Source organism: Dermacentor andersoni, chromosome 6 (assembly GCF_023375885.2).
Source record: "Dermacentor andersoni chromosome 6, qqDerAnde1_hic_scaffold, whole genome shotgun sequence".
Classification (NCBI taxonomy): domain Eukaryota; kingdom Metazoa; phylum Arthropoda; class Arachnida; order Ixodida; family Ixodidae; genus Dermacentor; species Dermacentor andersoni.
The window spans coordinates 70,884,146-71,172,503 of record NC_092819.1 but is presented as its reverse complement, the minus strand read 5'-3'; the positions used below and the strand labels follow the sequence as shown (position 1 = coordinate 71,172,503).

The 288,358-nt window shown below is 45.5% G+C and overlaps 5 protein-coding genes, 1 long non-coding RNA gene and 1 other non-coding gene across 12 annotated transcripts; 3 read left to right on the top strand and 4 right to left on the bottom strand.

Moving 5' to 3' along the window:
• Positions 1-33,225: 33,225 nt before the first annotated feature.
• On the top strand, positions 33,226-33,298 carry TRNAS-CGA (transfer RNA serine (anticodon CGA)). The gene has a single exon. It is a non-coding gene; the product is annotated as a tRNA-Ser (tRNA).
• Positions 33,299-40,214: 6,916 nt separating this feature from the next.
• LOC129382516 (neprilysin-2-like) lies at positions 40,215-48,459 on the bottom strand. Its single transcript, XM_055066623.1, has 3 exons — positions 48,337-48,459; positions 46,203-47,113; positions 40,215-40,777 (listed from the first exon to the last, which is right to left on the bottom strand). Exons 1-3 carry the CDS (start codon positions 48,457-48,459, stop codon positions 40,342-40,344), a joined length of 1,470 nt encoding a protein of 489 aa, XP_054922598.1. The 3' UTR covers positions 40,215-40,341.
• A 1,849-nt stretch (positions 48,460-50,308) lies between these two features.
• Positions 50,309-58,133, bottom strand: LOC126522953 (endothelin-converting enzyme homolog). Its single transcript, XM_050171799.2, has 3 exons — positions 57,974-58,133; positions 53,203-53,472; positions 50,309-50,752 (listed from the first exon to the last, which is right to left on the bottom strand). The coding sequence occupies exons 1-3, from the start codon at positions 58,070-58,072 to the stop codon at positions 50,474-50,476; spliced, it is 648 nt and encodes a 215-aa protein (XP_050027756.2). The 5' UTR covers positions 58,073-58,133; the 3' UTR covers positions 50,309-50,473.
• A 62,087-nt stretch (positions 58,134-120,220) lies between these two features.
• LOC140219066 (uncharacterized) lies at positions 120,221-133,002 on the top strand. Its single transcript, XM_072288938.1, has 4 exons — positions 120,221-120,522; positions 120,586-121,165; positions 131,983-132,209; positions 132,449-133,002. The coding sequence occupies exons 1-4, from the start codon at positions 120,221-120,223 to the stop codon at positions 132,810-132,812; spliced, it is 1,473 nt and encodes a 490-aa protein (XP_072145039.1). The 3' UTR covers positions 132,813-133,002.
• A 1,977-nt stretch (positions 133,003-134,979) lies between these two features.
• LOC126522172 (palmitoyltransferase ZDHHC2-like) lies at positions 134,980-152,176 on the bottom strand. 2 transcript variants are annotated; one of them, XM_055066249.1, is made up of 4 exons: positions 152,096-152,176; positions 137,238-137,537; positions 136,467-136,706; positions 134,980-135,831 (listed from the first exon to the last, which is right to left on the bottom strand). In XM_055066249.1, the coding sequence occupies exons 2-4, from the start codon at positions 137,480-137,482 to the stop codon at positions 135,261-135,263; spliced, it is 1,056 nt and encodes a 351-aa protein (XP_054922224.1). In that variant the 5' UTR covers positions 137,483-137,537; positions 152,096-152,176; the 3' UTR covers positions 134,980-135,260. The 2 variants fall into 2 exon arrangements, with proteins under 2 accessions (XP_054922224.1, XP_050026871.1); XM_050170914.2 differs by lacking the exon at positions 152,096-152,176 and having other exon boundaries at positions 137,238-138,009.
• A 15,484-nt stretch (positions 152,177-167,660) lies between these two features.
• On the top strand, positions 167,661-249,086 carry LOC126522364 (uncharacterized). Of its 5 annotated transcripts, none has more exons than XM_050171102.3 (15): positions 167,661-167,897; positions 168,437-168,538; positions 171,824-172,000; positions 183,954-184,019; positions 204,067-204,097; positions 212,155-212,340; positions 216,171-216,380; positions 216,790-216,892; positions 218,651-218,832; positions 223,869-223,964; positions 228,705-228,834; positions 234,857-235,092; positions 237,183-237,400; positions 242,065-242,184; positions 248,641-249,086. In XM_050171102.3, exons 2-15 carry the CDS (start codon positions 168,521-168,523, stop codon positions 248,749-248,751), a joined length of 1,884 nt encoding a protein of 627 aa, XP_050027059.1. In that variant the 5' UTR covers positions 167,661-167,897; positions 168,437-168,520; the 3' UTR covers positions 248,752-249,086. The 5 variants fall into 5 exon arrangements, with proteins under 5 accessions (XP_050027059.1, XP_054922356.1, XP_050027058.1 ...); XM_055066381.2 differs by having other exon boundaries at positions 167,662-167,897; positions 216,802-216,892; positions 228,702-228,834; XM_050171101.3 differs by having other exon boundaries at positions 167,662-167,897; positions 228,702-228,834.
• A 2,285-nt stretch (positions 249,087-251,371) lies between these two features.
• Positions 251,372-258,109, bottom strand: LOC126522951 (uncharacterized). Its single transcript, XR_011895198.1, has 3 exons — positions 257,924-258,109; positions 253,297-253,562; positions 251,372-252,371 (listed from the first exon to the last, which is right to left on the bottom strand). It is a non-coding gene; the product is annotated as an uncharacterized lncRNA (long non-coding RNA).
• Between the last annotated feature and the right edge of the window lie 30,249 nt (positions 258,110-288,358).

Here is a 288,358-nt window from a genome sequence, read left to right as displayed (position 1 = left end):
TGTGTAAGCACTGCCAGCTCCACAAACACAATGAGAGCAGGTTTTCATGTTTTCCTGTCGCTTCACATCGCTTTGTACGTCTTAAAAACAGCTCACTAATGCCATAAAAGTTGACGAGGCCCAAAAACGCTAGCCTCAAGCTATCGCTGCTTCACGAAGCCCAACTACGTGCTTGAAGGTTTCTTACGTCATTGCGATGTGCTTTAAGGTTGAATCTTCAGCAAAGTCTTCAATGCTTATGAACGCCTGAGGCACAAATACTTTGCGAGAACTAATAAGTGCACGGAGCACTAGTGAGAGATAACACGGGCAACAGCGTATCGTGCAGAACCCTGACAATTGCAGCGGGGAACGGCAGAAAACCCAGCGCACAGAACAAGTTAACTCCCTATCCTCAACCTAATTGTGGATCACGTTTTCCTGTCTTTTAGCTGGACACATGTGAGACCTGACTCGCACTTCCGTTCATACGCTCGAAGTGAGAAGCCCATGGGAACGGAGCAACGGCACTGCTCTTTAGTGGCATGCACTGAGCTTTATCGTCTTTGACGAACAGCACTATTGCAGGAACGACGTGCAGAGAGAGAGAGAGAGAGAGAAAGAAAGGCAAAGGGAAGAGAGGGAGGTTAACCACAGATTATCTCCGGTTGGCTACCCTGTACTGGAGGAGGGGCAAGGGCATGCGATAGATGAGAGAGAGAGAGAGAAGGACAAAAAAAAGAAAAAGAAACTACACACACACACACGTTTGTGCTCCTTACTTTCGTATTAAGTCTTATTTTCACGCTGCCCACATAACGAATGTGAACATCACGAACTTTCCCAGCAAATCATACTTCTGCAGTACCGGAGCGGCGATTTTTCACACCAGAAACGTTTTTTTGCGCACGCAACAAATGTGAGTGGACTCATTGCAATGCAAGGTAGGTTTAGAGCAAGTCTTATTTTCACGCTGCCCACATAACGAATGTGAACATCACGAACTTTCCCAGCAAATCATACTTCTGCAGTACCGGAGCGGCGATTTTTCACATCAGAAATGTTTCTTTGCGCACGCACAAATGTAAGTGGACTCATTGCAATGCGAGGTAGGTTTAGAGCAAGTCTTATTATCACGCTGCCCACATAACGAATGTGAACATCACGAACTTTCCCAGCAAATCATACTTCTGCAGTACCGGAGCGGCGATTTTTCACATCAGAAATGTTTCTTTGCGCACGCAACAAATGTGAGTGGACTCATTGCAATGCAAGGTAGGTTTAGAGCAAGTCTTATTTTCACGCTGCCCACATAACGAATGTGAACATCACGAACTTTCCCAGCAAATCATACTTCTGCAGTACCGGAGCGGCGATTTTTCACATCAGAAATGTTTCTTTGCGCACGCAACAAATGTGAGTGGACTCATTGCAATGCAAGGTAGGTTTAGAGCAAGTCTTATTTTCACGCTGCCCACATAACGAATGTGAACATCACGAACTTTCCCAGCAAATCATACTTCTGCAGTACCGGAGCGGCGATTTTTCACATCAGAAACGTTTTTTTGCGCACGCAACAAATGTGAGTGGACTCATTGCAATGCAAGGTAGGTTTAGAGCAAGTCTTATTTTCACGCTGCCCACATAACGAATGTGAACACCACGAACTTTCCCAGCAAATCATACTTCTGCAGTACCGGAGCGGCGATTTTTCACATCAGAAATGTTTCTTTGCGCACGCAACAAATGTGAGTGGACTCATTGCAATGCAAGGTAGGTTTAGAGCAAGTCTTATTTTCACGCTGCCCACATAACGAATGTGAACATCACGAACTTTCCCAGCAAATCATACTTCTGCAGTACCGGAGCGGCGATTTTTCACATCAGAAATGTTTCTTTGCGCACGCAACAAATGTGAGTGGACTCATTGCAATGCAAGGTAGGTTTAGAGCAAGTCTTATTTTCACGCTGCCCACATAACGAATGTGAACATCACGAACTTTCCCAGCAAATCATACTTCTGCAGTACCGGAGCGGCGATTTTTCACATCAGAAATGTTTCTTTGCGCACGCAACAAATGTGAGTGGACTCATTGCAATGCAAGGTAGGTTTAGAGCAAGTCTTATTTTCACGCTGCCCACATAACGAATGTGAACATCACGAACTTTCCCAGCAAATCATACTTCTGCAGTACCGGAGCGGCGATTTTTCACATCAGAAATGTTTCTTTGCGCACGCAACAAATGTGAGTGGACTCATTGCAATGCAAGGTAGGTTTAGAGCAAGTCTTATTTTCACGCTGCCCACATAACGAATGTGAACATCACGAACTTTCCCAGCAAATCATACTTCTGCAGTACCGGAGCGGCGATTTTTCACATCAGAAACGTTTTTTTGCGCACGCAACAAATGTGAGTGGACTCATTGCAATGCAAGGTAGGTTTAGAGCAAGTCTTATTTTCACGCTGCCCACATAACGAATGTGAACATCACGAACTTTCCCAGCAAATCATACTTCTGCAGTACCGGAGCGGCGATTTTTCACATCAGAAACGTTTTTTTGCGCACGCAACAAATGTGAGTGGACTCATTGCAATGCAAGGTAGGTTTAGAGCAAGTCTTATTTTCACGCTGCCCACATAACGAATGTGAACACCACGAACTTTCCCAGCAAATCATACTTCTGCAGTACCGGAGCGGCGATTTTTCACATCAGAAATGTTTCTTTGCGCACGCAACAAATGTGAGTGGACTCATTGCAATGCAAGGTAGGTTTAGAGCAAGTCTTATTTTCACGCTGCCCACATAACGAATGTGAACATCACGAACTTTCCCAGCAAATCATACTTCTGCAGTACCGGAGCGGCGATTTTTCACATCAGAAATGTTTCTTTGCGCACGCAACAAATGTGAGTGGACTCATTGCAATGCAAGGTAGGTTTAGAGCAAGTCTTATTTTCACGCTGCCCACATAACGAATGTGAACATCACGAACTTTCCCAGCAAATCATACTTCTGCAGTACCGGAGCGGCGATTTTTCACATCAGAAACGTTTTTTTGCGCACGCAACAAATGTGAGTGGACTCATTGCAATGCAAGGTAGGTTTAGAGCAAGTCTTATTTTCACGCTGCCCACATAACGAATGTGAACATCACGAACTTTCCCAGCAAATCATACTTCTGCAGTACCGGAGCGGCGATTTTTCACATCAGAAACGTTTTTTTGCGCACGCAACAAATGTGAGTGGACTCATTGCAATGCAAGGTAGGTTTAGAGCAAGTCTTATTTTCACGCTGCCCACATAACGAATGTGAACACCACGAACTTTCCCAGCAAATCATACTTCTGCAGTACCGGAGCGGCGATTTTTCACATCAGAAATGTTTCTTTGCGCACGCAACAAATGTGAGTGGACTCATTGCAATGCGAGGTAGGTTTAGAGCAAGTCTTATTTTCACGCTGCCCACATAACGAATGTGAACATCACGAACTTTCCCAGCAAATCATACTTCTGCAGTACCGGAGCGGCGATTTTTCACATCAGAAATGTTTCTTTGCGCACGCAACAAATGTGAGTGGACTCATTGCAATGCAAGGTAGGTTTAGAGCAAGTCTTATTTTCACGCTGCCCACATAACGAATGTGAACATCACGAACTTTCCCAGCAAATCATACTTCTGCAGTACCGGAGCGGCGATTTTTCACATCAGAAACGTTTTTTTGCGCACGCAACAAATGTGAGTGGACTCATTGCAATGCAAGGTAGGTTTAGAGCAAGTCTTATTTTCACGCTGCCCACATAACGAATGTGAACATCGCGAACTTTCCCAGCAAATCATACTTCTGCAGTACCGGAGCGCCGATTTTTCACATCAGAAATGTTTCTTTGCGCACGCACAAATGTGAGTGGAATCATTGCAATGCGAGGTAGGTTTAGAGCAAGTCTTATTATCACGCTGCCCACATAACGAATGTGAACATCACGAACTTTCCCAGCAAATCATACTTCTGCAGTACCGGAACGGCGATTTTTCACATCAGAAATGTTTCTTTGCGCACGCAACAAATGTGAGTGGACTCATTGCAATGCAAGGTAGGTTTAGAGCAAGTCTTATTTTCACGCTGCCCACATAACGAATGTGAACATCACGAACTTTCCCAGCAAATCATACTTCTGCAGTACCGGAGCGGCGATTTTTCACATCAGAAATGTTTCTTTGCGCACGCAACAAATGTGAGTGGACTCATTGCAATGCAAGGTAGGTTTAGAGCAAGTCTTATTTTCACGCTGCCCACATAACGAATGTGAACATCACAAACTTTCCCAGCAAATCATACTTCTGCAGTACCGGAGCGGCGATTTTTCACATCAGAAACGTTTTTTTGCGCACGCAACAAATGTGAGTGGACTCATTGCAATGCAAGGTAGGTTTAGAGCAAGTCTTATTTTCACGCTGCCCACATAACGAATGTGAACACCACGAACTTTCCCAGCAAATCATACTTCTGCAGTACCAGAGCGGCGATTTTTCACATCAGAAATGTTTCTTTGCGCACGCAACAAATGTGAGTGGACTCATTGCAATGCAAGGTAGGTTTAGAGCAAGTCTTATTTTCACGCTGCCCACATAACGAATGTGAACATCACGAACTTTCCCAGCAAATCATACTTCTGCAGTACCGGAGCGGCGATTTTTCACATCAGAAATGTTTCTTTGCGCACGCAACAAATGTGAGTGGACTCATTGCAATGCAAGGTAGGTTTAGAGCAAGTCTTATTTTCACGCTGCCCACATAACGAATGTGAACATCACGAACTTTCCCAGCAAATCATACTTCTGCAGTACCGGAGCGGCGATTTTTCACATCAGAAACGTTTTTTTGCGCACGCAACAAATGTGAGTGGACTCATTGCAATGCAAGGTAGGTTTAGAGCAAGTCTTATTTTCACGCTGCCCACATAACGAATGTGAACATCACGAACTTTCCCAGCAAATCATACTTCTGCAGTACCGGAGCGGCGATTTTTCACATCAGAAACGTTTTTTTGCGCACGCAACAAATGTGAGTGGACTCATTGCAATGCAAGGTAGGTTTAGAGCAAGTCTTATTTTCACGCTGCCCACATAACGAATGTGAACATCGCGAACTTTCCCAGCAAATCATACTTCTGCAGTACCGGAGCGCCGATTTTTCACATCAGAAATGTTTCTTTGCGCACGCACAAATGTGAGTGGACTCATTGCAATGCGAGGTAGGTTTAGAGCAAGTCTTATTATCACGCTGCCCACATAACGAATGTGAACATCACGAACTTTCCCAGCGAATCATACTTCTGCAGTACCGGAGCGACGATTTTTCACATCAGAAACGTTTTTTTGCGCACGCAACAAATGTGAGTGGACTCATTGCAATGCAAGGTAGGTTTAGAGGCTTCAGTCGAGCATTCTAGAGCGTGTGAGTAATACTTTAGGGCATAGCTTATGTTCGAAGCGCACATAGTCACGAATTGAGGCTGCTCAGAGGTTTCAGCTTCAAAGCAGCCCGCCACTTGAGAATGCCGTCCGGACGGATATCAAAGGGAAGGAAAACCAATGGGCGTGACTTCGTAAATTGCAGGAGGCACACTGAAGTTTATGCTTCATTATTCGCTGAACGATGAAGGTGACTGCTGCATTTTAGAGTCCTGAACAGCCACATGGTGACGATCATCGAGGTGCACTAAGCCGCACAACATACAAGATGTGCACAATAGCGCCAGAGATGGCGGACGCGACCACTGCTGCTTATGTCACTATGCATTTAGAATATACCCAATTCTGCAGGCAACATTCCAAGCAATGTGCCTCATCATTTAGAGGACTCAGTTCATGCATACAGCACTCGTCATATCCTATCACGTACAGGCCATTGTTCCACTTCGCTGTTAACGCTGATATACGAAAGTGTTCATACTTCAATTCACTGTTTAACGCATAAATCTTGCTTATGCCTTTCGCAGAACGCTGGAAGCTGTTTACCAAAGTACGTACTAATACCGTTATTAGCGTTCGCATGGACCCCGTAAACTTAGCTGACTAACCGCTTGCCCTCTGAGAGGCTCTTACATAGCATCTTGCACGCGGTGGTGCACTCAGCGAAAGTATAACTAGAAAAATTCGCAGCTCCACCCCAACGGTGAAGCATCGATTGCGATTGCAAACTAGTAGACAGATGTACCAAAGTAAGGATAGTAGTTCCATCGGCTGTAGAAACTTGCAGACATTCGCTTACTAAATTTACAAAGATAGAATATGTAAGCGCGACTCAACGATGACGCCGAAAGAAACAGACAAAAGGACAGCGCTGTCTTTGTATGTCTGCTTCTTTCTACGTCCTTGATCAGTCGCTTTTACACAGTCTATCATGGATGCAAACCAACTAGGCCGTCAACATGGTTTAACTAAATTAACCAGCACGATGTAACGCGCACACAGGCAAACATGAACACATCTTCTTCCATGAGCGCGGAAACTCGCTGTGAAAATTCTGAATTCCTTCATGCATGTCTCGCTTCAGCGCGAACGAAACGTCGAAAGCACAGCGCCTACGAAGATACCGGCAATACGCGCACTCTGCGAACATCGCAGATCGCTTTGAAGATGAGACCCACGCGGGCGCGCACTTTGGCCACGTCGCAGATTGCTTTCAAGACACACGAGTGCTGGCAACGCGTCCCTACGGCATCCGCCAAAGCGTCTACTACGGAGTCCGCGATTCACGTGGCCAACGCCGTAGGAGATCCCGCGGTTGTCTCCACTCTGTACGAAGCGGCAGGCGAGGAGGACATCAAGGCAACGTAGCAGCCGCCAAAGAACTCCCCTCCTTCCACGCCTCACTCCCTGTCTCGCGCGCCACAGAGGCACTCATCCGAGCCGCGTTCCTTACTCGAGCACGTGAGATTCAGCCGCGTTCGCCAGCTCACCCTCACATGCTTTCACTCATACGGAACATCACGGCAACGCCTACGGTGACGGCACGAATGCGCCGGGAGTGTCCATAGGATTGCTATCGCAATAAAAAACGTTCTTTATAAATTGCAGAGACAATTGTGAAGCTTAAAAGGGAACGGAAGACACCCTCATGTCAACGCCCAAAAATTATCGCCAGCGCTTCAGTTCGGACAGCAGCGTTCCTTCATTTACGAGAATACGTTCAATTTTATGAACACTATCGTTGACTTATTGTTTTGTTCATGCTCAAAATATCTCGACCTAAGGAGGGGAATTTTTTTGTGCATCATGCATCGTCACCAAGTTCTACGCATCACCACGTCTCCCTTCAAATAATAATTTTATTCGTAAGCACAAAAATGACCGAAAAGCAGGTACCCTTACCTGAAAAGGCAATCATCATAATGCCTGTCAGTAAATGCATTCCTGTAATTAGCGATTTCTTCATTTCCTCAGCAGAAGAAGCACCTGCGCATAAATGGGGAATTTTCTTACTTAAGATGTACGGCATACATGCTATGTAAATTTGGTTCATTTGGTGACCCTTCAAGGTAGCCTAGTGGCTATGCCGTTATGCTGCTCATCAGTAGGTTGCCGAATAAATCCAGACCGTGGCCGCCGCATGAGGGCGAATGGCGAAACCGCTCGTGCGCTTAGATTTAAAGCTCCGTTAAAAAATTCGCAGTTCCGCCCGAGAGGCGAAGCACCGATTGCGATGGCAAATTAGAAGATAGCTGTATGAAGCGAGGATAGTAGTGTTATCGGCCGTATAAACATGTAAACATTCGCTTACTAACTAAATTAACAATGATGAAATGTGTACTTAACGTTACTTAACGAGCACGTAGAAAGAAAAAGACACAAAGAGACAGCGCTGTCTTTGCGCGTCTGCTTCTCCCTACGTCCTTGTTCAGTCGCGCTTACACATTCCATCATAGATTCAAACCAACTAGCTGGGATTGCGTTGGAAAAAATATTCGTTTTTGCTCGTCCAAACAATTTAACAAGTTTATGCGTTTGTCGTCAAAAAACTGTTTAAGCCTTAAGAAAGGTACATTTGGACTCTTTCTCGTACATCCTCAGGATTTGAGTCATCCACGGACCATGTAGCGGAATAACTATTCACTTATCCGGATACTTATTTCCGATGTTTTCTTAATATTTTTTTTTTTCTTTGCCATGTAGCAGCTTCATTTCCGCAAGGTCTCAGCAAATCGGCAATTGAGCGGCTACTGAAAGCCAGAATTCAAATGCTTTAAATGCAAAGACGATTGGAACACATTTCGAAAAAACCCAAGTTCTCCTATGTTTAAAGGAGTTGCAATACATGCGTCAATTCGGCAACCCATCTATGTAGTTCAGCGCCCGAAAGAAGGCAGCCGCTGTGGAAACAGCGGATCGGCTGTACGAGGTGCGGTACCTTTACTTGAATTGAGTGTCTCTGCGTGCGAGATGCAGGTTCGATCTAGTGCAATTGTATTCGCTGCACTCAAGCACGAAACAATAAAAGCAGAAAGAGCAAACACCATATTACGTAAGTTCTTCGCCCATGGATGCAGGACATATAAGTGTGTGGTGTAATACATTGTTATCGTTCGTTGTTCCGTCGAGAACTTCAATTTTATCAAACAGAAGGAAATCCTTCCAGTGTGTGTGAGCTGCCCGCGCCAAAGCGATCGGTGGGCAGCCATATTTTGTTCCTTTCGGACAGGGGCTATTCCAATAAAAATCCCTTTTCTCCTGCATTGTATCTTCACTGCGTACACATCGCTCTGACGTGGTCATTTTTTGCGGTTTCGTTAGAGACGGGCGAAGTGGCCCCATCACGAAAATTGTTCATCATTAGCGAAGTACTTCTGGCGACAAAGCCTAGAATCTGCAACAATGTACTTACTTTTGTTAAGCCTATTCATGCATAAGCAGTGTGTACATCTCATTCAAGATGTGCCATTATCGCGGTTTTTGTGACTACGTGGCCCACGCAAGCCAAATGTCTAAAAAATTTGTAACCAATCAGAGCACTAATGGCGGAAATGGAATAGAAATATTTGGAATAGTATTACGTTATAGGGACCCAGGCTTTCTCAGCTTGTTGCCAAGGCATATTGAAGTCACCCATTCCCAGCGCACAAAAATAAAGGTGTGGACGTAGAAAAGACCGAATGTTCCCAGCACTGCTTAGAAGAAATGTTTATTCCAGAACACTGTCGTCACGGATATCTAAGTATGAAAGACAAAGCAGAATTGGGCATTCGTCCCTAGCAGGAGCGATTGAAAATAAAAAACAGAATTTAAAAGAGCCACGTATAAATATCAATACTCAAATTCTGCAAACGAAAATGCTATTTCTAAGATAGGGCAATGGTCGATTTTCAAACGTATCTTTCTTTTCTTTCCTCTACGCCGTCAGCTTCTACGATGAGCCTCGTTTGTTCGTTGGTATTTTTCACAGCACCTCTGCCTCTGTTACACATTCAAAGTGTGTGACGCACACGGCTTTGGATTATATTATTTTTTCAGAATGTTTCTTTGCTTGAGCTTTCTTTATTGCTCGTTAGCATTGACGCATGCTCCAGAATCCAAACTTCGACGTCAAGGCGCATGGTTCTTGAGCAGAAGGAAAGAAATGATAAAAACACTAGTGACTATATGTTATCTTTACCTCAGTTATCAAGACCATCATTTGTGATTACCTCGCTTACCGATGTGCCTAAATACTTCACCGTGGCATCGAGCAAAACGCTCCTTTGCCCGTTAAGCTTGGCAAAATGCAGTCCTACCAGAAAAAGCCTGAGAATTCCGGTAAACAGCTGCGAGACCTCCCGTAATAAGAAAAAGGGCTAGTTTACCTTCATTAGCATATGGCGGCGGAGTGATGATGTGAACTATATGAGCATTCTTTTTGAACTGGTGCGCCAACTTTCTCTTTCTTTTATTCCATGTGCAACACTCATACTAACACACTAGCGGACATTATTTTACAGTTCAAAGAAGGTGCCGTAAATCCACAGTAATTCCGAGGACGCATTCCGTGGTTAGGGCGATGCATCACAGCCCTAACGGAGTGTCATATTTACATTTCATTCTTTTTGTTGCGTTATGTATGGTGACTGAGGTATGGTAGCTGATGATATTGCTTTGCTTAGTAACTCTGAGGACAAATTGCAATGCATGCTCACTGATCTGGAAAAGCAAAGCAGAAGGGTGGGCCTAAGAATTAATCTGCAGAAAACTAAAGTAATGTTTAACAGCCTCAGTAGAGAACAGCAGTTTACGATAGGTAGCGAGGCACTGCAAGTGGTAAGGGAATACATATACTTAGGGCAGGTAGGGACCGCGGATCCGGATCATGAGACTGAAATAATCAGAAGAATAAGAATCGGCTGGGGTGCGTTTGGCCGGCAGGTTGAACAGCAGGTTGCCATTATCCCTCACGAGAAAAATGTATAACAACTGTGTCTTACCAGTACTCACGTACGGGGCAGAAACCTGGAGGCTCACGAAAAGGGTTCTACTTAAATTGAGGACGACGCAATGAGCTATGGACAGAAGAATGATGGGTGGAACGTTAAGGCATAAGAAAAGAGCAGATTGGGTGAGGGAACCAGCGCGAGTTAATGACATCTTAGTTGAAATCAAGAAAATAAATGGGCATGGGCAGGAGATGTAAGGAGGAGGGAAGGTAACCGATGGTCATTAAGGGTTACGGACTGGATTCCAAGGGAAGGGAAGCGTAGCAGGGGGCGGCAGAAAGTTAGGTGGTCCGATGAGATTGAGAAGTTTGCAGGGACGACATGGCCGCAATTAGTACATGACTGGTGTAGTTGGGGAACTATGGGAGATGCCTTTGCCCTGCAGTGGGCGTAACCAGGCTGATGATGATCATTTATGGTGAAGGTCCGTGATAAGGGACTTAATAATTAACGCTTATCACTCAGGTTTTAAGGCGAAAGCCTTTAATGGCTCATGCTCGCGGCATCCGACCGTCTGTCCATCCGTGCCCTGGAACGGTGCCAGCTGTGGCCTCTCCCTGTCACACTCTCTCAGCAATCATGTGATGGCACAGCGGTGCATAGCAAAAGTTGCGCCATCACATCTGTGGCCTCTCCTCCTTACACTTTCTCAGCAATCACGTGATCACGCGGCAACGTCAGACGTCTCGTTCCAGCAGTAGAGTTAGTCGGATGGCTCCCAAGCGGCCCGGTGATGATTCCACTGCAAGCGGTTCGAAAAAGCGCTCCAAGAATGTGGATTCCCTCGATACCAAACGCCAGATGAAGAAAGACCGGATGCGAATGCGGCGGGCTAACATGTCACCAAGCACCAAGGCCAGTGAAGCGGAACGGAAGCAATTGTGGTGAAAGCCTTTAAAGGCTCATACTCGCGGCGTCCGACCGTCTGTCCGTCCGTGCCCTGAAACGTTGTCGGGGATTTCAAATAAGATACTAGGAACAGACATGCATTTGTCAGTGGTCTACAAAGTTCACTATCGTTACAGTTGGTCACACCAACAACAACAGCTACCACGCAGCATGGCAGCTGTCTTGATCTCGTCTTCCAGACATATCAAGCCACCAAAGATCTCGAGTACATATGAGTACATTTCAGTGATCACAAGGCAGCTATCGTAGACGTCGACCCAGCCAAGCATAAGGAATTCACGGTGCATTAAAGCAAAGACACAAAGAATTCATGAATAAACTGTCCATCGTTTACTTCAAACCACACTTTGTCAATCTTTCTCAAAAAAGTTAAAGGACACTTTCTAAATTCCAATGTGTGTTCTGCGAACGCCTGTGTCCAATCTACTGGGAGTGTCGTGCACAAAAAAAACAAAAAAAAGGACACGGCATAGTCAGTCGAATGGGCAAAGGCTTTCACCGAACACACATTGGAATTTAGAATGTGTCCTTCAATTCTGACCACTTCTTCAGTCAAGATTACTGGTCAAACATTGATCATAAACAGATTGGATTAGGAAAGGTATAGGTAACGACACGAGCTGCTCTGCCCCAGAGAGGGGGCAAAGAACTAGAAAACTAATCAGTGAGATGCTTCGATAACTTCATTGTTAGCAGCACATACAAGGACATAAATGCAATGTAAGACTTGCAGAAAGACGACAACAGTAGGCGAAGTCAGCTGCGGAACTTTACCTAGGTATCTCTTTTACAAAACACATTCTTATTGAAAGTGTCCTGTAGTAAATATCGCTATTCTCTCACATCACATTTAACAGTACGTGAAGGCGCGTACGCTATTGCAAGAGGAATTGGAAAGTGATGTTCGCTCAGTAACATTTGGCAGTGCTGGTGAGCGTTACGTAAGATATCATACTAAAGACGATTTTGCAAAAGTGGTGCCAATTAAAATATTTCTGCTACACAGGCGTTACTTGATTTCTGTTCTTTATTACCGAGGAAGAGACAAGTGTTCTATAATGATTACATAAAATGTCGCATAGAGAAATTTTCTTAATTAGCTAACAGTACTCTGTAGTTTATCTTGTAATTGGTATGCGCCGTCCCGAGTGATCTAGGCTTGCGAGATCGACCACAGATGTGCTTTTACTACGAGGGGAAGCCAAAAAGAAAAGGGACTTTCGCAATCTCTCGCATTAGGGTTTCGTAACGCTGCTAGTATCCAGCGCTGAATTAGTGTCACCTGCAACATTTCTATAGAACGCATCAATCTTATTCCCGCGTTTGTCGTTATAGTGTAGCAGACCATTAAACACGACAGCTCCATTGTCGATCTGCTCCAAGGAGGAACTGAGGGCAGTGATTCGCTTTTTGTTTGCGGAAGGTGTTAAACCTGCGAAAATTATTCCTCGAACGCAAGCACAGTACGGTGACAGTTATTTATTGCGAAGAAACTATTGTGATGTGTTGAGAACTGAACTGAAACCTGCTATCAGATGCAAACGTTGTGGAAAAGCGCGAGGAGGTGTCATCCTGCTGCAAGATAACGCTCGGCCACATTCTGCCGAACGGACGGCCGAAATGATAAAGAAGTTGGGATTCGAATTGATGGAACACCCGCTATGCAGTCCAGACTTCGCTCCAAGCGATTTTCATGTGTTTGGACCATTCAAGGAAGCGCTCAGGAGAAGAAGGTTTGCAACCAATGAAGAAAGGTACATGTATTGATGCGGTGCAAGATTGGTTACAGGTGCAACCCAAAAACTTTTTTTTTTCCGATGAAACCAAAAACTTGTGAAACGTTGGGCAAAGTGCGTTGAAGTGCAGGGAGGTTATATAGAAAAATGATGTATGTTTCTGTTTTCTATCGTTAGAATAAATGTGCCTTTTCTCAAAACTCCCTTTACTTCTTGACGTCACCTAGTATGTCGGGGTTTTTTTTAATGAAATTGGTAGCCCGGTATATCAACAGCAATGACATAAGAATAAAAGGAAAGATTTCGTAATAGTTTTAGCTGTTCGAAAGCAGATGAGAACTTGTGGACACGTGTAATTTTAGAAACCTTTTACATGACTTTCATAAAGAGGAGGCGTAATTGTATCCAGAGAGTTTAGGCTAGTGCCAGGCATGGCATGCTACTCTAGGTGATGTGGGGAAGAATGAAATAAATGCAATAAGTGAACAAGAACGTAGGAAAAAAACATGTGAATAGTTTGTTCATAATGTGGGGTAATGGATCTAAATCTACTAAGCATGCTCATGCTACGGTATCGGTACCCATAAAGCAGTAAATGTTAAATGTGCATGCAATTAGATTACGCGTGGTCTTGGGTTCTAAGAAAAAGAGGAGAAATGTACGTCAATTTGCAGTGCATATACGTTAGCAAGAAATAGCTGTGGAATCGGTGGCACAAAGCAAGAAGAGAAAGAAATGGGACCAATTTATTGTGTGTGCATCGTCTTGTTTCGTCGGAAGAGATTTAGCGTCTTCACGATCAATCAATTTTTTGCCCAATTAAGGACGAAGGCCTGTCCAAGAGCTTTCTGTTGCCTGTGCCATTCACCTGCTGGCTTAATAACATGGCTGAAAGCTCTCTGATATCATCATTCAGCCTTTCCTCGGCAGGACACGACTGAGTTCTCATTCCCAGGAGGTTGAGTTTGTTCCAGCGACAAACCACTGGTTATCTGTTCTATATAATGCATGACATGTCCTTCTCTTAATTTCATCTCGCATATTATTTACACCAGTTTATTTGCGCTCTAGCTTATGCCAGTCTTCTTGCATCCTAACGTTACGCCTATCTTTCTTCTTCATCGCTCTTTCCACAGTGCTTGGTTGGCTTCAAGCTACGTTGTTGCTTTGCAGTTTCAGCTGCGTAGGTTACTACTCGCAGATTTGAGCAACTCTACTGCTGCAAATAATGATTAGCAATTTTTATTTCGTATGCCCGTTTGTTTTTCATGATACAGATATATATATATATATATATATGGGTCGCGGCCATACAAGAGGTCAAATGGTGAAAATCCGGCAGTGTGGTTACACGACGAGTTGTATGCGAAAGTGATGCAATTTTCGTAAGTGTGCGCCTTCGCTTCGTCAACTACTTATGCACCGGATCCACAGAACATTTCATGAAATTATATATATATATATATATATATATATATATATAAATGTGTGTGTGTGTGTGTGTCTGTGTGTGTCTGTGTGTGTGTGTGTGTGTGTGTGTGCGTGAGTGCGTGCGTGCGTGCGTGCGTGCGTGCGTGCGTGCGTGTGTGCGTGCGTGCGTGCGTGCATATATATCGCCACCATAAGAAGCCAAGAAACACTGACACCGACAGCATAGGGAAAATTACTTGTGCTTAGTAGATGAAATAAAAGAAACGATAAATTAATGGAAATTAAAGTGGCTGAAAAAAACAACTTGCCGCAGATTGAAATCGATATATATATATATATATATATATATATATATATATATATATATATATATATATATATATATATATATATATATATATAATATGAAAGAACGGTGAAGTGATGTTATAAAATATTTGTTGAATTTCTGGGAATATATTCTTACGGAAGGATGAAAGAAGAGATAGGAAGAAGAAGATTAGAGACGCTGGCTGCTGCATGTTGTTGGTGGTCAGCCATCTTAACTACTCTGACTCATCCTGTATAAATATAAAAAATATAGTCTGTCTATACGCTGAACATATTGGTGGCAGGTAAAGGGTACCCCGGCTGGAAACGGAGCTCCGCAGTGAACGTCCCATCGCCGTACGCACCATGAATGATAGTGAGCATGCGGGATCAACGTCGTTGCCGCCTCCAACTTCACCGTCGCCAGCGACATCGGTGTCACCTTCGGTTGTGGTTGTGCAACCCAAGGCTCCTGGAACTTTCTGCGGAACCGATGGTGCCGACGTCGAAGCGTGGGTGGCTCTGTACGAACGCGTGAGTGGAATCAACAGATGGGACCCTGTGCTTATGCTGGCTAACCAATTGTTCTACCTAAGAGGCACGGCAAAGGTGTGGTACGAAAACCACAAAGAGGAGCTAACCAGCTGGGATCAATGTAAACAGAAGTTGACAGAGTTGTTTGGCAAACCAGCCGGCCGTAAAAGTGCCGCCAAGAAGGAACTGGCCTTCCGTGCCCAATCCCCCACGGAGTCCTATGTCTCGTACATCCAGGACGTGCTGGCACTTTGTCGTAAAGCCGATCACGACATGACAGAAGTTGAGAAGGTCGTCCACGTGCTTAAGGGCATCGCAGACGACGCCTTTAATCTGCTCATGTGCAAGAGCTGCTCTACAGTTGATGCTATCATTAAAGAGTGTCGGCGATTCGAGCAAGCCAAAATACGACGCGTCTTGCACCCATTGGCCTGACTTACCAATACCGCCGCAACGTGGACGTGTGAATATCAGCCCGCACAGCAGCACGCATCGCCATCAGAGGACGTGGTGCGAATTGTTCGACTTGAACTGGATGCGATGGCACCCGCAGCTTTCTGTTCCCGTAGCCCTGATGCTACCACTTCTTCCGTTCCTCTGGTACAAGCCATCGTTCGCCAGGAAAATGAAAACTTTTGCTTACATTCTGTATGTGCTGTCAGCCATCCCAGAGCTAACGAAAGTTCTACTATTTTCGCTCCACCCAGACGCTTCTCTCCGCGTTATCGCAACCCGACTGAGTGGAAAACTGGACGACCTGCCGATCTGTTTCACCTGTGGCCACATTGGTGATGTCGCCCGATGCGGTCGCAACTCGTGACCCTCATCACCTCGCACGCTTACCAACCTGAGCCGTTTTTAGGCAAATGCCTGCAATGTTTCGCCCACCGCCGAGTGCGCCGACAACTCGCCAACAACAGCGCCGACAACCCTGCTAGGAACACATTGTACAGTCGCTCACCATCGCCGCGCAGACACCAGCCTCGTTCAGCATAAACACGGCGTCCATCTTCCCGTTTGCCGCAGCCACGTTGCCTTTCGACCCCTGTGGCGTTTGGCCGCATCCTTTCGGAAAACTAAGAAATGCAGCCCTCGGAGGTGGCGCTGCATTGCCTACTACCACAGCAAACCCTCTGTATCTGCCCAGAAGGAGAAGTGTAATAGACGTTAAAATAGTCGGCGTACCTGTCCAAGCACTCGTCGACGCCGGAGCCTACGTATATGCGATGACTGATAGCCTACGTAGACGTTTAAAGAAGGTCCTAGCCCCAGCAGCTTCCCGAGTGCTGCGTGCGGCCGACGGCGGCGCGCTGGTTCTTGGAATCTGTACTGCGCTGCGAGTTTAAGTATAGCCGGCCGCCCTACTTCAGTTGTCTTTGGTGCAATCGACAACTGCCCTCACGATGAAGTCCTTGGAGCGGACTTTTTTGTCCGCTCATTCTGCTCTCGTCTACTTCGTGACCGGTGTTCTTCAGTTAGAACTAACTCAACTCGCTGATGCTCTGAGCACCACCCCACCGTACTTGTGCTCGCTTCACGATGCGTGTCGGTCACCAGAGGTAGTTACTTACGTCACTTTGAGACCGCCCAGCCACAGGTCCCTGACGGTGAATATGTGCCTCGCCCCATCATCGACGTGCTTTTGAACTGGAACGTGGCTGTCCCGCAAACATTGCTCACGGTTACTAATAGTGACGTCGTTCTACCGCTCCTGAATTTCCGCCTGTGCCCCCAAGTGATTCCGGCCGGAATGTTCTTGGCGAGCGTTTCTAATGGTTCCGAATTTGACATTGAGAGTTTGCATGCCGAGAGTGGCTTATTAGCGCCAATTGCAGCTCACAGCTCTGGTTCCTTAACGGATGGCTTCGTGAAAATGATTCCACCTGACCTCACCTCTGCGCAGGCCACTGACATGCGTCTCTTGCTTGAATCCTACAGTGAGATCTATCATTTCGGCGACAGGCCTTTAGGCCAGACATCTGTTGTTCACCACCGTATATACACTGGAGATACGAATCCTGTTCGTCGGCGTCCCCATCGAGTATCGCAGGCTGAACGTCGAGTCATCCAATCAGAAGTGGACCAAATCATCCGCATCGAGCCATCAGCCAGCCCTTGGGCTTCGCCTGTCGTCCTTATGAAAAAGAAAGATGGTACCTGGCATTTTTGCGTCGATTACGGCCACCTAAGCAGAATCACGCGAAAAGACGTCTACCCACTGCCATGTATCAATGACGCCTTGGACTGGTTGCACGGAGCTAAATACTTCTCGTCCATCGATCTTCTATCCGGCTACTGGCACATTTCAGTTGTTGAAATGTACCGCGAAAACACTCCCATCATCACGCCGGATGAATTATATCAGTTCAAAGTCATGCCCTTTGGCCTATGCAATGCTCATGCGACATTTGAACGTATGAGAGGCTACAAATCGACCACCTGTCTTTGTTTCCTTAACGACGTTATTATTTTTTCTCCCACGTTCGGCAGCCACCTTACCCGACTCGCTGCAATTCTTGCGGTCTTCCGCAAAACTGGCCTTCAGCTGAACTCCACGAAGTGTCAATTCAGGCGCGCCGTCAGATTACCGTGTTGGGACACCTCGTTGAGGCATCCGGTGTCCAACCAGATCTGGAAAAAGTTCGTGCCATACGCAGTTTCCCTGTGCCATGTTCTGCTTCTGACGTGCGTGGCTTCGTCGGCCTGTGTTCTTACTTTCGCCGTTTTGCAAAAACTTCGCCAACGTTGCTCGGCCTTTGACAGATCTTCGAAGGAAGAACACGCCATTCTCATTGGGCGCGGAGCAGGTGCACGCGTTGGCCGCTCTCATCAGGTTTCTGACCACCCCTCCCATGCTTGACCACTTTGATCCATCTGCACCGACCGAAGTCCACACTGACGCAAGCGGCCATGGCATCCGCTCTGTTCTCGCCCAATAACAGAATGGTACCGAGTGCGTAATAGCTTACGCCAGCCACCTGCTGTCACCTGCCGAGAGAAATTATTCCATCACACAGCGGGAGTGCTTTACTTTAGTTTGGGCTGTGGCCAAGTTCCGGCCATATTTGTACGGCCGGACATTTTCGGTCGTCACAGGCCACCACGCACTCTGCCGGCTTTCTTTCTTTCAGGACCCGACTGGACGGCTTGGTTGCTGAGCTTTGCTGCTCCAGTAATATTTATTTAGTGCCCATTACAAGACTGGACGCCTCCACAAGGACGCTGACTGCCTCTCGCATCACCCCGTAGATCCTACCAATCCTGTTGCGCATGATCCGGTGAGCTGTGTAATGACTTTGACTGATATGACCGACATGCGCGCTGGACAACAACGCGATTCATCCTTACAGTCCATCATCGCCGGTGTGCAATCTGGCCGCATCAATGGCACGTGCCGCATGTTCGTGCTGCTTGACGGCATCCTCTACTGCTGCAATATCAACCCTGACGGCCCTGAGTTGCTCCCTGTCCTTCCTCGTCATCTGCGACCCGTCCTTTTCGAACAACCTCACGATGCACCGACCGTGGGACACCTTGGCATTTTGCGTACATACGACCGCGTACGACGCCTGTTCTTCTGACCGGGTCTTCCGCTCTGTGCGTCGTTACGTCGCAACTTGCGACATGTGTTAGCGCCGAAAGAAACCTCCCCTGGCACCTGTCGGATGACTCCATCCAATTGCAGTTCCCTCTGAACCGTTTTTTCGCGTGGGCCTTGACCTGCTTGGCCCTTTTCCGACGACGACTAGAGGGAATAAGTGGATCGCCGTCGCTACTGATTACGCGAGACGCTACGCGATAACAAAGGCGTTGCCGACTAGTTTCGCAACAGACGTCGCCGATTTTCTCCTCCACGACGTCATTGTCCACCACGGTGCACCTCGACAGTTACTTACAGACCGCGGCCGCTCATTCTTATCTCGAGTTGTCACCGACCTCCTCCGCTCTTGTGCCACGGAGCACAAGCTGTCCACCCCATACCACCCACAAACGAACGGTCTTACGGAGCGTCTCAACCGAACAATCACAAAGATTCTGTCGATGTACGTCTCCAACGATTACCGCGACTGGGACGGCACGCTGGCCTACGTGACGTTCGCGTATATCTCGTCCCGACATGAACCCGCAGGATATTCAACCTTTTATCTTTTGTATGGTCGCGATCGCACATTCCCGTTTGACACCGTGCTCCCTCTAGTGCCGCATGTGGCGAGTGAGTGCGCTTTTAAAGTCATCGATCGCACTCACATGGCACGTCAAGTCGCCCGATCTCGTTTAGTAGCCTCGCAGCATATGCAAAAAGAGCGTTACGACCAATGCCATCGTCATGTTAAGTTCACGCCAGGTGCTTGGTTGCTCCTCTAGTCACCGTGTCGTCGGGTTGGCCTCTCCCAGAATCTTCTCTCTCGCTACACAGGGCGTTATGAAGTCCTACGCCAAGTTAACGACGTAAAGTACGAGATTTTGACGCTACACTTTGATGCATCCTCAAGTCCGACGCCTGTTGACGTCGTGCAGGTTTCGCGACTGAAGCCATACTTCGCTCGCAATTCTTCGCCTACCATGCGCCAAGACCGCGCTTCGCCACCCGGGGGTCCTGTTACGGAAGGATGAAAGAAGAGAGAAGAAGAAGATCGCGAGACGCTGGCTGCTGCGGGTTGTTGGCGGTGAGCCATATAACTACTCAGACTCATTTTGTATATATTGACACGTGTACTTATCTTTATCGGGCGACCACGTTTCGCCGCTTAACAACTGTTATCGCACAGCGACGGACGCGCCTGCATGTATCCGACGTTTCTGGAAAGTTATCGATGCTTCTACCCGGCTGTCTATTGTCGCCGAACCTTGTGTTATCTGATTTCATCGCGTAACGCGAATGGTGTAGAACTTTGTGGAAGGCACGCGGGTCCAAACGATTAGTCTGGAACATTCGACGACTGCTCTATAAAAGCCGACGCGCTTGACCCGCTGATCAGATTTTCGACGATCGCCGACAGTGTTCGCCGCTATCGTTGTGCTATAAGTGTAGCCTGTTTTTGTAGTTTTTGTAGCCTGTTTCCGCCAGAGCCCTTACCGAGTTTCGACGCGAGAACGCGAAGCTATAAGACAACAAGTCGACGAAATGCTGCGCGACGACATCATCCAGCCGTCGAAAAGCCCGTGGGCGTCTCCAGTTGTTTTAGTGAAGAAAAAGGACGGAACTCTACGTTTCTGCGTCGATTATCGTCGACTGAACAAAATCACGAAGAAAGACGTATACCCCCTCCCACGGATAGACGACGCATTAGATCGGCTCTGCAATGCTAAATACTTCTCGTCAATGGACCTCAAGTCTGGCTACTGGCAAATAGAAGTCGACGAAAGAGATCGCGAAAAGACCGCCTTCATCACGCCAGACGGCCTCTATGAGTTCAAGGTTATGCCATTTGGACTGTGCTCGGCGCCTGCAACGTTCCAGCGCGTTATGGACAAGGTGTTAGCAGGATTGAAGTGGCAGACCTGTCTTGTTTACTTGGATGACGTCGTCGTCTTCGCCGGAAATTTCGACGATCACCTTAAGCGGCTTGGGACGGTATTAGAGGTCATCAAGTCATCAGGGCTCACTCTGAAGCCGGAAAAGTGTCGCTTCGCTTATGATGAGCTTCTATTTCTAGGCCACGTCATCAGCAAATCTGGAGTACGCCCCGACCCGCAGAAAACAGCTGCCATCGCAAAGTTCCCGCAGCCAATCGACAAGAAGGCAGTGCGCAGATTCCTTGGCATGTGTGCCTACTATAGGCGCTTTGTCAAGGATTTTTCACGCATCGCGGAGCCGCTAACACATCTAACGAAATGTGATGCGGAGTTCAAGTGGGAAACGCCGCAGGCCGACGCATTTCAAGAACTGAAACGACGCATGCAGTCGCCGCCGGTACTTGCACACTTCGACGAAGACGCCGATACTGAAATCCACACTGACGCCAGTAGCCTAGGCCTCGGTGCCGTCCTAGTCCAGAGAAAAGATGGACGTGAACACGTGATAGCTTACGCTAGCCGGCCGCTGTCAAAAGCGGAAGGCAATTATTCTACAACCGAAAAGGAATGCCTCGCCATCATTTGGGCTACAGCGCAATTTCGCCCTTACCTCTATGGCAGGCCATTCAAAGTGGTCAGCGACCATCACGCGTTGTGTTGGCTAGCTAACTTAAAGGACCCTTCAGGAGGGCTGGCGCGGTGGAGCCTCAGACTACAAGAATACGACATCACTGTAACATACAAGTCCGGAAGAAAACACTCAGATGCCGATTGCCTATCCCGCGCCCCCATTGACCCACCGCCGCAAGATGACGAGGATGACGACGCCTTCCTTGGCATAATAAGCGCGGAAGACTTCGCCGAACAACAACGAGGGGACCCGGAGCTAAAAGCCCTAGTCGAGTATTTGGAAGGGCACACCGACGTTGTCCCTAGGGCATTTAAGCGTGGATTATCTTCGTTCACGCTACAAAACAACCTGCTCGTGAAGAAGAATTTCTCACCAGTCCGCGCCAGCTACCTTCTTGTTGTACCGTCAGCGCTGCGTCCAGAAGTACTGCACGCCCTACACGACGATCCAACCGCTGGGCACCTTGGATTCTCCCGGACGCTGTCGAGGATACAGGAAAGGTATTACTGGCCGCGTCTGACCGCCGACGTCGCTCGTTACGTCAAGACATGCCGAGATTGTCAACGACGCAAGACACCATCGACAAGGCCAGCTGGATTACTACAGCCGATCGAACCTCCTCGCCGACCATTCCAGCAGATTGGGATGGATTTGTTGGGGCCGTTTCCGATGTCAACATCCGGGAATAAGTGGATCGTCGTGGCGACGGACCATCTCACCCGCTTTGCTGAAACTAAAGCTCTACCAAAAGGCAGCGCAGCCGAAGTGGCGAAATTTTTCGTCGAAAACATCCTGCTGCGACATGGTGCCCCAGAAGTCCTCATCACCGACAGAGGAACGGCTTTTACAGCAGAGCTCACCCAAGCCATTCTGCAGTACAGCCGGACAAGCCACAGGAGGACAACTGCCTACCATCCGCAGACGAATGGTCTCACGGAGCGCCTGAACAAGACCCTCGCCGACATGCTAGCAATGTACGTCGACGTTGAACACAAGACGTGGGACGCGGTCCTGCCGTACGTAACCTTTGCGTACAACACGGCGGTGCAAGAAAACACAGATCACGCCGTTCAAGCTGGTCTACGGCAGGAACCCGACGACGACGCTTGACGCCATGCTGCCGCACGTAACTGACGAAGAGAATGTTGACGTCGCTAGCTATCTCCAGCGCGCCGAAGAAGCCCGACAGCTCGCCCGCCTGCGAATCAAGAGCCAGCAGAGGACCGACAGCCGACACTACAACCTCCGACGACGCTTCGTCGAGTACCAGCCTGGCGACCGTGTTTGGGTCTGGACCCCGATACGCCGACGAGGACTCAGTGAGAAGCTACTCCGACGCTATTTCGGACCCTACAAGGTCATCCGACGTATTGGCGCTCTGGACTATGAGGTCGTGCCAGACGGCATTTCGCATTCACAGCGGCGCCGCGCACGATCTGAAGTGGTCCACGTGGTGCGCCTAAACCCTTTTACGGACGCTGACGAACTTCGTCATTTTTGTTCTTTTCTTTGCTACGAGTGCTTTTGTTTATTAACTTCGTTTGTTTGCAGCATCGGGTCGATGCTTTTTAAGAGGGGGGTATTGGCACGTGTACTTATCTTTATCGGGCGACCACGTTTCGCCGCTTAACAACTGTAATCGCACAGCGACGGACGCGCCTGCATGTATCCGACGTTTCTGGAAAGTTATCGATGCTTCTACCCGGCTGTCTGTTGTCGCCGAACCTTGTGTTATCTGATTTTATCACGTAACGCGAATGGTGTAGAACTTTGTGAAAGGCACGCGGGTCCAAACGATTAGTCTGGAACATTCGACGACTGCTCTATAAAAGCCGACGCGCTTGACCCGCTGATCAGATTTTCGACGATCGCCGACAGTGTTCGCCGCTATCGTTGTGCTATAAGTGTAGCCTGTTTTTGTGGGCACAGGTTCGCCCAATAAAAGTTTGTTTTGTCGTTCACAGTATTGCTACTGTGTTCTTGAACGTCACCACCACGTGACAATATATTGTAAATATAGTCTTTCTATACGCGCAACATCCCCGTAGGAATATCTTTTGATGGTGCCGATTCAGGTCCTCTATTACAGTATCAACTTCAGTGTATACGAGCAGACATTTTCGCTTGCGAATGCCAATTTCCTGAGATTCTTCTTATTTATCCCTTTTCCGGGGACTGCATTTCACCCGCTAACCTGCTCAGCGTAAGACGCATCGGCATTATTTGGAGCTTACTCAAATGTTGTCGTTGATTCTATGTGTTGCTTATGTTCTCGCCACGACTTGTGTAATTAGATTGTGTACCCTACACACATTCTGTAGTACGTGGAAGGCACGTGGGCCCCAGCGATTACGCTCGAACTTTCAACGAGTCACGTAAAAAACCCGACGCGCTTGACCCGCAAATGCGAGTTTCGACAATCGCTGACTGTGTTCGACGCTATCGTTGGGCTTTGATTGTGGCTTGCATTTAGAGGCACAAGTTCGCCCAAATTTAGCTTCGCCATTCCCAGTTTTGGTGCTCTATTCCTGACCGTTACTACAACGTGACAATACTCTTGCACTTGCACCTAACTCTTCTCAGTGTAGCATCTCGAAGACACTCATTTAAAGCAGAGAGCAATATTCGGGAGGTGGGATCTATGGATGATCCCTGCTTCTAAAGTTCTGGTATTTTTCCACTCGCCATGGGAAGTATTCCGGTAGCGGCGAAATCGCAGCAGGTATCTTGATAACATTTACGTGTCCCTCATAAATGAAAGATAACAAGGAAAGAGAGAGAGAGAAACATAGAACATGCACAAAAAATTACCTTCAAAGCACAAGATAATAGTTATAATTTTTCAGTGCTAGAGTCAATACTGCTGGTTTGTTGTCTGTAAAAACAGCAATAATGCATTTGTAGACTTTCGCTGCGGCGACATGCGAGCTCGGTATTATAATATGCTGCGTTCTCGCAATGGTCTGTCCTTGATACCAGCAAGCGTAGTCAGTAGCGCTTGCTTCTGCACTTTTTATAGAGGACAGATTGCATCATACACCGTCTTTGTCCTTGTTATGCACGCCGCTAACAGCTATAGAGGCGATGGATGAGGCTGCGCTCCCGTCATCCGCTTCTGCCACGACTTCGCTAACTCAAACAAGCTTCGTGTCACTTAGATTCTACAACAGCCTTCAATTTGAGTATTTTGAGCAAAAACGGTCCTAACCATTTCTTCGCGCCCCACCAGCACCTTTTGCCTCGAAACGCGGTACCATTAACAATTCACCCTGTCTGTAAATGATTTACTGCATGCAATCTTCAGTATGCGCACCCAGACTTTTAAGCAGAACGGTTCATCTTCTTGCTTGGAGCAACAAAGCTAAAGTTTCTCTAATTTGTCGTACAGTTATTGTATGGCCCCGATGGCATGAAAAAATTTTGTCTACTTGCGCCGAATGCAGCAAGGATATGATATTTCAAGGAAGCGTTTCCTTTAATATATTTCCTTTTCGAGATGTTCTTGTATCAAGAAGATCACAAGAGTCAGGCGTTGTAGTCCGGTGTACAATAGGACAAATTCGAATAAAGCAAATTTCGTACCTATTAACAGCCGCCCTCAGCATAAGCACTGCCAAGTTTCTCCAGCGTGTTCTTCCTAAGAAGCGCCTAAATTCTAGCGGTGTTCATTTCGAAACCTCTAATTGAAAACAACACGTTGTTGAAGATACATCTCTAATGTGCACGGAGTTTTCTTGATGTCCTCAAAATCGTGTAAGTAACCTACGCACTTTAGTTTTCAACATACGTCATTGGTAATATACACAATTACTCCTGCAGATTGCAATGCACCTGATCCTGTGCTCCTATCAAACATTTTCCCTCGACATGCTTCCTCAAAAGTTCAGCAGACATTCTGAACCGCGTGTACCATCAATAACGCTGCAGTAAAGCAACAGAGTTGTCCTAGACAGTCTGAATGAACAAGCTCGTGGATAGCTGATAATGTGCGAGGACATACCCTGTATGCGCTCGGGAGCAACTGCCAACAAAGCGTTCTGATATCGCGAACTACCGATACACTGCGACTCTTCATTATATTTGCGAATTTATATTTCCTTACCTTTCCAGCAGTGGCCTTCTAAAAGGTCATTGAGGAAGACTAATTGCAGTTTTGGCCATGTATTTCTAAGTAGTCGAATGACGCATTTACTATATATAACAGGTGAACGCGTGAGCGCCGGCAACGGCAGCATCTTCAGGTGCTCCGGGAAATTTAGCTTCAAAGGTCAAAATCTGCATTGTACGCAACCACAAACGCAAAGACAAAATAAACCCGGAAATACGTCACAGACACTACATAGTGGACTCAGTTTCCTTATCTCACATCAGTGATTATAATTGGTGGTTGGTTTTCATAGTTTGGGCTTTTTAATAATTTATTTATTTATTTATTTATTTATTTATTTATTTATTTATTTATGATACCCTCAGGATCAACAGACATTACAGAGAGGAGTGGTACAAAACACAGAAAAACAACAATATTTTAACTGCAAGAAGCAGCACAATGTTTCTAATTACGCAATAGTATTTATGAAGAGGCAAAATACATGTTACAAAAAATACTATACATATATACAAAGAAGCAGTCCAGTTTTTCTAATTATGCAATAATAGCTATAAAGAGGCAGACAAAAACAAGATTTTACAGAGCATTGGTTAATGAAGTTAATTATGAGTTTTTATGTTCTACAACCGCGATATGATTATGAGGCACATCATAGTGGAAGATTCCAGGATTATTTTGACTCGTTGGGGCTTTAACATGCACTGAATTCGGAGTTGACTAACGTTATTGCATTTTCCTCACATCGAAATGCGACCGCCTCTGCCGGGATAAAACCAGGTAGGTAGAGCTGAGCAGCGCAATTCCATTGCCTCTGGACTGTCACGGAGGGTTAATATTTACCTTTTTTAACAGGCATCAGTGTATGCAAATAGGTAACATGGAACGACGTGGCAAAAAAAGACCTCAGTTTTAATTTTGGATGCAGAATTTGGTTGGTGGACTTGGCAGCAACGCGCACCCTTATTAATATATATATATATATATATATATATATATATATATATATATATATATATATATATATATCATAAACAAAGCCGACAGCGACCTAATTGGCAGAAAATAACTGCCGAGCCTTTTCGAATTTTCCAGCTAAAACGACCTCGAAACGGTCTATTTACGTCACTTTACATTCCTATAGTTCGTTTCTTATGCATATCTGCGCTTGACAGGAACGTACAAAAAAAAATTAGAGGAACTAGTGTTACAAATGTTATATATCGTAAGAACATGATGGTAGAATGGGCTACAAATATGTGCATCGCTTGAAGGAAGACGAAAAAGAGAGAGAAGCAATATAATAGAGAGAACTGTCTAATTGACTTAAACAATCTCATCGACCAGTTTTGTTCGATGTATACCTGCTTGGTCATGCTCCATGTGATGCTCGTTTTAATATTTCTACGCTGTCGACCACTGATTGGCACCGCGAACGCCGTTTATTGCCTGCATATATTTGGTATCCTCAAGAAACCGAGCCTGCATAGTGGCGTTGCGCAAGCTACAATATATAATTCGTGGTTTGAGGGCAAACGCTACTAAACTGTGCGATCCGCGCACATTTAACCGAAAGCATTGTTTCGCTATCTGTTTTCGTAGAAATGGTCTTGACGTTTCGCATGAATTGTGAAAACATTCCTATCAACTCAGCCATCATAACCCTATAGAAAGCGGCCACCGTTGAATCAGGAATTACGGAGTGCGAGAAACGACTCTTTTATATTTTATGTCATCCGCATACCATCGCAATGGTTGGTACTGCGGTGCATGTGCGAATACTGAGTTACCAATGTGTTACTCTATTTCTGTAACAGATTATACGAGCCATGTGGCGCCCGAGCTCATATCCTCCGGGTGCCACAAGAGAGGGATATGGCCGCATCTATGGAGCCCGTACCTTTACAATACGAAGCCATACTATAACACCACAGATTGAACAGACGACAATACCCACGTCCACACAAGACCCTCTCACGTGAAGACACTGTAGCATAGCGACAATTACAAGCCAACATATACCCCCATTTAAGCAGACTACACGCAATACACCCTACACTATACACGTACAAATGTCCCTTTTGTAACGACTACGCCTCCCTATATCACACCACATGGGCGTGCCCCATCGTGAAGGCAGCCCGGCAAATACCCAACCCTACACCCGAACTGTAGGAGGCCGTGCTGACTAGTTCGGACACTCGTAACCAGCAGCAACTGGTGCGGCGGGCCCGGGAGACAGCAAGAGCCGCAGGAGCCCTGGACTAAGGGCGCCTCCCGCACAAGCAGAAAGACACCTGCATGTCCTTTCTTCTTTAAAAATATTTTTTCCTCCTCCTCCTCCTCCTCCTAGACTTCACTTGCAAGCCTAGAAAAAATCTCATTTTGTTCAACCCTGTGTTTTTGGGCTCCTTCGTCATCTCAGAAGCTAATCAAACCATTATAAAGATTCACTAATGCGGGTTACCGTCTTGAGCTCCATTTATTTGCTAACTTAACAAAGCAAACCACCTATGTCTGCTGTGTAGCAAAGGAGTTATATTTTACAGAATATACACAAAATACAGTGGTCTCAACAACGTGCCCCGCCAAGGTGGTTTTGGCAAGGTCACTAGCTCTTCGTTATTTGCCATACTGTTTGAACACTAAGTCCTCCTTTCTCCTAAATGTGTTAAATTTATTATTTAGCTTATTTTACACTAAAATTTTCATGCTACACGAGTCCGAAAAGCATTTCTGACAAGCGACAGATGACATATAGGCCACCCAAAGGCCACTCAGATGCAAAATAATAATAAAGTATAAACAGTTTGGCGGATTAGTGGGCTATGTCTCAAAATTCTCAAGACTTCTGCCAATGTTGGTCCTATAGTCCCTTCATGCAATGATCCGTAACGCGTTTTCCCTAATACTTGAGCAGCCAGATTAAAGTGTAATAACTTTTTTTTTCGTAAGTCCCTTGAATAGATATGTGATTTCAAGGGCATATATTTGAAGTAACCCTGCTAAATAGCACAAACAGCAGGTATTTTTCACGGGATGTACACGTTTATAGGATCAGATGTAGGATGTGAATGCACTGGGCATAACAAACTGCGTGCGCAGTTGACAACGCGCAGGTAACGCTGGGTGCTACATTATCGCAATCCTCCGCGAACAGTCAAACAGCTCGTTAGGCGAACTATTTTTTTTTTCAGAACTGTTTCAACGGTTTCTGTGCTCATATGCTTTGGCAGCGCAGTGATTTTGGCAGAGCAGGATACGTTGTATTCGTAACTTGAAGTGACAGGTGAGGTTAACGAGGCACCGTTTTTGGAGCCTGGCAGTTGATGACGCAGCCAGCTGTTTAGGCTGATCTGGAGCCGGCGCAGCGTTAGGCCGACCTTGCGGTTTTGTAGCCAACACTGCTGCAGGATGCTGTGGTTCCGCCATGTCGGTGGTGGTGGCGTGATAGCTTCGGCAGCTGGTCTGCCGAAAAGGCACGTTTTCAGTCATCTCAGGGTTAGGACTTGTATCAGGATCGGCGTGGCATGGACACAAGAGATCAGTGTGAGGGGAACAGCTGGTAGCGCACCTTCGCGATGTAGGCCACAGCCCAAACGTCACCTGCGAGTTCATCCTATCAGGACGAACTCTCTCCATGCACTATCTTCCCGTACACCAGTGAGCGAAAATATAGAGAGCACAGGGTCGTCGAAAAAGCAGAGCTTCTTCGCAATTAACACGCATAAGTGAAAACTGACAAGTGCACTATAAAATTCGTAATACCACGTTTGGACGGCAGTCCTTAATTTCACGTTACATTGACAGACAAAGGAGAAAACGTGTTTTCTTGTGCGATCCGTGGTCCGTATACTTTTTCACATAGGTGTACATCAGGCCCCTGCATCAAACACACGGTGAAGTACTGGCAGCACATTGCAATTTACTTTTTAATTGTCCTTGTTTCCGCTGCATGCGGCCCGCTGTGTTTTCTTGGGGGCAATGATGCGCACGAGGTCGCGGGATTGAATCCCAGCCACGGCGGCACTTCGAAGGAGGCGAAATACGAAAATGCCCCTGTACTTAGATTTAAGTGCACGTTACAGAACCCCAGGTAGTCCATATTTCCTGTGTCCCCCAGTACAGCGTGCCTCATAATCATATTGGGGTTTTGGCACGTAAAACACCATCAGAAAATTTTTGGAAATTTTTTCCACTGAATACTTATGAAAAAAAATAATAACTTTTGCCATCGAAAGCTTTGTACGAGGCTAGCGGTTAATGAATAGCTGAGGTGGAGTTTGTCCCATTATGTAGCCTGGCATATTGCGGTAAGCCATTAGATCGATCGCTCTATAGAGTATCTGTATTAGCGACGCGCGCTTCACCATCTGCATGGTGCGCTCAGCCGCACCACTTGAGGCAGCAAAGCAGGCTTTTGTGGGCGCGTCAATCACGTCATTCGCTGCCACAAAGTTTTCAAAGTCGTCAGCAAGAAAGTGGAGGCCATTATCGCTTACGCAAACCTCGGGGACACTGTAAGCCGATATAACACCTCGAAGCTCTTTGACTGTTTTCGCAGTCGAATGCGGGCGACATGTGCCCTTCTATCTACTTCGTCAAATAATCAACAAGAAAGCAGACATGTGTTTGCACAAGTCTGAGCAAATTCAACATTACGACGCAAGCAACGTTAACCATAGTAGGTACGTGGATGTGGAGGCAGTGCCAGAGCAGACGACTGTGCACTTTTGCGCATTTCATGCTGCTTTTCCCACATTCAAGTGACGCAATCTATTCCAGGCCACCAAACAAAGCTACCTGCCAGCCTTTCCATCTGGCTAGTTTCTGGGTGCTTTGTTGCAGGAAATTCAGTTCGCAGTCTCTGAAAATGACCAAAAAAAAAAACATCCTGGCTTCCCAAAAAAAATTAAATTATGGGGTTTTACGTGCCAAAACCACTTTCTGATTATGAGGCACGCCGTAGTGGAGGACTCCGGAAATTTAGACCACCTGGGGTTCTTTAACGTGCACCTAAATCTAAGTACACGGGTGTTTTCGCATTTCGCCCCCATCGAAATGCGGCCACCGTGGCCGGGATTCGATCCCGCGACCTCGTGCTCAGCAGCCCAACGCCATAGCCCCTGCGCAACCACGGCGGGTCCTGGCTTCCCAGTTCACAAGTCGCTGGTGTGTAGATGGCTCGCTGCAGCGCATACATTGCACTTGAAGAGATTCTGCGTACTGCTTAAGCCTGCCATTCTGTATAAACTTAAAACACTCAAGGAGTAGTGAAGCATTGTTTGGAATCTATAGCAACCTCTTCAGCGCTGAGTGCAATACAATAAAGTAATTATAAACTGAATAATATGTTCGCTTGCATTAGTAAATTACCGTGCCACACTACCATAAGGTCACTGCTGCCGTCAGAAGCGGCTTGCTAACCCATAATAGATGCAGAAACGAAAGCCGAGTGCAACCGAAAAGTTCCAGTACAGCTCGCCATGAGGTCATGCACTTCGATAATACCCGCCCGAGCCCAGAAATTAAATAACGGTAAAGCTTGACTACAATGAATTCTAATAGATCCAGGGATTGAACTTCGCGAGTTCCAACAATTTTTTGGTAGCCACTTCGGACCTAATTACCAAGTACTGAAATTCACTTTGATATCCGTGTCGGTCATCCCAATTTGTTATCCTGGTTTCAGCGCAAACGTGTAAAGAATTTACACTTTGGCCTTTATTTTCTTTTGTATTAGTCAGCCCATTACCACGAAAATTAAGGAAACTTCTGTATTTAAACAACATTTTATCAGTCTAAACTTATTTCGTGTTTCTCGCTTTATGTTACTTTCAAACACATCTAGGGACTCACTCGACTTTTTCTCAACGGGTACTGCGCGGTTATGGCAATCTCGACAAGCCGTCAGCGCCGTTGAAGTTTTTCCATATTCGGTGCTTCAACATGCACTTGCACGCTGCGGCATTCGCACTGATGCCTATACTTACACATTTCTCTAGTGGCCAAGAGTCCCGAATACCAGCTGATGATTTGTGTATATGCATCCTTACACGGCAAGGTATAATTTCTTGCGTTCAAAGATACAGCCAATGCTTCGCATTCACCCTGTGGACCCTTTTTATCTACTGCGTTGAGCGTCTTAAAAGCAAAGGCAGTTCAATCTTGTCCGTCAGCGCACCACCTGTACTGAAAAGTATCAGTCGGCTGAATCCTTATAGGTATTCGTAAGAGTTAAGAGTGCAGAAAAGGCTCAGGATGTGTCGGGGTCGGAATGACGCACTATTAGGTAATAAGCCGCTGTATAACTGCAGTGTACACTGGCGTCGATACAGGTTAGACGAAACAGACAACAGAGAGTGGAAGTAATGCTAAGAAAAAATACAGAAGGCGATTACACTGCCTATTGAACTCTGTGAAACGCAAAGCCTTTCTCTACGAGCTGGGAGTGACATAGAAATGAATTCGCAGCACACGACAGTAAGTCGCAAGAAGCCAACAAACACTGGCACCAAGGACAACATAGCGGAAATTACTTGTGCTTAATAAATGAAATAAAGAAACAATAAGATAATGGAAATGAAAGTGGATGAAAAAACAACGTTCCGCAGGTGGGGTACGCTCCAACGACCTTCGCATATCGCGTGCGATGCTCTACCAATTAAGCTACCGCGGCGCCGTTTCCCTGTCCACTTTCTTGGGCATTTATGTTTCCTTGTAGAACCCTGGGAGTGTTAGCGAGCGCCACCGCTCACAGACAGAGACCTTGGCAGCGGATGTGGAACATCCTTTCTGCCACAGGCGTCACGAGAACGTGACCTTTTTGGGTGAAGGCAACCGGTCAATCAACCCACACATGTTACCTGAAGGCATCAATGTTGCCGGAGACCCTCATTATGTAATAAACGAGAAGAAAGGGGGTTAACCCTGGAGGCTGATTTTTATTAGTCATATCATAAGAAGTTAACAAATATTGACACCAAGGAGTACATAGGGGAAATTACTTGTGCCTAATAAATGAATTAAAGAAACGATAAATAAATAGAAATGAAAGTGGGTGAAAAACAAGTCGCCGCAGGTGGGGAACGATACCACAACTATCGCATTTCGGTTCTAGAAGGAAACACAAATACCCAAAAAACTGGACAGGGAAACGGCGCCGCGGTAGCTCAATTGGTAGAGCATCGCACGTAAAATGTGAAGGTTGTGGAATAGTTCCCCACCTGCGACAAGCTGTTTTTCATCCACTTTCATTTCCAATAATTTATCGTTTCTTTATTTAATTTATTAAGCGCAAGTAATTTGCCATATCTTGTCCCGGCGTCAGTGTTGGCTCCTTGTGATATGCCTAATTAAATGTGGGCCCCTCGGTTAACCCCATGTCTTCTCGACAATAAGTCACGTCACTCCTCGCGTTAGAGTAGCAGGAGCGTTGCATTGTTAAATTTTCTGACGGCACTATATTCGGTACCGGAACATATTTTTGAGGTATGACGTGTTCATGTGTTAAATAATTTTAACTAATTTTCGGCGTTTTTACATGCCCAAACATGCCCAACTTGGACACATAAATACCCAAGAAAGTGGATGGGGAAACAGCGCCGCGGTAGCTCAGTTGGTAGAGCATCGCACGCGAAATGCGAAGGTTGTGGGTTTGATTCCCACCTGCGGCAAGTTGTTTGTTCATCCAATTTAATTTCCATTAATTTATCATTTCTTTATTTCATTTATTAAGCACAAGTAATTTCCTCTATGTTGTCCTTGGTATCAGTGTTTGTTGGCTTCTTATAACATATATATATATATCTATATATATATAGATATATATATATATATATATATAGAGAGAGAGAGAGAGAGAGAGCTCATAAAAGCCCGGCGCATCTACAAACACAAACGGCAGGGTTCCCGCTCTAGCGTGCCCGGCCGAAAGATCACGAAACGTGGTCCGCAGGCCACATATGCAGTACCACACGCCAGCCCACATTGTTAGCCTGCACAATGTGTGGGACCGGCCCATGAAAGAGGCCAGGAAATACCTCATGTGAAAACGTGGTAGTAGAGAGAGAAAGGGATATAAGGAACGCAGGGATGTTAACCAGCCAAGAGTCTAGTTGGCTACCCTAGGCTGGGGGAAGAGAGAAGGGGAAGAGAGAGAGAGAGATGTGCAAAGACAGTCATTGAGTCAAAGCCACTCGTGCAAACCAGACGTTCTCAGCAAGCAGAAAAGCGCCTTCACGGCCTTCTGAGCCGATGATCGGTGGGGACGGTGCTTTAGTACTGTCTGTTCACTCAGAGGGCGATCATCTAGTTTCCTCAATGTGTTGGACAAAGATTGTCTTTGTGCTTGAAATTTAGAGCAGTGGCACAATAAGTGGTCAACGTTCTCCTCGCATCCGTAAACATCACATGCAGGTCTGTCAGCCATTCCAATCAGTGCTGAGTAAGCATTCGTGAAGGTGACTCCAAACCACAACCGACACAGAAGAGACACTCCGCTTCGTTGCCGTCTAGCAGCAGGCAGTAACTTTCCAAGAAGGTCTTTGTCTTTAAAAACTGTACATCGACTGAACGGGCCGATGTGCATAAAAAAAAACTTCCGTAGCTCGCATGCTATTACGCCTATCCAGGATCACGTCATAATTCATGTAGTCGAAGCTGCTCCATGGAGCGTGGAACTCATAAGCGCTGCCGCTTCGTAACTCCGTTAAAAAGATGTGCATTTGCAGAAGTTAGGCCAGACCTGCCTTAATCAACGCATGGATACCGCAGGATGCTGAACGTCCACGATCACCCCATTCCCTCCAGGATGATTCAATAGTAAACCAGAAAAGCTTTTATTCCACGCCATAGTCTTTAACCCCCTCCTCGGTTAAACAATTTGGAGAGTGTGAACAATAACATTAAGTCTACAAAGTTCCTGCCCTCCTAAATTTATTCGTTGTACTTATGTTTTATACTACTGGGACTATGCGCGTGTTTTTTGTTTTTGTTTTTTGTTTTTTAACCTTGCCAAGATGACCCTACTTTTAATTGCCAGCTCATATCCCGGTGCACATTTTCAGAAATATTGCCCAGAATGAGGCAAACTCCCTGTATGTACATGCGAGGTTGGCCTCATTTCGTGTGTTTAAAAATTTCACGGCACATCGGGCCAACGATTGCACTAGCGTTCACCGCTCCTTGAGGTTGGTGTCAACTTCCGAGCGCTCACAAACGCATCCCAAGAGCTTTTTTTTCTGGAGGTACGCAACCGGCAAGATTGATGCCCCTGTACGGGCGGAAAGATGGCTAGAAGTCCAGGGCCGCGTAGCAAAACCGCTACAGGAGACTGACGCGGACATCTTTGACCCCCTCACGAGACAAAATACCCTATGAAACCGGAGGTTGAGGTTGTACCGATCTGCATGCTGGAGATTAATGTTATGCGCAACCCACGCACAGTGAAAATCCGTGTTAGCGTAGCCGTATGTGTTGTTTGCCTTTTTTGACCATAAATAGCGGTGATGTCTACAGAAAATGCTTATTTCTTCAATGCTCAGTTCAATACGAGAGTGGCGAGTTGATGTTAAGGTTACCGTGCAAGCACGACTGTTCTTTGTCTGCGCAGTACACCGAACACACAGGGAGGCGTCTTTGCTTGAGACGTTGTTATGCACCTGTCTTCGTAATCTTTGAGAAGGTTGAGCATTTTCATTATCTCACATAGCACGACACATCGTGGTAGATAGAGGAAGAGATTTTATTTATAGGAAAGACAGAGAAGTTGACCTGAGCTAGTGCGCTCTAGTCTGCTGCTGTACACTGGGTCAAAGGGAAGGGGAGTCAAAGGACTGGGATGGATGATAACGATGTGAGAAGTGCCTAGCGCTTATGCACATCATACGGTGGGCCTACTATAGCCGCTCTTCTAGTTTCTTGCCATGTAGAAACTTCCACAGGACGTGAGTTGTGCGCATAAAAGCTGCAGACCAGGCAATGGACCAAGAATACCTTCCTCTGACAGTGGTGACATCCCAACGCTCGCTTGGGAATTATCCTTCGTCCTTCGCTCCAGCATATATGCAAGGTAATCACGCAATACGTGTTCCAGCTTGTCAGGCGTCTGTCAGCGTTCGCAGTCAGGGCTGTTCGACTGGCCGGTGAGGTGTGCGTAGTGGCGGATGAAAGCAAAGCCCAGCCGAATCCTGCATGGCAATGACGCTTTACTCCACGTAACCTCCGGGGACAAAGAGAATTTGCCGTCCTGGTCGATAATACGTAGGCGTCTGTGGATGTTGTCATGGTGGGTTCTTAATGCCCTTGCAGGGTCCTGCATGAGTGTCTTGATCATTCAGATGGTATCAGGTGGCCAGTAGGCGATCCGCACTTCATCAGAGGAAGACAATGCTGATCTTGCCTCACGCTCAGTGCGTTCATTGCCGATCACGCCACTATGACGAGGTACTCATTAAAAGGTGATCAAGTGTTCACCTTGCTAGGCACTGTGATGACACTCAGTGATTTCCAGCACGAGCAGATAATATGGTCCTTCGTTTAAAAAGCATTTTAGCGCCTGCAACACTTATTTTGGATCGCAGAAAACCGTCCATTTATGAGGGGCGTGCGTTCTTGCAAAACGAACAGCCTCCGGTATTGCCGCCAGTTCCGCAGCTGCATACCTTGGTTGGTGGTTCAATTCAAATCGCCGGGTAATGCCTAGTTGGGAGATAAGAAATTCAGCCGTTGTGGCAGATGGTGTGACCGAACCATCGGTACCTACTGTGCAGTTCCCCTTTGTAATGTAAATATATGGGCAGGGTGAGCTGCTTCAAGCCAATGGAAGGAGCGTGGGACTTCTTTGTAATTCCAGGTATTTGCAAGCCTCGCAAGTGCTCTCAGTATCGTCCAGGGAGGTGTTTCGGCGATGTTGCTGGCCAGGAACCTTGTAGGTACAATGCTTGCACGACATGCAATCGCTTTAGAAAAAATCGCAGTCAGGATTGGTTCTTGGAAGCGATAACAGGATTGTGTGAGTGTCTAGTCCGCAGGCGAAGGTAGGTTCGCACATCTTCACAGGACGTGCATATGCTAATTGGACAAGCCCGTGCTTCCGCTCTTGTGGCCTTAGTTGACGTGTCACGTGGAAATCCAAGGCATATCCACAGCGTTTGTGCCTGAAGGCTCTCCAGCGTGCTCATACAATAGGACTCCGTGTTAGCACTGGCACTCTGTAGCGTATGCAGCCCACGAAAAGTGTCTGGTACACGTGGAGCAAACATCATTCGGAGGGCCCCTATTTCTTTCCAGATATAAAACGAAGAACACGTATGATGTTTCTCAATTTAGACCAAAGCACCATGTTTCGTCCATGAAAGATTGTGGCCTGTTATGACACCAAGAAATCTATGGTAGGTGAGTAAAGGAAGTGCCATCCAGTCAACAATGAAGGGATATTATCACATTTATTTGCGCGTGAATTCCAACACGGCACACTTAGTTGCTTAGAGTTACAGGCCTTTACGGCGACAGTACTTCGCTGTGATGGCAGCCGCGCGTTGAAGCCTTGCGCGCCCTTGTGTAGGTGTGACCCCAGATGACGAGATACAGATGTCATCCGCCTACGTGCTGTTACGTGCTTTGTCAGGTAGCTCGTCTGCAAGTCCGACCAGTATAACGTTGAGCAATATTGCGCTAAGGAAGACACATACATCATAGTAGAAGTCTTGGCAAAATTGTGCGATTTTCCGCGTCAAAACCATAATCGGATTATGAGGCACGCCGCAGTTTCAGACTCCAGAACACTCTGGTGTTTTTTAAAGTGCACCTAAATTTAAATTAAATTGTGAAGTTTTAACGCACCAAAACCACTGTGCACCTAAATCTAAGTGCACAAGCGTTTTTGTATTTCACTCCCATCGAACTGGGGCTGCCGCGGTCGGGATAGAATCGTCGACGTCGATGAGTGGTATAGCCGCAAAGCTACCGCGGCGGACACTGAACGCAGTAGTGTTGATTTGACGTACGACCGCTTTCGTAGTGTCGCCTAGACCTCACGGTGGTTTAGTGCGGCTTTGCGTGTGCACGCGTCAAATGTGCGCTTGACAAATTTATATGGGGTTTATTTTTCAGAAAAAGTACCGTCAGTTTGCCCGCAACCACGGACGTGTCTATGCTAGCAGCGTTTCCTTGTGTTTTCACGTCGCCTTTTTCCTGTCCCACCCTTCCTCCCTGTGGCAAGGCTGTTATTCCCTCGTTTCGCGACTGCGCCGCTTCTACCCCATTCTCTGCCTCTTATTCCTGCTCCCTCTCTACAGTCATATCTACTTCTCCTCCGGGCTTGAACGTTAGCAGATGGGTAAGGGCTGCAGTGCCTGCAATGATTTTGCGGTTGGTCACGGCTAATCACAGATATCAAGATGCTAATGTGGCGACGCGCAGGCTATTCCAGAGATCATTGTGCACACGCGACGCGATGGAAAAGTCCCAAACGAGTTCCTCGCGTCGCCTTTCCTCTTTACCATTCTCTGTGTATGCATACACGTGCTCTGAACCACCACCCCGACTCGGCGCGCAAGATAGCAGCAGCAGCACAGGAAAAGTCATAAGAAAATGTACAGGGAGCGTCGCTTCAGATACGTTAGCAACTATGCAATCAAAGCGCCAGGCCTCGGCAAGGAGAATGTGGGTACAAGCCATATTAGAAATATTAAGTAAATGATAAATGTGGCTGCACTATTCGTGTGAAATAGTGTGATTGCAAATTAATAGACCAAAAGTAAGGTTTTAGGACAAGCACTTTGACAAGATACGGCGTTTCGAGTGGCACGTACTTTTCGTTTCTGACTGAAGTTTCAGGAATGTATTGACATATCCTCCCATAGCGCATGGTCTCTGCTCTGTTACGCATATTTCAACGGCCTACTATCGACAACATGTCTTAAGGTCACGCATCCACGGCACTGCGGATCGCACGAAACAACCCCTGAAAAGAATAAAAACGTTTGCGCCTATTCGTTGTAATCTTGGTTCCTTATGCTGACAATTAGCTTACATGCTACATGCATGCTCTGCACATGTACTACAAACGCTTCGGGAGCCATTAAATAAGGAAGCTGCGGCTTCGACAACAAAACCGACGCCTGGCAGAATCGAGAATCTAGGCAGAAAACAGGAACGAAGAGCTTCGGACCCTCTAGTAATTTTTATTGAAAACAGCACATTTATAGAGAAAAATTGGCAACTGCCACCATTATTCGCACTTATGTGTATTCAGACACAAGAACGATGCATATGTAATATATACCTTATGTCAGAGTGCCAATATGTACTTATTTCTGAGTAATATGCGTATTTAGGATTGTATGCTTCCTGTGTTACAAGTGGCACGCATTTATTCTGGAGCGTTGGCCAGGAGTGGGCCGACAGGCAGTGGTCCGACAATAGAAGCAGGCCAATTAGGAGCAATTTCTTAGAAAATGTTGAATAGCATGCATGGTTTCATTAAAAAAGGTCTATGTGCATTAGAGATGCCCCTTAGGCTGTATTAGACGTACTTGTTCTATATGGATATTTATTTTATTACGCTCAACAGAGGTGCTCACTGGCGCTACGTTGAAGGTCAACACGCAGCCCCGATACTGACAGGTGCGAAGCCGTGGTTCGCTAGGCAAATAGAACTTCGCTTTCAAAAACAATGTTTCAGGCGCCATCCACTGATAAGCACCGCGCAGAATGTGATTCTGCATTCGAATATATATTATAGTATGCTTAATCCCTCGTTCGAGTAACAGTATGACTCTTCCAGCTGAAGTGTACATTCTGTAATGAAAGTACGCTCAACGTCATTGTTTATTTGGAACACACACACATGCGCACGTGCGCACACGTGCTCCACGGACTCAGAAATCTGCCGCCGCGTAATTCTTAAAAGCAAGAACATACTCAGCTGAGAACCGTGTCAAAACATAAAGTACGTGTCAAAACACGATCAAGAATGATGGCAAAACAAGTTGCATCACCTGATGGCGTAGGTCAATTTCGCCATTTCTTGCTGCATACAATGTTGCTGTGCTGTAAAAAGTCTCCTCAATATTTACATGAACGGTGCCACCAAGAACATGTCGCCGCTTGTCTTAACTAACAAAATGATAACTAACTGCAACGGTATTTGCACAACAGATACGTTTTCGGGGTGGCTTGTTCTCCTAACGTCTCATGTGTGTGTCTCGTACTGACGTTCGTCCTATTGTTCCATCGTTCTTCCATCATGCCTCATGGAATCTCAGTACATCATGACCTCCATCAGTGATGAAGCAGTTACTGCCGAAGCTAAAAAGCAAGAAAATGGACGATCTTGGAAAAAGCGGTGTTCAGTTTGGACGGTAGTTAAAGATACGTTCGCGGCCATTTTTGCCCAAGAAAACATAATACATAGTGTACACAGCATCGCCACGACGAAGTCCGTATTAAGGCTCAGAAGTTGACCTGCGAAGCCCTGTTTTTATTTGAATTAGGTGACTCCCATGGAGGGGCCATTGTTCACAACCTCAGTGACAGTGAACAACAGCTGCGTTAAAGAACGAGAGGAAAACACAGTACTAATGTATAACTTTCCTAGGTCGGCTAATTTATTCTGAGACGCATTTTCATGAGCATCATCAATCGCTCAGAGTTTGTGCATAGTGGCATGGTCCATTCCAAGAACAAGCATTAAACATCGGTGACTTGCGAACATTCAGATGAACTCGCACTCTGTCTTGCTCTCCCTGCGATCTTCACAGCGGAATGCCTTGCGAAACTGCGCAGCCCTTGTGGCCAGATTGCAGAGTTCAGCCCGCTCCCTGTCGCCGCAGAAATGGCTGCAGAAACTCACGAAAAACGTTTGGTCTTCGCTCAACGACTCCAGGAACCGAAGCTTGGGATAGCTATGCACACCCGCGGTGGCGTCGGCGAACGCTCGCAAAGTCACGTTCAGTGCGAACAGATCTGCGAGAGCGCGCTTATCGCGTCTGTTGTTCGCATCGTTCAGCCAGCACTTGAACTTCTGGCGCCACCTCGTATCTGGCTGACCTTTTCCGTCCAGCATTCTGCCACGCTCGTCAAACGCACGAACAAGTGCACGGGCCATCTCGAAACCGAGACCGCTGAACGCCATGAGACGGGAGCCATCCCTGCATTCAAAAAGTAGTCGGTTAAGGTGGACGCGAGTGCTACTCTGCCAGCACAAAAAAATAAAAGAAAGACACGGGAGATAACATCCAATGACAACATTTCGAAAACTAAATAGGTGTATTCTAAACGTTCCACAGAACTATTTTGAATGTTGCTATTGTTTTCCGTAAGTTTACTGCCTCATTGATGCTATTCTGCATTTTGTGTCAGGTTTTCTTTATTTGTGTGCACGTGTGTGTGTCCTTGATCAAATGATACGCTTGCTTGTAGCCTTCACTTTATCTTCATTGTGAATTCACTGCATTAACGCTGTGTTTCATTAGGTTATTTCATATGTGAGATTTTAGGTTAATTGATAATAGTGTACTGCACTTACTGCATATACATTTGCTGTTTCATTCATCATTACCGTGCGTACCTTTCATGTGCCGCTCTCTTACTCTACACCCTACTTGAGCTTCATTAGGCACCTTGAAATGAATTTAAAAAAAATGAACTTTTATTTTAAGAAAAAAAAGTATGAATCGAAAGCGCACATGCGCCAATAGTGTGCAGGGTTTAGGTAAGCACTGACGTACGAGGGCTGTATCGGCTTCTTGCTCATTGAAAAAGCCCTCTGAGCAGAAGTGTATTTCATACATTGAAAATAGACATAAATCAACTGCCGAACAGCCCCACTAAATTATTCTGGGTATCATCTATGAGCATCTCTCGTAATGTCCAAATTCTTTTTCTTGCTCCAGCTTCTCGACACATATAGTTCTTTTTTAATAGCTAACATAATTCTTTCATTGCGATAACAATTATCTGGACACTCCAGGCGCATTTCTGCAGTCGCCTTGAGGTTCGGTATAAGTCCAACGGCGATAAAATCGTCGCCGCGCGCCCTGTGCCGTATGTGCGAGTGAAAGCGTACTGGAGTGAGCCGGCAATTGCGACTCGATATCGTGCACACGAGCGAGGAAAGCGGGGAGGAAAGGCGCCGCCTTCCATCGCACTCAAGGTTCTGAAGGGAGGGGGGAAGGGGGCGCGTTCTACTCCGGGCTGCCCGGGCGGCCGCGCACGCCTGCCCGGGCCGCTGTATCTTGAAAGTCATGTGTGACGGGGACAGAGTCCGCCCGTGCGCTGTGTTTTCGCGGCTAAGTTCGCGTTGACCCGAGATGCAGCACGAAGGTCCATTCGCTCGCTACTGCTGCCTCGCTTGCTCCCTGCAGCGTCTTTACAGCGAGCTTCCGTGGTCATCGAGTTAGATGTGTTCATGTTTTCTTGCACGCGCGTGACACTATGTCTGTTAATTTAGTTAGTATGCCTATACTTACAAGCTTATACAGCTGATAAAACCAGTATACCCTTATTTCATATACCTAGCTGTCCATTCATTTGCTATTGCAATCAATGCTTCGCCCTTCGGGCGCAACTGCGGTTTCTTTTAATTCGTCCTTGCCATGTTGAAGCATTCTACTCTTTGAGCTATAGACTACTCTAAAAGGCAGAGAATACCTCAACCAGAAATCAAACACATAATCGACTAATTACTATAGCTCTGCAAATTACTTGTCAAATTAACTACTTCATGGCACACGTTACAATTTGAAAATTATAGCTGGTGAGTGGGCAAGGTGCAGTCACTTGAAACGGATTATGAGGAAGGTACTAATTCTGAGATGCATTTTTCAATATGTGCAACAAAATACATTAGTCCATCGGCTATTCATTAGCTTCAGTGCATAAAGATGCGTTTTGCTCAGAAAGTGAGTAGAAATAAATTGTATTTTACTACAATTTTGATGGTGCTTATTTTAAAACTGGTGCTAGTTAAAAAATTTCTTCTCGGTGGATTTGCTTCAGAAACTCACTCGCTTCACTGCGTAAATGGTAATATGCGCCTTAAGGGAATTGGTCGAAAAGGCGATTAGTGAGACAATCTTTTAATATTCATCAATTTTATTTTTTATGCAAAGAATGCCCGTCCCTTTGAGGAATGCCACTCGATAAGCATATTTGTTCGCTATACCGCAAGCAATTTTCGATGGTTCCACTTAACCTATAACAACGGGCATATAAGCTCAGAGACAAGCTCAGAGACAAGCTCATTCAAAGAAGCACGCGCAATTGAATTAGCCATATTCTTAAGATGAATTGCGCAGTAGTCTAGTCTTCATAGCACATAATTTAAAGGCAAGTAATGAAAAACTAATAAAGAAAATATGCTGAAAACGCTCAAACTTGTGCACCTTTCAAGCACACCGCATACAACAAGAGAATATTTAACTGTAGCTACACATAAAGCATTTAGCGGAAACTCGAGCAATGTTAAAACCCGCAATCGGTTACGCCCTAGAAATGCGCTCGTATCTGAGAAACCGAAATTAGAAGGAGAAATCAAGCTAAGAAAGTATTTCTACGCCTTCTTTCTCTTCCCATGATCCAGCACAATGAATTGTACATTTATCTGCAACTAGGTCAAACTTCTTTGGACCTTCAAATATGTGGGGCGGGAGCAGCTTATCAGTACAGCAAAATATAACTTCAAAGTGAACACTCCGGGACGAAGTCTCGATCAAAATGACCTCAAGGTACTGTTCTGACAAAATAAATAGACCTATGCAAACTTTTGCATACCTGCATCATCACTTGTCTAGCACTCGTACTTAACCCAAGATATAACTGTTGTACCTCGAAGCTCTAGAACTGTGCATTTATATATTTGAACATGCATGCCAACGAAAGTTCAAAATAAAAAAGATATTGCTGTGCCTTTAATGAAAAACAAAAGTGCTTAGAATAAGAATTTCTGCAATTAGAAAACATTTAATAATTATTATTAAATTTACCATGAAGCGCCGCAAATATGGCATGTTTTTTTCTTGTAGCTTCCTTTCATTTCAGATGCTTGCAGGGACAATTATAAACCGCTGTCTGCAATCATTCATTCATTCGTTCCTTCATTCCTTTATTTATTAATAGGCATTAACGCAACAAATCAAGATTGGAGCTTTTATCTACTGAGATATTTTACGAAAATCTCAGTGCATGAGCTTTTTCTTTTTTTCTTCTCTCTCGCATTTTTTTATAATTGAGATGCCGCCTCTGCCATCATGAAACATGCTCAGCCGTAAAGCATCGTAGCCTCTAAGCATAGTGTTTTGACCATTTTGACTACCTTGCTTCTTTAAAGTGCATCTGATGAACGTCACATGAGCGTTTCTGCATTCCGCCACCATCGGAATGCGGTCGGCGCGTTACGGTAATTCAATCTGCAACTTCTTTCTCAGCAGCGCCATGTCCTAACCACTGAGCTACCGCGAGGGCGCATAAGAGGTTGAACGGGAAACTTTATCGCATATACACACTGGTTCAGGAACTGTGTTGAAATTTGTTTTAAATAGGGAAAAAAGCGATAATTAAGCCATTATTTTTTCCTTGTTGTGATAGCAATTATATGGGCATTCCAAGCGCATTTCTGCCATCACTGTCGGCGCCGGTGTCACCGTGAGGTTCCGCATAAAGTCCAAGGGCGATAGCCGTTGCCGCGCGCCCTGCGCTGTATTGAGAGTGAAATTGCGCGAGACAAGCCGACGATAACAGCCCCATCTCGCCTACTCGAAAGAGAAGAAAGCGGGGAGGAAGCGCGCAGTCTTCCGTCGCGCGCAAGGCGCCCAATGTTGCGAGGCACCGTGGGAAGCGGAGGGAGGGGGGCGGCGTTCTACTCCGGCTGAAACTCCGCATGTGGCGGCTGCGCGCGGTGTGTTCGGAGTGGTGGGTGTTGGTGGCTCCCAGATTTGTGCGTGCTGTGTGTTCTCGGCGCTCACTTTTCGTTGAAGCGATAGACAGCATGAATGTCACTTCGCGTTTCCTCACGCAAGCGTTTTGACAGCCAGTTTCCGCAGGGATCGAGTGAGATGCTTCTATGTTTGCTTGTGCACGCGTCACACCATGCTTTTTAATTTAGTTCGTATGCCTATGATTACAAGTTTATGCGGCTGATAAAATTACTATCCTTACTATTCATATAGATGTCCACTAATTTTATATCGCAGTCCATGCTTCGCCCTTAGGGCAACACTTCGGCCTAATTTTTTAATTACACCGCCAAACCATCTTTTATTTCGCTGCCAAACCAACTCACCCGAACTAGTAATTACACAGGTAATTATCAATATTAAAGTTATAATCCTTTTTAACCAAGACACTCAGGAGATGTACCATAATTGAACACCTAAAGCCTGTCATTCAAGGTGTTCGTAGCCTCTTTCACGCAATAAAAGCTGACACTGCTAATTTATGCAGTGTAATGAATTCCGTCTAAATAGACCCCTCCCTTTCATCAACAACCTGAGGTCACGGGTCGTGCCCAAAGCTAAGTGCGAGACACGTGCAAGGAGCTGGTGGGCACAACTTTTTCGCTCGAGCTATACCTATCGTGGCAATCTGTTGCAATGTACTTCTCCGAGTACGTTTGTTCGCTGACAGATGGTACCCGTCAGCGAACTGTAGACAAGCTTTTCGCCTGCGGCGAGCAGAACCTTGATCATTTCCTCGTAGGCCGAACGCACGAATGGCCGCTTATGTGTTCCCCTCGGGACCACGCCTGGATCTATCGTCCCTTGTTGCTCGTAGGTTATGGCGTTGCGCTGCCTAAGCACGAGGCTGATCAAATCCCAGCAGCGAAAGCCACATGTTGATGCGGGCGAAATGCAATAACACCCGTGTACCACGCACTGGATACACGTTAAAGAATCCCAGGTGGTCAAAATTGATTCAGAGTCCCCCACTACGGCGTGTCTCACAATCAGGTGGTTGTTTCGGCACGTGAAACCCTCGAATTTGAACGCATGGACCATGCACTATGGAAGTAATGAAATCGTACAGTACGCTTAAGGCGTGCGGCATTGCCATGCAGGGCCATTTACAGACATTTGTTTGAGCTCACTAAACATTGAGGGCATAGACGATTCACATCTATGATCGCTATCAAGAAGCTCGATCACGATTCAGTGGATGCAGATCGAGCAAAATCGCGATCGGAAATGCCCGTGTAGCAAGACTCTACTGATGGGGCTCGGGTAAAATCAAAATTGCGCGTGTGACAAGGGCATCGACCGGTATGGCAGGAGGTTTAAATATTTGTTCGTTCGATTAGAAATCTGTAGCGGTACTAGTAGTAGTAGTGTAGAAATCTAGAGTAGAAACAAAGGCTGTTTAAGGTAGTTGATGTGGTATTCGTCAGTTGCATTGCCTTGGGGAGTGAAGCTAATTCTGTTACACACCATGCAGAATTCTGTAGTGTCAGGAGCGCGGCGGGAACCGTACCACACAGCCGAAAGGCGTATTCGGCTAAGGTGCGGAGTAGCGTGTGCACTTTTGACAAAGGCCGTGCATCTGTCGGGGGTCATACGTTATGGTAATATTTACTGCACTCACCTCATATAGGAAGGGGCTAGGAGGGCCCACACTCCGAGTTCAAGAGTGTTGCGGCTGTATAGGTAGCGAACGCTGCGAGCGTACGAGCGGACGCGCTTCGTCATGAGACTGTAGTAGTACTGGTTGGTCCGTGACTCCTGGAGCACTTTCATCGTTTGAAGCCGCAGAGAAAATAACGACGTGCCTTCTGCAGGAAATGCTGTGTAGATCTCGTTCACCAAGTTCTCACGGAAGAACGGTTCGGGAGGCCAAATGTGATTGCTTAGCTCGTCTACAATTTTGGCCTCTGCCCTAATCTTTGTCGGTGAAGTGAGACTGCTTGCGCTTTTGATGGCCACAACTAAAGCGTTAGCAATAGAACTGAAGATCTGCGTAACACCGCCGCGTTGTGACTCGCTGAAAAGTTTGGAAATGTAAGCAGCTACAACAGCAAGGCCGTGCATTTCATGCACAGCTAGAAAGCAGAGAGTCCTGGTGGTGAGCTTTTCGGTGTCCTTATGCCCAGAATTGAAGTCGTCAAAACGGGAACCCATTGTCCACCCGTAGATGTAAGCAAACATCCAGCCAGTCACGTTTAGAGCCACGTCGATCGGCAGGTCTTCGAGCATAGTGAAAGCGTGGTTGATCCTTGCTTTGTTGAAGGCGAGTATTTTTGTTTCGTTCGAAAGGGTCAGGCCGGCAGCACCGTCGAGAGAACTCCGCAACGTGGCCAGCCACTGGTCGGGGCCTACGCTCCCAGACAGCACACGGACTTTCTTGATAGGCGTAATGACGTCTACTTCGTCTGCGTCTTCACTCTCCGGATCCAGTCGAAACGACAGAGTGTTCCGTACGATTCCTTCGTCTAGCCGCAAGTCCGTCAGTTCCGTTTTGCTCAACGACACAGTGCCTCCGGATAGAAAAGACGCCACCTGGTGGGTGGAGTGCAGAACAAAACTCATTAGATGCTGACTGCGGGTCTTGTAGGTACTACAAGGTAACACTTTAAAAGAGATGCTGTTTTCGTAAGGTAGTGTTTTATGAAAGCACTAACTTCAAGGCAAGCCTTACCGAGAACTTTAACCTATCAGATAAAAGTTGTATGTGCAAAAAAGGCGCGCAGAACGGAGTTTACCTTTGTTCAGTCTTCTGGCTCCTAGAAAATGTGGCAATAAGGCGGATCACATATGTAACTTTTACTACGTAAAACTGACTTCTTTTGAAACGCTGTCGTGTCTTGCTCTTGCCATCGCAGATAAATCATGAAGCATAGCCTCAACGCACAATGCCTTCAAAGAGGCCGTAAAAAGCCATTGTTCGCAACTAAATGACGCAATACAAAGCTGGCCCACCATACGCACGAAAGAAGAGAATACTACTAAGCGCCAGATCAAACAAATCTTGCTAATGATAGCTTGCCCGGTGCCGCTGATACAGTACAAACGCTAGATGGCTTGGACACAAAACAAAGGCTACGCAATATGGTGCTGAACTAACAAATGGCAGCAAATCGCCTTTGCCATGTGGCCCTGTGAGCTAGCGTTGGTATCGCATTATGTCAAATGAACAAGGCCAACGCAATGCGCTGTCTCGTGCATTATGGCTCAAGTTTTCTAACGGCTGGCCATCTTTGAGAACAATGAGTTGAAGCTGAGTTGTTTCAATGATCACTGCCATTTCTTCATTAATAGGATGGCGCACACCCTGAAGTAATACATCGAAGCAGTTCTTCTTATTTCGTTGTCTTCTCTAGGCGCCTCTATGCTTGCTGTAGATTGGGTGCCACTAGTGAATGAAGAAGGCTTTTTATCAGAAAAAGCAGTTTACGCCGCTTTTCTAACTGGCATGTAATGTAACCTGTTATTAAGAAATTCAAGTAGATACAAATTATTTTACCCTGCCAAAGAGTCGAGAGCTGGACTTGTTGGGACACGCCTTAGATACTAGTACTGGCGCACAAGAGATCAAAGACGATGGAAGACACAGCATCCATATTGTCTTCCACCATCATTCGCCTCTTCTGTCATCGCTATTAAAGGTTCTCATATTCAACACAAGTACAAAGCTTCCTGGTTCGTCTCCTAAATGCTATTTGCAAAACAACTTCTGAATATCTTGCAATTTCGTATGCACTTCTAACAATGCAAATAACCACCTGCTGCGCAACTTTCTCGTAAGCGTCGTCCCCGAGGGATGAAAGCTGCGCCATGCGGAGCACGGGCACAGGTCCCGGTTCGTCCAAAGTGATCACGTACTCGTCGTGGTCCGCCGAGGCCATCACATTCACGTCGAACCACAGAGATACTCGCCAATTTAAGGACAGGTCCACCAGTATTGTAAAAAGTGGGTTACCTGCAAAATCGTATGCATTCTGGTTTTGTTATATCTATTCTGTTTAATTCACTTGTTTAAATCTCATAGCACTAAAGGAAACGTAATCCTTGCCGTCCTTAGCCGTAGTCATCGCATTTAAGACGTGAACTAATGATTATTATTTAATTAAAAGCTGGCCTGATACAGAATGCCTAAAGCTTAATCTACGAGCAAGAACCAGTCTTCAACCCATTTTGTATATTACAGTGTAAGACACTTCGGTGTCTCAGTGCGTCAGTATAGTGTACGGATAAGGACAGTGCAGAAACACAATAGGAACCGGCGTGAAGGCCTTCTAACGGCATGTATTATTCAACACCAAAAGTCTGCACACTGGTAAAAGTATTCATCAGCATTTGTTTGGTTTTATTGTTTATGCCAGTTCCTTTTCTTTTTTTCCACATGTTCACTCCTCCCTAGTGGTGTCGCTGCTTCTAAATTTACCTTTTGCTAGCTTTCTCCAAGCGACTGTGTAACTAGCCAGGTTTGGCCTCTATAACACACTGCATCAGTTAAACTTGTCGTTCAGCTACCCCAGTGATAATACTCAGCGCCGGCCATGTATGACACGCTGTACCAACTGAATTCGCCGTTTAGTCGCTCTAGCATTATCATACTAAAGCGGGTTAATCTGACTCTCTGTTACGGTCGGCACTCGTCAAAGCAGTATTTAAAGCAATCATCGCGTATATATGAAGGCACAAGTTACACACCTTATATGGAAGACTTAACGTAATGGTACAACTGATCAGTATGTGCATACTGTAAAAGAGGCAGAATAATTACTGTGTGTAAAATTCAGCAGCCCCAGAGGGATACGCTTCAATCCTGATGACACTTTCGTGACCAAGTGCACATCATCATGAACCCACGCTTCGCCCAAACAAAAGTCGCTGATTCTGTGTGAACTAGCTATTTCCATGCCCATTATTACATGCCAAGTTGTCTAGTTGATATTTGCGAATATTACATGTCTAGATTCTGTTACGCAGGATTAGGTGCCTCAGCATACTTATCACATTCCCGGCTTTTCGCCGCCACATTGGTATTTCCCTCACCCTTCTCAACCTGGTTCGACCGCCTTACCAGCACGCCATTTGCTGGTTTTTCGTTTCTCCCTAATTTGGCACATAATGCGCCACTTTTCATTCACCCAGCTACCTTCCGTAGTGCATATGTTTACGTACCACATTGACCATTGGCTCATAAGGTGTCCCTAGTGTCTTCATCATATAGATATATTTTCATTTCAAAAAAAGTTTTAATGGAAATGCAACAGTCCAATAGATTGTACACTATGCCTTTCACACTATTTAAGTATCTGGGGTCTAATTCACGCTAATTTCATTCGCGTAAGCTATTTTTCATTGACCAACCACCTTCGCTAATATTATGTGCAGCATCTGAACTGGCTTTAACTGGCTCAAATTTTTAATTAAGAACAATTATAGAGTGGGAGCTTTTGTGAATACGGGCTCTGATCTTCCTTGCAATGAGCGCTAGTATTAGGCCACGATAATGTTAGCACATTGTAGACTTGCTCTAGTTCATAACGTCGTAGATAGCTGGTACGGTTGTCTAACGCGAGTTTATTTCTTATAGGCTCGCATGATTCTATTGGTCCTTAGCCTTTTATTATCGTACAGGAAATCAGACACTATTTTTACCGTGAATTGAAGTTATTCGACCATAAATAGTAAAACGTGATTTGTTTTCATTCTGCCCATGCGCCTGCACGCTAGCGCCGTTACACGTTCTTTTTTTTTTTTTGTTTACAAACACAATACTTCTCCATATGGTTAAATGTCAAGGCGTGCTAATTACGTTATAGGCTGCAAATCGTCCACGGGACGTATGTTTGGTATTTTTCAGTACTTTGTGGATCATGGTTGTGTTTCCTTCAAGAACAAGGTAAATATTTAGGTAAATATCTTGCCTGACTGGTTTGTCCGACGCTCTGGAGGTTTTGGTTTCATCGGCCATGTCAGTCCACGTTCACGCATAAACTGGACGAAAGGTGTTGGATTCATGGTGTCTGGTCTCCCCAGGCACAGGTCCAGTGCCCGCGAAGCCTTCACGTCATAATCATGCGAGGTGTCTTTGTCCTTCTTTATCAGGGTTTCTCTCTGCTCCATGAAGTCCTTCACTTGTTGTCCATACATCCTTCGCACTTTTTCCTCGGCAGTGTCGAAAGCCACCTGGATGTATATTTGGTGCAAGGATAAAAAAAAGTTTTTACGCAGGCGAATTTGAACAATATGTACGCCACTGCTCTTTCTTACATAATCAACGCGAAATAATTGAGTCTTTCCTGTACCACTGCTAAATTTTATGATCAGAAATTTGAATACCCTTCGTACCATAGTCGCAGCAAGAAGTACAGTTATGAGGTAAGACTGTTAAAAATACTAAATGCTTCAGCAGATCGGCACGCCAATTTAAAAAACAACTCAGAAGCTCAAGGGTCAGTGGGGGAGGGAGAAACTCAGACAACATGGTGGCCTGATTATTCGTGTTCTACTCTCTTGTCTCCGTCGTCATGTCTCAAAAATCTTCAGCATGCACACAACCTTACAGAATAGTATTAGGTGGTAGAGTTGTGTAAATAATAACAGTGGGAGATAATAGTAGGAGGATCCGTTTGAGCATCACTGAACAAGCAAAATCTGCCTCGGCATTCAGAATGCGCCAAGTAGTCATGCATATGCAAACGAATTGTTGACGAAGCTGACCACTGCTAGAACTCAGTGCGTGGTACAGCTGTAAAGCAGTTCTGCTCTTGTACCCGATGTTTTGAGCTCGTTTTATTACCTAGATTACACCGCAGTGTAAAAAACTTTGAACCAGCGCACCACTACTTCTGTAGGAGAGTAAATAAACCCTGTTGTTGTCAAAACTGATGCGGATCCAACAACTGCGGTGCCTCTCAAAACCCAGTCACACCTCTGTGGCTGAAATTTTTTTATATCATTCCATTCAACCAGAAATTTGCTATAAGTCAGTTCAGCTAACTTAGATATTTGAAGCAACAGCAAATCAACAGTTTTAACATTTGGTTTAACTTCCGAGACTAGGACGTGAAAAAGTGTGAGCCAACCATGTGAAGAAACCTTTCTTGCGTTTCATGATGGATGTCAGCGCAATACTGAAGCTGACGCAGAACCTAGCACGTAGTGATGTCTTTTAATTATTTGCGGGTCACCGCAAACTCTGTCATAATAGACACGGCACGGCATAGTAATGGCCTGCTTCCACAGGGAACCGTAACATTAGTGTACAAGAAAGACATCCGTTCGTATTTGAGAAAACCTTTCTATTTGTTGCTGACATTGCCCTGACAGCCAAATCTAAAAGATTATTGCATCCTGTCTGAAATCTCTTTCTGTTCAAAGTATAGCGCTAATAAATTTTGGCTTGAGCTGTAATGCTTTTCTCCTGAAAATATGAGGATGTATCTTTCAAAATTCGTACGCTATGAGAAGAGGTGCGCTAAAGCAATTATTATAAAATTGATTAGCGAAAATTGTTTATTTGCTGTCCTACTACACTTTATCTTCCATATAAAGTCCCCGTGTTAAGGTATACGAGCTGACGTGACAGAATTGCGATATCTGCAGTGGAAGATCTTTCCTAAATCTGGCTTCACTTTATCAATCATCCGGCATATGAAAGGGCCACTCATGTTGATATGTTGGCCTAATTTCTGGCACGGTCGTCTTAAAAAACTGCAATTCGACTAAGAGACATTCTGCCCGTTTGCCATTAGGTACTCTGGGAAAGCCGAGTGAGTGCTGGAGATGTGCATCAAACCTCGGCAAGAGGCTTCAGCTTTTCTCTACAACTCAATGAAGGATACTTCATTAAAACTTCTTTCTGGGCGAGTTAGTGCAATTTTCAATGAAGGATAGTGAATACGATGATAGGCCAAGGCCACCATCAGTAAGGCCCTGCAAAAATAGTGCCCGCGCAAGATTCTGTCACGGCGGATGCAATCTGCGTCCATTGTAAAATTTTTCGCAAGGAAGAGTGTATTGTATGTACACAATGTTATCTGAATGAACGGTTGTGAAAGCATAAGAACACCTTAAAAGGTAGGCCTTCTTCATAGTGGATATCACTTCACGGCTGCGAACTTCTTTGTGTGTGTAAGTGTGTAATAATGAGAGAGAAGAATCAGAACTCAAGTCACTCTAAAGACGTGCCATAATGGTAAAGACTTTGATAAGTGCGTGTCGGTCTCTTGTGTTTCACTTTTTTTTTGTATGTGAGAGGTTAATCTGTGAAATAACATTTAGATTTGAGTGCATGCATGCGTAGTTTCTTTTAGTTATCACTTGTTGTTCTCAATAATATTGTGAGCTTTTAGTCCGCACATGTCATAAGTGTGTTCTCTTTTTTTTAGGTGCGCTTTGGACTGTAAGCAAATTTTTAACCACATTTCCCTGTTCACTTTACTGTGACTCAGACAGCACACTGAGGTATAGTTCTCTGGTTGCCTTCCAAAATTGTGACCTTAAGGCGCCTGACAAAGACACACTAATAAATAGACAAGTGACGTGGCAATTCGCATCACAGGCGGACTGACGTCCCTACGTCTAAATTCATCTTTGTAGTACTGATTAAAGAATCCACAATTTCGTACACCTACGTTTGCACAGACGTATTGGTAGAAGCTGGAGCACGGGTTGGCCGACAGGTTGAGCCTGTCGAGGAGCAGGCGTCCGTGCCTGATGCAGTCTTCGGTGGCGCAGACACCTTCGTCGCTGGCATGTCGAGACGCCAGATGGCGCGTGATGAGAACGGCCATGGCCGCCACCACGATGACGCAGAGGAAGAGAGCGCAGAACAGTGTCGCCCACGAGGCATCGTCCTTCTCGAGTAGGAGTATCGGTGACGAAGGGTGCCGCGCGTGGCTTAACTAGGAAATAAGGGCATTGAGACAAGCGAGGGGAAGATGTAAACGTTGAGCACCTATAGTCGGATACAACTTTAGAAAAAAGGGGAGGCCCCGCCCAGATGACCGAAGTGCGACAGCCGATTGCCTCCGCAACTAAGATAGTCCCGCTCGAAAAATCATGCACCTGAAACGCGTAATTCTCGGCATAAATAAAGACTTTTGCATTTTGATGACTGGTTTAGTAGGGCTCTCATGTGCTACAGCACATGCCGGATAGCGACAGAAAAATAACCCCGTGCCTTCTACAACGCAGCCCGTCATCTGCTCTTTAGCTTCATTGCAAGTGACAAAAGTAGAAAGAGCAGCTCTGCATGGCTTTTGCGCTTGTTTACGTGTACACGGCGTATCTACTACTCGTTTTCCAAGCTTAAAATAAATCAGTTGCTATCGAAAAAGTACTTATATAAAACAATGCATTTATCGCAACCATTACAAACCTGGGGCGAGAATACGGTCGAGGCAGGAAAGTACAAAAATGCTTTATTCATCGTTTTAAATAAATACTCTTGGTTTGAAATAGCATAAAATTTATATTTTTTGGCTTGTGTTGTCACAATTTCGCAGCACGCATTCTACAGCTTGCGCATGCAGTGAGCACTGGTGGACAGCAATCAATCCATGGTGCTACACAACGCTCGAACACCGTCGCTAGACGCTTGGCTATCTCACTGCTGACAATGATCATTCACGCTAAGCTGAAGGCGACAAATCTTTGCGTTGAAGGCTTCTTCTGCAAATATTTTCTGTTGAGACACTCGTAAGTTTGTTTCATGCGCACACACTTTTCTGATTTCTTCTGAGAATGGTTCTGCTCCATCACTTCACCCCGTCCGACGAAAAACGCAGCGACACAGTACAAGAACACACCCGCCGCTAACAGTAGGCACCAGTCTTTGGAAAGCTTTTCTCGTCGTAACTTCACTCGGGAGCGAAATAAAACAACATGGAACAAACATGCAGGATGTGTGTTCGTAGCGGTCGCCGCGGGATCCTCTTTTCAGGCAAAGCGTAGCGCAGTGCCAGCGATGCTCGCTGCAATGTTCCTTCGCCGGACCACGGCTCAGAGTAAACGCACGCGGCACAAATGCCGCATCGTAAGCTCGTAGTAATATTTCCGGCATGACAGACCATCACAAACAGTTCTGGAATTCACTCTGACGAGGGGCTGAAACACACAGCTGACGCGACCTCGCCCAGTTCGAAGCGCGGGCGGCCATCTTCTCTGTCGGCGGGCTCACCGGCCGTCCGGCTGATGACGTTAGCCCAGAGTGCGCGCCCATATGTGGGTACTCGTGTGCCTCCGCCTCGGAGGCGTAAACGCCCCCTTTTTTCCAAAGTTGTATCCGACTATAAGCACTGATCCAATCCAGCTGGAAATTGAACTTAAAACCCAGATAGAATAGCGCTATACACATTTCAGATAGTTCTGCCAGGGTAAACACGGATGAGATAAGCCCGCAGTCAACAAAACCGCTAACTGAAACTAAAAAAAGAGACTTGAGGATACCGTGAAAACGTTTTACTTAGTTCTAGTTTTCGAGATTAACATGGAAACGCTGACGTGCTAATCACTCAGTTAGTGCATCCGGTAATGGAATGTAAAACCTCGAATGAATACCGCTCAGAACATTCGAGTTACTTCTAGTTACCGGCCTGGCAAGGAAACGATGACGAGCTAAGCGCTAAGTGAAATCGGCCGGCCGTTTTTCCTGAAACCTTGCGATACTTGCGCACAAAGCATTCCAGTAAGCAGCCTTGCGATTTGTGACTCTTTGCTGGCCCCTTTCAAGAGCGTCGCAACTACAGGCATCCGCGATAACAATCGCAATAGATTGTTTGTAAAATAAATATACTTATTTCTGAGGGTCGTGTGAAGTGTGGGCACTACACAGTATTAGCATTCTCGAAACAAACGACGGAAAATAGTCCACCGAGCGGGTAAGCAAAATACCTCTACGCAGCAAATACTATTACGTACCACTTTCATTCATTCTCGAACGTATACAAGTTGCCTGTGTTTTTTTTTAACTGTATACCTAAGAAGGATGTCTTCCATATATGATCTGGTTGCTTTTTACATTTCCTGCATATTTTTTATGAACTTTATTTAGCTGCGACAAACAATACACTGCTGTGTTATCACATTGTTTTTGTCTGCTTTTGTATGGGCGCTTTAGTTTGTTTTTCAATCAGTGAACATATGTTGTATTTATTTTATTTTTGACATGTTAGTGTTCACGCTATCCCAGTTTCTGAGATCTGCCTTCCGTTTGCTTTGCATCTTGTAGTATCCCAACTGCTGTGTGTATTACCGCTTTTATTTTGCGATGCGGTCTTTGCGCCTCTTTGCTGCTTGTTCACAGTGGCCGGAGCTCCGTTAAGTTGTTATAATGCAGCTTTTTTTCCGTTCACCATTTTTTCACCTTGTGTACTTTTTTTGTGTGTGGTGAAAAATAAGTAACTGAACTGAACTGAACATGTTTATCCTACAGTACAAGGTCGGCTCAGAAAAGAACAGTCACTCGTGGGTCCCGAGTCTTTGTAGTATTTCAGCAATGTTTTTGTATAAGATTGCAAAATCTCTGCATACAGGTGAACCAAGATCGTTTTGCACTTCAGCATTAACAAATCGTAACTGAGAAAAGATGGAAAATGCGGCTGACGTATTTGCAGGACGTCCTGAATATGAAATAGCTTAAAATGCAAAAGAAACGATTTACACTTTTGCACGCTTTATTGCTTATCGAGTCAATATCCTAATTTTAAATAACATAAATTCGTTCTACCGTAGAAAACAAAAAGAAACAAAGAGTGGCAAACTTGGGTTTAGAAAAGCAAGCTCAAATATGGACCATTTACTTATTTCTTTTTCTTGTTGCGACTAATTCGCCTCATGAAGCATTCTTTCGCAGCATACCTTCAAAGTTTATAAACTTGCAGCAAAGTTTATTTACCCTCCCTAATCTGGTGCTGCTTTCAAAATTGAGGGTGAAATGGTAAAATCGCAAGACGTAGAAAGTTTGACACTTGATGGGCGGAAATTAGAAAACAAAAAGGAACATCTTCAATTTTGTTGAAATTTCACTATGATTACCTGTTCTCTTAGTCTACCCGTTTTCTGCAAAAAACCTGTTTATCGTTTTGTTTCAAGTCAAAAGTAAGGAATGAACGGGGATGTATGAGCTTTTGAGTTTGGTGCCCCGTGTCCTCTCGTTTAGAGCGTAGCGCCGTGCAAGATTCAGTTATAACAACAGTCTCAGTTTGTTCATTTAAGTGAGAAAAGATTTGTAATGTTGAATGAGTGCTAAATACGCTCTTCTATGAGAAATCCTAAAGCGGTGGGAGTGCCAACACTTAGCAGAAGAGCGCCCCCCATTCTCCCCTGTTTTCGACAGCACCATTGGCGTATCGCTCTAACTCGGCTTCAAGGCTATTTGCCACGCGTTCGCGGGTTCCCGCTCATATTGCTCACGATAGTACATAGATTAGAGTTGCAGTTCAATAACGGCATGTAGTAAAAAAATATTCAAGATCCCTTTACTGGCGTTGTCTGTAATATAACCTGCGTCACATTGGGGTGTTGGAATCGCAGCAATCAGCCACAAATCAAATAAATCAATCGAATTCGCTCGGAAAACCGCGTATTCTACTTACAAAAGGAAACCTTTAAAACAAAGAGAGGAGTATTTTGGCGGATGGAGGGCGGGAAACGGAATTGGCATTACCATCTGTAGCATTACCTGTACAGCCGATAATGAAATTTGCCACTTGGCTGTGTATGGAGACTTTCATGATAGTTCCTAAGTGAGCCAGATGGCTAGTGATGTTCGCAACGGTTATGCAGTTAGGCGGTAAATAGTTTTAGCGTTTGCGACCAAACGTAAACTCATTACGCACGTAAAGAAATAGCGTTGCCCAACATGGCCGCACCCATGGCTGCCGCTTCAGCATGAATTTCCGTATTCGTGTCATGGCTACGCTCTCGTTGAACGTCCGCAACTATCAAAGTGAGCTTTCGCTTCCTCTGAAATCACCTGAAACCTTGGTTATGAGTGCATAGCGCATCCAATTTCTGAGATCGTTAGGTGATCCCGATGTCCGCATGCCTAAACGAGACGCCTCCCCCTAGCAACAGGATGGATTCTAATGGGTTGCTTTGGCCTGGATAGGTTTGCCACAAAGCACCAGACGGCACCCTGCCTTCTAATATGCTTATTATGTTTGCATTCCCGCACGCTACGCTAAAACTTTTGAAGGAACGCACACCGTAACGTCCCGCAAAGGTGGTTGCGTTTAGCGCATATACGGCGACAAAGGCTATTCTAAAACTTTCTAGTGTCGAAATATCGCAGTAGCACTCAGCCTAATCACACGCAGCTGAAGTTCACTCTCAAGCTCTTACTTCCACTCTTGTAGTTGTCATTTTTATCTGTGGTGGAAACTATCTGAAGCACTAACTAACCTTCGATTCCGGGCTTTTATTCTTCTTAGCGTGTTGTAAACCGTGGTCTCCGCTGCGCCGTCTCACGTTGTCTTTGTCGACTCTGTCATCCGGTCCCATGTGTCTTCCTGCTTCCTGTTTAACAACTCAGCTCCACGTGATTTCTCTCCCCGCAGTTTTGACCTTCCCTCCTCACCTGATGGCACGCTGCGTAAAACAGTAGGTGGATACGAAACAAGCACAAATACGGCTCATATATTGGTCATCTCGTTCGCGCGGTAACAAAAACGGAGAAAACTCATGCAGGATGCGGGTGTTGCTTTGCAGCAGAACAAAACTTCTTCATTGTTATCTTTATTCCTAAAGCTATAGCACGTTACGTTTCCCCTCTTCCACATGCAAAGAATGCTTCCGATAACCCTGGTATATTTTGACATTCCGAATCGGTTCACCAGGAATACCAGCGCTCTGAACACCTCAAAACTACGCACGTCACAGATCTCTTGACCCTATTCAAAGTCTGTAGAAGCAGAGAGATGAAGTGCATGAAAGCCGTGGCACAGATCAGGCGATATTTCTGCCTTCTTTGCAGCTTTTGTCAGCGAAAATACGTCGGTGCATAGTCGGTCATACCGATAGCCTAGTGAGCCGTGACATAATGCGCACAGTCCGCTGCGTAGGGCTCCATAATTTATTCTCCCATGTCATTCGCCTATACTCTGTATAAGTAGAAATCATAGAGCCTTCTACTGAGTGTTGCTGAGAGGTGCATGTGAAATTTTTAGCTGAACTGCTAGCTCATTTCCATTCAAACTTCACACAGAGGCAGTATTCTGCTTTGTGCTAAGTTCGATATTATGTTTGAGAGCATTGTATGCCTTTTTTTTTTTCACGACGAAACCAAGGACGTCCGTCCTCCACAGCACATCACTAAAAAAAATTTTGATGTTAATCAACAAAACGATGGGGCCGCGTGTTACGGATATTGTGCAAAGTGACTTTCGTCGTAGAAATGATAGATGGCGCCACCGTTTCGTTCCAGCAAAACTGATAACTATTGAGCGCCGTGGCCGTAGAACCAGGCACACTTTGTATTTATTGAAAACAAAACAAGCAAATAAGGCTGGCAATAGTGGCAGTAAACTGAGCCCACTGCAAGAGGAATGAAAGTTCAGCTTTCGAAAGTTGAGCGGAAATCATCCAGCGGTTTATCAGGAAGATTCATGTATAGTAACTGCCCCTCGTATTTCTGCAAAACTCAGTACAGGTCCCCTTCAGTATGCAAAAGTCCACTTTAGTTTCATGTTTCTGAGCGCTATACATGTTTTAAGGTCAAGTTTACTTTTTCGATGGTGATGACTATCCTTGGCAGTGGTTCCATGTATTTAATTTTCAAGCTCGTGTCGTTGTAATCTTTGAGGGTTGGAAACACAACGATTTGAATAATTATAGACAAATTTCGACATTACCGGTATTTTCCAAAGTGGCTGAACGTATTATATATGAGTGCCTAAATAGTATTTTGCTGGATAAAGGCGTTACCTCGGAGAAGCAATATGGTTTTCCGAAGAATAAATCAACCGAAATTGCATTATTAAGAATCAGAGATACAATTATAAGTAATATCGAAGAAAAAAAATTTACGACTGGTATATTCCTATACTTTCGCAAGATCTCTCATAGCGAAAATTCATAGAGAAACTCCAAGTATATGGCGTTCGAGGCATAAATTATAACTTATGCATAGCTACCTTGAATCTCAATTTAAGTATACTTCCTTGGAAGGGTACAGTTCTGAAAAGAGCATAATTCAAGACGGGGTACCACAAGGCTCCATTTTAGGGCCGTTATTATTTATTATTTACATAAATGACATAACAAACGTTCCACTGACAGATGAAATTGTACTGTGCGCTGATAATACTAATGTCTTTTTTTCCGGAGTAGATCTTCACCAACTAGAAGTTACCGCAACTCATTGGTTACGGGAGCTTAACAAGCGGCTATATATAGATAAGCTTGACTTAAACACAAATAATCTAACTTTACAGTTATTTTATTCAAAGAATGAACAAATAGTTTACGAAGTAAAGCTTTTTTATTGTGGATCGTAACTTGAACATTTCTCAAGCCATTCATTTATCGTGTTACATTTCATAAAAACCTAAGCTGGACAGAGCACATAAATAATGTACGCACTAAGGTTGCACGATTTGTTGGCTTGCTACAACGGATCCGATGCTTTGGGCCTGTCAGGCTTCTCAGACAACTGTGATTTTCGTTTGTGCACTCACATCTTAGCTACTGCCTTTTAGTATGAGGAAATTCCAATAAAACAGATATAGAAGAATTGGCAGTACTGCAACAGCGAGCTACTCGGTTGCTGAACTTCTCAAAACAATACATAGGATCTTCTATATTAATGATTTGCTGCATCATTTCTAATATTAGAGACTCTTACAAAACAAAGATCTGCATACGGCGTTATAAAGGAGGTCTCCCGCAACACTGAACAATTTTGAATCGTTACCTGAGTAAAGAGACAGGATACACCTAACGTAGCACTTCAATAGTAATAAAGAAACCATGGACAAAATATGGCACGCAAACTATGGAATATGGAACTATGTGTTGCAAAGAACTTGCAAAACTTCAGATTTTCTTACATTCGTAATTTTAAAACAGGAAACAGCCTAGGCAAGTGTACCTGAGTTGTTTTTTTTTTTTCTTTAGGCCACTTTGAAGAGAAACTCAAATTGTTTTTAAGATTTCTATATGCAATGACATCACACATACCAAATTACTCCAATAACTTATTTATCCTACACTATGCGTAAAGTGTCAACTCTCCTTGATGAAGATATGTTCAGACCAAATTCAATCACTCGAGAGGCTGGTACAAATCTCGTTTTCGTATAGAAGGAAAAAACTGCAGAAGTGAAGTCGTGGAACGGAGGTGCACACGAGCTTTACAAATACATCTGAATCTTTAATACAATAAAAGCCCTTGCCATAACTTTGCCATTTCTCGCGATTATATATTTTACGGGCAAACTTAAGTATCAAGAGAATGTACAAACTTTAGCATACGTGGAATCAGTTTCCTTAACTCTTGACGCAGCGTATACCTACAGCCACAGTCGCCTCACGCGATTTTGGCAGGCAACAAAGTACCAAGAAACAACTCCAGCACTGTCCTGTGAGCTGCCATTCCAGAGAATGGGTGTATGGGGCCGTCAGTCTTGAAGTGCATTATTTACGAAGTGAAATGGGGGGGGGGTCAAGTTTGCTTAGACGTAGCTTACCCCAAGATCTTCTGTTGAGCCAGCGTACAACAGCTTTGCCCACAAGCCTTCTTTTTCTCGAGTCCCTGAACAAGAACAGCGGCGAATGATGATGATGATGATGATGAAGCCTCAGTTAATGGCACAAACCCACTGAGGGGGATAGGCCACGAATCGGGTGATAATATGATTCAATAAATAAAATAAAATAAATTGGTTAATAAATAAATAACCCGAAAAAAGAAAAGACAGATAATCCAAGATGCGAAATAAACTATGAATACATGAGATAAAGTATTGATCAATACTATAGTAAGCCTTGCGTTGAGAGGAATTCGCAAGCCAGAGAAGCTTGTTTTCTTCTTCTTTAGTCGATTCATGACTCACGAGCTCAATGAGAGCCTAGGCGCTGATAAAAATTACGCAGTTATGCCTAAGGCCGGAGGTTACATGGCAGGTGCAACATTTCGCTCAAAAATTTCTAAGCGAGTATTTGTGTGCCAAATTAGCTTTAGCTGTAACCGTAAGCAGGCTTTTGTCGAAGCTTAGGTTTTCAAACTAGACAATTACGGTTCGGAAAAGCGAAGACCAAGAAAACAAAGTCAAAGCCAAATATGGAAACTCATTAAGGAAAAACATTTTAGAACCAAGCTTCACGCAACTTAGTTTAAATTTTTCTATTCTAAATATTACTTCTCTAGGAGCCTCCTCTCTTGGAAACTACAACAGGGATGTTTGCTAAGCCGTGGAGGAATTCCTAGTTTCTTCAAAGCGATCCCCTTAAATTATTCAAACAATATTTTTATCCATTTGCACCTGACATTCTTGCCAATTTGTGTATTGACAGCATCTTCCTAATACCACCCAAATCTTCGCCCATTCTTCGCAGTGGGTAAGCGCCATTGTAGAAAGATATCCTGTCTTGTCCTATGCATATGTCAATGTAAAACAGCCGCTTTCTGCACTTAATATGCTCATAACTGCTAAAGCTAATTTTTATCTTTGTTCTTATATCATGTGCTTATCACGATTTGCTTTCTATTTGAGCCTGCCTACATTCTTCTGTGTTTTATTGTTGTTGACACCAACTTGAAGTATACGACGCCTCTTGGGACCAGTCAAGCTAGAGACCTCAGCTTTTAGCCCTGGAGGACGTTTTCCAATATAAACAAGGAAAAAAATAAAATTGAAATCCGTGTGGTTATTGGCCAACGCCCCTGAATGGGTAGGTTCCATTGGCAATAAGGTCAGCATTATCATCATTATTAGCAGCAGAAGCAATAATACACCTATGCATACGCGGAAAATGGCTTATTTCAAACGATTGTAAATAATGGTACTAGCTACCGTGACTAAACTTGTGACGAACCAAGTATACCTTGTGTGTGTAATGGTGAACTTCGTCAACTTGTAGGTAGTCTTCTAGAAGTCATTTAAATCTTAAAACTTCGGCAAATGTATAGAACTCCGTGCAGTGTGTACCCTACATGCGCGTTCACAATCATAAAACGATCGCCATAAAGACACTAATGACTACTTCCACACTAAACAGTTCACGTAATTTCGCCTATTTTCGTGGGCACTGGTGGCAGTTCTCTGCGCAGCTTATTGCATCAACAGCAGCACAATAAATCAAATTGCTTTGGCTGCTCTAGAAATCAACCGCTAGTTCACGCAAATCGAAAAGAGAACACAGCGGAGAGGTTGCCGAGGCCTCTCCCTTGCGGGAGGATACAGAGCGCTAGCGAGTGGAAAGGGAAAAGCAGATCAACTCATAGCACGAAGAAGGAGCAGGGGTGCTCAAGACAGACACCGCAGGATGGAGCTGCAATTAACCTACATTTACTAAGAGTTGGCGACACAGCTGCGCGGAAATCCGCAAAGCGGTGGAAGTTCCTTGAAATGAAAAAAATTATATCCGTCGAAGACTACAGCATGAAACCTTACCTTTCATTTGCCAAGAGCTCGATCTATTGATTTGGTAAACTACCATGAGATATTTGATAATCATCAAAAAATAGGTATCCGCAAACACGAGGGAAGAATGTTGCTTGGAGTTCGGATACAACTCGAGGTCTTACTTTCCTAGAGAAAAATGCAGCACCCTGGCACCTCTCGCAAAAAAGAGGCGTTCACCCCTGTTTACTAACAAACAAGGATCATCACTGTCACTACGATGAAGTATTTTCAAATCTGATAATTGATGCGACACTATATTTATTTTATCGCACAGCAATTTAAGGCGCTCTAACTACATTCAGGAAGGTCCTAGGACACAATATTGACACACCACATGACGCCACCACATGTCCCACATATTCCTTGTGTGTCATGTGGTGGTACCTGCAAAGGCTTCACTTTCGCGAACATTTTTTCAACCATAACATGCGCTATCAGAACCTTTTCAAATAAGAAGGCTATATTTAAAATCAATATTACTTCACTAATCATGCAGCTTTAAGGATGCATTAAGTCGCATGGCACGTGACATGTTCCGTGCACGATGACAATAAAAGTAATAAAAGAAAGCACGAGAGCCACCAAAACGCTTGCAGTAGAGTGTCTAGTGCGGATAGAAAGAGCAAAAGACAATACTACTGCGCCGTGCACAATTTTGATCGAATTCAAACGTGGTGTGATGGGGAAAATAATAAATCTATTTGTCGAAACCGAAACAGCGATTTCCTAGGTTGCGTAAGACGAGACATGCTTGCTCAACGGCCGGCAGCCATTGCGCATAAGTTACCTCCTGCGTGCGTCTGTTCAGGAGCTCGATCGTCTTCACAAACGATTATTCGACAACTTCCAATAGTGGATTCTCCGATCGGTATGTACGATTTGTATTCGAAATTTACAGTATTAGCACAGACATAAAGAAATATAGTAGTCTTCGGAGACGTGTAAGTGCACCTATTTGTAAACACAAATTCTTATGTGGTCACACAGAATTATCGTAACGTCTATTTTTTGTTTCTTCCTAACTGTCACATTCGATTGGCCTTTATAGGATGCAGGGTGGATCCGGGCGTTGAGGTGCCCACAACGCCAGCAGCAGCCGCGCGGTTCCGAGTTCCACGTGGACTCGTTCGAAGCACCACGCATGCGGCTCAAATAGCTCAGGTAAATTTTTTATGCGAAGCATATTACTAGAGCTCAACCCAGCTCCTCAGGCGCGGCGGTGTCGCCTTCAATACCACGTGACACCGTGACGTCACGACAGAGGAGAAACGGGGCTCCAACTCGCGCCGTCGCTCGCGGCGTCGCGATGGTATACAAGCAGCTGCGCTTGTTTCTAGGTGGCTGTGGCTCAACTCTTGCAAGATGGGCTGGGTGGGAATCGAACCAGGGTCTCCGGAGTGTGAGACGGAGACGCTACGACTGAGCCACGAGTACGATGCTTCAAAGCGGTACAAAAGCGCCTCTAGTGAATGCGGTGTTGCCTTAGAAACGAGCTGTTTCTAAGGCTCAGGCGTGCGTCGCTTGCTCAGGCGCACATTTCGTTGCCGCGCCGAACGCTGCGTTGCTCGACGCTCACCGCGTCCAATGCGGGGCGCGTAGTCGCTGCGCCGTAGCCCATTGTCTTACACCCCTTGGCGGGTCGACGGGAACGCTGTCGCGTTCCGCTCTTGAAGGCGAAGCAGAGTAACGCATGAGTTGTTTCTTCGTCTAGCCGAACCAAATATAGCCAAGCAACAGCAGTTCACCAGGCTAAACAGTGGTTCAACAACTAAAATAAAGGCTAGTATGCTTCGCATCTTGGGCTTAACCTTAGCTAAGCCACAGCCATTTTTTTTTTTTTGCATTGCCTCCATCACCGCAATTCTATCAATAGCGTTCCTGAAAATGAATTATCGGAAACCAATAGAGGCAATGCACCTTGATAACAATGAGTAAGGACGTTTTTATCAGCATGGTGCAGTTTAGGAATGCATTGCACTGGTGCGCGGAGCTATTTTTTCTGTACGTGTCACAGACAGAGTTGATTCGTGAGAATTCTTGTATTTGTATAGGGTGGGCTTAGCTTCCACGCCTTGACAACAGCACGATCGAGGAACTTTCTTCTGCTTCAAGTAATTACTATACGGAACTGGTGGGGAGCCTACGATGACATCTTATACAGCGCAATATCGTATTGTATTTCATTAACTAAAACTCCAAGTTTCTATTCCTTAGCAAAGAAAGAAGCCACACAGTGGCATTTTGCTCAGTTTCTCAGTTTGCGCTAAACACTGCGACGATAATATTTTACGAAGCTGCATGTGGAGTTTTACGCTGACTAAGCGTGATAAAAAATCCAACTCACATATATTGTGCCCGACAAAGGATTAGCCTTAACCGAAGAGTGTTGTATTCTGCTTGGAGGCGCCAAGCATTCAACGGACCATGGCCCACAGCAAAAGCACATTTCCTCCGCCATTTACAGCCGTTGTAACTTCGCGCTGAGAAGGTGACGGCCACCATTAGTGAACGCAGTGCTAGTTATTATTAGGGGAAGCCATGATGAACTAGTTGGTTTTCCCACTTTTCTCCGGGGCATTGTCTTTCTCGTGCTTTGTGTGTCCGGGATTGCGCATTTGCCGCTTTATCTATAAATAGTAGTGAGCTGGCCTAACGGAAGAAGCGGGAGCTTCAACAGAGACTGTGATTATGCGGTGCCTCTGAAACAACATTTCGGCGGCGGAACACAACTGACATGGCTGAGCTCAGAGATGCAAGTGTCTCGGCCATGGTGGCCGTGTATAGTTACCAGCAGCTACCTATCATCTATCCCCGTTCGTGCACGTAACTCGTTAGTCGTAACGATGTTCACGTGGCGTGTATCGACTCAAAATTAAGCACTTCGAAGAATCGCTTTTGTATTGAGCACCCGCTTGCACCCTACACGCTGAACTGTTTCATTCCGGTCCGGTCTATGTTATATTTCTTTCTTCAGTACAGGTTCGCTTTGGGGTCAGGCACGTTCTAAGAATACCAGTACGGTTTCCGGTTCAGGTTCGGTTTGACACCATGATTTTAACCGTATGTTAAGTACAAAACAACATGCCGATTCACTTTGCGCGTGCGCGTGTGTGTGTGTTTATGTGTGTGTATATATATGTGTGCGTGCGTGTGTGTGCACGCTAGTCACCTTCCCTCCCCTACTTCCAGCAATCTTATACTTGGACTTAAGAAAATTCGCGGCTCCTCCGGGGACCCTCGAACTTAAACCTTGAAATGCCAATGGTATGTAGCCATGGTTGGGGAAAACTTCCAACTACATATTTTTGGACAGCTTGCACATGCTGCTTATTTGCTAACGTTGTCAAAAGAAATATTCTTTGATCGAGAGCTAGCCCCAATGACAGTAATTCCATAACTTGTTATATTAACATACCACCATATATATTCCCTCTTTGTTTAGAGTATGTGCTGCGCATACGTCATTTAATCTCGGTGAAAACAATCTAAAAACACTATTCACAATATCTTCGCTTCACAAACTGCATAGAAACTGCATAAAAATAACAGAAGAACACAACGAAGAGCAACAACGCACACCAAATGTGAACGCGGCCTCTTGGTACACTCACTCCACTTGCCCTTTCTCTGCCCAAGTCACAGTGTTGCCCAAAATGAGAAGAATTGATTGCGATAGCAAATTTTTAAACAGCTGTGCGAAGTAATGTTAATAGTTTTATCGGCTGTTTATCTAGAGTGAATATTCGCTTACCCACTAAGTTACAAGCATGGTGTTACGCATGCCCAGGCAACCTAGACCAGATCTCACTGAATGGCCGTGGACACTCGCTGTCAGAACGCTCCGAGTTGCCTTTAGCTCGAATGCGCCCTCGAAACTTCTTACGCGACCACCAACAATAGAAGTTTGAGAATGCCAATGCACGCGAACACGCAAGTCATCTCAGCCCTTCTAGCTGTTGCACCCGCCGCAGATCACCTCCAAGATGTGGAGTGCGCGGCCACAATCAGCCGCTCCGCGCGTAGCAACGGGTGCGCTAGCACCACTCGCCTGCCTGCTTCCATACCCCTTCTGACTGGCTCACGTTTCCCTCTTGCCTTCCCTACCTGCGCTGCAGCGCTAGGGAAAGGGGGCAGAGGTGATGATACCGGCGCCGGCCGCCACGGCAGCTCCTCTAATGTGGTGAAGAGGAAGAGGGATTAGGAAGTGACAGGAAGTGAAGGGGCGGTGAGGCTGACGGGAGGGGCTGTGGAGATAGCGGGAGGGGGAGGGAGAATCGTAACATTCAGTGACGAACGTTTTTGATGCAGTTTGTCCCCCTACTGCATATATACAGTTTGTCAGGCGTGAGCCTTTTGTGAGCAGCCCAGCGGAGGGTCGTTCGCGGTTAACAACGTTCTTTAGGGCGACTTATATGAGTTTTTTTCTGCTGAAATGAAGAAGTAGCAGTTACGGGCAGGATGTTATTCAGGATTTCACCAAGAGTGTACTAAACGATGAAGGCCTCTAGCAAGGACCTCCAGTAACCCCTGTCTAGAGCAAGTCCATTCCATCACTGCCTGCTAATTTTCTAATCACATCAAATCACCGAATCCTACGCCTTCCGTGATCGCATTTCCCTTACCGTACGTGGCACTGATTCCGTTATAATGGGACTGTTTTATGTTATCATTAACACAATTTTTAAAAACTACCCGTGACATGTACCGCAATTCTAATTCTTGAACTAGATTACCGTCATTGGCCTACGTGATTAAGAAAAAAGTAAACATTTGACTAACTAAACATGTTTTCTTTATTAAATTTTAGAATAATCAGTATACGCAATATGTTTCAATCTACGAATCGTCCCCAGCAACGTTCAAAGTCATATCCACTTGGACCGAATTCTGAGGATGACACCAGTTTTGAGACATGCGTTCCAGAAGTTTGCGACGATATGCATTGGTGTTCCAGTAACGTTTAGAGCTTTGATGCATATAAAGGCGTTTTGTTAAAAAAGTGAGCGGAACAGTGCATTATGTCGGCACGTTTGACCGTGCTTATTTCAAAGATTCTGCTAGTGTCGAAATTTGTTACAAGTGAATCTGCCGTCTAAAATCACTGGCTTTCATTTGCACACTGCAAGACATAAAGTGATTGATTGAAAAGGTATTTAGTCAAATATTTTTATTAAGTTACTTATGCACGTGGACTTCCAGTGTAAGTAATGTACACCTCTTCGACTATTCAGCTAAATAAGTATATTTCTACTAAATGCCACAGACGCACTTAAAGAAGGATGTTAGTGTTAAAATAGAGCACCCTAAAATTAAAGCTACAGGCTACCCGTTCCACGGATTACGCGACCTGTCCTTCGCCAATCTTTGCTCCTCTTGTCAGCCTCACCGATGCCTACTTCCGTATTCCGGTCTCTGAAAGTTACGTCAATCATTTTTCTGTCCGCCAGCCCTTGCGTGGTCCGTAACTTCATCTCAAACACATTTGTCATCATTCAAGTTTGATCCCAATAAGTCGGAAATAATATAACGCAGTGACACAATATGATTTGGATCAACGGATACAAGTGAGCTGCAAGTAATGACTTAGAAAATACCTTCCACGAATGCTTCATTTAATTCATTATTGTTGAACCACAAATTTTATTCGACATGTGCATACGTCTTTAAACGTGCCTAGGCCCGTGCTTATCCCTGCAAAGGTCCCTCACCACAAAATAATTTAGTTATAACATTTTATGGGCTAATGCGACAGCTTAAACGCCATGATGTACACGACATTTTCACTAAATCTGAATGCACCCAGTCGCACGAGGTGACAAAAATTAATTCTTACATTTATGTATTATCATGGAGTGTCACTTCGTCTTGCGTTCTTTATGTTCCAGTATCCACTCTGAACTTTGCATCGTTTCATATTCAAAGGAGCACTTAGGGCCTGACGTTAGACATTTTGGCCCAGAAGCCCTTTCATGGTAAAACAACACTCGGGCGTATGTGTGCGGGGCATTAGAGAGCGGCATGAAAGCGGATCCGCAAAGAATTACCTGCCGCCTAGATGCGTAGGAGCCCGAAGCGACATACCTGAAAGCGTACTAAAGGATTCATGCATCCTTAGCTCAACACGCGGCATGACCAATTCTCGGTAGCCTACTTTCCTTTTTCGGATAATCTGTGTAGTATACGTGTTAGTCCGTATGCGCCCACTTTTTTCATCTCCTCACAGGACGCGTTTCACTCGTTCACTGTTCTCGATTAAACCAAATTACTCATTCATATTGCGCACTATACGGCTAATAACAGCTTCCGGGTGAACAGGTATCGAGTCCCGCATGAAACATTACAGGTTCCCCCATTACTGAGCCACAAACACAAATGTCGTGGAAGGCCTCGTGCACGGACGTGCGCAGAATCATGCCTGATGGACTACTGCATTGCGCAGGCCCCCGACGAAGCGTCGCACAGAAAGAGCGCCCAATTATTCATCAGTCGGTGAGCGAAATAAGGGCGGTGTTATGCCGCACACTTCGTGCTAAAAGCATCCGCGCGTACGTCTTCGCACTGCGTTTCTGTGTGTGCTTACGCATGTACACGCACCTGCGTCAGTATGCGTTGATTCGTGTTCTGTGCCTACGCTTATACGTATACAAGCACCTCAAAGTGCAAAATTGAGCAAGTGAACGCACGTGCTCAACATTTCTTTGGTGTGGTTCTTAAAGGAATGTAGAACTTTCGGATGTTTCGGTTTACCCACGCTGTCTCAATCCAGCTTTCCCTTTCTTCAAGGTATGCGGTTCCTTCCTTTCAGAAATAAACAACAACGTAATGCACGATCTGTGTGCATTAAGGTGAAAACAGCTACCAAAAGACAAAACACAACGCGAGGTGCACCAATACACCAACAATGCTGTATTGTCACAAGTACGTATTTATACGTAACACTAGATAATCACGTGACAATCGCAATGTCATTATATCCTGAAAAGGATTAGTTCTTCGTTTGTGCACTAGGCAGTGTGGGGATAACTCTTTCACGGTTGAAGCACAATGTTATCACAGTCTTTATTTCTCGAGAGAGGTTATCACACCTTATCCTGACAACAGTGCACGTATTAGTTGTTCACAGCCACAGCATTTGTAGTGAAGACCAAGACACCCATGAGACGCATTGCTGCTTGTTATACTAAAGAGGGTTCTGAAAAACGCCGGAGTCTAGGCTGGTGACAGATAACACTTTCTTTTTTTTTTTTTTTCAAAGTATGTACCCTCAATATCACGCTTGCTTAGCGACTATTTAGCCGAAGAGTGTGTCTGACTGGGAAACTAAGAATGTTCTCAAAGCAACGTATGTGTGTTTCTGTACATAAAAACTGCGTACCAATTAAGCATTCTACATGGAAGGGCTAGGGCTCGCGTGAGGTTTAGTGAACAGAACACTGCTAAAAACCCAGTGTGTTTTTGTTCTTCAGTTGTGAGACCCTTCGTGCTCACAAAAAAGAAAGAAAAACACCCGCAAACATGTTTGTGTTCGGGTTCAGACGGTGCATTTTAGCTGTGAACTGCGCGAAATTGAGCAAGGCTTCCTTCGCATCTGTCGATAAAAAGGTAAATTCAGCTGGAGATCATCCTTTTTTTTTGCGATTAAGAGATGCGCTAGATGTCAGAGCTTATATGGTGGCACATGCGCCGTCATCCAGTGCATTAGCCCGTCACCACCCAACCTGGGTTGTTTGAACCAAATATTGTCGAAACTGCAGCAGGTAGAGGCATTTCTGTAAGCCGTTATAGAGATCGACATGATAATGCGCCACGTGTTATATGGAAAGCGTAAAGGCACGTATGTCTGCTTGAAATGCGTGATTACGAGGGAACGAAGTCTTCTCGAAAGAATTATTGCGCTAAAGAAGCTGTGTAGAGGTGATTGCACCCCCGAAGCAAATAATTTGCTTACGAAAACATGTATAATGTGGAGCTGACACAACGGAAGTGCACAGAATATCAAAACAATAATGCTGAGCTATGTGCATGATTTTCGTGCCCACTCTAAATGCACCAAGTGTGCGTTGCCATGTAATTATTCTTAACTTGCACCTGGCTTCAAAGCAACGGCTTTCTGAGAACTGAGCGTGATAAATTAAAAAGAGCTGAATATTACTTGCACAACAAGTAATATAAACTAACAGTTCAAAATTACTCATGTTGCAAATTTTCATTGATTGGTCACTTTACAATCTACTGAATAATTATACCTTTATATATTACCCTGCAACTTCCATGTTTTCCTGTAGCATTTATACCCTCTACTCATGTTGGTATCTTTTGTTACTGTTGTTTTATTCGTCAACCATGCCTGTAGTGTACCTCTCCCCACCAATGTAATACCCTCAACCAAGGGCCTTAGGTGTATTCTGAATAAATGAATTAATTAATTAATGAACTAGTTATTATTAACAAATTAATCTTTCACTGATTAACTAATTAATTGATTAATTCACTTGTTTCGAAAAAACAAAACAAAGAGTGTTAGTCTGTGCATTTCACTGCCTTAATCCAAACCAACCTTGTATAAAAAAACTTTTTCATAACCTGCGTCCACCAAAGTCAATGCAAATATCTTCCCGTTCAACGTAATGTTGTTTTTTTTTTAATGCGTTAATAACCTCAGATAACTAAAACTGCAAATCCACGCCACTGAACAACAAAATGGTGCTATAAGGTAAATATTACGAATATCCGAAAGTGCATGGGGCACTAACTGGCCCGAATTCAGCAATACCAGCATGGGCCCAACGGCCCAACGGTAATTCTTTATCATGTCAATTAGCTGAGTCTTGCAGTTAGCTCATTCAACATTGTGATTTCTTGCTCTAATACTGTCGGCTTTCAAATAATTCAGCCGTGCTTAGGTTATCGCGGCTATGGCCACCGACAACTGCTTGGTCAGATATGTATAGCCTAAGGAAGAAGAAACCCTCCGTTGTATGATCACTGCCTGTTGGAGCGGTCTTGCGCGATACAACGTAAGTAAAGCGTAGCTGCAAAACGCAAGATACTAGTGCTCAAGCTCGCGAAGAAGTCATCTTCTATTGTCATTTGAACGGAGCTCCCCTGGGCCGCAACAGCAGAGCCATCACGAGAAGTGATTGAACGCGAATCGATGCGGACGCCGTATTGTTATCAGGGCGGAAGTGTGCTTGCGGTCTCCTCGGTAGAATTATGAGTCCCTATCATTCAACGTCATCGTATGAGATGCCCGTCCTATACGGTCGATTCTTCTTCCGGGTTCTACGCAGGAAATGACCTTGCCGATGACGATGACCGGTGAGATGTACATAATAATGCCGTACGCACAGAAGTCATTGCATTAGTGAAGGATAAAAACAGTCAGCAGACATGTTATAAAGTGTCGTTGCTTATCTTCGCTGTCTCCACTTATCTCCCCCGCCACCCAAGCAAAAGAAAGTAATAAAATAATTTGAATGCGTTGTGTAAACGCACGTACCGCGTGCCTCAGTGTCGTTAGGACATGTCCGTTGAGTACCTCACTAGGTTTGTTCTTTCATTGTTCTCAATGTAGCCGCTTGTCGCAATACGTTAACAAGCAATGTCGAAGCATTCCAATCAGCAAAAATATAGTTGACGTGCACGGACTGGTCAGCGTGATTTGAGTAAGCGGCGGTAACATTGCCACTGCATTGACAACTGTATAGTTAAGTTAGAGGAATTTTGTTTTTCAGAGAACACTTATAAAACTGTCAGAAAAGTCAAATCGCTACGCCCACTACTAGGAAGGCTTCAACATCGACACAACAAACCCAGCTCACGCCCGCTTGTATGATTGAAACCTGTTCATTCTGGCTATTCCAAACACCAGCTGGCCGTGCTAAGAGATTGTCGTATCGAGTTTGATCGATTCGCCTGCATGGCCAAGGTTCAATCAAGGCAACCCGCTAGGCAGGTGAACGTCAGTTGAGCGGAATGCTCAATTCACCTTTGATAAAGAGTATTCGGCAGCATACTTTTAGTGCGCTATGTTAGTCCTTCGTTTCCCTAAAACAGCTCATAGAAACAACTACACATCGGAGACGCACAAAAAAAACGACAATACGAGTGCTTTATCGTCGTTTGTTTGTGTGTGTGTGTGTGTGTTTGTGTTTGTGTTTGTATTTATGTATGTTTTTGTCTTCTCCGTGTCGTTGTATGTGCTGCTTTAGTGAAACGAATGCTTACCAACTAGTTAAATTTTACATACTGGAATTTCGATGCGCCCCAAGGTACCACAGCAACCTGGTTTGCTAATAACAAATTCACAAAAACTGTCTCCAGACAGCCTGTCTCAGCAAGGTTCCTGACTCGGCCCCGCTCGCATCAGGATCATTCGCAGAAATCGAGATGACGAGAAACACGAGGTAAGCTTAAATATATGTGTGCTTGAAAGGAACTCCCTACATGCGGGCCCCAAGAAAGACGTCGGCGATGGACATGACGGTGTTGAAATAAATAGACTCGGTTCTTCGGCCTTTTTTTTTATTTGACATAGTATAAGGAGACGTTGGTGCACAGATACAGAGCCGGCTACTACTTGGCTCTTGAGCAGGATGTACATACAACATACAGTTGCCACATACAATGTAAAACATAGTTACAACAAAGCTGCTTTAACGCATACATCAGAACCAGACTATGATTGCAGTACGTCAATGGGAACTAAGGATAAGATGGATCGCGATATCAGCGAGATACAATGGGTAATTTTCATGGGCCAAGCAAATCTTCCCGTACTGTCCTTGTACGCAAGCGTACATTTTCAATTGAAATATATTCCTTCCGTGCTTTAGCAGCTCGAAGGCCACATTGCTCCTTCCTCCCCCCACCACTTGTCTTCTGTAACAGCTGAAATACGTAGGATCCCTCATCCTAGCCCATCCATTGAATCTTTGTCTGCTATGAACATACGGTGCGAAATTGAAAAAAAAAGAAACTGGAACTTTGACCTTCATTTTCATTTCTAATAATCAACCTACCTTTATTGTCACGAAATTGACAAAATCAAATTTTTAAGGAAAGCTTTATCAGACTGAACTGGGTTAGTCTTACCCTTCAGTGTCCTTTAGGGGAAAGTTTTATTTTCTTAAATTTATAAAGAAAGCTCTGCGCTCTACGTCAGTGTGAGTTCACGGATTTCACAGTATTTTCTTTTTCCCATTGTGACCACGTTGTACTAGCAAAAGTTTTCGAAACTTGTCATATTCAAACTTTGGCTTCCGTAGAACGCAATGTATTCAACTTTTATCGGTGAACAATTAACTAGGCCCTAGCAGAGGCCATCCAAATCTATGACGCAACGGCGAGCTGATGCCGAAACTTTCCGACGGCGTTGCACCCTGTCTTTTCTTTTTGCTCCTTACCTGGCTTACCATGCCTCCTCTCACGCTAAAAGTGGTGTTTGTGGTATTTTAGGATGGTAATTTACATATACAGGTGAAATAATCGGTCTCTTTAGACCCCCTTTAAGCCCCAGCGGTGCTTCAGAATGCGAGCGCGAGCGCTGGGGTCCTTCCCTTTGCATCGCACTCTTTCAGACAAAACTTTGACATTTATTTCGCGACCATGCATGAGGCGTCATCTTTCTTGAGCGTTCGTAAACTCACGGCGAAATCTGCCACAGGACATAGTGTAACGTAGTGGACGTAGTGTAAGTCGGTCCTGGTTTTCATTAGTTTAGTATAAGGTTGGCCTCAGCTTTCTTTCCATCTGAGTCCTTTGGAGACCTTATTGAATCAGTGTTCAAACATTAGCTCGAAGTACAAAATGCTAGACGAATTGAATGGTCTCGTTTTCTTCATCTCGTCTGTGTTGTGTCCTGCTTCCATACAGTGATAGCGATGTTGTCGCAGCATTCAGTGCTTTGCAGTGGCTCAAGCAAGAAAACATGAATATTACTTGTGAACAAATTGAAAGCATTGATAGGTGTATTCACGCCACGTTTGTGTATACAGTTAGGTGCGGCAGGTGTCTAGTACGGCTGCACCACAGAAGAAAAAGCGCTGAGGAATTAAAAGCCTTAGAAATAAATTATGTTGTTTAAGTGCTAAAACAACGATCACATTGTGAGGCACGCCGTAATGGGGGACTCCAGAATCATTTGGGCCATCTCTGGTTCTTTATCGTGCACCTAAATCTAACCATACTGTTGTTTTCACATTTCGCCCCCATTAAAATGCGGCCGCCGTGGTCGGGATTCGATTCCGCGACCTCGTGCTTAGCAACCCAACACCAAAGCCACTAAGCAACCATAGCGGTTCACAAGCCCACCACGAACATTTTGTGTGAATCTTGCTTGCTTGATTGCTTTGCGGTTTTTTAAGGTGAAAGCCTTCAGTGGCTCTTTGCAGTGGCTCATACCCAAAAAAACGCGTCGTCTAGTTGGGTGGTACAAGAAATATCATCATCAGAAATGGTTCATACCCCCGTAAGCAAGCAAAACATGCAGTGGCTCATGCCCCTTAAGGCAGGGTCTCAGCAAGGTGAAGGTCTCAGGGTCTCAGCAAGCGCTCAGCAAAGTGAAGCGAACAGTGCATACATTCATTGAAGCCACCCATACCACACACAGAACAGCATACGTTTCGATAAAAAACAAGCTCGAAGCAAGCATCCGAACCGTCAATAAAGCACATACCCCCCCTCCTCGGAAGTACGCTACGGCCGAGGATGCTTGCCGTGAAAGAAACAAGGTACGACGTGCGATGACGCGGGCGCAAGGCGTTCGACTTCAAGTGCTGCTTTCTCCTGCTGAGAGGATGCAACGTAAAGTCAAAGAGGAACTTAGCGCGAGTCTTACCCCGGTATACAAGTGCGCAAAGCCGCAGCTGAACGTCGAAAACGAGCCGCAAAAGCAGCAACAAAAGCAGCAAAAGCAGCAACGCGACATTGTGAGACGGCAACGTATACAGGAGGCCGAAGCTCGCAGACAACCACTTGCCCCACGTTCAATTCACACTGCGGCTCGTTATGTCTTGCAAGAGGTCTGACCATTCCGATCGTATAACTTAATGCATTACCGAGTGTGCACCAGGCTTTCGCCTTCACGTGTCGCAAGAGTGTAACATGCTGCCACACTTTATTTTACACCCGTAAGAAGGCAGCGGTTGAAAACGATTGTTCTATTTTTTATAGAAACAAAAAGCAAAAGGACGCTTATCTCTACATTGTCTTTCTCTATGCTATTCTTGTTGTTGCTTTTCATGTTCTTGTTGTTTTTGTAGACTAATTTATTTCGGCATGTGAGAACAGCCTTGTCCGTGTCTTAGTAAACGCTTTCTTTGATCTTATATTTAAAACTTGCACTTGACAGCTGTCTTAATTGTATTTCATGTAAATTCACTTGTGCACTAGGTGCCAGATATTTGCAATTTTATTGAGCACTACATTTACTTGGGACATTTACGCACATTTAGGCATCAATGACATGTGCGCTAGAAGCAATGCGATTGTTTTTTTTTCATTGATACTAAAAGTAGTAGTAGTGGTAGTTGTTGTTGTTGTTGTTGTTGTTTTTGTTGTTGTTGTTGTTTACAAATGAAGTTATGTGGAAGTTCAAGGTAATATTTGTAACACGTTCTGTTAAAAAGTCAACGTGAATGCTGCAGAAACAAAAACTGGAATGTTCATCTAACCCTGTAACAGGCATATTTCAAGGCTCTGTGAAGAGCTGTAAAACTAACTGACCCACACCGCTGGAGTTATGTCCTACACGAGGAGCACTAAGCACGCCAAGCATAACTGTCCGCTTCTAGTAAACCTAAAAGCATAACACGCTTTGACTTGCGGTTCCTCTTTCAAAATACCCTTCCATATCGCATTGTAATTCCAGAAAGCTCTACAAATACTTTTCGTTAAGTATCACTCTCTCCTTTGTAACACGTTGTAATTGGTCGTTACCTCCGCGATCTCGTACACACGCCGGTAAGTTATACCTCGTCGTTTAAAGCTTCTCCTCCAAGTGCATGATGTTGTCTATCTGTAAAAAAAGCAAAACACTAAAATCTTACTCTGAAATGCGAAGGTTCGAGATGTACGCATGCCATATTTAGGATGGTAACAGCCTTTAATGTCGAAAAGATTTTATTTTTCAGCGTTTTCTTCATGAAAATAATGTTTCGTCGGCATAATTTGCACGCTGAAAAAGAAACAGCTCTTACATGCACCTGCGTTTGTCAGAAATTGGCACCTGGTTCCAATTCTGACATTTTCGTGAAAAGTCGGGCTCGATCACCACAGGGAGCCGGTTCCGCAGTGAAACAGGTGCGTCACTGCGCACCTGAAACAGTGTTATAAGACAGCCCGGTATAAACAGAGGGGAACTAGGAGAGCAAGACAGGGAAACGGGGGAGAGAGAGGGAGGGGTCGCAGGTGGAATTGGGAAACGGGAAAACATGAATTTAGTGTTGCAGTGTCCTAAATGGAGGGTGGGCAGCGGCGCGTTAAATTTCTCTGGCGCTGGATGTCCTACGTCTTTCCCGCAAGGCACAGCCGTCCCACGGCGAAAGCACTTCAACCTCGGGACGTTGACATTCCTTGAGCGCCTTGCACGACAAAGCCAAGCGTGTCAGTAAAATTCTTGTCGCGCACGGCACGTTAATCCATTCCGTCAGCCCGCATGTCCCAGCGAGCCCCGCGATTAAAGTGTTGTACCGATCGGTGCGACCTCAGGCATGCGAGCCCTGTCCCGCGTGCCCGTATACGGGCTCATTAAGGCCTTTCAATCTTTTGGGTCATGCTCCCACGAGATCACCTAATTACCGGAGCTAGTTCGATACGCCTGCGGCATTCCTTGAAGCTGTTCAGCGAATGGGGTGCGGAAATGCCTGTTGGCGCGCCGACAGATGTGTGCTTGTTTACGCAAGCGTACAACGCAGCGCCGATGCGTAAGATACCTGATGTAATTAGCACGCTTGAAAGCCATGTCACCTGCGGTGTTGTGCATTGCCGAGGCAGTGTGCCGAGGCAGTAGTATGAGAACGCAGAGAAGCATTAAGGAAGGTTATGCTTGAATGTTGTCTACGCGTGCGCATCACTTCTCTAACCGCATATAATTCGGTGCTGCAATAGCCGACTGATGTATTTTTGTGTCAAGTTGTGTAGTGTGCTGTAATCGGTAATGTATAGACTCGGTTATGCCACCTCATGAATGGCGATTTCCGGCTTAGAAGGCCCGTTGTAGAAGAAATGTTGACGGGAAGGAGGCCTTATACATATGCGGGGCTGTTTATTTTCTCATGATGTCCTCACACAGGGAGGGTTCTATATAAGGCAGTTTTCTTATAGTAAATGTAAAACATGAACTATAGGGATGCACCCATATTCGAAGTTTTGAATACGAATCGAATTCTGTACACTAGCTATTCCTATTCCTATTCGAAAAAAAACAATCCGGTGTTTTCGAATATTCGAAACGATCCGCATACTTCACATCCTACTGTTCGCCGTCTAATAAAGAAAGCGTCGCAAGTTATCAGAATCGAGACAAGAAAGCTTTTCGAAGCAATGCCTAATCACGTTGGATAACGCCAGCTTTGTTTTTGGTTTTGTGGCGGAAGCCTACATTACAACCTGTGATTTTGAGTCGTAATATGTCGTTTCGTGCTTTTGGCAGTCGTCACCCTGCAGTTATATTATTTAGGCCCTCAAGCTGTCATGTTTTTTCTAGCCACGGGCACTTCTATATGTTTGTACGGCGCAGTTCTTCAGCAGCCTTTCTTAGTTCTTTTTCCACAATATTTTTTTGGCAATCATATATTTGATGTTATTAAAAAATAGTCATACTGCACATATTCTTTCATGAAAACCTTGTTTGCAGCTAAACTGTAAATTAGTCCGGCGATTCATGTACTTTAATGGCAATAATTGACGTTGTGTTTAAAATTGATTCTTAGTTTCTCATAGTTGTCTGTTTTGCACGTCAATACAGGTGCAGAAGCCAATATTACAGAAATATATATTTGTGCTTTAAATAAATGCGTCTTCTTCTGACGATCCGATATTCCAATAAACTTTCGATACTTACTATTCGTACTCCATTCATACTCCAGAAAAAATTTATGTTCGCTCAGTTGTAATTTCTTGTCAGTGGCCTTCTAGAGTCGTCGTCGTCGTCGTCGTTGTTGTTGTTGTTGTTGTTGTTGTTGTTGTTGTCCTGAGTGGCGGCGGCACGTATCCACAGAAAGGGATTGGCCATGAATAGGGTGGTTAATTAGGTGTCACAGACTGTATGTATGAGCAAAAGAAGAACGAAGTGAAGGCCTGAGCCAACGTTTGGACAAGTGGACTTGTCTTTTTTCAATGCCACATATCTTGTCTTTTTCAAACGTCAAGATTGGAGAGGCAGTCGGAATTACCTAAGAAGCAGCCCACTCCAATATCAGAGAGACCACAAGCTTTTATAGCAGAATGTTCTACTGCCCTTCCAAACATCAACATCCTAACAAATACCACCCAATATTATCAAGCAACGAGCGTCTGAGAAAAGCAGTCCCAGTGGTGCCAAGGGTGACCTATTGCTGCAACATACACTTTAATGACATATTATGGCACGCAAAAATAAGCGAATATCATTCCCCCGTAATAAAATCATGCTCTCGACTCAAGTGCAAAACCAGCAGCTACGTTCGAAGTGGCTTTAACATTAAAAGCAAATCAACTAGCTGTGCACACGAAGTGAAAACTAGATTTACTTGCAATACTTCCGATGCAATTTATATGCTTGAACGTTCCTTTTGTAAAAAACAAATATCGGTGAAACGGGACAATCAGTGAACGTCAGGTTCAACGGACATCGCGTGGACGCAGCTAAAAGGCTTCCCAAAGCCGTCGCCGAGCATTTCAACCAACCACGTCATAACTTTGATGAACTTAGACTCTACACCATACAGTCAAATTTCCTTTCTGCGCGAGACAAAAAAGAGTGAGAATCATAATTCATATTTCAAACAAAAGATCTCGTCTTTGCAACACACTTTGTTAAAAGGACGATCCGTTGAATGAAATTTATGCGCATTTCTTGGATGCAGTGGGCCTCAGGTGCTTAATCGCAGTCAGGTACACACAACCTACTTTGGCATGACTAAGGCCTTCGACACTGTTTCACATGAGATACTTTTAATGAAGATTGAAAAATATGGACTTTGCCCTATGTACTACAAATGGCTCAAATGCTACTTTGGCAGCCGTCGAAAATCTGGCCTGATTTCCTGGCTGTGTATCCGACAAATTTGTGTAGTCATCGGAAGTGTTTCAAGGCTCCAACCTTGGGTCTTTCTTGTTTCTAGTTTTTATAAATGATTTGTCGCTATGTGTTATCAACTCGAGGGTTTTGTTCTGTGCAGATGATTTGAAATTAATCTGTAAGATAGAAAATTTGAGACTGCCGCCGTTTGCAAACAGGCATGGGCAACATCGAGAAATGGTGCTAGATGAATAGGCTTAAATTGAACATTAAGAAACTTTCTGTTTTGTCTCTTACTAGAAAGCACGAGACAGTTATGTTTGACTATACTCTTCTTCGCGGAAAATTATCTCGTGTTGCGCATGTGCGAGACCTTAGTGCTATTTTTGACTCAAAGCTAGATTTCCAGCTTCGTGTATACTATTGTTTTGCTCGCATTTAGACATATTGGTGTTATTTCTAGGTTAACAAGAAAATTTCATCGATACTAGTGTATGCGCACTTTTTACTGTGCTCTCGTGAGACCACACCTCGAGTTCGCGTGAGTAGCCTGGCATGACGTTTCCGTTAGTTATTACCATCGAACGGAAAAGGTTCAGCGTAAGTTCGTACGCATACTGTATGATAGATATATTGGTCGCCGTCATTTTTATAACTGTGATTCTCTCCTAGCAGACTTTAGTATGTCTACTGTGCATGAAAGGCGACTTTTGGATGACATGCAGTTCCTTCATAAAATTGTACGTGGCTCCTTTGATTGTGACCAGTTATTGACGTCACTGCGACTTCACGTGCCTCATGCAAAAGCCGCCAAATGTTGTGATCGATTTTTCTCGATATGGGGCGTGCAATTTGTGCCATGACTCGTTTACAGATCACGTGTAATTTACTTTCATAGCATGGACATATATCCCTAAACTGCTGTTTTTCATCGCTCTTTTTGTATTATCGTTTTATTGTCTATATTCCATTTGTGGTTTTCTTTTTTTTTTTCTGTTATATGTTTGGTTCAGGTCTTGGTGTTTGTATGCAACCTAGTGGGCACTCCTTAGGACAATGGCTGTTGAGGCGCACTCATAATAAAATATCTATCTATCTATCTATCTATCTATCTATCCATCTATCTATCTATCTATCTATCTATCTATCTATCTATCTATCTATCTGTCTATCTGTCTGTCTGTCTGTCTGTCTGTCTGTCTGTCTGTCTGTCTGTCTGTCTGTCTGTCTGTCTGTCTGTCTGTCTATCTATCTATCTATCTATATATCTATCTATCTATCTACACCTCATTCATAAGTTAAATACATTGCAACCGATAGGCATAAACGTTTCCAAGGGAGTTTCTGAATTTATTCGCTATGCTATATTTCAAATTAAAGACATCCTCTAAGCACTTGTATTTCTAATCGGGTTGCTTAGTTTTTTTTTCTTCTCTTCCTTTCTTTCATTTCTTTATATTTTTTTCCACGGGTACCTTCTTCTGCAGCTACTTTTATTCTCTTTCAAAGAGACGATAGTTCAATGACTCCCAACAGAGCAGATAATACCCCCCGCCCTCTTCGTTCATGCCCCTCCGACGAAAAAAGAAACCTACATTGACGCGTCAACCGGCTGGCACACGACGCCACCTCACATTCCTCCAACGACGATGAATAGCACACCTGTCTTTTCAATTCCACACCCTTGTTCGCTGCCTCGCCGACCCATTTTATCCCTCTCTCCTCTTTAGAAGAATTGTGCCTATATAATACAGCGTGCCGAGGAAAGCACATGTCGCCTTGAAGAAGACAAATCCACTTGCTGAAACGTTAACTCCGGATTTCAAGTCTTGAATTTCCATCTTCCTCCTCCCCCGTGTTTTCGTTTAGATTGTATGTTTGTATGTATGTATGTATGTATGTATGTATGTATGTATGTATGTATGTATGTATGTATGTATGTATGTATGTATGTATGCATGTATGTGGTGATGATGATGATGATGTATGGGGTTTTATGGCGCAAGGGCCAGGTATGGCCAAAGAGCGCCATGTATGTATGTATGTATGTATGTATGTATGTATGTATGTATGTATGTATGTATGTATGTATGTATGTATGTATGTATGTATGTATGTATGTACACGTGTTATGCATACTGATCGTATGAGTCATTAACCACCTGAATTGTTTTCAACGTACCCGGAATCATTTTTTTTTTGTGTCATCAGCTTTACTATAAATATTTCTCTCTTCCTGCTACACTCTGATGCTGCGACGTTAGCAAATTATAAAAACACTGGCTCTTGCATTACCTGATAATTTACCGTCTTATATGATTACGCGCTCTTTTCCGTAATAAATGTGCCGGGACATTGCTACAGTTTGTACTTATGCGCGGCGTTGTCGCCTCGTCTTTGCAAGGGTGTGTCGAACTGAATGATTAGCGAAGTGATTAGTCGTTTGGCAATAAACTTTCTGCTTTCACAGAACGTTGTTCTCCGACAATGTTTACCCCGCTCCTTTATTATTTTATTTTTTGAGCCCTGCAATCGAGGGCGAAGTGTACCGGGAGAGCACACTCGCATATGCACCTGTTGGTGTAGGTGCGGCAGGACCTCATAGTTTGTTTTGTTGCACCGGTTATTCATTCACATACGTGGGGCACAGCATCTGATCTTGAAATCCGGACTTTTTCGAATAGTTCATGCTGACATACAAATCTCAACGGCGTACGTCATGTTCTTGCTCTGTATAATGCTTTCGGGATAAGTGCTATCAGCAATACGCTGTGCGATCGATGACCTTGAGGCATCCTTTAAAATATCTGCCATGAGAGTCGGGATATAATCTGAACAATCGCTGTTGGAACTTCTCTTGCACGGGAAAGGGTGTTCTTGTCCAAATTTATAGAAGTGTCATCCGATGCTAAAAAGTACTGTTGATAAATGCGCCGCATTCATTCAAGTGTTTAAGTGCGGAACGCCCAGGAAACATCGCGGCCTTCACCGCTAGAATGGGCGAAAAGAAAGTATGTCTGGCATATGAACAATGTCTGGCTAGTAGCATATAAACGAATGGGCCCGACAAGCTATGGTAATTTTTTTCGGAAGTTCTTGAAGAGGTGTCGATATTCATTGACCGGAGTTGTTAATTTTCTCAAATTCTGTTCGGCTGATGCAGTCTATGGTTTTACCACTAAGGTAGCAAACGTTCGATAACTTCTGAAAGTAATTCGTCCCAAACTGATGTTACTCCAAGAGGCTTTTCCGGTGGTACGGTTTATGGAGTCGGTGCTAGTAAGGACCATTGTTTAAACACTGCCGCACGCAAAATGAATGGTCCCGTGGTCTTTTTTGGTAAGAGCAAGCTGTGCCGAGAGATTCGTGTGCCGCTCTGCAGACACATTACGCACACTGTAAACGAATTTAGACCCATAAGGGTACTTTATGGGTACATAACTCATGCCCCTAAACCCATTAAAATGAGTGTTAAGCCTAGACAAACAAGATTATCCGAAGTAGAATTCACATTCCACGTGAAACAACGTCAGAATTTCAAGAGTGTAATTACAAACTTACGCCTGTCAGGCAGTAACGAAAACGTACTATAATAAAGTCATAAATAAATTCTCTATCATCGGTGATTACACTTTCTTTTGAATGGATATTTCCTGAAGAAACAAAATTCAAAAATACTACAGCACCAAGTTCACTCTTCGGTGCAATCCCGCCACAAGAATCGCCAATTACGGTAGCCACGTTAAAGAATAAATGTGGCAATAGCCAGATGACAAGTGGCACACTACTTAGCGAGACTAACAAACAACAAGCAGATTGCAAGTGCCCCAAGTTGCAGCCTACTGTGCGACACTTCGCGAAACGTACTGAGAACTCTCAAATCGGTATTTATAACCGTACATTCGAGGGCACCCATCAGTATGGTGAGCGACTGTGTGCCTGGCATAATAGCGCTACCATCTCAGACGTGCGCGACACCTATTCTGCATTTTTTGTGTGTTATGAAGCAGCATATATTGGTTAATTCAGTAGTATTGCAAAAGACGAATTTTCAGATATATATTTGTAATCCATTCATCAGCTCTACTGAATTTCTCAGCTAAAACAACCCTACAACCTCACCAGTCAGGTTGACATCTCCAGCATCTTATTAACGCTTGTATTTCTCTCTCTCTCTCTCTCTCTCTCTCTCGCAGACTTACAACCTTACCAAGCGTAACCTACGAAACACGCCCGTCACACATCATTGCATGTGTTAAAAGTGCAGTATGGGCGTTTTAGTCGCAGTTACACACTATTTAGGAACAGCCAACATAATAGCGTGACAAGGACGTTTTGTACAGCAATATACCCGAAAAGTGTGAAGGGTTTTACAGTGCAGGATTGTCCGTAGAGATGACTGGTAGAAAATACTTCCTGAAATTTATCAAACGCTGCGCAAGTTACTGCGGCTGCATCCGTGTCAACTGTACGGTTACAAGTGGGACGAGTGCAACGCTACAGGTAAGGGGTGTGCGCCTTTTTATCATATTCGGCTTCTTTCGCCTTTAAAGGGTCTCCGAAACACTTTTAGACATAGTAAGAAAACGTTTCCGATCAGTACAAGAGTCTCGTGTGAGCATGTGCACGGCAGGCAGTAGGAAATTTAGAATGCCATGCCAAGAACAGTGAAAAATCGATTTCTCTCGCATTCGCGATACCGTCATCACCAGCAGCGAAGCCCGCCAATAGCTATCGGCTGATTATGGGACCGCGAAAGCTTCCTCGGTAATACCATTATTGCTAACTTTGAGGTAAACAAACGAAAAATATATGTCTCTAACGTCAAAAAGAAAAAAATACATTTCGCACCTTGCATTTCCGGTCTGTACACGACAGTAAGGTGTCACTGCGTGGCCTCCGAGATAGCAGTGGCGTAGTGCGCAGAGTACATGCCATGGCCACGAAGGGTGCGGCGACGAGCTCTCTCGCTGGTGGGATGTTCAGTTTTTGGGTAGGACCTATACCCCCTTGCCACTTCCCCTGTGTTACTTCCAGCGCGCAAGTGGAGGCGCAAGGAGAGAGAAAGCCGCTCATCGGTGGGATAACTACGTCTAACTTCGCATTACTTGAAGGACTTGAAGCATTCGTTCGCGGCGGGAGATTCGTGGGGCGACCTGGAAACTTCCTTTCGTAGTGATGCCATGTTATGATTAGATAGAAATGTGCTTTTCGTCGTAAAAAAACGCAGTAGCCTTTGCGTCGTCAATGGCGACGTAGACAGAGTACCTGTGTTCATTTTCGTGAGTGCTCTTTTCCTAGCATTGCAGCGCTTATACTTGAAACTATGTTCTTATTACTTTTTTTTCGCTTTGCCTCATCTGAGATGCGTCTTCAATACATTCAGGTTATTCGCTATTCCTTGGTAGAACTTACAGTAAATATTTAGTCCAACGGCAAAACAATATGCATGCTAGCATACGTTGTCGCTGTCACAGTCATACAGCCATGGAACTATGCGCACAGACACAGCCCGTTTCATGTTTTCAATTTTTGCGCTCATGAGTCATTCCGAGGCCACTTTTCACACTAACTCACGAGTTTCGTTTTACTGGCTTATTATTCTTGATTTTGCTGCACTGAGGCGTTTGCGAATACAATGCAGGTTATCCACATAAAACCACATAGTAGCAGCTGCGACACGTGGATTCAAAATTGCAGCGGTTATAACATTGCCATTTTCTTTTGCCGCTTTTTGTAAACGTATGCGCAGAGCGCCCTCTGTCCTCGGAAATTAGAGCTACGAGCCCGCAGCTTTTTCTTCACGCCATTTTACCACATGGCTTGGTTTATTGGGAGAACAGTGTATTTCTCACCCGCGGTCACGCACGAGCTTCTTCTTCTGTGTTATGAAATTGAGTACTAAGAAACAAATAATGTTTATTTACCCAAATAGTTTCCAATATCCAAGGTATATAGCTGATTATTGGCAAGGAACCATCTCCTTATGCTCGAATCAACTATCTTGTTTTCTTTAGTATGAATACGCGATTATTATGATAGGCACAGAAGTCGAAAGCTGCTATGAAGACGTGGGATCGGTGATGTGTAAAGTCAAAACAAAATACACTATATGATGGGCAGTGGGCGTAGCCAGAAATTTCGTTCGGGGGGGGGGCTCACTTTACAGCTCGGGCTCCTCCTTATTGTAATTGTCGAGGGATCAAATACATTAAACATTAATAATAGTGCGTTTCCATTGCCAAATATGCTGCAAACGAATTCTTGAATGCTACGCACTGTCAAGACAAGTAAAATATGTACTTTTTCATAAAATAATATACTCGTATGTCTCAAAAATTGTGCCCGAAATAACTGATATCAATACTTCTGTGTGTTCTGTATATTTACCAAGTAAAGCAAATATCACACGAACTTTAGAATGGTATCACTTTCAAACCAGCAAAGCAGTGCATGCCGCTGCTATGAAAAATGTAAAGACGTACTGCGCCCACCGCGGAAGGTTAGAAAAACACCTATACATAAACACAGCAGAGAAGTGGCTACGTCAGGCGGATGGACTGATAATTGTAAAAGCGTCATTCAAAACACACGGAATAGCTCTCCACTTCCGGCGGCGTTTTCTCTACTTCCTTTTTAAATAAAAAGATGTTGATCCATAAAGATTTTCGTAAACGTCGGTTAAATTTGTTAATATTCACTTTTTCTTCCTGTTCTCCCTTAGTAGATCGCTTTTATCTCAACTCTTTGCGACACTTCTTTCCAGTTGCCAATTTTGCACTAACAGTGTTGTACATTAGGGAAAAGTCTGACGAGGTAACGGGTGACAGTCATATTGCTCATGGGTATAAGAAGAAGCTTTAGCTCGGGCGCTCCTATCTAAACACATGTAAAAGGAGAATTCTTTTTCTCGGCAGCCACGGCACAAAATTTGACTAGGCTTGTTGCATTTAAAAGAGAAACTTAAAATCTAGTGGCTGTTGGTTTCCAATTTTTTAGTTAGATCGTGAATCTTTTATTAAAAAATTGGCAAAAAATCTAAAATATTTAGAAAACGAAATTATCAAGTTTACAACTCTCTAACTCAGCAAAGAAAAATATTATCACAAGTCTGTCAATTGCATCGGACGTTACAGCTAAAGGGGACAACATATATATATATGCTACACATGAATAAAAAAGTTCAGTAATATGGAAATACAGATTTTGCTGAACCCTTGTACACAACGCAACAAATTCACGTAAGATATAAATTTACGTATATAATTTGTCCGTTTTGTATGACCTAATGGATGCCGTTTACAGAACTGCGGTATCTGTTTTTCATGCAGACCTGTATATTTATAAACTTCGTGCGTCCACTTTTCTTCTAGCTTTCGAATTTTCAGAAATCTTGTTCACAAAATTCATGCCATAAATCAAAATTGCGCTTACAACAGTCACTAGAATTGAAATTTCTCTCTCAATGCAACAAATTTCATTAAAGTCGGTCCAGGGGTTAGCTGAAAAAAGCGTTTTTGCGTTTTACATGTATTTGAATAGGCCACGTCGGAGTTGGGCCCAAGCTAAAGCTTCCTCTTAAGGTTTATTGCAGGGTTTGATGGTGGAAGCTGTTTCACATTATCTTATTTTCCACCTTATCTGACCCATATCACGGGTATATGGCTCCGAGGATCTGCCACCGTCGTGGCGCGCCGTCACTCGAGGAAATAATGAAGCAAATGGACAAATTAAACGCAACTGGCGTTTTCTCCGGCCGCAACTCATTTCTCGTGCATACAAACCAGCTGAATACGAACCGAATCCCTTTCCTGGTCCCTGAATCAGTCTAAACAAAGAAGGTTGAACTAACGAAGCAACAGCAATGCGTGTGACCGTTGAATAGACGCTGACAATTGAACGCATCTCGAGTTAATCGCGCGGCCACCGAATCTATGAGAAAACTGGCCGTCACACCCCAGCAGGTGCCGATAACTACGGCCTTCCAAAAGGAGTGAAAAAGGCAGCAAGACGTTGACCGTCAGATAGCTGTGAAGTCTCAACATTGATTTCGCGGCGCTTTAGGAATGTGTGTGAGGAGTGGTGGGGCGTGGGCGGCGAAGGGGGGGGGGGGCGGAGTATGCCGTTTAATTTCGGGGGGGGGCGGGCAGTTAATGGCATCTTAGTTGAAATCAAGAAAAAGAAATGGGCATGGGCAGGACATGTAATGAGGAGGGAAGATAACCGATGGTCATTAAGGGTTACGGACTGGATTCCAAGGGAAGGGAAGCGTAGCAGGGGGCGGCAGAAAGTTAGGTGGGCGGATGACATTAAGAAGTTTGCAGGGACGACATGGCCACAATTAGTATATGACCGGGAATGTTGGAGAAGTATGGGAGAGGCCTTTGCCATGCAGTGGGCGTAACCAGGCTGCTGCTGCTGCCGATGATGATGATGATGATGATGATGATGATGCTGATGATGATGATGATGATGATGATGATGATGATGATGATGAACACAACACTTCACCTGAACGGGCCATGCATTTAATACTAATGGCACACTTGCTGGACATGTAACGTTTATTATCATATGCAAACTTTACGCCCAACACTGAGTTGTCGTTTGTGCTGTCTGTGGGTGCCGACACTCGATGGAAGCAACACCACCTTCTAAAATATAACAAATCACGAAATACTATGAAAACTTGCACAAGAATGAACAAAGCAGAAAATCGTTTAGGGTTGGAAAAAAGCAAATATTGTTTCTTATACAACTTCAAAATTGCATGTGCATGACTACTATTTACCTGTTTCACACAAATCTTATGTAGTAAGTGAGTGAGTGAGTGGGTGAATAAACTTTTATTTTGTCCAGCAAAGCGCGATAAAACGCGCACTCAGCTAATCCCACGACGGGACTGACAGATCTAGTCTTCCGGCCCGATCGCGGGCGCGCTGGACGGCCAGGATTTGGTCCTCAAAGACGGGACTTCTCAGGATCGTGTCCCACTCTTACTTGGTGAACTTCGGGCCCAGCGACCCGCACTCCCAGAGCATATGAGGCAACGTAGCAACCTCACCACAGGCCACGCAAGAACAATTCGGATAAATCTCGGTATATATGCTATTAAGGGACACCGGATTAGGCATCCAGAGCCCTGACCGTGTGACTCGAACTCTTATTTAGTAAGATATACCGAATTCCCTAAACCTCAATAGAATACTTAGTTGCAAATTTTTACGCCTTTCTGCGGTTTCAATAGAATACAAAGTTCTGGAGAAGTAAGTCTTTGCTTAAACCTGCTAAAGTTTACAACACCGCAGTTAGACTTTAAGCATGCGTCATAAAAGCGCGAAGGTCTGTAAAATATAATTCGACACAGGATTTGTAATCAGTCCACTAACAAATCATTCCCCATCATTTATTTGGCCGCCCACCGCTGTTGCTAAGCGGCTTTGGCGGGCGTTGCGGATTCTATCCTCGCCACGTCGGCAGAATTCCTTTGGCACTGGGCACTCGTGAAATAACCCGCGGTCGTCGAAGTAAATCCCGCGTCCCTCACTACGGCGTGCCTCGTAATCAGATGACGACCTTCGCATGCGAAATGCCGCAGTTTGATTTGTTACACTGCCAGCATAAACCTTACTGGTGTTCTTTATTAACGTGCTTTATCTTGCACAGGACGGCTTTAACCAGCGCACTCATCCTCATAGTTCTGCACGTCACGAGCGTTGCTATGGGAATATCAGTGACCACAGGGTTTCGAGGTTGCGACCCAATTTTGCGGAGTTCTATCAAGACCGCCGACCAGGTGAGGCCTTTTGCCCCAGCCGCACGTTACAAAGCTTTGTTTGCGAGCCGCGTTCCGCAATTTGACGGGGCTTCGTCCTTGTAGTTGGCTGAATCTGACAGTACGAGCTGATCTAGCCACAAAAACGTCTTGCGTCGCGATGCAGCGTTGGCTTCCGTCAGTGAGAGTAGAGATTTGATTCACGTGACAAAACGTGTGGCTGCATGCTAAACCTCCAGACGGCGTTCCCTCCGCGAATCACAAATGGCGCATCCCGCCGCTTGCGTCCGCAGCATCGTCGAATTTTTGGCGCTGCCGTTCCCTCCGCGTCTCGCCATTCCATTGTGTGGATGCCATCGCGCCGGTAGCGACACGGGCGTTAGACGTCTCGTCGCGTTTTTGCTGGCCACAAAAGTGCCACGCTGTTCCAGCTGAGAGCGCTTTTGGCGTTGTGTCAAGCCCGCCATCTTCGCACAGGGCCAGCTGCGTAGGCTAAAACAAATAAATTCTGCACTTTAACGCGCCAAAACCTCGATGTGATTATGAGGCACGCCGTAGTGGGAGCTTCAATTTGGCCACCTCAATTTCTTTAACGCGCACCCAATGCACAGTAGGCGGTTTTTTTTTTGCATTACGCCCCTATTGAAATGCGGTCGCTGGGGCCGGGATTCGATCCTGTGCCCTCGTACTTATACTCCGTTCCATACATAACAGGTCAGCGTTACGTAAGCTAGACAGTGTTCTTGCAGTGGCTTCGTTCGCACTTAGATATAGTTCGATGTTTCTTGACCGCAGTTGCGCGCAACTGTTCTTAATATAGGCTCAGTATTGAACGAAGTGAGTCTTAACCATTAGAAACGAACACACTGTGGCATACGGCAGCTAATGCTTTCTTTTGGACCATTTTTATTTTTGTTGTTCCTTTAGGGTTTTTTTTTTTTTTTTTGCACCCCGTCGCGAGGAGCCTCGCGTGCATGCTCGCGCGAGCGAACGCTGTTGGCACCGAGCGAAGCATGGACGGAACGCGCGTAGTGATAACTTTTCTTGACCGAACTTCTTGCGTAGCTTATACAGCGTTGACTGCTATGCATGGAAGGGAGTATAGCAGCACAGCACCAAAGCAACTACGCATCACGGCGGCTGTCAGCTACTCTTTCGAATGTCTACTTCCATGCACCCGTACTTAAACGCAAGAAATTGCTTACAGACAATAGTCTCCCCTAAAGCGATTGCTCGAAAATATCTCCCCTGAAGAGAAACTTTGCTCTGCGAGCTATGCCACCCCGACTTATGACCGTCGCGGGCAGATTACAGGATGCGTTCTTCAATGAAAACCACGGCGTGTTGATAATCCTGATGTGCCATTTTGACTTCTCGTAAAAATAATGTTTTGCGTACACCCTTACCCATTGTATGTGGAATATGCAAGTTTGTCCTCATTGTGCAGCGAGGTAAAATTCACTAGAATTCAGCTGCAACCACAAATCTACCTTCGGTGGCGCTCTCAGACGTGTGCTTTAAGCAGCACATAAAACGTCCCCGAGAGCTCCGGAAATTAGAAGGTGTAGCATACGTCGCTGCAGAATCTTGCTTTCAACCGATGTCGAGCCGTCTAATTTATGTGCCTTTGCACGAGAAAAAAGTGCTTCTTCCAAAGTTGAATACAGCAAGGAAGACCGCTAAGGATTCATAATCACGTATTGACGAGACTGCCAAAAGGGGACGTCTGTAAGCTGTTGCCTAGCATCCTGGTCTTCAGGACTTCTTCCAGTCCGCAATGAGCACCTTGTAGAACTTAGAAGTTTTAGCGACACCTCTAGCAAAGAAAAAGTAATTACGAAACATTTAGCTCCAGCACTGAAATCTCCGCCTCAAGTCACGTTTGAAAAGCGAGTATGCAGTAGCGACATATTGTGCAGCGTTGAGTTTCCGTACAAAGCTTAACCCTACACACAGTGCCTTGAGGCACTCATTCGTTTATATGAAGGAAAGACTCCACGAAAATAATGCTTGAAGAAAATAGTTTCATTAGAACCTATGCAGCTTCATACGTAATTCACAAGCTCTTACAGAGAAAGCATGATTACCCAATATCTAGCCAGAAGTTAAGCCCCTGCTTCAAAAATAAGTATATGCATGCAGAAGCCATGCAGGTTCCGTGCAATGGGTACTTAACTATTTTATGTACACAAGCCGATATGTTCGTCGTTGTCGTTGTCGTCGTCGTCGTCGTCGTCGTTGTTGTTGTTGTTGTTGTTGTTCTTTAGAAATTGTAGTAGTACACTTGTTTCTCCATTCTTTGATGCACGCCGCTCTTCAATAATGTATTTATTTCTTGCTCGAAAAAATTACACGAAAAAATACTAGCCCAATACAATAGACACTAATGAGATCGTCACCCTTTACATTAGTTTGCACGTTTGCGTTTACATTAGTTTCCACGTCTTTTGCGCTTTGAACAAAACGAGTAATGTTTACGGTTATAAACATGCCATATTTAATGTTCCCATGGAGCGGGCTGGCACAAAGCTTCCTGTGGATAAAGCTATAACGTTATTAAACATACTGTCTTCTTCCCAATATTGTTAACGCATCGTGGAGACATATGACACATGTACGGTAGCACTGTTTGCTAGTATGTCTTACGATGTTTCGTCATGGTACCTTAAGAGCAGCATTCCAGAACGATAAAAGTTGTCTACGGTACCAAGCCAAAATAGTTCAGCTAAAAAAACGCCGATTAATAGAACTCGATTAATTAATATATCAACATTATTATTCACATATTAATATTTATCGTTATCTATTATCAATACAATATTATGATTAATATAATAGCGCCTTCATGCCTTACGTTTAATGCGAAAAATGATCTTCTTGCGTCAGTGTCAACTAATGACTTCATTTAAATTTTATTTGAAACGCTTCTCAGGTGCTGCCATACTACATCAACACCCACCTTGTAGATGTGCCTGGATTTGTAGGTTTCTTTCTTGCTGGCGTCGTTACCGCTGCGACCAGGTAAATTTCCATTATTTATTTAGCTTCTGTACTTAACCACAAAGGAAAACGTCCACTCAGAAAATATTAACGCTAGTAATGAGTCTTTCACTAGGGCCACAAAAAAAAGATATGTGCAAAAGGAGTACAGCCCGTGTCAAAAATATACGTGGTGACATGGGCCTTCAACACGCACGTGGTTCAGCTTTGCGGTGCGCTTACCGTAGCGCTTCTGAAACGTCAGACCTGTAAATCGTTAATGCTACTGTTACTTATGTTCCCCATGACATTTTAGTTCATGGGATAACATAGGAGTTCATTTAAACAGTCTATAGTTAGCCTCGCAGTTAAAGGCAACACAGCCCGTGCACTTTTCACAAAGACTTTACTTACCGTGAACTGCTGAGGGGGCTGTCAATCATTAACATTGCTTCAGAGTGGTATGCTTGCGAGCCGTGTACAATTATGCGTATTAGAGGTTTCTTTTTTTTTCTTGTTAAGCAAAGCAGATGGGTCTATTGTCCTAAGTGCGCCACCTATTCGCTGTGGTAGGTCCCATCTGTTGTGTCGGCAGCGGCAGGCAAGCGGGGGGCCCCGACGGGCGAACGCGCGGCTAGCGCCGGCGCAGTGAAGGAGACACGGAGCTAACTGCTCCCGATGAAAACCGGAACGAAGACTCCGCCGACCCGCGGCTGTTTATTACTTATAAAGGCTTCACAAGCCAGATGACACCTCCCGATTGGTACAAGCTCGTCACATGACAGAAGGGGGGTGCGCCATCTAGCTAAACAACTACAAAACATACATGTACGATGACACAGAGATCTGACAGGGGGCGACACTATACTACATCATCCCCCCTTGGAAACAAAGCAAGCATACAGTGAAACGCGCACACAAGACGCGCACTTAAGTCCAAAGGCAATTTCAGTTCGTTTCCCCCCACGTTCACACACACGCACCAGTCGCACACAAAGCACGCACTTAAGTCCACAACAATTTCAGTCCGTCCCTGCCCAAGTTCACATACACGTGCACCAGTCTTGGGCACCAAAACACAGGCAGTCACTCAAGGTCTGACAAGGAACACTGTACAAAACTCACTGCACTGCAACAAGGAGCACTTTTTATACCTGTGTTAATGAAACATGTGGACTGTCTCAACAAGGCCCCTAGACGTGGCATTTTGAAGACGGAAATACGTTCTACACTACATAAACAAAATCATCGAGCCACGGAGGCCGTTTTCTGACACGATGAGGACGCGTGCGTACCTCAGAAGAACTTTGGGGGTTGCGACGCGTATCGGTCGACTTTAATGACCCAGTCGTCCCACTACTATTTCCCTCCCCCTGGTTGGACAATTTAATGTGGTTAGCGCTCAAAGCTGGAGAGGGTTGCCCAGGAAGCTCCTCTCGAAGTCCCAACAAGTCCTGGGAGGCTACAGATTCCCCCACGGAATCAGAGACGACTGCTGACTGTGCAGACTCGGAAGTGATACAGCCAGACGAACTACTTAACTGATGCCTATGAAAGGACGATGTCACTACAGACGAGTCATCGGAATGACTATCCAGGTTTGAATACGAGTACAAAAAATCTTTATCGCTTGTACACAATGTACTACCTGCTGGATCCTTCATCACTACGGTTAACTTAGACACATGCCACGTTTGCCCATCACTGAGTAGAAAAGTAGATGGTCCTATCTGGGCCTTGACTTTACGAGGTTTACTGTACTTAAAAATTCCTTTCCTGTTAAATCTTATTCTGACGGTGTCTCCCACCTTGATACGAGTTGCCTGAGCACCTCTACGTTTGTCTACGTACTGTTTCGTCTGCGACTGTTTCTGCAAGACCCTTTCTTGAACTTGAGACACCAGACTGTCCTGTTCTCGTAGATCTACACAGAGCCGCATGGTTCCATCCTTCTTGCGCACCACCACGAGTGGAGACACCCACTCAGTAGCCTCGACGCGCTCGATGACGTCGCAGTCCTCGAGACGTCGCAATTCATGTGTGACCTGGTCACGGAGAGCCAGGGGTAGTCGGCGCAACTTTGAAGATACTGGTTTCGCATCTTGCTGCCGATGAATTCGGTGCACAAAGTTGTTGACGAGGCCCAACTCGTCACTGGAAAGGTGATCAAAACCCGGAGGCACACCTGTGGGGCTCTGTACTGAAGGAAGCGATGGTAGACATGTCAGCGACGTACCGTCGATCTGTATGCCCAAGCGTTGGATGGCGTCTAAACCCAGCAGTGATGTTCCTGTAGTCGTTACGTGGAACGTGACGGAGCATGACCTTTGGAAAAACTGGACAGTGGCTTGAAACAGGCCTTGAATGTCGATGCGTTGCTTGGAGAAATTTTTCAAGTCCACTGTTTTTTTTTGACAGTCTGTGCTGTCGCCCAAAGTGCTTTCCAAAATCTTCGGCCGTCATCATTGAGACAGACGCTCCCGTATCCACCGGCAGTCGCATGGAGACGCCGTTCACTACGACTGGAACTTCCAAATCTTTTTTAGTTTCAAAAGCGCTTACCGTCAAGACAGACGCGGACGGCTGCCCTGCGGAAGTTGACGAAGACCGCGTCTCTGCGGAAGAGACGTGCTGGACAGTACGGGTTTTTCGGCATACTGATGCAAAATGGCCCAACGTGTGGCAGGCGTTGCACCGCCGGTTCCTTGCTGGACAATTCCTATACGTTGCAATATGTTTCGTGCTGCCACACCGATCGCATGCACCACGGTTCCCGGAGGAGCCCTGTGCGAAATGTCGGCCCTCTCGGCGGCTTCCCGGAAGAAGTCGGTCGTCTCGGCGGCTCCCCGGAAGAAGTCGGTCGTCTCGGCGGCTCCCCGGAAGAAGTCGGTCGTCTCGGCGGCTCCCCGGAAGAAGTCGGTCGTCTCGGCGGCTCCCCGGAAGAAGTCGGTCGTCTTGGCGGCTTCTCGGAAGAAGTCGGCCATCTTCATGGCCTCCCGGACTACGTCGGCCATCTTGGCGGCTCCCCGGAAGAAGTCGGCCATCTTGGCCCGTCGACGGAACGCCAAGTTGAGATGCCTCAATTCTTCGAACATTTTCGGAGCCGAACGCGCGGTTCGCTCGATGCAAGGCTTCTAACGAGCGTCCAATTTCCTCTGCCTTGTCCAGGGACAGGGTTTCGCCATGAGCCAGTAACTTTTCGCGAACGCTGACGTTCGCTACCCCATGCATGATTTGGTCTCGGACGCGCTCACCATAGGTTGTGCCGAAGTTGCACTGTACCGCCTTCTCCTTCAATGCGGTCACGAATTCCAGGAATCCTTCTCCGTCGAACTGCTTTCGACTGGTGAATTCGTGCCGTTCCGCCAGGACATTTGTTGACGCGGCGAACAGCCGGTCAAGCCGCTGCAAGAGTCTCGGAAACTCTGACGCTGGCGGGACCGCATCACTTGACGTTGACGCTGCGCCGGTCGACTGCCTTGCTGCTTCACTTGACGCTGACGCTGCGCCGGTTAACTGCCTTGCTGCTTCCTGCTCCTCGTCTGCAAAGTACTTCCGTTGTCCCTCACGCCCGAGAGCGCTGACGAGCGCGGACGCTCGTCGCGCGTCCGTCCAGTCGCCACCGCCGGCCGCTTCGAGGTGGGCCTGAAAAATTTTTTTCCAGCGATACCAAGGGATTAACGGTGGGCCGGGCAATTCCAGAAAAACGGGAAGGTTCGCCGTGAAAGACGCCATGCCCGGTAGCGTGCAGGAGACAGTGCAGAAAACAAGCCGGAGCTCGCAGCAGGAATGGGGCAAGGAAGAACAAAGGGGGCGAGTAGGCCTAGGCTCGGAAGCCTCGCGACGCCAAGTGCGTCGGCGGCGTTTGCCTGCCGTGCGGACACGGGAAGGGTCGCTTCACTTACGAAGCTCGTTGGTGTCCCGGGGCTTCGGTCGGAACCGCTGCGGGAATCCCACCCTCGTCGCCAAAAGATGTTGTGTCGGCAGCGGCAGGCAAGCGGGGGGCCCCGACGGGCGAACGCGCGGCTAGCGCCGGCGCAGTGAAGGAGACACGGAGCTAACTGCTCCCGATGAAAACCGGAACGAAGACTCCGCCGACCCGCGGCTGTTTATTACTTATAAAGGCTTCACAAGCCAGATGACACCTCCCGATTGGTACAAGCTCGTCACATGACAGAAGGGGGGTGCGCCATCTAGCTAAACAACTACAAAACATACATGTACGATGACACAGAGATCTGACAGGGGGCGACACTATACTACACCATCCATGGCACAGGGGGCGTTGTACGAAGCGGTTGGTAGAATGGTTTTTCGGCGGGCTGCGGTGGGGGTCTAGACACGACGTCGGCGTAGCTGAGAGACGCACATTGCGGAAGTGGTTGGGGCCAGGCGATGACATCGTCATATGTGAGTGGTGCGGGCGCACGGATCTGTAAGAGATGGGTGACGACGTTTGCGAAGCTGAGAGGAGCAGCCGCAGGATCATTTAGGTGGAGCTCAGGAGAGGCCACGTTGATCTCGTGCTCAATGGCGCGGTGGAGCGGAGGCAAAAACCGCGAAGAGGGCTCCTGCATATGCTCCGGCTGCGCAAAGGTCGGCAGTGACAGTTGGCGGCCAACTTCCTCAAGAACGAACTCCTTCGTTTCCTCGAGAAACGCAGGCTGGTCCGAAATTGTAGCCGTATTAACAAGCCAGTCACACAGCCGCCTGGTTGCGGTTAACCGGCGCCATGATTTTTAGAATCGGTAGCGTAAAACATAGCTAAAGGAAGTCGTTTTCAAGCACGTTCCAGTGTCGCCGACCTCATGTTGTCTTGCATATGAGAGCATCGATGCTTTCGTACGTACCAGAGAAAGCCAACGTTTTTACGCGGCAGAGGTGAGCAAACAATTCAAAATCAAACCTCTTGAAATGATGTCTCGCATTCGCTGATACTTGAGCAACTGGGTCGATTCAGCATTCTGGATCTAAGCGGATTTATACGACCATGACGCCTCCAGGCAAATGCTACTTCCCGCTGAAGCCGTCATTATAATAGCATCATCATGTACAGTGACGTTATGATAAAGACAGACGCCGTCGGATGTTGTTATCAAAGTAGGCTAACTTCTGTAACGCTCCGTTATCAGCTTTATTAAGTATGTAATAATTTCCAAAAGCCACATCGCTACAAATACTTAAAGTAAATTACAGCAGATGTATTCTTTTTCAATTTCATTGAGCTTCCCTTTCCCGAGTGGAATAAGTTTAAGCTATGATTTGAAATCTCACATACGTACTTTGAATTTGACTCAACGAGCACTTCATGCTGTTATATGGCTCTTTTTTGTCTTTTTTGTTGGTGTGTGCCTTTTTTCAGCACAGCGTCCTCTGCAATCAATTCCCAGGCGGCTATCTTGTATGTACATGTTATTTCACGCCAATACAAGAATGCAGAAAACCATGTGTTGTGGATTACCCGAGCCACTGGTAAGAATATCTTTTGGCAGCGTTTCGATATTTTTTGGCGGTTGAGTTTTGACAGACGAAACATGGATAAATGGGACGAATGTAAGATCCATATGTACGTCAATATTGAAGGAGCAAAATTAAAAGCTAGTGTTCACATTGTCATTTTGCGTTCTGGCTTTAAAGCAAGCAACTTTGGAACACGTTTACAACGTGCACACATTCCGCCACCATGTACACACAGATAGTTCGGTAAAACTCAACAGATCTGCTACTGCAGTCATCATCGCCAAAATCTCAAGAAATCAAGTTGAAAAGATCACGTGTGACTACATCGACGGGTGCAGAGCCTGCTCCATTACGCAGAAACCACCTCAAGATTGGACACCTTTCTGTGATTCCAAGGCAGCCCTTCAAGGCATACACAACCCAATGCACCACGCACCCAATGAACTGGCCTCAGAAATCCGACAGACATATAGCAGCCATGACAAGAGACACGACATAATCTTTCAACGACTTTCAACGACACTAAAATATCAGAGTAAATAACCGCGCAGATGAAGCCACCCGATCTACACGTGGAAGCGGTCAATGTGTTTTGATTCCGCTTTGGCAAACACGAGGTGCCTGGGCTGCGATTGATCTTCCGTGAATGCGCGTTGCCCTATACAGGACTCGAACGTTTTCACCACGCGCCCTTTACGTTCGTTGTCTCCGGATATACAAATACATCTGCCGCCTGGGTTACCACGACTTTAACAGACCTTGATGCATCGTTTCCGTCTAGGAGTCGCGTTCACAAACTATTCTGCCTTGCTCGTTGAAATGGGCAACAGCCGCAGGTGTGTCACATGAAGCTGTGATGAGACGCTCACACGCATTATCTGCGCCTACTCCCATTATAGTGCAGAGAGGCAAGTGATGTGCAGATTTCTGGACCAATTGGCCAATCGTCTGCTATCAGAACTAGAAATTCAAGGCAGGTGCACCCAAAGAAACTCCGCGCAGAAAGCTTTATTTGCGCTACTATGGCTTCTGTGGTCTACAGGCCTTCACAATAAACTTTAAGAAGGGCATCCATTACGCTCTATAATTTACGTGGTTTGTCTGTTTGTTTGTTTGTTTGTTTGTTTGTTTGTTTTTGCTCGTCTCTCTTTCTCTCCCCCCTCCCCATCCACTCTATTTCTCTTCCTATCCCCCTGCCTCTTACCCTCGTGCAGGGCAGCCAACTTGAACTACCCCTAGTTAAGCTCGCGGCCTTCCTATCAATCATTTGACTCTTTTGCCTTCTGCCATATTGTCTCGCGTAAATATATGGCGCAGATATGCTAGGAGTTTACCTCATTGAAACATTTACAACCTTCAGCAGTCAGCCGACGACAGCCTTTCTGTTCAAATATTTATTTGCATGATATTTAATATGTGTTCCTCGTTCATTATTGCGCATCTCAAAGGTGTTTCTTATACGTATAAAGTTTATCTTGTACAAGTTTATTTTAAACCGTACGTCTTTTCTTTTTCTTTTTTTTGCAGCACTCAATTTAGGTTTAACTATGACAATATATGTCATAGTTGGCATGCTGGGCGAGAAAATGGGGTCACTGACCAGGGTAAGTACAGTTGGTACAACTTAAAAGCGCTCCATATGAGCGAATTCTTTAAAGAAATCCGCCTCCATTCCACCCTGTAAAAGTGGATGTACATACAGTGAAGCTGGTTCGGACGTTAGACGACGTTACACAAGCGCCACCACCACAATTGACATACGTGACACGCGCACGCACGTGTGCGTAAGTGCAGCTGAGATTCTTATTCTTCTAGGCCGTCTGCCAAGCGCAAGTGTCTTATTGAACTAAATTAATGTTTAAAAGCAAATTGCGTCCCAAAATGCCTAAATTACGGCTTACACAGAAGCTGCAGACATGATAGCCTCGGATTGTTATTCAAATATGCGAGAAAACATAGATCTGTTACGCAGAAACTGAAAGACAAAGCCTTTTTCCAGCTGTCCTTTGAGGTCTTTCTGAGTGGTGGTACCGTTAGGACAGCATAAATCCTCATTCTTGCAGGCCCTCCGCTTAGCGTGAGTTCGTTATTGAAGTAATTGAATTTTTCCAAATGAAATGTGTCAAGATATTCGTAAACTGCGACTTACAACCTACAGACATGATATCATCGGATTGTAATTCTAATATAGGAGAAAACATAATTTTATTGTGCTTAAACTCCAACACATAGCCTGTTTTCAGCTGCCGCGTTTTGGGTGAGCACGCCACAAAAAATGCCGACCAACAAGAGGCTAACAGCTTCGCTGTAAGAAATGTCCCGAGAAACACTTATGCTTGCGCTAACAAAATGCGTTGTTCCTGTGTTATGTAATTCGCAGTTCATCATCTTTGCTACGATCGCCCTTCTCTTAAGGGGCTAGCAAGTGGGTCATAACAAAGCTAATTGCAAGACGCATAAATATGAAGTTGTCAGGTCTACATAGAACGAAGCAATGCAAAATCGCAGTCTGACGCATTATCTGACCTTCCTTACTGCTTGTTTTTGATCACGCTTAACCCCATCGGCACTCAGAACCCTTGGGTACAATTATTCTGCAATTAGAAGACCACTCATACTCGGCGAATGAAAGTCACATTTTCAGGCTCCGTTGTTAAAGCAACTATTAAAGGAGAGACAGAGAAAAGAGCAAAGGTCGGGTGGTTAGCCGCGTGTGCGGTTTGTTGCCCTACACTGTGGGAAGGGTAAGCAGGTACACACGTGAAGATGCGCGCCCAGCCTATAAACGGTCGCAGAGGCCTGACGTGTTCAGGTGCTGCAGTAATGCTATCGTCCAAGGACCTTCGTTTCCGAAAACGTTTCCGAAAGCGATCATGAGCCCAGCCGGCCTAATGCTGTCCGCTGAAGTCCACGTTCTACGTAGTACCGGACACAAAGACATCAAAGGTGCTCAAACGTTTCTTCGCTTCCTCGAGAGTCGCACAAAAGTGTCACCCATTTCTACGTGCAAGGAACGCACCTTTGTGGACTCCACACCGAGCCATAGGCACAACAGTGTCGCATCGTAGCGAGAAAGCTACTTCCATGGCAATGTGCGTTTGTACTGAATGTTCCTTGGCAATTGTAATAGTTGTCACTGTTCATTGCATCTTGCCAATTCAAGACAAGCTCTGGAAGCCCCAGTCTGAATAGCCTGCAGTGCACGAATATTTGCCTTGCAGTTAGTCAATACGGGCAAGCTGTATCTCAAGAAGTCCAGAAATAGCGCCCTGTAATATTCCGACATTGCGTGAACCGGCGTCAAGTTTTCCCGACATGAAACTTGAACAACCAGGGCATTGCTGCAAGGCGCAGTTTCACGAAGTAGCGGGATGGCTCCCTGAGAGGCTCCCTGCTATTTGTACATACATGTACACATAGCGGCATCTTTTTGAAGTCTTGCACGTATCTGATGACGTGTCCCACCTGAAGTCCAGGCACATATGTCGGCTGCGTACATTGATACCTTGATCGCAGCTGGAAATTGCTGAACTATGCCAATTAGTGTGAGGTTGAACAGGATGGGGCTTAGTACTACGCCTTGAAGGAAGTGTGTGGTTACGTCGTCTTCGGTAGAAACAAAAAACGACCTCATGAGCATCTAGCTGTACATAAATAAAATTCCTCGACCTTTAAGGCCAATAATCTAAAGAGCATCAGAATGCTCTTATGAAATACGTATCACATGCGCTCCATCTCGTCTCCACATAATCGTATTCAGTGGTTATTGAGGAACACCCAACGACAAATAATTCTGCTGGCAAGGTCAATAATGATGCGCACAGCTTGAACACTGGCGACGGCACTTCTCTGTAGTCAGCTAAGAGCGGCGCTGGAGTCAGTAAATTTCTTCGAAGCGTTAATTCTACTTGCGCGTACTTTAATTCAACATCAACCACTAATACAAGAACAAAGAACCAGGACAAAAGCGTGGCAATTTGGGCGAGTTGGTATGTCATGACTGTTTTAGGCTTGTAGCGCAGCTCAGGACGAGCAAAAAAGGAAGGAGGTAGGGGTAATCAAAGGGAACGGAAAACAGGGCGAGCGCTCACCCTGTTTTCCGTTCCCTTTGATTACCCCTACCTCCTTCCTTTTTTGCTCGTCCTGAGCTGCGCTACAAGCCTAAAACAGTAAAGAACCAGGAATCATTTTCCTTCTTTCTAACTTGTTTTTGTACACGAAATACATGTAATACTTCGAGTGCGTGTGTATAGGTAGAAGACATCTCCAAACTGATCATGTTTTCGATTCTACCATAAATTTTAATGTCGCACAACAATACAGTTATCCACTGCCTCTCCTTTACGTCTTTCCTTCGTGTTTCCTACGTTACATGGTCGTCTGCTCATACCGGCTCCAAAGCGGATTTTCGACACATGAAAGGCTTTTAGTTCGTATCCTCAATCTTTTTTTACAGTAACCAAACGAAAAACACTCTTGGTAAAAGACTATTTTTCAAGACTTCAAAATACTTTTTATCGCAGGTTTTTCTGATGTTGTACCTCAGCATTATGGCACCATTTGTAGCTTTGTGCTTCTTGGCTGCCGTCTTTCCGTTTGTCCATTCAAAGGTACGTACTCATATTAAATGTATCTCCGCCTCACGCAACGCATTGTCCGCTGTTCTATGAGAATAAGCAAAATCGGTGTATCAAAACGGTTTATTAATTTATTCAGACAGTCTACCATGACAACAATGGCACACAATAACATAAAACATGCAAACTTAAGGGTTAAGGAGAATTGTTGTGCGTATATGTGTTTATTGTACATATTAATGTCAAATTCCGAACATATCCCGTTTATGCGTGTATTTAACGTGTACGAATTTTCAGACATTTGAGATATTTGCTGACATGTTCTTGTACGAAGGCGACTGCTGACACAATACGCTGTTTGCGAACACGCGACCGATTTGTTTTTAGCTGAACACTAATGCAAGTCTTAAATAATGCTCGCGAGTGATGGCTTTCTATTGTCAAATCGCCACTCATTAGAGGCCTTGTTTACACCTGCCAGGTACATTTGTGAAGTTTGAAAACGCTGCAAAGTGTTATTCTTGTAATTTTTGCAGCGCTGTTATATATTCTTACCACGTTGCAGAATATAAGCCGTGGAGGTCCTTCAAATTGTGCCAACACCTCATTAAACACACTTAATAAATAAAGTAGCCTGCGCCCATGACAAAGACCTTTAGCATTTTATTTTTGTGACCACTTGGAAGTATCACTAATTATTTTAGGCACATGGTTTATAACGCCAATGGAAGATCAACATCTGGGGCCGAATTCACAAAGCTTTTCGTTCCAGTTTTCTTTTTTTTTTTCATTGGTTGATTGCCTTCGCTAATAATGTGTCCTACATCACTATTGGCTGGCACGAATGCTTTTAGCGTAAGAACGTTTTTGTGAATAGGGGCCCTGTTTCTCTCTGGTCAATAATACCCTGCAGAAAACTTTGTCCAACACACGACTATCTAATACGTTTTATTTTTGCTGTACGAGTGTGTTTGGTAAATATTCAGGAAGTAATTTAAGAAGTGCAGTTCAGGTTTTGCGTCAATTGCCTCACAAAGCTAGTCATTCGAGGCATAGCTAATAGGAAGTTTGCTCAATGATGGGAACAGCGTGTTCCAGCGTGAAACCTAGCTCAGCCATAAGCTCCATTGGGGAAGTGTCGGAACACGTAGTGTTGTACTCACTCTAAGTTATAAACGCGACACCATCCACTCTTTCAGGGCGCAGGCGTAGCAACACTTGTTGTTGTCGTGTACCAGCTGTTCCACATGACGCAGTTGATCAGATGCGGAAGGATACCTCCAAAAATGCCGGTGTTCATGGACTACTGCCCTGCAAACATAAGTGGCATCACTTCTACGCTCAATATCACCTTTACAGATCCATTACCCCAGTACGGACGCCATAGCACTGATTGTTCGCTTTCACAACTGAGAGCACTACAGCATATCTTTTCGTATAACCTGACGATTTCTCTTCGAAGGAATGCTCGTGGACCACACTTTTACGTGCCTTAGCTGAAACGCACACGCTGTGAAAATAACGGAATCCACGTGTAATATTGCTCAAGTGATACCAACAATGCTAACAGTACACGCATGAGCAAAAGTTGGAAAACCGACAATGGCAGGAAACAATTTTTTCTCCGCAGCCTTGACAAGGAGACTGAAATCAAGTGGTACAGCCAGCATGCGCGTATTTGACCAGTGCGATGTATTGAAGAACTTTTATGGTGCGCAGTTGTGTTAAAATAAATTTCAATACATCGCTGATGCCATGATCTTCAAACTCTTTCTCGTGATTGCACATTTAGGCTAAGGCTAAACCAACAGCTTGCTCACCACTGAATGACCTGCCTTACTCTTCACTGATCGCATAGGAAGTAACAAGCATATAAATGTGGCTATATCAAGACACAATGACAACAACTGTACTTTGAGGGTGCCTTGTCTTCAAGGTCGCATTGTTTAGTTTACGTGCAAATTGCGTCATGGCTTATCACGTGACAAGTGTGCGCCTGTTTACATGGACACACCTGCCATGCTCTGAACAGAAAAAAACTGCCCTACCAAAGCAGAATTTTCGCGTCATTGGAAAAGACTTACCTAAGAGCGAAGTATTCATGTGAACATCTCATAAGAGTGAAAATTTACGAGATGAATTTTTTCTTTTTTTTTCTTTTCGCAGATGCAATGAAATTTTCCTCCTGTTTCGTGTTTCGCACTTGTGGGAAAGCTTTATAGCTGTCTTTGCCACTATTTTAATAGAGGTATTAATAAGTGCCCTTACAGGTTAGCCGTTGTGCGTTCCCTATTAATTCCATTCTCGGCCTCACTACTACTTGACCTTCTTTAAGAAGGAAATACTTTAGTCATCTGCACTCTATTGCTAAACTATAGGAATTGAAATTGAAATCTTAGTTCTTAGCAAAAAAGTAAATATTTCACAGGGCACATAATCTTGTGCAAATGGCTAAATTTTATTCTCGATTTCAATGCTTTGTTAACCATGTACTCTTTACTTAAAAAGGAACCTTGCCGTTTTCATAGCAGTATAATTACGTACCCAAAAGAATATTCTATTTGATCATTATTTGCGAAGTTGTTTATTGGCCTTTCTGCGGCACCCTGAAATGCTGTCGGCATCATTAAAGGCGCACAGATAAGGGCACATAAGTACAGGTTGATTTTCTCAGATGATTCAGCCCGAACGAGGAAACTGTAGCTGCGCACGTTTACGTGAACAAACAATGCAGGTGGGTCGAACGATGATGAGAGTTAAGAACAGATTCAGCTACGCCTACGTCTTGTGGAGTCCGCGGATGGCTGGCAGTTACCACTGGTCGTCACCGTTAGGACACTTCTGTCGCAGTGGTTGGTTCCGGTGAGGTTTGAAGACGAATATCGAAGGTTATAATTCTGAAGGCGTGCCATTCATGTCAATTTGATGCTGCTGTGAAGAAGACGCGCCTCGCGGCACAGACACATCGCCAACGCGCGGCTCGGCTCCGCTCGCGCTGTTGATTACTGTCGCCTTTTTTGGACAGTGCTTCGGGCTGTCTCGCCGTTGTCGGTCGCTGCGCTTTTGCCTTAGGAGCCGCCAATAAACCTCTTCTCAATTGGTGGAGGTGCCGGGTAGGAGTGGCGTATTGGCGAAAGGGCTGGCTGCCGTACTGGAAGGGCCGAGAGGCGTCGCCGAACGCTTGAGGCCGACGTCGGCAATATCGGGCGACGTGTCCAGGAGTGCAGCAAGAATAGCAGATGGGACGATTATCAGGCGTCCTCCAAGGATTAGCTCTCGGTGCGGTCCAAGATGCAGCATGGGCTTCCGGTGGCACCGGTTGGGAATGGGTCGCGAAAGACGCAGGCGGACGCCTGCGTACTGCCTGCGCGTACGTAAGAGGCGCAGCCACAGGCAGGACTGGCTGCGCATAGGTGGGAGGAGTCGCGACAGGCTGCACTGCCAGAGCAGAGTTGAGATTCGTGGCTGCAGGCGGCTGATGGTGTGCGGAAGGGACAACTTGAGCGACCTCTTCGGAGATGAGAGTGCGGAGCGTGTTTGGAAGACGGGAGGTGGGCTCCTGAGTGAAGGGGACTAAAAAAAGTTGGCGGGCAACTTCCTCACGCACGAAGTCCTTGACCCGTTGAAGTAATGAGCATGGGTCGTACATGCTGTCAAGGCTTGCCACCAAGTCGTCGCTGCCCAGAGCACGCCGAGTCGAAGCGCGTTGCTTCCGTAACTCATCATAACTTTGGCATAGGCTGACGACTTCAGACACAGTGCGCGGATTCCTGGCTAGAAGCATCTGGAAAGCGCCGTCATCGATGCCCTTCAGTATATGGTGAATTCGCTCAGCTTCGGGCATTGCCGCGTTGACTCGTTTACACAGGTCCACGACGTCTTCAATGTAGCTCGTGAATGTTTCTGCCGTCTGCTGTGCTCGGGCGCGCAAGCGTTGTTCAGCGCGCAGTTTGCGAACAGCGGGTCGGCCGAACACTTCTGCAAAGGTTGTCTTGAAGATTGACCATGTGGGTAAGTCACTTTCGTGGTTGTGAAACCAGAGTTGGGCAACACCAGCCAGATAAAAGCTGACATGGGTTAACCTCGCTGGATCATCCCACTTGTTGTGCCCGCTCACCCGATCATATGACGCCAACCAGTCTTCTACGTCTTCGTCGTCTGCACCGCTGAAGATCTTGTGGTCGCGTTGTCGTGCAACGCCGGTGCAAGTGACGGACTGTGGCGTCGGCGCCGTTTGGGATGAGCTGTCGGTCATGGCGGGCGATAGCGTTCTTGATCGCAGCTCCAGGGTTACGAGCGACGGGGTTTGAGTCCCAGCACCTCCACCAATTGAGAAGAGGTTTATTGGCGGCTCCTAAGGCAAAAGCGCAGCGACCGGGAACGGCGAGACAGCCCGAAGCACTGTCCAAAAAAGGCGACAGTAATCAACAGCGCGAGCGGAGCCGAGCCGCGCGTTGGCGATGTGTCTGTGCCGCGAGGCGCGTCTTCTTCTTCACACTGCTTTTTCCTGTCTGACCCGCCAGCAATCCGCATGTTGGGTTAATCCAACCGCGGGCAGGTCACCTCCACGCCTCAGGAACGCTCCCTTCTAAACAGAAAGAGAGATAGGTACATAAACACTGCGTACTGAACTATTTGTCCACCTCGCTGAATGCGTCCCCAAAGGGGAAGCTACATAGTATCGCTAACACTTAACGCGAGCTCCTTGCTGAAGGGGCTAGTGAAAATCACTCTCGATTCCAGGTGAAATGAGGAGCTGGAAACAGCAGCCTGATTTATGTAGCGACGCCCTCGTTCGACTATGGAGAAAATGTAAAGCGTTGCTGAGCCCTCAGGTGAGCGGGGCGAGGAATGTACACGCGAAATATCCCTGAACTATTTCATGCTGCCTCTTTTCAGAAGAAAGCGACAACGCAGCCAATGGAAAAGAAGCAACTGTTTACCACGTAAGTGCACACTCAGCTCCTGCACAACGCAGAGAGTACTGTTTAAGAAACTACAAACAAAATGCAATTTGCCATGACATAAGTTAACAGGAAATGTAGCTACCATACTGTAGCTACCAACGCAAGGATGTTCCCACACGTCGGCTACGGTTGCCTGTCGGTTTAGAAAAGGTGGCTTGCCTGGTTCGTTACATTTAATGTAATCGCGAGATCCCGCGCGGAAAACACAGCGCCATGAACGATGCATTTTCTTCTCGTAAAACAAGCGTATATACCCATATGGGTGTTTTTTTATCATTTCTACGCAAAAAGTAGTCTCATTATTGTATGTCCTTGCAAAGACAGTGCTTATGCACTTCTTCGCAAGCATAATCAAATTATGGGGTGTTTTTTTACAGCTAACATATTTCTTTAACGCCCATAGCATCTGGCACAATTCTGCTTCTTGCGTTCGATTACTCTGCAAAGCGGACATTATTTGTACAAGCAATTGAATAGCTAGTTCACTAATTGCGTACATTTCACGAATGAACTTTTCTTCTAAATATTATAGGGCATATGTTGCAATTCCCGGGTTGCAGTGGCTCGATTCTCAAATGATATCCATTTAGAACGAGCTCTGCGTATCAAAAACAGCTTCGTGATATGCGTTCCTTAAGTTTGCCACGAAATGCATTGGTGTTCCAGTTATCGCTTAGCTTCAATGCATAAAAAACATGTTTTGTTGAAAAAATAAGTGGAACAGTGCATGTTTACCGCAAGTTTGACGTACTTACCTCATAACTGCTGCCAGTTTGAAGATTATTTTTATTTGGGGTGTTTAGTGAAATCACTGGCTTCCATATCACGTAAGTTTGTGCATACGTGCCAACAAAATGTACGGTCGTATTTAGATATCAATTTATTTCGCACCATCAAATATACGAATTAAAGAAGACGGATGAAAGCCAACGCCGAGATTGGCTTGTGAACCACACCCTTTGTTAGCATATTGACAGCCTATCGAAAATAGCAACAATAACTAACAAAACACTCAGGCATGACAACATAAATAAAATATTACTATAATATGTAAGCGTTAACCTCTACCATCTCGACAACAAAAATTTCGAAGGCCCATCGTGACGTGAGTAAATTTACAAAAACCACGAAGAAATTACTCATTGCACTACGGAAACGGCAATTTCTGTGGATATGGAAAAGACGTTCACTACAATAGCCGAAAATCTGATGCAGATTTCGGTCGCTAAAATTTACCGCTTTCCTCACAGTCTTAGGGGGTATTGCCTGTTTATTAAGACAGATGCACTCGTTAATCCTTCGGGATGCATTGGTTCGCTTTTCCAGAGCAGGATGTCTCAAAGCAGCCTGCCACTTCATCCTACATTCCCGCTCCTGAAGGCTCGAAGACATGAAATTCAGCTTTGTTTGCAACAAGCCCCACCCACCGGTTTACAAGCAAAACAGTCAGTCGGTTACATATAAACAGCCCCCATGCCAGCCGTCCGGCTTTTCACTGGTGTGTTGCTTGGGAAGGGATTCGCCCAGGCCACCATGCTTGCGGTGCAAGAAGTAAAACGAACGATTACACAAACTACAACAAAGATACAACAGGCGTCGTAGCTGGGTAACACTGAATCTTGTAGTCGAACATCCAAATTAAGAGTGGACAAAACTTCATGCAACATACTATCAGAATCACATACACAATTTGTTGCATAGACTCAATATTAGATAACAAATCTTCGTATGTTTCCCAGAAGATCTTATCTTCGATGGCCCCTGTAGACAGTATACGGGGACCTTGTCTATCCTAGCCGACAAGTGCTTTATCATATTATTATGCAATTACCAGTCTCAAGGTAGTTCACCCACTTTCAGGGATGTTTCTTGTTGTCTCTAACCGTTTTCCCGCCAGCTCGGTTCACTGGCTAGTCAATGGTCTATCGGGCCGAGCATCGGGCTGATGTGCTCACGGAATCCTGTTCGAAACCAATTGCTGGACTAACATGGGTAACTGAGCATACGGCACTGGATATATCTCAGCCTTCAATGAACCTATTTCACGTGAACTTGGGTCACTCGTATGTGCCACTCTTCAATGAAAAATTATTTAAAATTTATTCGGTACAAGATGCAATTGAACCCGCGCTATATTATTCAGACAATATTGTTGTCCGAATATATATTCACACACGCCTCATGCGTGAACTTCGCAGCGGCGGCGCCAGATGTCGCAGCCTGTTCAGAGTGAAACGCGAGAGAGGAGCCCGACTGCATACACGCCTCACGCATGACGGGTTTCGGTGGTGGAACTGTTGTGTGTCGCTGCATTGCTTCACTGCTAATCGCATTAACGTCTACATTCGTCGTAACATGTGTGTTCTGCCGGAAAAACGGAGCTCCTATGGAACCGCTCCTCCCGCTTACGCTGTGACTGTGCTGCGTGTACCGCGCAAGCCTGTGACTTTTCTTTTTAGTTTTTGCTGAAATTTATACTTTAGCTATTTTAAATTATTGCATCACGTTCTCATTAGTCAATGCTCATTCACCTAACGGTATCTGCAGCACAAACCAGTGGGACTTCTTTAATGTCGATTGTAAGCGTGTCCTACTCTCAGGTGGGGACTTCAATTCGTATCACCCTTCTTAAGGTATAAACGCGCATCTTTTGTGGTAAGCGCTTCGTTTTCTGCGTCACTATTATGGTGGCATCATATTTCAGCATGTGAAGTTCTCATGGAGCTTTGCCATTTTCTACATTATACTTACTCATGTATTCCGCAACAATCGTCAGGTGCACCGACGGTAATCGTTTGCCCATTGTTGTTGAGATAATGCTTTCGCGGCAGGTTAATAAAGATCGCGAACAACGTTTCCTTAACTAAGAATGATATCAGTCGACACTTCGTACTTCTGCATCCTTGCAACTTTTTTGGTCTGTTACTGCAGACAATGTCGTCAATCCGGGGCAACTTGGTTTCTGCCGGGAATGGCTCATCTATTCCGCCAACGTAGACATGGAAAGCTGCATTAGACTGGCTTGGCGCTCAGCGAAGGGATAATTCGTAATCGCATTGGAAATTCCGCTGGCATATAATAGAGTAGCGAATTTTGTTCCAGGACTGTGTCTGTTCTGTCTCTCACACGCAGATTAGGGGGTTCGTTTTCATCTTACTTTGTATGTCTATGCGAACAATATTTTCTTCCTCTGCCCATCAGCCGACCGACACACTCTATACATATAATAATGTGCAATGTTATCTAACTCCGCTGGAGAACAATGATGGTTTTTCGCTTGCCCATGGTGCCAGTAATCGCTGTTTTCTTGTTTCCTTCAGTTACGTGTGATGTGAGTTTTTTTTTTTTTTTTTAGTACACCATCAAGACCCTATTCCTCAGATAGTGTCAGTGAAGCGCATTGCAATGAATTTGATGGTGCCTTGAACTGACGGCACCGTATCAGTCTTCTTAGTCGTAAATTTGAACATACCCACGGATTACAGCGCAGTGCTAGCAATAAGTCTGTTATGCGTAGAAACACCCCATTGATGATTTAAAAACTTCATGTTCAACCGGCGCTTGCGCCTCGACACTTCTCCTTTTTTCCGAGTGTGTACTACTTGCAAACTCTGCCCTGTGTTAGATCTTGAAAAGCAAGCACGTTACTTCTGCCTTAGTTTTTCAGCTCTATGCCTAACAAGTGGTGTTCTGCCTCGAATCCAAAATTATCTCACTAGAATTTAGGTTTCAGTTACTTTCAGTCAGGACTTTCATTTGGCTACATACCCAACTATAGTAGAGTCACAAACGGTTTTTATTTCTAAGGTCTATTTTCCAGTGATCATTGTCCTACTACCAGCAACTCAAAGTTCGCTTTTTACACCACGATGACATCGTACAGTCGCTGATTTCCCTGCTCCACTGAAGCGTGCAAAAAATGAGTATATTTCATCCTGATCTACCAGTTTATCAAGTGTTGACATCGTTTTCGACACGCTATATCGTAAGAATACCAAATTGGTCCCATTGTGCATTCTGTATGCCCCTGTGTAAAACCATCTCACTCAATCTCCATCTAATTATGTGGTTGCTACACGTGCTGCGCAATAGATGGCAAAGACAAAAAGTTGCCTTTTTCTCGCAGCTTGAGCGGTCTTTCGCGCTTCGTTTGCTTGTTTATGCGTCATTGCTTTAGATTAATTTCGAACAGTTCTCATTGCCATGGCAAACGTAACACGTCTAGGTGGCACACACAGCGTAAGCTGTAGCAGTGGCTCCATAGGAGGCCCATTTTCAGTACTACATGGTCTTCGCGGCGAAGTCCTTTCCCGTCGTTTCCTCGAGAACGATCTAAACTGTCCGTCCGGCGTCGGCAGCGAGCTGCGGCTTGTGCTGCGGCTTGTCGTGCTCTCTGCGCAGCGGTCTGGTGAGCCAGATGTAGCCTGGTTGCAGCCGCGCGCGTAGATGTATATGTAAATGTAGAGCCTAGACATTAGTGGCACATACCCGTAGCGTAGCTTCATAATCTTCTTTCTCTATCTCGAGACTTCTCTATCTGCCTTGTACCGCTACCTATGCAACTGCTACATGGCATTCCACCTAGTATAATAATAAGCAACGGCCATGCAAAGGGCGCACACATAGACGCTACGCGGCGCGCATCTCACATCGCAAGGCAAGTGGCACGATACGATGCTAGTGATGATGATGGTGGTGACTTAATGGCATCCCCATTGAAACGCGATGGCGGCATAGCCACCTAGCCATCTCGATTTGACAAGTGGCACGGTACGATGCTAATGATGATGAGGATTATGATAATTTATTCGCATTCCCTTTGACATGCGGTGGTGACATAGTCACTAGCCAGCTTGAATTAATCAGGTACACAATATAAATTTTTCTAGCATTCTTGTATGCATCTCCTTAAACTTCTCTTTCTTAGCTAATTTTTTTTCAAGTGCCTTGTACCGCGACATGTGCTTCTGCCGCATGGCGTTCTACCTGGTGTAACTGCAATGCGAAACGTCCACGTGTGGACGCTACGCGGCGCGCATGTCGCATCGCCTGTCTCCTCGCGCGCTAAGACACGTTTATACAGCATTTTTCTGCTACATACCAGCAAGCGCTGGCGTGGCTTATTCTATATCTCACTAGAAAATCTGTACGAAGATCTAATTGATATGCTTTTTAAACCTCCGTTATATAGATCGCTGTGCATCGGCTTACATGCAGATGACGTGCTTGCACGAGTCTGTAAAAATGCTCATTTCTCCCCACTCCGAACCATTCTTCTGCAACGTGCATGCTGAAACGCTACCTGCTAAAGCCTGGTTAATTAGGAAGGGCGTTTTTGTATCTTCGAATAATTGTCGTCTCTGTAATGTACAGAAAACTATAGAACACTGCTTTATTGACTGCAAAGGCGCTATCTTGTTTTGGGACGTTCTCCAAAGGATTTTTTAAAGAGGATCTTGATGTTAATCCTCATACAATACGATATATTATGCCACCTAAATGTGAAGACGTGCCTTTTGGCATGTTGCTACTTATGACGTTGCACAGTTTATGGAAAACTCGCATGTTAGATCGGAATTCAGAACCAATTGTGTATTCGCAGTCACATTTCATTAAGATGATTTCACAACTGAAAGACTTTTATGATCAGACTGCCAACCGGACTATCATCCATTGTTGATACTGTGTATAATTTTGCCTCCCTTTTAGAGAAGTGTTTACTTTAATAGTTGTACTGTGAAGTGTTCGTTTTGCGCTTGTACATGCTGCTATGACTCTTTTGAGCGCCATGTAAATACCTTATCCAAGTACGTATTGTATTTGGAATAAATACCATGAAAGAAAAATAGCATTGACGTGGCTCAGTGATAGAGTAGCTGACGGGCCCAAATGGCCTGTCAGCGGGCGCGAGAAGCGGGCCCGAATTCGATCCCAGTGAGAAATGTTTTTTTTTTCTTTATTACCGGAGATAGCTGCTACGCTCATCGGACACCGGCGGCGGAGGCGGCGGTGGTGGTGGACACCATCGCAAACCGAAAAGGCTGTTGGAATGAGCCCCGAACAGCTTACGCTGTAAATTTGGTGGTGCGTCATCCTTTGGAGAAGACTGGCCAGGTCAATGCGGATAACAATCCATCTTTTGATGGGTGTGCAACCTATGAATTGGTTTTGTATTATATGACTACCATGTCTATTGTAATGATTATGAAGATGGATGTAACGAGGCAGAGTCGTAATAAGTAAATAAAAGTGCAGAGTGTTTATAAAAGAGCTTTACGTTCTATCTTAAATTGTTCTATGTACATTTTATCTCTATGGAGTTTTCTACATATAAAATTACTCTATATACTCTTATGTACACGCACACCTTAAGATGAAGTTTAGTTTGATTCACCATCACCAGCACTGGTCGAAGCGCGGCATCTTTAGCCGCAGCAGCAGCCTCTCGCCTCTCGGTGATGGCATCAACGAAAAGCTCTTTCGACTTTGTTTCAATTGTTATTCGTGCTCTACGTGGGTGGGCCGCCATCGGCCCACCCACGTACAGGTGACACATATTCACACATAAGGTGACACATTCAATGTGTCACCTTCGCACATACATGCGGGCATATACCCATTGACCCGAGTCATCTACAAAGCGAGACAGCAACCTGCAGCAAGTAGTTTATTAGGGCACATAAGTAGTGGCCCAAGCTAGCAGATAACTTGGGTCACTTGGTATGTGAAACAGGTTAGATACGGACAGCATATCCCAAAGTGGGTAAAGTTCCTAAAGGATGCTAATTGTATTAGAGTGCATCTGCAGAACGTTAATGAATCGTGACAATCGCAACTCCCTCTTAAATAGTACCGCTATGATTTGAAGAGCTGCGCCCTACTCCATTTATGTTTTAAACTTTTTGTGCCAAATATCTTGCGACAAGTTCACCTAGTGTGGGCACCTTGAATACGAGAATGTTTCTGGGCGAATGTGCCGAATCTCTGGCCTCGTCATTTCTACTTGGGCGTGTTCGCCGTGCTTTACCTTCTTTTTTAGTTCTCACGAAAGGCAGTTGCAGATATCATTTATCGTTAAAGCGCTCTGTATTGCTGAACTTACTAGTACTCAACCTCCAGCATTTGAATTTCCTTGGCCTGCGATCATTGCCACACCCTTTGATGAGAAGTGACATTGACACGCTTGAAATGTAGAGTCCCCTCCCTAAACTATTTCCGTTATTGGCTCGCCCTCTGTTGTACTTGAAGATCAAGCCACTGACCGTTTCCACCTTTCTTGTCACCGCTTATCCACCTTAGAAATTTGTAACTCTCTCTTCGTCATTTTGTGCTTTCGCTACTTTATCAAATTTACTATCGTTTGAAACTGCACAGTTTGGCGGGGGCCTCTGGGTAATCTGTGTACGATGTGGGTTGCTGACAGACGCTAGCTGCGTCTACCCAAGTGACTTGGAACTGCCTTGACCGAATGAATGATCCATACCTTTATTCGACAACCACATATATAGAACGCATGGCGCGTAGCGCCCTCTACATCTCTCCCCCAAGATATGCACACAAGAAACACTAAGCATTTCACAAGTCAAGTTTTCTCGGAGTCTTGACTCGACGACCAAACCTGGTGACTCTCACTCTACAATCTTTGGAGACTTGCGGTGTTGCTGTTGCCGTGGCGTCTGTTGCCGTGGTCTGCTCTTCGTGCTCCTCGAGTTTTTCATTCCGAGCTGGCTCGTTGAGCTGGCCCATCGTTGTGTCTGAATAGGGCACTAGATGTATCCTATTACGCAAAAGCACCGCGTTGGGTGTTTTCACGACGTACGAGCGGGGCTTGGAGGCTGGGCTGAGAACACATGCCGTATCCTTGATGTATCGAACCCATACCGTATCTCCCGGTTGCAGCGGAGGAAGTACCGTCGCGGCATGACGGCGATCGAAGTCTTTCTTTTGCCGCCCTCTCACCTCTTCGTCTTGGCACTTCACATCGTCTGGCGCAGGCCACTTCAGTTCCAGGCGGTCCACTGTCTTGGGAAGCCTGGTTCGCAAGCTGCGACCCAACAGTAGCTGCGCTGGGCTGAACCCTGTGACGCCTGCAGTGTCTCTGTACGACAGGAGAGCCAAAAAAGGATCGTCTGCTTTCGCAAACAACTCTTTGATCGTACGCACCATCCCTTCCACTTCCCCATTTGACTGCGGGTAGTTTAGACTTGAGGTGATGCGTTCGAAGCCATAGCACTTCGCAAAAGCTGCAAAGGCACGTGAAGCAAATTGCGGTCCATTATCACTTCGTACTACGGCGGGAATGCCAAAACGAGCAAAAATGCTTTTGGCTGCATTGATGACCGCCTCAGAATTCGTGCTTCGCATGTAGATGACTTCAGGGTATCGAGAGCGATAAACTACTAGTAGATAGTTGTGTCCCTGGTTACTAAACAAGTCCATTCCTACTTCTTGCCACGGTTGTTCTGGAGTCTTCGTTACGACCAAAGGCTCTCTTCTTTCCGCTCTTGTGACTGCACACTGTCTGCAGCGAATGACTCTATCACATATTTGCTGCGAAAGTCCATACCATCACACGGAATCCTTCGCCCTTAGTCGGCATCGGTTAATTCTCTGGTGGCATTCATGGATAAGTTGGAGCGTATCCTTTGGTAGCAAAGCTGGGATGACAAAGCGATTACCTTTTAGCAGGATGCCGTTGCACAAAACGAGATCACCTCGATGGCTCCAGTACTTCTTGAGGTGCTCCGGAAGCCTGTCCCGACGAGGCCAGCCTTGAGTGCAGTATTTGACGAGCTGGTTGCATTCCCAGACCAGTTCTTGCTGCCTGCGAACCTCATGTACCATAACCAGCTTCGTGTCTGTGACCGTAGCAACTTCAAATTCAACAAACTCCTCTACCACATCCACCACACTGATCGACGGCTTCTCATGCGGAGCCCTTGAAAAAGTATCCGCAGTGGCTAGATGTTTGCCAGGAACGTAGACCACGCTAAACTGGTAGCGCATAAGTTTGATGCAAAACCTTTGAATACGTGGGGGCATCATGTACAAGTCAGCGTTTCCAAGTAGTGTTACCAGCGGCTGGTGATCGGTTTCTACCGTGAAGTTTAGGAAACGCACATATTGGTCAAAACGGTACACTGCTCATGCTACCGCCAACGCTTCTTTCTCTGTTTGGCTGTAGCGCTGTTCCGCTTCAGTAAGCGACCTGGGTGCGAACGCTACCGCGCGTCGCTCGCCTGATGGTTGTTCCTGCAGAAGAACCGTGCCCACTCCCAATACCATGAGACAATGGTATTACGACCGGGATGATACTTAGCGACGCACAGGTCCGAGGTGAGCATCGCTTTTACCCGATTAAAAGCGGTCTCTTGAAGCGGTCCCCATTGCCATGCATTCTGCTCACCTAGCAAGGCGCGAATAGGGACGGTTGTTTGCGAAAGGTTGGGCAGGAAGCGACCAATATGATTAGCCATGCCGAGGAATCGCCAACCCCGGCGACGTCCTTGGGTGGCTCCAAGTTGTGCAGTGCTTCGAGTTTGCTGGGACTTGGCGAGATACCGTTGGCGTCTATCACCACACCCAGAAACTCTACTTTGTCTAGACCGAAGCAGCATTTTGACTTGTTGAGTTTAACTCCGGCTGTCTTTGAACGTTCAAGAACCTCCACAAGTCGCTTGTCGTGCTCTTGTCGATCTTTGCCAAAAACCAGAATGCCATCTATCATGTTGACGACGTTCGGTTGCCCCTCCAGAATTCGAGCCATTTCTATCTGAAAATATTTCGGTGCTGAAGTCAAGCCAAAAGGTAGACGACAGTAGCAGTAGCGTCCAAATCGTGTGATGAATGTGCTATACTCTTCGCATTCTCGGGGCAATCACACTTGATGATATCCTGCTATCGCGTCGAGCTTTGAGAACACTTTAGCGTCGCCCAGCTGCCCGAGTACCCATTCGACCGTTGGAAGCACATGCTTTTCACGGAGAACTTCTTTGTTGAGCTTCGTTAAGTCCACACATATTCGGATTCCGCCTGATGCCTTCGGTACTGCGACCAGACCGGCACACCATGGTATCGGCTCCGTAATGCGCATGATGATACCTTTTTTTCCATCTGGTCCAGGTCCTCCTTTACCTGGTTGTACAGAGGAATGGGAATTCTGCGAGGTACACTGAGAACAAGTGGCATGGCATTTGGCTTGAGTCGAATAGTGTACTCCTCCCCTACAGTACCAAGCCCTTCGAAGACGTCCTGGCCAGGGGTAGCGTCGCTTGCAGAGCTAGCTTGCTTTTCAGGTCGCTGTGCGGCGTCGATGAACTTCACGACTCCCAATGCGAGGATAGCGGGGTAGTCTAGTCGAGGTGTAGACTGCGAAGGCATGACGTATACTGACTGTACAGAGGTGCTGCTCTTCCCCTTCAACGTAGCTGTTAATTGGCCTGTTACTTTCAAAGGGCAATTTCCTGGACCGGTGAGAAGACCCACCGGTTTTTCGAGTCGCGACGACACTCCGGAAAAAGTGCTTGGAACGACGGTAACTTCCGCTCCTGAGTCGAATTTGAATTTGAGTGGGACTCCATTCACGTGGACCCAAACAAACTTAGCCTTTGCCTCATGACTGCTCTTGACAGCATGCATCTCGATGGCATGTGATTGTCGGCTTTGCGAGCGCTGTTTGGCTAAGGAAACTGCTTCGAAGTGTCCTTTCTTTTTGCAAAACTTGCAAACAGCTTTGTTGGCAGGACAAAATTTCCGCTGATGCTCATCTCGTCCGCAGAAGTGACACGATCTGTGCGCGCTGGCGAGGAGCGTTTCTCTTGCTGCCGACGCTTGATTACGTGACGGCCTTCTCGTTGGCCTGTGTTTCGCTACATCAAGGGCGACTGGCCCAGATAACTGGCTTTCTCGTTCACGTTTTTCTCGTTCCGCATCTTCGTGCAGCCGTGCATGCAGAAGCGTTTTATCGAACGTCAAGTCAGAAGTACGGCAGAGTTGTTCCGATAACCTGTTGTCCAGCAGACCAACAATAAATCGGTCTCGAACGAGCCTGTCCTCAATGGACGCTGACCCGTAGTTGCATCTTTTTACCATGTTTCGGAACGCGGAATAGAAGGCATAGACGCTCTCGTCTCCTTGCTGCGTCCGCTTATGAAAACGATAACTCTCGTGAACTACGTTTAGCGGGTGCACGAAATATGAGGTGAACTTGCTTTTAACAACGCTGTACGACTGAACTTCTTCGGCCAAGAATTTGAAAGACGCCAGCACGCGTCGACCTTGAACACCCATGCAATAAAGAAGCGTTCGTACGCGAACCTCATCGGTAGCTTGGTGCAATCCTGTAGCGTAGGCATAGTCCTCGAACTGCTCAATCCAGGTAGACCATGCACTTGGGTCGGTGAAGTCGAAGCTCGATGGTTGTTGAAGCCCAGGTACCCCGGAAAACACAGCGTCCGGCTTGTTCGCCATTAGAGAGAACGAACGGCGACCACTTCTGACACCATGTACGATGTGGGGTGCTGACAGACGCTAGCTGCGTCTACCCAAGTGACTCAGAGCTGCCTTGACCGAATGAATGCTCCACACCTTTATTCGACAACCACATATATAGAACGCATGGCACGTAGCGCCCTCTACAATCTGTACTGCCATTCATAACTTTAGTGAAAGGTCCAGCTGATTGCATTGCTAAAAGGTACCCTCCAACTCTGCTTGTATTTCTTAGTGGCATAAGCTTTAAATAGTAGTTATATTGTAATTTATAGTGTATACTACCTGATCAAATGCAGTTTTTCTTGAATTTTATCATGTTATGTTATCTTTTCGTGGTCGCTCCAATTTTCGACGTGTGGGTATGTGCCATGTTCAAAGAAATCAACATCGACGAAACATAGCTCGCGCTCTTGTCGCTGCACCAGCTACATTGTAGAAGTCGAGGTTCCAGACCCGCCCTGACTCGCGTCACAGGGAGCCTGGTTTGCAAGCCCATTTCCACCCGCAATCACCAGCAAAGGACCTGCAGGACAGGGACAGGAGAAGAAGCGGCATGGACGACAAGACACAACGGATCTTCCCGCGGTACATCTCCTCAGTCCCAAGCAATTCCTACCCGACACCAGGCCAGTGTAGCAACGACCAGGGTCCGAGCCAGAGGCATCTTCAAAACGCAAATCCACTGCCTGCCGCGGGTGCTGCTTACGGACAGTCTACAAGTGGTCTTCACTCACCTGGCGCAATTACGCCTCAGTTCACGCGCTCTGCATCACAAGCCGCCGAGGTGCAGCAGAGACAGAGGGCATATGGCCAGCAGTACCCACTCATGGACACAGCCACGTCGCCAGTGGGGCTGCCAGCGCGTTCGGGTCACAGTACAGCGTCGTTTTCATTTCGGAGATAACACTCCCGCGCGAGCAACAGTAGCTGGACCGACTCGACCTCAAGCTCCACGACGAGCAGCGGCCACTGCTGCGTCTGTAACGCAGCCAGCGACTCCGACTTGATTCCTCGCCGCAAGAGACGCCGCCGTGCTAAGTCGGGTGGCGACAAACCGAACAACTTCTCGTGGATAACCTGCGTGCCCATTGTAGCCGTGGCTGTGCTCGCCGCTTGCCTTTTCCTGTTAGCCCTTTCAGCTGTGGCACGGTCGCGCCGTCTGGCGTTCTCTCTTCCCGTGACGCGCCATGTGCAGGAAGAAGCCCACCCGCAGCGGAAGGGAACGTCTCCTACTGTCGCGAGCACGAGCGACGCGCCCGTACAGCACAAGCTGTTAGTTGAAGAGGAAGGGAGCGAGAAAATTGGGAAACTTGATCCAAGCACAACCGCAACATCTGCACCCACGGTCAAGGCTAAGACTTTGGCTCCGGGTTTCAAGAGGAAGCACTCTAAGCGTGGAAGGAAGACTACACCCTCGCCAAAACGAGCTGCGAGAAAGAACAATGACAGCAATCGGAAAGCAGGCAGGACTACTAAGGTCATTCATTTACAACACGCCGTGAGTAACTTTTTTTTGGTTTGCAAAGTTCGTGTGACCATAGTGGCTGAAAACAAGGCTGAACTACAATGCTATGTATACCCTCCCATTTAAACTACCGCTGCCGCACTTCACATCAGCGTACCCGAATATTTGCCATGTGAGAAGGTTTATTGGTGGCGCCTAATGCGAAGGCACAGCGACCGGGAACGGCGAGGCAGCCCGAAGCACTGTCCAAACGGACGCCAGCAATCAACAGCGCGAGCGGAGACGAGCCGCGTGTTGGCGATGCGGCTGTGCCGCGAGGCGCGTCTTCTTCTTCACAATCTCCCCCCGGACAAAAAGAGCCATCCTGGCGCCTTAAGAATCGGGAGGTAGAGGGTCGTGGTAGGGCTTGAGACGCGAGACGTGGACAATATCACGTCCACGCCGGCGCAAGTCTTCAGGTGGTGACAGGGGCTCAATGAGAAAATTCACCGGGGACGTTTGTTCCAAGACTCGGTAAGGCCCTTCGAATTTTGGGACGAGTTTCGAGGAAAGCCCCGGCGTTTGGAAAGGGACCGACAACCACACAAGAACGCCTGGGGCGTAGGTGGTGTTTGGACGCGTGTCGATGCGGTTTTCTTTCTGGCGCTGCTGTTGCTCTGCCGTAAAGGAGCGCGCTAGCTGGCGGCATTCTGCGGCTTGTCGGGCGACGTCGGACACAGGTAGACACTCGGAGGCGTCAGGACGGTATGGAAGGAGCGTGTCGATGGTATGCTTGGGCTCGCGGCCATACAGGAGGAAGAAAGGTGAAAATCCCGTAGTGGCCTGGATTGCGGTGTTGTACGCGAACGTGATGAATGGAAGGATGCGGTCCCAGTTACCATGATCAGATGCCACGTACATAGAGAGCATATCACCAAGTGTGCGGTTAAATCGCTCTGTGAGCCCGTTAGTCTGTGGATGGTATGCCGTGCTTGTCCGATGAATAATGTGGCATTCCGAAAGCAAACTTTCGACGACTTCGGAGAGGAAGGCGCGACCTCGATCGCTGAGGAGTTCTCGAGGTGCGCCGTGTCGAAGCACGAAGCGATGTAGGACGAAAGAGGCTACATCCCGCGCTGTAGCACTTGGTAAAGCAGCAGTTTCGGCGTAGCGTGTCAAATGGTCAACGGCAACTACGATCCACCGATTGCCGTCTGGCGTCATAGGAAGCGGGCCGTATAGGTCGATGCCGACGCGATCGAAGGGTGCGGCAGGGCACGGGAGCGGCTGCAAGGCACCAGATGGGCGTAAAGGCGGCGATTTGCGGCGTTGACAGTCAAGACAGCACCGAACAAACTTGTGTACAAAATTGTACATGCCGCGCCAGTAGTAGCGGTGGCGAATTCGTTCGTACGTCTTGAAGACTCCGGCGTGGCCACACTGCGGATCGTTGTGGAAAGCGGCACATATTTGAGACCTTAAGCTGCGGGGAACCACCAGGAGCCACCGACGACCTTCAGGGGTGTAATTGCGTCGGTGCAGCAGCTGGTCGCGAATGGCAAAATGAACTGCTTGGCGTCGGAGGGTTCGGGATACAGGGATGGTCGATGATCCAGAAAGATAGTCGAAAAGAGAAGCGATCCACGGGTCACGACGTTGTGCGGTGACAAAGGAGTCCATGTCGAGAGATGACACGGAATGTGCGGAGGTTGTTCCGCAGGCCGAGTCGGGAGGTAAAGGTGAACGAGACAAGGCGTCTGCGTCGGAGTGTGTGCGTCCGCTGCGGTATACGACACGAATATCGTACTCCTGGATGCGTAGTGCCCAACGGGCTAGGCGGCCAGTGGGATCTTTCAAGTTGGCGAGCCAACAAAGCGCATGGTGATCTGTGACCAAGTCGAATGGGCGCCCGTACAGATATGGTCGAAACTTGCCAAGTGCCCATACTAAAGCCAAGCACTCTTTTTCGGTCACGCTGTAATTGGCCTCAGGCTTCGTCAGCGTGCGACTCGCATAGGCGACTACGTATTCGGGGTAGCCCGGCTTTCGTTGGGCGAGGACGGCGCCGAGACCAACCCCGCTGGCATCTGTATGTACTTCAGTTGCAGCTGACGGGTCGAAATGGCGAAGAATAGGTGGGGAGATGAGAAGACGACGCAGCGTCACAAAGGCGGAGTCACACAGTACGCCTGCGCGTACGTGAGAGGCGCGGCCACAGGCAGGACTGGCTGCGCATAGGTGAGAGGCGTGGCGACAGGCTGCACTGCCAGCGCAGAGTTGAGATTCGCGGCTGCAGGCGGCTGATGGTGTGCGGAAGGGACAACTTGGGCGACCTCTTCTGAAATGAGGGTGCGGAGCGTGTTTGGAATACGGGAGGTGGGCTCCTGAGTGAAGGGGACTAAAGAAAGTTGGCGGGCAACTTCCTCACGCACGAAGTCCTTGACCCGCTGAAGGAATGAGGATGGGTCGTACATGTTGTCAAGGCTCGCCAACAAGTCGTCGCTTGCCAGAGGACGCCGAGTCGAAGCCCGTTGCTTCCTTAACTCATCGTAACTTTGGCATAGGCTGACAACTTCAGACACAGTGCGCGGATTCCTGGCTAGGAGCATCTGGAATGCGCCGTCATCGATGCCTTTCAGTATATGGCGAATTCGCTCAGCTTCGGGCATTGTGGCGTTGACTCGTTTACAAAGGTCCACGACGTCTTCTATGTAGCTTGTGAACGTTTCTGCCGTCTGCTGTGCTCGGGCGCGCAAGCGTTGTTCGGCGCGCAGCTTGCGAACAGCGGGTCGGCCGAACACTTCCGTAAAGGTTGTCTTGAAGATTGACCATGTGGGTACGTCACTTTCGTGGTTGTGAAACCACAGTTGGGCAACACCAGCCAGATAAAAGATGACGTGCGTTAACTTGGCTGGATCATCCCACTTGTTGTGTGCGCTCACCCGTTCATATGACGCAAACCAGTCTTCTACGTCTTCGTCGTCTGCACCGCTGAAGATCTTGGGGTCCCGTTGTCGTGGAACGCCGGTGCAGGTGACGGACTGTGGCGTCGGTGCCGTTTGGGATGAGCTGTCCGTCATGGCGGGCGGTAGCGTTCTTGATCTTAGCTCCAGGGTTTCAAGCGACGGGGTTTGAGTCCCAGCACCTCCACCAATTGTGAGAAGGTTTATTGGTGGCGCCTAATGCGAAGGCACAGCGACCGGGAACGGCGAGGCAGCCCGAAGCACTGTCCAAACGGACGCCAGCAATCAACAGCGCGAGCGGAGACGAGCCGCGTGTTGGCGATGCGGCTGTGCCGCGAGGCGCGTCTTCTTCTTCACAGCCAGATTATCATTCCATCTCTCCTGTGCTCCCTGCAGCATGCCTTTCATGTGACAAAACAGCGTAGAAGAAAACACCACTAAATTTTGCTTGCTGAGCAGTTATGTAGAAGTTATTATGCGCTGTAGCTACTGACACAAAAGCTGCAGAAAAACTATACTAATGCGTAAGCATTGTTTGGCTCGGCTGTGAATTCGTTTGTGCTTAGTTTTTCTTACTTGCTTTTCCTAGCTTATGCGCGTCTACCCATGACCTTTCCAGTGACAAAGAATGCTTAGGTTTTAGTAGACTATTGTCAAATTTTCACGCCACATCCTACCCCTGCATTGCAATCGCACCAATTGAGTTGGAACGCGGGGCACTAGCGCGCCTCGATGGAGCACAGTGGTTGGAAGGAAACACCAGCTACCACAATACCGCGTGAGGCAATGTGTGTGGGGAGGGTGCCTCGCCGCGATGCTATGTCACCCTCGCTGTCGCTCTGGAGAGCCTGTGCAGAGCCGCCCCCTCCCCCCCCCCCCCCCAAAAAAAAAAATTTCAAGGTGGCTTCGGCCTGTGTTATGCTCGCGTTCCTTGTCCACGCAAGCTCTCATGTTCGGACTGCGCCTCGCTTAGACCCAATAAAAAGGCTACAAGCGTCTCAACGTGCTCCCCTGCCCGCGAGGTGTTGATAACTCGAAGGACGCTCAGCAGCGTTCAATTAATGGACGCTGGGCCACCCCAAAAACTCAAATTGCCCCACACTAATATTTAAAGTTGGTCCCCCCCCCCAGAATTTGGGTTGGCCGACTCCCAAATTTGAATTGACCCACCCCGAAATTTCAAGTTGGCCCAGCCCCGAATTTCAGTTGCCCAACGTGCAAATTTTACGTTGGCCCAACCCAAATTTTAAATTATCATCATCATCATCAGCCAGGTTACGCCCACTCCAGGGCAAAGGCCTGTCCCATAGTTCTCCAACTACCCCGGTCATGTGTTAATTGTTGCCGTGTTGTCGCTGTAAACTCCTTAACCTCATCCACCCCCCTAACTTTCTGCCGCCCCCTGCTACGCTTCCCTTCCCTTAGAATCCAGTCCGTTACCCTTAATGACCATCGGTTATCTTCCCTCCTCATTACATGTCCTGCCTATGCCCATTTCTTTTTCTTGATTTCAACTAAGATGTCATTAACTCGTGTTTGTTCCCTCACCCAATTTGCTCTTTTTTATCCCTTAACGTTACACCCATCTCTCTTCTTTCCATAGCTCGTTGCGTCGTCCTCAACTTAAGTAGAACCCTTTTCGTAAGCCTCCAGGTTTCTGCCCCGTACGTGAGTACTGGTAAGACACAGCTGTTAAACACTTTTCGCTTGAGGGATAATGACAACCTGCTGTTCATGATCTGAGAATGCCTGCCCAACGCACCCCAGTCCATTCTTATTCTTCTGATTATTTCAGTCTCATGATCCGGATCCGCGATCACTACCTGTCCTATGTCCCTTACCACTTCCAGTGCCTCGCTACCTATCGCAAACTACTGTTCTCTTCCGAGACTGTTAAACATTACTTTAGTTTTCTGCAGATTAATTTTTAGACCCACCCTTTTGCTTTGGCTCTCCAGGTCAGTGAGCATGCATTGCAGTTGGTCCCCTGAGATAATAAGGAAGGCAATATAATCAGCGAATCGCAGGTTACAAAGGTATTCTCCATTAACTTTCATCCCCAATTCTTCCCAATCCAGGTCTCTGAATACCTCCTGTAAACACGCTGTGAATAACATTGGAGAGATCGTATCTCCCTGCCTGACGCCTTTCTTTATTGGGATTTTGTTGCTTCCTTTATGGAGGACTACGGTGGCTGTGGAGCCGCTATAGATATCTTTCAGTATTTTTACATACGGCTCGTCTACACCCTGATTCCGTAATGCCTCTATGACTGCTGAGGTTTCGACTGAATCAAACGCGTTCTCGTAATTAATGAAAGCTATATATAAAGGTTGGTTATATTCTGCAGATTTCTCTATCACCTGATTGATAGTGTGAATATAGTCTATTGTTGAGTAGCCTTTACGGAATCCTGCCTGTTTCTTTGGCTGACGGAAGTCTAAGGTGTTCCTGATTCTATTTGCGAGAACCTTAGTAAATACTTTGTAGGCAACGGACAGTAAGCTGATCGGTCTATAATTTTTCAAGTCTTGGCATTCCTTTCCTTATGGATTAAGATTACGTTGGCCTTCTTCCATGACTCCGCGATTGTGTATACAGGGTGGCCAGTTTTTCTAGAACAATCTGCCAACCATCCTTCAACAAATCTGCTGTTACCTGATCCTCCCCAGCGGCCTTCCCACTTTGCATAGCTTTAAAGGTTTTCTTTACTTCTTCCGGCGTTACTGGTAGGATTTCAAATTCCTCTAGACTATTCTCTCTTCCATTATCGCCGTGGGTGCCACTGGTACTGTATAAATCTCTATAGAACTCCTCAGGCATTTTAGCTATCTCATCCATATTAGTAATGATATTGCCGACTTTGTCTCTTAACGCATACATCTGATTCTTGCCTATTCCTAGTTTATTCTTCACTGCTTTTAGGCTTCCTCCGTTCCTGAGAGCATGTTCAATTCTATCAATATTATACTTCCTTGTGTCGGCTGTCTTACGCTTGTTGATTAACTTGGAAAGTTCTGCCAGTTCCATTCTAGCTGTTGGGTTAGAGGCTCTCATGCATTGGCGTTTCTTAATCAGATCTTTCGTCTCCTTCAATAGCTTACTAGTATCACGTCTAACGAAGTTACCATCGACTTCTATTGCACACTCCTTAATGATACCCATAAGATTGTCGTTCATTGCTTCAACACTAAGGTCCTCTTCCTGAGTTAAAGCCGAATACCTGTTCTGTACCTTGATCCTGAAATTCTCTATTTTCCATCTTACCGCTAACTCATTGATCGGCTTCTTATGTATCAGTTTCTTCCATTCCCTCCTCAAGTCTAGGCTAATTCGAGTTCTTACCATCCTATGGTCACTGCAGCGCACCTTGCTGAGCACGTCCACATCTTGTATGATGCCGACGTTAGCGCAGAGTATGAGGTCTATTTCATTTCTAGTCTCGCCATTTGGGCTCCTCCACGTCCACTTTCGGCTATCCCGCTTGCGGAAGAAGGTATTCATTATCTGCATATTATTCTGTTCTGCAAACTCTACTAATAACACTCCCCTGCTATTCCTAGAACCTATGCCATATTCCCCCACTGACTTGTCTCCAGCCTGCTTCTTGCCTACCCTGGCACTGAAGTCGCCCATCAGTATAGTGTACTTTGTTGTGACTTTATCCATCGCTGATTCCACGTCTTCATAGAAGTTTTGGACTTTGTGGTCATCATGACTGCATGTAGGGGCATAGGCCTGTACGACCTTCAATTTGTACCTCTTATTAAGTTTCACAACAAGACCTGCCACCCACTCATTAATGCTATAGAATTCCTGTATGTTACCACCTATATCCTTATTAATTAGGAATCCGACTCCTAGTTCTCGTCTCTCCGCTAAGCCCCGGTAGCACACACAGGACTTGCCCGCTTTTTAGCACTGTATATGCTTATTTGTCCTCCTAACGTCACTGAGCCCTGTTATATCCCATTTACTGCCCGCTAATTCCTCCAATAGCACTTCTAGACTCGCCTCACTAGATAACGTTCTAGCGTTAAACGTTGCCTGGTTCAGATTCCAATGGCGGCCTGTCCGGACCCAGATATTCTTAGCTCCCTCTTCTGCGTTACCCGGCCTCAACTAGCGTTTTCTTGCGTTGCACAGCGTCTCTCGCCTTAAAATATGCCGCAAGTCACCAGGAACAAAGCAAGTTTGCTCTGCAACCCACTGTTGTATGTCGATTTAAGTTGTAATGAAACATGACTGCGCATACGAAGCTTTCTGGCCAGTCAAGCTTGGTGCCATAACTTCACTGAGCGATCCGAGTTCTGGATGGCTGCGGCTCTATGTATCTCTTGGCTGTCACGCGACGGCTCGTCACGGCTCGTCGCCCGCACGAGCCACCTAAGGCGGCTTGATAACAGACAGACAGACAGACAGGCAGACAACGAACTTTATTTAAAATAATCCTGAGGAGCTACTGTCAGGACCTCCTAACGGGAGGCCATTGTAGCCGCTGGCCGCGCCCACGTAAAGGACAGAACACCGTGACGCTCCGCTCTTTCCTGGGCCCTCTAGATAGCCTGGGCTTGCTTTCGGAGTACCGTGCTTCTGATGGCCTCCTCCCATTCGGCTTCGCTGGAGAGGAAGTCGTTAGGCAACGCGGGACATCGCCAGAGCACGTGAGCCATTGAGCAAAAGGTTTCAGTGCAGTCGGGACAACTAGGGTCCACATCCGAGTACATCCTACTGAGGAATCCCCGCGACGGGAAAGATCCCGTCTGCAGCATTCTAAGTGTAGCTGACTGACCTCTACTGAGCTTCGGGTGAGGCAGAGGATAAATTCTCCGACCAAGTTGGTAATGTTGGGTAATTTCATTAAATGTGAGGAGTGGATCGTTCTGCTGAGTCCCTTCCTGCCCCTCCGGAGCCTCCAGACCGTCGCGGCGCGTGAGTTCTCGCGCACGGTCGTGGGCAAGCTCGTTGAGGTTTGGGAAGCCCTCGAGAACGTTCGTCCCCATGTGTGCGGGGAACCACGTGATATAATGAAAACCGGGGCAAGTCCTTTTCTCTCAAATAGAGGCCGCTTCTCGTGCGAGGTTACCCGACTCAAAAGCTCTGATTGCGTCTCTCGAGTCAGTGTAGATGTAGGAACGCTCTGGGTCACACAAGGCCAGCGCAACCGCAATTTGCTCTGCTATACTCGCGGTGGCCGCTCTGACCGAGGCCGAGGAGCGATGCCCCCCCCCCCCCCCCCCCGCCCGTCTACAACCGACAACGCGAACACTCTCCTGTTCCCGTACTGCACCGCATCGACAAAGACCGCGGAGTCTCTGTCATCTCTAACTTTCTTCAATATGGCTCGAGCACGGGCTTTACGTCTACCCTCGTTATGTTGCGGATGTACGTTCCGCGGGAAGGGCCTCACTAGGTAGGTCGCCCTCGTTTCTCGTGTCAATGTGCTTGATAACACACGCTATATTTAGAGGTTAGGGTCTTCGGGTTGACACTAACGCAATGACCCAAGGCTGCCTTGCGTTCGGCGCATGCTCTGTTATGGCGCGCTATCGCGGGGTCCCAAGGTGCTTGGGGCCCCAATTCTCAAACTCTCTATTAAAACAAATGCTGGCTCTCCCGTAATCGAGGGTAGATGCAAGTATGAAATGGCTACAGACAAATCATATAGGTTGGAGTAATTACGGCGATTACTCCCAACCATCTCACAGCCTCACTGGAAGTCTCGTCTCGGCCAAACCAGGAAACTCTATGGCCCAAACAGCCATTCAAGTCGCGCCGGACGCGCCGCGTAACTCGCAGACCGCTGGCATTGAAAAGAACACAGGCAACCCTGATTCAGCGCCAAAAGATGGCAATCAAGTGTATGGTGCACTCACTCAATAAAAGTTTACACCCTTCGGGGCTTTCTAGTCCCCAAACGATAATCGTCATCTGCCTTACTTGCGTTTCTTCTCTTGAAAACTGGGCACTCGTTACTTTCCTGTCGAGAATGCTGTGTCAAGCTGATAACGCGTAAGCCATTCGGGACTACACTCTTACGCTCTTAAGAAAAATTACACCCTTTTGCCACACAATGATAATCTTCCTCTGGAAACGCATCAAGGCACACTCTAAGAACAGTTTACACCCTTTGGAGGGCCCCTTCTGCCACACAACAATAATCGTCATCTGTCTTGATGCATTTCCTTTCTTTAACGCTGCGAGCCCGGTACTTTCCAGTAACGAACGGCATGCGCGTTATCAGCATGAAAGCATTCCCGAAAGGAAAGTAGCGGGCGCGGCGTTTTCAAGAAAGGAAACGCATCAAGGCAGATGACGATTATCGTTGTGTGGCAAAAGGGGCACTCCAAAAAGTGTAACTTTGCCTAAGAGTGTAGGCAAAGTTACACCCTTTGGGGTGTATCTCTGCACACAACGATAATCGTAATCTGCCTTGCTTGCGTTTCCTTTCACTCTAAAAAAAAATTTACACCCTTTGGGGCTTATCTTGTCCCACAACGATAATCGTCATCTGTCTTGACCGCGTTTCCTTTCTTTAACGCTGCGAGACCGGTACTTCCCAGTCACAAACGGCATGTGCGTTATCAGTGTGACGCAGCATTCTCGACGGGAGAGTAGCGAGCACCGAGTTTTCAAGAAAGGAAACGCAAGCAAGGCAGATGACGATTATTGTTGTGGGACAAATATACACCCGAAAAGGTGCAACCGTTTTAAGAGTGTTCTTGAAAACGCCGCGCCCGCTACTTTCCTGTCGCCAATGCTATGTCATGCTGATAACGCACATGCCGTTCGTTACTGGAAAGTACCGGGCTCGCAGCGTTAAAGAAAGGAAACGCATCAAGGCAGATGACGATTATCGTTGTGTGGCAGAAGGGGCACTCCAAAGGGTGTAAGCTTTTCTTAGAGTGTAGGAAGTACCGGGCTCGCAGCGTTAAAGAAAGGTATAGACTGCTGTATCTGCCTTTTGAACGCCGCTATTGTAAATGACAAATAAAACCTCAGTGTTCCAGTAGTTACAGCTCGAATAATATTGTGAACAAATACTGGGAATAACTCGGAAGTAAAATTTATTATAACTGGTTTGGGCAGTAACTACACTCTTAAAACGGTTACACCCTTTGGGGTGTATATTTGTCCCACAACAATAATTGTCGTCTGCCTTGCTTGCGTTTCCTTTCTTAAAAACTCGGCGCTCGCTACTTTCCTGTCGAGAATGCTGTGTCATGCTGATAACGCGCATGCCGTTCGTGACTTGGAAGTCCCGGGCTCCCCACGTTGAAGAAAGGAAATGCGCACAAGACAGATGACGATTATTGTTGTGTGGCAAAAGGGTGTAATTTTGCTTACACTCTAAAAACAGTTGCACCCTTTGGAGTGTATATTTGCCACACAACAATAATCGTCATCTGTCTTGTCCGCATTTCGTTTCTTTAACGCTGCGAGCCCGGTACTTTCCAGTAACGAACGACATGCGCGTTATCAGCATGACATAGCATTCCCGACAGGAAAGTAACGAGCGCAGCGTTTTCAAGAAAGGAAGTACGGGCAAGGCAGATGACAATTATTGTTGTGTGGCAAATATACACTCCAAAGGGTGTAAACTTTTCTTAGAGTGTAAGAGTGTAGCGTGTGTAATGTAGTCCTGTACAAAAGGCTGGGGGCCGAAGGCCGCACTTTCTTAAGTTTTGACTGGTTGCCCGGATAATCTCGTTTTGTTCTCGAAACGATGGCCGGATGTCCTCATTCCATTCTCGTCTTGAATGCCTGGATAACGGTTCAGGATTCTGGCTCAAGGTCTCTTAAAGGTCGCCGCCAACGGGAGCTCAAGGCATTTCACGCTTAAAATCCCACTAGAACAACAATATTCACACAAGCTAACGCGAATGACGCTTGCTTCATTGCGCGCAGGTCGTTCCCGAGTGTCGCGAAGTGTTCTACACGTTCTGCGAGCGCTCGGAGCACGAATTTTACTACCAGCCTGAAGGCAACACGTGTTACCAGACGAATGCGGTGAACATTTGCACCCGAGGCACCAACCGGTTCGCCACACTGGACCACTGCGTTCACAGCTGCGTCTCTACCAGGCACCCGGCTGACGAGTGCTTCGGCAAGCCGATATTCACGCGCTGCGCAAGGTATCACACGCGCGCGTTAATGTCCCTGCCTTTCAGCTATGCACATAATGAATTTGACCCGTGAGATCATACTTGACGTCTGACGACTACGCTCGACGATGTTATCGTGACCTGTGTGTTGCATGCTTTTCTTGGCACGAATTCGCCCAACAGAGAGTTAAATTCTTAAAACACAGTTTTGGCACTCTCTGGTGCGTCACCGTTCACTGCAGTGTGACAGTTTGGTTCGTCGTCTGCAGGCGAGATGTCCTCTCCGACTGGTGGCACTACGACAACAGCAAGTGTGTGCCCTGGTCATTTCCTTCAGGCGGCTGTCCGGCTAACGGAAGTATGGTCTTCCCGACGGCCAAGGAGTGCGAGAAGCGCTGCCGAAAACCGCATGGCGGACCCCGGTGCCAGCGGCCCGAGGTGGTGGCCTGCGGTCGCCGCCACCTCAAGTACCCGTACTTCGCTCGCGTGTCGCCGGAAGACGGCCGCTTGCGGTGTTTCCGCTCTTCGTCGACCACGCTGCAGCGCCACCTGTGCCTCGTAGGCACGAACCGGTTCCCTACCTTCAGTTCCTGCGTCGCCTCCTGCCGGCGGAAGCCGCCAGCTTCAGCATAGTCGACGACGTCGCCGCCTTATTTTCCTCTTTGTCGGCGTCGCGAACAATGCACCATCTTCGTGCTCGTGAAACGTGTCATTCTTAATTTTTACGCAGCTTCGCAACTACATTACACCGCATGGCTTATACGCTGTGCAGCGACAGAGTCTTGATGCTAAATTTCACCCTCAACAAAGAAGTCAACGCTGCTTTCTTGTCGTGCTTTGCTCTGTTCTAGGGCGACTACTCTAATTACTGTTTATTGTTCGATAATTTGGCTGTTTCTGCTTTTGCGACTACATGTCGTGCTGAATTTTCGCTCCAAATGTCGACAAAAATTCTAACACCTTATCAACCTGGCCTAATCAAGTGTTAAGGAAATGTTGGAAATGTCAAGTATAATATGTGTGCCATATTATGAATATGGAAAGAAGCTAGAAGGGCTATGGGAAATAGCCAAATACCAGTTAGTTGCGCTTTGGAGCTCTATGGTGTATTCATCAGAGCGTTCCTGTGCAAACTTCAGGCGTATCTTGATGAAACTTCGCTGGGCTGGTGTGTCTTTAGGCGAACACGCTGGAGAAATTCCAAGGTTGTAAATGCTCTTATGAGCCATAGAAAATAATTTAGCTTGTGAAAATTGAGATTGAATTTTCCACAGGTGGACCCCCGCCTGATGGGAAATCGCTTGAATGAAACCGGTAGCAGTTATTTGAGTTGTATCGGTTTCGTTTGTCTTGGTTCTTGCGCAGCAAGCATAGCGGCCTATGCGAATCTCTCACAAGCAACGCAGCTCTAGAAAGCCAGACGCCTATAACCGCTGGATTTCCGGCGAAGGAGATCGAACTACGCACCTCCCGCAATTAAGCCGGATGTCCTACCCACTGTTCCACGACTGCTGAGGGACTAAAACGTTTGCCGTGACTCGTTAAACTTCACTGAACACAAACATAACATACATAACAAATTATACACAATTCTGTAGGGAAAATTTTCTCGTTTTAAAATCATGAGCCATTCCACTTTGTGAAGGTGGTTGACCAGCGAGGCTGTTTAGCACATGACACGGAGGTGACACATAACTTTGAACCAAGGTACGAGCTCATTTATTCTCTTGATCGGTGGCGATTATTCCACTCGTAACTGCAATCACATTCTTTGATAGTGTCAAATCGATGCACGTACGCCGCTGGGTGGTCGGTTGAGCCGGATCGGTGTAGTATCGCAAGGTATAGGTCTACAACATGGAACGCGTAAACCACTCTTCTTTTTCGGTATTGACACATCCGCATTGAAATCACCGACCATGACAACAGGGGTAGTGTCATCGCAGCTAATTCACGCAAAATGAGTAGCCATGAACCTTACGGGACTTTTGCTTCAGCGTATGAGCCATTGCTCACGGAGGTATAAGCCATTTCTCACGGGGGTATGAGCCATTGATGATGACAGTTCTCGACATGCTGTTCTGTATGTTGTAGGCGTGACTAGATAGAATTCAAGCACTGTTCGCTTCACTTTGCTGAATGCTTGTAGCCTTTGCCTTACGGGACTATGAGCCACTTCATTTTTCGCTTGCTCACGGGAGTATGAATGCTTACGGGGGTATGAGCTATTGCTGATAATAGTTTCTGTTCACGGCGAACAAAGATGCATGGAACCCTAGCCATATATAGCTTCGCTGTAAAAAAAATTGTGGAGATCCAACGCACATGATTGTATTCACGTGAAGCAAAGCTCCCGTCAAGCAGTGTGCATGAAATCCTATACAACTTACGGAGATGCGTACAATTTTGTTTACTTTCGTGCTCTGCAACGTGTAGTCTCTTAGAATGTTTATCTGCAACAGACATCACAACTTTATTGCCATGCAATTTTTATGTTTGTGCACTACACAGTGCACTACAGTTATGCCGGAATGAAAACGCCAAATCAGGCAGGTGCACAGTGTGAAACGTCTACGCAATGATGTCATGTGGAATAGAGGGATGTATTTGTATGACGCCTGTAGAGGGAAGAATGATAATGGAAGATGGATGTACACCGAAGTTCGACACGTATTTTTCTACATATACAAGTTCGATACCTCTTGTGCTGTAATGACATAGCTGTTCTGGAGTAATAGCGAAGAATGGGCCCGCACCCATTGGCACATACTGAATGACTAAACCAAATAAAACAAGTAAATCGGTGAATCCGTTATATGTATTGCTTATTACATTAAAGAGGCAGCCACATGTATGCGATAATCAAGCGACCATGACACGCGACGTGAGAGGCCACGCTGCAGATGGACCGTGCCACACTGTCGCGGTGCGGGGCCCCCACACGGACGTGCCATCGCGAAAAAAAAATTTAAGCAAAGAACCAACCGATCCAATCTTGTGAAGTAATCCAGAGATTAATGAGAAAACGAAATTTCAGTCAGGTCACATTCAATATCGTGGTCTCTTACGCAGCTCGATTGGCTATCGTACTATGTCCACGACGGCGGCCCCAGGATCGAGGCTCGACGAGCGCGTCGAATAGGTGGCCGCGGAGTAGGTTGGCACGAAGGAAGACGGCCGAGACTCGACTCTGCCTCGCGTGGGGTGCAGCCTGGTCGGGAACCGGACGCCGTCGCCGAGACTCGTGAACACGGGAATCATCCACAGCGACCACCGTAGTCCGAACACCTCTACGAAGTTCCGATAACGGCTGCCGAGGTCGAACGAGTCCCCGTGCTCCAGGAACATTATGCTACGCATGCTCTCCAGCGTCGTCTCGTTCCTCAACACCATGGACAGGTGCATGCCGAGGAAAGAGCCGAGGCCGATGGCCAGCGCCGAGCCCACGAGCATGATGAAGCCCACGTGCAAGCCGTAGGGCTTCAGTGGCGACGGATCCGACCCCCACTCGACCAAGTGGGCTGCCAAGGTGGTGATGGTGTAGATGCACAGTGCCACCACGTAGGCGAGTGTGAGCAGGAAGAACTTGTAGGTGCTGAAACAGACGCAGTTGTTGAACCACGGGCAGTGGTGGTCCATCTTCATGATGCACCTGCGAAGACAGTCCGTGGGGCGTTCACGGCGTCAACACACTGCGTCAGGATGTCTCATACAGAATAACCATCAAACTTCAGGTAAATGTACTGTAGGCAGCTTTGAAATGTCCTCCAGACACGACGCCTAATTTGTTTAAAAATGAGCCTTCAAGATTATTCCGCCTTAGGTCATATTTATATTAACAATTACTATTCCATGCAGTGTCCGTAAGTCCTTATTGCGGGTCGAAATACAAGAGAAAGCACGCCCGAAAAGTGAAAGATTGTCAAAACAGAAATAAGTAACAATACGAAGCAGCACGATAATAAAGAATAGGAAGGGATCGACTGCCTGATTTCTAGCAGTACGAGATTGTGACAGAGATGCAGTACATAATGATGCCAGTGCTGCCACGTCGTTACGATGCCGCGTTCGAGACAGTTGGGTGTCTACAAAGCATATGCGGTCTCCCCAACACGCGGTTTCATATCTGCTGCAGTTGCAAACACGTTGACCTATCACTACCGTAATGGTTAAATGGCCTTATTGCAAGCTCTCCTATGCATTATACTGCCGCTGATATTTCTCTCTCTGTTATATAGCTTTCGTTGGAACTTTCATTTTCACTTGCCTAAGTATGCATGCACCCACCTTCGGCACGTGGAGCAATGGTGACACCTGTCAGGTTTGAGCAGCTGGCACGGCGCGCAGTACCTGGCGCACCCGTCTGGCCCCAGGGTGATCACGCCTCTGTCCGCTGCTAGCATCTCGAGCAGACCGCGCCGGGTGCGTTCATTGTGGCAGTTGGCGAGCGCCTGCTGCTCGCCCACGCTCAGCAGATACGCGGGAGGCACGTCGGGAATCGCGGTCGCCATCGTCTTCGCGTACGACCTGCCGGATGGTGACAGAAAGAGGGCCTACCTATATACTTGTGGTCACAAGCTATATGCAGGAAAGTATAAAGACCTTCGCGGCAAATGTAATGCATACGATGCAACAACGTCCGTTTTCTTTTTTTTTTTATAAACCGTGCAGCATACTCGACGGCATGGCAGTAATTGGACTTAAAGTGTTCGCATGCATTCCTTGGAAACCAGCTGGAACGCAGGGCGACGACGCAGACAGTCGAAAAGAGACGCTACTAATTAGAGTTAACAAGTACGAAGAAGACAAGTCGCTGTACGAATTCACGTTTGAAATGGGCCGCATCGGTGCGGTGGGGAGTACAGTCAGCGGCAGCACACCAGATTTGGAGGCGTGAGACCCTGGTCTCAAAGGCCATTAGTAAGTGAACATGCATGCGCACGCGCAGACTTAAGCCTCTCGGCAGTGCAGGCAACGCACCTAAGATGGTGCGCTTAAACGTCTGCGCACTCACTGCGTAAGGCAAACGGTCGCACTGCTTGGCTCCGGGCAACTTACCAGACGCACAGGAAGAGTAGCAGATGGAATCCGATGCCGAAGAATACGGCCTTGGCTATGCTTTCCTGCGCGATGACGACGCAGCAGAAGACGAGAACGTAGGCGTAGTAGCCCCACGAAAGCAGCACCGATACCAGCAGCAGGGGAAGCCAGGCGAACAGCCGGTTCGCCTTTGCGAAGCTCTCTCGGCGGGTGCAGGTACCGTCCTCTACAGGAGTCGCTGGCCGCTCGACCGAGGGCAGCATGCGGGTAACGTCCTCTTCTTCTTTGTTCTTCCTACTGGTGGCCCATTTTCGCTTCCTACAAAGACCGCTAGTTGACTAGCAGTCGTCGTAGACAGTCTTGTCCCCCGTTGTGGCTCATACCCACTACGGGGGATTGGCCAAGAAGCAGGCAGTTCCAAGTATGTTCAGAATTAAAACTAAACTAAATGCATACGCTTGGCTCCGTGAGCAATTCTTTTTCTTTCTTTTTTTTTCTTTTTGCTATATTGGCTGGATCTTTACTGCCCGAGTTCACGAATTGTCCAATGCTAATTGACAATTACGAAGATTAATATACAGGGATAAAAGAAGACATGAAACGCAGAGAGGTTAACCAGAACAACTCTCCGGTTGGCTAGTGTGCACTAGACGGGATGACAAAAGGTAAGTAATTACAGGTTTTGGGAGAAGTTAATAACCATTAAATTTACAAATACGACACAAAGTGGCTGGCTCCTCCATGCAGCGAATTTTCAAATGCCATACACGAGTGCTTAGAAGCATCACTCACGAGGCCACGTTTCCATATTCCTACACTGAATAAATATTGGACTGGCTCACCATTGCATGTGGCCCTCACCAGCTCGATTTCCCCTGCTATTGCGGCATCCTGCTCGCTTACTGCTGTGACACGCGATGTTATACTCACCGACTCAAAGTCAGCGCAGCAGCTATTGTATCCCAATCAGTCTCGGGAAAAGTTTACTAGGCAATCTCTTGTGTTGCTTAAACACCTCAAAAGCAGGAAATTTGTAGTGAAATTGCAATTGAAGGCAGTGAAGGCAAACGTTGCAATTGAAAGCAATGAAAAAGCTGATGCTCTTGTGGTCGAAACGCTTTCGTGTGCCCCACGATTGATAACCCTAAAGCGTTTGCTCCAAACTAAGCACTCAATCCGAAATCATTTTCGGACGCTCCAAAAGATGTCCAATCAACTCTGTACGGTTCACAGAGAAAGAGAGAGAGAGAGAAAGGCAAAGGAAAGGACAGGGAGGTTAACCAGAGATTATCCCCGGTTGGCTACCCTGTACTGGGGGAGGGGCAAGGGGATGCGACAGGTGAGAGAGAGAAGGATTTAAAGAAATTAAGAAGAAAAAAAAACCTACGCACACACGCACGTACACACAAACTGTTTCTGTGGGCACTGTCACGCAGCCCTCAAAGGCGTTCCTAGTGTTATGCAGTGTCACCGTACAATCCGTGCGGTCCACAGACTTACAAATAAGCTACCCTGCTGCAGCACGTTAGAACTCCGCTTATTTAGGATTGGACGATACGCTTGCCCGCTTCGTGCATTATGCGGTGAGGTCAGTCATGTAAAACCTTTCATCTGGTTGTGCTCGGAATTTCACGCTCAAAGAAAGGCGCTGCTTCACAACCTACAAAAGAAAGGTTTTCCACATGCATGCATGCGATGCTTCGAAGACATGGTGTTCCCTGAAGGGCCCGCATTAATCAGGAAAGGATTTCTACGACTGTTCACTGCCTTTGGAGTTGATCAAGGTCTCGTGACACATTCTTGTTAACAATGTGGGAGAAGCTCAAGCGCAACAATAATTGCTCTCCAAGCCTGCCAGGCTCAACTCGACTGCTACAACACCCCTCCCCTCCCACCACCAGCTGCTGCGACAAATGCTTCTGCGGCTTGCTGCGTCATGTTCACTGCGGCACGCTGATTAGGACGCAATTGTGATTAGCATTGTTTGAATAATCCATGCCTCTTAATGGAAATTTTATTTATCATCAAAAAAACACACTAAACGCCTCAAGTTACCAAGACGTTACACACTGCACCATCTTTAGCACTATATTACACATTTGGAATACCAATCGAACCAAATTGTTTTATTCCATTCATATTCTATTTAGGAATCTATATAGTTCTCAGTATTTTTAAATACTTAGCTATACCGTAATACGCGTGTGAGACAGCTACAGTAACTGTAAAGCTTGAAGGAAACCACAAGGCATTTTTGTTCAGTTTCGGCGTTCCTCCACAACGCGGTGCGTCATGGGAAGCGGTTGTCTTCCTGTCGTTGCAACAGATCTGCTCCTAACCTCAAGACTTCTGCATTTGCAGGGAGCATCGTGACTTTTGAGTGGCAATAGAGTTCAAGTACTATAGCTGTGATGTAAGTCAGCTTTTTATATCTTCGAATACTGGTTCTTGGGGACTGTCCTCTGCAAAGGCAGCATCTTCTTAATGTAAATTTCTCGACCGCTAGCCTTGTCAGTCAGGTTTGGAGTGAATCGTGGATGAAGATGTTTACATCTTTGAAGGAGACGAGGTTTTGCTGTGCATGAGTGACGTTATTAGTGATAACTTTGGCAAGAAAGAAAGTGTAGTCTTGATTCGACCAAGTCCAGCAACAAAGAAGCCTGAGAAGTCAAAATTTATTCTAGAAAACAATTACCGAAAAAAATCCGAAGCAAATCTTATTAATAGGATGGCAGAAGTACCATACGAAATCTCAATACAAATTATCGAACTGCTGGGTCCAAAGAGCAAGACACAGCTGACTAGTGCCATGGAGCAAGTTCTTAAAATCAAGAAAAAATTGATTGGGGGACGTGAAAACACGATGGACCTTATTTATAAAGGCAAAGTATCAGTGATCCTTTCCCAAGTGATCAGGATAAAACAAGCTGGTACAAGCAAGTTACAGTAACGGTGGTGATAAAGAATGACAATGTAAGTCATTATATTAGGGTTGTCGAAGTGGGTGAAGGAGAAAAATTGGCCGAACCTATCTTACGATGAATGTGGACCTTAGTGCTATTAGCATAGCAGCAATGCATTGACGCACTGTATTGCAACCATCGAAACGTGTCATGTATGAGGCGTGTATGCAGCCGGGCTGCTTTCTCGCGCTCCCCACCGGACACACTGTGTCCATTAGTGCCGCCGCAGCGAATTCCCTGCATGGAACATGTGTCGATATACATTCAAATAAGATTTTATCAATACACGAATATGACGCAACTTCGACTCCGCCCAGCACCGGATAAATTCAAATAATTCTTTTTTGTCATAGAGGAGCAGCACAGATACCGTGGCTCATACCCAGTGACTCAAGTTCGCGTCAAAGAGCTGCGTTGAGTAGCTGCACATAAGCACTGGCACATAAGCACTAACACAAGTTGACGTGAAACATGTTACTTTGTCTCAGAGAGATTCATTGAAGAGCGGCACATATGCATAATGGCACATACTCTGTGACCCAAGTTGGCGTCATAAGATGTTCACAGAACAGCACATGCCCAGTGCCAGATATCCTGTTACCCAAGTAGGCGGGGAAATGGTTTAGATAGATAGATAGATAGATAGATAGATAGATAGATAGATAGATAGATAGATAGATAGATAGATAGATAGATAGATAGATAGATAGATAGATAGATAGATAGATAGATAGATAGATAGATAGATAGATAGATAGATAGATAGATAGATAGATAGATAGATAGATAGATAGATAGATAGATAGATAGATAGATAGATAGATAGATAGATAGATAGATAGATAGATAGATAGATAGATAGATAGATAGATAGATAGATAGATAGATAGATAGATAGATAGATAGATAGATAGATAGATAGATAGATAGATAGATAGATAGATAGATAGATAGATAGATAGATAGATAGATAGATAGATAGATAGATAGATAGATAGATAGATAGATAGATAGATAGATAGATAGATAGATAGATAGATAGATAGATAGATACCCCGCAGGGGCGTCTGCGTCAGCAGGCGTTTGGTGTGTTGCGACACCACGGACCCGAGCACACGAGGGTTGCACCCTCCCGCGTGTAGCCGTGCGCGGCTTTGCCGTGTCTGGGGAAAAGGGGATCCTGGGGGTTGAGCCGATGCTGGGTGTTTGGACCTTTAAGGCCCCCCGGCGGAGGCAACACACCTCTTCGGCCTCGGCTTCACATAGACGGCACCTCCAGACTGACCCACCTGGAGGACATCGGCAGTCGCCTTTTCCTGTCTCTCCCTCCTCGAATCTTCGTCTTTATCTCTTACTTTTCGACCTTTCCTGTCCCCTTCTCTCTTCTTTTTACTTCCTTTCTCCTGGCGGCAAGGGTTAACCCTGTGTGGCTATCCAACCTTGGGTACACCATATTCGGTTAGAGTGACGGCGTACGACTGGCGTCGTGCAGACTTGTATGCAAGCTCTGCCGCGTCCCCTCGTTGGGCTCCGTGGTGGGCGGTCGGCGCTGTTGCCGAATGTATATATTTTTCATGGAAACTTCTTTCCCCACCCTTGCTGATCGCCCTCAGAAACGAGGGCGCACCGAAGATGTCTTCAAGTTCTTTGGACGCCAAACCCAGAATTTTCCCCGCTTCCACGTTATTCATTCCGAAAAGCCAAACAAAGCAGTGCGAAACATTTCACCATTCCTAGTTTCAAAGTCCCTGACTGATGTTTTTGGTCCAGGATACAAGGTGTCGAGGATGGCAAGCAGCGACCTCCTCTTGGAGCTCCGCGATGTAAAACAATATGAAAAACTACCGCAACTAGTGTCATTTGGAGAGACCCCCATAACAGTAACCCCGCACCGTACAATGAACACCACCCGTGGTGTTGTGTCAGATGATGATTTGCTTGAGCTGACTGAAGCGGAACTCCTGGAGGGCTTCAGCGAACAAAATGTGATCAATGTCAGAAGAATTAAGATGAGGCGGGATGGTAAAGAGATTCAGACAAAGCACCTAATAATTACTTTTGGATCAAGTATCTTGCCCGAATCAATCGAGGCCGGGTACATCAAGCTCCGTGTTAGGCCGTACGTGCCAAACCCACGCCGATGTTTCAAATGCCAGCGCTTCGGTCACAGCTGGCAGAGCTGCCAAGGCCGCCAAACTTGTGCAAAATGCAGTGCTCAAGAACACACCTCTGAAGCTTGTGAGAACGCTCTCCACTGCGTAAATTGTGACAGGGAGCACGCCGCATACTCGCGGTCGTGCCCCTCCTGGAAGAAAGAAAAGGAAATTGTAACAGTTAAAGTAAAGGAAAATATAAGTTTCAAGGAGGCACGTAGGCGGGTATCGTACCTGCCCAAGAAAGCCTATGCCGATGTGGCGCGTCAGGGGGCAGCGTCACAACGGCCTCCGGCGGCTGTCCGACCCACAAGCAGTGAGTCGGCAGCTACGCCATCTACCCCCGCGGTGGTTGCAGCAAGCGCTGCTCCGCCAACCCAGCTGACGGGGCCATCGACCCCGAAGGTGGGCGCAGCCGAGGCTGCCCCAACCTCCGAGGCCCCTTCCAGCGCTGGCAACGGCCAGCGCAGCCAAATCCCTCAGGGAGCCCCATCGACCTCCGGGCTGGTGGGCGCAGGGGTCTTGCCTTCCAGGGCAGGACTCTCTCGGAAAACCTCTCGCTCGCAAGAGCGCTTGTCCGGCGTCTCACAGGAGGCAATGGACACTACACCTGTCCTCAAGGCGCACCAACCGCCTAAGGAGCGTCGACACTCGCTAGAACGCTTCGGAAAGAGCAAAACCCCTATTACAGGGCCTCGAAAGGGCTCTGTAATCTAAGGCATCCCTTCCGTTTCCGTAAACACAGCACCAATTTACTCTAAATATGGATACACAAATCATTCAATGGAACATCAGAGGTCTCCTTAGAAACCTTGATGATTTACAAGAACTCATCCACAAACATAATCCAAAAGTGCTGTGTTTACAGGAAACACACCTAAAATCTAAACACACAAACTTTCTCCGAACGTATGTTACGTTTCGCAAAGATCGCGATGATGCCGTCGCATCATCGGGTGGTGTTGCGATTGTCACTCATAAAAGTATAGCCTGTCAACCCTTACAGCTACGAACGCCCCTTGAAGCAGTGGCGGTGCGAGTTGTTCTGCTAAACAAACTCATAACTATTTGCTCGCTCTACATACCCCCACATTACAAATTAACTAAACATGAATTTCAGTCCTTCATAGATGAATTGCCAGAACCTTATATTGTTATTGGCGATTTCAAAGCACACAATTACCTGTGGGGCGACCCTCGTATAGATGCGCGAGGACGACTTGAACAATTCCTTTTCTCTTCTGGTGCGTGCATTCTGAATAAGAAAGAACCCACATACTACTGTCTTGCCAACAAAACCTTTTCTTCAATAGATCTTAGCCTAGTCTCCCCGTCACTACTGCCGGAACTCGAATGGGAAGTTACAAACAATCCTTACGGAAGCGACCACTTCCCCATACTGCTACGAACACCTAAAAAAACGAATATACACCGCAGGCTCCTAAGTGGAAGATTGATACAGCTGACTGGGAGAAATTCCGAACTCTCAGTAGTATTTCATGGGATGACATGTCCTCATTAGGAATTGATGCTGCCGTGGAATACTTTACAGCCTTCATCATAGATGCCGCAACTAAATGTATATCACAAATAAATGGCTTGGCATGCAAACGGCGTGTCCCGTGGTGGAACGAGGACTGTAGGAACGCTCGTAAGAAACAGAACAAAGCGTGGGGTTTGCTACGCGCCTCTCCCACTGCGGAGAATCTGTTTAACTTTAAGAAAGTGAAATCGCAAGGCAGGCGAACACGCCGACAGGCTAGAAGAGAAAGTTGGCAGAAGTTTTTATCAGGTATCAACTCGTATGCAGATGAGGCCGAAGTCTGGAACAGGGTTAATAGGATAAAAGGGCGACAAACATATTATCTTCCTTTGGTAAACACACAAGGTCAAACACTGAAAGATCAGGCAGACTCACTTGGGGAACACTTTGAGAGCGTGTCGAGTTCAAACCATTATTCGCAATCCTTTTGAAATACAAACAAATAGAAGAACGTAAGCCAATAATACGAAAATCCAGACAAAATGAACCCTATAACAGGCCTTTCAATATTGCTGAGTTGAGAGCTGCCTTGAACACATGCAAAAGCACTGCACCGGGACCTGATAGAGTCCTGTATGACATGATCATAAACTTACATACTGACACCAAACTTACACTACTCACACTTTTCAACGCTATTTGGGCTACGGGATACCTCCCATCCACATGGAAAGAAGCGATTGTGGTCCCTGTTCTTAAACAGGGCAAAGACTCTTCCTTGGCGGCAAGTTACCGTCCGATAGCCCTTACTAACTGTATTTGTAAGCTTTTTGAAAAAATGGTTAACCGCAGACTTGTGCATTTCCTTGAACTCAGCAATATGCTAGATCCCTTTCAGTGTGGCTTCAGAGAAGGGCGGTCCACAACCGACCACCTTGTGCGCATTGAGGGAAACATTCGCGACGCCTTTCTACATAAACAATATTTCCTATCCGTATTCCTCGATATGGAGAAGGCGTACGACACTACGTGGCGCTATGGAATCTTGAGAGACTTGTCGGGAATTGGCATCCGTGGCAATATGCTCGTCCTAATAGAGAGCTATTTGTCCAACCGTACATTTCGCGTGAAAGTCGGCAATGTATTGTCGCGACCTTTTATACAGGAAACTGGTGTACCTCAAGGAGGTGTACTTAGCTGCACGCTCTTCATCGTGAAAATGAACACCCTTCGTGTTTCGTTACCGCCAGCCATATTTTATTCTGTTTACGAAGACGACATACCGATAGGTTTCAAATCCTGCAACCTTACAGTATGTGAGAGGCAAGTACAACAGGCCTTGAACAAAGTGTCCAAATGGGCAGAAGAAAACGGATTTAAAGTGAACCCCAACAAAAGTTCTTGTGTGCTTTTCACAAGAAATAGACGGCTCATTGCAGAACCCAGTACCGAAATGTATGGTCAGCAAATTCCTGTGAACAAAGAACACAAGTTCTTAGGCGTCATACTTGACTCTAAATTAACTTTTATTTCACACATAAAGTACCTCAAGGTCAAATGCTTAAAAACAATGAATTTACTTAAAGTGTTATCCCACACAACATGGGGCAGCGACAGGAAATGTCTAATGAATCTTTACAAGAGCCTCATTCGATCACGGCTGGACTATGGTACCGTGATCTATCATTCTGCAGCCCCGAGCGCGCTAAAGATGCTAGATCCGGTCCACCACCTAGGAATCCGACTTGCCACTGGAGCTTTCAGAACAAGTCCCATTGAAAGTTTATATGCAGAATCAAATGAGTGGTCACTTCATCTGCAGAGAACATATATCAGCCAAACATATTTTCTGAAAGTCCACTCTAATCCTCAACATCCCTGTTTTAATATCATTAACGATATGACATATGCTACACTCTTTCATAATCGTCCCTCCGTAAGACAGCCTTTCTCGCTGCGTGTGATGGAGCTTAGTGATGAAATGCATGTCCCACTCCTCGAGCTCCGCCTAATGCATCCAGCCAAGCTGCTACCTCCTTGGGAGTGGCAGCTCATACAATGCGATATATCTTTTGCGCAAGTCACAAAGCACGCTCCAGAGATTGAAATACAAATGCATTTCCGGGAACTCCAATACAAATACTCCTGCACGGAGTTCTACACAGATGCATCGAAGTCACGCGAGGGGGTGTCCTATGCAGCCGTCGGCCCATCCTTCTCGGAATCCGACGTACTGCATCCGGAAACCAGTATCTTTACGGCCGAGGCCTATGCACTGTTGTCGGTTGTAAAGCATATAAAGAAATCAAAACTCCAAAAATCAGTCATATATACGGACTCCCTTAGTGTTGTGAAGGCCTTGATGTCATTCTCTAACCACAAAAATCCGGTAATTAATGAACTCTATTCCGTTCTGTCTAAAGCGTATATAGGTAACCAGCATGTCATCATATGCAGGGTGCCAGGTAATAGGGGCATTGAAGGTAATGTTCTGGCGGACCAGATGGCCACGTCAGTTGCATCGCATTCTGCTAATCCCACCGCGGCAGTTCCTGTCACAGATCTGAAGCCCTTCTTACGGAGGAAACTACGGAACCACTGGCAACGCCTATGGGACGCGGAAACAAATAATAAGCTCCACGTGATAAAGCCACAGTTAGGATTCTGGCCCTCTGTAACAAAATCACGCCGAACAGATGTCCTATTCTGTCGTCTCAGAATAGGACACACATTCGGCACCCATAATTTTCTACTCACCGGAAATGATCCTCCAACCTGCGGTAGATGCCAGGAGAGGCTTACCGTCCTCCACGTCCTCCTGGAGTGCCGGAAAGCCGAATCTGAAAGATGTTGTGTTGCATGTTGTTAGCCCCACATGTTCGTAGCGCCTCCTCTCTTCAGAGGATGGCGCTGTGATAGTTCTTTCGTATAGCACGTGCCTCTAGGCCCTTGTGTTTCAAGGGCTCCGGCGAGGCAACAGTGCTCCAGGTATTTTTACCATCTCATATATTTTCTATTCTGCGTCATTCTTTTACGATGAATTTTAATGTTCATAGTATTCGTCATTTGTCATCGCCATAATTTTATAGCAAGTAGATTTTACGCACTCTACAGCGACTATTTTTAGGCCACTTTACAGCCAAGTCATATCTTCCATAAAACATCTTCAACATTACCACTTGTCATGGCGCTCTTTGGCCAAACCTGGCCCTTGCGCCACAAAACACAACACATCATCATCATCATCATAGATAGATAGATAGATAGATAGATATATAGATAGATAGATAGATAGATACGTACGTACGTACGTACGTACGTACATACATACATACATACATACATACATACATACATACATACATACATACATACATACATACATACATACATACATACATAAAAGTGCGTGAAGCACCCTAAAAATGCTAATCGCAATAACTATATATATATATATATATATATATATATATTAGGATATAATTAGAACATGCATATGCTTGGAGGATAACATATTAATACTAACTCAATGCATAAAAATTTCAATAGCTCAGAATATACCTATAGGGATACTACTTCTATATATTAAGAGAATTTACGACAACGTAGACAGGGACCGAATTGCTATAGGATATTTTGAAGCACGAGCACACAGATGACATTTTCGCCGAGCTGTTGAGTGAGGTATGCATAGGGGCAACAGAGTACAAATCGTATTTGAAGGCCGGAAATGAAAAGATCATGTGGAAATTCACCAAGGACTTATGCAAGGATTGCTTCTGTTTCCATTATTGTTCACGCTTTATTTTAAGGCATAGAAAGAGGATTGTAAAACACCGAATAATGTTTGGAGTTGTCTTACAGCCGTAATGGGCAAAGGGTGCAGCAGCGGGTCCCTGCGCGGACAACATGGTGCTGTTCTAGCGGATAATGCAGGGGTTTCAGAGCCTTGCTAATAAGTCTGCCAATGAAGCGCCATCTCTGGGACTTAATTTTTGTACAGGGAAGTCGAGGATTATAATTTTATGAAGAGATGAGCAATGACGTAGTATCAATACAACAGCAAGTGATAACCAGAGTCAAGCAATACAAATACGTGTGTGTATACACAAAGGAAGGAAAGACCTACCCAAACATCCACCAAGACATTCTGAGGATGAAGGAAAAGCGAAATGCTACAAGAATGAAACACTGGGCCCTTTGGGGCTACAATAAATATGAGGTTGGTTGGGAATAACTTTTTTGAATTGTCCTGCAGGTTTTTGGCGACCCGGGCTCACGTCTCCCACAAAAGAACGTCGAGATTAGTGTCCCTGTACAGCAGCATATAGAGCAACACTAGTCGACATCTTTTCTCGCCGCCGCCTCGCGGGCTTGCTGGACGGCCCAGAGTTGGTCGCCGAGGCCGGAGCTGCGAGAGCGGCGGCCCACGCCAGCTATAGGGTCTCGGAATTTTAACTCGTTTTTGCGTTGGGCGTTACATTCCCATAGCATGTGTTTGAGTGTAGCTCTGTCATGCTTGCATATCTGACATGTGACTTCTTTGTGTACCTCAGGGAATATCCGTTTGAGGTGAAACGGGTTCGGCTTTGTAGTTAACGTAGGACAACTGCTTGCGCCTTGTTTAGATCTTTGTGCGGTGGTGGGAATGTTCTTCTGGCTTGTTGGTACATCTTTGCGATGTCGTCGTATCTGGTCAGTCTGTCTCGTTCGACTCGGGGGTGTTCCCGAGAGGTGGTGCAAAGAATTTGAAAGGAGCAATGGTGCCAGTGTTAACATTCGCAAATAAAATTGAGCGCTTAAAATCAGAGATCGTGTCGGTGTTGGAAGCTATAGGCCAAAAGTCAGGGTGCCGACTCACCTATCGGCCCTACACTAAAACCACACATGAGGCAGTGCATGGTAATATACGAGTTGGTTCTCTTTTGAAGTCAGACAAGCGCAGGGCTAAATTAGTTTGGACAAATGGTCATGAACGTGTATAGAAATAAACTGGCCGCTAAAGTGCACAAATATTTGTACCTCAAGAGCACGGACACGGAATGGCGGACGCTGTCAAGAAATTTGGCAACTGAGTACAGGGTCATTGAAAGTGTAAATAGACAACGAAGAATTATAAAAAAGGAAGTGAGAGAAAAGGAGGATGGTATGCTGGAGACAAATGATGTAAACAAAAAAACACTATGGAAATTTACAAATACGGCAAGAAATCGGGAAGGAGAATCTGAACGATAACACACATGGCAGTGCCTTGATCGTAGCACTGCACGTGGCAAAGCCTACGCAAAAGCATGGGACTGCTGGCTGGGGAATGGGCCTGATGCCCTCGGGCTTGGGCCGGGCCCATTCGCTGTAGCCCTAGGTCAGGCCTTCGAGAACACGTGGTGGTTCTGCAGAGATCCCAAGTATTCTGTGCGAAGCTAAAGTTGGAGAAACTGACTCTTCATTACCTTAGCAAATAAAGAAAAAAGCGGTTGAAATCTAATTTCTTTCTTCTGCGACAAAAATACACTTTCTTCCCTACTACAAAAAACACTAAAAACCAATCATTATACAATATGACTGTTACAGCTTTTGCGACTGCACTATGTTAACGCTGTCTACACAATTATTTTATTTCAATTAGTCTACTTTACTAATTTTAATTTATTGCAGCGCATTCTACATTGCTTAACGGTAAGTGCACTACACATCTATGGCTTCCAACCACATCCGTATTGTTTTTCCAGACCTTAAATACATACAGGAGAAGTTCTGCGTCGTGAGCTCGTTGGCGTGCTAGCTTATTCACTCATCACAGCCCTGCAACCGTGTATGATGTTAAGAAAATATGCTTTCTTTTGGTTGAAATGAAAAACAAGCAGAAAACGCTGTTTACTGTGAAAGCGTGATCATATTGTGATAGCTTAATCATACAGTACACGATGATTACTTCCTGTATTATTTTCGTGTAAAGTTGGAATATGCTCGTTTTAAGTGCAGGTGCTTTTGCTTGCTGTACTCTTCAAATAATATTAAGCATTTTCCTTCTGCAAGAGCTATATGTTATAAAAAGCCACTTAAGAACTGTATATGCTCTTCCTAAAATAGTTTTGTTAACGTAAAGTGTACTGAAGAGCTTTCAATAAATTGCCTTGCCAGCACTTTTCAACCCAGTTCTTGCGTTCTTCGCCTTTTTCATGATGGCTGTACCATTGATCCGTCGAGAAAGTTTTTATAGCAATGTTTTATTGTCCCTGCAACGTTGCCACAATGTCTTTCGATACATCACCTAACATATTGTTACGGCGCAACCAAGAGTGGCACCGGTCAGAAAGAGACGATTTGACGTGTGGAAGTGGAATCGGTCTCGGCAGCCATATTGTTTATGCATCATTGCCTCTTTTGTAAATATTGTAAATACATCTTTATATGTGACTTCTACAGCGTAACGAATTGGTGGAGGTGCTGGGTACCCACGAGAAACAAAAACGGAGCTCCGCAGTGGTCGTCACCTCGGACTGGACAACATGACGGACGAAACAATGCCCGACATGGCGCGGCCCACATCAATGCCTACAACCTCGACGGTTGTGCTGGCTCAGCCGCGGGATCAATTAACGTTCTGGAACGATCGAGGAACCTCAACGTGGAAGAATGGATCGCCACGTATGAGCGTGTAAGTGACCACAACAAATGGGATCCGACGATTACGTTGGCTAATTTGGTCTCCTACCTGCAAGGCACGTCGAAGGTTCTCTATGATAACCACGAGGAAGAGCTTAACGACTGGGACACGTTCTCACAGTTCATAGCTCACAGCCCAAAGTTCTCACACCCGCTGCATCACGCGCCCTCTGCGTCGCCAACCGCGGAACGCCTACCGTGCTTGGTACGTGCACTGCTCGCATTGGCATCGCGGGGAGCCTAACGACTGTTTTGTTTGCCGTTTTGGAACAATGCCCTTAAGACGTTATGCTCGGCTTAGACTTTTTATCGTCCCATTCAGCCCTCTTTGATTGCGCGTCTAGTGTCATTCAGCTTGAACTACCCCACGGCTGCTATAGTCCACCAGTCGCACAACCACTGTTATGCGCTCCCGAAGACATCCGCCTGTCGCCTCAAGCTACTGCGTACATCACTCTACTGTCGTACCCATCTGTTCCTGACGGCCTCTGTGTACTATGTCTCACCGCTGACATACTGCTTGAAAGAAATGTGGCCGTTCCTCATACCGTACTCACTGTTAGAGACAATCAGGCTTCGCTCCCCCTCCATAAGTTTAACTGCTCGACTCAAATTGTTCCCGAGGCATTTGTTTGGGAGACGTCTCGCCTTGAACGATTGCGAGATATCGACTCTTGATGCCGAAATTCCGTCACCCTCTACAGGAACCTCCGATTCACTGACTCTCACAGACGAACTTAGCAGGATGATTACACTTGACCCTCTTCCGGCACAAGCTGCTGACCTCTGCCATCTCATAGAAACTTACCGCAACATTTTTTACCCGGACGGCCGCCCTTTAGGCCAGGCATCGCTGGTCACCCATTGTATTTACACCGGAGACGCCAGTCCGATACGCCGCCGGCCATACCATGTTTCACATGCTGAACAAATAATGCGACAAAAAGTCGACAAATTGTTGACTAAAGGCGTTATCGAGCCATCTTGCAGTCCGTCGACGTCCCCTGTTGTCCTTATCAAGAAGAAGGACGGTACTTGGCGCTTTTGGTGGATTACAGACACGTCAACAAAATCACGTCCAAGTACTTTTCATCGAAAGACTTCCGATCAGGCTAATGGCAAATCTCGGTAGATGACATCGACCGTGAGAAAACTGCCTTTGCAACGCGTGACGGCCTCTAGCAATTCAAGGTTATGCCGTTCGGCCTTTGTAATATCCCTGCAACTTTCGAAAGAATGATGGCCTCCTTACTTCGCGGCTATAAATGGTCCACATGACTCTGTTATCTAGACGGTATCATAATAGTCTTTTCATCAACTTTCACGAGTCATCTAACGCGTATATCGGCTATACTTGCTGTTTTCTGACGCGCCGGCCTGCCATTGAACTCCTCTAAGTGCCACCATCAGAATGCAACCGCCACTGTCGGGAGGCGCACCCTATGCCTCTTTCTCAGATGCAGAAAGCTGCAGCTAGCCGCTGAACTGCGTAGAGATATCTGACGATGAACCTTGCCGAGAGTAAGTATATACGATGCCTAATAGGCGGCAACCTAAATGGTGCGCAACAATCAACACTGCGGCCAACAATTAAACAAGCAAAACTTTTACCGGGACAGTCACCGAAGAAACGCTGGGACCGCTGGCACGTCGAGGTTCAGTTGCGCGCAGCGAAGACGGACGCTTGCGCGGCGTCGCTCTCTTCGTCGTGGCCAAACCTCGGACACAGCAAACGCGCGCGCATTTAGGCCGATGCGTTTCTGCAAGATATCCCATTGGGTGTGGAAGCCCCGAAGGAGCGCGCCTTGTTGGGATTCAGGAGTTTCCTACGTGGAAGCCTGCTGCAATATCGAGCCGGCATGGAGAGCAGCAAGTCGTCACTTCCGGCCCCGTGGCCAGCTTTAGGAGAATACGTTTGTTCGCCTCGCCCTTTCTTAGTTTCTGCCTTGGAGCAGCTGTTGGTGCGTTCGTGTGTATACATCTTGTGCGTTACTTCAACCGATAGTACAGTACACAACTGGCGCAAGTTTCCGACGTCATGCAGCTCCAGTCGCCACTGAGCTGAGCCAAGGTTGGCGGAAGTTTTATACTCTGGCTACAGGTGGTGCGTACTATCTATAATGCGAGGCTAGTAACGTCCTCGTGTTATAGCGATAGTAATCTGCAGGCGCTTTAGTTACACTCGCAACACTGGTGTCAAATGTCCCGAATGTATGTATGTATGTATGTATGTATGTATGTATGTATGTATGTATGTATGCATGTATGTATGCATGTATGTATGTATGTATGTATGTATGTATGTATGTATGTATGTATGTATGTATGTATGTATGTATGTATGTATGTATGTATGTATGTGTAATGAACGAGAAGAGAGGAAACCAAGTGGTTCCGATTTTTATTAGTCATATCGCAAGAAGCCAACAGGCAATGACACCAAAGACATGAGAGGGGAAATTATCTGCAGTCCTTAACAGAATTAAAGAAAAGATAAAACGAAATGGAAATGAGAGTGGCACGAGCAGTGGCACGCACTCGTACCACTGCTCCCGCTTTCGTCATCGTCTTCTTCCACAGCTGGCTTCGTTGCCGCTCCTCATTCAGGGGTATAATTTCACTTCTCTTCTGTCGTCGTAATAGGGAGGCCGCATTTACGGGAGTATGAGCCATTGCTTAAAGGGGTATGAGCCATTCGTTGTCCCCCTGTGAGAACGCTATATCTGAGTGCGTGCGCGAGCTCACGATGACTTTCCTTCCCCTCTCCTCCCTCTCTCTATATTATATTTCTATTCCCTCTTTCCCGTCCGCCAAACTAGGGCAGCCAACCAGATGCATTTCTGGTTAACATCCCTACCTTCTCTCTTTGTTTCCTCCTCCTCCTATACGCCAATCATACAGTTGTCACACGGTACATCTTCGGCGATCGAGCCAGATCGGCATCTAATTTATTGACGATTGATTCCACCCTGCCGCGAAAGAAACAAATGTTAAGCTGGCGGTTTGCGGCCAACGAATAAAGCCCAGCGGTTGAAACGCTATAACAGGAGCGTGTGGCTGCCGGCACTTCTTGCGCCAGCGAGAAGTGCCAGCAGTCACGTCATTCGTCAAACCAGTGCAAGCAATCATCAACACTATTGCAGCGCCCGCATCTCCAGTGGTGTGCCTTGCGCCCAATATACGGAGCTTTGGATTAGTAGTTCTGCACATACCATCCCAGCTAGAACTATGGTTGGCGTGCAAAAAAATGTGACGGAACAACTTGCATGCAAAAAGAAAGACGGCAAAACACAAACGGAAACCTCACGCGCCAAAAAAAAAAAAAAACACTGGGAGAATCGCAATAAAAAAAAACGCGCATAAACATGCTCCCCACGCGATGCACACATAAGCGAAAAAGAGGGGAAAGAATGGTGAAACAGAAAATTTACAATATAGACTACTTGTGAAGTTTGACTTTCATAGTGTAACACATGGTGTAATTAACACAGTTTCACTGTTCGATCATTTTCACAGACTGGAAGAGTTGGTGATTTTTTTTAAATAACAAAGGCTGTTTCAACTACGTAAATTATATTGAAATGGGCAAACTATGACGTCGAGAGCATGCATTTCTCAGTCGAATGAGTTCTAGTGAACACGTTAAATAACGAATGACATTAATTCGAATGGCATTAGGTTTGTCCCTATGGCATATTAAGGTGTTAGCAAGCTAATGCCATTTTCTGTGTCCGTGTGGCACGGGTATTATCCAGTGATTGTGTAGCACTAATGCTTAATCATTTATTTTTCTCAACAAATCATGTATAAGTTCGTACACCAATCGTTGTCTCCGAACTTGTATGTTATCGCACATGGCAGAGTTTAGTTGTTGTGCCCTTGTCTTACGTTGTTTCTTGTGTTTCTCTCTCTCTCTCTCTCTTTCATTTTTTTTACAATTTGCATTGCGGTGATTCATCAATCGATATGGCAGTTGACACGTTGTACGCCTACCCTGTATAGTGCGATGATCTTCGTGTAATATTTACTAGTATATTTGCCATGCGTATTTTTCCTGTTTTTAGTTTTCATTTCAAGTGTATTTCTTGTACTGAATATTGATCTTGCACGTTTACATTGTGCGAATAAAGCTTTTTTAAGCTTTTTTGCTTTGTTTTACGTTGATGTAACCGTAGTTTCTTCCTTACCCAATGCCTTCCTGAATGTTTGTAAGTAAATAACTAAATGAAGTAAATAAATAGATAAACCTACGTAAATAAATAAATACATTTTCTTAAAATAAATAAAATAAGGATGCCGTAAGCAGACACGCGGATGAGATACTAGCACTTTTGTGTTCCCTGTAATTAGAATTGCAATCAGTGTGCGTAATTATGATACAGTCAAACCTCGTTATAATAATGTTGCACCTGCCCTCAAAATACTTTAGTTACATCCTATGCTCGTTAGAAGCATATATTTGTGATATGTCGATTGGAACAGAGCAGATTTAATTTACTTTGTTTATACGGGAAGGCTTGGGAGTGAGGATCAACGGCGAATATCTCAGCAACCTTAGGTTGGCAGATGAAAGTGTCCTCTTCAGCAACACAGGGGACAAATTACAACAAATGATTGAGGACCTTAAGAGGAAGCTTTAGCTCGCGTGCTCCTATCTAAACACATGCAAAAGGAGAATTCGTTTTTCTCGGCAACCACTGCACCAAATTTGACGAGGTTTGTTGCGTTTGAAATAAAAACGTAAAATCTAGTGACTGTTGGTTTCAATTTTTTTTATTTATGTCATAAATGTTTTATTAAAAATTGGCAAAAATCGAAAATTTTCAAAATACGAAACTATCAAGTTTACAACTCTGTAACTCAGCAACTCAACATAATAATACAACTCTGTGAATTCCATCTAGTAGCACATCTAAAGCGAATAAAATTGATATGTTACACATGAATCTAAAAAAAATGTAGTAATATGGAAATCGAGCTTTTGCGGAACCCTTGTAAACAACGTAACAAATTCACGTAAGATATATAATGACATATCGAATTTGTCCGCTTTCAATGATCTAATGGATGCCGTTTACAGAACTGCGATATCTGTTCTTGATGCCGAGCTATAACTTAGTAAACTTCGTGCTACTGCTTTTTCAAACTTCCGAATTTTTACAATGTTTATAACAAAATTCAGGTCATAAATCGTAATTCCACTTTCAACAGTCACTATAATGTAATTTTCTCTTTCAAATGCAATAAATTTCATTAAAATCGGTCGAGGGGTTATTTCAGAAAAACGTTTTAGCGTTTTACATGTATTTGAATTGGCCGCGTCGATCGGAGTAGGGCCCGAGCTAAAGTTTGTTATATTTTTAAACTATTGCTAAAGTTCGCTGAAACGCCCTGTATAGTGCGTCAGACAAGGCAAATAAACATGTTGCGGAATCACAGATGCACAGATCACAGAATCCTAAAGCCCCCCCCCCCCCCCTCCCTTCACTTGCTCCGATGCATCGCGCGCGACAGAAGGAGGCGCGCTTCCTCCCCGCTTTTCTCCGTTGCGCACACAAGACTGACCCACCATCATCGGCTCACCCCATCCCCCCCTCCCTAGGCTCTCACTCGCACATAAGGCATGCGGCGCGCGGTGGCTATCGCCCTTCGACTTCATATTGTTGTGCCCGTACAACCAGCCCGGATTCCGAATCTACAAGATGCAGAATTTATCCTGCGAACGCCCTTTGGACAAACCCGGCGCTACGCCGCAAGGCACAGCGCCCTAACGCTCCCTTGACAAGTTAGGATGCTGCGCCGCCAGGCAGCGGCGTCCTGTGGAGGAGCATCGGCGAGCGACATGTCTAAACGTGCAGCAAATTGCTAGACAGCCAGGCGCCGGTCTTACTTTTCCCTGGAGGTCACCGCGCGCGGCAAACTTGAAGCGGGTGGCCAGCGTGGTCGCTGGTTGGACCTCTCGGACGACCGTCAGGTGCTGGCTTTGTATTGGGCCGTTTGAGTGACAACCGTTTCTCGGGGCTTTATAAGCCCCAACGCTGACGCCTGGAGAACCGGATCCACCGAACCACCGTGAGCCGACTGCCGCTTCCGAGTGGAGTGAGATGTTACGCGTTGGAGTCTCGCCGGACGTCGCCGTGCGGGAACAGTCGCGTTTGCTGTTAGCTCCTGGCCGCCGTGCCGATCCGATCTTGTCCTGTTTAATGACCTGTATATAGTGTATAAAGTCCCTTTTGTTATTCTCACCGACGCCTGACTCGGAGTCTTCGCTACCGACTAGAGAGCTGGCAACGCTCTGTCACAAAACGGGTGACGAGCGCTACGGGACCACCTCAAAGTCGCAACAATATGGAACATGACGGCGACCCTGACGACAGGAATGCGCCTTGAGTGTCCATATAATTGCTATCGCAATAATATAATAAGAGTATCCGGCAAATGAAGAGTCCCGTGGCCCATTACTTTCCGCAAAAGAAGTAACAAAAACGAACTTTCTCCATGCGACAATTCGCTGCGCCGCAACGACGTCTTCTTTTTCTTTTCTTTTTTTTTTTTGTGGGGCAGGGGCACCGAAATTAAGAAACGCAAAGGAAGGCATGTTGGCCACAATTGAATGGCCACCTAATGTGGCTACTGGAGGAATATCGAAGAAAACGTGCAATGCTTGGTCCACAGAGAACCATATGCCTGCTGCTCGTTATCCTACACTGGCAAGGCAAAAGACTTTCTGGAGAGGTTGCGATAACATCGAAGTGAAGGTGGTTCCCTCAAGCGAACGCGTTGCAATCAGTCGAGTCCCCGCAGTGGTGGCGGCGAGCGACCATTGCTTCTTGTTCTCGTCTAATAGCCAGAAAGCGTCCAATGCTCTGTGAGGCAAAAATCCACTCGGCCAGAGAAAAACGAACGCGCACCAACGTGAGGCACGCGGTTGTCAGGGCAACACGTGAAAAACGCATGGCCTCTGGCTGGCTCTGGTAGCCCGCAGGTAGTGAGAACAAGAAAATTGAAGAGGCTTAATGTGGTCCTCACGAATAAAACTCAAAGTAGAAAAACTAAATAAAAGCGTAGTTGCCTTTGCTGGCTTTAGTGTCTTGGCATGGATGCTTTGGCGCAGGTTAAAAAAAAATGTTGATATTCTTTTCCGTGACATGATGGCACAAATGAACCGTCACAACGCTTCGTCTCATCGGACCTCGCTGCGTACTTTGTGGACTTGTCTTGCAGTGTGTTGATTTGGCTTGTCTCGCTGTATCGTTCCATGTACGACTTTAGAAAAGTCAAGGCACCTTTGGCGACAAATGTTTATAAGAACATTAAACCCGCAAAGATCCGGAATTGAAAATCTAAAGCACGACTTTGGAAATATCAGTGCACCTTTCGCATCAAAAGTTTATGTTATCTTTATAGCCATAAGGTTTCGGAATTGAAATCTGCGCGCTCCGTACATTCCGCAGCATCCGCGAGATGCCGCGACGAGCCCGCTCGCCATCAAACCACCCGTGAAACTTTGTGCTCGGATGGGGCCCTTTGGGTTATGTGACTTCAGTTGCACGGGCGTTGCCACGAAATCCAGCCGGAGTACACAATCTTCGCGCCGAAATGCCTTTTGGAGCGTGAAAAATACATTCTAGACAAAATCCAGGATGATTTCTGGCGCCGGGGGTTGTTTTGGCCGGCGGTGCATGACAGCACGAAAAAATTTCGGGGGGGGGGGGGGGGGGGGTTGCGGGGACCGAAGCTCCATAAGCCCCCTCCCCCTGGCTACGCCCCTGTTTCGTATATAAAATAACCAACCTATCAGCTTATTTCAGTGTTGTTGCAGCACCGCTATGGGCAACGGCTTGCTGTTGAAATTACCATTACTCCCATTACTTTAAAATAGCATTACTACCATTACTCTACACTCTAAAAACAGTTTGCACCTTTTGGGGTGTATAGTTGTCCCACAACAATAATCTTCATCTGCCTTGCTTGCGTTTCCTTTCTTTAAAACTCGGCGCTCGCTACTTTCCTGTCGAGAATGCTGCGTCACACTGATAACGCGCATGCCGTTCGTGACTGGGAAGTACCGGGCTCGCAGCGTTAAAGAAAGGAAACGCGGGCAAGACAGATGACGATTATTGTTGTGGGACAAATATACACCCCGAAGGGTGCAACTGTTTTTAGAGTGTAAAGCCATAAAGCATTGCATACCCCCCTCAGCCGCTCTGGTGGTAGTTTTCAACAGCTTCGCTGCACGTTTACTTTTGCAGGACCAGTATGGCGAGTCAATTTTCTTTCTCTCCTCATCGTGTGAAAAGCCGACGCATTAAAAGCTCTCGGATGCGGAGGAGCAGCCGTCCGCGCCCACCACACGCTCACTCCGTGCGATAGGGCCTGCCGGAGCAAAACCTGTCAGCTCGCTGAAATCTTGGAGGCCACTCCTCAGAATGGCTCTTAATACCCAGACACCGCGAGAGGCGCTGGCCACTGGCACCCCATAAGGTCCCTGAATAAAACTAAAAGGTGGCGACATACTTTTATCTTGCCGCCGTTGGTGCTACAAGGAGCGTGCGAGGCGGCAAGAGAGATGGTCTGTGCCCACCCGTTGGTTGAGCGCCGTCACGTCGTATATTTCGCACCCTTTTCTCCATTTTTTCTCTTCTTTTCCCCCTCTCAGCGCACTCACCACCACATGGAGGACGGAAAGTTTGCCTTCCTCCATGCACCACCATGACAGTTGGCCGTCGAGTTCCCGCTGTGAGGCTTGCGCAGGGGGTTTCTGATGTTTTAGTGAAGTTTCGTAGCTAACCGCGTCATTGAAGAATTCAGTTTTGTTTTGTTTCGTTTTGTCGTAGGGGGTGACTTTAAGAGTACTGGAGGTGCAAACGTGCACGAACGGAGGGTTCTTTTTTTTTGTTGTTCACGTGGTACGGAGCTCAGGCATGGGTAAGCTTATGCACAGCTGCCATTCTCTGTGCCCGTTCAGATTGGTTTTCCTGATCGCGCTATCGTCAGCAGGTGTATGTAGCTATGGAGTGCATAGGCTGTGTTCTGTCATATATTGTGCTAGAAACGTACGGTGCGTTATTGTTGTAGTAGTGAGAGCGCGTAGCTTTGTCAGTCCGTGCTTTTGTTAGGCGCTGCAAATATATTTTGCGAGGACAAGCTGTTCCCTGCCAGTGCACATTATTTTCACTCTTGTGAGCAGGCGTTCTCCGCTTCGCCGTCTCGGCAGGATAAAGGGGTGCACGAGTTTGTTGGCTCATATTGACTTGGAACTGCGCAAAGGGGGAAAGTGCTTATTGATGGAAACCGTTTCTATGTGTAACTTTCGTCCTTGCATACACTTTGTTCCCAAATGAAGTACAGGCACCACTGTGAAATTTGTGCTTGAGAGCCAACGGTACCAGTTTGTCATGAAAGCGTATAGGACCAGTTTCACTGCATAAAGAGATGCGTCGTGACGAAACGACGAGAATAGCTGAGATACTCCGCGTTGATGGGGCACGTTTGTATATGACGCTCGCGTTATTCAGGCTAATATATCACGCGTCTTGCGTTCGCTCATTATGGTACTAAGATGATTAAATTATGAAGCTGCACACACGGCAGTCAATTGGGTGCACGCAAGAGCACACGTACGCACTTGGAGCAGCGCAAACGTATAGGAGTTGTTGAATCGGCAGCTACACAGTGCTGCACACACGCAAGCGCTTCGGCTTTGGCGTGTACCGGCCAGTACCGGCGAAACCTCCATATGAGCACTTTCACGCCGGGTAAGTGTCTTTAGAAAGCCAAATAAGAAATCTCATCAATGCAATAGAAATAACTTGCGAAGTGGCTTAATCTGTTCAAGCCGCGACAGTGTTTTTGCCTACGAGTACAATGCATGGCCGTGGACGACATAACACTCATACAAAGCGATGGCATGTATATAAGAATCGTGTATATTACGTATACATTATTGTCGAGAAACAGAATTCTGATTTTCGTGCTAGCTAGTACTGGACACTAAAAGTAATTTGTTCACCAAACTAGCCTCAAAAGCCTTCTTCTAACCGAAAGCGGGCAGCCAACCCGAAGCCACAAAACAAGCGCGCAGTTACGCGCCGAAAAAGCTTCAAAAGACACGCGCTTAATTGTGCCAGTTTCATAGCGTTCGATCATTGCTCCTAGCACATTACACAATAACCAAGCCCTAAATACGGTAAAAATTCATGCGCAATCACCCAAAAATAATTTTTAATGTATCGGCCTCGTGTAACTAACTCCATGGGCTGCTTCCGAGCGCACGACCAAACTGCGAGGGCGAGCTACCAGCGAAATAGCAACCTGCGAGAAGGCCAGGAGAAGAAGAGACCGGGCGAGAAGGAATGTCGGTACCTTTTAATTTTGTTCATGGACCTTATAGCACCACACCCGTACTAAAGGAGAAGAGAACAGGAGAGGGAAAGGGCAGCGTGTTCGCGGCTCACCTTCCAGGCATGTAACTATAGAGGAGGCGTTGCCTAAAATTATAACAAGATATGGTAGCCCTGACGTGCTTGCTTGCGCTTACTTCTGACGCTTTCAGTACGCAAAAGCATGGTCTTCGAAAAAGAATATTCTTTCGAAGGAGGTTGTAGCAGGGGTGTTGTTACGTTTCGCCTACGACGCGCGGTATAGCCGGCGCGGATGCAACGGACGCCGGGGCTTCGTTCAAAGCGGCGGACATTTTGGCCCGTTCGGAGCTGCCGCAAAGCCTCCCCGCCAAGCGCGTCCAGGCGTGTTTCAGTGCCACGTGTCTTCGTGTGTGCGTGTGTGTGTGTGTGCCCACGCTTGTCAAAGCGCGGCAGCCGGGGAGAGGAGCTCCCCAAGTGTGAAGCGAGGAGGTCTGACCGGCGCCGGCTTGGCGGATGCGTCACTACACTCGTCTCAACGTGTCTCTCAGCCTGTCCGTGCCCGCCGTCACGTGGTCTCGTCACGAGGCCTTCCTCTTGCCCTCAACTCCGAGAGTATAAGAGCAGCTGCCCCCGGACGCCAAGAGAGAGGCTCCGATTTCTTCTGTTGAGTAACGTGCTCTCCCGTCTCTCCACTTCGGTCCACCTGACCGGCCGCTCTTTTGCGATGCTAGAATAAACAAGTTGTTCTGTTACCAGTCGACTCATGCTTTGCCGGGACCTTCGGATGCTTCCAGTTGTGCCCCAGGCCGCCAGGCCAACGCTACCCTTGGGGCTTGCGACCCATTTGCAACAACGGGCGTCAGCACCGAGGTTCCAACAACTCGTGCCAGCGGTGCGATTCCAACAACTGGCTGGTAGCGGTGAGATCGCGACAACGGAGGCCAGCAGCGAAGATATGCGGTTGACTGTATGCTGAGCAGCACAACGACCATCCGGGAGCAGTGCAACGAGCCCTGTGTGATGACTGGTTGCCTGCAGCGGAACGACTGCGCTGAATTCTTGGCTGCGAGGTTTGGTGAGTGCGGCACTTTCTTCTTCTGAGTTTTGCCAGGCTTTTGTTAGTGTCAGAAACAGAGCTGGTAATTGTGGTTGTCGTTGCTACCGGGTTAGTTTGCGGCAACACAATAGAAGGCAGTAGAGAAAGCAGCATTCAGAGCAGCCATGGATTTGAAGTCGTTGCGCAAACCGAAATTGCTGGAGCTTGCAAGAGAGTTGGGTCTGGATGTCTCAGACAAACTCAGAAAACCAGAACTGCTAAGGGCTATTCTTGAGTTAGAAGCTGAGGATGACGAGCTGTCGGAATGCCTTGAGACCATTGAGGAGAGGGAGACGGCAAAAAGACAGGAGCGTGAACTTAAACAACAGAAAGAGAAAGATGAGCGCGAACGAAAAGAGCAGAAAGAAAAAGAAGAGAGTGAACGTAAAGAACAGATAGAACGAGAGCAACAAGAGAAAGAAAGAGAGCGCGACCGTCAACACGCCTTGGAAATGAAGCGTCTCGAGTTAGAGATGGAACGTGCTCGTAAAGGAAGTCAGGCACACGGTGCAGGAGAACGATTCAAAATGACTGACCTGATGCGGCCGTTTAAGCTTGGAGAGGACATTGGTTTGTTCCTGGTTCACTTTGAGCGAACGTGCGAGAAGCAGGGGTTCTCTCGGGAAACGTGGCCACAGCGCTTGCTCACTTTGTTACCCGGCGAGGCGGCCGACGTAGTCGCTCGCTTGAATAGAGAGGAGGCAGAGGATTTCGACAAAGTGAAATCGAGTCTGCTAAAAAAGTACAGGCTGTCAGCGGAGGCGTTCCGTCGGAAGTTTCGGGAAATGAGAAAGGCAGAAGTGAGTCATATACAGAGTTTGCCTACAGGCTTATGTCAAACATGCAGGAGTGGCTCAAAGAAGAGAAAGCGTTTGGTGACCACGAGAAAGTTCTGCAGTGTTTCGGGCTAGAACAGTTTTATAGTCGGTTACCTGAGAACGTGCGGTACTGGGTCTTGGATAGGCCAGACGTTAGTACAGTGGCTAGAGCCGCTGAGCTAGCCGAGGAGTTTGTGACGCGTCGGGCTCGCGGAGCTAAGGACGGTCAAAAGGGTGAATTTGGCTCCAAGTTTGAGAGGCCGAAGTTCACGCCCATGAGAAAGCGGTTCGAGACGAGGCAAGCGCGCGTGTGTTATACGTGCCAGAAGCCGGGTCACGTTTCGGCGCAGTGTCCGACCGAACGTAAGGAGACGGCGGCAGCCGAAGCCGAACGCAGAAAGCGGTTCGAGACGAGGCAAGCGCGCGTTTGTTATACGTGCCAGAAGCCGGGTCACTTTTCGGCGCAGTGTCCAGAAACAAAAACAAAAGTCGTGTTTTTGTCATTATGCAGCACTGACGAGAACATGAAGCTTCTCGAGCCTTACATGCGAGACCTCCTCGTCAACGGGAAAGAGTGCCGAGTGCTTCGCGATTCCGCAGCTACGATGGATGTAGTTCATCCCTCTTACGTAGAACCCGATATGTTCACGGGCGAGTGCGCATGGATCAAGCAAGCCGTGGAAGCTCATAGCGTGTGTCTGCCCGTAGCAAAAGTGCTTATTGAAGGACCCTTCGGAGCACTTGAGACGGAGGCGGCAGTGTCATCTATGCTGCCCCCCCAGTACCCGTACCTATTTTCGAACAGGTCCGATCACCTCCTGCGCGAGAAGGGGCTTTTGTTTGGTGAGGCTAGCATTCAGGCCTTAACCAGATCAAAGGTTCGGGAGCTCGCTGCAAAGGCGGTAGTTGCGGGGCCGACGTTGTCGAACGATGAGAAAGGGTCAGAGGCGCAGCAAGCTGATATTCAGAGCACGCCCAAACTGAATAAAATTGAGCCTGTAGCGTTAAAGGCACCAGATACTGGAGAGGAAATGCCCGACACGGGAAAGTTAGAAGAGTTATCTGCAGATTTGCTCATCGAGCCTACGTCAGACGGACTTAATAGGTTGCTAAAAGTCAGCCGGTCGGCTTTGATAGCCGAGCAAAAGAAGGATGGCAGCCTAGAAAACATACGCTGCATTGTCAAGGAAGGTATCGCCAAGAAAAATGCTCGCTTTGTGGAAAGAGGTGGGGTCCTGTACCGGAAGTATCTAGACCGCAGGGGAGTGGAGTTCGATCAGCTGATCGTGCCTCAATGCTATCGTCCGGATCTGTTGCGCTTGTCGCATGGGGGTTCGTGGTCCGGACACCTAGGAGTTAAGAAAACTAAGGACCGTCTCTTGCAAGAGTACTATTGGCCAGGGTGTTTTCGGGACGCAGACCACTTTGTGAAGACATGTGACACCTGTCAGCGGGTGGGCAAACCAGGGGACAAATCGAGGGCGCCGTTGAAGTTGGTACCTATCATTACGGAGCCTTTTAGACGGCTCGTTATTGATACAGTGGGACCTCTGCCGGTAACAGCCACGGAACACAGATACATTTTGACTGTGATCTGCCCAGCGACAAAGTTCCCTGAAGCAGTGCCGCTTAAAGAACTCAGCTCAGTTGAGATAGTCAATGCACTACTGTCCATATTTGCGCGAGTTGGTTTTCCTGCGGAAATCCAATCAGATCAGGGCACAGTGTTTACTAGCGCTTTGACGACAGCCTTTCTCGAAAGGTGCGGGGTAAAGCTGTTACACAGCTCAGTGCACCACCCCAAGTCGAATTCCGTTGAGAAGCTCCATTCCGTCATGAAGCGCGTGTTGAGAGCATTGCGGTTTGAACAACAAACTGACTGGGAGCTGTGTCTGCCTGGGGTGATGTTGGCATTAAAGACCGCGCCGCATGCGGCTACGGGGTTTTCGCCAGCTGAGCTAGTGTACGGTCGCTCGCTGCGTTCTCCGCTTCGCATGCTTCGAGACGGATCACTGCCCTCTCCAATGGCTGCAGACCATCTCTTCCACAAATGGCCGCCTCCTGCGCTGGAGCCTCGCTTTGCAACAATATTCCTTTGAGGTGCGTTACAAAAAGGGGAGTCTCAACGGTAACGCCGATGGCTTAAGTCGAAGCCCCTAACGTGGGAATCAGCCTCAAAATTGTTTGTTACTGATGTTTTTCTTCCTGAGGCAGGATTTTTAACATATTGCTTTTGTGTAGTGTTTCAAAGTGATGATGTGCTTTCTAGTGCAATTTTCCGATTTGTGGACGCGTTCTGGGTGCTGCTAAACTACTGTAAGGAACTAGGCAGTAGTATAAAAGGGGAAAGAGCCTGGCAGGGCTTAGTGAGGGTTGTGCCGTGCTTGGTGACTGAGCGGTTGAGTTTCGGCGTAGTTCTAACGCTTGCCGGGAACGAGAACAAAAATGTCAACTCTCCCGAAGTCACTTTGCAGTGTCCTGTGTGAACCTGAACGAGAGAACGAGGCCTTCTCTGTGCGCTGCGCTCAAGAAACGCCGAAGGACGACCGACTTCGGTTATGAGCATCATCAAGCGACATCCCTCCGGACAGCGGATGCAGTCCCCTGACCATCGGGATCTCCTTCCCCCGGCGGGGCGGTCTGTTACGTTTCGCCTACGACGCGCAGTATAGCCGGCGCGGATGCAACGGACGCCGGGGCTTCGTTCAAAGCGGCGGACATTTTGGCCCGTTCGGAGCTGCCGCAAAGCCTCCCCGCCAAGCGCGTCCAGGCGTGTTTCAGTGCCACGTGTCTTCGTGTGTGCGTGTGTGTGTGTGTGCCCACGCTTGTCAAAGCGCGGCAGCCGGGGAGAGGAGTTCCCCAAGTGTGAAGCGAGGAGGTCTGACCGGCGCCGGCTTGGCGGATGCGTCACTACACTCGTCTCAACGTGTCTCTCAGCCTGTCCGTGCCCGCCGTCACGTGGTCTCGTCACGAGGCCTTCCTCTTGCCCTCAACTCCGAGAGTATAAGAGCAGCTGCCCCCGGACGCCAAGAGAGAGGCTCCGATTTCTTCTGTTGAGTAACGTGCTCTCCCGTCTCTCCACTTCGGTCGACCTGACCGGCCGCTCTTTTGCGATGCTAGAATAAACAAGTTGTTCTGTTACCAGTCGACTCATGCTTTGCCGGGACCTTCGGATGCTTCCAGTTGTGCCCCAGGCCGCCAGGCCAACGCTACGCTTGGGGCTTGCGACCCATTTGCAACAACGGGCGTCAACGCTGAGATTCCAACAGTGTGTAATGTAGAAATACAGAACGTGCGTTTTTCTCTTAAAATCACAGAAAAAGAGTTTGCGCTTAGCGCAGTTGATGACATCAAGCATAAAAGCATTTAAAATACTCACCGTGGTTGCTTAGTGGCTATGGTGTTGGCCTGCTAAATACAAGGTCACGGGATCGAATCCCGGCCACGGCGGCCGCATTTCGATGAGGGGGAAAATGCAAAAACACCCGTGTACTTATATATTAGGTGCACGTTAAAGAACCAAAGGTGGCCCAAATTATTCCGGAGTTCCCCACTATAGCATGCCTCATGATCAGAATGTGGTTTTGGTACGTAAGACCCCCGAATTTTATTAACTAAACGGATTTAAGATTATGTTTAATGTTTCGGCTCCTCCATGGAAGACTTGTCAACAATTAAGTCTGCTCAGGGTAGCCGGAACATCAGAAACAATTTAAAATCATATTCTGGTTGGTGTCCTGGCCCCTTCCTTTAAAAATATAACACTTGGTACAGTTGTCCAAGTACAGGCTTGGACAGTTGGACAGTTGGCTTGTACAGTTGCCCTGTACACTTGTACAGGCTTGGTTTGTCGATATATATACTGCAAATACTAATTGCTGTACTGCAAGGTATGCAGAGTATGACCTTCGAGATTGGCTTCTGTTATTTGCTCGGTCGTGTGCACGAGAGACGCAAACCTAGGCAAATTGTTGGTGTCCAAAACCGGATGTCCATGCCATATTTACGGCTCCCGCAATCCCTTACTGCTTCAGCGGCAGAACACCTATGCGTCAGCCTCCTTGATAGCTTCCGATGCAAACAGCCAGCAGAAGCATGGCCTTCGAGATCTCCATTTATTACTTAGCGGGACGAGCGGGATGCCGTTGCTAAGGCGTGTATTTGGACACCAATCATCCGCAGTTCTTTTCTTTTTTTTTCTTTTTTTACAAACTAGGAAAACAACAGCGCCAATACTAAATGTTGATGATAAAATGCTTGTCGTCCCATGTCCATAGGGTAGCGCACTCCACGAAACTCTATGGCGCACTCTAGAGTTAAAATGCGGAGGCTATATATATATACTTTTGCTGGTTGGACGCGCCAGATGCGGTTTCTGGAGTAAACACATCATTAACATGTGGTTTTGCATTCTCGAAAGCTATGATTTTGCTGACTACGCATGCGCGAAAAAAAGCTAGAAGCAATCAGAACGACATTCGGGCTAGATGGTGCATACTTGAACTAGGACAGAACAGCGCTAGACCGTTTTCTAGTACACTCTAAACAGCGTCAACCAAGACGATCTCGAGCGGACTATGCGAGCCACAATTCCTCCGTGATGCGAGTGGAGAACTCCAGAGGACAAGCGCCAGTGTTTCGGCCAGTACCGGCGTAGAGCCGGAAATATGTCTGGCTTTGGATTACTAAACGTTGGCTATGTCATGTAAAACGTAACCACAGCGGAGGCATATTTCTTTCTTTTTAATTCACGCCTTTGTATTGCAATTAACTTTCTACCAGAACTTTTCTTTGAAAAACCACAAACGCTACCCCTGTCAACAATTAGAAGGCAGCAGCAGCGCCATAACGCGCGTGCAACGGCAGCGCCACTTGCGTACGCGAACGAAACATGAACGAAATTTGAATCAACCGCCCGCGTTGCTGGTTGGTTTTTTATTGCGTGCGTTGTAGCACGGGCACAGTAGCATCGCAGTATTTCGGCAGCAGCTCATCGCGAGTGATTCACCGTCCGTGGATTAATTCCTGGCGTCTACGCTGTAACTTGTTTTTGCTTTGCTCTTCAAGCCGCTGAAGTGGACTCGTCAACAGTGAACGACCAACAGCAGAGGCGACGCACCGCTCGCCTTCCCAAGGTTTGTCAGATTTTTCACCAACACGCCCCCATACTCTTACTTTCACTGCTTCTATTTTACGTTTTAAGCAGTAACAATCATCTTGCTGTACATACATACACTGCGTACGCCAGACTTTCTTTATAGGATGAACTGCCATGAAGTTATGGGAGCTTGGCCGGGTGGAGCGTACAACGCGTCCTTTGACACGCACTCTTCGAGAGGTCGGTAGTCGCGGGCCTTGCTAGAAAGAGATTTTGTTCAATTGAATAGGTCCCAACTCCTACCCCCTCCTCTAATGCTACCTGTCATTACAGTTATTACCAGGTGAAGCTAAATGTTGAATTCCTCGAAAGAGAGCTGACTGGCTTTGGACGCGACAAGTACAACCGCAGTGTTTGTTTGCCTACCATCCATCCAGAGTGTTTGCTTTTGCCTACCACGTCAAGCAATGCGTGTACTAAAACACCTGGTCGGGCTCTTAAGTGCAACTGCACCAGTTTCATAGCTTATTGTGCGGGAGATGCTGACTGATGCTCGTTTTTTCTTGACACATGTAGGCTCGGTTACGTGCCCGTGCCCGGGACTTTGAAGGTGGCGTTGGCGCGCAGCTCGTCAAGGTGAAGTGCCTGGAGCTGCAAGCCATGCCGAGAATCTACCAGGTGAGGCCTTTCGATCGAAACTTCTTTCAGAGAGGGTAGTGTCCAGCAGCACCTAACGGTCTGGATCGAGCCGGCATACTGAGACACTGCCGCCATACTGGGACACTGTCAGTCTTCTGACGCGCTTAGCTTTAAGTTTTCAGAAAAGTACAAGGAGAAGACGAAAGCAGTATACGAGGCCTACTATGTCAGGCATTTGATAGTAGTATCTTTCGGGCGCCAAATGTGAAAGCAACAAAATTTGCATAGTGAACAGAACGTGCTTTGCATACCGAATGCTGTGCATGACCATGAGATATGCTTTCACGAAAAGCAACTGCAATTTTACTATTCGAATACGCTAATCCAATTTATCTGTGATTGGTCTGTTCGGTCACTACATTGCCACATATTTCTTGTCATTTCACGTTTACTATATGTACAGTCGAGGGCATCAGGGCACCAGCAGAAAAATTTTCTTCTAGCAGCCATGCAATATGAAATTGTTTTAATTCATGTTGCTGTTCAAACAGGCACACATAGGCATTACCACTTGATTTCAGTCTTTATGCCTAGACTGCAAAAAAAAAAAAAAAATCTTTCAGCGCACCTCTGTTTCCTAAACTTTTGCACTCAACTGTACTTCTATCAAGTACACTATTTGCACCCTTTGTTGACATCATGTAGTTCATTTCTCAGTTATGATGCCAGCAGCAAGGCTATCACTCTTTTCCTTTTTTTCGAGTACTAACGTGACGTTTTGTTTACTTATATTTTTCCAAATTTTTGAGCTATAGCTCCCACTAAGGAGCACACCATAGGGAACACTTGCAGCACTGCTGTTCATTTTCCTTTGAGCAGCAGCATCATACTTGGTCTTACTGCTACACAACATTGTCAAATTTTGCTTTGTCCCGCTGTCACAATAACTTTATTATGCCATCTGTGCGCCACACATTATTTGCTAAGAACGCTTGTTTTGTGTGTTCTTGGGCTGCTGAGCACGACGTCGCGGGATCGAATCCCGGCCACGGCGGCCGCATTTCGATGGGGGCGAAATGCGAAAACACCCGTGTACTTAGATTTAGGTGCACGTTAAAGAACCCCAGGCGGTCGAAATTTCCCGAGTCCTCCACTACGGCGTGCCTCATAATCAGAAAGTGGTTTTGGCACGTAAAACCCCATAATTAAATTTTTTTTTTTTGTTTTGTGTGTTCCCTCCTGCATGGACCTACGCCAATCCACAATAGGAGTAAAATAAAAATAAAGCCATCTTCAGCCTTTTGAGACACTTTAGTATGAAATTTCGATGTCCTGTGTTTCTCAATGCGAGAGGAGCATCTCCAGCCCTCGGTAGAAGGGGTCATACCTGTAGGCAGTTTTATTTCATGGAAAGAAAGAGCCCTCACGGTCCCATAGCATTTTGATGGGGGTGAAATGCAAAAATGTTCGTGTACTCTCCTGAGCAAGAGTGTACGGGCCAGAGATTGTCCACCTATAAATGTACTTTGGAATTGAGAAAGAACCCCAGTTCAAAATTGTCATTGTGAGCTTTTGAATGCATCCGTTGATTCCAGTTTGTGCGGTGTTTTGGCATGCGAAACGACAGAATATAATTTAGGGAAAGAAGTCAAGCAGTCACTTTAGCCACCCTACCTGCACCACTCACTGGTCGGCACTTTGTGCGCACTTCAGAGCTGGATTGAAAAGGTGGAGAGATTTTAAAGGCAATCAATATTATATATGGTCAAAATTAATTTGTAGGCCTTGCCTGCTAGAAATTTCTTTCAGAACCCTATTGGGCATTTGTTAGGGAAGAGAATGAGGACATTTGGAGATCGGTTCAACATCATATTGCATGGTATTTTCACCATTCTGGCCCACGTTTCTGCAGTGGGAGGTCCAGAGGTTGACAGGTTGAGTCTTATCCAAATTTTGAATGCCTACTCTTAATGAACCTCACCTTAGGCAGACAGTCACATCTGTGATGTCGCCACCTGTCACTTGTTTTCATATTCTTTGTGGCTTAAGTCCCCCCCTCACAGGAAGACTGCTATTCTGATTTGAATCAGTAATGGAAGAATATGAATTTGCTTATACTATCTTCAAAAGGATGCTGAAGAAAAATATTTGGTACCTACCACAATCACAGTGGCTCAGTGGTGTTTAGTTCCTGGGCCGTAAGGTCGCAGATTCGATTCCTGGTAGCCAGCATTCTAAGGATGGAATGTGAATTCTGTATTTGCAGAGCTTTTACTGCAAAAATAAGGAACCCCAGTTGGTCAAAATTAATTTGTAGGCCTTGTCTATGGCATCTCTCGTAGTCCCTTGTTGAATGTTAAACCTTATTCAGTAAATCCCAGGTTGCCTTTTTGCAAACCTAAGTATGCCAATGTTGCTGTTGCTGCTAGTTCAGCAAGCTCAGAGAGACAAAAGAGCAATACATGTGTATTGGCATCGCCTCAAGCTTCCTGCACCAGTCCTTGCCGCACTACATTTCGGCACCATCTGTATGGTGCGAGTTCATTGTTCATCAGTAAAAGAACAACTGTACTGCATAGAAAAATAGGCACTCAACCTAGTGACTTCTGTGGGCATTTCTTGCAGCAGGAGAGGCTAAACACTTTAAATTCATCTAGGTATGGCATCAGTGGCACTGCTGTTCGGGCACAGTATTAAAGAACGCAGTTTGACATTCATTTTCTCTACTAGTAATCAACCTTTGAGGGAATGTATGTGCACTTTTGAAACAGTCTTTTAGCCTAACATGAATGTTTCTCGTTAGTGTCTCTGAGGCAGCTTGTTACTGGTCGTGAACTTTTAGACCAAGAATTAGCATTTAGCACGCACTAAGTGAAGAAAGGGAGGTTGTTTCAGTGATGTAATTGTTCCTGAGATAAAGCAATGTGTCATGTCAGACACTGCTTTTACATACAATGTGGGCAGGCAAGGGTTAAGATGAAATTGGACATGGCACTCATGCATAGAAATGTGGTGCGGGTTAGTTAAATATTACGATTGATGAACATGGTGATAATGATAAATGAACATGGTGAATGCATTTCTTTGGGCTCATCTATGCGCACACTACTTTTTGGGCTGGTTTGGGCTCATTGCCTTTTGGCATAGTGTAAACAAATGCACAGTTCATTCAGATTGTGTGAACAATCTTATGAGCTAGGTCAAACTTCAGTTTGTGATAATACGTACTGCAGACCAACACTGCCCTTTGCATTGCTTTAGATGGACATTGGCTTTTAATCTGTAGTGTGGTTTTAAAATGCACTGTCCTGTCTATTGTGGCAGGCCCATGAAAATGCTGCAGCCAGCCCAGCTTCAACGACGGCCAACTCCCAGCAAAGCCCTGGCCATAGGAGACCGGTTGCAGGCCAGCTAAAGAATGTGTGTGTTCCTTCAGCGCGGCCACTGCCAGCCAGCTCACCTTGTGGCTTTAGGGACGGCGGAAAACAGCGACTCCGCCAGGTGAGTGGCACACAGAGTTACACTTTGAGCTTCTGCTGCAAATGCCAATCATTTGCTTAAGTTCGTGACCTTTGTTAAGGGGTTTTGAGGGGGTGCTTGGGTGGGAGCGCCAAAATAACAGATCGATATGGCAGTGACTTGAGAGCAAGAACTAAGCAAACTCCAGTTGACATTTACATAGTGTGAAGCATGCTTGGTTTGCTAGAGAATGGATGCTATGAATCATAAATGTTCTGCAGGGAATGATCACTGCTCTTGCGATGTATGTATCCTGTCTGTCTGTCTGTGTATATATACGTATATATGATACAAGCAGACGGTTGTGGGTGTAGTCAAACATGGTCACCCGAACACTGATTTTATTCTTCCTCTCCCCTCGCTTCCAGACACTGTCTGTCCATGCACCATTACATATTCCCCCTCCCACCAAGAGAGCGCGCACAACTTCAGTGGGAGCAAGGAGAGGATGACAAGTGAAAATATGAGAGGGTGCAATTAGTACATTGTTCCACCGGTAAACTCGTTACAACTTCAGAAGGAGGTGCGGCAGTCCGGTGATGTCCAGCTTAGCTTAGGTGGCCGAGGCTGGCTGTTGCGCTCGGGACAATGTATGCATGTCCTGATGAAAGAAAGCTTGGACACCTTGCAGCCGCGGGAACTCTCGTGTTGTAGGTGTCTGTTTGCCTGTCGTGATTTGTAAACATGCAGCGTCTCCTGTTTGGATGTTCGGTTCACAAAGTAGTTGAGGCTATGTTGGTCTAGTAAGCCCAGAAAGTGCCCACATCCTTTTCGTCATTGCAAACAGCATTGTCACAGGAGTTTTTGTGGGATGAGGACTGGTGGTGCTCAAGGTGTGGTTGGCAATGTTTCTTTTCATGGAACACTTTGTATTCATTGGCTCAATGTTTGGCTTAGGAAGCTTGCGCAGACTTTCTTTGTGTTGCATCTGTGCTTTCAAGGACAGTTTTCCTCGTCATTTGTGTCAGTGTTTCTCGCTGATATTGTTCTTCGATTTGGCCTTTCTGATATGTCTGCAGTAGCTGATCTATCATTTCTTTTGCCGTATGTCATCAGCTTGTTATCCAAATTGTTGTGCTAAGGAGTAGGCAGCTACCACAATGCTTGCAGTTTTGTGTTCTCTCCAATGTCAGAAGATTCTTCCGAGGCTGCTGTGATGCTGCTTAAGATGGATGCTTCTCTTAGTTGGCACTGCGGGACATTCAGTGTGGATGCTTCTTCAGTGGCGGCAAGTTGATAACTTATGCTCTGTAGAGTGCTCGGAGATAGCAAAGCTGTTTGCCAATGCAAGTGAATGCTGTTCATGAAAAGAACGCTCACTATTGTTCTGACAAGTAGTCTTAGTGGGAATGAGGTCTGCTTCATTCCATCAGTAGAGGCCAAGGAGCTGGCTGACAGGTCTTCATCCTCTTCACTTGTGTGAGAAGGAGGTTACAGCCATAGACGAAAATGGTCACTTGAACTTTGCTCTTGGTCTTTGCCTTTCGGCCACAGTTCATCTGTACTACGTTACATACATATACAGCCGAACCTCGTTATAACGAAACAGGATATAACGAAATAATGGTTGTATTGAACTAAGGAAAATTCCCCTTGAAATCATCTAAGGGATTTGTGTTGCAGTACAAGCATCAATTGATATAACCGAGTAATGAAGCTCCCCCTTCAAGTGCGTTATATTGAGGTCTTGCTGTATGTGTAGAATGAATGCATAGCCGGTGGCATTGGGCATGTGCATCTCTACAAATTTGCAGGTGCCCAGGATAGAACGAGTGCAGTGTGTGTCCCTAGAGCAAGTGCAACTTTTGCAACTATTGCAAGTGCAACCATAAATGTAGAGCGAGGGTGCCCAGCCTTTCATACAAAGCAGCTTCTCAAGATGTGCAGAGGTCATGGTTCATCATGCAGTCTTGCACATTTTCTTTCGAAGCTCAAAGCTTTTAATTCAGGCAGAAGTCACGTATGGTGACTATCCAAACCACGGCTTCTTTCCTTTTACTGGCTGCTTTGCTTACATGCTGCTTTGCAAAAGAGGCCAACTACAGCAGACTCTCGTTGCAACAGACCCTGATAATCCAACAAGAAACGTTCGTTTTATCTGAAGTCTGTAATATCCAAAATGCCTCACTTCCATAACTTTGGTCGCGATGTGTAACAACGTTATTGCAAAACGCAAGTGACGAGCGTCGAAAGTAAAAAAAAAAAGTATGTTTTGCCCAAAAGGCAAAGCGTCGATTGCATTAGCAAATTAGTAGACAGCTATGCGAAGTAAGGATAGTAGTTTTATCTCGCTCGATGACTGTGACAAGTCGCTGTCAAAACGTTGGAGTGAGGAAGCGCGGCAGCGGCAGTGAGTGAATTGATCTTCATGCTGCCTCTCACTTCAACGTGAACTAAATGTCGAAAGCACAGTGTATACAAAGCTACCATCACTGGGCGTACTTTGTCCACATCGCAGATCGCTTCCAAAGTAGGGCGCCTGCGCAGAGCACTTTGTCCACATCGCAGACTGCTCTCAAGATACGGCGGCTGTTCAGCCGCGCCATAAGCAGCAGCCGCCAGTGTAGAACCCCCCCTCTGCCTAGCCTCCCCCGAAGCCTTGCACAGAAAAGATGGCGCGTTTCCGCCGCTCCTTCCTTTCTCTCGTGCGCGATGTTGAGATGTGATCATCAGCTGACCCTTGCAAGTCAGTTGTTAGCCTGTGTAGACATGGCAAAAGTACATTTTATACGCCCAATTTTGAAAGATTGCTAATTTCGTCTGCTGTAGCTGATAGTCCATTGTAGTGCGGTCTGTTAAAAGCGAATTTCATTGTGTTATTAAAATAGGTGGAACAGACTAAGGTTGAAATATGGTCCGTTATATCCAAATGATGGTTGTACGCGCGTCCATTGTAATGATCGTCAACGCTTACATGAAGAAAGCTTGATGTACTCGGACAACAATGCTTCGCATTAAGGTGAAGGTATCGTGGCTGTCATCTTGCGTGTACATGTAGTTCAGATTCTCCCACCAGGCGATGCCACTCAATCACGTTTGGAAAAGGGGGGGAAAAAAATCTGCTCTTCGCCGTTGCAGCATGCTCCGCCTATCCCTGTTGCCATGTTGCGACAGGTGATCTGCTGTAATTGAGGAAAATGCCTCCTCCCCCTCTTTTCAGCACAAGTTGCGCCTGGCACCATTGTTTTGTTGCTGCACATGGTGGCCTTCTCCCCGCTGATAGTTTTAACAGTAGCTCGGTTGAACCTTTCTCTATGTAAAACTGTTAGTGCTGCTGATGGTGGCTATAGGCGTAAGATAGTTGTTGCTGCCGCTTTTGATGTGGCTGTCATGGGAGTGCGGACCACTGCTTCAAAATAGTTAGAGTATGCTTAAGCTTTGCCTTTAACAGTGGAGTGCGATAGCATTCAAAGATCCCCAACTGCTTCTCGTGCTTCCCGGTAATTGCAGCGTATGTAACCGTAATGTTTACCGGGAAACGCTGGCCGCGAACGCTATGCACGAAGACGTGCCTTCTGGTCGAAACACGGCCTCTTGCATGGGCCATGATGTGGTGGAGGCGAGCACAATCTTGAAGTGTTTCAAGGAAGCGGGCGCACCGCTACGTGGACTCCAAGATATCCACACGCCGGTGTGTGCAAATGCCAGACGCCGTCGGCAGTCTATGAATTGTAAAAATGCTGGAAAGGGAGTTTGTTTTCGCATAACAGAATTGTTTTCTTGTATAGTCAAATGACAATCCGAGAGCTATCATAGCTGTAGGTTGTGTGCAAGTCGAAGTTTACGATTTTTTCATTTATTTTAGCTTTCATGTATTTTAGCTCAGTAAATTCCTTGCATCACATGGAGGGCCTAGGTATGTGTGGTTAAAAAAACTTTTTACCGATACGACGTCCGACGCAGTCACCGGATTTTGTGCGACACAGGCTCCTAAATGCTACTGCGTTAAAACAGTCTGTGTAGATGGCCTGCAGGCTGCAGTGCTCACTACCTCGGTGAAATCCAACACTTGTAGTCATAGAGAGATTGAGACTGAAATGGCTGGAACCTTGGGTAATCTTGATCCTCAACTAGTATTTTTTTTTCTATTGTCTACTTTGCCAAGAAAAAAATTCTATTAAGTATGGACCCGCTAAAAGAACATTCTAGGCTTGAAATGGTAAATATACCTTTGTGCCTCTAAACACGTAGATAGAAAGGAAGGAAATTACTGTTGACCGCAGTAACTTTCTAGCATGGTCTGCCCACACCTGAACAGCAGTCAGCGCTGGAGGAGGGGTGATGATAAAAGAGAAGGCATGAACGTTAGTAGAGACTATAGTACAGTAAAAACTAAATATTTACTACAGAGCGACTAAGTAAAAAGAAAAGTTCATTTGTGGAGCGACTTCCTCGAGAAAGGTTTTCACTGGCACTGTTAGGTCGCGTTGAACAGCGAGGTGGCAAGGCCCGACTGCTCGAAGAAGTCTCAGTGCTTTTGTAAGCTACCCCGCATCGTGCATAGAAATGAGAGCTGTGTGCACCGCTGACACCAGTTTTGTTTTGACGGCAAGTGACGCATGACCTGCTGCCCATTTGCCATTTGCCTTCTGATGCCCAGAAGCCTCCCAGCAGGTTCAATTCCATTACTTCGGCCATTTTGCGCGCCATGCAGTGTGCCAAAAAGGATGCTTTTTATATACATGGGCGACGGAAAGGCTTTGCATGTAGCCAACTAAAGCACTATCCTCACGCATCCCAAAACAGGTGTCGTTTATGTAAGAGGTGTTCTTTTTTTGTTTTTTTTTCGCTGTTTGCAAACTGTATCAACATGAATGGAAATTTGGGCATCGGCCGTGTCTTGGTGCGAGTGCCTGCTCCTGGAATTGCCGAAGCTAAGCAGTGTTGATCTGAGCTAGTACATGAGAGCGTGACCACTTCTAGGGACGCCATTCCACAGCAGGCAGAGCTATTATCAGTCGATAATAGCTCTGCCTCTTGTGGAATAGTTATGTTCCCCTTATGCAATAGAGTTAGGGTAACGGTGACGAGGGATGTCCCCCTTCCCCATGCTAGCAATTACGCATCACCAAAATATGCATAAAAAGCTGAGGGAAGGTGAGCAGACGCAACCCACGAAAAGGTAGAGGTAAGTGGATACAGCTGGAAAGTGCCCATACTCCTTATGGCCTGCTTCCTTTCTCATGTGTGTGGGACGTTGCCTTCTTTCCCTTTCGAAAGACATCGCATTTTCTATTGTCCCACACTTACATAAAATATTTATTATACAGGTTTGTTATATATTATTATTATTTATTATATATATTTATTATTATTTCCTTTATTATATATTTTCCATCAGTCAATTACTGATGTCCACTTAATTGGTTGTTTACCAAAATATATTGCAGTCGTAGAACTGTCACGGGGACAGCAGCTTTAAATTCGAAGGTTGCAGGTGTACTGTGGAGATCAGTTTCTGGAAATGAAATACTATTAGGGGTGTGCGAAATTTGAATGATGTACATAACGTCCTATTCGATTTGGTGTCAAAAGTTACTGTTCGTACACCCCTACAAAATAGACGGCACACTACATGTGATTAGGCTGTTTTATTGGGATATAAATCATGCACACTTCCGGTGCATGCGCTGTGCTGTCGCAGGTGCATTGGTGCACCCGCTCGATAACCCGCTCAGCCCGCACGCATCTTATTGGAGGTTGCGTCATTCGAGTTTCAGAGCCACGGTACAGTCAAATGGCAAAAGAAGCACAGTGCAGAACATTCGCAGAACGTCCACTGCTAGCACTCATCGTGCAAGCGTTATAATCACAATGGCAATCGCAAGCACATGCGCATAGCCTTGCACACAGCCCCCAGATGTTTACCAAGATTTGCCGACAGCCGTTTTCATTGCTTTTGCGAAGGACACCTTCTCTAGCTCCCCATGACACAGGCATCCATTGCCAAGTTCTCGCACTGGCCTTTGGGATAAGATCACACGCTCGACACAAGCAAGAACTGCATAAATAGATTATTTGGCAAAAGTACCTTTTTCTATAACGCAGCAGTCTACATAGCGTAAATTGTGCAAATGTTGTCTGCTGTTCTTGCGCTCACCGTGCTTTTACTTTTTTTTTCTGCTGATTTCAGAGGCTTTCAAGCACATGTGTACTCTTGTGCATGCTTCGCAAAAAAAGGAAAAAAAATGGCAGTAAACTTTCCTCAATCGGCTGCCACGCACTGAAACACAGATGGCAATCACTGCAGTAATTTTTGAGGGTACTATGATTACTTGAAAAAGAAAGTGGCCAATGTCGGGGTTCGGGCATCATGTGAGAGCGACGATTACACGGGTAAATATGATATATATTTGCACCAGATGACCACCTACTGGAAATTACGTGTTTCAAAACTTCACTGTGTGTCGGAACACATGACATTCAGTATGTTGCGCGCGGCTTGAAACGCTACAGGTCATGCAGGCATCTGCAATTTTTGCTGCAGTTGGAGAAATGAAAGGCTCACTCATTGCTTGGTACTAATCCTATCGTTCAACTGACGTCGCATAGAATAGGGCAGGCACAATACGCTGCCTAACACATCCCACCTCACCGCAAATGGAAAAAAGTTTCCAGATATCGTTGTACGAGCCTAGCAACTAGGAGGAGGCAAGGGCAAGTTCTGTGTCCACTTCAAGAGCGCTTCCACAATCGTCACCTGTGAACAAACGTGAGCACCCAGGAACTTTTTGAAATCTTACTTAATCTGCAATTCTTCGGGACACAATGGCACAATAGCCTAACCTACTGGCTTGCTGGCATGCAGTCATGGTGTATCGTGCACGACGCTTTCCTTCTTTCTTTTTCTTTTCCTCCCAACAGCCACAATTGAGTGAGCTGCTTCAGGACCACGTTGAAGGTCTGGTTGCAGACACGTGTGCTTGAAGGAATGTCTGGTGGGCGCGGTGACTACACCACATTCGTAGAAGTAAAAAACTCAAACCTGGAGAAAGAATCCAGCTGCATTTTGCCCGCTTTGTAATGTTTAGTGGTGCCACATTTGACAAATGCTGGAACTGAAGCGAAACAGCTTGATATTTTCTTGCACAGATGGCGCAACCAGCAAAAGATGCCTCGAGGTGTATTATTTATTGAAATTCTTTTGTTTCAAGTACTGCCTAGTAAAACTTGTGAGGGCTAGTAATTAAGACATTCTATGGCTCTACTAATGTGCAACACTTGTGAATTAGCATGTACATGAAATGAAATGTCAGTTTGCACAGACCTGGCCAGCAGAAAAATTGGCTAATTTCACTGCTCCCTTGTGATATAGCAAGGCAGACGCACACTGAAGACCTCTTTATTCCACAGCGTGCACGCTTATATAGCTTTTGCCAAAACGCTAGCGGTGTTTCCGAGACGCTAGCGGCGCTTATGAGACGCTGTTAGTATGAGGACACTACACTTTCTCCCCCCAATTTTTTTTCAATTGTAAACCCCAACGCTCTGGCTGCTGACGCTCTCTTGTGCTTGTCCGAAGAGGGATTGGCCTAGGTGATTCTGCATTGCCCACACCTGGTTGGCCGAGTTCGGGGCATTGGGATGGAGTCTCTTCAGATGTATGGCAAGCAGGCCCCTTCTTTTGTGGCGTTGCTGGCTCCTGGCGTCTTCGACAGATGGAGCCAATGCAGGCAAGTGAGATTCCGTTAAAGGGAGCGTCTGCAGAGTTCTTGGGAATGGCACAGGAAGAGGAATCGCGGGCTGCTCAGGAATTGGAAACGTTGCCCCTACCGGATGGTCTGCGTGAACGAACCGCTCTTGGCTTTGTATGTTCACAACATAAGTCACAGCACTGATTCATCTGACGATTATACCAGTAATCCATGCCACTTCATCTGGTCTAGTTCCTTTCACCCGCACCGTGTCACCTTCTTTGAACTCGCGCCAGTGGGAAGCAGGCTGCTGAACGTGCCATCACTAGTCTTTTTTCCAGGCGGTTCTGAAGCTAGGGGTGCAGCATGGTTAGCCGTGTCCTTGGACTCCATGATAGGAACACATGTCTGTCCTGTCATCTCGAGCGGCGTGCCACCGTAACTTTTCAGTTCGAGAAGGCGCTTTGTCAGACCTGGCTTCCGAGGCAGTTGAGCGTAGATCTGCTTGTTGATAATATATACGGCCGCACCAGTATCTATGTGCATCCTCACAGGTTGACCTGTGATTTTCACTTCTGCAAGATAGGGCCTCTGAATTTGCTTGTTTAAATCAACTTGAAAAAGGTGAAAGTGGTCCGGCTCGGTCTGTACCTTGAGTGCATTAACCACTTCGCCATTTTCCTTCATGCAAACGTTCGCTAAGTGGCCTACTTTCTTGCACCACTGACATTGTGCCTTACAATATTTGCAATCACTTGCGTCGTGCTTGTCTCCGCCTCTGTAGCAATTTCCGCTAAAACAGCAACCTTGTGGTGTGCTAACCCTAGGTTTTTATTGTGGACGGCCTTTCTTGCTGACAGCGTGGATAGCTTCGTCCATTTGCTGATTTCCATTGGACGGCCGGATGCTCTTTGGCTCTCTTTTGGAAAGTTCCGCTGCTTTCGCCAAGTTGCACGCTATTTCAAAGTTGAGCTCTTTCCTCTTGAGCAACGTTGCTTGAATGGCTGGGTTTCGGAGCCCCACAACAAAGCGGTCGCATAGTGCATCATCCAGAAAAGCCTCGAACACGCACTTGGCAGCCTTGTGTCTTAGTTCAATGGCAAACGCTGAGATGGACTCCATTTTGAGCTGGTGCCGGCAATTTGAACCTCTCGGCTATTACTTGGCTACCCGGCACGTAGTGCTCCTTCAAGGCGTTGACCACGTTCTCGAAGGACTTGTCCTCCGGTGTAGCAGGCAACAGCAGGTCCTTGAGGGTCTTGTACGGGCGTCTTCAGAGGGCAGTGATGAAAGCCAATTTCTTCAAGTTGCTGTCTTCAATTTGCGTGACTATCCAGTAATGGTCGAAAACTTCAACATGTACAGTCACTCTGCCCTACCCACTTCGCTCGGTGCCAATGTTAGCCAGACAGGTGCTGCTCACAGACGTGATCCCATCCTCGTCGCCAGATGATATAGCAAGGCAGATGCACACTGAAGCCAACGAAGGAATGCTCTTTATTCCACGGTGCGTGCGCTTATATAGCTTTTGCCAAAATACTGGCGGTGTTTCCGAGACACTAGCGGCCCTTCTGAGACGCTGTTGGTGCGATGACACTACACCTTGTAGATTCCTTAATCAACATAATACAATTTTCTCTTCGTAGAATTGCAGAGAAGTGCTTGCTGCTTGATTATTGAAAATTTCAGTTTCAGCTTGAATAGTTTTACCTTGTCTTTGGTAATGTGTGATTATGTATGGCCATAAATTGTCAATTTGTAGTAATAACTCGTGAACTGTTCATCAGAAACCCAAAACAACTTCACATAGATAAGTGCACTGTAACCTAGAAAACCAATAAATATTTTTGTTCTGTGTTGAAAAGGAAAGATGTTCATTCATAAACCCTTATTGTTCTATTGCCCATTTTTATTAAGGTCTGTATAAATTTCTAATTGCATTACATGCTAAATCTCTTCATAGAAACCTTGTATAACATTTCATTTAAGGGCACAGCAGTGTTGAACAGTTTTGCCGGAAACGCAGTACAACGGAGGCTAGTACATGAAAAATGATATTTTTTTTCTCGCGCTGTTTTAATTGCCGTCAGGTAATGCTTCAGGATAGACGATAATACTATGCGTCATTGTAAAGCGCAGAAAGTAAGCTTTCTTACGCAATATAGTTTACATCCATCTAATGAGCTCAGAAAGCACAATGCATCTCCAAACAATGGCTAAAATACAGAGTGCGTGCCACCAGAGTGGTACCGTCACCTAATAGTTGTCCTTGCTGGATCTGGACTTCTATATAACGCACACGACTTCTTTGCTGCAGTGCAAATAAAGTGATATTGAGTGTTGCTGCTTGGTGTACTTGACAGCGCATATGCTCAGGGGAATACGTGAAGGTGCACAAGCCACATAACATAACCTATAGAACCATGCCTACAACCCTATGTTCTTTTTATTGTGGACTAGGCCACTCAAATGCTCCAGACAAGTTTCTAAATCCACAAAGTAGTTGTCCAATATGGCAAAGAGCATGCATGATAGGACAAGTGATATAAACACGAGATTCCCTTCATATTGCTCGTCTCGTCGTGTGCATTGTTACGAGCCCAGCTTAGAACTCGTGTACTTAATCGTGTTGCCTGATACATACAGGTTTGGGATCACCCAAGCTTCTTTTTACAAATGTTTGTTTGCACTCGTGATTCGCCTGTGCCGTGCTTTCGTCAGCGGTTGTGTGCCAGGCAAGACAGGAGCACCAGTTGAACACTGCCTACTCAGCGGAGTAGGAGGCGTAGTGAATGTTTGTCACACACCCCGTGAATGAGGCACCAGCGCTGGGCCAAATTCCAAAGACATCTTATCAATTTCGAAAAATAACCCCACAAAAGCATGGTCAATTAATAAGGCCTTCTGGTGTACCAGTGAACGCCGGTTGGGGTCCGAAAACAGAGCCCAGAGTTGTTGAAACTCAGTCAAATACGTAGTCATCAAATAAGGTGGTGCACACTTTGGCTGGGCACATCACAATGCAGTTCAGGCGGGTGTTCGCAGAACTGGAAAATAATGAATGACAAGAACTAAGAGTTAACATATAGAGTACAGAATGAATAGGAGTACCAAGTGTCCACTCGTATTGACCCGTACTGGTCTTAGCCAGATGTCCTCGACGTAACTTGAGGCAAATCTCGAAGTAGGGATTTCTGGAAATACAGATGCCCGAGGAACTCGTCGGCTAGCGTGTCGGGGAATCCCCTTCTGCAGACTGTCGGTCTCGCTTCTCCTCACCGGCGCGGCCTGAACCCCTGATTACAGCATGGCACTTTTATTGCCTTCGCCAGCATTTCTCGAACTTTCTGACACTCGTGTTTCCATAGCATGAATAAAGCGTAGGAATCTCCTAGATATTTCTTGTGTGTTCAGCCGCAGCCAAGGAAATGTCTTCGAGGAGGGTGGTGACTCGTCCGTTTGTGCATGCTCAGGCTGTCGCCCTCCTCTCACTCTGCTCACCATGTGTCGAGGTCTGAGAGGGTATTTCAGCGCGCACCCTCTCTCTCCTCTCTCTCTAGACCGTAAACTCTACATATTTTGTAGAAGCTTCTCTGTTGATCGTGTCTGTTGTCTGTGGCATATGTGTTTTCTCCCTCTGTCAGAGTTGTCGCAGGGTCGACGTGCTCCTTTGCTGGCTTGGGGGATACGTGACGCATGATTTGATAATATGCACTTTTGTGACAACATTCGAAAGGCTAGATGCCTGCACGATGTTTCCCCAAGCATACACTTGGGAAAGCAGTTGTCTGCGCAGCAGCTTGCATCTTCAATGGGAAGGTGTGCATACGATGGTGACTTTTCATTTAAGGGGTGCCAAAGAGGCTACGTGAGCTTTGTGGTCCAAAATATATGGCTTTGTAAAATTATTGCCGCAACACAGCTGGCAGAAAAAAATGCTGAGCATAGTAGTTATGTACAACCAGGAAAATGCTCAAGAGATCAGCCACACTTTTATATTCATTTTCTTTCTTTACTTCTTTTGTTTTGCATTTTTTGTGTTCTTTTTTATTGTGGAGCTGTAACAAGTAGTAGGGAAACTTGGTCGAGTTAGTGAAAGGTCATATTTGACAAGCAGCAGCCAACACAACTGCTGTGTTGTGGTGCTCTTTTCTTCATCCTTGTATAGCTAGTGCTGCTGCATAAACAAGCTCCACTTCAGATGTAATGGCTTGAAATCAGTACTGAAATTTGTGCCTGTCAGATGCAGCTAGTAGACATGTCTTGCAACAGAGCTCTGCTTCTCCTTGTGGCTCATGCAGTTCTGGCAACTTGTTTTGGATGAACGCAACACAGCCACATCGTCGCCGAGCCAGCAACACCTGCAGGTTGGTTTCTGTTCTTTTTTTTTTTTTTTTGTCACATTGAGTTATTAGAAGCGTCATGCAGTACAATACTGTTTGCGGATCGAGCTGATATGTTCCTCGACCCACAGGCGTTGTGTGTGTTCCGGCACCACGTACCGAGCACATGCGGGTTGGAACCTCTCGCGTATAACCGTGCACGGCTTAGCCGTGTCTGGGGAAAAGGGGATCTTGGGAGTCGAGCCGATGCTGGGTGTTTGGACCTTTAAGGCCCCCAGGCGGAGGCAACACATGTCTTTGGCCTCTGCTTCACATAGACGGCACCTTCAGACTGGCCCACCTAAGGGGAATCGGCAGTCTCCTTTTCCTGTCTCTCTCTCCTCAAACCTTGCCTTTCTCTCTCTCGCTTTTTGACATTTCCTGTCTTCTCTCTTCCATTTACTTCCTTTCTCCTTGTCGGCAAGGGTAAACCTTGTGCGGCTATCCTACCTTGGGTACACCATATTTGGTTGTAGTGACGGTGTGTGACTGGCATCGTGCAGACTTGTGCACAAGCTCTGCCGCATCCCCGTGTTCAGCTCCATGGTGGGGTGGTCGGCGCCGTTGCCAAACACACATTTTTCTCATGGCAGTGCAAGCCTCTGTTGTCTATGATGCGTGCGTCTATTTGTCGTACAAAAATCCCTCACGTGACCTGATCCTAGGTGCCTAGGGACAGCATCGTTTAGGGATTTTTGAGAAGGCGCGATGCTGGCGCCGAGCCATGCCGAGCGACGCCGTGGTGTGTTCGTCCTTGGCGTGATCGTTCTCTGGACCGCGCGTTGTTCAACACATGTTCAACATTGCAAACGTGATTATGTTTGCGTTGCTTGTGTGTTGGTTGTAGGTTCTGTGTTACTTGGCGGAAAGCCGTGAGTAGTGCCGGTGCGGTAGTGCGGCTTTGGCTTCGGTGAGCTCTGGCAGTACAGAATCTGCGTTGTGTGACCCGTGCTTTCTTGAGAACCCGGCGGTGGTGACAATTGAAATATCGAACTGGCCTAGCGCCTCGGCAGCGAAGTTCTGCGAACCGCGATGTGGCGTCGCCGTGTCCGACTTTGCTTAACGGACATCGAGGGATGTGCTGCTCGCTGCAAGTCATGTAAATGCAACTGCGTCGACCGCCCACTGTTCAGCGCTGAATGTGTGTTTGGTGTGCTGTGCTTAAAACGAGTGGTGCAGCCGTGCAGCGGGGGTGGCGGAGGAGTAGAGTGGCTTAGGGGCTTCGTTTGCGCGTTCACAGACATGTGCTCCCGTCTTGGTCTCATTAGCGGCTGTCGCGGGAATGTGGTGTGCTAGCTACTTGCCTAGTATGAAGTTTACGACGCTAACACACAGCATGTTCACGTTTTCCCGCGCTATATGTGATTTGCATGACGGCCGATTTGAAAACGAGACATATGTCTGTGTTCTTTGCGTTTGTGTGTTGTAAATTACTTTCTGTTGTGGAAGTTCTGGGAGTCTTATTACGCAAGGAGTGTGAACGTAAACATAAAAACGTGTGTCTGAAATTTTTAATTACCCATAATACCCTTTACGACTGATAAGTGGGCTACACGGCCTGTGTGAATCAGCTACCGTACGTTGCGACGCTCTTCCGTGCTGTAGACGGATGCATGGTTTGCGATTATTTCTGTACTGTTGTAAAAACCATTTGTTTATTCACTCAATACAAATGTGCGGCTTCTTCGCCGCAGTACATTCTAGTTACGCGGTGAAGCATACTAAAAGTGGGAGGGGGCTGCTATCAGCCAGCATAGTATGTCCACTTAGGCGACCTGAGAGGCGGCGGGTGCGCGAGTGTATAATTAAAGAACTCTTATTATGTCCAGTAACAGTGGCCCCTTTTCACTTTTAGTATGCTTCACCGCAGTACATTGCTTAGGCTTCACCGCGATATATTAGTGTATTGCGAGAAAGATAATCGTAAAAAGCCTGATTATGCAATGTTTCTTTTGTAGCTTGCTACACCACAAAACAGTGGCGTAAATAAGCATCGTGCAGTAAAGCATACTAAGAGTGGAAAGGGCACATAGGTTTACACTGTGCTCATTATTTTCAATTGTGACATAATTTACAAATGCATCTGTACTCGTGGTAAGCTTCATTGACAATTCTTCATATATTACAAATTCATATTGCAGGGAAGCTTACTAAAGCACATTCGCCATTATGGTTCGTGTTGTTCACCTTCAATGCAGGAGCACAATGCGGATTCTTGCCCCTGCTTTTGGCTGGACTGCACATGCTCTTTGAGAATTGATTCATTGTTCGTAAGTGCACTGGTACTTTACTCTAAACTGGAGGGCTCAAGTTGATATGAAAGCACAATTTTTATTAAGGGGATAAGATGTTGCCGAGATGGTTGCAGCACAGCTTTTTTTTTTTCTTCCAGGCACCTTTTCTACTTGAAGCTGCCATTGCAGTGTTTCGAGCCTCTTTGAACCAGCACATAGTGTATATAAAAATTGGACACTGATTGGGAACATAACCTAAGTTCATGTCTATCTATAGTAAAAAGATGTAGCACGACCAGACAAAATAAAAGAAGGGGGTGGGCTGCAGCAATACTAAGTGTTAAATGGTGCTTTATCCTTTCCCTTGAGCTTTCTGTTTTTGTGCTTTCTATAGATCCTCCGCAGTAACCACGCGAGTGCCGAACTTGAGCTTGTTGGTTTCAAGTCTCATAGTTGTTACTAACAGAGCAGTGTGATAAACGAACAAGGGCTTGGTGGCATCCGTTCACCTTGCTTGCCTCATGGTGCTGCTTCATAAGCACCGTGAGCATCCAGGCCAACTAGGAGGGGAGGTTTGTTGCAATCGCTTCTGAAGTGTAATGCCACCAAACCAACAGTGCTCTCAATGACAGCTTTTGGAGAGTAGAATGCTTGCACCCAGCAAAGTCCTAAGAAGGAAGCATTCAGGATGTGCAAAGTAGGCTTTTGAAGCTGGCAGCATTACTGAAGGGGCTTTGCCCATCGGCCCGCTTTATAGATACACAAAGATGATTTGCTCTTTAAGAGGGATTGTTTCAGAGGTCGTTACATGGCAACAGTGCTGGGTGTTTAGTAGCTTGTCTTTGCTCACTGTTAATAATCTGTTCCTTCTCCAGCGCCCCTGTGGAAGTGCCTACTTTCTGGACACAATGTGCTCTCCATGCATGCATGCATTTTTAGCTTGTAAAGATGTCTATTGCCCCATAGCTCAAGCTGGTCCTTGCTGATGTCACCCAAGAAGGCATTGGGGTGTATGGCAATGTACACTTACAAAACACTGATGATACCAGTGAAACCAAATTAATGGAGCTGCTGTTCTTTTTTTGTCCACTCCATCCTTGTTAGTTACAATGAGCAATGTCCGAACAGAAGGCATATGTAGTTGGTCGTGCATAGCCTGCACGCTAAGACTTGTTGGCATGTTATGACCTTAGCACAGTGTTTATATGTAAAAACCTTTTGATGTGTTGATGACTTCCTTCTCTATCATACTTTGCCTGATGGAGCCAGCAAGTGGGTCAACCAGATGTTCAACAGGCTTCCCACTAGTTTTCCCAGAGTCTCCTTTACCAGGGTGCTGCTCATAGATATGTTTTCTTGACCTTGCACTGCACTTCAACCATGGCCACACCTGCTAAACCTATAGCATGCGATCAAAAAATGCTATACATCATGTTGCTCCAAACTCGCGACATGTACTACAAGGCCTTGAGGAACACCCTCATTTATTTACGTCCTCATCGTACTGTACGAAGCTTTGCATGATAAGTGCGACAATTAACATCTGCTGGTTTTTCAGTGTTAGTCCTGTCCAGCTTGATGAAAGCTATCCTGAGTGTTTCAAAAGCAAACGACCACTGCTGGACAAGAAGTGCTTAAAACATGGTCACTATAACCACATATGTCACACGAAATGAAGAAGGCCAATGAGTATACAGGCAGTTTACTTTATATCCAACAAGCTTGGTTCTCCCTTTGCTAGTGAGTAAACTCAACTTGCCTCGAATACTTGGCCTGTGACAAACTATGTGCCAGATGCTGTGTCCCCTGCAAAGCTGAAGATGTGTACGAGATCCTGACACCCTGCAGTGGCTTCTACACTGGGCTACTATAAAAACAACTGCCTTTACTAATATGCAAATAACATGAAAACGTGCAGAAATTTGGCTATTCATTGGACCCAACTGCAGGTGCAAGCCACTCTTCCACCAGATGTGTGTTGTTCACAGAAACTGGAGCTATACAAATGCAGATAAAAACAATGATGTTTGAAAGTATAGTAGAGTTGAACTACATTCTGCACAAGCAGTGCTATCTGCAGCGCTGGTACCTTATAGCCATAATTCATGGCTGCACCACCATTCAAAGGCACTATTCTTGAATTATTAACTTCTATTATATTTATGGTGGCCATATATTGCAATTACATATCATCCACATTGTGTGCCATATGGTCAAATGTCAATTATAATAGCCATTCCTAATCTGACATGCAACAAAAGAGCAAATATAGGCAACAAATTGCAATTCAAAGAGACAAAAGACAACCAGTGCACAAGTTAAGTGACAGACTTCCTTTTATTGAAATGTCGCATGTGTCATGCCACCAGCAGTGGGTAGCAATCTTTCAAGCTTTGGTGTGACGCTGTAAAACCACCTTGGCCACAAAAAACAGACACCATATTGTACAGAATGAAAGGGCAAGACTCCATCTAAGAACAGTCTATGGCACCACAAACTTGACATGGTGTAAATAGTGTTGACATGCCCTGCCCATAAAGACAAAGCAACAAACGCAGAAAACACGCCTTAAAATGCAATGTGCAGAGTCTGAAACCAACAAAAAACAACCCGAAAAAGGTTTCCCCAAGTCTTTCAACGATTAAAATTGTCAAACTGTCTCATCAGTTCTTACCTTGAAAAAGGGCCCTATGCTGAACTGGATCAAAGACTACCTTACTTACCGCACTCAATTTGTAGAAGTCGACCAGCAATATTCCATGAAATCTAGCATAAGATCCGGAGTTCCACAAGGAAGTGTTCTGGCTCCAGTTTTATTTCTCATATACATTAATGATCTGCCTTCTAATATTCCAGTCAACGTTAGACTTTTTGCTGACGATTGTGTTCTATATCAGGTAATCAATTCTCATAATGACCATGTGGCCTTGAACGACGCTTTGTCACTTGTGTACAAATGGTGTAACGAATGGCAAATGACTTTAAATATTAAAAAATCAGCTATTTTATCAATTACTAGAAAAAAGCTCTCATCAGAATTTAACTACACTATAAATAACGCCACACTTAACAAAGTAAAGGAGTACAAGTACCTTGGCTTAACATTAACACACGATTTCAGATGGGAGCGCCATGTTAACAACGTTGCCTCGACCGCACAAAAAAATTGTTTTTCCTGAACAGACGTCTTAGACTAGCACCCCCAAACACAAAACTACTAGCTTATAACACATTTGTCAGATCTGTATTAGAGTATGCTAACGTTGTTTGGTTTCCTTTCACCAAAGAACTCATTAACAAACTAGAAGCAATTCAAAGGAAGGCACTAAGATATATTTACAACAAACATAGGTTAACAGACTCACCCACAGAATTGCTAAAACAGGCCGGTATACTGACCTTACAAAAACGAGCCAAGCTTGCACGATTAAAATTTATGTATCAACTTATTCATAATGAATTGAAAATAGACAGTTCCAAATACTTATCTTTAGCACAAACACGACTCACCCGACATAAACATTCACTATCATTAAACGAACACTCATTTCATACGAAAAGCCATAAGCATTCGTTTTTCCCTTTAATGACACGTGAGTGGAATAAGCTGGACCCTAGTATTACAGGCAGCCCATCGTTTACTTTTTTGACATTAGCCGAAAATGAATTGCGTGCTTCACAATTATGATGTACCTGTGTCACCATCTATTTTTGTGCCATTTTATTTCATTAGATTGTGTACATAATAACAATTTCTTTAACGACACCTTAAACGTATCTTATGGATTACTACCTCTTGTGTATACCTCACTTTTATAACTTGTATTACTTGCCATTACTGAGTACTATTGTCTATTTACGCAAATTTACTTCTTTTCCTGTTGTAATTATTGCTTACCACCATAGATATTTGACAGACTACCTCATTACCCCTTGTTACTCTTAAATTTAATGCTATGCATTATTGTATAATTTATGCCTACCATTTTGTTCACCTTTGTAAATTTTCTACCTTTGATTACCTGTTGTTTTTTTCTCGTAACATTATTACAGTGTGTAACGTTACTTTTCTGCCTAGTACATTGTCTGCCTCTGCTAACTGCATGTCTAATATGTCTAATCTTATTATTGTGCTAATTATTATTGTTACACTGCAAGATAACTATGTATGCCCTTCCTGTTATGATCCCTGATGGGATCGACAGCATGAATAAATAAATAATAAACAATGAACCTGCACAGCTGAAAAGGAAGGAAAGTCCAATAGCAGGGCTGCAGAAAATGTCACCGAATAAATATACTTTGCTTACCAACGATACCTATGGTTTAGTTGTGGTCTGTGTATAAACTAAATGTGTACAAAGTTTTCTTGTTTAGAATGGTTTAGCAGAGAGGAAAAAATGACCATAAGAGCACCAGGTGTATGCATAGTCTACACACGAAAAGCCACTGCTTTCTTATATATTTTTTCTCTACTACTATTCATGAGTATTTAAGTGCCGTAATAGCATGGCTAACATCCTGCTGCAAAACACAAAATTGGGCAAGTTGTGGCATAAAGAAAATTGCAGCTTCATAATGTGAAACAATGATGCAGTAGCTGGTGAAATATGCGCAGGAAGCTTACTTCATGCAGTGTTTCTTGAAGTGAACACTTGCCAATGCAAGTCACTAATCTCCATAAAAAAGTCAAATAAGTAAGATTCGTATTTCTTCGTGGGAGTTGGGCCTCCCAGTGTTGAAGTGGAAGGACTTGGCTTATCTTCCTCCTCTTTCATATCCGGACTTGGCCACTGGTCTACACCAAAATAACCCTTTAGCTTCTTACAGCTGAATTCGTTTTGGTTTTCTCAAATCTATATTTGGGCTACCCATTGCTAGGTCTCACGCTTAATCAAAGAATGAATCTTTGAAATGAATCAATTCTCAAAGAGCATGTGCAGTCCAGCCAAAAGCAGGGGCAAGAATCTGCATTGTGCTCCTGCATTGAAGGTGATTAACACGTACCATAATGGCGAATGTGCTTTAGTAAGCTTCCCTGCAATATGAATTTGTAATGTACAAAGAATTGTCCATGAAGCTTACAGCGAGCATAGATGCACTTGCAAATTATGTCACAATTGAAAATAATGAGCACAGTGTAAACCTATGTGCCCTTTCCACTCTTAGTATGCTTTACTGCACAATGCTTATTTACACCCCGGTATTGCGGTGTAGCAAGCTACAAAAGAAACGTTGCATAATTAGGCTTTTTACGATTATCTATCTCTCAATACACCACTATTTCGCGGTGAAGCATACTAAAAGTGAAAAGGGGCCACTGTTACTGGACATAAGAGTTTTTTCATTATACACTCGCGCACCCGCCGCCTCTCAGGTCGCCTAAGTGGACATACTATGCTGGCTGATAGCGGCCCCCTCCCACTTCTGCGGCGAAGAAGCCGTACATTTGTATTGAGTGAATAAACAAATGGTTTTTACAACAGTACAGAAATAAACGCGCACCATGCATCCGTCTACCGCACGGAAGAGCGTCGCAACATACGGTAGCTGATTCACACAGGCCGTGTAGCCCACTTATCAGTCGTAAAGGGTATTATGGGTAATTAAAAATTTCAGACACACGTGTTTATGTTTACGTTCGCACTCCTTGCGTAATAAGACTCCCAGAACTTCCACAACAGAAAGTAATTTACAACACACAAACGCAAAGAACACAGACATAAGTCTCGTTTTCTAATCGGCCGTCATGCAAACGACATATAGCGCGGGAAAACGTGAACATGCTGTGTGTTAGCGTCGTAAACTTTATACTAGGCAAGGAGCTAGCACACCACAATCCCGCGACAGCCGCTAATGAGACCAAGACGGGAGCACATGTCTGTGAACGCGCAAACGAAGCCCCTAAGCCACTCTACTCCTCCGCCGCCCCCGCTACACGACTGCACCACTCGTTTTAAGCACAGCACACCAAACGCACATTCAGCGCTGAACAGTGGGCGGTCGACGCAGTTGCATTTACACGACTTGCAGCGAGCAGCACATCCCTCGATGTCCGTTAAGCAAAGTCGGACACGGCGACGCCACATCGCGGTTCGCAGAACTTCGCTGCCGAGGCGCTAGGCCAGTTTGATATTTCAATCGTCACCACCGCCGGGTTCTCAAGAAAGCACGGGTCACACAACGCAGATTCTGTACTGCCAGAGCTCACAGAGGCCAAAGCCGCACTGCCGCACTGCCACTACTCACGGCTTTCCGCCAAGTAACACACAACCTACAACCAACACACAAGCAACGCAAGCATAATCACATGTGCAATGTTGAACAACGCGCGGTCCAGAGACCGATCACGCCGATGACGAACACGCCGCGGCGTCGCTCGGCGCCAGCATCGCGCCTTCTCAAAAATCCCTAAACGATGCTGTCCCTAGGCACCTAGGATCAGGTCACGTGAGGGATTTTTGTACGACAAATAGACGCACGCGTCTATGATCAGTGTCTGAAAAGATGCCGCACCGAAGCATCATTCCAGTTCTCTTTTCGGAGCAACGCTCCATCATTTCCCAAATACTATGTACTGCACAGCAAAAACAGCATACCAAGGAAAGCTCTGCCCATTCCTAATGGCCAAGTGTCTAGAAGACAAAATTGGACCTACATACAAAGCCTCAAAAATGTCTAGCGGGGACCTCCTCCTAGAAGTAAATGACAGATCAAGCGCAAAAGTTCTTGGAACTTGTCACTGTCTCATCACCAATACTGATAATTTCACCACACAGAACACTAAATACAAGCAGGGGTGGGATATCGGAGGAAGAATTTATTGGCTTGAGCGATATGGAACTGCTGGAAGGTTTCCAGGAACAAAATGTTACCAAAGCACAAAGATTTGTCATCCGCAGAAATGACCAAGAAATCCTGACAAAACATGTTATATTGACCCTTGGAACAAGTGTAATGCCTACCTCGCTGGATGCAGGTTATGTAAAAGTAAATGTTGGACCATACATCCCGAATCCTAGACAATGTTTCAAATACCAAAGGCTTGAATATGCTTCCCATGCATGCCGAGAACAAACAGCTTGTGCTAAATGCAGCTCCAACGATCACCAATCTGACAATTGCACATCTTCCCTACATTGTGTTAACTGCAAAGGAGATCATCCAGCTTACTCGTGGTCTTACCCTTGCTAGAAAGAAAACGTAATTGCACTAGCTGTCAAAGAAAAAATCTTGTTCTTTGAAGCAAAAAAGCGATTGTCACACCTTTCACAGAAAAGTTATGCCGATATGATGTAGGTGGGGGCAGTGTCAGAGGCCTCGGGAGTCCTGCGAGCCCACACAGTGGTCCCGTAGTGACCCCTCCTGCCCCTATGGTGGAAGCAGCCAGCGCTGCTCCATCCTCTTCAAAGGTTTTGCAGACACCAGGCCCGCAGGGCCCTAAAATCATCCAAACTCCAAGGCCCGAGACACGTGTCTCGGTGCCCGATTCTCGGTCCTCCAGCGCTTCACAGCGCAATGGAAGTCGACCCAAAAACCCCGGTGACGTCGACGCCAAAGGACAAGCGCTCTATCGAGCACGGAAAAAGAGAAAGAAAATCCCAACAACCACGTCAAATAAAAAAGCAATAACCTAAAGGTTATCGCTCCTTTGTTTTAGCATTCTTTAGATCTGTGTCACTGAACGTCTCCTATTCTCATTCACTTTTAATGTCATCTTTACCTTTTAGTTTCAAAATGGCTTTTATTATCCACTGGAACTGTGAGGGCTCTTGCATAACTTAGGTGACATCAAAGATATGTTAAGTAACTTCTCTCCTTGTGCTTACAGGAAACAAACTTAGGCGAAAAGCACAAAAACATTTTAAGACTTCACTGTTGTACGGCGCAACCGTAATCGGACCAACCGGCTTTTGGGCGGTGTAGCCATTGTTCTGTAGAGTGGTATTGTAGTTAGAGAAGTTGCCATCAGTAGTCACATAGAAGCCATTGCTGTCATTGTTTTAGCACACAAAACCATCACCATTTGTTCAATATACATTCCACCACATTCACATTGTACTGTAAGAGATCTGAAGTTAATTTTAAACCACCTACATGAACCTTTTTTAATAGCTGGTGATTTTAATGCACATAACACGTACGTTATGGAGTAGCAAAACAACTGACACCAAGGGACAAACACTTGACGATTTTATTCTAGCAAATGACATACCGTAATAACCGGATTATAGGTCAGACCGGAATATAAGCCGAAAAAGAATTATTTTTGAATGGAAAAAGTACCGAAAGACACCTTGAAACAAATGAGACTCAGCCGGTTGCACAATGGTGACAGTATTTAAATGCTGCTCGTCTGTGCACCTGGCCAAGTTTTTAACAGTATCGCGCAACCATCGACCCGCGTGCTTGTCAGCACCTTATTAACGACGCTGAACAGCGAAACAAACGAGATACGCGCATGTGCACACATGCGCTTACTTTTGCCGTTTCACCACTCCATGCCGTGATCATAAGGTGCTGACAAAAACGCGGGTCGATGCTCGCGCGATACTGTTAAAAATTGGCCGGGTGTACGGTACACAGAAGGGCACGAAGTGCGCAAGCGCCACTCCGAATCAGAGCAACGCCTTTGATCAGAGTCATCCGAACTAGTCAGATGACTATTGCTTCTCGCTGCACAGTCCAAAGGCGTGCACCATCTCTACCGCTTTCAAACGGATGCATTCGACAGTCACAGGCAGCGATCTTACATGCAGCTCCCGGACGAACTCCTAAGCCTTGTCTTCCAGTTCTGCGGTCTGCTGCAGTCCGCCCCCGAAATGTGTTCTTTTGGTTGCTGCAAGTTGTAATGCTCTGCTTCTGCCTCCGCCAGTACCGAATGCTCTTTTTGGATGCTCCAAATTTGCACTGTGCTGCCAGGTTGCCGTGGGCTTCTGCGTACTCAATCGCCTTTTTCTTGAAGGTGACGGTGAATTGCAGCTGGCTTTTGCTCATTTTGAAACAAAATCTGAAAAAGCAGCCTTTAACCAATATAACTCTGACAATGGAAACTCAAAATGGCAGTGCCACAATGTCGCCACGCTTCTGGTGCTGCTGCTGATGGTAATGGCGGCTGTTTATTTCATCCGCCCATTGTTGCAAGACTTCCGTAGTTTTTCCGCCAATGTCCGGTATATAAGACGAGGGTCGACTTTTCGCAATGGTTTTTTTGAAAAAAAGTTCGACCTATATTCCGGTTTTTACGGTATGCCTTCTAAACACTGGTGCTGCAACTTACTGCTCCCCAAGCACAGGAGCCATGAACTGTCTAGATCTGGCACTGGGCCCCCCCATCTCTCTTTAACGATTTTAAATGGGGTGTCATCGACAATTCCTATGGTAGTGACCATATGCCTGGTATCATTAAAAAGTTACCTCCTTTCCAGACAATACTGTCGAGATCACCTCGTTGGAAGCTTAATCTAGCAGACTGGCCTCTCTTCAGCGAAAAAGCCAGTCAGGATGACATATCCGCTGATCTAAATATAGATCAAATGAACAAAAAGATTACTGCTGCTATACTTGCTGCAGCAGAACAGACGATCCCACAATCCTCCATCTTCTTAGGAAAAAAATTTAATACCATGGTGGACAGATGAATCCACAGAAACTAAAAAAAGTACAAAACAAAGCATCGGTCTCTTTTGGCAATACCCAACAGAAGATGATCTCTTTCAAAAAAGCGAAAGCTAGGTACACACACAGACAAGCCGAAAGACAGTCTTGGAAAAACAATGTATCGTCAATAAATACCTTGATAACATCCAAACGAATGTGGGATCAGCTTTGTAAGTTTAGAGGTGACTACAGTTCTTACACTGTCCCCATACTCTCACCCCCAGGCATGCAAACAAATTTAGAACAAGCAGACATATTAGGGCAGCACTTTCATGACATCAAGCTCAGTAACCTATTCTGCTAAATTTCCAAAATAAAGCAATTGGCAGAAAAACTAAAGCTTCCGACCACAGGAAGTTCAGAGAAATTGAATGCCCCCTTAACAATACTGGAAATCATTAAAGCACTTGCTACTGACAAAAAAACAGCACCTGGTCTAGACGGATTACATTACACAATGCTCGCTCATCCATCTCCTAATGCAGTTGAAACCTTGCTTCGTTTTTTCTTTAAATATAAGCTGGGAAACGAGAAAAATGCCCAATGCCCAAAGAAAGCCATCATAATTCCTTTCTTGAAAGCTGCCTCGAAAGTTGCCTTGCAAAGTCTCATGAAGCCATTATAAACATAAGATTGACATACGTCCTTGAAACTGATAACCTGCTAGATAACCATCAGTACAAGAAAGGTTGCTTTACAATGGATCACCTAGTCCGGCTAGAACACGATACGTGCGGCCTTTCTGCGCAAGCAATATTGTCCCATTGTTTTCTTTGATCTAGAAAAGGCGCACGACACATAAAGGTTCGGTATATTAAGGGACTTGGCAGATTTAGGATTCCGCGGTAGAATGCTCAAATGTCTAGCTGATTTCATGTCAGACCGAACATTCCAAGTGCGTTTAGGAACGGTGCTGTCACATGCATTCACTCAGGAAAATGATGTGCTACAGGGATGCGTATTAAGCGCAACACTTTTTGTGGTGAAAATGAGCTTGGTAAATCATGTAATTGCATCCTCTGTAACACATTCATTATGTACGTATATGTGGATGATCTACAAATTGCGTGTTGTGCATCGAACCTGGCAACCTGTGAATGGCAAATTCAAATTACATTAAATGAACTAACGCAGTGGGCATACGAAAACGGTTTTTGCTTCTCAAGTGAAAAAACTATTAGTGTTGTCTTTACACAAGAAAAGAGGCCTATAACCAGATTCGATCCTTAAGCTATAGGAAACGACACTACTGGTAAAACAAGAACACAAGTTTCTGGGTGTTCTTTTTGATAAAACAGTTCAACGTCCTCGCACACATAAAGTGTTAAAATTAAAGTGAACAATGCACTTAACATTCTCAGTCCTATCCTGCAAGCACTGGGGCTCGGACCATAAATGCTTGCTACACATATACCACGCTTTAGTATGTAGCACATTAGACTATGGTAGCATAATATATGGTTCAGCCAGACAGTCTTACATCCGACAACTTGATCCAGTTCATAACCTTGGACTACGACTGGCATGTGGTGCTTAGAGAACATCGCCTGTCCAGAGTTTATACGTTGACTGTGATGAACCTCGTTAACAGCAGCGCAGAGTACTACTAACTTTTTCTTACGTACTCAGAATTCAGTCCTAACCACAACACATATGCTTCAACATTGTCACACAGTGCAACTCATGCTTACACTATAAAAATAAACCGAACATGATCAAGCCGCTTGTCCGGTGATATGAGCAATATTGTCAGGATTATGACATTCCTCGTGAAGTCCTCCAGGTTGCCAGAAAGCCACAGCGTTCGGCCCCATGGTACAATTTCGCACTGTTATGTGACTAGGCATTGACACATTTAAAGAAGACACCCCACATGAACACATTATACAAGAATTCCGCACTCTTTAGGACAAATATCAAAATTACATGGAATGTTACACTGATGGCTCTAAAACCAAAGAACGCATGGGTGTTGGGGCCGTAACGGAACATTGGGAAACAAGTATTAGGTTACCACAACATGCCTCTGTCTACACAGCCGAAGTCTACGCAGTATGGACTGTAGTTAAAAAAATCATCGCTGACAAACACGAAAACAGTCATATACACATTCATTAAGCATACTCACGGCTCTACACATGTAATCTGAATGGGAGCTCCTGCTAAGGGATATTTTGAATGCATTAACGTCAAACAAATAAGGCAAATCAATTACGTTTTGCTGGGTACCAAGCCATGTTGGGATACGAGGTAACGAAGCAGCAGATAGATGCGCATCAATGGCAATGCACAAAAACGAAACACAACTCTTCCATATAAAAATAGTATCAAGGCGATTCAGAAGGCCTTGACATCAAAATGGGACTATTTTGATGTCAAACACGAGTTTTGAGACACACGAATGGGGATATTGTTTAAGCAAGAAGCTACATCATATTAAACCTATAATTCGTGAGTGGAAGTCATGCTGTCACCAGCAACGGTTCTATGAGGTGATCTTGTGTCAACTTGGATCAGACACATCTGATGCACAATTTCTTCCTTCGAAAAGAAAACCTGCCAACTTGCGAAAAATGCCATGGACCTCTTACATATCATAAGAAGCCAACAAACATTGACACCAATGACAACATAGGGGAAATTACTTGTGCTTAATAAATGAAATAAACGATAATGAAAATGAAAGTGGATGAAAAAATGAGAAAAGGGGTTAACCGAGAGTCCCCGCCTGCGGCAAGTTGTTTTTTGATCCACTTTCATTTCCAATAATTTACCGTTTCTTTATTTCATTTATTAAGCGCAAGTGATTTCCCCTATGTTGTCCTTGGTGTCAGTGTTTGTAGGCTTCTTATATGACTAATAAAATTCGGGGCCCTCGGGCAACCCATTTGCTTCTAGTTTATGAACCTCTTAGTCATACACATCCTAATGACATGTCTACACATCAACACACAGAGTGAAGTTTTTAAACAACCTGTATAATTTACATATACCATTACACCCTGCCTTAATGTTGGCAGATGACCCCCGAGTGTGATTTACTAACCTGTTCGACTTTTTAGAGAACTGGTTATCTGGACCATTTATAATGTAATGCAGGTTTACCTGCTTTAACATTGCGTTTTCTTTTGTCTTGTGACTGGCGCAGCATAGCCTTAGTTGCCTTTGTGCCATTAAACCCAAATTAACTAACGAACTTGGTTAATTGAGAAAGTTGCGGGAAAAGATCTATACATACAGGTGTGACCTTTCAATAAGCTGTCAGTTGTTGGAAGCATTCATGTCGGCTATTTCCCGTCTGTCATGACTTGTCTGGTGCTGTTTGTTAGGAAGATCTTTTCCCAACTCTGCTTTCTGAGGATTGGTTGCTGTCTGTTTGCTTCACTTAATGTTATAATTTGTTGTCACAATTTGTGAAAAGCTTTATACAATTGGCCCTCTACTAAAGAGAACATGAGTAAATGAACTACAGACAAACCTGAAAGCCCAAGGCAAAATTCTCGGTACAGTGAACTAGTTTCATATTCCCAACGTCGCCTATACTATTCAATGCATTTCATATTTCTTGACAATACAACGTCGCCAAGTTGCAACATTGCATTAACGAAATCTGCTAGGACGCTCGTCCTCATATCATCTTTCTCTTTAGTGCTAACAGAGATAAAGCCGGCAGATCTCACACCTTGTGGGAATTGATATTATGCGAAGCAGTATGCGGGAAGCCTAGTGAGTTAACGAAATGACCATGGAAGCACCAAGACCTAGGCGGTTGTTTCGGGACCTACATGACACTCATGACATTCAAGTCATGACCTATCATTTGTTTGTCACCTTTTCATACTATGCCAATTTTGGTACATACGAAGATGTAGGCGGCTGTTTCATGACCTACATGACACGCATGTCAAGACATTCATGTCATTACCTATTATTTATGTTCGTCCTACTCTTGTCATTGCTATGCCAATTATGGTACATACCAAGTTAACGAAACCGCCATGAGAGCACCAAGAGGTAGGCGGCTGTTTCATGATTTACATGACACATGTCGTGGTATTTGTCATGACCTATCATTTATGTTCATCATATGCTTTTGTCATACTATGCCAATTTTGGTACCTACCAAGTTAACGAAACGACCATGAGAGCACCAAGACGCAGGCGGCTTGATAAATAATGTCAGTGGCAAATGTTTGCCAAGAAATGCTTCGCATTTTAAACAATTAGCTCGGGTATACTTTTTGCCCGCTGAAATTGCATAAACTGCAATTGCAGCACACTTGTGAGGCCATTGCCATTTTTGTTTAGCAAAGAGAGGAAAGCACCGGAAGAGATTGCTGTTGCCGAAAATGCTTCATGGCCGTCCCTTTTTTCTGTGTTGCCTGTTTAAAATGGATTGGCCACATCGCTATGAACCTCTCCCTGCATGTGATGACACTTTTGCGTGCGCTGCATTCTCTGCAGGGTCATGTGCATTGATCCATTGTGTGCGGAGAAAACAAAGTGCAGCAAAAACAAGTCCGTTTCTCACTAATGTAGACTTATCCCCCTTGGGCGCAAATTATAGTGGACTCTCTATAAGTGTGTCAAAGTTACACAGCTTGATTCCAAGGCACTCTACACTCCACTGCAAGAAAGACAAGGTGGTAGGATGGTGACCTAAGAATTTTCTGATGAGTTAATATAATTAGAGTAATTATACATTTATTGGTTAGTCGGTTATGCTCTACTTTTTCATAAAAATTTCAGATGGAGGCTTGAAGCATATGCATAATTTCATAATTGAGTGCATGCATTATGAGCAAAAAATTATTAGGGGTGTGCGAATACTCTATTAATTCAACTCTCAAACTGAATATGTACTGCGCAGTCCATTTACCGTATTTACTCGAATCCATGCCGGCCCCAATTCTAAACTGACCTCTGACTGTCCGAAGCCTGACAAAATAAAAAACTTACCTTGAATGTAAGCCAAACAAAGAAGTGAGGACAGCGTTCACAAAATGAAAACGGCATTAATTTAATATGAACATGCTGAGCTGACTCCACGTCATTATCGCTGCTAGCCTCATACGCATGCTCGTACTCTTGCAGATGCATGCAAGCTCGCGTCCGTGCACTCACGCATGTGCAGACAGTGCGGCATGACTCGTATGCATTCAAATGCGGCGCGATCTCGGTGAGCAGCTCCTCCTAATGGCATGCTTATCTTCCTTATCGCTGTCGTCTCCTCGTTGCAGCGCACGCAAAAAGCGCCACCTGTTTCCCCCTCCAATGACGGAAGTTTTTCTCATCGATGCCAAAGCCTGTCCCAGCTTGAGTGTTTGACGATGCCTCTGCGGCTAGCACGTTTTGTTTGAAAGCTCCACTATAGTGCCATCGCCTCTCTAGTGCCATTACAATAACGCCCCGCCACACACCGATACGACACAACTCAAAATGGTGACGTCCCTTGTGTGCTTCGGTTGGCTGGTACTGATTTTTCTGGATGGCACTGGCTATGCACCGTATTTACCATTTTCGATTATAAACAGGAGCATCTTTTAAAATACTCGTATCTGAGCCAACCCTAAAGTTTGGCATATGATTATTTTAAAAAAATCTATTGGCCTAGATTCGAATACATATAGTATAGCGATACCACATATAACGATAATGTAACGCTGCACTGAAGGAGTGTTGAAGAGGAAAAAGTGGCGTGAGGTTTTTGGGTGATTGGCTGTTTCGGACTGTCCCATGTCTTCTCTACCATTTCACTGTAAATAAATCTATTCTACATCCGTAACAAGTGGTCGAGGTGCTGGAGGTGCTGGATATGCTGAAAAACATGGTGCTCACTGTGGGCAGTGGTGACAAAAGCACGCCGTATGTCCTCGGGAACTGCAGGCGTAACAGACAGGTAGGTTGCGGTGGAAACTATGTAATAGGTATGTGTGGCACCGTGTGATTCCACGGGAACATGTCGTGGTGTTGGGTAGTACTCCGTAGTGTCATGATGGACTGGTGAGGAATGGCAGCTACTGAGGTTCGCCAAGAGAGACCGAAAGCTTGTTATTTAAGCGTGGTTTTTCAGAAGGAAATATATAAATATACTTTTTATTTATTTATACATAAAATATTTATCATATATATTTATGAATATATGAAGAAATATTTTCCGTATCATCATATACTAGAACTGAGCTACCATGAGTGCTGTCATACTAATTTGGAGTTCCTGTTAATAGGAGCAGACTGTACTGTATATGTTGATTTCTATGTAGCTAAGTTATTTACATTCTTATTATGCAATGCTAGGAAATTCCCAAGCATGTGCAGCAGTGATTTATTGCTGAAAATTTGTAAACACACAATTTTGCGAAAAATTTTTCTTACTTGATTTGATATTCAGCATTTTTTTCTTAATTAAATTCAAGATATCCTATTCGGTATTCGCACACCCCTAAGAACTCTTCTTTCTATGTTGCTACTGGAATGTGTCAACATCGAATGTCTTGCAAAACATGGTATATAGTACCTTCAGCAACTAAAATCAAGGCACATGGAGCTTGCAGGGGGTTCAATTCACCTTGAGTTCAATGTCTTTGCCACCACGCAATAGAACCGACAACAACAAGCTGCGTCCTCAAATGTGGGCTTGGGCTTTGGGCCTGAAGTGGTCAGGGTGCATGAGGCAATGGCCACAGCTTGTTACACTATGCCTCAAGCCATGATTGGGAATGGAGGCCTTCTTGCATCCCTGAAAGTGATTGTCCAGGAATGTGGTCACTGTTTTTGTTACCACCTAGCAGACAGCATGTGCAGGTTAAGCATTACATTTAAATTAGGGAGTGCAAACGGCTTGTGTACGTAAGAATTACAGGCTGCAGCACTGTGCAGGCGCAGACCCAGATGCAAGCCGCTTGCTTCCCTTACTTTAAAGCTCTCTATTAGGCAAATCTGTTAGACAACGGGGCCATGTTCTTGGCCTGTCACTTTTGAATGCATTGATATCTACAGGCAACAGCATTACTGGCACTGTGTTGACACAGTGTTCTCATTACTGGACGGACGCTGTTATGAGCTCGAAACAATGTTGGTCGTAAACACAAACACATCCAGTGCCAGGTCACGTAAAATCTTGCGAAAGTGATCATATTCCCGCAAATTAGTGGTTGAGAATGAGTGCAGTGATCGCTGAGCGAAGCATGGGGCACAAATTGTACTATCAGCAACGTTGTTCCAGATAGCCTCGAGCAAGGCTCGCCAAAGTCGGCTCAATTTTTACAGTAAAATTTCACTTTGCGCTGTATTCCCTGTCCTTGCTTTCTCATTTTGCTACAATAAAATTCTCGCAAAAGCAAATTTTTTTTGCTTTCCCCGCTGGATAATTTGAACCTGTCAGGTCGGTATCGTCAGGTTCACAGGGTTCGACTTGACTCCTATGCTGAATGCAATAGCGACCCCTGTTAGTGGCAGCATATCTCAGTGGAGCTTAGGGGACGCTGAATGTGTTAAACACATGTTATCTCCCTCTGAAAACACTTATTTTCAGCTTGCCCTAGGAAGATTTTCAAGCCTATAATCGTAGCTTGCAATGTCTGATTACAGTATTTGGCTGACTCTAAAGTGCGCCTTTTATTTTGCCGAAAAAATTGGGCCTGAAATTACCAGCGTGGTGCAATCGAATACGAAACCAAAGCTGCATTTGCCTCATTTGTATGCCTTACTGTATAACATGGCTGCATTGCGGCGAGGCGAGGCTTTAGCAAACTTGCTGCCATTTTGCGACATGTGGTTGACCCTTGCCCATTTTTCTAGCTAAATCGGGTGAGCGTTAAATTTCTACTTCGACATGTAGGAAGCGGATGCACATTTCATTCGGGGGTGTGTTAGAATCGGGCAAGTACTGCCAAGTTAATCAGAGGTGTGTTTTGGCATTTTTGTGCATCTTTTTTAATTCGACCCACTAGATAATTCAATCAATTTGGTCGGCGTTTCCAAAGTCAAATTAACGAAAATCAACTGTATAACAAAGGCATTTTTGTTTAGGATGGGACTTCATTGTAATGAGGTTTGACTGTAAAGAAAAATTCAGTGGTACTATATTTGTCATTGTACACTTCTGTTTCTTGCCTCCACCTGCCTTTCTCTCCCAGGTGACTCCTGACAGAGCTGACCTGAAGGCTGGTGAGTGTCACCTTTCTTCGAACTGCAACAAAATTTCACTCTGGTTAAATTGGTCATTAATTAGCAGCACACAGATTACGGAGTGAAACGAGTCATTGTAGGACTAATTATGTGCATACTTCTGTTTTCGTTGTCTGCAGTTTATGTGACATGGGTGTAATTTTTCCTAATACACGTAGATCAGTCTGCATCGCCTTTAGTGACCAAATTCATCGCGACATGACATGGTACTGTCGCATAATTGCTCATAGGAGTATTCTACTTTGTTTCCTTTTAGCGTTTAATTCTGTATGTGCGGTTGAAGTAATCTTGGCAAAACTTCAAGAGTGGCTAAGGACTAACTGTCGGGTTCATTAGTCTTTCATAGCTCATGAGGAGAATTAGCTCAGCAAGAGACACACGCTTTAAGGGAAGACAGACAAGTGTTATGCAGGAAGGTAATGGCCAAATTTTCTTATCAGCAACCTTTAAGTATCATCTAAGCAGATGTGTGTGCCTGGAGGTTTGCAGATATGATTTAAATCCCAGTGCATCACTTTCAAAATTCTTCTGCATGCTTATACTGATTTTTCTGATTTTTCGTCACCTCTGGTAAGCGATAATCACGACATCCTTTAAAGTGAACCTTGCTTTGCCCACCTCCCTAGGATTTATTTTATCTATTTATTACATACTGCAGACCAATCTGGTCCAAGCAGGATGGGAAATACAATTTATGATATATCTGTATTAATAAACAAAAAAAAAACAGAACAATAGAAACATGATAGTACCTGCAGAACAGACATGATCACCTAGTCATACAGTGTCATAACGTTCTGTTAGGCTATTCCAGTTGGACACAGAACGCAGAAAAAAACGAAAACTTACAAATGTTTGTTCTTGCAAAGTAAGGGGTTTGAAAGTGTTTGGTAATGTCTCATAGGTCTTGCAGGCAATGGAGAAAGAAACTGTCTGATCAATAGCCATTTTACCATTAAGTTTTAAAAATTCAGACTTTTTTTTTCTTGATTCAAGTAGTTCAATGTTGTCAGCTTTCATGAGTTCAGGAGGAGAATCAGTGTACTTAAATTTAAAGTAGACAAACCTGACAGCTTTTTGCTGAACCCTTTCTCGCTTTTTATATCTTAAGTTTAGTGTTAGGATCTCAAACAATAGAGCAATATTCAAGCTTAGGTCGTATCAATGTTAAATAGCCAAGAAGTTTGGCCTTAGCAGGAGAATTTCAAAGTTTGTTTTAAGTAACAAAGTTTGCAGGAAGCGAACGAGCAAATGTTGTCAATGTGCAGATTCAAAGAGAAGTCATTAGTGATTGTCACTCCTAGGTACTGGTAACTGGTAACCTGTTTTAAAGGAAGAGATGTTAAGGTATAAGTATATTTAAGAGTTATCTTAAGCATTACAAAAAGATAAACAGTTTCATCGGTATTAACAGTCTTGCCAAAATCTGTGCACCACTTCAGTGCATTAGTAAGGTTAGAATTCAACTCAACCTGATCAACTACACCTCTGATTTCACTAAATAAAACATCATCCGCAAATAATTTGAGTTCCAAGGGTAACTACAGAGACAATGCCATATATATATATAAAGAAAAAGCAAGGGTCCCGAAACTCTTCCTTTAGGCAAACCTGATGTTACAGGAAGACTGGAGGAATCACAACTATCAACTGAAACAAACTGTTTATGTAGGTAATCGGAAACCCAAGAGACCAAAATGTCGGGAAGGTTAATATTTGAGTTTATTGAGCAATTTTTCATGAATAACTCTATCAAATGCCTTGCTAAAGTCTAAAAGTATTGTGTCAATTTCTCCATTATTATCTATGCATGCTGCAAATGAAGGAACTACTGTGACCAAGTGTTGCTGTAAAAAAATTTCTTCTAAGTCTGTGTTAAAAGCTTGGTAGTATGGAGTTTTCCTCAAGAAATTGAATGATGCGTTTTGCTACATGTTCCAATAATTTACAAAAAGATGTTAAGAACATGGGCAGTAATTTTCTAATAAACGGTCACCTTTTTTTAGACGGGTATAACTTGAGCTGTTTTTCATTAATCTGGTAGCCTCTCATTTAACAGTGTTAACAAAATCGTTAACAGTTAACAAAATCGCAAGAAGTTTAGCGATAGTTTCAGCATAACGACGAAGAAAGATATTGGGCAAGCCATCAATCGATTTTGTTTACAGATGTAACAGCTTTAAGATTACACTGTGATATGAAATAAAACAAGCCTGGAGTGCTAAAATGCCCCTTGATGCAGATTCACATGTGTACTTGCTTTTGAAAACACTCTAGTAAAATAAGTATTAAAATATTAAAATACTCAGCGATAACTTGTCGATCTGTAACAGTTAACACCAACCGAAACCTTCGTCACATGCCTGTCAGCATCGCTCAAGTAATCACAAAATATTCTTGGTGTATTTTTTATAAAGTTAGGTAAAGTTGTTGTGGAAAAGAAGTCCTTAGACTTGTGCATTTCATGTGAGAGCATCTTCGATATCAAAAATGACAATAGGATTGGGAGTTGACCTTTTAGCTCCATTTAGTTTCTGCTTTAAATGAATAATCTTTCACATTATGCAGGGTGTACGTTTGTGCACTTTCACTTGTTTGGTGCGAACATATTTAAACAATAATTGCACATATCAGCAACCTTTTCCATGGCGAAGATACATTATCATGCTTTTCAGCAAATTCACTTAGGCAATTTTCCATATGCCCAATCACAGAAGCATCATCAGCTCTTTCGTAATCTAAGTAGCGCTTGCTACTAGTTTTATGAGGAACAAACTTTACTTGAGGAATTGACATATACATAAGACGTTGGTTCGATAAACCTTTTTCAACTATAACAGTGTGTTCGGTAAAATCCCGGCTTATGAAGGCCAAATGTAATATTGAGAAAGATAAACCTTGGATGAGAGTGGGCTGTTTGAGAACTTGAATTGGGTCATGAGTGAGCATATTACGTATCAAACACAATATTCATATTTTGTTGAATTTGCTAGTTCGTTGTAGTCGCTCCCAATCGATGCTGGGTAAATTAAGATCACCAAGCAAGAAAAGTTTATTTAGGCAGAACTACGTACTCTCATAATTTAATTAGGTAATCAAAAGTAGAATCAGGTGGCCTGCAGCATGCTATCAGGATGAAGCTATGTCTCCAGCAAGATATTTTTAAGCGTAACCACTCTAGATCACGAAAGCAGTCAAGTACTACTGCCTCATTTGAATATTTAACAAGGATTGCTACGCCCCTGCCCCTGGTTTGTCTCTGCAAAAATCTTCATAAGAAGGAAAGACTAAATCGTCTATGTCGCTGTGCAAGCAAGTTTCATTGAGGACTGAAATATGAGGGTCATGTTCAAGTAACTTTAGTTCCAGACTATATTTTTTGTTAATAATTCTATGGGCACTAATATTTAAGTCTGAGGTACTTTTTCTTTGGCTTAACATGAGTAAAATGACTAACGGTTTCATTGTAGAAGTGTGATGAAGTGCTGGTTTGGATACTTGGACTGCTGAAGTTTTGTGTTGCATATGCATGTAACTGCGCATCATGGGGAAGTTTCGTTTGCTGTTTTTGTTTTTTTGCAGACGCACTTTATCACTTTTGTTGTCTTGATTGTTCGATTTGTTTTGTTGTCATCCGTCTTGCTGAGTAAACATTCTCGATGAATGGAAGATTCCGTGTCCACTTGAGTTTCAAACCAGTGTCCTCCAGTGCAGCACCTCTATGCTCTACCCACCAGGCCGCAGAAGCATGTGTAGAAAGACAAACACCCTTACCACCTTCTCTCATGCAAGCTAGTGCTTTGAGATGCTTGGCGCGTGAGTCGCATTGCATAGGAATAGTTTACCCACAAAAGAGACTGCACTCTGCTAGCTGACAATGAACATAGAAGTTTTACGCCCGATAAAGTAGTGTACAGCTGCACTGTCATCATTCCCTCACAACCATATTTGCTGAATTCCAATTCTATCTTCAGTGGCACAAGACATGTTTGTTGTGTCCAATGCGACACAGAAATGAATTGTGGCTCTCTATGTACAGTGCGTATGCATTTAACCAGAATAGTACACTACATTCCCTGCATCTCACATGCAAAGCTTGTATATTCATGTAAAATAATTTCCTCATAACAAACTGAACATTTATTTGTTAATACTGCGATACACTGTGGGGATTTTAGCAGGGTTGTTTACAAAAAGATACAATAGTAAACAAAATTTGCATTAGCAATGTAACATATTGCACTTTGTGTCTGCTGCCAGCTGAAGAGCCACCTTGGCTGATGCATCAGAATGAATTTTTATAGTAGTACATGCGCTGCAGCAGTACTGTGCGCACATCGAGGGAAGTGCAATTTCATGCATTCAGAACGCCATGCTTAGCACAGGCAAAGCTGCTTGCCTGCCATGCATACCTTTGTTTTTGATAATTTGATTCCTTTCTGGCTTCTCCTCTAGAGATATCAGACTCATACATAACACTCATCACAAACATAAGCTCATTACAGGCAAGTTTGAGTACTATATCGAATTACCGGATTTATCAAACCATTTGTAGAGCACAAGCATGTTCGTTAGAACTGGGTTTGTTTTACTATGTGAACTTTCCAAACGTATAAAAAAATTAGGCTCTGGCTCCTTTTGTTTGTTTCAACAAATGTAAAGTTCAGTAAACCGTCCCTTTGTTTTGTCACCATAGCTAAGTATGACTACAGGACATGTTTGTTGCCAAAATTCACTGAGCTTCTCTTATTGTGATGTTCAACTAAGCTTTTGATACGATTCTCACAATGCGTGGGATCTGGACTCTTCGTTTTGGTTTCAGAAATGTTTATTTTTGCTCGCTCTTTGTGATGCATCCACTTGTGTTTAAAACAAAAAAATTGCGCACGAAGGCAGCTCTGTATACACTTCCTGAAATCGGGCTTTTGATGCAGTCCAAAATTTAAATGCAGGTGGCCTTTAAGCAGGGAGCTGGAGTAATTACTTAAGGCCTCTCCCTGCGATCTCCAATTACCCCTGTCCTGCACCAAGATTCCGACTAGCGCCCACAAATTCATTTCATCGCTCCACCTAGTCTTCTGCTGTTCTCGATTGTGTTTCCCTTCTCTTGATACCCATTCTGTAAACCTAATGGTGCAACGGTTATCAAACCCGCGCATTGCATGACCTGCCCAGGCACATTTTTTTTCTCTTAATGTCAATTAGAATATCGGCTATACCCGTTTGCTCTCTTATCCAAACTGCTCTCTGTCTCTTAACGTTATGCCTAGCATTCTTCGTTCCATCACTCCTTGCGTGGTGCTTAACTTGTTCTCAAGCTTCTTTGTCAATCTCCAAGTCTCTACCCCATGTGTCAGCACCGGTAGAATGCAGTGATTGCACACCTTCCTTTTCAATGATCATGGTAAGCTTCCAGTCAGGAGCTGACAATGTCTGCCGTATGCGATCCAAACCATTCTTATTCTATGAATTACCTTCTCATGATCAGGGTTTCCTGTAATTGAGCCAGGTAAACGTACTCCTTCACCGACTCTAGCGGCTGTCTGGCGATCCTGAATTCTTGTTCTCTTGCCCAGCTACTCAAGATTATCTTTGTCTTCTGCATATTAAATTCCACTCTTATGCTCCCTTCGTTAAGGTCCTCTAGCATTTGTTGCAACTCGTCTGCAGTGTTGCGGAATAGAACAATGTCACTGGCAAATCGAAGGTTCCTGAGATATTTGCCGCTGATCCTAACTCCTAGGCCTTCCCATTTTAACAGCTTGAATACTTCCTAGCATGCAGCAAGTAGCAATGTAGAGATTGTGCCTCCTTGTCTGACCCCTTTCTTTATAGGTACCTTCCTACTTTTCTTGTGGAGAATTAAGGTGGCTGTGTAATCTTTGTAGATATTTGCCAAGGTATTTATGAATGAGGTCTGTACTCCTTGATTACGTAATGCCTCTATGACTGCTGGTATCTCTACTGAATCAAATGTCTTTTCGTAATCTATGAAAGTCATATAGAGAGGTTTATTGTACTCTGCAGATTTCTCGATTGCCTGATTAATGGCATGGATGTAATCCATTGTAGAGTATCCCTTTGTGAAGCCAGCCTGTTCGCTTGATTGACTAAAGTCCAGTGTTGCACTTATTCTATTGGAGATTATCTTGGTGAATATTCTATATAATACTGGGAGTAAGCTAATGGGCCTATAATATTTCAATTCTTTAACGTCTTCCTTTTTGTGGATTAGTATAATGTTTGCATTCTTCAAGTTTTCTGGGACCCTTGCGTCGATACACCTCGTATAAAGTCACCAGTTTTCCAAGCTCTCCTCCATCTTTGAATAAATCGACTGTTATTCCATCTTCTCCTGCCACTCTTCCTCGTCGCTAGTTATCGGAGTTTCTGTATCCTGTTCCTTACTGTTTCTAATGGAGGTATCCCGACTCCTCTGGGTACTGTACAGGTCAGTATAGAATTCTTCCACTGCTTTTACTATACGTTCAAGATTTCTGATAGGTATTACCCTGCTTTTGTTTCAGTGCATACATTATCGTTTGTCCTATGCAAAGTTTCCTCACCGATTTCAGGCTGCGTCAGTTTCCTTACGACTTCTTCAGTCTCTCTCGTTATGGTTTCGAATATAATTTATTTTTGCCTTGTTGATCAGTTTTAACAGTTCTGCGAATTCTGTCTTATCTCTCGAGTTCGACACTTTCATCTTTATCGCTTCTTTATTAGGTCCTTTGTTACTTGGGAGAGCTGGCCTACTGGTTACCTTGGTGCCTTGTCTCCCACTTCAACTGCTGCCTCTGAAGCCAGCCTCGTTACCGTTTTATTCATTACCTCTGTCATCATCATCTCTCTGTTCTAAGGCTGCATATTTCTTTGCAAGTACCAGCCCAAATTTGTCTGCTTTTACCCTTGCTGCATCTAGGTTGGCCTGTTTCTTCTTGACCAAGTTTACTCTTTCTCTCCAAATTGAGGTGAATGCTAGCCCTCGCTAACCTATGATCACTGCACTTTACCCTACCTAACACATCTATATCCTGCACTATGCTGGAATCGGCAGAAAGTATGATCATCATCTTCATTGTGAGTGGATGTTGGAGTGTAGGCTTGTACTACCTTTAATCTATACCTCTTATTGAGTTTGATTACGACTGCTGCTACCCTCTCACTGATGCTGTAGAATTCATCAATGTTGCCCACTATGTCCTGATGGATTGGGAATCCTACCCCGTATTGCTTCTTACGTGGGAGCCCTTTATAGCAGAGGACATGGCCGTTAGTCAGCACTATGTATGCCTCTCCAGTTCTAATCTCACTAAGGCTGATGACATTGCAAACAATGTCTGATAGTTCCTCAGAGTCCTGCTAAGCTAGCCTCGCTCGACAGAGTGCGTGTGTTAAAGGTTGACCGGGCCAGTTTCCATTGGCGGCCTGTCCGGACCCAGATTCTTGGCACCCTCTGCTGCATTAAAGATCTGGCCGCCGCCTTGATCAGATGCTCCGCAGCTGCTGGGGACTGAGGGCCATGGATTAATTGTAGGAATCGCAAGGGAGGTAGGGGCCGAATACTGCACCAGGGAGGCCAATTCCTGTTCTGGTGAGGGAGTGTCTTTGTTGATGCTTAGTGGGCTTTCTTAATTTGGTTTTACCTGGATTGGTATAGCCCCACTCGCACTCGGCATCCTTTGCCAGCATGAGGCACCACTCCAAGCCTTGCTTTCAATCGGAACCTAACAAATTTGCTTTTGAGGCATTTCGCATGGAAAATACGGCTATGTTAACAGCACCACTTATGTTAGCATCGCAAACAAGAGTGTCTCAGTTGGAGGATTAGCAGAAGGCATGCATAGTAATAATGCTGTTTTATTCTTGATTAGTAAATTTCAGTTCTAATCCAGCGTATGTGGTGTTGGTGTCTTTGTGTCCTGTTTATATTGCACTGGCAACATGATTACAGATTGAGAATCTGTGGTAATAAGGTACTATCTAAAGTTTTACTCCTTCCTGTCAGCTGCACTTATTGTCACTGGCCTCTGCAGGTTCCTCCTTCGTACCTTTTGTGGACCAGTGTCGACAGCCATTCGCCATCATCCAGCCTATGGAAATCGCTAGCCGCCAAGCTTCAGAGTTGCCCCAGCACATCAAGCCATGTGTACCGATTGCCGAGCATATGCACTTGGGGCTGATGCAAGCACGCCCATTGCCTGCAGAAATGTCTCCGCACGGTACGCACCATGTCCTTGGTAGTTGTCCACTTTCACAGTGAGGTGTCAAAGTCGCCGTTAAAACTACAGCAAAAAACTACTACTAAAGCTGCCAGCATATCGGCATGCAAGAAAGAGCATTGGTTCGAGGCTACAAGATAATAAAGACAGCGGTAATAGTGGCTTCAAGTAATGCCATTTCAGACCTGCGGTCATGGCTGAATGTAAAAAAAAAATCGCGATGGTGAAGGGTTTCAGCATCCGAAATTTCAGACGTCCTTGTGTGTTGGCCCTGTTGGGTACTTGGCAATGCCGTGAAGGTGTCCAAAAATCGGGTATGCGAAAAAGTGGTCATCTGATGCATGTTCCTGTACATTGCACTGGCTTAAATGCATTGGCTCTGCTCTCCACAAAGCGCCTGGGCCTCCTCGACACCGACCATGCCACCACATGTTGGCATTGCCAGATGAAAAACTTGAAACTCTCCAATGTCGCTTCACTGTGAAAATAAAAAAGTATGCATGTGCAATGCCACACTTCATGCATAAGTTTTTGCTTTGCACAGCTTTTAGTTTTCCAATGAGTTGTCAAACATGACCCACGCCGTGCACAATGGCCCAATGAAACTGACGTGGTGTGTCATGTTATTACGTCATCACAGCCAAGCAACCATACGTAAGGTTGCATCCATTGCTGGGCAAGAAAAACCAAGCACAAAGAGTGGTAGGCAGGGTCATGTTTATTGTAAAAACATAAACTCTGCCTCATCGGACTACACTGAAAGGCCTTTTGAAAAAAAAATTTAAACCGTTTGGGCTCTTGCAACTGTATTTATTTGTTAGGCATATTTGTAGCCGCCAAAGAACAATCGGGGAATACATCGAATCATATAATGACAATATGCTTAAGGAATTAAAGAACATTTTAAGAATTATGCATGGTACGATGCAGGTTATAGAGTGCCAGTTTTGGGGAACCATAAAACTTCGAAATGGTGTGCTTGTATGGAAGTCGAACTGGCAGCCGTTGAGGCAAAACCGGCCGTGCCAGTGAAAATTGTGCCACATGGCACCCCTAACCATACAGTGTATTACTGCAGTAAAACCCCATCCATGTGAGGTAAATGTACTAACTGGGAAAACGTGCAATCCAAAACAAGATTGGATGAAGTTGACATCTACGTAATGTGAAGCGTCGTGCAAATTGTTGCAACATGAGAAGTCGACGTGAAACGAACTGGTGGTTGCTTGGCATCCCGAGATACGTTTTGTTGTTTTCCTATTCCAGTTTTTTAAGGCAGCGGCTGAGAAACCAAAAGGAAATCGAACTGGTTGGTAACACCGGCTGCTGTCGGAGTGAAACTTGACATTGATGGTGGTGTGTTTGGGTTATCGCCTACTGAAGGCATGCAATATGTTTCCAATGGCACTATGCCCCATGCACTGTACGGCAGGTGAAGGTGGTTGTCACAATAGGGTTAGGGGTGAGAAGTGTCTTCCCGTTTCTTAAAGTTATGCCTAGCATTTTTTGTTCTATCGCTCATTTCACTGTCCTTAAATACTCGCGCTTCCTTCTTAATATCCAAGTTTCTGCCTTGTATGCTAGTAGGGTATAATTGAGGGATCGTACACTTTCCTTTTCAAGGACAGGGTTAAGCTGCTGGTCACAACTTAGTCTGCCCATTCTGACCCATTTTAAGTCTTCTGCCAATTATCTTATCTTGATTGGGACCCCCTGTGAATACAGTAAAACCCTGTTGACACGTTTTCAAAGGGACAGTGGAAAAAAAAAATGTGCCAGCCGAGAAAACATATCCGTGAGAAAGTGCGCAACGTCAGAAACAGTCCAAGTGGCGGCCAGTTCAGTTCTCTGTGTTGGTACTCGTACTGTGACCAGGAATGGCACGTGCGCACGAGTATAATTAAGGTACACGTGCGGTGCTCCGCGACAATGGCCCCTGCTGCAGTATTTTTTGTGTGCTTCAACGCGTAACACGGTTCTGCTGCACTGAAGCTGATTAAAGAGAACCGGCATTGAGAAATGCATATAAGACCCTTGCAGGCCCCAAACTGAATGCAGCCCTGTACTTGTTCCTAGAAAGCTTTAATCGATGCGCACTTTTTCAGATACTTCACCAACTGCTCTTTGCATGCTCTCTCTCAATGTTTGTGTAGTGCCTGGCTTGTGCAACTTTGTTCGTTTATTTCAAACATTAGTCGCTTGTTGCAATGAACTGGTCACTTGTTGCAATCAATTGGTCGCTTGTTGCCCTGCACCGTTATTTATGTGGTGGCCACTTAAATGCGACATAACATGCAGGAATATACAGAATGGCGCTGTATCAAATGGAAACATAATACATAGGAGTCAGCGGGATTTAGGTCGGGACTCCAAAAGCGCGACATAGCAGACGGGAAAATGCAACAGCGAGGAACGTGTCAATCGGATTCCACTGTAATTGACCTAGACAAATGTACCTGTTACATTCCTCTTTTAAGTTTATGTTCATCTTTGTTGGCCATTTAATTCCACTGCAGGGCGATGACCTCCACATCCATCACCAGTTATCCCTATTTTCAATCAGTAGATTCTACCTTGGGCCTGCCAATTTTCTCATTGCACCACCCTGTGTTCTCCTGAAATCGAATTTCTTTTTTCTTGGTTCTCGTTCTCCTAACTCTCTTAACTCTAATAGACCACCTATCTGCTTTACGCGGCGTGACCTTTTGAACCACTTATCTATTTTGGCTATACACTAGAAGCTGTTGAGTGACGCCCAGGGGGCATTTTACCACAATAATTTCTCTAATTGGTTCGTTATTAGAGGAGACAGAAGTGGAAACGTCGTGTCACCTTGCTTCCAGGAGCAGACATTCACTACTGACGCTCTCTCCTTTTGCCTCTACTAGCATCCACAAGCGTGACACTCTTTCCCTGCCTTTTCCTGTAAAGGAGATTAGGCACATCAACTTTAGCTCAGCAACCCCGCCACCCTTTTATTTCTCATTAGTTCGATTTCTCTGCTTCCAGTGGCGCTTTTGTGCATTCTGCACTGGATGATTTACCGAAGTCGATGTAAATTGGTTGCATGGCAGGCAGTATGTGTGTTCAGTCTCTAGTAGCGGGCGGGGCTCCCTCAAAGAAGGGCACGTGGGCTTTCCTTTGAAATTTTCGCGGTTTTCATACCGTACAGCAGTTTGGTGCTTCGCCGACATGATTACCAGTGTGCGATTTAAGCACCACACTTGTTTGTTCATACGCCCCAACCCTGTGAGGAGACATTTAATCTCAACTAGAGTATCACCCAACCTGGCGGCGTAGTGGCTTTGGTGTTGCGCTGCTAAGCCTGAGGGCACTTGATCAAATCCCAGCCGTGGCGGCCGCACTTCAGTGGGGACAAAATGCAAAAATGCTTGTGGTGCCATGCATGGGGTGCACACTAAAGTACCTCAGGTGGTCCAAATTGTTCTGGTGTCCCCCCACTATGGCCTGCTTCATAATCATATTGTGGTTTTGGCACATAAAGCCCTTAAAATTTTTTTTCAGAACTCTATCAGCTACTTGTTTTCTCTATAACCTACACCGCTGTCTTCATGCCTACCATTTTTGTTCCATTGTTCATTGTGCGATCCTTCACCTCTTGGTTATCCTCCAAGTCAGTGCCATTGGATATGGTGCTGATAGAATGGACTTAATGTATGTTTCTTTCAATGGAATGCCCATGACAAGATGACATGAAGTTAAGTTGCTGCGAATCTTTTTATAATGGTGAGGCATTACTCTTAAGAGTGAATCTGCCTGTAGTACAACCTCTGCTGTTGAGCCATGCTGACACCTGTCAACCCTCACAGTTGGCAGCGCCGTCGTCAAACCAGCGTCGGAGCATTGCCAGCAGCAATTTGGCATACCTGCGCCCATGAACACTCCCTCTCCCAGCTCGCGAATTCCTCGCATCTCACGGGCCTGCTCCACTGCACATAGCCAACAGCAAGTCGGGAGTTGCATTGAAACACTGCACTCGTCCCCTTCCGTCGGCAGCACTTTGTCATGTGCCAGGCTTGGTGAGTTCTTCTTTGTATATAGTACTATCTCTATACCAGTTACCCGTGGGCTGCAGTATGTGCCAGATATATTTAGTTTGAATATATTATTTTATTAGGCTGCCATTGTTGGCAAGGCATTTAAGAATTGCAGTATTTCAAATGCCACGGATGCCACCGAGCACGACATGCTCCGGGTAGTTTGTACAGTAGTGATACAGAGGCCTCCGACGGTGTTCTGAGTAATACCTGGTCCACTGTGCCTCGGACACAACAGGTTTTTCTTTTTGAAGTGGGAACACATTGTTTTCTCTCCTACAATGTGAACAGTCAAGGACACTGCATTCTTTTTCTGGGCCGTAAAAATTAGGCGCACATTGCAATCGAAGGCATGTTAGAGTTGAGTAAATTTGGTATGTCATCTTGCCAGGGCCCTGCGCAGGTGATCGAGCGTGTGAGCCCCAGGAAGCTGCCACAGCATCTGTTGCTACCTTGACGGATGCCAGCCAGACGAAGATGTGTGCTCCTCAGAAGTGAGTTTTCAGGGCCTGTTGCCATGCCGATGCAGACAGATGCATTTGTCGGTGCAGTTATGTAGTTCGAAAAGGTCTTTGCTGTGCATTCAGGATGACGGACACGTGCAGACAAGCCTTTCAGGGTCGCCGAAGCTTTATTTACTTATTAAAGTGCTTTCCTGGCCAGAAGGCACTATAGAAAGGAGTGGCATACATGAACAAGCATACATGTGCTGTGCCTTCAACGTTTCGTTCGCATTGAATCGAGAGATGCACAAAAGTCAATTCGATCACTGCTGCTGCCACGATTCGTCACTCTAGCATTTCGACAGCGAGTTTCTGTGCTCGTCGAGCAAATGTGTTCATGTTGACCTGTGTGCACGTGACACTGTGCTTGTTAATTTAGTTAAAACACATTGGCAAGCTAGTTCATTTGAATACATGATAGAATGTGTAAGCGCGACTGAACGAGCATGCAGAAAGAAATGCGGAGACAGAGCTGTCTCTGTGTCTGTTTCTTTCTGCGTCCTTGTTCAGTCGTGCTTACACATTATGTCATTGCTAATTTAGTTCGTAAGTAAATGTTTACAAGTTTATACATCCAATAAAACCAGTATCCTTACTTCATATAGCTATCTACTGATTTGTTATCGTAATCGATGCTTTGCCTTTCGGGCGAAACAGCAATTTGTTTTCAGTGTTTTGCACCAGTCACAATTTTCAAGTGGCTGGATAGGTGCTAGCTTGCTAGACACGAGATGTTCTCATTTCTGATGTTCCTGTAGTGAGTTTTTGCATGAAGTCCACATTCTGTAAGCTCGACAAAACTCTTAAAGAATTGAAAACTCTTAAACTTGCGTCTCTAAGCTTTTTATTATTCCAAATAAATTTTAGGTGAACAAAATTAATTTGCACCTGGACGGGTTACTAGTGTTACTGTGATATTCAAAAGGCTCTTCTAATTTCGCTTCTTTTGCACAAGGTAATGTGCCAACGTAATGTGCATGCACGGAAGGATACCCAATAGTTCTGTGCAGTCCTCGTGCTCAAAAAAGTGCTTCGAGCTTTTAACTGCATCTTTTGCCGACTGGTTGGAAACAGTAATGCACACTGGAACTGTAATATCTGTCTTCATTAAGAGAATCATGGCCTTCGCCACGAACTCTACCGATAATTTCAAATCTCTTCAGAACAGGTAGTGAGAGTGTTACCTAGGGTTCCTTAATTCTGGCTCTGTAAATGCAACAGTAGTGCTAATGAAACTGAAAGAGCCTACCATTTCCATTGCTCTCTTCCTCTTCGGGAATCATTAAATGCCTATTGGAGTACTCGTGATGGAAACACCATTGCAACTTCTCCATCTTTAATATGCATTTACCTTCCCACTACTGCTTGATGGACTGGGTTATCTTCACTCTACATAGCATCACCCTTTAACATGTTCCTTGAACTTTTACTTTTCCATACAACTATGAGGGAGGTGGTAGTTTCTGTTAAAGTTCCATTTAACCGAAATTCACAGAAAGATGGGTTACGTTTAACCCAAGTTTGTTTACATTGTGCCAGTGGGCTGCCAACTAAAGTTGATATCACCGTTCTGTTTAGCCAGCACTTCCGTTTAGCTTATCCAGAGTTCACTGTATCCAGTGCTTACTATATCTGTATTCAACAATGCTTATGTTTACCCAACTCTACTAAAACGTAAAAACTAATTCATAGTGAAATTTCAAGTGTTCACCCTCCCCCTTGCTTGTCACTGTTGTTTCCAAATCTTAGGTCAAGAAAGAGCATCGTACCTTCAGTTGGCCATGAATACGGGGATACGAGCCTATCCAGTAGCAGCTCCTACAGCCCTCTGCCGCCGTTTGAACTCCATTTCTTCTCGCCCGACTTTGAAAAGTACAGAAGTCCCTTCAAAGACTGCGTAGAGGACTACAAATCCCCCATCTTGCAATATGGTAAGTGTTTTCGAAATGTGCGACTATACCTATAGACTCGCCTTCATTGTGCAACCCGTTGGGCCATGCCAAGTGTTGGTCATAGTGGAACAAACACAGGTCGCAGTATGACCACCATATCTCATTGTAACTCATTACCTCATATATTGAAAGAGATGCTGCATAGTATGGACTATTGACATTATAACGTGCAAACACAGATGATCCGTGTCGTTAGGGCTAGCCTATAGTTATGCATTTTTCTGCATATAGATGGTATAGTTGAACCCTTCTAATGTTTTCCATGGGACTGCGAGAGGAAGACGTAACAGTTAAGAAATGTATTGTGTGAACATGCTGTTAAATGTTACGCTATGCATGGCTCAGCCTTTAAAGCATTTGCCATCTGATAATGCAGAATTAGTGGGGACCACCTAAAAAAGTGATATATTGGATTTGGCAGAGGTGACTTATTTCAAAAGTCACTGAAAAAAGTTTGTAGTGTTTTCAGATATCCATTTTTGGGGATACAGTCGAATCCACTTACAACAATATTCAAGTGCCTCAAAAATTCCATTGTTATAACTGATAATCATAATAACCGGGTTGCATGAAAAAATGAAAAAGGGGGTATGGCGGAGCTGTTATTAGAAAACTATTTAATGGCAGGGAGGCCAGTGCCCTTCCCCACCACCTTCCTCCATCCGGCTGCTGATTGTGTTCGCTCGTTTAACTGCTTCCTGGGCGCCCCAAACGCATGTAACAAGCCACGGCTGTCGATGTTATAGAATGGCACTGCTATATAAACTTCAAAGCGGGATTATGGGTGGCAGGCGATATGCGAGCTCTGCCAAGGCATCGCTTTGGTGGCCTCAAAAGAGGCCTTTAAAAAAATACGAGAAGGTTGCCGCGGTAGCCTGTCAGCTTGAGAAATCCAGAAGAAATGCTGAGGCGAGATCGCCACAAGCCTCTCGCCACCTACTTCTCACTGGCTTGCATGAGAAAACCCTATGTCTGTCAGCCTTGCATGCTTTACGCAAAGCTTGCCGACATCTTTCTCCAAGGCATCTAGGTGCTCCATGTAGTGCAACGGAAGGTTCCTCGCGAAAATAAAGCACCAGGGGGGACTGAATCATCTGCCAGGCCTCCTGTGAGGACAATGTTGAGGCAGCCTGCGCTGCCGCATCATCGCTGCCATCGTCGCTGTCACTGTTTGATGCAAGCATGTTCGCGACGATCGCCTCATCGGTTAGAAGCACTTAGTTTCCAAATCTATAGCCGTGTGCCTTCTTATGACCAGCAACATCGTGCATTACTGATGATCAGCGGGCAGATCAGCCATCTTCCGTTTCGATGGTGAGTCAGACGAGGCTGAGAAACCACATGGCCAGGAATGATTTTGACGCAACCAACATGAGCGATTATGCTGTTTGCAGAACTTCGCTGAATGAGGAGCCAGCAAGCAATCTGGAAGCAGTACAGTTGGCGGGGTCCATTCGTGTTTCAGAGGGTGGCATAGCGTAGAGCTATGGCCGCAGCCCATTAGATTTCAGAGGGGTAGAAGGGCAATGCGAGAGAGGTGCAAAAAGGCTGGAAAATGAGTGCACGGCAGCTCTTAGAGCTGTGGGCCATCGTTCAGCGATTACAATTTCTTTTCTTTTCTCTTCAAGGATTTCAAACGAAAACCCAGCAGCCAGACTTGATCGTTACAACCGGTAATGTGGCATTAGGGCATTGTAGTAAGCGGGCTATGTCACGATGTAAAACATACAAAAGTTGACGATGCAGCACCTTCTCATTGTTATAATGATACCGGTTTTAAGAAAATATCGGTTATAAGCGGGTTCGGCTGTACCTACTCATTCGCAAGATTTCATGTGACTAGCGCTAGATGCATCAGCATACTACAAGCCAAGGTATTCTTAATGCGCCCATCTCGGCTGCGGGAGGTTGTGGGTTTGATTCTTTCTGCCGCTGGGCACCTATTAATTCAAATGGGCACAAGTGTACCCCAGCCTAGCTTTCGGCTTCCAGTGATACGCTTGGGAAAGGGGCTTATTCCCTAAATGCCTGTCGAAACCCTTGCCAACACAAAAAAGTGATGTTTGGGCCACTCCCATAGTGACGATTTCCAAGCGTTGAGGTCCTGTAATGGCCGAATACCATACTGGGAGCGTGCCTATTTTAACGGTAAGTACCCGGTGGCAGCACTTGCCTCCCACAGCGGATGCTCTTCAACAAGGCCTTCTGTGGTTGAACAGGAGGCACTCGGACAACTTGTAAACCTCTATTGGGCCCTCTTTCGAGATGTTGACCACCGCGAGAAGCCGAGCACCAGGCCAAGAAACATCTCTACCCATTAGAAAAGGCCGGTGGGTTTTTGGCAGCACCGGGATTTGAACTCTGTACCTCCCGCATATGAGGCGGATGCTCTACCGCTAGGCCACTGCTGTGAAGTGTGGTGCTGGCAGCTTAGGCTGTGTTGCACAAATTCATTTTGATGCTTTCGGTCTACACGCAAGCTTAACCTGTTCCATGTAGTAAGTGCACAAACGAACTTGGTAGGCACGCTCTCTGCTTTATTGGCCCTCAGTCTAGCCCATGGGTGCAATCTCGGACCTGATCAGTTGTGGGTGTTAACTTCCCACATCGGTTTGCCGCCCACTACCCTACCTGCCTTTGCTGTCAGGCCTTACCAGCCAAATGGCTCTCAGGTAGCTGAGAAACTACATCATGAGTAAGGGTATTGCGAACAACCTGAACGGTGCCTTCTTCACAGCCGCCATTTTTAACTGCATGGTGCATGCGGAACATGCACAAAAATAGAACAAGGCACCCAAGGTCAGCCATTCAAAACTTTCGTCGTCGTTATACATTGGTTCAGTAAAGGTGGTGGTGCCCTTGTATCGATTGTGAAATAATTTGGCAAGCAAACACAGACCGGTGTCTTTGACATCTGTTTGTTGTAAAACACTGGTCTTATTACTCTGGTCTTACTAAGCACCTTCATGACCGTGATTTTTTCATCCTGACCCGGCATGGATGTCGCATGGAATTATCCTATACCACTTGACTTACTGAATTTATACATGACGTTGCACTCGGCTTTAACAGTAGTACACAGATAGGTGCTATCTTTATTGATTTTTGAAAGGTGTTTGATGTAGTCCCGCATAACTTGCTTTTGCACAAACTGTCATTTGTTGGCCTCCCCGATTCACCTTTCGATTGGCTTAAAGGTTATTTGTATAAACGGCAGCAAAAGGTGGTTCTGAACGGTGCGATGTAGAGAACGGTTAATGTTTTATCAGGTGTGCCTCAAGGGTCTGTCCTTGGGCTGTTGCTGTTCCTCATACTTATCAATGATTTAAGTGAAGGCTGTGTTTCAAATATGACACTGTATGCGGATGATTGTGTTGTGTACCATCCAGTGTCATGTGCCAAACATACAAGTGTGTTGCAGTTTGATCTCGAAAAAATTTGTTCCTGTTGTCCCATATGGAAATGAGTGTGTGATAACACGTAGCAAAGTGTTATCATGTTAAATTTACGAACAAAAAGAAAAAGGTTCCTAGTACATACTCTGTAAATGGTTTAGTGCGATGCGTTGAAGAAGTCAAATACCTGGGCGTCACTTTAACTACGGCATTAGACCGGACATCCCACATTGACATAAGCTCTAAAGCATGCCGCCTATTGCACCTTTTCCAGAGGAACTTCAAGTATGCGCCCAAACCTTTGAAGGAAGCTTTGTATCTTACAAATATTAGGCCAGTGTTAGAATATGCTTGCGCAGCATGGGACCCCTTCACATGAGTTCTTGAAGATAAGTTAGAGCGTACTCAGAAAAGGGCTGCAAGATTCGTCACGGGCATCTGAGACTACAAAATTAGAGGTTCGCAAATCAGGGAAAATCTAGGGTGGAAGTTGCTGTCCACACGCAGAAAAATAATCAGGTTAAAGCTTTTAGACAACATTAACACCGGTAATACAGGAATCGGTAAGAACATATATTTAAAACCACCTCATTATCAGTCTAAGAGACGTGACAATTCCAAGAAAATAAGGGCCTACCAAAGTCGTAGTAATGTATTTAAGTTTTCATTCTTTCTGCGAACAATTGCAGAATGGAATTTTCTCCCGGATGAAGTAGCGTCTGCACCCACTTTTTCATCTGCCATAGAGAACTTTACATGAATCTGTTCTAGGCAATATTTCCAGTGTGCCGTTTTATGCATTGTGTAACAGATTTTATTATCGGATGTTAGTATTGGATGTGTTGTCTTTCTCTACCAATTATGATGATTGTATTTTTAATACCATAGCTGATATGATGCTGTTTTTTGCAAAGTTCAATCTTTGACCTTTATTTTTGTAATTGACCCCCTCACGATAATGCCCAACTCGGACGCTGTAGGTATTTGTAGTAAATAAGTAAATCAAGCAGGTGCGAAAATCAAGTCAGTGACTGTAAATGGATTGGTCTTTGGCTTGACTTGGCTCTGAGCACTTTCATGGTAATGTGATTTACTGAAACTGAAATTGATGATTGATAATACATGTCTTCCAAATTGTGTCCATTGATTTAGAATAATACATATACCTACTTCAAAAATTTTGCACTCTTCTAAAACTTCGAACACTGACCACTAATCTTTATTAGGAGCAAAACACAAAAGGAAATGCAACCTGCTTGTGGATATGCCATTATGTGACATCAAGAAATACATCGGCAAGCAACTATGTCTCGCAATCTAACAATGTGATAGAAAGTTCAGATACACAATTCTCATGTCCTCTGTTCTCTTCACCTTATGATAGTTTTCAGCTCTGATATCTTGCATTAATTTATTGCAATTATCCCAACTGTCTACCTTTTTGACATTCGAATACAATTTTTCTTGGAACATGTAGTACTATGCACCAGTATGGAACATTTAGTGGTGATAATAGCCATGTTGTGAGACATCCAAGGCAGTCTTTGTCCAAAGCTGTTCATGTCTTGTGATGAACTGCTTCCGATTAGTTGTATTCATTTATTTTGTTCTTTAATTCAGATGACTCCTCCCCAGAGCTTACTCCACCACGGGTGACCACAACTGATGCCAAAAAAAATGTCGCCATCCCCTTGCCAGACTCGCCAGCACACTACAGTGAGTATCCCAACTTGGCTGATGGTATGCAAGCAGACTGAGACCCTTAATGATATGTCAAAGAAGAGCTCTAATCTTATCCTGCCTTGGTTAGCAGTCATCTGTCCCATTTTAAGTCTATTATAACACAGCCCATAGCGCCTCAGTGGTGATCATTCCTTGCCCCCATGGCCATATTACGAAAGGGACACAATAGAAGAGATGCCAGCGTGCTAAATATGCAACTGAACACCATAGAAACCCTTAATCTAGAGCCTTCATCTTTAGCATCTCTATTAGTCCAGGCATTGGTTTGGGATGCTAAACCAGATTAACTATGATAAAGGTGGTGTTTCCAACCAAAAAGTATTTATTACATGTAGAATTCTATAGTCAACTCTTCTCCTTCCTTAGAAGTTAAGAGGCGTATGCAGAAAGAAGGAAGAGACGCGCCTCTGTTGCTAGGCCTCTGTAGCATGCGTTCGCAAAGCACTATGTGTCTTCTCCTCTAAAATAGATGTAGAAAAAATTAATCTGGCATTTTTTTTATTGAGTGCCGTCTCAGGTTTTCCGAACCCGTGCATCATGGCGTCTGCTGTGTGCCTTGTCTGCTTGCGTACTGTTTGGCTGCCGTGAAGGATATACAGAAATCTAAGAATTCCCAGATTTCTGAATATTAGTTCATAGTACTCTGAGGCATTGTTAACATGACACGGAAGCTGAGTAACGATTGTTATTCTGAAAAGTTCGGTATTCTGGAGTTGATAGTACAGAAATATTTTTAGATTGGAAGCCTAAGTCAGCTGGGGATTCCTGAAAAGTTCGTTAATTTGGTGCTCGTAGTAAAGAGGTTTCACTGTACTATAATGAACTTTAGGGCACTGCAACATATTGGTCATTGTTTTGACAGGTCATTATATTGAACACTCCAGGATTAACCATCCCATCCTTTAGCCCATCAGTTCATCAGTTGTCACCATAGGAACTAGTAGCCACAAAAATGTTGCTGTTGGCTCTCAGCCTGACATTGTTGCTATGTTCCATCAATTCTGCTGCCATTCACTACGGCGTGCAGAAAAGACATGCCGACGCCAAGAAAACCACCGACAAAGAGGAAGCTCCCTATTGCCTCCCCAAAGCACGACGTTTCTCTTTATTTGTTTTCACATTCCTTGCCATGAACACTGCAACTGTCTCGCTCGAGGCGGACACCTGAACTGCTTCAAAGCGCAAGCAAGTGTGACTGTGTGACATACCCACTAGCACGGAGGTTACATTGTTCCACACCCGTAGCTGGTACGGCCTCTGAAGGATAGGTGAACGAAAGTAGCATGCGTAGGAAGGGGGGAAAGGAGGAAGAGACATGCCTCCGTTGCTAGGCGACGCATATCTGGGCGGAGCACGTGCTCGCAAAACCTGATCCGTGGTTGCCTCCACAATGGAACAAAAGGTCCCCTACTGTGTTTTTCTCCTCCGGCACTGTTTTGGATTTTCCGAACCCATGTGCTGCGGCGTTCACTTTCTACGACTTGTCTGCTAGTCTACAGTTCCGGCTGTCATGAAGGATGCGCGGCAATCTAAGAATTGCCAGATTTCGGAATAAATATTTGTAGTATTGAGGCGTTAACACGACACGGAAACTGAATAACGATCATTATTCCAGAAAGTTTGGTATCCCGAACTTCGTAATACTGAAATATATTTGCATTCAAATTATAAGCAGTCGGAGGGTATTTCTGTAAAGTTCAGTTCATCACATTGAGATGAAGTTTAGTTGTGCTGGTCATGTGATGCATGTTGCAGACAACTAGGGGTCCATTAGTTACAGAATGGGTGCCACGAGGAAGGAAGTGCATTTGTGGATTACAGAGAATTAAGTTGCACAATAAGATTGGGAAATTCATTTCGATTATTCGGAGAGGCCTTTATCATGCAGGGGACATAAATATGGCTGATGGTAGAGCATCATATGCAGTACAATCTGGCATGAAGTAGGTTGTAGTTCTGTCATACCTGCCAACCCTCATGATATTTCAGTAATGTTTATGAATTACGGCTTGTTCTACGACTTTACTAATGTTGCGTCAATTTTTACAACAAATGAATTTGGTTCTCGGGAAAGTTGCGAAGTCGAAAGATGGGACGGGGTAAAATTGCAAAATGTGCATATCAAAAACTAAGCTCTGGCTGCGCCAAGTATTATCATCATCCTCTAGTGTCAATGCAAGAGGCCATATGCCAGAAGGGTACATGCTTCGAAGAGGTTTAAGATAGGTTCCTTGTGTAGGCTGAATCGGCAAGAGCAGTCATTGAAACACCCATTGTGATATTTCGTGCACTTAGTAAGTCTCTGCTGTTCCAAGTTTGCTTCTACTCGTGTGCTGCGTCTGAAAGTAAATCATAATAAATAAAATGTGAATGTACCCACAAAATGTGTGTGCTCAAGGCAAACATTTGTAAAACTCTTACTATACACTCCCCCTTATGTCCACGAGGATTCTTAAGAATTTCCAAGTACACGTGTTGGAGGTACGATTGCAAATATATAAATTATTCTGTAGAAAGCATTGTAGATAAAAAAAGGACTGTACCGCAAAATGCGCAAAGTGAGGCTTCTATTACCGCTACCTTTTGCATAGCTTCTACAGCATTGCCTGCCAATTAGAAACAGAGTATAGCCACATTATTTTTCTTTGCTCTGTACCTTTCGAACATCCAGGAAAATCATGCATTAAGTGCTGGGAATAGGGGTGCGAAATTCCCATAAATGTTAAACTGGAGCAAATTTTTTTTCGTATTCTTTCAGAAAGTTTCTGAAATTTTGAGAAAAAGTTTCGACTTCATTAAAAATAGTTTATATTTACTATTTCTGCAATGGAAAATGATTATCCCTAAATACATGCACTAATTACTCAAAGAATGCGAAGACAATGGAATGAACACCTTGTCTTCTACAAAAGATGGCTAATCTGATAACTGAGAAAAAGGTCACTCTGTCAATCACTCTCACCGGACACACTCACGTTAAAATCAGTTGCGGCTGCTTCCCCATTCAGATTTGATTGCACATGGATGAGCTTTCGAACATGTTTACTTGTGAGTCTGTTGCAAAACTCGTTATGAACATTTCAAAACAAAAACCAGTTTTGTTCACAGCTGGCAAATGGCGAAGGTACTGTGAAACCTTGTTAAACCATTGTTGGCCGGAGCTCGGAAAAAGTACGTACTAAACGGTCGTACTGTTTAACCGAATTAGCATGAGAGAGTGCGATGAAAGGGGAAAAAATCATGCAGTATTTATTCACTTTGTGCAACAAAAGTGTTATTTTCGTTTGGTGCCACAGCAGCCTCACTGCGATGACGGCGGCCTCAAACTAACAGAAGCTGCAAGCGACCTTTTCAGCCAGCCCCCTCTTCTCGGCCATTCTCGGTTAACGCTCGCATGGCAGATTCCTCGTTGGCGTTACGTATTCTCCGTGCAAGCGTGCAGTAGTGCTGCAGAAGTCCCAGGGTGCCTTTTTCATTGTCGGGTGCCGGAGTTCAGAATACTTTTCGTTTGGAATAGTTACGTTATCGCGCCTTGTTCTCGTCGCGACGATTGCATTCATGAGGCTGACGTAACGCACGCGCAGCTTCTGCCACTGTCGGGCCTGAATCACCCGTGCTGTCGCTTTCCGTGTTGTCCACATCACTGTCGCTAGTTGACACTTCGGCAACAACAGAAGCAACGATGGCGAAAAGTCGAACCTCGTAGCCGACATCTCTTCGCCCTCACAGCAGCGCTGCCGAGCAACTCCTTCACATTCCAAATGCCACACACTGTAGTCAACAGCAGATCCCTGTCGCGTGCCAGCGCCGACTTCTTCGTGTCACGTTCAATAGCACGGATGATGTCAAATTTTTCTTCTATGCTGAGCACCCGGCATCTTTTTTGTCTGAGCTTCGGCATGACGCGAGTCCTCGCTTGCACAACGTCACAATGCTCCATAGAATAAAGAACTAGCTTTGACGCTCTCTGGCACGGCGTCGAAATGATGTTGATGTTGATATGGTTTCACGCGCAAACGCACAGGGCGTATGGAGGCCGTTGTTCCGATCTCTGAGGCTTGTTGTTCTGGCGGGCCTCCCGATGGAGACGATGCACCGCCGTGTTTGCGCGACGAAAAGTGGAAACGCCACGTTTTAACCGATGCATACGCAATAAGTTAGTACGGTTTATGCGGATACAAAACACATTATGTTCAATGGCCGCTGAGTCAGGGATTCGACTTTACTACTTTTAAAACGAAACTACTGTTTAAGCGGGTACCGTTTAACGAGGTTTTACTGTATCTGCATCAGCCTAGAAGCTATAGGTGTCAGTTGTTGATCAGTGCAAAGGCCTCACCATCAGGTTTGTTTCACATGCCTCACAGAGTCCCAGACGTCAGTCCCGGACCAAAACCCAGAGGGTGTCCTGTATTCCGCCATCTTTGAAAGCTACACTGAGTCTTCAAAATGAAACTGAAACATATAATGAAGACACTTGAAAACTCTGCTGCTGTTTTCTTGTCGTCATTGCTTCTAGAATCGTATGCTGCACAGCAAAGATTGGCCAGTATAAAGTGCATGGTTAAATTGTAATGATTCTTTTTCCTCTTTCTCTGTGCTGAAAAATACTAGGTTTTCTACCCAATCTTTCAGTTTATCCTAGCCCTTACATCACTTGCTGTAAAACAGAATACATGTTCACTTGGTAATGCATATCTGGCGTTGCAGCAGATGCACCCGAACCATGTTGCAGTGCTGACAACTTCATCCTTCCCTCTTCTGTGACCCTGAGGAAGCGGCGAGCAACTAAGTACATTTCTCCTCTTGCCGTCTCAGAATACTCGCCGAAATGTCCAACAGAGTAAGTCGAAATGCTACATTTTTGTGCATGCAAGATGGGCAGCACTGCTGAATTAGTCTAAGTGGGTAGAATGTGTTCCTGAAATAGCAGAGGAAGCAGTGAAGGGCTGGGAAAAGATGACTTGAATAAAAGGTAGCAGTGCCATTTCTAAACTACTGAAGCCATACAGTTACACCTCAGTTTCACAAAGTTAAGTGGATTATAGTTTAATTAAATGAAAAACTTCGTTAAAATGAAAACTCTTGACATTTGCAACTTGTGTAATGTTTGTTCAAGAGAGATGTCGTTTTTGCCTCTGTGGACTAATTGCAGTCAAAAGCTGAGAAAACGATTTGTTTCATTTCCTCTGACAGATAAACCGGCATTATCTGGTAGAGACAACGCAGAGTGTGCAATCCCAACAACCTGCAACAGGCTGTACAGTCAACACCCGATTTTTTTGGACTCGCTAGGGGCTGCGAAAACGTCCGAAAAATGGGCAGTCCGGAAAAGCGGTCGTTCACTGTATTGTAAAAGGAAAATGGCCCTCCTCTAGCCGCAATGGCAGTGCACTTTTATTGTATAAATATTGGAGTAACTTTCATAGCATTTTGAACAGAACAGGCTTCCTTTGAAGTTTTTCTTTTCCCATACTTTTCCTGAACTGAAATTGGGATATGAAGAGTTTACAGTTCAGACATTTTCAGTGTATTAAGCTCTATGAATCACACGCAAGTCGGGGCCTCTCGGTAAGCGCTGAAAAACTTTTCCCTTCTTTATTTTTACGCACAAGTGTTAAATGCTGTTCAAATTCAGCGAAAATATATCGTGTACCTAGGCATGCTCAAGACCGCGTGCATGCGGGAGATGCTGGAAACAAGAGGTTAGGGTAACCGAGAATTGAAACTATGTCGTGCAACCTATGACTATCGGCAAAATCCGCAACAGGCGGACAAATTAGCGGGTCTCTGAGGCATGTAGAGCCCTCTGGGCTGTACTTATCGCCGACAAGGTAGCCTTGCTGCCTGCGGGATTATCTTACTGAGGTATGCCGAATGCTCAGTTGCGGTTGTCAGAAGTTCAAACCCCCCCTCCCCGGTTTTTTCATTTCTTCTTTTTTTTTCTTTTACATTCTCCAACGCTCTACATCTGCAGGCTTGGAGTGACACCTGACACCGGCGAAAAATGCCGAGAGCAAGTGGGGCTATACTAATCCAAGTATAACCAAATTAGGAAGGCCCACTAAGCATCAACAAGGACACTCGCTCACTAGAACAGGAATTGGCCTCCCTGGTGCAGTATTCAGCCACTACCTCCCTTGCGATTCCTATAATTAACCCACGGCCCTCAGTCCCCTGCAGCTGCGGAGCATCTGATCAAGGCGGCGGTCGGATCTTTAATGCAGCAGAGCGTGCCAAGAATCTGGGTTTGGACAGGCCGCCAATGGAAACTGACCCTTGCAACGTTTAACACCCAAACCCTCTCGAGTGAGGCTAGCTTAGCAGGATTCTTCGAAGAACTGTCAGACATTGTTTGGGATATTATTGGCCTTAATGAGATTAAAACTGGTGAGGCTTACACATTGCTGAATAACGGCCATGTCCTCTGCTATAGAGGTCTCCCGGATAAGAAGCAATACGGGGTAGGATTCCTAATCCATAAGGACACAGCGGGCAACATTGATGAATTCTACAGCATCAGTGAGAGGGTAGCAGTAGTCGTAATCACTCAATAAGAGGTATAGATTAAAGGTAGTACAAACCTACGCTCCAACATCCAGTCACGACGATGAGGAAGTAGATCAGTTTTATGAAGATGTTGAATTAGCGATGAGAAAAGTGCAAACGCAGTATACAATAGTAATGGGGGACTTCAATGCAAAAGTGGGGGAAAAGCAGGTGGGTGAACAGGCAATTGGCAACTATGGTGTCGATTCTAAATGTGCTAGGAGAGAGATGCTGGTAGAATTCGCAGAAAGGAATAAGCTGAGAATAATGAACACCTTTTTCAGGAAACGTAGCAACAGAAAATGGACCTGAAACAGCCCTAATGGTGAAACAAGAAATGAAATTGATTTCATACTTTCTACTGATCCTCGCACAGTGCAGGATGTAGAAGTGATAGGTAGGGTAAAGTGTAGTGAACATAGGTTAGTGAGGGCTAGGAGTAATCTAAATTTGTAGAGAGAAAGAGCAAGACTGATCGAGAGGAAACAGGTCAACCTAGAGGGTAGAAAGGGTAAAAGACAAATTCAGGCTGGTACTTGCAAACAAATATGCAGCGTTAGTACAAAGAGATGATGATGACATAGAGGTAATGAATGAAATGGTAACGAGGCTGGCTTCAGAGGTAGCAATTAAAGTGGGAGACAAGGCACCAAGGCAACCAGTAGGCAAGCTCTCCCAAGTAACAAAGGACCGAATAAAGAAACGACAAAGAATGAAAGTGTCCAACTTAAGAGATAAGGCAGAATTCGCGGAACTGTCAAAATTGATCAACAAGGCGAAAATAAGTGATATTAGAAATTATAATGCAATAGACTGAAGAAGCTGTTAGAAATGGACGCAGCCTGAAATCAGCAAAAAGGAAGGTTGGCATAGGACAAACCAAGATGATAAGCAAGATGAAAGATAAGCAGGGTAATATCATCGGCAATTTCGAAGGTATAATAAAAGCAGCGGAAGAATTCTTTACTGACACATACAGTACGCAGAGGACTCAGGATAACTCCATTCGAAACAATAATGAACAGTACACAGAAACTCGTCCTATAACTAGAGATGAGGCCAGAAGGGCCTTGCAAGGCATGAAACTAGGAAAAGCGGCAGGAGAGGATGGAATAACAGTTGATTTAATCAAAGATGGAGGAGACGTAATTCTAGGAAAACTGGCAGCTTTCTATACGAAGGGTCTATCGACTGCAAGGGTCCCAGAAAACTGGAAGAATGCAAACATACCAATCCACAAAAAGGCCAACGTTAAAGAGCTGAAAAATTATAAGCCCATTAGCTTACTCCCAGTATTATATAAAATACTTAGCAAAATAATCTCCAATAGAATAAGGGCAACATTGGACTTTAGTCAACCAAGGGAGCAGGATGGCATCAGGAAAGGCTACTCTACAATGGATCACATCCATGTCATTAATAAGGTTATCAAGAAATCCAGAGTACAATAAGGCTCTCTATATGGCTTTCATAGATTACGAAAAAGCATTTCATTCAGTAGGGATACCAGCAGTCAGAGGCATTGCGTAATCAACTAGTACAGACCTCTTACGTAAATACCGTGGAATATATCTACAGAGATTCCACGGCCACCTTAATTCTACACAAGAAAAGCAAGAAGATACCTATAAAGAAATGGGTCAGACAAGGAGACACAATCTCTCCAATGCTATTCACTGCGTGCTTGGAAGAAGTATTCAAGCTACTAAATGGGAAGGTTTAGGAGTAAGGATCGAAAAGGAACACAAAAGTTGGAGAGGGAGGCAGTAGAGGGAGAGGGGGACTAGGGCGGGCATGGAGGAAGGAAAAATTGAGAGTATTCACAAGGATTCACATCAGGTAGTAATGGCCCAATGTGGGGTTGCCACATCAGAGCACGCGGTAGGTTTTAGTGCTCCAGCTCTGCAGGGCAGCAGTACAGGTGAATGGGTGTGCATCGATTTAAAACTCCTGTGAACCAAACACTATGGGCCAATACGCGGTCTCTCAGGGATCACATGTTAGCTCTATACTGCAAGTTAAAAAGCAAGGGAAATGGCTTGACGGTGAGTTTGCTTGCCAAGATTGCTGCCTCATGTAATGCTATCTCCTAGTCTTCTGCCTCCATGGGGGTGGCCTCTTTTCGGCTCCTCCAGCCCCGGGCAGCGAGTGCAACATGTGGGTAAAGTGCGGAAGCAATTTGCCGGCTCTGCAGGGCTCGGAAAAACAGTTGCTCATCGCAACCATGCCGTCGCTGCTCGTGCTCCGCACTCTATAGTACGATTTCAAAATTCTTGCACTGCTTTTGTTACTGTCTAGAAAACGATTAATTGAACTAGTTTAATTGATTAAATCGATTAAATGACTGGTAGACATCAATGACAATCATATTGTGGCATACTTTTAGTCGAATAATTGATTAATCGTACCATCCACAGGTGTCCCTTCGTATTACATGAATACAGAATTTTCTGCTGCTTGCAATTATGATAAGCTTTGCGAGCCAACTGAACCACCACAGTATTACTTGATACTGAAACTACCATACTGAGAACATGGGTAACGAGAAGTCTGGTGAAAACGGAACTTTTTGGCGACCCATGGCCCCCTCAAGGGTAGTGTCAATGAGTTCTCTTTTCAGGGCTAAAATAGAAGTAGACAAATAGTGTTCATTTTACAGTACAGCGTAATTTATGTGGGTGAGTATTGACAATTTATAATCAGGCAGTATGATGTCATCGGGCCAGTACCTGATGTCCCTTGTTGAATTGCAAATTGTGCCCTATCGACCCTTTTTGCGGCGATCCCTTGGGCGGCTGGCCATGTTTGTGGTGATGCGTCCATTGCCTGCCTCAACTGCCTCCGGTGCCTCCCCATTTACAGTGGGTGTGTATGACACCAGTACGGCTCAGCACACCTCTGTTTCAGGAAATATCATAGACAGTGACTGGGTGGACGACGTAAAACTTTGGCCACAGCTTCAGAGAACATGTAAATGTGCTTTGGAGGCTGATTACACTATGTCCAAACGGCACGAGCAGCGTATATGGTGCTTGATTTAAAAGCGAGGCTAACTATGTATTCCAAGCTATCCAAACTTTTCCCTCATGAATGGAATCGGGATTAGTGTTTGGCTCTTTGTTCTTTATTTGACAAATATTTTGAAGGAGCAGCTTGCCATATTTCTAACTTGGTAAGTTTTCTTGGTGCAGTCACTGTCTGATTATTTCTGCCTAGTCGCTTGCGGGTGTGCTCAGCTCTGATAGATTTGTTCATGCTGCGTGCAAGGCTTGAAACATAGCCGTTTTGTACGCAGTAATACCTTGTAGCAAAAATGTTATTGCTAGTAACTCGCTTACACTTGTGGACCATCACGAAACATCCAGCTTCAACCATTCGTGCGGTATTGGTGTAGCCCATCATTTATTGACACGTCGGTGACCGTGAGCGTAAGATTCTGTGCCAGTTGGGGTAGAAACATTTAGATACTGTGTGAAACATCTATGACAGGAAGCGGTGCTACTCCCTTTGTCATTAAGAAGCGGTACTCACTATTGCTGACGTTCCAGGGCTGAAACACTTTGAAGGTTGGAAATACAACACTGGTGGATGAGCAAATTTCTGTATCCTCGAAGAAAGCCATACATCTCAAAGTACTGCAACACATACGGACAGTTGCAGCAACCGTCCGCGAACTTGGCTACACAGATTCATTCCATTCCTTAATATTCCAGTCACTATTTTTGCAGCCAACTACTACACGTCTTCAATCCACACGATTCAATGCAGCATAATTGGAGCACAGGGTGTGAGCGAAAACTCTGTTCCATTTCTGACAGCTGATCGCACTGAAGCAGATAGAAGCAGTAATGGTTTCGTTGTCGTGTGCTGTTGCTGAGGCGACATGCAGCGTGCTGCCGGAAGCGCCTTCTCATTTTTCTAGAACAAACTGCTCGGTGAAAAGGGTGAATATTTGCTTCACTTTCTCATTTATTGAAGCTCTGTTCTCGGTAACATTGACGCCTTGGAAGTTTTTGAGCATTAAACCTTCAGTTCAGCTTAACATATTTGGGTTATGTATGACAAAGGCTGTACAAGGGTGCCATTACATTCTGATCATGACCGTGGTGTGCTTCTTGTCCCACTGGCAATGCACCATGAATACTGCTTTCTGTCTGCACAAGCTGCATTGAGACACTATATTTTTGTAGGGTGTTAGGAGAGATACAGCAGAAATGTTTGTCTGAAGAGATTCTCGTGAATTAAATTGTAATCTGACTACAGTGCAAACTCGCCGTAGTGGTGCCCAGGTCAACGCTGCAGTGTCTGCATTGCAGGCGTGTGGAACTAAGCCCCGAGCAGGCCACACAGGATGAGCTGGAAGAGCCTAAGCTGGAAGAGTCGAAGGGCCCCGGGAACAATGCATCTTGCAGTGGCCAAGCACTGACCATACCGAAGTTTCTGAGCCCAGACATCTCAGCTTATCGACGTCTCATTCGGGAGGAGATCGCCAAATGCTACGATGTGTACATGGGATCACCATCCCCGTCGATTGACTCTCCCGCAAGCACAGGTGAGCATGCAAGACGCCATCAACTGTGTTTGACATTTAGTATGTTAAAGACGATGAGTCTTAGCATTAAGCAAATGCAGAATGACAGTAAGTGTCATCATTTTGATGTGCTTTTGTTCCACATTCTGAGGGGTGTCTTGTGCCGAAATTATATAATGCCCAGAAAACTTGATATTGACATGCCTACTTGTTTATCTTCATCAGGCGACTATGTTTCACCGCCTAACACATGTTTTCGCACAGCGCAGTACATGCCTGCATGCATCGGAAGTTTCTGGAATGTTATCGATAGTTCCATCCACTGTCTGTCAGCGAACCTTGTGTAATCTGATTGCATGTGTGTGCAAAGCGAATAGTGTAGAACTTTGTGGAAGGCACACGGGTCCTAGCGATTACTCTGGAACATTCGACGATTGATGTATGAAAGCAGACGCGCTTGACCCGCTCATCAGATTTTCGACGATTGCCGACTGCGTTCACCGCTGTCGCTGTTCTTTAAGCGTAGCCTGTTTTTGTGGGCACAGGTTCGCCCAATAAAGGTTAATTTCATGTTTTGCAGTATTGCTACTGTGTTCTTTATACGCCACTACCATGTAACAGTATCCTCGAGCGTCATGCATGTGGGCACATAACGAACACAGTGGTTTAACATGCTTATAAAGTCGATTTCCATTAACTTGACCCTGATGGGACCGATAAAATTAGCTGAATTATCCATTGAGTCGAATTAAACAAGACATCTGAGCATTACTGGCTCTTCCATGAAGTATTGATACTCCCCGGTAGCACCACCTTTTCAGAGTTGCACTGTTGCACCCCCCCCCCTACCCCCTTGGGATTCTGAAATGAAAAAAATGTGTGTTCTTACAATGATGTAAATACGGTATGTTTACATTGTGCGTGCCTTCCACAATACGTAAATGTACAGTTAAAACTCAATATAATGTGCCTTGATTTAACTAAATTTGCGATGTAACAAACTATTTTCATTTCGTCATCTTAGTTCCATTAAATATGCAGGTCACGCTCCATATGGAAGTAACCTGCGGCAAGTGCAAAAATTAAGCCGTGACGAGTGCCTTGACACACATTATGTTCCCGTGTGTTTAGTGTTGGCAATCACTTAATCTCAAGTTTTCAAGCCACAGTGCGAAGTGTTCGCTCGTGTTGTGACAGCGAGTTCGTGGTCGTCAAGGGAGATCTATACATGTTTGCCTGAGGGTGCCAGTCAACGATAAAACTACAAACCTTACTTCATATAGTTGTCGCTTTGCTATCATCACTATAAGTGCTCCGCCTTTCTGGTGAAACACTTTTTGTTTTTGCTGAAGACGAATATCTCCTTACACATTTTTGTTAGTGCCATCCAGTCACTGCTGAGGGCACTAAGTGTGATCAGCGAAGGCGCGCAAGATTCGTGGTGTCATGTGACGCAACACTTCTAAATATCTGATGCCTTGAGCCATACTGATGCATTGCACTGGCACAATCCGCACCGCACGCGCTGGCATTCATAACCACACTATTGTGGCCCAACCTTCTTGCAATTTGTAAGCGCTTATTGACAAAATATCGACCACGAATGCTCTGTATATTTCAAGTTTTTACTGCAGAAGCTTTAACACCTGAAGTTAATGAAATACGCAATTAAAGTTTTTCGCTGCACTTGTAACTTCGTTACATCGAACTTTGACTTTATGCGGAAAATGTGATTTCGTGTTCAGTCATATTGTGTAGAGTATCCCAACTACTGTTGTTTTTCTATGCATTATACAGTATGTGTTGACACAGTGGTTTCTGGTTTCACTATTCCGAAGTGTGCTGTTCTTCAATTGTCCTGCAGTGCATGTGGCTGCCACCTTGGGTGCTACGTGTCTTGTCAGGTATATTGATAGCCTTTAGCCTTACACCTGAGAATTTATATTGGTCTCAAAAGACAAATGACTAAGTATATTTCATTGTCCAATGTGGCGGCAATGCCAACATTGCAAGTGCAGTGTGACAGTTTCTAGGAAGAACCATTGCTGTGAAGTTAAATTGGTCGTGGCACTTCTCTCAGGGGCTGCTTTCTTTGTTTTCTGCTTTCGCAGCGTCAGCGGCATCACTTGAAAACAATGTTGCCTCTTCACCAACTGCCGCAACTCCTTCCGCGTCTTCTTCGTCGACGCTGGCCGCTGCATTTGCAGGGTTGTTTCCACAGCCGACGCCCAGTTCAATCTCCAGGCCGATGCCGCATGTACAGCGCCGCCTCAGCACAGTCTTGGAGTGCACTGAAACAAGCGTCAAAGGAAGCTTGACAACTGCGCTTGTGAGCTGGCATTGTAGATTCTTTTGACTCTTGATGTGCCTGGGAGCCAATCCGTGGCCCACACTACAAAAACAAACTATATATACTTTGTTACACCTTGTGACCGGCAGCTTACTGCTATTTCTGAAGTGTACAATTATTGAATTCTTCAGGTACTTATGTAACATATGGGGCAGAAAATTGGAACTTAAGAAGCTTCAATAAGAGGAAGGTTTAGCTCAGGTGCTCCTATCTAAATACATCTTAAAGATTTCATTTTTCTCGGCGACCACTGCACCAAACTTGACGAGGTTTGCTGCATTTAAAAGAAACACTTAAAATGTAGTGGCTGTTGGTTTCGAATTTTTTATTTAGGTTGTCAATTTTTTACTAAGAATTGGCAACAATTACAAATTTTCAGAAAACGAAACTATGAAGTTTACAACTTCGTAACTCTACAATGAAAAATGATATCACAATTCTGTGAATTGCGTCTCGTAGTATATTTAAAGTGGAAAAAATTGATATGTTACACATGAATATCAAAAAATTTAGTGATGTGTAAATACAGCTTTTGCAAGACCCTTGTATCCAACGTAACAATATCACGTAAAATATAAATTGACATATCGAATTTGTCCGCTTTGAATGATCTAATGGATGCCGTTTACAGAACCTCATTATCTGTTCTTGACTGAGAGCTATTAATTTCTAAACTTTGTTATATTTTTCAAACCTTCGGATTTTAGAAAATATTCTAAAGAAAATTCATGCCCTAAATCAATATTCCGCTCCCAACAGTCACTAGAATTTAACTTTCCCTCTCAAGCGCAACAAATTTCATTAAAATCGGTCCAGCGGTTATATCGGGAAAACGTTCTTGCGTTCCACATCTATTTGAATAGGCTGCGTCGGAGTTGGCCCGGGGCTAAAGCTTCCTCTTAAGGATGGCACACTGGTCCGCAGAACTGAATTGTTAGACATAACATTAAGAGACAGGAAGACAGCAGTGTGGTCTAGGGAACAAAGAGGGAGTAGGCAATATTCTAGGTGACATTAAGAGTCACCTAGAATATTGTCACCTGAAGCACAGTGCCAGTGTGTCGTGTCTGTCTTTTTGTGGTTCGTCTTAGGTGTTTGCGCTGTAACGTTAAGTTCAGAATTATGTACCAACTAGGCCCAAATGAAGTTTTACTGACATTAAGAGGGAGAAATGAAACAGAGCAGGTCATGTAATGCATCAGGCAGATAACTTGTGGCCTATTACTTGTGTAAGTGCTGCCAAGGGAAGTGAAGTGCAGAGGAGGATGTTGGAAAATCAGGTGGTCTGATGAAATGAGGAAACTTGCAGGCATAACTTGGAATCAGATACTGCAAGATAGGGGTAAAATTCGAGGTCGCTGGTAGAGGCCTTCTTCCTGCTGCGGATGTAAAAATAGGCTGATGATGATGACTTTATTACACAAACTTCGTAGCTCATACGTGGAGGTTGCGCAAATCTTGCACCTTCATGATAGTAGTGGCAAAGTGCTAACCATAGTGGTGCAAGCATACTTCTTTTAACCTTATAGCATCTTTACTAAGAGCCTTATGTGTTCAGTAGTAGTACCGGCAATACTGACATAGAAGTAAGGCCAGAGGGACACAATCAGGCATCCTCAACACATCTGGACAAATTTTCATAAAAGTCTTGTTTGCTTCACGTTGTGAAAAATACTTGTACTACAGCGAACTGGATGAACTCGCCAACTGTATGCATTTGAATATCAGTACAATGACATCCCAATAATGTGAAATCTCTTAATTCCAATTGACGGATAACTTGAACCGCTCTGGTCGTCCCTGCAAGTCCTATGTACTTGAATAGAGAAAAACTCCCATGAATGACTCCAAAAACCATGCAACAGTTAGTTTTAATAAATTCTTGCCCCCATTCACCGCTTTTCGGACAAAACCGAGACAAAGGTGAAGGTTCTATGTGTCGCTAGCTGCCGTAGTGTGACATGCCAGAAAAATTACTAGGAAAGAAGCACAGAAAGCCAAGACCAAACTGGACCAAGCAAAGCGTTGTGCACCCTTTCTTTTCCATCCGGCTTAGAGGGCCCACTCCCCAGGCACCATAGCAAATTTTGGTTATACAGCGGAAGTTGTTACGTTTCCTCTAGGGAGCGTCTTGGCGCATCAATATTTAAAATCGGCTCATTAATAGCAGAAATAGAAATATTTCAGTGCCACGAATCCAATTTTAGCAGCCGGGCTCCACTGCCAAGCAAGGCACTTTCTCCACTCACCCCATCTAGCCTACGCAAGCGAAATTCCTTCCCTGCGTTCTCCCATACTGCACCTCGAGGATCGTGTGACGTATACGTCACAGGCCCCGCCTTCATTTTTTTGCTCCTTGCTTTTTTTTCGGCGCTGCGCACTTCCGCTGACGGCGTCTCGCGCAAGCTGTTGTCTCGTTCGTGCAGCGCAAGATTTTGTGCGCTGTGCACAAGGAAACATGACTAGCGGTATAATTCAACGTTACACCAATACTGAGGCAGAACAAGTGGATCGCAGAGCATGATCACGTGCTTCAACACGGTAGAAAATGGCATAGTTTCGGTACCTGCATACGTGACCGCACGACCATGGGAACAAGCAGACGAAGCGGAAGTACATCTCTTTTGCTTCGGTGCTAAGTAAAACAAAATCACGCGGACATTCTGTTTCTGTGTTTTATTATTTCTCTAAACTTCAATTCGTTAATTCAAGCAACAGTGCACAGATAACAGATCTCTTGAATAATTCTCGAAGTCGCGTGCCACCACGAGCGACGTCACACTGCGGACACGATACGTAGGCACAGGGGCACGCTTACGTCACCATCCGGCTTGGAGTGCCGCGGCCTTGAGGAGAAGGGAAAATGGCGTTTGGTTTCAAATTTCGGATCTTTCCGCGGCGCATAGCAATGTAATACTTTGCAGACACAATCGTTATCACACAATGTATGCTCTGCGCTTGTCAGCTCAAAATGGCTAAACCTGGTGAGGGGTCCTTTAAAGGAAGCAGGAAGGAGCTCCCAGCGCGTGCACTTGATAGCGGGATCTACAACATGGGGCGAGGCGGAAGTACAGTGCACTCAAGGCACCTTCCTTCTCGGCTCACCTTCACATGTTTTCCTTCACACCCACAGCAAATGGTGCTTGAGGTGCGATCTTGCGGCACATGGACTTTATATGGAACCTAGGCTTCTGTCGGCGCATGTCGTCGTGCACTGAAGAGAAAGGATAAGACTTCTTCAATGCAAGCCCTGTGACTGTTTCGGTTTTGTGTGCTGTACCACACAATTCATCATCAGGAACTATATTTAAAGGGCTGTGCTTATTTTGAACTTCGTTTTATTCGAATAAAACGCCGGTCTCCATGGAGTTCGAATTAACGAGATTCTTCTATACGTCAAGCACAGATAAATGTGTTACTGGATATCATGAAGTACTAAATCTAAAATATGGTTACCATATTTACTTGCATAATGATCGCACTCGCGTAATGATCGCACCCCTGAATTTTGGCGTCAAAATTTGACTTTTTTTCTTTCCCATGTAATGATCGCACCCCGAACTTGCTGCAGCAATATGTCGTGTGCCAAGTCTAGCTAATGATGATCGTGCTTACCATCTGTCGAAGGCTGTCGAATGCTATGCGAACGACTCAAGGCATACAAAGCGGTCTGCATGCACCAAACATTCTTAAGCAGATACCTCATTTCATATTAGCTAATATTTGCAATATTAGCTCTGTGTTTGACAGGTTAAGCTCTGCGCCACCAGGTGGTTGCACCGTGCAGGCCGCTCAGGCCACTCATGTTTACGCTAAAGCCTCATCAGAGCAGCATAAGTATCGAGGGGGCTTTAGTTTACGCCTCCACGCATCCGTCAAAATGCTCAGCTCACCCATGTTTACCGGAAGGCCGGACATGCTCGGCATTGCGACAGAACACTTGCAGTGCATGCTGCTTGGATAGCTCTCACTGGGGATCGACGGCCGGGTGGCTTGCAGAGAAGCTGGAGAGGCTTTGCGCGCCGGCTCCAAGAACCGGAAATAGATGACACATCACATCATGACACAAAGCCAGTGAAGGCAGAGCATACCCCCGATCATTTTGCAAATGAGTTGAGGGGAAAAGGCATGGTTGGGGAGAAGGGTTACTTGTAATCATCCACAGCCTTAATATGAGACGCTTCATTTAAATTGTGGCCTGAATGTTTTGCTCTAGCTGTGCCCTATGCATCTACAAAATTTGTGAAGACAGTTTCAGGGATCCTGTAACCGAAAATTGACAATAATAGTATTACCGAGTATCGGGAGAATATTGTGGCTATCACAAAACCAGCCAATAACTGTTGGTAGGCATCGCCATTTGCGATGAAGCTGCATGGCGACATTGCGGAGGTGAGAGCAAGCAATTTATCACTGTTTTTAGTATAAGATTATAAATTCCCTGCTGTGTGCAGTGCAATAATATTCGGCTCACATGTTTGTGGGAGCCTCGCCTACAGATAGGCAATGTTTTCTATGTTGAGAAAGTGTTTAAGGGCTGTTGAAATGCTAGCTCCTTCAAGAGTGTCATAAAAATGTTGACATTAGATGTGTAGTACTAGCAAAAGGACAGCTCTGAATGCATGTGTCTTTTGTGCTTGCAGTGGCCACCTCTTGGAGAAATTGAAGAGAGTCTTATTGCCAATGCAAGGCAGCCAACATTGATTGATGGAAATTTCAGTGCAGCCTCGCCATCTATGGCGGTGTGCCTGGGAGAGGAGGTGGTAAGTTGCATTCGTTTGTCCGGAAGTTTTGCAGACTTACTAGATGGAAGCATTGCACTGGCACTTGTTCAGACTGAGTGTTTTATTTTAGATGATACAAAATTTTAGAAAATTGCCTGTGGCAGCTAGCATAATTGTAGTCCTGAGCTGGATGACTCGGAGACAGACATTGCTCACATAGAAAATTAAAATGTGTAATCTACTGATTAGCTAATCAGTAATCAAGTTTTTAGTTACCGTATTTACTTGCGTAATGAACACACCCTTAACTTTACTGTGCAGTCCCACAATCGAACGGCCGAGCTGTAGTTTTTCGGAGAGAGTACAATCTTTGACTTGCAGGTGTGTTTAAAGCAAGCGCCCTTAATGCTTAACGCATTCCTTCCGCCAGAGCTGGTGCAAAGGCACCTCACAGATTCGAGAGAGAAAAAAACGCAACTGGATCTCTGCAACACGCGCAATTCACGTACATTACTGACGTAATAGGAGAGCATGCATGCGGGATGCATGGCTGGGCGTTGCGCACAGGAGAGTAAGTGAAGAAGGGGCGGCCGGCACTTGATCGGCCTAGTGGTCACAGTCGGGCCTAGTGCCAAATTCATGTGTCCGTGGCTCTCATTTCTGCCTGCCTTGTTATACGCCTGCTGCGGGACAGAGTTTATCTGCTCACAAAACGGGAACGCTGATCAGACACCGATAACCTCTGACATGCCGATGAGCAGGACGGTCGAGGAAAGAGGCGCACGCAGTGTGCTTGTCAAAACAGGTGTGCGCTTCAACGTGATGCTTGCGATAATGGCAGACAGCTGAAAGCAGCTGCGAGGATGAGCTGGGGTGTGATCGGAGGTCGTTGTTTGTAGCGTGCATTCAGTTTCAGTGCGCATGATAGGCCTAGGCCACAGTGACTTCGTGCGGCTGACGCTTTGGTTCTTTAATCTATGGTGGAACCAGAATGTGGATGAAGCAGCCAGCGACCTGAATGGCAGGTCTGGTGGTTCCAATGTGGTGTGCAGTTACGGTTTGCAAACAGTGTACATGTATTTTTACTGGAAAGATAAGTTACCTTATGCATGTTCTAAATCGTTACAGTCTTACTTTTCAATTTTTGCCGTTTTGCGAATGTCTCCATCAAATTTGCCCTGCATAATGAATGAACCCCCCAACTTTGCTTCAGTATATTGGGAAAAGAAGTGCATTCATTACGTGGGTATATACAGTAGTTACTTCATGGCACATATTGGTTATGAATTGTAGCTGGTGAGCTTGCAAAGTTTGTCCACTTGGAACGAATTCTGAGGATGGCACGGGTTTTGAGATATGCAGCATCACACTTCCAGTAAAGATCCACTGTTCCACTTTTATAACAAAACACCATGTTATGCATTGAAACACAAAAATGACACCCATGTGTTTCAACACACACTTCAGGAAATAATGCTGCGCAAACAGTTAGACATTGATAGAATGAATTCGGTAAAATCAGCCGTATTGTTCATTACATTTAAATTTTATTAGATTGAAATTTGATCCTTTATGCAAATGCGTGCAGTTGCCGATAAATTTCTTACACTGGAGGGGCTGCAAAATTTTCCAAATTATAGGACAGTCGGAAAAAGCAAATGTGAAGGAGAAAGTAAATTTATTTTGTTGAATTTGAAAGTGTGACAACAGCATGGTTTCATGAAAGTGTGGACGATATCCTTACATCGTCGGTACAAAACGAAGCCAGTTATGCTTTCGTGTCCATTCTGCCCCTGCAGCTGATATAGGTCAGTTGCAGTAGGACAACGCTATCATAGAAAGTGCCTGCAGCGGGGAGCAAATCCTTAGTCTTCCTTTCGCCTCAACGTGTCTCCGAAACTCGAGATTACGCAACCTCCAGTACTAAACACGCAGAAGGACAGCACACGCCATCTCGGCATGCCCACTTTTTTCATATGCGGCAAATTACCTCTCAAACGGGGAGCGCGTGGGCTGTGTATGAGCTCAGATGGGCTGACAGCCAGGCCATGCTAGAAACTGAGACGTGCCAACCTCCCCCCTCTCCCCCCCCCCCATACGCTTGACTGTTACAAGCTAGCTCCCCACTTATCCTCCCCCTTGCTCATACAGGTCACCCTTGCATACTTTCACTCATACCCAAAGCATACAGTGCGTAGGGTGCAACAGGATCTTATCGCGCTTGGACTTTGTATACCACATAACGCTGCTTTGCTTCGGTGGACGATTTTGGTTGTGCGGCTTGTGATATGAGGCGTGTGTTCACAAGCAGCTGTTTGTAATTCAACAATTTGACCACCTGCGTCCATGAAAGTTGCCATTTCTTGTCACTGTATTCCTTCGTGGTGGCATTAAAATTTCCTTATGTTGAAATCGTATATAACACTTCGTCATATTATGTCGCGAAATGCGAAGGTTGTGGGTTCGGTTCCCACCTGCGGCAAGTTGTTTTTTCATCCACTTTAATTTCCTTTAATTTATCATTTCTTTATTTCATTTATTAAGCACAAGTAATTTCCCCTATGTTGTCCTTGGTGTCAGTGTTTGTTGGCTTCTTATGATATGACTTCATCATATTGAGGTTCTAAATATCTCGTGTTCTAGTGGCAAGAATTTACGTGTTATATATATTGAGAATTTTGCTGTACACTAGAACTTCGTTATAACGAAGTTGAAGGTGAGCTGAAGTTACTTCGTTACACAGATTACAGTCGCCGACCGTTTATTCGGACCTCACGGGGACGGCGGAAATGTCCGAATAAACAGGTGTCCAAAAAAGCAGATTAAGGGAAAAAAATGAAATCTTTTATTTCCACGCACTTATTCGGGCTCGGCAGTAGGCTTGAAGAAATTGTTAATGCGCCGTTGCACGCTGTTACATTTACGCACAATCAGATAAGCCTGAATCTCGGAGATGGTCGTACGGTCACTATAGGTGGCTGAAAGCACAGTCACTGCTTGTACACGCTCCGCATGCGACGGCGGCATAGCACATGGTGCATCATCTTCCGACTCGGAGTCATGGGGCTCTTGCATTGCCCAGGGGGCGCTGCGAAAATGGTGCTAAAAAGCGCCCTCTGCCCTGAACTGGGTAGTACCAGGCTTGGTTGTCTGCTTCAGAAAGCACATTTACAATATGGATCCGCCACTTTCAGTTTTGTTGTACCACGGCTTGCAGCGAATATCGGGCGCAGAAGATTTTTTCAGGGGTGGCATGCTGCGTAAAGGCAATAAATTATGCAACGCCGAATACGTGTACGCCGTTTAAGAAATAAGCGGCGAAGTTTTAGCGCGGTGTCAATTGCAATTGAAGCGAGTCGCGTACGAACTTGAACTTCAGTTAAGGTTTGCACGCTGCTAGATTTAGGAGCACAAACACTAAGAAATGCTTGCTACAAATGAATTCACAGCAGTGATAAGCCGGCACCATATGTACGGAACCGCTCGAGCCCACGACGGTACGTGCCATGACGGCAGCTGTCTTTCGACATGCCGCGAAACGGCGGGCCTCCTGCAATCTTTGTTGACTGCATGCCGCTAGACAAACAGCTATGCCTGTACTGTAGTAGCGGCCATCTGTTTCTTTAGCAACTGATAAATAACTGATGCAATGCACATGAGCTTGCAGTAAAGTACGTGCGAATCGCGCTGCAGCGCGAGCTCGTGCGCTGCTCGTTTGATGTAGCTTTTCATGACAGCGCTCAAACATTGATGTGCTGCAATCAATGCTACCTTGCTGCGCTGCTTCAACGTGCTGGCTTGAGGGCAAGGATGAGCACATTTAACTCTCTAACCTGTGTTCCTCGTAGTGGGGTTGTGAATTGTCACCGAATCAGCCTGACCATATCTGTGCTCGTTTGCACACACCTGGTCACTTCACCACTTCGCACCGGTAGAATTGTTAGTTGTCGCTGTGGCCGGGTCTCGAATCGTGAATCACTAGCCATGCCTGCTGCTATGTCGGTCTGCCGTCGGGACTTTAGGTGCAAAAGACCGAATTTTAGAACGCAGATAATCAAGCAAGCTTCAAGACAGGCGAAGCAGTCAGCATGGCGCGAAGTTTCGCTTACCCAGCGCAATGAACTGCAGCTATCCAGTGCGCCCGACGCTTTGCTTCGTGAGGCCTTGAAGAAAACGGTAGAATCTAATGTTGGGATTCAGCCCTTCTTTTCCATGGCAGCCCACGACGTACAAGTAACGACGGTGATGCTTTTTCGAGGCTGAGCTAGGTCTCTTCGGCGTCGTCGATTCCTTCTGCTTCTAGCATTACGTACGTCTCACGGAGAGTCCGTTTTCATTAAAGTATAGGCTGCGGCTAGCTGGCAGCGTGGTCTGTGAGAAGTTATGAGCCTTTTCGCACTCGCAACAGGGCAGAAAAAAGTGCGAATCGACGCAAAACTCGGGCTGGAAATGTGCTTCGCCACAGCCAATGCTCAATACTACCCAAGCTGGTACTACCCAGATAACGTTTCGCATGCCGCCACCAGGCGCCGCTACTATACCTCAAACTCCAGCGCAAGGCGCCCATTGTCTGGTGGTGCAGCAGAAACCTGACATTGTCTCGCCGTCGTCGAGTTCTGCGCAGGTCAGTACAGCAGTGTCAGCACCTGTGAAACTGTCAGACGGTGTCCGGAATCGCAGTGCAACCACTGCGCAGCTCTCGGCAGAACATTCTCCGCGTCAATAGGGAGCACATCGGAAGGCGACAAATCCTAGGCCTCCAGGCACCCGCTTGCCGGCATTGGTCCCCAGCACAGTCTGCGCGGGCACTGTCGGCCCCATTTGACAATTGACGCGATGTTTTCGTATGCCGCGTTGGTTCACCGGAACCTTGACACAGCACACAAAGCAAACACCACCATGCTGACACCAGTCGCACAAATGAAAAAAGTGGCCTACTCGCAGTGCTGTACGTGAAGAAACAAATCGGCTGCTGGATTGTCTTGACATGGCTTACTAAGCTGAGACCCGAACTGCTGTAGCCACTCTATCGAACCAGGCAGAAACCATGATGATGAGTGGGAATTTGCAGTAGCGCCACTTCATGGAGCAGCAAGGAGGCTCCGTTCAAAAGAAATGGCGTTCAGCAAGTCGAACCATGCACCGGTCAGAGTCGGTGCATGGTGCTCTCGATCGAGTTGGCTCAAGGAGTGTCCGAAAAATCAGACGGGAGGTTGCAAGGTGTCCGAACTTTCGGCTGTTGTTATACGTTATGGTCTATGAGGAGAATTGTGGTGCTGTGAAGCAGACCGAATAATCGAGCATGTCCGAAGTTTCGGAGTCCGAAAAGTCGGTCGGCGACTGTAGTGCCATTTATCACAATAGTATATGCCCAATGGTGTGCACATTTGTAAAGATGGAAATAAGAAGACAAAATTTGAAAAAAAAGAAATTTGAATAAAACAACAAAGGGGTGGGCGACACGCAAGTTAACATATGACATGACTGCCTTTAGATAACTTCCTTCTGTTCCAATGTGATGATCTTTCATGTCATCTTTCCACTTGGCTCATTGCAGGCAAGCAGCATGTGCACACAACACAGAGCTCCTCTGTGAGGAGTCAAACTTAGCTCGGCCAGCTCATAGCCTCTGAGATTGCACTGGTTGTAATGTGATCTCGGAGGCCATGCCCGGCTGCCAGCCCACACGGTGTGCTGCAGAGAGAAGTGAATGCATGGCCTGGGCGTGACCCCTGATATTGCACCGGGAAGATGTCAAAGGCCAGGTCTAGCTGCGGTTGCCCGTGCAGCTTGCCGCAGAGAAAGTCAATGTGCTAATATTTTGCACACCCCTGCTTCGCCGTGCAGCATGATGGCACTCGCGCAAGCTTGTGCATGACCCCCAAAATTGCGTCAGGTTGTGTAGGCGACGCCCAGCTGCGCCATGCATTAGAAGTGAATGCCCTTGTCTTTCGCACCAGTGCGCTTAGCTTCACAGTATGACGCGGCTCGTGCAGCCAGGCACTTGAAAGAGAGGTTAGTGAAGAAGCGCGATAGTGAGCTGCTGCTTGTGTACAGCTATGTGCGACTGTGCGAAAGACCAGTGTTGCTCGATGGTGTATTCGGCACGCGGACGCTGGGGTTTTAAATTGCCACGCTGAAGGAGTGCCGAACCTCGCGGAAAGCGATGTATTCGGTGCGCAATAGTCTGGTATTATTTGATGTCGGAAAAGTTCGTTATATCTAGGACAATTTCGCTTCATTAATACAAGGTTTCAAATACATGGATCTCTATGGGTATTTCAAAGCAAATTTCATTTACCTTGTTATATCCTGTTTCGTTATAACAAAGTTCGAATATGTTGAAGTCAATTATGTCGAGGTTTAACTATAGTTGGGTTTTAGTGCATCGATGTCTGTTCATGCATTGCATTGTATCTTGGGTTGTTGTCCAGGAGTTCATACTATACTGCTCTTTTTGCACTGTTCTTATATCTGCCCCTTTCTCTCTTGCAGGAACAGGACTCGCAAGAGCTGCTCTCGGATTCACTGGCTTCGTTTATGAAACACGAGCAGAGCATCTTGCTAGCTGAGAACGATATTGACACTCCCAAAAGCACTTCGTGAGTCCACGCCAGATAGGAAGAGTGAAATGTCTGCTACTCTGTGATATTTTACTTTGCTTTTTAATGTTTCCTATATTTTAATTTCTGACAAGCATGCTGGTAAAGCATTAAAAAGCGCAAGGGTTAGTGTGAAGCACATGTATGACAAAGTAACAGTCAACGAGGACAAGTGCTGTAGCCCAAGTACAATGAAACTTGCCAACTAGACCAGCCCATTGTACTTATAAGGTACGGTATAGTTAATGTAAATTTGTCACATTTGGGCACCCCAATAATGTGCCAGCTGTATATTGAATAAAGCGTCGAGAAATCATTGTCACCGACTTGGTAAAAGAAGACTTGTTCATTTTTGTTGCCACTCTGTAATGCTGCGATGTTGCCTTGATCACCCCTAAAAAGAAGCCAGAAACACGACTGTGTCAACAGTAGCCCGCCGAAGAAGTGTCTTGGCTGCTCTCTCGCATTTTACTGGCTTCAGGATGAAATGACAAGTTTAGTATTGTTTAGTCAGAGCTCAAGCAATGAGCGTTCTATTATTAGTCCGTATGATGCCTTCATTTTTATTTCCAATGTGCAGGCCTGCATTTCCATCAATTCAAAATTTTAGCATAGGCATATCTCGCCCATGTCTTATGACCTTGCACTGTATTATTGTGCCAAAGATGTTTTAATTTGGTGACAAGCATGCTGGCAGTATACTAAACAGTGCAAGGCTTACATGTGAAGCACATGTATGACAATGTAACAATCGACGAGGACAACTGCTGTAGACCAAGTACAACAAAAATTGCCAACTAGATCAGCGTACAGTGCAGTTAATGTTAATTTGTCACAGTTGGCCATACCAATAATGTGCCACCTGTTCAACATTATATTGTGATACACAGCTCATTGAATTCACCCAATGAACTTTTCAACAGCATGGTTGAAAATTTTCCAACTGATTGCACATTCATTGATTTTTTTCCAAGCCGTTTGATCACGTAGCCCATAGATTCTCAGTGGGTTCCGCCGACCCCTCCGCAGGGTTCCACGAGCCACTGATATATTTTCACTGGTTCCACCTACACCAAGTGGCTAAGATGGCGAACCACACGCATTCGTGCGATTTGCAGGTAGGTGCTTCTAGCGTATGCACTGACATATACGACGGAGGATTAAAAATTACATGCACTGAGCAGCACAGCCCAGCTGGTTGTACTACGGTAGCTTGGCATGCGCGGAGCACCGCAAATGGGTGAAGCAAAAGAGCAAAAACTGCGCTAGCGTCCAACCGAAACAAAGCGGTGGAGTCCGCATTGCCATAGTCGTCGGCAGAATTCCTACGTGATATGCGACTGACAGCAACGCCGGCATGCTTCGCGACTAATTGTGCCCTTTATTCTTTCATCTATTGCCGAGCATAAAACCGCATTGGTGGCTGGCTGCATGCCTTAATGACTGTGTAGTCGCCGTCCATGATTGCGTCGATAGCGACTGCAGTTTCCGTCTGCATTTGTTGCAACGGTGGCCTGGCGTGTGCGTCGGCCACCTGCCTTCAGAACCGCAAGGTTGCTGTTTATGATCGCGTCGATAGCAGCCACGGTTTAATCCGAAGCGGTTATGGCGAACAGTAGTTTTGCTTTGACTTGGTGCAAAGCTGTCGAAGATGAAGAGGCCAGCTATATCGTGATGGATGGACGATTTGTTGGCGACCAGCTCACTGGTGAAAAAAAATGAGATTTGCACGCTGAACTGAAAAGCGCGTCTCAGATGAAGATGTGCGCCGCAGCCGCACTGCGAGCGCTAATCAGTCGCAAGATGACGAGAATTGCAGCTTCCGCACTGCTCTTGAGCAAAATCGAAACAGGATTTGCTGATTCATTCAGTAAATAAAAGCATGTTGATTTAGTAAGCATTTTTTATTTTCTTCATACCCTCCATAATTCGACATTCGGTTACTTTGGTCATTTCTTTCAGACCCGTAATATCCAAATAAACAATGTTTCACTATGCTCAAAGCAGACTCTGCAATAATTCTATGACGTCTTGTGGGGAAATGTTATAAGTATCCCTGTCTGATAAGCACTGGAAACTATCATTCTTTCTCAGCATGCCTTGGTTGAGATGCTGTCTTGGCTCATAACGATTGCACCCAGTTTGGACCACATGGGTTGCACATCGCTGTCAAAGTAGCCTCCCCAATACCCCCATTGCCAACATCCCGGCTTCATTGCCGCTTCTTAGATCTAATTGCTGTTCCCGCCATTTGCACAATACATGTAGTCTGTTTTCAGCATCTATACAGTCACACTAATGCATTTAACATGTCTGCATTGCCATGTGCCATTATATTATGGAACAATCTTCCAGATAATGTTGCGAATGTTCAAGCTGCTGAAATTATTAGGCAACTGCTGGAGGCGCTGTTTCTTTAGCACTAGATATTATTCTTGCCTACATGCTGCTGTTTATACAGATCCATAGCCTTGCGTGTCATCTTTAACATTGTATAATGTTTGATATCAGTGTACATTCTGTATTTCTTACAACCAAGAATTTGTCATTCTCAGATCCATAACGTTGTGTCGTCCTTAAATTGCATCGTGGTTGACTTCCTAGTACATCTTGTATTTCTTACAACGAAGAGTTTGACATGTATTTTCTTATAACCAAAAGTTTGTCATTCTTTCATCTTGATGCTCTTTGTCGAAACAGAAATATATACTTCCCCCTCACACAATGTTCCCACGGGGAACCCATTAGGTACCTGTAGGAACAAATAAACCACCGAGAAAGCGTTGTTTACAGGCCCTTGTGTTTCATTGTCACATTCTCAGTAAAGGAGCACTTGCTCATTTTTGTAGCCACTCTGTAATGCTCCGATGTTGCTTCGGCAACCCGACAAAAGAAGACAGGAATGACTGTGCCAACGACAGCCTGCCGAAGAAGCCTCTTGGCTGTTCTCTGGCATTTTACTGGCTTCAGGGTGAAATGAGAAGTGAAGGAAAAGTTTAGTAGACTAATAAGAACTCAAGGAATGAGCCTTCTCTTATTAGTCCATATGACAGCTCCATTTTTTATTTCCAATGTGCAGGCCTGCATTTCTATCACAGCATATCCTGCCTATGTCTTTATGACAGTGCAATATATTATTGCACTAAAGTTGTCTCAATTTGGGTGACAAGCCTGCTGGTAGTACATTAAACAGAGCAAGGGTTACAGTGTGAAACACGAATGGCAAAGTAACAATCGACGAGGACAAGTGCTGTAGACCAAGTACAACCGAAATTGCCAACTAGACGTGCCCAATTGCACTTCAAGGTAAATTTGTCACAGTTGGCCACCTCAATAACGTGCTGCGTGTTTATTCAATAAAGCGTTGAGAAAGTATTGTTTACAGGGTGTGGCGTTTCATTGTGACTGGCTCAGTAAAAAAGAACTTGTTCATTTTTGTAGCCTATGTTCGCAAGTGCTGGCCGGCATACGTTGTCCATGAGTGCTGGTGGACCGCAGCACAGAATGAGCGACTTGGAGTCTGGAGCAGGAAGGTGTGCGGCCATGATGTAGCGGTTCAGTGGTCCTTGAATAACGCCTGGCATCGGCTCCAGGAAGGGCAGCTCGGACAACACATGGCAGATCCTGAAGCAGCACAGAAAGGAAGCATTTAGTAATTGGCTCAGAATTCGCGCTTAGAAATGACATATGCAATACAGGTCATAACAAGCCAACAAATGCCGACACCAAGGATAACATAGGGGAAATTACTTGTGCTGAATAAGTGAAATAAAGGAACAATGAATTAATGGAACTTAAAGTGGATGAAAAAAACAACTTGCCGCAGGTGAGAACCGAACCCACAACCTTCGTATTTCGCGTTCGATGCTCTACCAGTTGAGCTACCGTGGCACCGTTTCCCCATCCGCTTTATTGGGTATTTGTGTCCTAGTAGAAGCCTGGGAGTGTTAGCCAGTGCCACCAGTCAGACCTTGGCGGCGGACGTGAAACGTCCGTACTGCCGCAGGCGTGACGCCTGCAGCATTGTTGAATATGGCATGCAGGGCCTACTCCGTTCACAGGCATGAGCGTTTTCTAGCGTATCTGCAATATGTTTGCCACAGAGTTCAGCAAGAGGTTTATCAATATTTGATCAACCTCGTCTAATAGGCTGGCTTTATAAGGGGATGTTCTACAATGACATCGTTGGCATTGATGAGGTTATTGGGCAGTTTGCAGAACAATATATACCTTGCATAGATTACAAAAAGACATCCGATTAAGACAACCGAGATACCAGAAGCCATGGCGGCATTGTGGAGCCAAGGCCTAGATGAAGTACACGTAAATATTTTGGGAAGTAAAACCTGCATACAATGAGGCGGAGCCATAAATACTTCTCGCCCATGTGACAACGGTATTACTCTGCTTCCGTTTTATTACCCCCGCTGCGGGATAACTGATACCGAATTTGAACAGTAGAAGATTTTTATCAATTTTACACTCCTCCGGATTTGGGCAGTGTAGACCGCGATGACTTCATGGTCCAGAGTAGGATGTGTATGCCTACTTGAACGTTGAGGAGTGTCTCCTGGTGTACTCGTTGAGTTCCCGGTGTGCGATGATTTCGCTCTCGCTGTGGTTGACGTCGATCATGCGCACAAGCGTGCAGTCTGAGCTGTCTGCGAAGATATTTCGCAGCAGCTGCAGCATCGGTGTCACTCCGCTGCCCGCCGCGATTAGGCCCAGCCGTTTGACAGGCGGTAACCGATCGCCTTCCGCGGTGACGAAGCTGCCATGGCCTTCGTACACGAATTTCCCTCTGGGACCCCGTATCTGCGATGCGCCAGTGGTCACGTTCACAGTTACCTGAAGGCTCAGAGATATTTGATTTAAATCCTATTTCTGTAATTTTCTTTAGGATACGGAGGTCAAAAATGTAGGCACAAATGAAGGAAGCAGCAGTCTGAAGTGTGTATTGAGAACAATCTTCTTTTAAAGTGTGCCAAAATGAAAAAAACCACGGTGTCTACGAACCGGGAATTCTCGGGGATTTTGAGTAGTCTGTGAAAACTCGGGGAATTTGTGCCTCTATTAGCGCAAATTAGCTGTAATTTTATTGAGAGGGTCGAAAGTCGCGGTAATGCTGGCTCGAGTACAGACAGGAATCGTAATGAATCGTCTTTGACGCCCTGTCGTCGGCTGGAGAAGTTTCCAGTGCACAGTCAACGACAGACTTCGCGGATTTCTGATAATTTGGACGGCTTCACGGCACCGCACCACGTACCCCATAGTCAGTGTATCAGATCGTCTGAAATTTTCGGACGCAAGAACTCTTCGCCGTCAGATTTTCCAAACGTTTTGCCGTGACCGCTGATCCAAAACGGCAGTAATCAAAGCCACCACCGCTGCCATATTGATTATCTCGCCGCCTCGAACCAGCGCTCTCGCACACAGATCCGCTGGCAGCCGTAGCCGCCGCTGCGGCAACGTTAGGCCTAACTGCTTCGACGTTGGCTATGAAGCTTGCCGTTGGGTCCCGTGTTTTTTATTGAAAGAACTCGCTGCTGTCAGCAATGGCACGGACTCTTTGTGGTCCTCGCGATTGGCTTAGAAGCTTGGAAAGCACGGTGCGTTGCATAATGCCGGTTCCCGAAAGTCAGCTTCGTCTCGATACAGAAACGTTACTTGGTGAAGCATACGCAAATGCATTGCAGTGAAGCATAATAAGCGTGGGAAAGGCCTATTGCCACGGGACACAGTATGTATTCCTTAATTATACATGCGTGAACCCGGTATTTCCTGTCATAGTACGAGCACCGATATAGCCTAATACGTGTACCTATAGGCCTTCAGAGCGTTTTCTAATGTGCCTGTGGTGGTTTGAGCCCCTAAGAGCAGTAAATGACATGCATTTATTTTTTTCCACTCGCCGAATTTTCGGACGTTTTCGCGGCCCCTAGGGAGTTCGAAAGTCAGACGTGGACTGTGTAACTGACCAAGAAGATGCTTCAAATTGTCCGTGGGGTGAACGAGTGGCGGAAGGACAAGAACAGAAAGGACCTGCGCATTGAGGAATGAACGAGAAAGGAAGTGTGCTGCCGCCACTTTGAAGGAGCTTGAGCTCAAAAGAAACTGTTGCCTGATGCCGAGATGCAGGTGTCCCTCATCCAAACCAAAATAAACTCTTTAAGCAGTGAAACACAGCACTAAGTCGTGATGCCCGGGCTGCCAAAGTTCGGGCCTCATACCACTGAGCTTCGCTATCAGTAGATAGAAGTAGTTCATATTCGAAAATATTTGCTTCTGTATGCATCTCCTTTTTTTCGTACTTAAGAATGTCCGATTCCATTTGCAAATTTTTTCGAAGACATTTTATCTGCTGTGCATTTTTTAACCCCTCCCTTCTGTTCTCTTTTCGAATAACATAAACACTACTCTTTAGTATTCAAATTGGATTAAATCGTTTTTTTTTTCATATGCTTATTAGAGAGTGACAGCATCGGGCGATATGGTTTCAGGCCGTCTTGACATAAAACATAACTGCATCATTCATGGAATTGTGCAAAGGCACCTAGGGAAAACCTGGAAAAATCGGGGAACTTGGAAATGTCAACTTGGTAGACACCCTGAAAACGTATAACCTGCAGATGGGACGGGGATGGGGTGTGAATATGTTAGGCGCAAGGACGAACAAGGTATATTAGGGGTTGAAACAAATACAAGAGTATACTGCACGTAATAAATAGGGTATTTATTCGGACTTGAAAACGTGATGCATCTATTTATGCAGAAACTTCTACCTATTATTCAGGAGACACGGAATTGCGACGAATCGGATTGGGAAATGTCTAATATTCAGCTTAGTGTTGAAAAGCTTGAGCCAGTGTATCATGTGCGCCGCACCGCATGCCGTATGCGCGGCAAGAATGGAGAGTATGGTCTCGCATATTATGCTTCGCGCTAGCCGAATAGGGATAAAAGGCAGTGCTCGACACACGCGCAACTCCTTGTGTGTGTGCGTGCGTGCGTGCGTGTGTGTGTGTGTGTGTGTGTGTGTGTGTGTGCGTGTGTGTGTGTGTGTGTGTGTGTGTGTGTGTGTGTGTGTGTGTGCGTGCGCGCGTGTTTGCACATGCACTTTTGTGCATGTGTCGGTCAGCGTCTTACCATGAACGCAATGCCAACTAATACATGTCCGAGGATGCTCTGCTTGTTTTTTAAGCCAATAGTCGGCATGCGTACACACACAACATTTATGAAAGGGAACACACGAACGCGTGGCGTGCTCTCCACATCGACTGATCACAGTGACGCCAACAGGCGGCTATAGGAAAGACTTGACAGCTACTTAAGCCCGCACTCGGCGGCCGGGAGAATCAGGGAGTTCCCTATTAAATTTGCCGAAGGAGTTTTGCATGGCTCTTCAGTGGTTCAGCTTCCGTGGTAATAATGGTGGCTACTTACAGGGAGCTGTCTGAACTTCGTGCCTGTGGCTTGAGACGCTCCTACGTCTTTGTTTCCTACGCTGTATCTGACTGCATTGGCCGGAATTATGAAGCAATGCTGTTTTTCTGAACGCAGAAGGCAGGACGACTCTGCGTACACGCATATAATCGCTGCGAATTGTTTCGTTTGTAAGAAAATATCTTGAAGCTGACCAATTTGCAAATTCACAAAGCCGTTCGAAGCCAGAAGCGCGACGTTTAGGCAAGTCCATTTGCTGACCATCATTATCATGCTGGCTGAACCGCCATGCCTGCAGCTCCCAAAGGCACATCGCGCTGCCTCAGGAGGCGCTGCAGAAACGCCGGTTAACAGCGCCCTCCGTGCTGCGTTGATCGGTTTTGAGTGCAGTACAAAACGCGAGGCCCCCTGGATGAATGCAACGTGCCGCGGTATATCTGCTCGCAAGCTGTGGTGGGAATTTCCGAAAATTTTGCGCATAGAAATCTGTGTAACCTGCCTTCCATCGCGAAGGAAGCAAAGTACTTTGCCGAATGCGTACACAACGCACGAGAAGTCGCAGACGCACTTGCGCTGCACTGGCCGCTCTTGAGTATATATCGCTCAGGTCACATGATGTCATATGCAACTGCAGACTGGTAAATAATAGTAATTAAAGAAATACTGCCACCCCGCAATTTTGGAGACTTCCTTCCTTGGTAGTAAGATTATAATGTGTGCCAGCATCGCGCCATATGGAGTAGTTTGAGGCATAAGTCTGCACCAACGATGTGTGCCTACTATTCAGATACACAAACAACATTACGGGAAGGGTTTCAATGAAGAAAAGCGGTTGATACACTGCGTTCGCCAACATAATGAAGCAGATACTTAACACGAGCTCCACTTCGTATAATTGGGCTTTGTTGCGCTTGTCTTTGGTACGCACCAGGCACATATGCGGACTGGTTTCCCCCAAAACCCTGGTGATATTGCGCGCGCGCCTATTCTCATAAAGACCTGCGCCTTTCCTGCGACTGTCACCGCTGTAGTAGCGGTCTGGCACCCGCACAAAAGAAAAATTGCAGCCGCGAGCTTCAACCATCCTTGCTGCAAAGGGTTGTCATCTCCTACTGCATTCCGAGCGCACCATTGAAAGCGCCACCTTGGTGGCTTTCATTGGCGCCTATATAGGCTCCATGTTAAGGGCATAGAAAGGCGACTGGAAAACAGTCAATTATGACTTGATATACATTAACAAAATCCCAATAAAGAAGGGCATGAGGCAAGGAGATACGATCTCTCCAATGCTATTCATAGCGTGTTTACAGGAGGTATTCAGAGACCTGGAGTGGGAAGAATTGGTGATAAGAGTTAATGGAGAATACCTTAGTAACTTGAGATTCGCCGTTGATATTGCCTTGCTTAGTAACTCAGGGGACCAATTGCAATGCATGCTCACTGACCTGGAGAGGCAAAGCAGAAGGGTGGGTCTAAAAATTAGTCTGCCGAAAACTAAAGTAATATTTAACAGTCTCTGAAGAGAACAGCAGTTCACTATAGGTAGCGAGGCACTGGAAGTGGTAAGGGAATACATCTACTTAAGGCAGGTAGTGACCGCGAATCTGGATCATGAGACTGAAATAATGGAATAATAAGTATGGCCTGGGGTGCGTTTGGCAGGCATTCTCAGATCATGAACAGCAGGTTGCCATTATCCCTCAAGAGAAAAGTGTATAACTGCTGTATCTTACCAGTACTCACATACGGGGCAGAAACCTGGTGGCTTATGAAAATGGTTCTACTTAAAGGGACACTAAAGTGAAAAATGATTTCTTCTGCATCAGTAAATTACCGTTCTACAACACCAAAAACACCACTCTTACAACGAGAAGACGTTTGGTAAGCCAGAAAAAGCGCAAGAACGTAATACGTGTGGTGACGCCTACGTAAGTTCCCGCACCTGAGGGCTGTGACGTCTTGGATTTTAATGGCATCTTCTAGGGCCTACTAATTATATATAGCAGTACAGATTGACTACATTGTGTTCTAAAGGAACCAAATAATAAACATGGCAAGTTTCGGGAACCTTTACTTAGCCAGCGAGGCACAAAGCGAGGCACAGTGAGGCACTTTGGAATCCCTGACGTCAGACTAACGTACCGGCGCTGGGGTTTCGGCGCAAAATTCAAATACTTATACTTGGACCTTTCTTTTCTCGTCTAATAACCAAACTATTTTTTTTTAAATGACTGCCTGTAGGGTTCTCAAACAATGCTTCATTAGCCTAAACTGATTTATTGTTTCGCTTTCATCATCATCATCAGCCTAGTTACGCCCACTGCAGGGCAAAGGCCTCTCCCATACTTCTCCAGCTACCCCGGTCATGTACTAATTGTGGCCACGTTGTCCCTGCAAACGTCCTAATGTCATCCGCCCACCTAACTTTCTGCCGCCCCCTACTACGCTTCTCTTCCCTTGGAATCCAGTCCGTAACCCTTAATGACCATCGGTTATCTTCCTTCCTCATTACATGTCCGGCCCATGCCCATTTCTTTTTCTTGATTTCAACTAAGATGTCATTTACCCACGTTTGTTCCCTCACCCAATCTGCTCTTTTCTTATCCCTTAACGTTACACCTATCATTCTTCTTTCCATAGCTCGTTGCGTCGTCCTCAATTTCAGCAGAACCCTTTTCGTAAGCCTCCAGGTTTCTGCCCCGTACGTGAGTACTGGTAAGACACAGCTGTTATACACTTTCCTCTTGAGGGATAGCGGCAATCTGCTGTTCATGATTTGAGAATGCCTGCCAAACGCACCCCAGCCCATTCTTATTCTTCTGGTTATTTCAGTCTCATGATCCGGGTCCGTGGTCACTACCTGCCCTAAGTAGATGTATTCCCTTACCACTTCCAGTGCCTCGCTACCTATCGTAAACTGCTGTTCTCTTCCGAGACTGTTAAACATTACTTTAGTTTTCTGTAGATTAATTTTCAGACCCACCCTTCTGCTTTGCCTCTCCAGGTCAGTGAGCATGCATTGCAAATGGTGTCCTGAGTTACTAAGCAAGGCAATATCATCAGCGAAACGCAAGTTGCTAAGGTATTCTCCATCAACTTTTATCCCCAATTCTTCCCACTCCAGGTCTCTGAATACCTCCTGTAAACATGCTGTGAATAGCATTGGAGATATCGTATCTCCCTGTCTGACGCCTTTCTTTAATGGGATTTTGTTGCTTTCTTTGTGGAGGATTACGGTGGCTGTGGAACCGCTATAGATATCTTCCAGTATCTTTACATATGGCTCATCTACACCCTGATTCCGTAGTGCCTTCATGACTGCTGAGGTTTCGACTGAATCAAATGCTTTTTCGTAATCAATGAAGGCTATATATAAGGGTTGGTTATATTCCGCACATTTCTCTATCACCTGATTGATTGTGTGAATATGGTCTATTGTTGAGTAGCCTTTACGGAATCCTGCCTGGTCCTTTGGTTGAAAGAAGTCTAAGGTATTCCTGATTCTATTTGCGATTACCTTAGTAAATACTTTGTAGGCAACGGACAGTTAGCTGATCGGTCTATAATTTTTCAAGTCTTTGGCGTCCCCTTTCTTATGGATTAGGATTATGTTAGCGTTCTTCCAAGATTCCGGTACGTTTGAGGTCATGAGGCATTGTGTATATAGGGCGGCCAATCTTTCTAGGACAGTGTTCCCACCATCCTTCAACAAATCTGCTGTTACCTGATCCTCCCCAGCTGCCTCCCCCTTTGGATTTCAAGTTCCTCTAGCCTATTCTCTCTCACCTTATCGTCATGGGTGTTACTGGTACTGTATAAATCTCTACAAAACTCTTCAGCCACTTGAACTATCTCATCCATATTAGTAACGATATTGCCGGCTTTGTCTCTTAACGCACACATCTGATTCTTGCCTATTCCTAGTTTCTTCTTCACTGCTTTTAGGTTTCCTCCGTTCCTGAGAGCCTGTTCAATTCTATCCATATTATAGGTCCTTATGTCCGCTGTCTTACGCTTGTTGATTAACTTAGAAAGTTCTGCCAGCTCTATTCTAGCTGTAGGGTTAGAGGCTTTCATACATTGGCGTTTTTTGATCAGATCTTTCGTCCCCTGCGATAACTTACTGGTTTCCTGTTTAACGGCGTTACCACCGACTTCTATTGCGCACTCCTTAATGATGCCCATAAGATTGTCGTTCATTGCTTCAACACTATGGTCCTCTTCCTGGGTTAAAGCCGAATACCTGTTCTGTAGCTTGATCCGGAATTCCTCTAGTTTCCCTCTTACCGCTAACTCATTGATTGGCTTCTTATGTACCAGTTTCTTCCGTTCCCTCCTCAAGTCAAGGCTAATTCGAGTTCTTACCATCCTATGGTCACTGCAGCGCACCTTGTCGAGCACGTCTACGTCTTGTATGATGCCAGGGTTCGTGCAGAGTATGAAGTCGATTTCATTTCTAGTCTCACCATTCGGGCTCCTCCACGTCCACTTTCGGCTAACCCGCTTGCGGAAAAAGGTATTCATTATCCGCATATTATTCTGTTCTGCAAACTCTACTAATAACTCTCCTCTGCTATTCCTAGAGCATATGCCATATTCCCCCACTGACTTGTCTCCGGCCTGCTTCTTGCCTACCCTGGCATTGAAATCGCCCATAAGTATACTGTATTTTGTTTTGACTTTACCCATCGCCGATTCCTCGTCTTCATAGAAGCTTTCAACTTCCTGTCCCTTTAAATTGAGGATGATGCAACGAGCTATGGAAGAAGAATGGTGGGTGTAATGTTAAGGGATCAGAAGAGAGCAGATTGGGTGAGGGTACAAATGCGAGTTAATGACATCTTAGTTGAAATCAAGAAAAAGAAATGGGCATGCCCAGGGGATGTAACGAGGAGGGAAGATAATCGATGGTCATTAAGGGTTACGGACTGGATTCCAAGAGAAGGGAAGCGTAGCAGGGGGCGGCAGAAAGTTAGGTGGATGAATGAGATTAAGAAGTTTGCAGGGACAACACGGCCACAATTAGTACATGACCGGGGTAGTTGGAGAAGTATGGGAGAGGCCTTTGCCCTGCAGTGGGCGTAACCAGGCTTATGATGATGATGATACATGAGCAATGGACAAATGGTGCAACAGAAGGTCCTCGGACTGATGTATGTAGACGACATAGTGCTTGCTACTAGCGGACGATGCAAGCGATTTAGAGACACTTGCGAATACCTGTGGCAACGCCGCGACAAACGTAGGCCTTAAGTCTTGCACAGAGAAATCGGGAATTATCGTTAATAACGAGACCAGTAATTACGTGGTGTCAATTGAACAGCAAGTTGTAGCCATAGACAAGCAATATAAACATCTCGGCGTATATGTAAACAGAGGGAAGACTTACTCAAACACCCACCAAGATACGAAAAAAAAAGGGGAAGCAGAATGCAGTAATAATGAAGCATTGAAGTTGGGGCCACAATAAACATGAGTTGTTGTGGGAATCTGGAAAGGAGTAATGGTGCTAACACTAACGTTCGCAAATGCAATTCTGAGCTTAAAATCAGATATATTGTGGGGATTCCAACTTAATCAAAGATCGGTAGGCCGGTTAGCTTTCGTAGCCCATGGTGAAAGCGGGAATGAAGCGGTGCAGGTTGACTCTTTTTGAAATCAGAGAAGCGCAAAGCAAGATTAATTTTGAAGAAAGACTTAGGAAAATGGATCACAATAAATGGACGGCTAAAGTGCACAAGTATTTGTACTAGAAAAGCGTAGACACAGAGTGGATGAAATAGTAGATTAAAACGGACCCTCGCCAAGAGGTAAAGGTAATTCTAAAAGAAAACGACGTTTCGGGGCCCATACGGGTCCCTTGATCTCAATGAAAGCAAATGCGGTGGCTCTGGGTTGACTGTTAAAACAAGAGTGTTGAAACAGTTTGACTGCTGAAAGAAGAGCCACCACATTTGCTTTCACTGTAATCACGGGACCCATGTAGGCTGCCAAGCGTCAGATTTTCTTTTAATACACTTCACTTCTTGGCGAGTGTTCGTTTTATTCCGCTATGTTCATTCCTTGCTAGACGGGTTTCCGTCTAACTCTGGAGAATGGGGGAAGAGTTCAAGAAGGTTGGCAACGAAATACAGGGCAAATGAAAGTGTAAATAGGCAACGAGGAATCATAAGAAAGAAAGTGAGAGATCTAAACTGAGGCAATGAATTGAATGCAAAAAAATGGAACCCAAGGAGACCATGGAGATTTACAATAATGGGAAGAAAGACATCAGAAAGGGAGATCTGTGCGATAACGCAAAGGGCAGTGCCTTGCTATTTGAGGCTCGAGCTGGTTGCCCAAGGACAAAAGCATACCAAAGCAAATATTTGAAACAACATGAGGCATGTGTATGCTGCAGCGAAAATCTGGAGACCACTCAGGACATCCCAATGGAAATGGAATGCGAAGGGATTCACCCAGCGAGGCCCGTAGATAACGTACAGCCGGACAGATTTTTCAAGAGTACCGAGCGAACGTCGAATGGCCGGCAGAAAGCGTTGCACATGCGCACAAAGTTCTCTCCAAGCGCAAGTTTCGCCCGCTAGCATCTTCCCACAGGCACGACACCACCCATGTCGAGATTAACTCAGTGGAAGCTTCAGTTCGGGTGTTATCAAAGTTGGCGTATTGGCAATGTATCTTAGAACGAGTCGAAAGCTTGCGGCACGTTTGCAACTAGATAGAAAAGTCGATAATCCCCTCTTGCGCGACTCTTTCTTGCCCCTATGATGAAGAGGGGCTGTATGTCTGCTTCTCACTTCAATTAATAGGTTAGGACGAAGAATTTTTCCTCCTCCTCACCCAAAGCTCAAAAAAGCACAGGCCGTCACTTACAGACTAGAACATACATCACACCAACGACACTAAGCAGGATCAATCCAGACCTTTCTTTTTTTTTTAAATTATGGGATTTTACGTGCCAAAACCACTTTCTGATAATGAGGCACGCCGTATAGTGGAGGACTCCGGAAATTTCGACCACCTGGGGTTCTTAACGTGCACCCAAATCTAAGTACACGGGTGTTTTCGCATTTCGCCCCCACCGAAATGCGGCCGCCGTGGCCGGGATTCGATCCCGCGACCTCGTGCTCAGCAGCCCAACACCATAGCCACTGAGCAACCACGGCGGGTAATCCAGACCTTTCTACTGAATGCCCACACTGCGGCCACGAATACAACTTCGAACACATGCTCTGGCTGTGCTCTGCCAATGCGGACACGGACTTTCCTGACCAGTCCTCCTGGGACTCAGCGCTCGGAAGCACAGAGCTCATCCTCAGCTCAAGGCTGTCCAGAGGGCCCGGGCCGTCGCCGAAGGACTCTGTATACCGCCCCCGACCTGGGTGGAGCCGCCGGATTGATTTAGTTTTTTCTCCTCAGGACCTAAATAAAGTTCGCACTGACTCACTTGCCCCTATGATACAGTTGCATTGCAGCTCAACACGTTTTGTTCATTATTTTCCTGTACACGCACACTAGAGCAGCACACGCTGAAAGAAGAAAAATAAAGACGCTCTTTTGTAGTTGAGAGTAGATGTAATCATGAAATGACAACGGCCAAACCAGATTGGTTGGATATAATACTAGCCACTATCTTAAAATGGGTGTAGTGCATGTTCGCAACAGCACAGCACAGCGCACTGCACCATGCCCTACTGTGCACTGGTCTATATGGACGCTGCCCAGCTAGAAGAAAACGGGCCGAAGGCTGCACGACAGGCAGCGAAAGACGCCAGGGAGAACAGAGCACACTGACCACCTAGAAGAAGAAAAGCTGCTGAAGGAGGCGCTAGCAAATGTGTCGTCAAATCTCTACTCTTGCTCCGTGATCTCGACACAAGAGGTCACGTGTTTGGCCGCCACTGAGCAAAGGGCTGGCTTCACGGAGCGTTCGCTTGTCAAGGCTGGCTACGTGACGTAATGCTCTTTCCTTACTATAGTGAACTAGAAAAATATTCTAGTTCACTACATTCCTAGCTTTATTTTCCTTCCTCTATGTAGGCAAAGGAGCGCATCGGACACTTCTCACGCTACGCCGCACGGCAGCTGGGAAAGTGCAGTAGCTCAGCAGCAAATTCCATTTCCCAGAATTGAAACGTATGGTGCCCTGTTTCTGCCTTTTGAACCTTGCTAATGGAAATTACAAATAAAACTACAGCGTACTAGAAGTTACAGCTTAAGTGATATTGTGAACAGACGATTGGAAGAACTTGGAAACAATATTTTTTTTATCTAGTTTGGGAGTAACTAGCGAATGTAATGCGGTCCTGTACAAAGGGTAGGGGGATGTCGTTTTAGTTCTCGCAACTTGGCTGGAAGTTCTCGGGTAGTGCGCCCATGGTGCGCCTGTATATGGTAGCTAGAATTTGTTAGGTAACGCCAACGAGCGTGGGCGAGCACAGCTCCTCTGTTTCATGTCTTGCGTAGGTTGTGCTGGCCCGGCTGGCCGCGGGCAGCGTTTATGGGTTCACCGCGCACGAAATAAGATGCATTTACTTGAGTTCACAGCGTGTTTCCGCGCCGATAAGTTAAAAGCGCTGGTGAGGACTTAGCCTATAGTGAATAAAGTTCTACATGCAATTTCAGCTCTTGAGAGCGATCGATTATCGTACCGCACTCGATAGAGAGGAAACTCTGGATTCTCATGCGATATCGAGGCTCACGACGGTCAGCTCCAACTAACGAAGGAACGCAACAGAAACAGTCACGAACCTCAGCAACCAAGTTCAGGTTGCCAAAACGGCATTTATTGCACATATTGTATTCCTGAAATAGACCTTCTCAACACATATCACAGAGAAATTGCACATAACGCAAACTGAAATCCCTGATTAAAAAAAAAAAAAGGTTTGTAGCAAGGTTTTCAAGGCACAACTCGGAGCACTCGGCACAGTTTTAGCATCTTCATTCGCTCCCGTGTTTCGCCCCATTTCACGTTCTGAGGCTTGACGTAGGAATGGGGCCTTGTGAGCACATAACTTTGATTCTATTCGTAAATGCTGCTTTGTGTTCAGGGCAGTCAACAAGGTCCAGCTTGGTAAGCTGGAGAAAAGATACCAGATCTATAAAGCTGTCGCTTCTTATTTGTTTCACAATGAAGCAGTGGGTAAATTTGTTTTCCAGTGGTGTCACCAGTGTATTCAGCTGATCTGACGGATATTGAAGTCCTCCCCTGTCAGTAGTGGTGGTGAGGACTGCTTCAACAGGCGGAAGGGGGTTTCCATCCTTATCTTTTGTGGGATATTCTAGAAGGGGAAGGCTTAGGTGACGATTGTCTACAGATTTTGAGAGAAATTTACCTAAAAAATACCGTCTGCGTCGAATGGGGAGGGATGAGGAGCGAGGAGAAAGTTCATATCAACAAGGGACTGAAGCAGGGGTGCCCTGTATCCCCACTGCTGTTTATGATGTATATGGTGAGGATGGAGAGGGTGCTAGAAGGAAGTAATATCGGTTTTAATCTCATACAAACAGGCGGGTACAGTAGTAGAGCAGCAGCTACCAGGTTTATTTTATGCGGACGATATTGTGTTGCTAGCTAACAAGCAAAGCGATTTGCAACGTCTGGCTAATATCTGTGGACAGGAAGGCAACAATTTAGGTTTGAAATTTAGTGTTACAAAATCAGGCGTTATGGTATTCAGTGAAAACAAAGAACAGACAGCGGCGATACAGGGCCAGGAAATACCTCGGGTAACAGAATATAAATACCTTGGTATATGGATAAACGAAGGCAATACATATATGGAAACACAGGAAAAAACAATAACAGTGATGGGGAAGAGAAATGCAGGCATAATGACACACAGAGCACTAGAGTGATACACTAGGTACGAGGTGTTCCGGGGTATGTGGAAAGGTGTAATGGTTCCAGGACTTAGTTTTTGGAAATGCAGTTCTTTGCTTAAAGTCAGGGGTACAATCGGGACTCGATGGCTATCGAAGGTCAGTGGGACGCCACGCATTGGGCGCTCACGGGAAGACTACAAATGAAGCTGTGCAGGGTGATATGTGCTGGACAAGTTTTGAAGTTAGGGAAGCTCGCAGTAAAATTGATTATGAAGAACGATTGAGGAATATAGAAGAAAGTAAATGGGCTGGGAGAGTGTTCAGGTATTGGCACAGGAAAAACATTGTTTCACAGTGGAGGAAAATAACTAGGAAGCTTACCAGCAAGTATGCGGCCTGTAGGGTGAGCAACACAGCTACAAGGAATGTCAAGCGGAAAGTCAGAGAGGCTGAAATAATCTGATGGATGGCGGCAATGGAAAAGAAACCTGCCATGATTAACTACTTAAGAGGAAAAAAACGAAATCAGGAAAGAAACAATTTCTGATAACTCAAAGGGAAGCTCATTACTTTTCGAAGCGAGATCGGGATGCCTTAGAACATGCACCTATAAAGCGATATAAGAAGGAAGAAGCATGTGGTTGCTGCGGTAAAGCTAGGGAAACTATGGAGCATGTTTTATTAGAATGTGAAGATGTCTACCCAGCGGTTGATTTAGGCACCACTGGACTCCTTGAAGCCCTTGGGTTCAGCGAGAGCAGTGGAAAAATAAACATGTCCTCAACAGGGATTAGTAAGAGGCGATTGGAGGATTGGTCAAATAAAAGTAGGAAAACGACAAAAACGGAGACATACGAAAGCACAGTTTGCAATAGGGGATCAGAAAATTTGGTTGTGGGAGTTCATAGTGTTTTTTTTCTTTTTTATTGTTTAACCTAGGTAGGACATTAGGCAGTATAATAGCAAGAGCTTGGTGGCGCAACCCATCGCCCCGTTCCAAAAGGGACGCTCATAACATCCATCCATCCATTCTTGCGGGAGCTGCTGGCAGCATTCAGCACACCTTGTAGTCGCAATACTTTTCCTCACGACATAGCCTGCCATGTAGAAAATAAACCTGGCATCAACAGCTTCAACAATCGGGGAGCGATGATCGAATTCACAAACACTAAGCACTTCGTATGCTTCTGTTAGATTTGCAAAGTTCAGAAGCTCATCAATTCTCCTGCGGGAACTTCTATTTTGCTTTAGAAGCACCAAGCATGCTTCTTAAGACTCCTGAAGGAACATTCCTTTGGGATGGTGGCTTCGCCCAGTTTTGGAAATTTTGCGTATTCACGGAAATAAAGAATTGGCTGGCTGTTGGGCGGTCATTACAGTCAGACATCTGCTGGACAATGCCAAAAAGTATTTTGATGGCGCCCTGTCACAAACGGCTTGTCATCACATGTGTCGTCAAATACTGCACTAGGTGTAATGCAAGTCAAGCCTACATGCTAACGAGCAATCTCTCACCACAAAGAAAGCACTGTGAAAATCGCACACGCGCAACGTCAGACCGAGAAGACAACAATCACACGTGCTTATTCACAGATAGCGGGGGAAGAGACGGAGAGGCTAGGGGAGGCATCGCAATGATGACCAAGGTAAGAAAGGTTTCAGAATTTGTGCCTCAGAATATGCATACCACAGGTTAGAGATTTAAATAAACCAGTTAATTTCAGTGAGCTGAGCCGTTCCGAGCCACTCACTGAAGTGAGGCGCCTTGCCCATCCCTACGCAGGTGTGCAGAAATGCAGTATACATCCTCATTCTTAGGCCGTCCCCCTGGCGCAAGTGCGTTATTGAACTAATTCAAATTCTCAAACGAAAATGCGCGACAAAATTTGTAAAGTACGACTCACGCTCAACCTGCAGATGTGATTGCATCGGATTGTAATTCGAATATACAAGAAAACATCATTCTCTTACGGGGAAACTCGGGAAAGTCCCTTTCCAGCTGCTTTCTGTATTTCAGTGAGCACAGATCGATACTTCCCGACCAGCCAGAGGCTAACGGCTTCCCTGTAAAATACTAAGGAGATGCATGCAACAATGCTGGAATAAAAAACATGTATAGCATACCTGATTAAATCAAGCAGGCTAAGTAACCATTTGTCACCGCCCTGTTACAAAGGGGATGCCAATAAATCATCATATAGGCGATATACTAGGCATATAGGTGCTCTATATTCGTTTGCCACAGTTGCAAAGGGACCGAGCCGTATTCCATGTATATGCCTTTTTTTTTTTTTTTGCTACGACGCTTATCTGTGTGCGCGCGTATGTTGCCGGCTATATCACTTCCCTGTTAGAGATCTCCGCGCATGACGGAACACGTTAACAGCGCCCGCGTCAGACTACCTACACCTAAAATCTTGGTTAACACACCTGCTATGTGCTCATCTTCTCCGGCTCAAGTCTGTTCAATCGCTGCGTGGTACTAGCTGTGTGTGCGCGCTCACAATTTCTCTCTACAGTTTTATACTTGTTCCGCATAGGTTCCGCTTAGTAAGTACAGCATGTTTGCAGTAAGTGAAACATTCCAGTAAATAGAACGTTAGAATGTTCTACTTACCAATTTCCCCATCGGGATTTCGAGCGACTACAAGGGACAATTAAGCAAGTTCGACCAAAATATTAAAATTGTATTTGATATTATGCTCACTCATGATCTGGTTGAGTGTGTTAAGGAGCCCACTCGCATCCAAGGTTCATCTACTCGACATTATATTTGACCTTGATAACCAGAGATCTTACAGAGCAAACTGTTACAATTGGAGAAAGTTTATCGGGCCTCTGTCTTGTATATATTCCAATTCCTCTAGTGAAGTTTGTTTCTCTTAAAACAAGTGATAAATGCTATTTCAAAGATTACGAAAGAGCTGATGATGCTTCTGGGATTGAGCATACGGAAAATTGCCTGAGTGACGTTGCGGAAAAGTATGATATGCTATGGAGACCTTTGCTATGGGAAAGGTTTGCTCATATGTGCAATCATTCTTTGAATACATTTGTAACAAACAAGCAAAAGAAAGCGCACAAGCGTACACCCTGAATAGCGCGAAAGACTCTTCATTTAAAATGGAAACCAAAATGGGCTGAAAGGTGTACTCCCAATGCTATTGTCATTAGTGATATCAAAAGCGCTCTCACGTGTGCAGTGCATGATTCACGTGCGCAGTGCATTTCACAACAACAGTACCTAACGCTGCGAAAAATGAACCAAGAAAATTTTGGGATTACTTGAGCGATGTTGAGAAGCACGTGATGCAGATTTCGGTTGATGGCAACCCTGTTACAGACCAACAGGATATCGCTCAGTATTTTAGTACTTATTTTACTGGTGTGTTTTCTAAAGCAAGTACAGGCGTGAATCTGCGTCATGGGGCACTTTTAGCATCCGAAGTTGGTTCTCTTTCATATCACGGTGTAGTCGCGATGCGGTTAAACCTGAAAACAATATCAACTAGTGGTCCTCATAGTGAGCACCCGATGAACGGAAGACAGCTCATGTTATACTCGTCTATAAAAAAGGTGACAGCTTATTAGAAAATGATCCCCCAATCTCCCTAATATTTTCGTGGAGATTGTTGGAACGCTTTATAGTCAAACGCACAATGGTATTTCTGGAGGAAAATTCTATAATACCAAGCTTTCAACACGGATGTAGAATAATTTTTTTCTACAACTACACAATTGGTCACGTAGTTAATTGATTTGCAGCATGCGTTGATGGTAACGGACAAATTGACGCAATATTTTTACACTTCAACGAAGCCTTTGACAGAGTTATTCATAAAAAATTCCTCAATAAGCTCGTAAATAATAAGTTTTGTGAAATTTTGCCTCTTGGGTTTCTGATTACTTGCATAACCGAACGCAGTTCGTTTCAAATGATGGTTGCAATTCCTGCAGTCTTCCTGTGACGTCAACTGCATTTCAAAGGAGCGTTCTTGGACCCTTGCTGTTTCTTTTATATATAAATTACATTGCCTCTCTAATTAATCCTGGAGCTCAAATTAGGTTATTTGCGGCCGATATTATTTTGTTTCATGAAATTAGAAATGTACATGATTAGCTGAGTTTAATTCTAATCTTGCTAATGTGTCTAAGTCATGCAGAAATTTTGGCATGACTGTTAATATTGATAAAATTGTTTTCTTTCTTTCCGCGTTCTGTGTCCGACTGTAATAGCCTAACAGAACCTTAGGACGCACTGTATGAATAGATGATCATGTCTTTCTGTGTTCTTTCCTCAGATGCTATCGTTTTTTTTTTTTTTTGTAATATGGATATATTGTAAATAGCAGTGCCCGTCCTGCTTGGACTGTAGTATGTAATAAATAAATAAATAAATAAATAAATAAATAAATAAATACTGTCGTGAGGATGAGAGAATAGAATCCTTCTTCTTGAAAGGTCGCTGCTTCTCATCATTAACGAAAAATTCTTTAGAAAGACAATTTATTTGGGAGCCTAACCTCTGGGACATTATCATAGGGATGTTAGCACAGCTTTCGTGAGGTATATAATTGAATGAGGACGATTTCCTTGCTGTTTATTTTATATATGAATGGCATTGCCTCTCTAATTACTCCTGGAACTCAAATTAGGTTATTAGGTTATATGTGACTTCATTCTTTTTACCTGTTCAATATTTCTCAATAGCGCTTCTTTCGAGAGCCATGTAATCATTTTCTTAACTCGCTCGAATCTGGGCCAATCCCTCCTAATGGATTGGGATAGAAAACTGAGCAAGTTGGTAAGCGTTAACGATGTATTTTTGTGCAGCGGTCACAGTTCGACAAAGGACGAAGCAGAAACACACACGACAGGCGCTCATACCCATAGTGGGTATGAGCCACTTTTGGAGGAAAATAAAAAAAGCAAGAAGTCTCCAACCAGTGATCCTGTATGGTTAGCATTTCTAGTATCCATACTGGGCCACGCGCACGGGAATGTATCCAGGGCCATAGTAGACTTCGTTTGTGACTCCCGCCGATCAATTCGATAAGCGTATTGTTGTCTTATTTGTTTCTTTCTCGGTGTCACTTTGTAATTTTTCAGTTCTTCTTTCTTTTAATTAGTGCACAAGAATTACTAAAGATCATCTGCGTCTGGCGGTTCACATTCCTTACTTTGTCTTCTAAAGTTCCAATTACTGACGTTTTAAAGTCTGTTCAATTACGGGATTTTGCCAGCCTCATTCGATATCTGGTCAATCCCACTTAGTACGTATGCGCCGTTGTCTGAAGCTACCATCATCATCAGTCGAAAAAAAAAGTTTTCTCCTTCCGAAGCATTCATTGTTTCGAGGCCACAGCATGCGACAACATTCAGTTGCAGCGTGATTGAACGACGCCATTTAATTTGTTTTCTCACGATTATGCAAGCAGCATACGCCCTAAAAAAACCACTACAGCTTCCCCTTTTTTGCGAGAAAAGACAGAGCCGTAGGTTGTGGATTGTCGCAACATAATTTAATTAAAAAGACAGGTTACGTCCCAGAAACCGTATAATTAAAAAGACAGGTTACGTCCCAGAAACCGTTCAGTTGCGAAACGACATTTGTTGCATTGTGTTTTAATTGCGAATGGCATGAGGAATCCGCGAGACAAAAGTGTGATATATCAGAGGCGAAAGCCGAGCTCCCGCCCAGTAGTAGAAAGCCGCGCGATCACGACCCACGCAGGCACGTTTTGGCGCAGTCCTCTTTTGTCTGGAAGCGGTTCTCGCCTGTAGGGCAGCGGTGGTGTGCGAGAACGGCTCCCGACGCCTTGATGCAACGGAAGATGCCGCTTCCAGCGTTAGGCACGCCGACAGCGAAGTAAGGGAACCTGGTAATAGAAAGATACCAAGAGTGCGAAAAACGCTGGAGAGCGATTCAACCTCTAGTTGGAGTCGATCAAAGACAGTGTCTTTTTGAGCGAGTCGGGCATGAGAATGTGGCGCAGTCACTGCGCACGGTACACTATCCGTCACACCTCCTCGTGTGAGGGGAGTACGATGAGCATCAAACTGCTCAAGTGTTTCGACTGCAGTATCTTCGGGATCAGCCCACATTTTAGACAGCACTATCTCCAGGATGTGCCCATGAGAGAGGCTAGAAACATATACACGATCAGTGTTGCCGTAATTTTTTGAAGCGTACGTGTTTCTGAAGTGGCACCGAAAATTCGCCAATATTCCGCTAATGTTTGCTGTAAAGTCGCTAAAATTGGCGCTAAAGCTTCTGAGTAAATTTCAGGTAACGTAGGCGTCTTCTAACACTATAATATACGCTAGCATAGTGCAAATAATTTACCGAAATGCTTCACGTTTGTCTAGGGTTCGTGTGAGTGAAGAACAAACAGCGAATGTACCTGCAGTGAGCAATGGGATTTCACTCTACTATTTACTTTTATAACAACGGGCGATGACGACTGAAATTCAATTCAATTTTAGGGTGTTTACCCTAAAATTGTGACGTTCCCAATGCAGCACGACTACAAAATACACAAGCAACCTCATTTTCGCAGCACCGCAAAGGCATTTGATCCACATTCTCGCTCGACATTCCTGAAAGGGTAGCAAAATTCTGCAAGACGCAAAAAGTCGCACGTTAGAATGGCGATGACAAATATGTGGCCTTTATGCACGTGAGATAATACTCTATTCTTGCGCCCGTCCATAGAACGTACCTTTCTTCGTCCTTGTTTTTCGCGGTGCCTTGTTGGATGTTCAAACTAGATCTGAAGGCTCTTCGCAGTACTTATTTGTCCAAAACCCTTGCGATAAGGAAGCAATGTGTTCACTCTCGTGTGAACGAGCCCAACCGATTTGGTGTATACGCCTTTCTACAGTCGATCTCTCTTATTACTGACCTATTGCGTTATAAATCTCATAATAAAATTTGTAAATGTCTGCCAATAGAATTTAGTGCAAGAGCATGCCCCGGAGTGTTAAAATCCAGGTTCTGCACGGTCACTAAACGAAGAAAGACCTGTGCATTTTGTAACCACACTGTGAATCCTGTGAAGGCACACTGCTTCATCAATGTCACAGAGCCTCAGCGTTATACAGTCAATTTCACTCGCTCACACGTAGCTTTTGAATAATAAAGTGAGTTCTTGGAAGGCTAATTCCGAAGCAACTTTCCCAACTTCGAAGTCGGTAAATTTTCGCCACTTGTTTTGTCCCATTGCTAAAGAAACTCGCCGGTCACTAAATCGAAAAAAAAAACTGTCAATAAGCAGACAAAAAAGTCGCTAAATTTAGCGACGAAATCACCAAATTGGCAACACTGTAAACAATACGGAAACAAATATTGTCATCAAAATCAGAGCCACAGAGGCTTTGGGACTACAAAAACACTAGTTCGCGCTAGTGTGTTAGAAGTGCAAGGAATGTGGACCGATTTCACGAAGACTTTCACTACACCACCGCCACCGCAAAGTAGGCTGGTAATACAATACTCGTAATTGGGATGAGCGGCGACATTGGTAAAAAAGCAAAGTTCTGCCAAATGATTACAGCTATATAATTATAGATTAAAAAGAAGGTTTGGCGTATTGTCATTTGATACGTAACCTGAAATTTTGTCTGTTTTCGTTATTGTTTGAATGGATTATCACTCCACGGTTCTGTCCCGGCAAGCTGTTCGAAAATGAAGAATTCGCACTCTTCGTTTGCAGAAGTTGCGCTACGCTGAAGTATTTGTTGTTCATCCTGAAAGCGACTTAGCATTAAGAGGGTAAATGGCAACCATTGTAACTATAGAGGTTTGTAGGCATTGCACATGAATGTGTCCGTAGACTTTATCTTGACTGACTGCACATTTTACCAAAGGAAAAAAAAGGAAGTCGGTATAGCGTTCCTCAGGCTCTTAAATCATTCGGTGCTACCGGCCGCCACTACTCTGACTATTGTCAGTACTTCCAACTTTGTGCGAAACTCCTGCAACCTTGTGCAGTTTAGCCATATTGCATGCCACGACGATAACGACAACAATAGTGGCATAACGAATGTAATTCGTTGACGATGACAAGACGACGACACGAGGGTGACAATGACTACGACGTTAGCAACGGCGAAAGTCACATGTTGAGAACGATAACGACACAACGACGAAGAGCACGATGGTATGTCGGCATAAGCGCTGCCGTAAAACGTCGGATGTGGAATTTGGATAATATTTGAATGAACTATGCATTGATCAGGGTGCAACGCCGCCGCGTAGTAGAGCGGACAGACAGAGTAAATCCTGTTTCGAGCTATTTAACTGAGTTCGCAGTGAAAGACATTACATCGAGGTACCCTTTGTAACACCTGAGCTCTTGGTACGAACACAAACATGCCCTGTGTGCTCGATTTGTGATATCTAGAGATCCAGCCCTGCTCAGGGGGCTTAAGAAATATAGAAATAATCTCACAAATTAAGGATGCTTACTTCGTGGGAATGTTTAGTGACCCAGCCAATCAAAAAAGTGATGCAATTTGGCGCAAATTGGATGCTTTGTTAAAGCCCAATTCAATTTCAGCTATTCCAGATGTTTTGTGTCATAGCGGGCAGAAACTTACCGGAAATGCTATACCAAACGCGTTTAATGAAATCTTCTCGTTAGAACCTCAGTTAAATTACGTTGATGGCCTCAACAGCTATACTCAGTTCCTGCCTGTAAGCGCGTTTAGTAACACTCTATTTCTTGCCCCAAGTAGTCCCTAGAAGTCTTTTCTTGCTTCAGCAATATAGGTAACAGCTGGTCCCTGCACACCGATGGTATCCAGATTCGCCCCATAAAGTATGCGCTTGATATTCTGTGCCCTGTTCTTACCCATGTTTATAAATTAATATTATCTACAGGCATATTTCCTAAACAAATGCAGACTTCACGCGCTGTTCCAGTCTTCAAGCACGTTGATAAGGGGGCACTAAACAACTATCGACCTATTTCGATAATTACATGTTTTCGAAAGGTATTGAGAAATTAATGCATACCAGGAACCGTATAACGTAAAACTATTCCAATATGTTTTTATTCCAATTTCCTGACGTCAGATTTGCGTAACCGCCGACGCAAGCACCAGGCGTTCACCCGCAGGGTTGTCTGAAAAAAGCAATCAAATGCTCCCTTCGTTCATACGAGGTCACTTTTGTTTGCTTGAAAAACGAATAACATTGCCGGCACCGAGCGGCTTGTCTTATCTAATTGGCTCACAGGGGGCGAGGAGCATGCTCAAGTGGAGAGGGATTCGATGGGGCCGGGCCTCTGCACTGAATATCGAAAACTGGATGAAGAGGGTGGTGCCGGCGTCTGCTATCGGCCCGCTTTCTCTTACTTAGCTTGCGGTGGCTCGTCGACAATCGCGGCGGCATGCAACGGAAGCTTAAAAATGACGCTAAAACGGATCCTCAGCAAAGAAGAGTTGGCTGAACGAGGCCGTAAACGTGCCGTAAGTTCTCGAAAACCTTACACGGCCACGCAAAAAGTTCTATTACACGCAAATAAATCCATGCTCTGCGGCAGGGGCGAGTAGCCAGTGGCGGAGCGATCAGCGGCAGCCATCTTTTCCTTTCGGAACGGGGCAGCCTGCGGCTATTCAGAAGAAAATTCAGTTTTGTTCGGCATATTAATGGATCTTTAACGCGTACGCGTCACTTTGACGGGGTAAGTTTTTGCGCTTTTGAGACGTCGCGTGAGAGGCAGGTGAAGTGGGCGCAGTACGAAAACTTTTGACCAATAGTTGAGGGCTAATGGCAAAGAGTCGTCGAATCAGAAATAACTGTGTTTTGTCCGGTCAAATTATGCATAATCAGTGTGTACACGTCATATCAGAGGGCGAGCTATCGCGGTCTTTGTGACGTAGCTTGACAGACAGGTGAAGTGGGGTTGGTCCAAAAAAGTCTTTGACCAATCGCGGTGGGCTGATTGCAGAATTGGAATAGAAAAGTTTGGAATAGATTTACGTTATAGCGCCCCAGATTGCTATCATTTTAGTCACCACTAATTGTTTCAAGATGTTCAACATAGGTTTAGGAAGCATCGTACTACCGAAACTGCCCTCTTGACTCAAAAAGAGATAATTTCAGGTGCATTTAGTCATAATCAAATGGCATTAGCCATATACGTCGATTTGTCCAAGGCATTTGACTTCATTGATCGTACCACATCCTTCTTAGCAAATTAGAAAACTGTGGTGTGCGTGGAACAGCGTATGCGCTTTTAGAATCCTATCTTTCAGACAGGACACAATTTGTAGATACAAACAATGAAACATCTGCAAGGAATCCGGACGTTGTTGGTGGGCCACATGGAAGCATACTAGGGCAACTCTTATTTTTCATTTATATAAATGACATTGTCCCGTGCACAGACAACGCAACATTCGTCTCGTATGCTGATGACAGGACAGTTTTTATTACAGGGGATTGGGAAACAGCGATAGAAGCGATGGCTAACAAAACGCTGTCTGACCTAGATGCCTGGGCCTCGATGAATTCTTTAAATATGAACCCTTCAAAAGCTCAAATTTGTACACGCCTAAAGGAAAAACGCTGACAAAGAAGCTGAATCTATTTCTGGGCTCTCAGCAGTTAGAGATGGTGGATTCTGCTAAAACCCTTTGAGTACATTTTTCAAAGCACGTTGTATGGAATGTATGTGCATGTTGAAAGCCTCCATTCAGAGATGTCATCTGCCATTGGTTTCCTTGCACGTACGCGATGTGTTCTTCCTACAAAGGTGAAGATTATGATCTACAATGCATTAGTGTCCTCTCTGTTGCAGTACTGCAGCATAGTGTGGCGTACTACTGGCGTAACAAATTTGCGCAAGCTGTATTTGCTGCAGAAAAGAGCCATACGACATATTGCTGCTGTACATTAGGCTTCTTCTACAAAACTTCTTTTTGTTTAATATAATTATAGGCTGATGTTGGGTTATAAAGCTTTTATTAAGTATGGTACCGATTTCATAATTAATCTTGCTAAGCTAAAAGCAAACACAGGTGTTCATCCAACTAGGCACAAAGAAATGTGGACTGTACCCACCCCTAAAACTACTTATGATGAACAATCTTTGTACTACAAGCTACCCTCCGTTCTAAACTTATTAAACCATGAAGATTCTGATCCATCGTGTAATCAAAATTGTCTCATTATACGCTTCGCCCAGTCCACTTGTTGTCAGGAATAGTACATCCTTCCGAATTTTTTTGTCCCTCTTCTTGTCGATCGCTGCTTTACATATTCATGCCATTTCAAGCCTATGCAAATGGGTTCTATTGTTTCGAGCTTTCTTACAAAATATTGTGTTACTCGATGTTATGCAACATTCGTCAATTTATTTCAACTCTTCGTGCATGACTGACCGTCATCCTGCTGTTTTGCCAACTGTAACGAGGTCGCGACGTCGTCAAGCTGCTCAAGCTTTTAGTACCGTGCTCCTCCTATCCAAAGGAAATAAAGCTGATTGATTTATTGAAATTTTAATGCGCCCCGCCCCTAGACGTTCTCAAAATGAGCTTGGAAGTGATTACGTAAAATATTCGCCTAGGTTAGAAAGTCCAATGCCTGCGGAACAGTATGTGGGAGTGGTATAATCATACTTTTGCCGTCAGGCTTGGTGAAGTTTTTGTCATTCAGAGCAAGTTTTAACGTAGACTATCCCACATAAATATACGAAATAAATAGTTTTTCTCTGTATAAAATGCACCTAACTTAATGTTGCTTGTTGCAATCGAGAAAAAAAAGCTTAGATATTTTAACTGTAGTAATCAGATTTCAATTGGGAACATCAATGTTTCTGATAAACCATCTTGAAAATCGCAAAATTGTAGAAACTGCAGCTTAAGTTTACAACTCTAATTAACTAAAAAATATATCATAACTGTGTGAAGTGCACGTAGCGATATATTTAAAGCAGCTAAAGTTGATTATTTATGCTATACACCAATGTAACTTATGCCCCTGATCTATGAGAACATTTATAAATTCCTCGTAAACATTGCAACAATATCGCGTAAGCGGTAAACGCAAACATCACATTTGTCCGCATATAAGGTTCTAATAGCAATAGGATATATATATATATATATAATTGTGTTGCTGCAGCATTTCTAAATTTTGTGCTTGCATGTTCTTAAACATGTCGTTTTCTGACAATTTTTGTAACAGCTAGAATACCTTAAAGTTATAATTGATACAGTAAGTAGAATTCAGCTTTATCTCTCAAAAGCAACGCATTTACTTCCAATAGGTCTAGCGGTTGTTTCATCAAGGCATTTCTGCGTTTACCCTGTACTTGAATAAGGAAATCGAATTTGGCCCCGAGCCGAAGCTTTCCCTTTAGTTTATATGGACAGTTGGGACGTCACAGATGGCTAAACGCACCCACAAAGTGCGTTCAAACCAACACGCGTTGACATGAAAACCCATAATGTAGCAAACACATGTCACCTACCAAACAATAATACACCTTGATCTATATGCTTAAGCAAATAATAAAGGTGTTTGTTGCGTCAAGAGGCATGGGGAAACGATTACTACTTCCACGTTTATGGAGATACTGCCTTCAGCATCTCAGCGTGTGATTTAAAGTAGGGGGAAGGGTATTTTTGAATCTGCATTTGTAGCTTTGCTTCCTGCCTCCTCCAACTTGTTATGATTATAACCTTGAAACCTGGAACAAAAAACGAACTTTTCGCGTTCGTAGCATACTAGTCGGTAATAAATAAAAAGTGGGCTCCAATCCATGCTGTGAAGCTGGTTGGCCAGCGAATATGTGGTATCACCTGATCCGATGGACCAATGTGACGTAGCCTTGAACTGGGTCCTGCCGAGCCTGAGCACGATGTCGTTGTGCATATTGGGAGCGCATCGTTGTTGTTCCTTTCATCGCGCATCGTATTTATGCTGATCTTCGGGAGTCCTAACTATGCGTGGTCTTTCCATAGCGCTATCACAACACAAATGAAATCAGCTGCTAGGTGAGTTCTTGTTTTACATATGAAAGTGTAGTGACATTACTGCCTGCTTCGTATGCTACAGATGCCGCTTCCCGGCAAGTACAGCTTATTCAACCGTAACGTTTACTGGGAAACGCTTACAACGAAATTTTGCGCGAAGGCGAGCTTTCTAGTTCTTTTTTCTGCTGTCCCCCGCACTGCTGGTGGCGCCACTGCCGCGGATGCGAGCGCCATCTGGTGGTGCTCTAAGGAACTCAGCGGCGCACGCTCCGCGCGCCTTCCGCTGTGATTGGTTGAGTTTTCGGCTACGGTGACGAATAAATCCCAGGATCCTTGACATATACAGCTTCGCTGTAAAACAGACTTGGAAAGCGCGATTACGGCCCTGAATTGTCTTGGATAGCGGGACGGAACACCAGCGCTGGCGCCCCCTACCGGAGTTGCTGGGCGGTGCATGGTTCTCTGACGGGCGGCAGGCAGCGGCGCTTCGAGTGGCGGTGATGCTGATCGCGAGCTTCGCCGTCACAGTATTGCGCGCACTCGCGCCAGCTGGTGAACGCGTCTCCGCCGTCGGCGTCAGTCAGGGACGGGCAGGCGCCCAGCGGGAAATCCCACGACTGGCAGCGGGCGCCGTCGAAGTACCACCACTTGTGGCGCACGTCGCGCCTGCAGAGCGATGGGAACAGCACATGCAAAAGAAAAACAAAACAATGCGGATCGAACGCGCATGTTCGAATTTGCGCGAGATGCCGCCTATACAAATAAATGCAAACTGGGGAAATGGGGAACGCACCGCCTCACAAATCCAACATGTTCCAAGATCCAACAAGTTGGAATCTGTACAGTGAAGCTTTCTGTAAGTGCGTAAAGAGTCGAAACAAGATCACGCGCACACACACAAGCGCTGGCGCATACAAAATATACCGAGCCTTTTGTAAAGCGGAGTTGCTGACTACAGCGAGTATAGCGGACGCATTGAAACCATCATGGTGACAGAGGCAGCATGCGCATGCGTGCGCAGCGCAATCTGAATCCATTCCATCCAGAAGAAGTATTTACTTCCTCAACCGTGCAACAGCGAATGCACGACGGTGAGCTTTCGGGTTCGTTTCGTTTCCCCGCATGGCCGCCGCCGCCGCCGCCGCCACGGATACGCGCAGGCGAGCACCATCTGGTTGTGCTACAAGGAACCAAGCGGCGCGCGTGCTCCTCCGTGATTAATTGGCCTATTCGGCAAGGGAACAGCCAGGACGCAGCGCCGAAGGCCACGAAACCCGGCGAGGTTCGCGAAGAAAAGCTTGACTTTTTACAATTCAGTGGCGATTTAGCGGTAAATCCGAGAGAAATACGTGAGCCTTACGTCGCACCTCTTTGAGGTCCGGGATCCATCATTTAAACCGTGTTCACCACATTGCAAAGTGTTGTTCACGAGCTAACTCGACACACGTCCTGCCTCTTGAAGGAGCGAAGTGCAACTGAAGGTGGTCCAGAGCAGCCCACCGTCATGCATTTTTTTTTAAAGCGAAGCATTCTTTACCTCTTCTCCTCGTTTTCAGTCGTGCGCCAGTTCTCTGTTTCGCACGACCACCTTTCTGTAGTCGGTGAAAACCCACGAATAATAAGGTTATATGTAGGCTGTCCAACTCAAGCACAATTGCGCTTGCCCATCAGCTTCTCATATTTTCGGGGCGTCAAGCGGTCTTGCATGTTTGAAACGTCTGCTTTCTCCGTACAGATCTGCCGGTCTCACTGGTTTTAAGACGAAACCTAATCACGGCGAGTTTTATGGCTGATCCTGGTATCAGTGCTCAGCCAAAGGTAACATTTTAGCATGAAACAACGAGCTTTTATTTTCTGATTATCCTGTAGCATTTACGTTACCAGGGCAAAATCATTAACCTGTGAGCGGAAGCCAGCTTGCTCGGCTTTGTTTCAGAGGTGAAGGGCAGGTACTCTGCGTTTTGTGGGCGGATCTTGTATTGACTTCTTAGGTTGTCGGGGATGTAATGACGTTGTATTGAATTCTTAGGTTTCCGGGAGTGAAATCACATTGTATCGACTTTTTAGGTTGTCGGGGGCGTAATGACCTTGTGCTGACTTCTTTGGTTGTCAGGAGTGCAATGACTTTCCATTGACTTCTTAGGTTGTCTGGAGTGTAATGACCTTGTATTAACTTAGCGTGTCGGGGGTGTAATGACCTTGTATGGACTTCTTAGGTTTTCAGGAATGTAATGACTTTGTATTGAATTCTTAGGTTTTTCAGGAATATAATGACCTTGTATTGACTTCTTAGGTTGTCGGAGGTCTAATGACATTGTATTGACTTTTTAGGTTGTCGGGAGTGTAATGACCCTGTATTTACTTCTTATGTTGTCGGGGGTGTAATGACTTTGTATCCAACAAAGCCTCGACCTTTTATCAGACAAAAGTGCCAGTGGGCGCTTTTGTCTAGCGCGAGGCACGTGGGCAGCTCCACTCGCCCATGGTTGCACGCAGTGGCAGAAGTCATTGGCAAAACTCTGCGAAAACGTGTTCTCTGCGTTGCACAGATCAAAGCGCGAAAAAAATGACTAGCGGAACACGCGCATCTTCGTTACGGTGAGCAAAGTGACGCACAACGTCAAAATACGCTGCTTAGAAAACTCGAAGCTGAGCGAGGCTGTGTGGCCGCCATGAGACACATAAAGCTTGCCGAGCATGTGAAGTGCATTTACCCGGACACGTCCTCTGTGTGGGTAAATGTGATGTGCGTTTTTTTTTCGTGTTTACACGGGGAGGGGGAGGGCGCCGCACACACATGCAACCCTAACATTTGCGTACACATTCGCGTAATGGCTTCTCCGAAATGCTGCTGTTCGGTGCATTTAGCTAAAGCCAGAATTGACATTTTGTTGACAAAGTGAAGGATAAGTGACTGAGCCTAATAACTTGGCGCAGTAGTACTGCTACGGCACGTTTCTTGATGAAGAGGTTGGGAAGAAGGAGAGAGAGCGTAAGCTTTATTTTCAAATCGATTCAAATCAATAAGATTCGAGTCCGGCGTCTTTTTAGCGGGTCTGGGCACCCGCAGCGGACGCGGTTCTGAGACCTTGTATCTAAACGGCTTCCTTGGCTCGCTGGACGGCCCAGAGTTGTGCTGTCAGGTTCGAGCTGAGCAGTGCGGTCTTCCAGCGCGAGCAGAGGCTGGCGGTGGAAGAGACGGAGGGGTCGGCACTGCCCGACTTGTTTGTTAACTCCTGACGCTCCCATAACATGGGATTAAGTGTGGCAACCTCGCCACACGACGTGCATCTGTTTGTAGTTTACATGTCTGGATACATGGCGTGCATGAGTCTGGGGTTTCTGTAAGAATCCGTTTGTAATTGTCTGAAGTGTGGAAGAAAGAGAGAAAGACGAATTATTTCTGCGGCTTCGCCCCTGTGACCGCTACGCCGCCTTTCAAAAAGCAACTCCTTTCGTTAGCGTAACAATACTGAGCCAGCAAACATTGGCGACTCAGAGCAGATACCATTGTTAGAGCTAGCCACGTGTTTGTGACACTGTTTCTTATTCGCTCACAAAGTCGTTGAATACATGCTACCACTTGTCTCCTTTTTTGAAATTTCGGCGAGCTTGAGATTCTCTTGTACAAAGAAATCTTGGGAACTGTCACAAATTATACTCTCCGGATTTCGTACCTTTCTGTGCTTAAAGTGGGTTCAGAAAATTAGGAATGTTTCACCCTGCGCAAATGGCACATCGTGCTTAAGAGGGGTTAGACATTTAGCAGTTGGGGCCTAAATAAGCAGTTAACCATATCTGCCAATATATGACCAATAACATGACATTCCTTTGGCGGCTAAAAGGGATAGAAAAGTCAGGTTGGTCATTTACTACGAGAAACATATAATCCATCTGTCCAGCAAACCACACTAATAAATATAATCCACCGTATATTCAAGCAACGAATTGGATGCCTGGGAACGAAGACATAGGAGAATGGCATGGAATGTTGAAATTAACAGGTATTTTATGCAGTTGACGGGGGCGAGAGGTCAAGTGATCGATGGGAGAGGGCTTCGGCCTGTGATATACAGGCTCAATTATATTTGCGATTAGCGTGCCTGACGTGAGTCTTCACAGGTTAAAAGGGCGGAGGGCTCAAATGAAGGTGACGACTTGGAGTGAACAGGGCAAAGGATGGAAGCTTTAGGCTTGAGGGAAGGTTTCCTGCACCAAATATACTACCGAAGCAACTAATATTTATCTATTGCGACCACTACGAAAGTAACAAGAGTGCGAGGCTTTCATAAAGTTTCGAAGTAAAACACGTGAAGGGCACATCGTAGGACATTTGTACAAAAACAGAGAAATGAAAACCAGCAATTTGAGAGATCAGCCGGGGAAAAAAAAGCGCGAACCTTTACACACTATACAGAAATAACAAGTATAACGTATATATGTTCCTGAATCGTTCAGTCAGCCCTACTAAAGATAACAATCAAGTAAACACGAAAAATATATATGACATGTATAAGTAACAAATGTATGAAGAATTTTTATTCACCGCAGCATGAAAAGCCAGCATTCTTAACGACTATGTATAACGTGCGTTTCGGCAAGGGAACTTGGTCATCACAAGTCCCCTTGCCCGAACGTTGGCTCTAGCCTGAGGCATCTCTCGTTCGCCCAATATTGATCAACGGTGAGCAGGTTATTCCTGCCGTTTCACTGTCGGATGATAGTACCGTGATGCTTCGAGCGTTCACAGAAATGAAAAGTTATTCGTCGATCTATCAGCGCTAGCTGATGCAGTTAAGTCCTGATCAGTTCGAACTGTTGAGGCCCAACCACAAGGATCAAGTTTCCGACGTATTCTGGGCATCATGCGAGGTCGGTCGACGTCGGCCGGCTTTCATGCTTTGCTTCGGGCGTCGGCGCTGTGATCTGGCATCGGGAGACCCGAGAGTCCAGCAAGCGCGGCACCCGGCGTCGGCGCCACACATCCGTCGGTAACTTGTACCTTGTGGCTGAGGCTTTAGGGTTGCGTGATAGATATATAGACGTGCCACACAGGTCTGAGGTGTGTATACCTGGTACACTTGGAGAAGGTGGCCGCGTGGAAGCACTTCTCAGCCGGCACTGCGCTGTCGACGCACTTCTTTCTGCAGCTGGCGTGCGACGCGAACTTGTTGCGGCTGTGGTTGCAGACGACGGTGCTGTCGGTGGCCGTCATGACACACGCGTTCACCGCCGGCTGGTAGTAGTACTCGTCGCGGACTTTCACGCAGTACGTGTGCAACGCCGTGGTACAGCCGTGATTTGTTGGCTGCTGAAGAGAACAGAAAACGCTATACAGCGCTTTCCCACTTTTTATATCGAATGTGCAGTGAACATTGCGATATAAGCATGTTCTGCTTATAAGTGAGTATACTGCAAGTGAATACGGGCTAGTCAGCGGTGCTGCTTTACTTTTTACGTGGATAAACGGAGACACAATAGAGTTGGAACACGCATGCCCGCGAAGGAGTTCTGATTTCTCCTTTCATCTCCTTATTTCCCTTTCTTAAATGCATCAATATTGTCACGTTGTAGTGACGGTGAAAAACGACACAGTGTCAAAACGGCGAGTTACAAATTTAACTCTTTATTGGGCGAAGTTGTGCTCCCCCCCCCCAAAGAACAAGTAACACTCAGGGTGAATTCCAATGGCTGATTCAGAGCACTTTCGGTAGCAGTTGTACTGCTCCTTGCACAGCAAGTCTATTCCATTGGGAGATTGAGAGTGTGTCTCCCGCATCTTTCATGGGTTATTGGGAGCAACTCCGCCGCTAGATTTACTCCACGGAGCAGCGCTCCCTACTCTGCGAAAACTGACGGAGTCGACTGAAGTCGCGCGATGTCAGGCCACCCGCAGCCAACGTACCACTGGTACCGCTATGGCGCGCGCGCCCGTGAACGCGAATCGCGGTTTCTCGGAAGCAATGAGTGGGGCTTCGCATCGTCAACTTGCACTGCTTGCAGAGGGCGATGACTCATCTAGCTCCAGTCCAAAACGACCAGCGGGGTAACTCAAGCGACGAAGAAGCTTCAGAAGCTAGTGTATTCAAGCAAGCTTTCGACATCATGTTTCGGCCGCATGCTAAAAAAGAGACGGAAAGTTGCGCGTTTTGTCGACGACGTCGTTTGTCGGTAATCGAATGAAGAGGTAACAACGGATCTGTAGCGACCGTCCGTCTTTACGTTGTCCGCGGAATGCCAATTTACTTCGCCGTGCCCAGGGTTCATTGCCCTGCGCTTTTTCTTGTAATCTAGGTGGCTCCCCGACTGAGGAATCACCACAGCCGCTCGGCAAGCCTGCTTTTACCTTTGAATAAAGCCAGTTGACTCCCTGTTCTCAAGTTGTCAAAACGTGTATGCCTTGCATCCGCTATACCGAGCTCCCAACAAGTGGTGACCCAGGACATTTACGTTTTTTTCGAACACTAGCCATGGGCGAACCTGCTCCTACTCCTGCTGATAGAGACAACGCCACGATTACGTCTCCTCTCATCGCTTCGGAGCTTCAGCTTCCCAACCCTTGGCCCAAGAATCCCCGAGTTTGGTTTATGCAAGTAGAGGCCCGTTTTCAGCTTCGCCGCATCACTTCACAGGCAGCAAGGTCGCCGCCGCGCTACCCTTCGACATCGCCAATGCCATAGATGACTTGCTAGCGGACACGCCTTCGGTCGCAGCATACGGCGACCGTAAGCACACGGTCCTGCAGCCCTAATCAATAAAGAAGAGGACAAATCAATAAAAGAGAAAAAAGAATGAAGAGACAGAAACAAAATTAGACTGCCAAATGCCTTCATTCCTTAAATGCTTCTTTATTGGGGCAAATTCCATTGTGGCCCCAACAATGCGTGCATCTTGAAAAGTACTTCAGCGCGTTTTCTTGCTAGAACCTTGCGCAGTTTTGTTGCCATGCAGTTGGCAGCTTCCTGGTATTCATCAAGTGGGGTACTGGGAACTGCGAGCTCCTCTGATTTTTGAATTTTTGTTAACACGCTGCTGCAGCTTCCCAAGGGCTCTTGAACAGCTGCCTCGAAGTGGTCGTTCTTTATTTTTTTTTTCTGCAATGTGGACGCTTAAGTAGACGCTTACATACAAGGGAAAAGTTTCGCAGGAAAATTGAACAGCAAAACTACCGAGACTGTGGTGCCACCATCCGTGGTGCTTGTGGTGTGCTCGTAGCAGTGGACCTTGGTGGTGCATGCATAAAGATTATCGGTTAAGAGAGCTGCAACTTAGCAGGTATAACTTGATGCGCTCACCCGGACGATGCTGCAGGCTCACTGTAATTTTGGCTGAACAAGCTGAAATACAGCGAAAATAGAGTTTGATGCCACAATAGCATACGCAACTTCTGCATGTGCTGCACATTGTTTTTACTTCCAACAACATAATTCAATTAAGACATTATTCTTCCTTTTTAAAGTAATAAAACACTTGCTTTAGGAAACAATTCATGTGTATCAAAGTGTATCTGTGTTCTAAAATGCAGATGTGCCCACCTTGAGCTGTCTTCATCCTCAGACAAGCACTGAGAATGAGGTGTTCTTCCCGAGTATCTGCATTGCGGAAAACACAGAAGCTTTGTTAAAATATGATAGAGATATGGATTATAATAGCCCGAAAGGATACTAAGCACACATTTGATCCATGAGCTCCTCAGCAGGCGACGGGCTGGGCAAGCTGCACATCAGTTTGTTTTTATGCCAAATGGAAAGTTTTCAATGCAGTACATGTCGACGTAGGTATGGAAGCAAACAAAATATCTGTCCACAGTGACACGGCTGCTGGTGCCTGCCTCTTCGGCCTGCTGCGAGTGTCTGTATCGGCAGCAACTATTATGTTAACATATCGGCTGTTAAAAAACAATAATAAAATATAGTACTGCCACCTAACTATATTAGGAAAACACGGGGAAGGCGAGAGATAGAAGCTCAAGACGATAAGCAAAACGAGAATAAGGTGAAAGCAGGAGCCAACGTTTCGACAAGGGACCTTGAAGAAGACAAGTCCACTTGTCGAAATGTTGGCTCTTGCTTTCACCTTGTTCTCGTTTTGCTCATCACCTACCTATCTTGCAGCACAGGTATACTTGTAGTTAATCTGGAAAACAGTAACGGGCACCCGGTATTATGTTTCACACTAGATGCTACACATGTCAGTCATCGTTCTTAATATGGGTATACATACAGAAGCAATGCATGCACTGCTTGTTCTAATATGAAAGTGGAGCTGCGTAAATGGTTCTTTCATGAACCACTTGCTAACGCCAGTTATCAACGCTCAGAGTGGAGCAAAATACGAATTCGAAACCACGGGCTATGGATGAGAGTAGGCATGGACAGGAAAGTGAGGAAAAGCTTTTTCATAGGTATATGTGTGTATGTATGTATATATGCCAGTAAATGCATACGCTTATGCTGCATCACGGCCCGCTGAGAAAAAGAAACCCCGCGACCTAGTGCTTAACTGTTTTTACAATGTTTTTCGTGAGAATAAGATGATATTGCATTTTTGAGCATCACAGAAGACGTGCTTCAATGTATCCGTGCACCAGCGAGATGTGAGAAGGGAGTACGGCTCCAACCATCTGCAACACAACCGTCCACAGCTTCGAGTTAAAACGGCGGCAAACGACCCTTTTCCTGATGCCTCATTCTTACTTTCCTGCGCAGTATGGTGTGCGGAGAATGCTGTCGACGATCCCGTAAAGAAAAAAAAAAGAAAACCACATGGCTTTGATTTTTCCGGCGCTGCCCGGAGAGCCGCTTTTCCGGGCCTTCAATTTTCGAAGAGCAATCTTCAGCCAGTGGTCGCGGAAGTTTTTGAATTTGGCCGTGGCCTGTTCACCTGCATGGCATGTTTAAACAAATTTACACATCAGCACAGGTTCCCGCGAAATGCACGACATGCACCTAAGTTTCACCATTTACTCACCTGTCATTCCAAACTGTTGGCCTATGATGTGCCATCGATTTGCACTCGCTTTCTTGTCTTTGGAATCATCGTTCGATTGATCGTATAAGCAGGAATATGCGCGCACTCTCTCAAGAAAAGCTTCCATGGTGCGGAAACGTGGCCCTACTCGACGTTTCGACAGCGATAAACAAACGCCGCCATGTTGCGGGTACGTCACTGTGCGGCTCGCATGTGATTGGTGCTCGTCTTGCGGCTGCTGCGAAAAATGGATCTCGCGCCTATTCGAGAAGTTGCCGCGCGTTGCTGTCGCTTTTCGCGAATCCTGCCTCTCGCGACAGCATCGTTCGCCGCGCATGGCGTGTCGTGCGCGTTTTTGTCGCCAGTGCGGGAGTACCTCT

What these genes read in the sequence shown, in the direction of transcription:
- LOC126522364 (XM_050171101.3), top strand. An exon ending in GAAAACAGCGACTCCGCCAG is followed by an intron (nt 172,001 to 183,953) that starts GTGAGTGGCACA and finishes TGGCTCATGCAG; the next exon opens with TTCTGGCAACTTGTTTTGGA. An exon ending in AAGATGTGTGCTCCTCAGAA is followed by an intron (nt 216,893 to 218,650) that starts GTGAGTTTTCAG and finishes TCCAAATCTTAG; the next exon opens with GTCAAGAAAGAGCATCGTAC.
- LOC126522953 (XM_050171799.2), bottom strand. Translation starts at nt 58,072, where the DNA reads ATGGGACCGGATGACAGAGTCGACAAAGACAACGTGAGACGGCGCAGC. An exon ending in ATAAAAGCCCGGAATCGAAG is followed by an intron (nt 53,473 to 57,973) that starts GTTAGTTAGTGC and finishes CTTATTTCCTAG; the next exon opens with TTAAGCCACGCGCGGCACCC. An exon ending in ACCAATACGTCTGTGCAAAC is followed by an intron (nt 50,753 to 53,202) that starts GTAGGTGTACGA and finishes ATATACATCCAG; the next exon opens with GTGGCTTTCGACACTGCCGA.
- LOC126522172 (XM_055066249.1), bottom strand. Translation starts at nt 137,482, where the DNA reads ATGCTGCCCTCGGTCGAGCGGCCAGCGACTCCTGTAGAGGACGGTACC. An exon ending in CTACTCTTCCTGTGCGTCTG is followed by an intron (nt 136,707 to 137,237) that starts GTAAGTTGCCCG and finishes ACCATCCGGCAG; the next exon opens with GTCGTACGCGAAGACGATGG. An exon ending in CATTGCTCCACGTGCCGAAG is followed by an intron (nt 135,832 to 136,466) that starts GTGGGTGCATGC and finishes CTGTCTTCGCAG; the next exon opens with GTGCATCATGAAGATGGACC.
- LOC140219066 (XM_072288938.1), top strand. Translation starts at nt 120,221, where the DNA reads ATGGACGACAAGACACAACGGATCTTCCCGCGGTACATCTCCTCAGTC. An exon ending in GCCACGTCGCCAGTGGGGCT is followed by an intron (nt 120,523 to 120,585) that starts GCCAGCGCGTTC and finishes CTCCCGCGCGAG; the next exon opens with CAACAGTAGCTGGACCGACT. An exon ending in ATATTCACGCGCTGCGCAAG is followed by an intron (nt 132,210 to 132,448) that starts GTATCACACGCG and finishes CGTCGTCTGCAG; the next exon opens with GCGAGATGTCCTCTCCGACT.
- LOC129382516 (XM_055066623.1), bottom strand. Translation starts at nt 48,459, where the DNA reads ATGGCCTCGGCGGACCACGACGAGTACGTGATCACTTTGGACGAACCG. An exon ending in ACGAGAAAGTTGCGCAGCAG is followed by an intron (nt 47,114 to 48,336) that starts GTGGTTATTTGC and finishes TCCACCCACCAG; the next exon opens with GTGGCGTCTTTTCTATCCGG. An exon ending in CTAGCCCCTTCCTATATGAG is followed by an intron (nt 40,778 to 46,202) that starts GTGAGTGCAGTA and finishes TTTTGAATGCAG; the next exon opens with GGATGGCTCCCGTCTCATGG.